At 38.7% G+C, this 234,549-nt stretch overlaps 4 protein-coding genes and 1 long non-coding RNA gene across 19 annotated transcripts; 2 read left to right on the top strand and 3 right to left on the bottom strand.

Moving 5' to 3' along the window:
* Positions 1-19,403: 19,403 nt before the first annotated feature.
* LRRC8B (leucine rich repeat containing 8 VRAC subunit B) lies at positions 19,404-59,545 on the bottom strand. Of its 9 annotated transcripts, none has more exons than XM_081946084.1 (7): positions 59,328-59,539; positions 53,347-53,418; positions 50,829-50,902; positions 43,591-43,637; positions 31,664-31,766; positions 27,261-29,420; positions 19,404-24,510 (listed from the first exon to the last, which is right to left on the bottom strand). In XM_081946084.1, exons 6-7 carry the CDS (start codon positions 29,394-29,396, stop codon positions 24,238-24,240), a joined length of 2,409 nt encoding a protein of 802 aa, XP_081802210.1. In that variant the 5' UTR covers positions 29,397-29,420; positions 31,664-31,766; positions 43,591-43,637; positions 50,829-50,902; positions 53,347-53,418; positions 59,328-59,539; the 3' UTR covers positions 19,404-24,237. The 9 variants fall into 9 exon arrangements, with proteins under 9 accessions (XP_081802210.1, XP_081802212.1, XP_081802213.1 ...); XM_081946086.1 differs by having other exon boundaries at positions 50,825-50,902; XM_081946087.1 differs by lacking the exon at positions 50,829-50,902 and having other exon boundaries at positions 59,414-59,545.
* Positions 59,546-74,791: 15,246 nt separating this feature from the next.
* KYAT3 (kynurenine aminotransferase 3) lies at positions 74,792-111,844 on the top strand. Of its 5 annotated transcripts, none has more exons than XM_081946092.1 (14): positions 74,792-74,918; positions 80,448-80,548; positions 85,046-85,104; positions 86,980-87,124; positions 93,841-93,990; positions 96,561-96,647; positions 97,912-98,037; positions 98,189-98,309; positions 102,282-102,358; positions 103,344-103,433; positions 104,486-104,672; positions 106,430-106,503; positions 106,793-106,879; positions 107,353-111,844. In XM_081946092.1, the coding sequence occupies exons 2-14, from the start codon at positions 80,450-80,452 to the stop codon at positions 107,407-107,409; spliced, it is 1,359 nt and encodes a 452-aa protein (XP_081802218.1). In that variant the 5' UTR covers positions 74,792-74,918; positions 80,448-80,449; the 3' UTR covers positions 107,410-111,844. The 5 variants fall into 5 exon arrangements, with proteins under 5 accessions (XP_081802218.1, XP_081802219.1, XP_081802220.1 ...); XM_081946091.1 differs by lacking the exons at positions 74,792-74,918; positions 107,353-111,844 and adding exons at positions 74,994-75,428; positions 107,008-107,345; XM_081946090.1 differs by lacking the exon at positions 74,792-74,918 and adding an exon at positions 74,997-75,428.
* Positions 111,845-113,326: 1,482 nt separating this feature from the next.
* Positions 113,327-142,258, top strand: GTF2B (general transcription factor IIB). The gene is made up of 7 exons (XM_081947406.1): positions 113,327-113,470; positions 118,638-118,744; positions 134,131-134,264; positions 137,859-138,005; positions 138,137-138,266; positions 139,847-140,128; positions 140,787-142,258. The coding sequence occupies exons 1-7, from the start codon at positions 113,454-113,456 to the stop codon at positions 140,918-140,920; spliced, it is 951 nt and encodes a 316-aa protein (XP_081803532.1). The 5' UTR covers positions 113,327-113,453; the 3' UTR covers positions 140,921-142,258.
* On the bottom strand, positions 141,166-144,776 carry LOC309389261. The gene is made up of 2 exons (XR_014174920.1): positions 144,641-144,776; positions 141,166-143,480 (listed from the first exon to the last, which is right to left on the bottom strand). It is a non-coding gene; the product is annotated as an uncharacterized lncRNA (long non-coding RNA).
* A 767-nt stretch (positions 144,777-145,543) lies between these two features.
* Positions 145,544-216,002, bottom strand: PKN2 (protein kinase N2). Of its 3 annotated transcripts, none has more exons than XM_081946062.1 (22): positions 215,827-216,002; positions 183,081-183,381; positions 175,370-175,521; positions 174,052-174,169; positions 171,610-171,755; positions 171,306-171,519; positions 168,996-169,181; positions 165,406-165,515; positions 163,031-163,174; positions 162,857-162,932; positions 162,427-162,601; positions 162,124-162,250; positions 159,090-159,217; positions 158,895-158,970; positions 158,574-158,665; positions 156,299-156,475; positions 151,526-151,588; positions 151,018-151,094; positions 149,188-149,330; positions 148,735-148,842; positions 148,132-148,212; positions 145,544-148,053 (listed from the first exon to the last, which is right to left on the bottom strand). In XM_081946062.1, the coding sequence occupies exons 1-22, from the start codon at positions 215,902-215,904 to the stop codon at positions 147,850-147,852; spliced, it is 2,976 nt and encodes a 991-aa protein (XP_081802188.1). In that variant the 5' UTR covers positions 215,905-216,002; the 3' UTR covers positions 145,544-147,849. The 3 variants fall into 3 exon arrangements, with proteins under 3 accessions (XP_081802188.1, XP_081802189.1, XP_081802190.1); XM_081946063.1 differs by lacking the exon at positions 215,827-216,002 and adding an exon at positions 209,558-209,879; XM_081946064.1 differs by lacking the exon at positions 215,827-216,002 and adding an exon at positions 184,159-184,262.
* Between the last annotated feature and the right edge of the window lie 18,547 nt (positions 216,003-234,549).

Raw genomic sequence — 234,549 nt, forward strand, 5'->3', positions numbered from 1 at the left:
CATCTTCAACCATCATCATTCTAGCCATTGTCTATCCGCTGCAGGATAAAGGCCTCTTCCGCAAGTTTCCAATCAATACGGTTCTGAGTTTTCCTTTGCCGATTGAGCCCGCAATGATCCGTTTTACATCTTGTTTTAGGGCTCTTTCGTGGACGCTTTTGATCAAGTGGTCTGCCACAAAGAAAAGAGGGAGTCAAGCTGTTCTCCAAAGCACCCAATGGCAGGACAAGAAGCAGTGGGTGGAAACTAATCAAGGAGAGAAGCAATCTAGAACTAAGGAGAAATTTCCTGACAGTTAGAACAGTCAATCAGTGGAACAACTTGCCTCCAGAAGTTGTGAATGCTCCAACACTGGAAGTTTTAAGGAAGAGATTGGATAACCATTTGTCTGAAATTATATAGGGTTTCCTGCCTAAATGATATAGGGTTGGACTAGCACTAGAAGACCTCCAAGAGCCCTTCCAACTCTTCTCTATACTCTACTTTACTCTACTTTATTCTTGGAGAGACTTCTCCAGTTTTGAAGTGGGGTCCATTCTATGGCTGCCTTGGTCCACCTGCCTTCAGTTCTTGCTGTGTAACCAGCCCATTTCCATTTCAATTCATTCATACTTATTGCTAAATAAGTACAAGATCACAATACAGCCTGCCTTTAAGGATTGCTTATTGCCCAGAATTCACCTTCCTTATATCTTTTGCAGTCATAAAAGTTGTTCCAGTTCAGAACGTTTATATGTACAGGGCTAATTGATAATATTTGTATGTATGTGTGTATGTACAGTATGTATGTATATATGTATATAGATGTGTGTAGGTGTTGCTCAACTATAACTCCGATCTTCCCTCATTGATCATGCTGGTTGAGTCTGCTCAGAGTTATAGCAACATCCAGAAGGCCACAGATTCTCCACTCTTCACTTGAAGTTGATTTTAGCCTTTGCCAATAAGTGATGAAAAGCTGTTATTTCTGATGGACTACAGTAGGATACCGAACATCATGCAGCAACTAGAAAATATAGGAAATACCTTTCCCTTTCCTCCTGTTGTCTCTGGAAGAAGGGGGTAATTGGGATCCAGTTGCTATAGCTCTGCAGGAATGATGGGAAATACTCTGCTGTCAGCCATGGGGGCTGAAATCATTCTATGAACTAAGCCCAAACTGAACAAATGCCAGACACTGTGGAAAGCATTCTCTGTATTTATATATGTGAATGAAAAATGACTGATTTTATGTATTGTGCTAATATGGTTTGCTCTGGTTTAATGTATTGCATACACTCAACTGCTGTGATTTATGCATTATGGTATAGCATCATTTTTTGAATTTGACCATTGTTTAAACCAACAAAGCAAGTTTAAAATAAATCATGCTTTAATGTAGTATAATATATATGGTACTGTGTGCTGAATAAAACAATGCTTACTTCTGTGATTATTATTTTTTACTTTGCAGAAATAAGTGTGCTTACTATGACAATCTTATTCTAAAACTTGCTCTTAATTTGGGATGGGGCTGCATCATTTTTAATTTTAGAGAAAACATTTCCCCAGTGTTATTTTTCCTGAAGCTACTATCTGATGTTATGGAGAGGGAAGTGTAGAATCCAGACTTAACATATACCAAATTAGGAATCTGCTTTTTCATTCAAACATATTGAAACATGGGCTGTGACTAGAATATGCTTGAATATGTGCTATAAATAGGATTGCATTTAGCTTGTTCCTGACATCTGTAGTGTAAGAGAAAATGATTTTATGCCATAAATGATGAACAGTGCTAGTTGAGGAAGTTTATGCTGGGATTTCTAAAGGGAAATTCCTCTGTAAAAATGGCAGCTTTTCCATTAGTTGCAGTATCTTTCTCCACTTGTAAACATGTCTTGGCAGTGGCTTTTTTCTGTTGTACCCCCATAATATTGTCTTCATCTTAACCTCATGAGTAAGACAAGCTTAAGCCATTATTTACTGTGTGTCCTTATGATAGCACCATCCAAAGGCAGGCTGAAAGTGTAGAAATCTATTAAGCTTGCTACTATCTTTTGGGGAAATCAGATAATGCAATCACTTGAAACAGAGGCAGGAGAGGCAAGATAGTGATTTACTATTGGGATAGGGTAACCAGGTATCTGAACAAACAACGGAAAACGTGGACAATTAGAAAGAAGAACAAATGATGGGGAACACAAGGGCATGCTATCTGTTTAACTTTCCTGGTGTTTGCAACAAAAATTACAATGGAAAATTGCAAAAAATATGCTTGGGCCTACATATATGTGAAAATTACTTTTTTCAGCATCAGAAAGACTGATTGTTCAATTGCAATATTTTTCCAACAAACCTTTATTTTCAAGAGCATATTCTGATGACAATGTAGCGTGAACAACAATGCACTCTTCAAATTTTACTATTGAAACATAGAATGAATCATGTGATCTACAGACTACAAAGATTGGATTGAAGTTGGAACGAAACTGACTGATGGAATCAGGAAGTAAAATAAATACCACAAATCTAGGCTGCTGAATCTGCTGACAGATGATGGGGAAAATGAGGCATACAATTTACAAGTTTGCGATAAATGAAAGTTTGAATAACTACTATTGTGAAAACAGTCCAAAAAATAACTCCCCCACCAAAGCTGGAAAATATTTGATTTTATGACTGCTGAATGGAGGACATGAGGGCAAAAAGAGGACAGGCCCTCCTTTTGCCAGATGTCTGGTAAGCAGTGGTGAGATTCAGCCAGTTTGCACCTATTTGGGAGAATCGGTTGTTAACTTTCTAAGCAGTTCGGATAACTGGTTGTAGGAAGATATCTCGTTTTGGTTTTTTTCCACTTTACATGGCTAATCCTGTAAGGAAGGCAGGAATGAAACATTCTGGTGTTGCTTCTAGCCTAATCTTTATTTCCCTGCTTATAGAAACTGCCTCTCTGGTTAACCCTTATTACATTGTAACAACTAAGATGAAGCACCCAGCGACATGAGTGACATGAGTTGGCCATGCCCACCCAGTCACATGACCACCAAGCCCCGCCTACCCAGCTGGTCATTAGGGCAGAGAACCGGTTGTTAAATTATTTGAATCCCACTACTGCTGGTAAGCCTAGAGTGAGGATAACCACTGTTTTATTGTGATATAATTTTTTGGCAAGTTGAAAACGGGAAGGATTCTAATATCTTTATTTCAATGTCCCTTGGAGTGGGAAAGTACTTTCTGCATTCGTAGCCTGTCATATCAGTTTATGTAATTAATCAAAATATTTTTTGTACTATGATAAATGAGGAGATTCCATGCTAAACAAGAGAACTAATGTAAATGTTCACAATCTTAAACAGAGGTTAGGCTTGAAAGTAATTTGTTTAGAGAATAAAGCCCTTATTTCAAAATCACATATAAATATTGCTTCAGGGCAAATCTTCCTTTAAAATTCCATATTTTTCACCATGTTACAGTGATTTCTTTTTTTATAAAAGTTTTTATTTTTAGACAAACATAAAACATACAGACATAAACACACACAAAATAAAAATCCTTCTCCAATTACTTACAGTGTGTTGATTGGTTACAAAACTTTTATGGTTTCTCACAATAGTCTTAACTTGCAATTTACATAAAGACTCATATCATCATTCTAATATATATGTATACAAATTTCATATTATCAATCTAGTGTATATATGCATTATTATCATTATTAATCATTTATTTAGCTATAACTATTATTACTTTATTTTATACATAATACTCTAAATTTAACTAAGTTTAACCATTTTTATTCTAGCATTTCATTTCTTCATCCTGTATCCTTCCAGTAGTAGTGCAGTCCTATATCTCTTGCCATTTGTGGTATTTGTATTCTAATTGTTTTCTTGATAGATCTTATGTGGACTTCTCTTGGCACCTTGTTGTTCCTTGCGTATCTTGTAAAGACTCGAGAGCCTCCATCTCTTCCTTCCATCCACTTGCCTTTAGTTATCACTGGTGCTTCTGCCAGAATTTCTGTCATTGTTTCTGCCAAATTTTCTCCAGTCCAGCTATTGATAGTACTCCAGAAGAGCACCTGCATAAACAATCCATACTCTTCCCACTATCCCTTTCAATAAACAAAATCAAGAGCCTTGAAGTATTAGATATAAGTCAGATGTTCAAAGGAAATAATAAAGGGCAATGTTTCCAAGCCTCCAGCCTCTAGATGGCAGTGTTGCTTCTTTTTCCTCTGCCTCTACCCCTCTCTTTAAATTCCGAACTTAAGAAGAAAAAAAGTGCTTAAAAGCAAACAATCCAGCCGAGCGTTGTAAAAAGAAAAGAAAGAAAAGCATAATCTGTAGCGATCATGTTTAAAGTTGCTAGCTGCATCACATTCTTGTTGAGCCGGCACAAAGCCTGCTCAAGGTTTTGCTTTGCAACATTTCTATGCAACATTCTTCGCTTTGCAACATTTCTATGCAACATTCTTCTGTAACATCTTTTTGTAACATGTGAACAAGCTTGCCCGGTAACAAAGCCTGCCCAGTAACAAGTATTTTAACCAATCATGTAATAACACGCTGTAAGACAGAAACCTTTTGTATGATTTTAATAAATACCGTCTCAATCGGCCAGCCGGGGTCTTTTGATCTCGCTGAGCTGGTTGATGCGTTGCAACACATCATGGAGTCCGTTCTTCCTTGGCAGTATCAGACCCGCCTAACCTAGGCGCACCCCAGCTGGGGTCCCATAGCCGAGCTCAGTTAGGCTCACCTCTGCAGGGGTTTCGATGCCTAGCTCCGGCTCACCTTTGCAAGGGTCCACACTCAAAGCAGACGAGGTCGCCGTGTGGCAGCCAGCCACACACTCACTCACAACTGGTGACCCCGACGTGCCGAATTGCCTTCGAACGTCCCACGCCGAGTCCCGTGTCTACGTGTTCGGCGCCTTGATTCTCATCTCACGCACCTGGCGGGCAAGCGCATCGTGAGTATGAGCTCCTCACTTTCAAAGTCTCATTCAGATAGGGATGAACTTTCACTTTTAATCAAGAAGGCCAATAGTTTGCAGAAACTTAACGGCACCACTGTATAAAAACAAAGACTAAAATTGCCTCAAATGGAGGGAAATCTCTCCCTCGTTTGAAGAAAAAATAAAAAAGGAATTAATTGACCTTCTGTCTTAATCATGGCAAACTCACTAATAAACAAAAAACAATTGGCTGATTTTAAAAATAATGGGAAAGTCCTGCCAGTAATATCAAAAAAGAATTTGATTTACCTTTTAAAATACATTTGGTAGATATGATTAAAGTGTGTCAGGACATAAGAACATCTTCTCATAAAACTAATTTGTTAGCAGCTGCTTTATTACAAGGCAGCAAACCTCAAGGAAAGTCTTATTTTAAAAGAGAATGTAAAAATCCAAGGAGGGGCATGTCTGTAACATCTCGCCCTCTCTTTCATCAGGGATCAAAACCCTAGTACAAAATGATTTATGTGTCTATGGATTGTAAATTGCCTTGGAATAAAGATACAACTCTCGCTTCCCCTTTCCTGACTTTTACTTTTGCATCCTCCCCCGCTGTGCATTTAATTTCCTTTGACTTACCGTTCTTTGCATCTATAATGATAGTGTGTAAAATTAATGTGATTTAATTAATTAATTGCTGGCCAGCAAAATGAATGTGCTTTTGCCTTGAGGCAGGCCAACTCAGACGGTCGTTAAAGGGCCCTATCACTTTTGTGATTAAAACTACTGCCTGAGTTTTCACTGCTTTGGGGGTAAGCTAGTTCATTGAAATAAATTTAATGACTGATTTATTGCAAAAGAAATGTAACTACAGGTGTGAATGGGAGTGTATGTAGTCAGTATTGGATGCTTGAAATGTAAGGTTTGTTGGCTGAAAAAGCAGAGCGTGTTGTGTTAAAAGAGGTGTTTTTGAATGAATAATGATGATTTATTTTTTCTGCCTGTATTCCCGGGAAAAGGGAGCCTGTCGTTTTAACAAAACATTTTTTCCTTTTCTCTCACCCCCCTCTTTGCCTCTGGTGAGAAGGCAGGAGGAGGGGGGGCTGTGTTCTTTTCACCATTTTTTTTCCTCTCCTCTCCCTGCCAGCCTCAGAAAGGCGGGGTTAAGGGTGATATTTGATGCCTGCATTTACAGTTTCAATGCAACATTGCCTTTTATTTCAGAGTATACTCAAACTATCTTAATTGTTTGTTTTATTTTTGAAGCTGTGTTTTTTCTCTTTTATGTTTTTATGTTTGCGCGCACTTTGTATGCTTAACAGATGTCACGTCTGTTTGTTCAATTGTTTGTTGGTCTGTTGGTTATTTGTTTGTCTGTTTGTTTGTCGGTAGCGCTGGTTGCTGTCCCTTTTAGAACTTTAACAGAGATGACCTAAAAAATACAAAATGCAGTCAGAAAGAATGAGTAACATTTTTGCTAGAATCCAGATCAGTTTCACACGGACATTTAGAGGGACGATCAGATATTGGAGCCAGAAAAAGGTTACTTTGTATATAGATGGGAAGAGAATGTTGTAAAAGGCATCTGACCTAAATTGGAAGTCAGGATGGACGTGGGAAAAAGAACAATATGTGCTTTGTTGAATGGAAGGTACTGGAGATGTTGCAGAAACAAAAGAGAGGAAAAAGGCAAAGTTGTTAAGGACAGTTGAAGCTTGGCAGTTGGTGAGGTCATTTTGGGACCAAATCAATGTGCATTTTGTACAGCAACTGGTCATTGCAAGAAAGGATTTCAGTAAGTGAAAGAAAGTTAGAGATATGTTTTTTCAGAGATATGTTTTTGAAGACGGAACATGAAGATATGTGAGGACTTGTGTATGTGAGGACTTGTGAACTCTGGCATATGGATGATTCAATACCCTTTTTTTTGCCCCATGGAAATATTTCCATGGATATTTATTCAGGATTTATTATGGCACCCCGCAAAGGGGTGTGACCCAGCCATGTAAAACAAACTCAATCCTTGTTTCTTTACTTTCAATCAATTGATTTTTTTTTTACTTTCTAAGTTAACCACTTATCAGAGGCATTTTCAACAAAAAACAAGTTTGCCTCTTCATCTGGTATATTTACACCAATTACCAGACAAAACTTGGTTAGGACCGATTACTTTAATTACTTGGGGGTGGGGCTAGGCTGCTGTGTTTCCTTATCCTTCTGATACCATACATTTGAATCAGCAGCAACTTGATTCTTTGGAAAAGGTTAACTATATATTACAAACTATATGGGTGGATAGAGCACTCCCACACACTCCCCTTTCATTAGCTCTTCTTGCAACTCCTCAACTTTTGACAGGGATCATCATACAAGTAGTGCTGATCCCAAAACCTAAACTTTATATTTTAGAATGGTTACATTTAGCACACACACCTCGCAATTCACTCACACCCAAAGCAGCCCAAATGGCTTTGCTCATTGAAAAGGCACGAAGAAGAACCCGTGCCTTAATGGGAATGGATTTCGTTATGCTTTACCTCCCTTTCAAGTTATCTCAATGGGAACCTCTTTTTCAAAATTCTACTCTTCTCCAAGATGCACTCACGGAATGGCCTGGTCAAATTTCATGTCATCTGCCAGCTGACCCAAGGCTACAAGTTATTAAGACCATTCCGATACAATTTTTTACACCAATAACATCACAACCCATCAAAGATGCGTTAACCGTATTCACAGATGGGTCCAAAAATCATGGTGCATATACTTGGAATACACAACAGATATGGCATAAGAAATTGACTGATACACAAACATCTGCACAACAGGCTGAGCTGGCAGCTTTTATTCTAGCTTTGGAATTATTTTCTTCCGAACCTCTAAATATCATCACAGACAGTCTGTATGTTGCTCAATTAACTTTACACATTTTTGATGCCTATATCTCACCCTCTTTAACACCTTCCCTTTTGATGTTGTTTACACAATTGCAAAAGGTATTACACGCAAGGACTAAACCTTTGTTTGTAGCACACATTCGTAGTCATCAGCATCCGCCTGGGTTCCTATCTGAAGGAAATCACATGGCAGACGAGGCCTGCAAAATGATGCTTCTAACTATTGTTTCACCTCAGCCTGCCCCATTGACGGCAGGTGAAAGTCACACCTTTTTTCATCAAAATAAAAAAGCCTTGATGAAGCAATTTGGCATATCAATGGCAGAAGCAACTGCCATTATTCAACAATGCCCCACGTGTAGTCTCCAAGCTAATAGTATCCCGCAAGGAGTAAATCCAAGGGGTACTGAGGCTTGTGAAACTTGGCAAATGGATGTCACTCAGTATTCTCCCTTTGCCCCATGGAAATACCTTCACGTTTCTGTGGACACTTTTTCGGGTTTTATTATGGTAACCCCGCAAAGGGGTGAAAATACTAAACAAACAATTAATCACTGTATTCGATCTTTCGCAACATTGAGGTGTCCAAAAATTTTAAAAACTGATAATGGTCCTGCCTATACCTCCTCTGCTTTTGCTGAATTTTGTTATAGGTGGTCCATTATTCACAAATTTGGAATTCCTTTTAATTCAAAAGGACAAGCAATTGTAGAACGAGCAAATAAAACCTTGAAAATAGCTCTTGATCGGCATATGGGGTCAAAAGGGTTACACCCCCCCAATCTCCCGATGTTGCAAAACATTCTAAATACTTGTCTTTATACTATCAACTTTCTTAACCTTACTGGCACACCTGCCTCCTCTGCAGCCTCTCGTCAGTTTTCTAAACCTCCTCTCCCTGCCTCCCGACCTCTTGTTTACTACAGGCAATTGCCGGATCCACACTGGAAAGGTCCGGCTCAATTGATTACTTGGGGAAAAGGCTACGCAGCGGTACAAATTGATGACAAGACTCTCTGGGTTCCTGCTCGTTGTGTTCGTCCGTATCACCGCATACCAGAAGAAGATCAAGATGACCCTGCCTTTTCTTCTCCCCCTGACATATCACTCCTTTTTCTTTAAACTTTTTCTTTCATTGCTATCTTATGCCTCTGCTTGATTTGTTGCTCACCCTCAGGTGATTTTTGCACCTCTTGACACTCATGTGACTTTTGTGTTCAAAGACACTCTTCTCACTACTTGCCCCTATGCCTTGCAGTATCAGGGCCAATTTCTTTTCCCTTCTTTAAAACCTTTGATATTAATTCAATACTTATATCATGACTCTTGTCAATGACTTCGTCTTTCCTTACAAGTAACTCCTCAAACTATTGGCTCCTACTCGTGCATCGGGTTTTTGTCCAATAACACCTATTTTAACCAAACTGTTTATCTCTACTCAACACCCTCTGTGGTTTATCCTCCATTATCTTCAATTTTTCTTTCTTGGATGACTCTTGTCCACACCTCTCCACACCCCTCTTCAAGAACTTTGCTTCGCCATTTTTCATGCTGTTTTCCAGAGCCATGCGATGTGAATACTTGTTTATGGAAAGCCAAAGAAATTCCAGACTATGCACCAGGAGTAAGCGAGCCTCCCCCAGGAGCAAGGATTTGCCGAAACGCACCTGACTTTCCAAAATATAATTCCCTCATACGAACACACCAGGTACGCTACACCTTCATACAAGGAGTGCCATATGCTCCCACCATGTCGTGTCGACAACGATCTCCTATCAAGAAAAAAGGTACTTTTTGGCGATGGTTTTTTAACAACACATGGCTTCCTGAAGATTCAGAACATTATTTACAAACATTTCATTACCGTACTACTCAATTGACTGTCAAAAACCCTAAGGCAGTAGATTTGGGACTATATCAGTGTGAAATTACCAAGATAGTTAAAGGACTTGCCACTTCTGCCAGATTGACCTTATTGTTGTTCCAGAAACAATCCACTCATTCCTCACGAATTCGGCGTGCTGCATCACTTACGTCTAACAATCAAAGTTGTAGTGATTGCATCACCACCACAATACACAGTGGCAAGGTCTCTAAGACATTGATATATCATACCATCAAACCTGAACATTGTCAAATTACTAATCCATCAACTTGTAGAGTTAATAATACTGTTTATCACATGTGTACCCTTAACAACAAGATTCAATGTTACAACCCAAAAGAAGCGAAAACCGTTACTACATATGTGATGTCCATTTACACCATTGAATGCGGTAGACAAGAATTACTCAACAAATCTGAGTTTAAATCCCTCAACACGCAAGTCCGCCTCAGTTTTGACGCTTGTTTAGCAATCAATCGCAACTGTTGGAAATCAACTTGTGGGACATTACAATGGGAAAGGAGTCTTATGCTCGAACGAAAATACATGTGCTACAATGACAAAGGGACTTGCTCTGACCGGGACACTTACAGCTTTTGTCCATATTGGTCCTGTGTCAGCATGTGGTCAGGGGATCCACCTGGTGGAAACCATAAATGCAAGTTGGAAACGGGCATAGCCAACAGCAAGTGTCCAAGAAATTCATGCAACCCAATTACCATAACTTGCACACCTACAAAAACATGGGAAGTAGAATATGGCTTGGCCATAGAAGCAAGTGGTAGAGACCCACACATTGCGTTACGCTGGACAGTAACCAAGCAAACTAAGCAATTGCGAACAACTAAAGGACTTTTTTGGTCATTTTATCAGGAACTTGAGAAATTTAATATCCCCGAAATACCACAACATGTTACTAACACTTTTGTCCAACTGACAGAGGACATTGCTAACACATTGAATGTTACTAATTGTTTTGTATGTGGGGGAACCAACATGGGGGAAAAATGGCCCTGGGAAGCCCAAGAACTGAATTATTCTAAAATATTGGAGATGGACAAGCTAGGTAATTTGTCATACACAAAAGGGAAAGATGGGGACTGGACTCTTACAACAAATCTTGTGGGAAATGTTTGCTTTTCCAGACCTGTTGGTTCCAAATGTACAAAAGTAGGGAACTTAATTTGTACTGGGAAATGGGAAAATGGGATATGGTGGTCAGGAAAAAATAGCTCAGCTGGACAAGACGAAACTGCTTTGTTTAAAGTCACAAACATGAAAAAGTTTTTGACAAACCCAATCAATCACTCACATGGTTAGCACCCGATGGGCTGTATTGGATATGTGGAAAAATGGCCTATGGACACCTCCCAGCTAATTGGTGCGGAACATGTGTCTTGGGCATTATTAGACCTGGGTTTTTTCTCCTCCCACTAAACACACGACAAGTCTTAGGGGTCCCCGTTTACGACGAAATAGGGAACCACCGCAGAAAGCGCGAGGACGTTGTTTCCTCAATAAGTAAAGTTGTCGTGGGAGGGAACCAAGGCACATGGGGAAATGATGAATGGCCAGCTGAACGTATCATACAAGTATACGGCCCTGCCACATGGGCCAAAGATGGTATGTATGGATACCGCACACCCATCTACTTATTAAACCGACTTATTCGTTTACAAGCTGTAGTAGAAATAATAACAAATGAGACTGTCAAAGGCTTGACACAATTAGCCAAAGAAAGTGTAAAATCTAGAACATATATAATGCAAAATAGACTTGCACTAGACTACCTGCTTGCTAAAGAAGGAGGAGTATGTGGAAAATTCAATTTAACTAATTGTTGTATTGAAATTGATGAAAGTGGTAAAGTAATTAAGGAAATTACTGACAAAATGATGAAAATTGCCCATGTTCCTGTGCAAACATGGAATGGATTTGATTTTGGAGGTATGTTCGATGGTATTTTACCCAAATTCCCAGGTTTAAAAGCCGTTTTTATATTTGTTGCAATGATTGCTATGGGATGTATATTATTACCTTGCTTATTGCCTATTTTTGTATTCATGATTAAGCGTAGTTTGAATGCCATTGCTGAAGCAAAAACTACTGCACAAATTAATATGATGCTTGAGAATAATGCGTATATGTTGATACCAACAGATGAAAGTAAGCAACCCTTGCTACATTTCTCCCCGGATAATGATTCAGAAGATGACGCTGAAAGAATGGTAGGTGCGGACACAGGAAGCCTGGGGTCGGAGGGCAACACGCGACCTGAAATAGCACTCACCTCCATGGACGTAAAAGCTCCATGTTTTCAGCTTTAATAAAGTAAAAACAGAGGAGATGTAGCGATCATGTTTAAAGTTGCTAGCTGCATCACATTCTTGTTGAGCCGGCACAAAGCCTGCTCAAGGTTTTGCTTTGCAACATTTCTATGCAACATTCTTCGCTTTGCAACATTTCTATGCAACATTCTTCTGTAACATCTTTTTGTAACATGTGAACAAGCTTGCCCGGTAACAAAGCCTGCCCAGTAACAAGTATTTTAACCAATCATGTAATAACACGCTGTAAGACAGAAACCTTTTGTATGATTTTAATAAATACCGTCTCAATCGGCCAGCTGGGGTCTTTTGATCTCACTGAGCTGGTTGATGCGTTGCAACACATCATGGAGTCCGTTCTTCCTTGGCAGTATCAGACCCGCCTAACCTAGGCGCACCCCAGCTGGGGTCCCATAGCCGAGCTCAGTCAGGCTCACCTCTGCAGGGGTTTCGATGCCTAGCTCCGGCTCACCTTTGCAAGGGTCCACACTCAAAGCAGACGAGGTCGCCGTGTGGCAGCCAGCCACACACTCACTCACAATAATCCACAAATATGAAAAAATGAAAAATAGAAGAAGAGGGAAAAAAGAAACCAATCCAATTTAAAAAGTAAGAGGCATTTGTAAAAGTTCCATAAAAAAAGCAAAATAAAAAAAAGATAACACACTAAGTTTAATTCAGGCTTAATTCACCGCTTGCTCTTTCTGTCTTCAATTTTAATTTTACTCTAAGTCTTTTTGGGTGTTCTCTTCTCTAATGGTAAAATTTATCTCACCATTTCGACACACTCTCTCTCCTGTTTTTCTTCTGTTCAGAGGCTGTCCCAACCTTCTGCAGCTTCAATGGCTGCTTCTCTTTCTCTGGAAAAAAAGAGCTTCTTCTGGATCAATCAGGGACTTTGTGATGTCCCTGAGATCTGGAGGACATGCCCTTCTCTATCACTGTCTCTACGGTACGGTTTAGGTCCAAAAGGACCGTCCAGCAGCAGAGATATTGACAGCAATCCTGGAGCTCCAAGATTGCATGTCGTGTCGTAGCGATGTCAGCCCTGCCCTCACAGTGATTTCCTGTATGTTTGAACCATGTCTTCAGAATTCCCATCAGCTCAAGATTGCAACATTCCCTTTAGCATTGTAAGAGCTCTAATCTCCAATTGGGCCCATTTTGGAAAACTAATTTTGTCCCTTAAATTCCTTCAACAACAACAAACTCTACACCTCATCTGAAGCACTGGGGGTATTCAAAGGGATGCTGGCATGACCCCTATGGAACATATTTTTGCAGTTGTGTTGTAAAATGATGACCACAGTCATTGTATTATATAGATCCCTGGCCAAAAGCATTATTTTGTTCTTTCATATTTTGTATATGCTTGATATTAAAGACTAGTTAGTAAATTAATTAACACTGATTAAATTCACACAGCATGCCAAGTCAGAAATATCCTACTGCTTAAATGTAGCCTTTGTGATTTGTAAACCATATTTCACAGCTTAGGGTATAATGTAAACCCAGCCAACTCAGGATTTATTCAGCAAACTATTGCTAAAATAAACACGGTTTTGCAAAAACTGGCCCAATGGTGAGTTCAAAACAGAATCTTGCTAAATCATGGTTTCAAGAGGGCATGGGGAACAGCAGTATCTCTTGACTAAACTGCCAGATAGTGTTCAGTAGGGCATCAGCGAAGCTTTTTATCTGTATAAATAATAAAGGAGCATACCTGGCAAATGCCAGTGTATGAATGTGATAATCTTATATTAAGTTTGCAATCATTGGACCCTTGAGACTGTGAATTTGGAGAGAGTAGTTTGACATCAGTTTTTCCCTTCCTCAATCATTGCCAATTCCCTGATCAAAAATTCTGCCATTTAGTGAAGGTTGAAGCATAGGGGTGCTGATGTTTTATCTGCTGAGGAGGGAGGATCTTGTAAAGATTGGAAGGGACTTTGGAGATCATCTATTCCACCACCCTTAAATCAGTATAAGAATCTAATATCATAGCATAATGAGACGGTTATTCAACCTTTAAAAAAAATATCCCCAAGGAAAGAGAGTCCATCCCCTGCCCTTTTCCATATGCTCACTATTTCAAGCACCTGTTAGGGTACTCTAAATAGTTTCCTCACATTATGAATAATCTTTTGGCCTAGCCTTCCCCCCCCCCCCCCCACTATACCAGTGCAGAACACACTACTTTTATTCCATTTTTTCACTTAAAAACAACTGTGCAAGCACATAATTTTCTGAAGAACTCCAGTGCTATAGCCTGGTACATAAAAAGGAACATGGGAAAATAAGTTCAGCCAAAGGTCAGGGGACTTTTTGTTTTTTTCTTGGTTAAAATTTCTGTGCAGATTGTTCTTGCACACAAAGTATTCAAAACTACATTTTACAAATACTACATCTGCATGCAAACCACAGGTCAGATCCTTTTAAAAAAATTATTTTATGAATCTGCTTTACTTCACCAGAAGTTCAGGAACTGGCATTAGCAGGTTGCCATAGAGGACAAGCGGAAGTTTAGTTTCTAACTTTGCTTCTCTCTCTCTCTCTCCCTCTTCCTCCCTCTCCCTCTCTCCTGATGAAGGAGAAAGAAAGCCTTTGTCCTCTTAGTAATGTGAACCAAGCACAGAGGAATGACATATTAATGGTGAGGAAGAAAGAGGCACGAATGAGGGACCTTTGCCTAAGAAGTGTAACAAAATGGGGCTTCTTCCACTGCCTAGTTGTCAAATTATTTCTGAGACTTTCTCCATGTGTATATGTGTGCATGGTAAAAATCCCTGGATTTTCATATTATGTTCCCTAGAAATCTCAGCATCCCTTCCCACTGCTCTTTTGGCATGCAGATGCTTAGAAAAATACTTAGGAACTTAGAGCTTCATCTAGGTTCTCCGTGCCCCCCCTCAAACATGCACAGAGGTGCCCTAGATGTTCCAGAACTAACCATGAAATTGCAAACATTAGTATGGGGGTTTGAATGTATGTTCCCTTGGCCATAATTATATTTCTGTTTTTAAAATGTACAGTACACTTCTTAGTTGTGCACAACTATTTGATTTGGAGCATCATATATAATTACATAACAGTAAATATATGGGGATGTATATCCTCAACCAAACTAAATTTGATCTTGTTGGAAGAAAAATCCAGTCCGGTTCCAAGCCGGGAGAAAGACACTGAAAATAAAATGGAGGCAAACCACGTGGAAAGGAGGTCTCTTTTTATTTGGATGCCAGAAACATCAGTGACAGCAGCATGTTTCTGGGGTGGCTGACCAATTGGCTTGGTGAGTAGGTGGTCTTTTTATAAGGTTCTGGGGTTTGGGGATTGAGATGCTCCAGGGGGTTGTGCCATGTAGTGAGCCTTGTGTTTTTTGCTTAGCCTAATGGTGGTGGGTAAATCCTATTATATCCTAAAGGTTAGGTCCTGTCCTTAGAATTTGGGTGGGGGAATGTAAATTTTTAGGAGTCTTTGTTTTAGTATTTTTTTTAAAAATCCCATCAGCTTCAGCCTTCGGTTGGGAACTTGTGGCTGAAAAACATTTTTTTCATGCCTGTTACACAATTGAGACACAATCACAATTCAGAAGAGTAATTGGTTGCTTTATTATGAGTTTAACTCTTATGAGTTTAAATATGCTGCAGGAGGGTGTAATAATGATCATGAACATCTACACATATAATACATATCGCCATCTATTTAGTGGTAGAGTGTTCTATTCTGTTGTTATTTTTATTTATAAGTGCCTATTTTACCTGGCAGAAAGTATAGCACATACCTGAAAGCAAGTAAGTCAGGGAAGAACGATAGTACCATTCAGATTTACCCCATAATAAGATGGGCAGACAATAAATTTGATAAATAAATGAAAAAGAAAAAGCATACACTGAGTATTTGATGAAGAGCATTCAGTGTCTTCTGCCAATAGACACTTTTATATGTATTTATGTATACAAATTATGCAAATTATATACAGATACAATTTGAAATAGGATTTGGTATGATGGCTGCTTCAAATGCATCTTTCTCTTGTCCGAGGGAAAAAAGGAAGAAAAAATGAGTTTACATTACACTTCAGCAATTTTAGTAGAATTGAAAAATAAATATTTAGACCAGAATTTCTGGTTGAACATAAACAAATGATTTTTCTGATAGCATAGTTGCTTACATAATGTTTGACCTAATCTGATGCATTAAAAACCCAAATAAAATCAAACCCACAAACATCTAAGCAAAAGCAGGCAACAAATAGTAATTGATTATTTAAATTTAAAAGGCTTAACATATGTTTTCAATTTACAGGAAAAGTGATGCATTTCTTGGAAAAGATGTTTTACAAAACAGATTGTGTAAATGTTGTTAATGGATGGAGATTTTAAAATAATTGTATTAATGACCACATTGTTCCATTAATAGTTTTTAAAAAATCAACATAAAGGACTACATAATAAATCCTGCCACATATTTATAGCAACCATCTGCTTTGTAAAAACTTAAACATTATCTCATAATAATTTGTTTCTCATATCCAATTTTTGGTAGGTAAGGAAGTTGGAAAAGGAAGAAGAGAAATAATTAAGAATTACTTACAGTGGCTTTTAACAAAATAATACATGGGACCAGGGGTGAAATCAACTTACCTTCACTACCAGTTTGCAAATGTGAGCACGCGTGTGCATGCGCAGAGGTAAAAAATGGGACGTGATGACATGCAAGCAGTTGGGCGGAGCCTCCCACCACCGCTAACAGTTCACCTGAACTGGATAGAATAGGCTGAATTGCACCACTACATGGGACATAGGCATTCTGCGTGCTGTCACTTATTTCTGTTTAATCCTTGCACTTTGTATTAAATCATTTATAGCGATATTTCATTTTCTAACAGAATGTATGCTTTTGTTTTAAGATGTTTGTATGTGGCAATCAAATAGTCAAAGAGCTTCAGAGATCCAAGTTTCAAAGTCAATAAGGAATTGTGGGAGGGTGGGAAATTCTAAGGTTTCTATGCACTTTCCGTCTCAATATAAGCATTCATATTCTTTCCAGCTAACATACATTCAGGATTAATCACATTCAGACTTGCTTGGGAAAAGCGATTCAAAATTAACATTGTTCTCAGCATGGGTGTCCAATCTTTTGGCCTGCCTGGTCCACATTAAGTGAAGAAGAATTGCCTTGGGCTGCATATAAAACATATAATATAGCTACTGTATATACATAACAAACTTCATTTTTTTTAAAAGAAAATGATCTTGTAGGAATACATTACTAGCTATCCAGGACCTCATGTGGTCGACAGGCTGTCGGTAGGACAAGCCTGATAGAGTTTAGTACAAGACTGTAGATTTAATCAATATTAATAATATATGATGAATTTGACAGAATAAAAGTGGAAATCTCATGTGACAACTTATTAGCACCCATTATTGGTGCTTCAGAATATTATGAGACTGTCTTTTGTTAGCCTGATGATATGCTGAGAGTTTAGGTTAATCCAGGGGTATACATTGAGATTGCAGTACTGTAAAGAAATGTTCCTCTCTTAATCCAAAACCTTTCAGCTTTTGCAATTATCTAAATTAAGGGGCAATTAAAAAAATTACAAGATGACAAGTGCAGTGGGTAGGAAAGTGACACAGGATTTCCCCACCCAACCCAAGGAATACACAGCATTTATCTATTTAAAAAAACAACTGACATTTTATTAAGTGATTTTGGGGGGGGGGATGAAAAAGGATGATCGCACATTGCACCTTTCCTTTATTAATCTTTCAATCAATGAAAAAACTAATATCTATTCTAATTAATAGATTGTTAAAGGCCAAAGTGGAAAAAGGTTAATAAAAAATGGAATACAAATCACAAAGAAAAGAAACAAGAGTTCTGTCAATTCGACTATTAAGTTTGGGGTAGAAGCTAAGATGCAATATTCAGGACAAAAACATTGAAAGGCACCAAAGAACTCCACATATGGTTTTCTAAATATATTAAAATCTGAATCTGAATTTTTTTCCTGAATGGGAATATTAAGATAAAAATAGTACAGCAATGTTTAAGATGAACAAAAACAAAGGCGTAGAAATTAAAGTGCTACAAAATACAATATAATTGTAATAATATTGTTATACCATAGATGGAAATAGAGAGAAGCATACCGCAGATGTTCACAAAATCTTGAAATAAACAATTGGCTTATAAAATGAAGCACTGGTCTTTTCTTTCCCCTTTCCCTACTCAGCACATGACTCAGGGCAGCATGCATTTTTCAGTAGCAACAGACTCCACAAAAATCACATTAAAAAGCCATTCAAAATAAAAATAAACATAGAAACATATAAAATGCTGGGGAAAATATCATCCAATGGGTCACACTATTCCCACACTTGGTATTTGAGGAAAGGGAGGGACAGAGTCAGCCAATTATTGAGGAGGAGGAGGGGAGGAGGGAACCCAGAACATGCTAACCCTACCAGTCTGGCAAGTGATCTGTGCATCTTATGCACACTGTTATGAGAGCATAGGACTTAGTTTTTTTATTTAGCATATGACAAATACATGGACTTACAGTAGTTCAAATGTTAAGGTCCGGCCCACCCAGTCATTCAAGAACAGGGTGGTCTATGTTGAAAAAAATAGAGCTTAGTGTTATATGAGCATAGGAAGTATTCCCATAAACCACCTGTGCTACTGCATTTTGGACCAGATGAAGCTTCTGAGTGGTCACCAAGGACAGCTCTATGTAGAGTGCATTAGTAATCAATCATGAGATGATGTAAGGCAAGATTAACCCTAAGACCGACCTTCTGATCCAGGAATGGGCACAATCAGCGCAACCATGGCCACTTGCTCTTTGATGAGGAACTGTTGAGTCTAGAACTGTGATGGCAAACCTATGGCATGCAGTACCCTTTCTGTGGGCACGTGACCTGTCGTCCGAGCCCAGTCGCACATACGCGCGCACCTCCCACCGGCCAGCTGGTCTTCAGGTCTCTGCCACGAATGCGTGGGGGGAGGGCACATGCGCAGGGGCACATGCAGGGGCGCACACACATTACATTTTGGGGGGTTCGCGTGTGCGCTTTGGGCACTCAGTCTGCAAAAGATTAGCAATCACTGGTCTAGAAGGATCCCTAGGTTGCTCTCCGAAACTGTTTGGGGCAGTGCTATCCAACCAGAAGCAAAGATCAAAAATCTTTGGATCCAGCAGTTCTACAATGCAGATAGGAGTGTTTAGAAGCTGGATAGTGCTTATCATTAACAAAAATGTTCTGCATTTATAAATGTATACAATCCCCGCTCCTTTAACAAATAAAAAAATAGAATTGAGAAATTAAACATGGACAAGATAACTGATGTTTATCCATTTATCCATTATTTATTCAAATTTTATTCTCAACAAATCCGTCAACATATGTAAGATCATTTTCAAAGCCCCCCCCCCAGCCCAGCAGCATTATAGTTACTGAACCACCATTACAGTATAAAATAAGTGCCATCTATAAATATGGTTTAAGCTTATTTATCCTACAATCATGAAGAAGAATTTAGTTCATTTGCTCTCAGCAGAATTTCCTTCTAATACATAAATAGTGTGATGATGGAAAGCAACAGACTGGATATTTAAAATACTTATAGGTCACTACTGCTACTGGAGGAATGGGGCACAAAAGAAATCCAGAAGGCACACTGTGGCATCCGTTAAGGCTAGAATCACCAGCCTTTCAATTTCTTGCCTTTTGTGAACCATATTTTGCAACAAATATTAAAACACTAATTTGCTTGAAGTTTTATTACATGCACTTATCTCTAGATATCTTGCCTACAGCTTTTTAAAAATGTCTTATTTTTAGAAGTATTATAAATTTCCATTTTATCCCTAAAGCTTTTAATTTTTAAATGTGATCAATTACAACCCATCATTCAGCATGTACCAATTAAGAGTGTTGGCGATTTGTAGTCAAATACATGAGGTGAGCACAAAGTCTGGAAATGCTATTTTCAAAAACTTTCTTATCTACCACAATTTCTTTATGAATGCAAAAGGAACTCTACATTTTATTCTGCTATTTACTTCAAAACATGATTTCGCTCTTCTTCAATTCATTGTCTTCCCAATGTGTTGGATCTCAAAGTCTTTATCTTGTCAGCTAATGGTAGTTGGCAGGAGATGGAAATCCAGAACATTTGGAAGGCATCAAGATGGGGAAAACTTCTTTAGAAGATAAATATCTCAATGGAGAGAATGTTCAAAGCTATTTTTGGTGAAACCCAATGTAAAAAGACAGGCTTATTTCAAACAGGGAACATCAGATTCATGATAACCTTAGAAAATGTTCCCAAGATACAATTCATCTTTCAATATTAAGATAACTCTTCTTACATCAAACAAACAAAACCTTTTTTTAATGGTACATGATGGTCCTTTTTCTACAGCAGAGTGTGTGGGTTAAAGTGAGTACAGTGTATTTCTTCATACTTATATTAGTGGTAGGGTTCAAAAGCTGCCTGAAATTGCTTCTTATGGAAGGAGGCAGTTCTTTTCTCCAGTTCTGGAGTTACAAGCCAGAAAAAGGGCTCAGTGTAACAAAGCTTGAAATGTCAGGAATACAGGAGACACATTAAAACTCCTTCCAATTTACCGATTTTGTCAGTGCCTGAGTAGGCTGGATGCTCGATTTACCCAATAAAAGAAGGACCTTCATGACAAGTCCAATGCATTTTCCTAAAGTAGATCCAGGGTAATATAAAGTGGCATATAACAAAGTTACAGGATCTGGTTACAGATGGGCTCTGGTTCTTGCTGGATATTAATTTTTTTGGTATTTTCCTGCTGAAAGATGCTTTGACCAAGGCACAAGAGATGAGGTGCTCTGTAAGGATCGCCTCCTATTCCTATGTGCCAGGGAGTCACTAGTATCAAGGATGGCTGAGTTAGCTGTGTTTATGGAGCATGTTATCTCCATGAGATAGACTTAGCTTGAATCCCACAGGTTACTTTGATGTATGCCTCGATTCAATTGGAAATCAGATTAGGAAGGTTTTGCGGCAGAAATATCAATGTTGAAAGTCAACCAGAATGTTGTCTGAGGTTGTAAAGTCCTGTTTAATTTACCGTATTTTTCGGAGTACAAGATGCAACCCCCCCCCAAAAGAGGGTGAAAACTTGGGTGCGTCTTATACACTGAATGTACCCCCCTCCCCCACTGTCCCCAACCCTTTGGCCTCTGCCTCCCAGCAATTTACCTCCTTGCAGCAAACGGGGGCTTGCGGAGGCTGCAATAGGCTATAGCAATCCCTGCAGCCTGAAACAGCTGATGATTGGGAAAAACTGAAAATGAAACTTGTTGTTTGCTCCACGAGGCAAATTGCCGGGAGGCAGAGCCAGATTTTTTTTCCTTGTGCTAATCAGGCTGTTTGCTGCAAGAAGGTAAGTCAGTAACTATAAATGCCTATAGAATGTTCAAATTATTAGACTTGTTTTTTAAAGACTGCTTTATTATTGTTTTAGACAACTTAACAAAATGAAGCTTTTTAAAATAAATGCTTGATCTGAAGAAGCCCAGTGCTATTGTATCTTCTTTTAAATAGCAGAAAATAACTATACTTACAGAAAGCACATCAATTTTAATAGCATCTGTAAAAGTATAGTCTGAAATGTAACACTTCAAACAGTATATATTGTCTATGCTGCTTGTTGCAAGGAGGCAAATTGCTAGGAGGCAGAGGCAGATATTTTTCCCTTGTTTTCCTCCCCAAAAGCTAGGTGCATCTTCCAATTTACTGAGCGTCTTATACTTCAAAAAATACGGTAGATAGATTTTGATAGTTCATCTAGCATCTATTTCAGAATTCCACCTGACTGTATTATTATGATGATTTCCAATTCCATTCCTTTCCAAATTTGGTTTTCTGAGGACAACTCATGCAAGTGTTTGAACAGGGAATGACTGAAGGCTTCTAAGTATTAGCTCTAGTAGAAGCCTCTTGAAAGATACTTATGATAGTCTTAATAACAACCCACCTCAATAATTTCTTGATCAATTTGGATATTTTGTTATTTAATCATAGTCAGGAAGATAATTCCACTCAACACGTCAGCCCTCCCAGGTGTACCAGATGCGAAACAGACCAGATGAGCTATGTTTGTTAATTTAAGAGAAGGTGAGATGTTTAGGAAACTATTTATATACTTGTGATGAGAATGGAAAGTTGCTTTATTAAAAAGGGGAATGCTTCTTGCTTTTTCATTGTGTTGCACATTTTTCTTTACTTTTTTTAAACTTTGTATTATCTTTTATTGTCCTTAATAAAATTACTGGAAAAAAGGTACCTGTATAATAAATTGTACCTTTAACTAAAAAAAGCTGGGGAAATGTTGAGTTGCATCAACCCATAAAACGACAACACATGTGTGTGTTCCCTGAGAGTTACTCTGAAAGTTCTTTGGAATGTAATTCTTCAGATGGACATAACATGAACATTGAGAAATTTTCACTTCATACACAACTCAAATTTATGGCATCATTAAAACAAGTGTGCTGCATTTAAAGAAGCAATCAAAAATTTATATTAAAAACCCAACATTTCCAGTATCTCATTCAACTCAACCACAAAATTGGGCACATGATGAAAATAGTGAATTATAAAACTATATCATACATAAGTAAAAGATTCATTTTCTCTGAAAGCATGCGATCAAGTTACTGTATTTTTTTTTACAACAGAAGCCAAAATCCCTCCCCCCAAGTCCCCACACATAAAGCACCACAGCCACAATAAAAATGATGTGCCCAAACAAGACTGAAATGCATCAAAATAACCACGGACTGAATCCCGAGTTTCCTGGAATTGCTTTTCTATTCACAGAAAAACACTTCAGTCTATGTTTCTGTTAAACCAGAGCTTCTCAACCTTTGCAATTTCAGGGATATGGACTTCAACTCTCAGAATTGCATAGCCATTGCTGTGAATTGCTGGAGTTGAAGTTCACTCACCTTCAATTTGCCAAGGAGGGAAAACACTGTGTTAAAGGGGTTGTTTTTCATCATTTTTCCTCCTGTCTTCCTTTGCTGCTCAATATGCTATCACAGAAATTCTCCTAGTTCTTTAAAGTAGAACTCTTGTTAGAAAATATTAGTTAGGACTCAGCTTTACAGGTGTAAATAAACTTCCTCCTGTTTTAGTGAAAATAAGGAATGAGGTTATAGGAAAATTCTGTCTTATGTTAGTTTTTCAAAGGACATTTCTGAACAAGAGAGAAATATATAAGTTTTATGCATTCATGTGCTTTTCATTAAATATTTTGCTACACTCTATATTCTTAAGTGCTTAAAATGCTATTTCTACAATTACTTGTAACTTGAGGGACATCTTTAAAATCTTTAGTATGGTGGGCCAAAAAATTGGGGAGAAAAAAAAATAGCCAGGTTTTTAAAAGGAAGGAGACCCTCTATATTGCATATCTACTGTTGCTCAAAATTAAAACGCTAGCCTTTTTTCTTTTAATGAAAGCAAATATATTAGTATAGTAAAAAAGTGACATGTTGAATTTTACCACTTGCATAGTTCTCTAATATTTGATTTTACCTTTATATCAGGTCCAGTTGTTTTCCTTTAGGTATACATAATTAACTCCAGTGTTAAAGCAGCAAAAATTATTGGGAGTCTGGATTGCATGAACTTTGGTACCATAATCTGGACATAGTTCATAGCATCCCAATGAAATTTCATTATGCCTATGTGGGGAAGCACTCCTATATTTCAAAAAACAGGTGAACATTTAGTCCTGAAACAGATTTTATATAGGGAAGCTTTTACAAATAGTCTCTCTTTCCCTCTATATATGTGCCAACAGTAAAAGATATGAAAAATGTATTAGTTGGTCCTTACAACTATTTAAGAACTGCCATTTAAGGAAAAGGAAAAAAAAACTTTTCTAGACCTGAATGATGTTATTCAATCTCGGCCACTTAAGTACTGATTACACCAACCACTTTCTGCACATTAATTTGAGGTTTGAATGAAATGTATGCAGTTACTTGCCAGGTCTGTTTCTGCTTGGGATTTTAATGTTGATTTATTATCAGGAAACTGAAGTCAGTGAGCAGACCTGTGTTGCTCTTCTTTCATCTATATGTTTCTTTGAACCATGATTTTGTCGACATACACACAACATTTCTCAATCTCAAACTTTGTCCAAGCATATCTGTATATGCTCTGTTACTCGAAGGGGAAGTGTTTTCAACAAGCATTCTTCTACAATTAGACAACTCCGTTTCAGAGAATTACATTCCTCTAGCTCAGCAGGAAGTAACTCGAGATAGTTTCCTTTGAGCTCCAGATGAACAAGGTTGGAAAGCTCACCAACTCGAGGGGACAAGTACATTAGGCTATTATGACCCAAAAGAAGGTGCTGTAGCTTTTTGCACTGGAATAATTCATCAGGAAGTGCTTCAATCTAAAAGAAACAAGTAATAAAAAGTTGTTTTCAATTTGTACATTAGTCCTGCAAACTTAGTATAAGGAATGCCCTCAAATTATAACAGTACTCACACTTTCCTTCCTCTTTCAAAAGGATGTATCAGTCATATTAATGATATATTTTTAAATAAATTCCACAACAACAATAGCACTTATATACCACTTTACAGTGCTTTACAGCCCTCTCTAAGTAGTTTACAGAGTCAGTGCATTCTCCTCAAAATCTTGGTCCTCATTTTACCAACCATGGAAGGCTGGGTCAACTTGAGCCTGGTGAGATTCAAACTGCCAAACTGCAGGCATCCAGCAGTCAGCAGAAGTAGCCTGCAGTGCTGCATTCTAACCACTGAGCCATCAAGGCTCATTAAGTAGTCAGCATTTCATGTAATTGTTAATTCACTAGCATCCCGGGATAATGTTTCAAGATCCAACAGATTGGATCCTGCTAATTCACTCTTTAAAGCCTATTTCCAAACAAAGTCCTGCAATGAACTAAACCACTCGGTAGTCTGCTACAAATCTCTAAAATATGGACAAGTATCACTACTCATATGGCCTTCCTCAGGGAATACTAACGGAAGGCAGGAGGAGGTAATTTGATTTTACAAAATGGCTTCTGCAAAGGCAGAAAGGAAAAAAAAGAAGAAAATGTGTAGATGCTGGCTATTAAAATGTGAGATTGAATTGGAACACTTGCTAAAATAAAAGCTTTTAGTGAAAGAGAATTTCTTGTAAGTACAATGGAATCTCGGGTCCCGAATGGCTCAGACCACAAACAATTCGGGTGCCGAACGAAAAATCTGCTAAATGTTTCACTCACATCATGAACACATTCTCGGGTGCCGAATAAACGCAGCTGCGGCGATTTCCCCTGCCGTGCCATTTTTTGTGGGTGCGTGCATGCAGTTGTCAGTCTTGCTTCTGGACACGACCAAATCGGGTGCTGACCGAAGTCCTGGAACAGATTACGGTTGGCACTCGAGGTCCTACTGTACCAGAGAGTTGAGATTTCATCACATTTTTAAAAAAAAAATGTTTTTTTTTTTAAAAAATGTTTCTTTTCTGCACCTATAATTCATCTTTTCCAATGAATACTAGTAAGATTTGGAAATGCTATCCTTTATATTTTCAAAACAAGCACGGAATTTTGTCTGATTTGCGATGCACCACCACTAATACTGTTTGTCTATAATTGTAGACTTTGGATCAACAGCTAAGACCATGAAACCCTCAAGTGATATAAAAAGACACGGCATTCTACAACATCATCCTTGAAAAACACAGGGAGCACCATTAGTTCTTCAACTGTCAGTCCTACTAGGTCAAGGGTGTCAAACTGACGGCCTGTAGACTGGATACGTCACGCGCAAGCCATGCCCACCCCAGGTCTGTGAAGGGAAAAAATGTCACGATATGTCACGTGATGGCAGTGTGACACCGCGAGTTTGACACCCGTGTACTAGGTAGTTTGTTTGTTGCCTTCAAGTCAATCTTGACTCCTGATAACTGCCCAGACAGGTTTCTACAGTTTTCTTAGAAATACTTTGGTCATTGCCTTCTTTTTCATAGGACTAAGAGGGAGGGATTGGCTAAGGTCACCCAGCTGGCTTCACGCACAAGATGAGACTAGACCTCATGGTCTCCTGGTATTTAGCCTGGGGCCTTAACTGCTACACCAAACTGGTTACTAGGTAGACCAGACAATGAACTCCACACAAAAATTAGAACTATACTTTATTGAGCTATGCTATAATAAGAGAATGTTGCAAATCAGATTGGGCTGTCCCTCATTCTTATACTCCAGTGAATCAGAAGAATGTTTGCCTGAGCCACTTCCAAATATTATTGTGCTTTACACAATATTGTGTGCAGAATGTTTTTCAGCTGTCTTTGCGTAAGTAACAATTCTTGCATATTTCTGTCAAGGTCATCTACATCAGGGGTGTCAAACTCAAGGCCCAGGGGCCAGATCCGGCCCATGACATGCTTAGATCTGACCCGCAGGGCCACCCTGGAAACAGCGAAGGATTGGCCTGTGGTGCTTCTGCCAGCGAAAACAGAACATAACAGGCGGCACTCCCAACTCCATTTTCACTGGTAGAGGGTTGCAGGAGGCAGTCACAGCCAAAAACAGAGCTCAGTTTTCGCTGACAAAGCTCTGAGGCCTCCACAGGCACCCCCAACATGAGTGACATCAAGCTGGCCATGCTCACTCTGGCCCCCAAGGACAACCCTGATATGGCCCTCAATAAAATCGAATTTGACATACCTACTCTACATTTATAAGCACTTTTAAATCAGAAATCTCATCAGCTATGAAGGATGTGACCACTTGACCCGCCTTCATACAATCCTAGTAACATCAAGGCAAGTTGATGTATGGTCTTCTATATATTGCTGAATCTCAACTATTGGCAATTCTATCCAACATGGCCAACTATGAAGGATACTGGAAACTATATTTTAGCAGTGTCTGAATTGCCATACCACTTCTTGTTTACAAGGGACTCTTATTGTGTGCGCTATGCTCCTTAAGTAAATATATAAATGAAGGAATGTCAATACAGTTGAATGAAGATGAATCAGATAAGCTGCATTTTGCTGGTCATTAACACAGATCAGAGTTCAGTCAAAGATGGATAGAGTATAAATGAGAGGAAAGAATAAGGAGGATCTGAAAAAAAATATTTCAAAATTTACTTAAAGGCAGTATTAGCTTCTACTTACATGATTCTTTGTAACAGCAAAGTACTGCAAATTTGTTAAATATTGGATTTCATCAGGAACAGAGGTTAGCTTATTGTAACTCAGATCCAGATGATGTAGTTTTTTGCAAAGAAAAAGTTGTGGTGGGATTTTTTTAATGTTGTTGTGATTTAAGTAGAGCTGTTCCAAGTTTGCTAAGGTACCAATCTGCACAGGGATGTAAGATATTTTGTTGTGCCACAACTTCAGGCAAGAAAGATTTTCAAGGTGCTGAAAGCTAATAATTTCTTCTACCGTTCGTAGATTATTTTCTTTCAAATCTATTTCACGCAGATAGTTTAGGCTGAAAATAGAATGAGGGATACGCTCCAAATCGCAGCTGATCAGTTCCAAGATTCTCAGGTTTAACAGTTTCTTCAAGTTGGTCAACACTAACAGTTTTTTCCCCTCGTTGTCAATAGACAATTTCTGCAGTGAAGGCAATTGGTCTGTAACCACCTGAGGTATGCGGGAAAGGCTATTCTTTAAATGAATTGCTTTCAGATTCACAAGGTCTTGGAAACCCTCACTGTAGAAGCCATTCTGGGGTTCTGGCACATAACATCCAGTCAAATACAGTTCCTGTAAGTTCTTTAGATAGAATACCCAGCGTGGAATCTTTCCCATGTCAACAGATTTTAGGCGCAGAATTTTTAAATTATCTTCGAGGAAGTGCAGTGCCGGATATTCTACAGTTAATGTTGAATGATAAATATTTAGTTCTTTAAGACTGGAGAGCTGACTTAGAGAGGGTGGAAGTTTAACCTCAGGAATGAGCTCTAGTGTTAGAACTTCTATCTCTGTGAGTTCAAAGACGTCATCTGGCAGGCCACTAAGCATAAAAAGATGAAGCTCCATTTTGTCTTGAGGGTTTCGCACCAGCTTGCTCTTCAGCCTCTCCAAAGACCATTCATTATTGAGACTGATTTGCTTCAGCTTATTTTCACTCACCTCGGAGAGAAAGATCGAGAACCGCTTTGAATATAGAGGGTCGTACTGGTCTGCTAGGTGAAGAATAAAGGCGAAATCGTTTTTTACATCAGGGATATCGCTGTAATTACTCTGCTCCCTCAGCTTCTCGAAAGAATATTGTTTAAGTGAACTTCTCAGCATCCATAACAAACTGTAAGTGCATGTCAGGCCATATAAAATCACCAGGACAACATAAAATGAAGCAAGCACTTTAAAAATTTCGGCCAGTGAATAAACACATTGGTATCGCTTGTAGCCAGTAAAGGTTCGAATATCAACTATACAATCGATTTCTAGGTTAATAAAGGTTAAATAATACGGAACATAAATCATTATTAAAATGAACACAATGACCTTGATCACAATCTGTTTTAGATACACTCTATAAATGACATCTTTCTGCTCCACATGTACCCTAAATCGCTTCACTTTCTCAAATATCGACTTTGCTTGTTCCCCTTCTCTTCGGTCAAGAACATTTGAAGTGCTCTCTCTTCCAGCTGTTTCTAGTCCAGTCTGTGAGTAGGACATTGATTGCCTCTTGCTCTCCTGCTCTGTCATGTTACTTGGGGAGGGAAGAAATGTTTTCGATTTGGAGCATGGCACAGTCCTCACAGATTGCTCAGCAACTGTTTCCGATAGGGCACGTGTGGTCCAAGGGGAATCGAAACATTTGTGAAGTATGGCTACAAAATGCTCTAGCCTTGAACTTGTGCTGGGGTAGTAAAGCCAGAAATTACTGCAAGCTGCAAAAATGAAAGTGTGGAGAAGCACTAAGTACGGGAAAAATTTGGCAAACCAATGAAGTTCTCTCTCGTAACACACTGCATCGATGTAAGAATACTGCTGCCTATGAAGGTAATTCTGGATTTGAAGAGGATGAATTTCTGGAGTTGCAGAGTTGAAGGATTCATTGATGTTGCTTTTAATCAGATGCCAAGGCACTGTGCAATGATTGTCAAATTCAAGCTTGCAAGGAAGACAACATAACAATCTAGTCTGAGTGAGCTGAAGAGCCCCAGCAAGGACAGCAACAAGCAGCATTATCATGGTAAGATAGTAGCAGAAAACATCCCACCATGGTTTCAAGATATGAAATGATGCCTGGGCATCTGCTAAGCATCTGAGTTCAGTTAATGTAATCATGATTTCCTTATGACGCAGTAGTAACTGGAAAAGAAAAATAAAGGAGAATGTTTAGCTGAATTAACCGGATAGAAATTAAAATTCTATTACGCTAAGCAAAATGGTAGCATTAACATTTTAAACAAATTAGAAATCTTTAAATATTATTTCATAATCTACATAGAGAAATGCAATTTATATTTTATTGCAATTTTGTAACAAATGAAACATGTCTATGAATTTGTAATTTTTTTTTGTCCTAAAAGATAAATCCTATCTGTTATTGCAAGGACCAATTCCATTGTGACACAAGACTTAGTAATCTGCATTCTCCCCAATAGTGGGTTTTGGCTCCCGTTGCAACCGGTACCCTGCAATGGGAGCCGGATGTGCATCACAGGCACCTGCGACACCGGCGCACCCACCACCTGCGACACTCCAGCTGCTCAGCGGAGCGTTGCGCAGGTGCTGTACGCTGCGTGCGCATGCGCAGATGGCCCATTTCCTTCAAATACAGGTGAGGAACGAGGGCGGGCGGGCCCTTCAAAGCACCGTTCCAGTATGGTGGTTGCTTCTTCTGGCAGGCACCGGTACGCGCATACCAGGGCATACTGCCTGCAACCCACCACTGATTCTCTCCCCCCCCCCCCCCTTTCGATTCAATTGTGTCTAATTCTTGGGAGACTGCCTGGGCAAGTTTGCATTTTCTTGGACATATATTTTTAAGAAGTGGTTTGCCTATGCCTCCTTCCTAAGACTGAAAGAAAGCAACTATCCCAAAGTCACTCAGCTGGTTTTGTGCTTAAGGAACTCAGAATCTCTGGGTTTTTAGCATGATGCTTTAACCACTACATTAAATTGGTTCTTTTTCTGGGATACTAATATTTTTTTCCACTACATTCCTTTTGCATGGCAAAGAAAGTGGGTTTTTGCTGTCCTATTTACAACCGACTTATTCTTCAGCATTGGAAGGATAAACCTATGCCTCAATTACTTGGTGGTCTATAGAGCCAATGTAAATAGCCTCATATAAACAAGATACATGTATCTGTTTGCTTTATAGTTTTTAGATTGTTATTGTAATTATATACTTTTATTTTTTATCAATTAAACTAATATCAATTTACTGTACGATACCATAAAAATGCATTTGTAATCAAATCTATTTAATCAAATTTTCTTGTTTTTTTTAATTAAAAATTGGCATTTATATTCCCACAGACTTCTCTTTTTTAATTTCACTTTTTTATGGCACATAATATTTCTATGGTTAACTGCTAAAGCAGATTATATGAAGTGTAATTTGTTTATACTACTTGCATTACTCTAATCAAGGAGCAAATAAAATAATGTTGGGCTCACAATGCACTCTTCCTGTATTGAATTATTTGCTTTAAATTACACATTAAATGAAATGATAGGCCTCTCACTTTGAGCAGCCCCCCCCCTTCTTGTTTAAAAGGAACATCTCCTAAAAAAATGAAATTGTCATGATACAAATCTGCATACCGACACATAAACAGTTTCTTGGGACTGTTGTCCATTTTTTTGAGAACATGTCACTGCTAAGTCTGAGAATTTTTACTGAATTTGTACAGTACATGTACACGGTACATGGTCTTGTTGTATCGATATCTGTGATTATAATATACGATGCTATAGGGCACTAATACAGGCAGTCCTCATTTAGCGACTGCCTTGCACTGTAGTGATGGGCTGTTTGCCAAAAGGCTATGACATACACATAAAAGAAAATGTATTTTCTGTAGTCTGGCAAGAACAAAGCATGTTCAGAAGAACAACTAGACACAAGGGTAGTTTTTCCCCCATGTCATCACTCTGCTAAACAACAAATTCCTACAACACTCCTCAAACTATCTAGAAAGGCAGTGTTATCATCATTATTCTTATCTTCCATATTACATATCTCCTTATCTTCTTATGACTATTACTTTGTTGCTTGTATCTTATGATTTATATTGTTTACTTAGTATCCGTGTATGATTTATGTTGATTACTTATTTAGTATCCATGACTATCATTAAGTGTTGTATCTAATGTTTTGTGATGAATGTATTTTTACAATGACTATGATAACAATCTATTATTATTGCTGTATTTACACAGAGCTTATGCACCTGAGACAAATTCCTTGTGTACCTAATCACACTTGGCCAATAAAGAATTCTAATTCTAATGACTTCTGAACCTGCTAAATAATAACAAATAAAAAAGACTTCTAATATAAATGTGCAATGTATATGTTGGAAATATTAATTTGTACTTACTTTCCTAACTGAATGGGATAAAACATAGAAGTATCATTTTCAATCAGGCGGTCTGCATCTTTTAAAACTCCTCAGGCACGCCATCTTCACAACCGTCTTCATCCTGAATATCAACAGACAACAGACAAGGATTCAAAACTGATGTTGCCTATATTGCAAGACATACAACTTATACAGTACTGTATCAGACTTTTAGCGATAACGTGTCAGAAAGAGAATCTTTGTTTCTAAGGTTATATTAGTAATTGATTACATAATATATGGATATATGATTAAACAGCACTGTCAGTTTCAAAGTTTAAAAATAATGTTTCTACGTTTGCTTAATCAATTCATAGAATGCAGATGAAGGATTAAACTACAAACAGAAAATACATATGGTCTAAAAGAAAATCCAATTAAATCAAATTTAGAACATCAGAAAGTTTCTCATGCAAAATTCTTGAAATGCCAAACTTCTATTTAACATCTCATCCTAGTTAACAAGCCATTACAGTGGTAACACATGTAAGAATGTATTCAGATGTAAGCATTAGGAGAGTGTTAATTTGCAAGTTACTTATCACGTGAAGAAATAACAAACAAATGTCATGTGGCATAATTAACTACTTACTTTTGGTATTCCTGACATAAGTTGCAAGTAAAGAATCAACAACTTCCAAAAAGCTGGTATAAAGCTAGGGTAAATAGCCCTAGATTTTCAGAAGGGTATCACCCTTTATAAATATTTCTAATGCAATGCATGCACTCCCCCACCCGTGCTCCCCCACCTGCACATGTCCCCACCCATGTGCAGCCCACCCGTGCTCCCCTGCATGCGCATGCACCCCCTACATGCGCCCCCTACATGCACACGACTGTCATGTGCCTTTCCCCGTGCATGCATGCACAGCCCATGTGCACCCCACCCCCTTGCATACGCATGTGTCTCCCATATACGCCCCGCTCCCCACGCATGCGTGACAGAGACCAGAAAACCAGCTGGCCGGCAGGAGGCACGCTGAGCGGAAGCGACAGCTTGCGTGCCCACAGAGAGGGCTCATAGGTTCTCCATCATGGCACTATGATAAAGGGATATGGCTGGAGAAGACATATTGTCTATAGCAGTGATGGTGAACCTATGGCACATGTGCCACAGGTGGCACACAGAGCCATTTGTCAGGGCACGCGAGGCGCTGCCCTGTCAGCTGGCCAGTGCGCATGCACGCGCTGGTCAGCTGAGTTCACCCTTTTTTAAAGCCATTTTTCGCCCTCCCCAGGCTCCAGAGGCTTTATAGGAGCGTGGGGAGGGCGAAAAGAGCCTCTCCCGCCCCCCCGGAGGTCCTCCAGAGGCTTCATGAGCTTCCCTGAAGCCTCCGGAGTGCAAAAAAATTCTTCCGGTTTGTTCGGAGGTTCATTTTGACTGCTTCGGAGGCCTCAGGGAAGCCTTCTGAAGGTCCCTGAAGCCTCCGGAGGGCTTCCGGGGGGGAGGGGGAGGCTGTTTTTGCCCTCCCCATGCTCCTATAAAGCCTCTGGAGCCTGGGGAGGGCGAAAAAAGCATGCAAAAATGGGGGGTCGCACCTGTAGTGAGCGCCTGTGCACTGGGGGGGGGGGTCGCACATTGCATTATGGGTGTGGCAAGCCTGCAAACAACCTCCCTGCGCTCCCCCCACTTATGGCACGCGAGTCACAAAAAAGGTTCGCCATTGCTGGTCTATAGATTCTCCTTGATTTCATATTCCAAGAGAGAATTGTCAAGCTCTGTGAAAGGATCTTAGGTGAATAGCATCTATTGACATGCTGCAGGTAAACTGGAAAAAAATCCTGAGAGAATGTAATTATTAATCTCTTATCAGAAATGCACAGAGAAAAACTTTACATGCCTGTGTCACAAATTTATCATGACAAAATGCTATTAATTTCCTCTTGCAATGGAGTTATAGAATATAAACTTCCCAGAAAATAATTTTCCTTTCTCCCTAAATATATTCAATTGGTTTTTATAACAGCAGAAAGGCTATAACTAAAGGTTAAATCCTTTAGTAGATGCACTTATTAGTTCTGACTAAAAAGAGTTTAATATGTGATAAATGGAGAGAGGCAAGCACACTTTGCTTGTGATTTTAATTCCTTGGTTAGAACACCAAAGCTGCTCTAATATGCCAAACTATGTCAAGCTGCAATGAAAAATGTTACTTGCCTGGATATTCCAGTGAAGGCAATGAGTCTGAACTTCAAAATGAATTTAAATTGGAGTGTCCACATGTGACTGTGAAATCCCAATGAAATCCATATAGTAAAAAAATGATTTCACTTGACAAGGAACATATCCTTAGAAGGAAAACTACTGAAAAAAGGATCGAAAGTATAGCTGAAACAAGCTAGACTAGATTATACTACTGTAAATGGTTTGTCTGGAAATACAAATGAAGTGAAGAGTGCATTACAGGCGGTCCTCAACTTGCAACCATATGTTTACTAACCATTCAAAGTTATTATGGCACTGAAAAACAGTGACTTACAACCAGTGCTCACACTTACAACCATTGCAGCATTTGCAGTGATCAAAATTTAGGGGCAACAAGCATGTATTTATAACAAGTGCAGCACCTTGGGGTCATGTGGTCATCCTTTGCGGCCTCCTCAGCCACCTTCTGACATGCAAAGTCTATGTGGGGGTGGGGGGGAAGCCAGATTTGATTAATGACTGCATGATTTGCTTAACACGGGAAAAGAACGGTGGTAAAATCAGATGAGACTCACTTCCACAACTGCCTTGCTTAGCAATGAAAATTTTGGTCCCAATTGTTAAGTCGAGCACAGAGGTGGTATTCAGCAGGTTCTGACCAGTTCTGGAGAACCAGTAGCAGAAAGTTTGAGTAGTTCGGAGAACTGGTAAATACCACCCCATCTATTCTCTGCCTCCCAAGTCCCAGCTGATCGGGAGGGAATGGGGATTTTGCAGTAACCTTCCCCTGGAGTGGGGAGGGAATGGAGATTTTACAGTATCCTTCCCCTGCCACGCCCACCAAGCCACGCCCACAGAATTGGTAGAAAATTTTTTGAATCCCACCACTGGTCAAGCACTACCTGTATTCAGAAGTCTAGCCACTTGTCTTCTTTGAACAGTACTTTGCTTCCTCTCTTTTATGGTAGACAAGAGTTCAGAATAGAGGTTGAACTAAAAAGTATCTAAAGCCTGTTTTGCCATAAACTAGGGACATGTCCGAATTGACTGAGTCCAGGTATTGCTTCAACGTCGGTCTTAAAAGAAACAAAATAAAATTATAACGAAGCAAAAGTTGTTCCTGAACACTTTGGTTGAAGCAATGCTAACCCGTCCATTTTGTTTAGTTCTAAAGGTTACACAAAAAAAGAATAGACACATTTCATTCAATTTTATGTGTAATACAATTAATAGATCAGAACTCTTTCAAACAGCTTTTAGTTCATAAAAGCATAAAAGCACTTCAAAGTTATCTAATTGAATTGTGATTATGTTCTAAAATTGGACCATGAAGTATCTAAAATGTTCTCAATAATTATCTCTTCATTTTGTTGAGCGTTAGGTTGTAATCCTATTTGCATTTATCTAGGTCACAGTAAATTCAAGCTAAGAGTATATATAAAAACTTACTTCAATATCAAGTCTACTTTTTGGTATTGGTGTCAATATGTTTTGGGATTAATCTACAAAAACTGCATGCCATAGTTAACATTTACAATGGTAAGCTTTCAGTGGCCAGCTTTCTAAGCAATATATTTTAAATATATATTGTTCACTCAAATATACATATTGCCAAAAGTATTCGCTCACCCATCCACATAGTCAGACTCAGTTGTGAGCTAATACTTTGGGCAATATAGTGTATATAGTACTGCCACATTTAGGTATAAGAATTTCTATATATGCTGTAGAGCAATAATTGCAAACAATATAAATTCAATTTTTATCCAAATTGCCTTTACTAAAATGATGTATTTTATTTACTATAAAAATTATGCTATGTTCAATTATTTCCTATTTATCATGTACTATCTGCATAATTTATAGTTCTTTATTGGATATGGTCATGGATTTGCTCTACAAACTGAGGTTACAATTCAGTATGTATTTACCTGAAACTAATTGTAATGTAGATTATTTCAGAATAGACTTTTCTGAGGGCGGGTAGGTTTTAAGGCATAATGAAGATTGAGACCATGCTGGATTGTTTGGATTAGAGGATAGGTAAGTTATTGATGTTTTATGTTGTCTTTGGGGCTGCTCATGAGTTTTTTTAGTTTTTGCATTTTTAAAAAAATGTCTAATCGTAAACCTCTCTATGGTCTATAAGTTATATGAATAAATAAAGACATAACAACCAGACTGTCCAAGGCCCTGGAAACTCTCCTAGAAATTCCTATGTAGTTCCTACATGAATGAGTTCCATGTAGGAACTCCACCAATAAGAAAGTAATGGTTGATTATTCTATTCCATCCCATTCCATCCTCTTACTCCTATCCCCATTTCCATCCCATCCCATCCCATCCACAATTATGCTTCAGCCTTCAGCCTAATAGGCTCCTGTAGAAAATGGACATATACAGTCCTTTTCAGGTTTAAATTCAAAAAGGCATGGCACAGAAGACACCAGTACTTACTATTAATACTTAGTTATGATGGAAAAGTAGTTGCTCAGTTCCTTTATAGCCCTGCTCCTTTATCTCCCAAGACAGCCATAATCAATGGCTTCTGTGAGGGCGACAATGACAACTCAACGCAGCCAACTCACTGGGGCCAACTTGCTGCAGGACAAGAGTTACACTAATATCGAAGAAATGGTGGAATAGAATCATTAAAGCAAGGATGCAAAAGGAGGGACGGAATGAAATGTGAATGACAAAAATTAAAATATTTTTAAAATTATTTTAAATATTCAAACTGAATTGTTGAATTGCTCCGTTGTAAGTTGTCCCGCAACAAGTTGGCCGTGGTGAGTTGGTTGCACCAAGTTGTCCCGTTCCACTGTGAGGAGGGAAGTCCAGACTTGAGGGTCACAACCACAGCAAGGAGGGATGGCAATCTAACATGTTTGCTTCTTTCTCAGAGGGCTGTTAAGCTAGAGTGCTATTTCTCCTGTGTTGCAGAATACTAAACTGATTGATTCTGAATTATTCCATTACTAAATTTGTTTTAGCTGGTCTTTTATTACGTAGTGTTTGATATTTGATTTAAATTACTATTAATTTCATTTTTTATATTTGGAGGACACCCTGAATACTACATATGGAAACACAGGAAACATGTTGAAGAAATAACATGTATTTCAAAGTTACAAATGAAAATTTAATTAAGCCTTTATGCTGCCACTTTGAGTAGTACCTATCTGGTTAAATAAAACAGAAACATATTAATTTCTGATACCTGTTTCTACATCTGCAAAAACAAAGCATAGAAATATGTCCATTTCATGGCCTGAAAAGTTACCATTAGGCTGCTATTTTATAACATACCGTATTTTTTGGAGTAAAAGACGCAGCTTTTTTCCTCTAAAAAGAGGCTGAAAATCTGAGTGCATCTTATACACCAAATACAGCATTTTTTGCTTCCTGAAGGCCCGCCCCCTCACCATAATGGCCGTGCATAGCCTTATGAAAGCTTTCAGAAAGCTCCAGGGAGCTGGGGAGGGCAGAAATGAGCAAAGAATGGGCTGTTTTTGCCCCCCCCCAGCCCCCAGCAGCACTCTATAAGCCTCCATAAGGCTGTGCATGCAATTTTTTTTTACAAAAAATGGCCCATTTTCACGAAAAATTGGCTTTTTGCTCGTTTGTGCCTCCCACTCCCCAGAAGCACTCTGCAAGCCCCAAGGCTATTCATGCCTTTAAAAAAAACTGGCCTGTTTTCGTTTGGGGAGGTTTGCAGAGTGCAAAAACTTTTTTTTCCTTTCAGAAAGCTGTTTAGTTAGAGGGATTGATGAGAATTACATTGGTCAAGTGCTGTGCCAGCAGAAACAAAGTTTTAGGTGCTACAGGTTATCAGCAATTTCCTTCTCCAGCACATGGATAAATACATCTGGAAACATCTAACTACCTACCTTCTCTCTCTCTCTCTCTCTCTCTCCCTCCTCTATCTACCTATATACCTACCTACCTACTCTCTCTCTCCCCCCCCCTACCTATCTACTGTATTTCTCTCTATTTTTCTCTCTCTCTCTCTACCTACCAATCTACCTACTCTCTCTCTCCCTATCTACTGAATTTATCTCTCTCTCTCTCTCTCTCTCTCTCTCTCTCTCTCTATCCCTCTACCTATCTACTCTCTCTCTCTCTCTCTCTCTCTCTCTCTCTCCCTACCTACCTAATATATTTCTCTCTCTTTCTCTCCCTCACTACCCCTCTATCTACCTACCTACTTTTTTAAAAAAATTGCCTCTTCAAAACCTGGGTGCGTCTTATACTCCGGTGCGTCTTATACTCCAAAAATACGGTAATAAAGAGCTAACACACACACACACACACACACACAAACACAAAAGGCTATATAATCAGGGAGCAAGAGAAATAAGAAATACAGCCAACAAAATTAGATTTGTTCTTTGTTAACACAGTAATGGAAGTCTTAAATTTCCAGAACAGTGCTAAGACAATTTAATAGAAAACAGGTCTTCTTTATGTGTTTTGAAAATCCTCTTTTGAGTTATTTTCCATTCCCCCAAATTTATCTTTAGTAATATTCACACTAATGCCAATTTCACTAATAGGTACCAGTAACTGGAGCCAATAGGCTACCATTTAGAAACCGTATGAAGGTCAAAGATTATCTCTACATCTATTTTTATATGTCTCTCTCTCTCTCTCTCCCTACCTACCCTACCTACCTACCTACCTGGCCGCATACACATGGATTCCAAATTGCTTCATAATTATATTATTATAACAGGATACTGTGAGCTTATGATAACAAGTTTTAAATAAAAACCGGGGCAGCCAAACACAGTAACAAATAATGTTGCTGTTTCGTCTATGGTAGATAATGAAAGAACAATGGATTCTGACACGACCTTGCCTAAGCTTCACAGGATATAATTTAGACAGCAAAAAGGTGGTTAACATGATTAACTTGTCAGTCACAGAAAACAGATTTTGCAGATGACTATCCTAGCAGGGGCTAATTCAAGAGGAAACCTTGAAGAAAGTGTATTTGTAATCTTAACTTCCAGAAAACAAAGCACACTAACTGAGATGACATTTAATTTCTTCAAGAGCTGTTCACTGCATACAAGATTAGAAGAGTATGTGATGACAAGCCTTTGAATGTAATTGCAGAATGTGTCAACTGCTGACTTTTACTATTTGAAGATCAACAAAATGTAGTTATCAAATCCTGGTAACTTTTATACATCAAAATATGTAAATACAAAGAGTACATATTTTAGTCTAATATTTGGACTTGTCGGTTTTTACAAAATTTATTGTAAACACATTAACACAGAAATGAATAAAACCTTGTTACAATTTGTTTAATATTTTATATGACATTTAGTGGGGAATTCAATATCGAAATAAAGGTAAAGGTAAAGGTAATAAGATAAGGAATGATCAATTATCCTAAATGCTATTTAACACTTGTTCATCAACACATTTTTAGTAATTAAAAACTATAATTTTTTTGGCTGAAATTCCTGCATTATTTACTGAAATACTTCAAATACTAATTATTTGTATAGAAATATATCGCTGAATTAATGAATGCTATACAGTACTCAAAATTGTTATTAAATGAAGGAAACACATATTCATATATACAGAAGGAAAAGCCAGAGCCTAATTCAGTTGCTTCAACCAGCAGCCATTGAGCTGCATGTGGCCCTGGATAGCTAGCAATGCAGCCCATCAAGATTATAATTAAAAATATTTTAAAAATAAAGGAAGCTTGTTATTTATATACAATAACTATTTATATTTTATAGATGGCCCAAGGCAATTTCACTCTTCACTCATTGCAGCCCAGGCAAGCTAAAAGGTTAACTTTTCACAATGTAAACAATGGCCTAATAAATGAAATCTGAATCCAGAAGAGGCGTGGGAATGGGGAAAGCATCTCAGAAGGGACTTTCTCTAGTTTTCTTGAAAGTAAAGGCAGGGGGAAGGTGCTTTCAGACTTGCAAGAATCTGTTACTGTAACGTTACAATAAAGGAACTCATGGTTTTAGTTCTCTGTCTAGGCTACCTTGAAGGGCTGACTTATTACTTTTAACTCCCTATACCACGGGTGTCAAACTCGCGGTGTCACATTGCCATCACCTGATGTATTGCAATGTTTTTTCTCCTCGTGGAGCTGGAGTGGGCGTGGCCTGCAGGTGATGCATCTGGCCTGCATGCCACGAGTTTGATATCTCTCCCCTATACTCTTTCAGGAATCTTTTTGTAGTGTTGTTTTGTAGAGGTTGCAGCATTTCCCTTCATTATTTTATTTGTGTTAATGCATTGTTTCCCTTCAGATTCCTTCTTTGCTTGATTAGCCAAAGTACTTCCTCCCTTGTTTTTATCAAATCAAGTTTTCCACTTTAAAAAAAAAATCCTTGCTTCACTATTTTTTTGACATTTGTTTAATCATGCTGGTGTTTTGTTACGTATATTCATTCCACATCCTTTCTATGATAAATAGGTCCACTGTATTATAGAAGTATTGTTTTATAATTGTTTAAATAACTTCCAATGTTTTCCTGAGGAAACATTTGTGTTGAACATTAATACAAATGCTTGAATACAGTATTATTACAGTCTGTATTCCTGAAACTCCCTCTCAAGTATTCATCGTGGCAGAAGATCTGTTCCTGGAAGGGATGAACAAAGAATGCCAGGAATATACTCACAGCAGGCTAATCCAAGGTGTGAAGCCTATTTATTTATTTATTTAGCCAAACATGTACGAGATAACAGATATAAGTATAAACATGGACATGAACACAGGAAATGGGTACGAATAAATGGGGACAATAGGACAGGGACAGTAGGCACGCTGGTACGCTTATGCATGCCCCTTTACAGACCTCTTAGGAAAGGGGTGAGGACCACGCTAGACAGTTTAAAGTTAAAGTTATGGGGTTTAAGGATGTAACAACAGAATCAGATAGTGAATTCCAGACATTGCCCATTCTGTTGCTGAAGTTGTATTTTCTGCAATCATGTTTGGAGCGGTTTACCTTGAGTTTGTATCTATTGTTTGCCCGTGTATTATTGCGGTTGAAGCTGAAATAGTCATTGACAGGCAGGATGTTGTAGCAGACACTTTTGTGTACTACACTTAGGTCAGACCTTAGTCGGTGTAGTTCTATGTTGTCCAAGCCCAAAATTTCAAGCCTGGTGGCATAAGGTATTCTATTGTGAGCAGAGGAATGGAATACTCTTCTCGTGAAATACCTCTGGACTTGCTCGATTGTATTAATTGTATTAATGTCTGATATATAGTGTGTATTCCAGGCAGACGAGCTGTATTCGAGAATTGGTCTGGCAAAAGCTTTGTATGCCCTAGTTTGCAGTACAATGTCACCAGAGAAGAAGCTTTGCAAAATTACCCATCTAAAGCAAGTAGGCACCCTTATTGGGCAGCAGTGATACAGGAAGATGCTGCAGGCAGATGATTGCTTTACTGACAACAACGATAAACATGATTTGAAACTTGGTGGGAGAAGGCAATGATAACCCCCTCCTACATTCTACTACGAAAACCATGCAGGCAAACAACGTAAATTGATTTATGATATGGGTTGGATGGCCCTCAAGATGCTACTGAGGAAGCGCTGTGGATGTTTTGGAGCACTAATAGTGTTCACGAAGTGACTAGATTAAAACCTTTGGGATATCTAATTGCTGATATTATCACATAGAGGGAAAAATCTGACGCTACAAATATAGAATTACATGGTATATATAGTATAGTACAGTGATGGCGAACCTATGGCACGCGTGCCACAAGTGGCACGCGGAGCCATTTGTCAGGGCACGCAAGGCGCTGCCCTATCAGCTGGCCAGCATGCGCACCTGAGTTCACCTTTTTAAAAGCTATTTTTCGCCTTCCACAGGCTCCAGAGGCTTTATAGGAGCCTGGCGAGGGCGAAAAGAGTCCCCCCCCCCCGAGGCTTCAGGGACCGTCCCTGAAGCCTTCGGAACGCTTAAAACCACCCTCCGAGCATATCGGAAGAGACTTCCGGGTTGCTCGGAGGGTGGTTTTAAGCGTTCCGAAGGCTTCAGGGACCGTCCGAGGCTTCCCTGATGCCTTCGGAGCGCTTAAAACCACCCTCCGAGCAACCCGGAAGTCTCTTCCGGTTTGCTCGGAGGGTGGTTTTAAGCGCTCCGAAGGCTTCAGAGACCGTCCGAGGCTTCCCTGATGCCTTCGGAGCGCTTAAAACAACCCTCCGGAGGGCCTCGCGGGGGTCGGGGGAGGCTCTTTTCGCCCTCCCCAGGCTCCTTTAAAGCCCCTGGAGCCTGGGGAGGGCGAAAAAAGCATGTAAAAATGGGGGGGGGTCACGCGTTGTACACGCATGCGCACTGGGGGGGTCGCATGTTGCATTATGGGTGCGGCACGCCCGCACTCGACCCCCCTGCGCTCCCCCCACTTGTGGCACGCGAGCCAAAAAAGGTTCGCCATCACTGGTATAGTATATGCCAGTGATGGCTAACCTTTTCCGGACCGAGTGCCTAAAGCGCATGTGAATCGCTGCACCCGAACCCCCAACATGCAATGTGCGTGCATGCCCCATGCATGCGCCGAACCCCTGCACATCCCCCCAGCACATGTGTGCACCCCCACACATGACCCGCAGGGACTCGAAGACCAGCTGGTCGGCAGGAGGAAAATAGTAATAATTTATTAGTAGTAAATTCAGTAATAATAGCAAAGATAAGCCTAGCAGCTGGCTTTGCCACAGTTTCTACAGCACACATACACCATTTTCAAGGAGAACAAAAACTAGTTTAAAGTCCTGAACCGCTTAATCAGGAACCAGATGAACTGCGGAAATGAAATCACGGAGGTTGTCAAGGATGTGAAAAGAGACTGCTAAAGACCAAGAAAGGGAAGAAAGCAAATTGGATTACAGAACAGATGGTGGATATTGTGAACAGAGACAAAAGCCAAGGTGGAAAAAAGTTCTCAGGAAGAAACTTAACAAAATTTCAGAACGTTAGAAGAGATAAAATCAGCATCACAATAACATCTATAAAGGCATTGAAGATGGAATTAGATATAGAGAAGCAAGGAAGTCTTGCAAAATATCTCTGAACCTTGAAGGATGTCCCAATCTTGAAATAGTATACTAAAAGAGAAGCAGTAACATATTCCCCCCCCCCAAAAAAAAATTCAAACAAAAATGGAAGAGTACTGAAATGTTGTACAAGAAGTGATGTCAGCATTCCACAGACGATATCCCCTACTTACAATATTTCTACAACTAGAAACTGAAATTAGATCATCAATCTGGTCACTACACAAATTATCTGAATAAATATTAATATTTGGTAAAGAAGAATAAATAAAACTCTAACTAAACTATGCCAGAAAATCAGGAGAATGACAAGTTGGAAGAGGTCAACCCGTATACCAATAACAAAGAAAGGAGATTTAAACAGAATGTGCAATCTATCATACAAGATTCTTAATTTCACATGCTGGCAAAATAATGCTCAAAATTATGCAATGCATATTAAAAAGTCCTACACAGAAATGCAGATGTTCAAACTGGCTTTAGAAAAGGCCAAAGAACCTGAGACATTGCTGATGCATGCTTTATAATTGAGGAAGCAAATGAATATTGTTAAAAATTCAGCATGTACTTCATTGATTAGAGAAAAGACTTTAATTTTTAACTTTGAACTCTGCTTATATCTAGGCATATAATTTAAATTAATCCATTAAGCAAACAATAGTTAAGAAAGCCAGGTAAGCTAATTAACACGTTCTTACCTGCCAATTGCCAGTCAGATATAATTCCTTCTGGAGCTTGACAGTTCCTGCAGAGACATTGTTGAAAGAGTTACTGTGTATTTACAATACAAAATTATAGAACAAGAAAAGCTTATGAGAGTCATGTAGTCTGAACTCTCTAATTATGGTTAATAAGATTTAAATACCAATCTCAGCATGTCTGAAAAAGGTAATCCAAGGCACCATCTAGTGGCATGGTTTAATCACAGCATTTGTTTCTGCTAAACCCCAAAACTCTTGTTTCAATTCTTAAACACTTTAAATATACTGTAGATTAAGTACCACTGCATTTCTATCACACATACAGCTCACAACATACAGCCAGCTGTATCCAAGATATAGGGAAATAGAAACACTCTACCAGTGTCAAGCTCACTGTGACAAATTTTAAAAAGTCTGTTCTAAGTGGATATATGAAGCTACTGCTTCAAACTGCCAATCTTATTAACTAGTTCTTATTGACAGTGGCTGAGCCATTTTTTTGTATAGTACTCTGTGACTGAGCAGAATTGATAAACTTGTTAGCAGATCTATTGAAACTCAAAATTTTAGAGAATATACTTTATATACTGTTTTCTGTACTAGTCAATATTTATTACTAAATATTTACTGTTCAATAAAATTTCATCTTAGATTCACTGTTGTTTTACTAAGTTGGTAAAACATCTAAAAAAACCTGCTTAAAAAACTTTTTTAAATTGCCAATTTAAAATAAAAAATATTTCTAAACTTATGCCCACAGTTTTGTATCACTCTCCAGTGAAGTGAGTTGTAATTCATAACAAAAGTTCAATTCTTTAAAATTACCACGTTATTCTTAGTTGTTTCTCTATTTTGAAAAGTTTAAACTGCAACAAAAGAGAGCTTAGTTCTTGTTCATTCAAAAGATTCCTATTTTAGTAAAGAAATTATTTACAAATATTATTATTGTAGCAGCCCAACATTTTTGCAAGATACATAGTGTAGACTAGCATAAAATTTGGTGTTAGAATGAGCCTGGCAATAGGAAAGTGTTTTCATCTCTGTGATTCAGATATAAGGATAATTATAACAACTAAGTCAGTTTGGTCTAGTCTAGTGGTTAGGACATTTAACTAGAAACCAGAAAATTGTGAGTTCTGATCCCCACTTAGGTGTGAAATATTGGCTTTGGGTCAATCACTCTTTCCTAGCCTAACTCACCTCACAGAGTGGTTGTTGTGGAGAAAATAGGAGGAGGAAGGAGTGTATAGAGTTAGGCTTAGGTTATTCATAAAAATAATGAACTTCAGGGGAAAAAAACCACCTAAAATAAAAGTAAACATCTGCAACAGAGATAGTATTCAGCAGGTTCTGACCAGTTCTGGAGAACTGGTAGCAGAAATTTTGAGTAGTTCAGAGAATCGGTAAATACCACCTCTGACTGGCCCCGCCCCCATCTATTCTCTGCCTCCCGAGTCCCAGCTGATTGGGAGGAAATGAAGATTTTGCAGTAACCTTCCCCTGGAGTGGGGAGGGAATGGAGATTTTACAGTATCCTCCCCTTGCCACGCCCACCAAGCCACGCCCACAGAATTGGTAGAAAATTTTTTGAATCCCACCACTGGTCAAGCACTACCTGTATTCAGAAGTCTAGCCACCTGTCTTCTTTGAACAGTACTTTGCTTCCTCTCTTTTATGGCAGACAGAGTTCAGAATAGAGGTTGAACTAAAAAGTATCTAAAGCCTCTTTTGCCATAAACTAGGGACATGTCCGAATTGACTGAGTCCAGGTATTGCTTCAACGTCAGTCTTAAAAGAAACAAAATAAAATTATAATGAAGCAAAAGTTGTTCCTGAATTTTGAATCCCATCACTGATCTGCAACCTCATTTTTTATTAACTTATAAAATACCATTGCTAATCAACTAAAAAGTGCCCCAGACCACAGATCCTCACTTCTGGGCCTCGGGCTGGTACCGTTCTGTGACCTGTTAGGAATCAGGCCGCACAGCTGGAGGTGAATAGCGGGAAAGCGAGCGAAAATGACACCATCTCCCTCACCTGGTCTGTGGAAAAACTGTCTTCCACAAAACCAGTCCCTGGTGCCAAAAGTTTTAGTCTTTTAATAAATTTTAATTTTGGCCTCCACTCAAGATTTTATCAAGGCCTTCACAAATCTTTTAAGACCAACAGGAATCAAAGTTAATATAGTTGCTTCAGCTACATAAAGTGAAAACAAATTTATCTCTCAGCTTAGGGTGGTGAAAGTCCACATTTGTTACGCAACTTAACAAGTCAAACACAGAAAAGTTAAATAATAATGGGGCTAAAATTCAACCAAGCCTAACTCCATTTTTAGTTGATGCCGCAGATGTTAAATGACCCTGGGGAGCTGCCTCTGACTTTAAGCATCATGAAGAATGCAACCTAAGAATAGCCTTTTGACAATCAAAGAAGCTTTCAGCTTCTTCCAGAGTTTACTTTGATTAACCCAATCAAATACTGTCTACATTGAACAAGACTGTGGATGACGAAAGGCATTTTGCTATTAAATACAGGTAGTACACAATTTACAACCAACATAATTGGGACTGGAATTTCCATTGCTAGGCAATGCTGTTGTAGAGTGAGGTGTCACATGACAATTCTGGAAACTGTCATTAACCAAGAACCACGGGTCGTTAATTTATGACCACTCCAATCCAAGACCATTCCAGGCTTGGTCTCTTGTATCCCTGAGCCTCAGTAAGGGAAGGGACTGGCTCCACCCTTCTCCACCCTCACATCTTCTCCCCAGTTTTCGTCTTTGGGGCACCCTATCATGCAAGGCAGCAAGCAGTCCCCAACTGTCCAATTCTGGGACTTCTTACTACACCTTGGAAGTCAGTTACCCCAAGCCAGTTGTAGTTGCCATTGCTACCCTACACTCCGAGAACACCACTGCCCTGCACTCTACTGCGCTATATGACGTTTGTCGCCTTCTTACTCCTGCTGCCAATGAGGTGTACACGGCCTGGTTGCTGGGGCTGGGCTTTATGCTTAAAAAAAAGCCAAAAGGAGCTCTGGTCTGTCAGAGTTTGTTGCAGAAATCAAATCCAGAAAGCACACACAGGTAACTGATTCAGCATGATTCATTAACTTCTCTTTATATACATAACAACACATGAGACATATATACAATATCAAGAGTGGTTCTTCCAACGTGGTAGAGAACAGAAATAGCAAGTACAAACACAGCACAAAATGGAAGCACAAAATGGAGAAGGCAGAATGGAAGAGGGAGAAGCTATTGCCCTCAAGCTTATATACAGAACAGTTAAGCCACCCCTGGGCTCCAAACTGTCTCTTATGGCCCTATACAACAAATACTATGTTTCAGTTACCAAACAGTCCCCCGTTGGCTGACCTGTTGCTATGTCCTATTCCAGTTCATGAATACACTCTGACATGGCCTATAAGTCTGTAACATAAAAGGGATGTTTTGTGTGCCATGGCTCTGGGGCCTTTTTTTCCTTTTTCTACAGCGAGAAATTCATCTCCAGCCTGTCTCAGCAGACAGGCCAGGCCAGGCACATCTCATCAGGAACAAGAGCAGGAACAGCAAAAGTCAGATCGGGTGGCAAAGCACAGGGTGCCAAAAGGGCATAGATGAGAGACCATAAATGGATGGGAGGAGCCCCTATAGTAGTAAGTGTGGGCTGCCAAGCTCCCCAATCTTGGTCATGTGACTGCAGGGGAACTGCAGTGGCTGGGCACAGGTTATAAGGTCAGTGCTGGTGTAACTTTGAGCAGTTGAGGACTACCTATATTGAATGGCACTACATTGATCAATAGTGCAGTAGTCCTCCTGGAAGCCAACCAGTTCCTCCAGCAGATTTTCTCTGCTCCCTAATCTTCTAATAAATATAATGCACTAAAGACGTTGCACGGGTTGTATTAACTGATTAGCCAGTGATTTGTTGCAACAGCTCTCTCCTTTCAAATTAAGACTATATGTGCAAACTTCAAATCCTCAATATCCGATCATGCTTTCAACTAAATATTAACAGTGAAGCCGTGATAGCTGCCCATTAGTCTGAATTATTTATTCAGGAGGAATTAAGTCTCTGTCTGCACATAATATCATAATTGGACAATTAGGTCATTAACCTCTGTGGAGGCTTGTAGAAGATAAAGTTGATGGAAACATGCAAGAACTGTTGCCAGGATGACAAGGGATAAAATGACAAATTTTAAATCCACAACAGAAAGATATCTGGAAGCAGTTTTCAGACAGATACCTCCCTAATTCACTGAACTATAAGTATGAGGAGGAGTTACAACATAATTAGACTTGCAAGATTCTATTATTATCTCAAGAAATCTCAAGAAAAGTAGTTTTAGCTTTTTACGCAATTGTACCTACTGGGGCTGACAAGACCAAACCCATAAGTCCTTTATACAGTACCTACATTTTCTGATTCATCATTATATAATTGTTTCTCTGAAGCCTCAGATGAAATGCAGTGATAAACAGGAAATGGGGCATTTTGTAAGTGGTTTGCTGCAATGTGCTGAAAGTGAAATGAGTTCTTATTGCTTATACAAGATATGACCCAAGCATCCTAAATGGAGATACTTAATATAATATTTATATTTGTATTAAAATCACCAACTATTTTTGAGGTTCCTCAAGAGGTGAAATAAGTTTTATCTGGACAAATATTGAATTATATGGAATGAGAACAAATTTAAATCTTCAGTTCCAAAGTGTAGCAAGGAATGAAGAAACAGAAGTGAAGGAAACATAATGCTGCTTATTGAACAACATAAACCATACAATGCTGTAAACTGATTGCATTTATTCATATGCGGGTTTCATCCAGAAACTGCAATAAATAATCAAAAGTAATAAAGAACTGGAGTAATAAAAAGAACAGAGATTTCTCCACAAATATATTACCAGTTTGCCAATTTCTTCATAGGAATAAAGAAATAAAGAAAACGAGAAAAATAACCTCTAGAGATGGGATAAACATTTACAGTATATACATTTACATACCTAAAGCTGAGATCTACAAAATATTTGGAACAGAACTGATCTGAATACATTCAGAATACATTCTGAATGAAAAGTAGCTGTTCTGAGCTTTTGGAAATATTTTTGAAGTATTTTGGCCTCAAAATGAGTGTTATGTACTGAGGACATAATATCAAAGTCCTCTAAAATGGATATTTCCAACACACACAAAGAGACAAGCTTTAAAATTCCTGAAGACGTTACCTCTAGATGTGACTATGAGAAAGTTCCATTTATTACCTGTTAAGAGCTAGTATTTGTGGCTATCCACTGTAGACTAGAAGATGCCCCATCTAGGACCATATTAATAATATGATAAATAATTTTGCTGCGAAACTGTCTACACCGAAAGTTTCTTATCTAGTAGTCTGGGACATTAAAAATATACGAGTTAATCAATGTAAAAGGCATTTGGGCAATCTTGATCAAGGAAGAATGTACTAAACATAGGAAATGTACCAGCCTCACAAGCAAGTGGGCGCACAGCTCTAGGAATAGCTCATCTGGTCATTAGTAAAGCAAGTCTTGCAAACACATATATTACAATTCCGGAAAATAACTGCAATGTGTTAAAAGTGGAGTATAAATTTATTAAAGTAAAAACACGAAATAAATTTGCTTCCATTATTTCTGACAAGGCAAATATATATTTTTAGTCTTTGTGTACAAATAGACAAATAAGTTATTTCTACAATCTGTATATTTTTGTAGGTGTGCTAGATTATGCTCTTTACTGGGCAAAGTTAGGGATTACAGGCTACGTTCCCTCTAAGGTGTGCGGCTGCGCTAGCGCGCAGGTGGCAAGAAAACACCGCGCAGCAGTTTTCAACTGCCGCACAGTGATTTCTATTGCCACAGGCTTTGGAAGCTGAGGAGGTCCTTTGCAGGCAGCTAGAACGGGCCGCCTGCAAAGGACTTCCCCAGACTTGCTTTGAGGAGCACGGGGCGACTGAGGCTAGTTGTGAAGCCCCAAAGCCCCCACCGCCACCGGAAGAACTGCTGCCACCTCCTCCTCCTCCTCCTCCTCTAACAGGCAGCACTGCCGGATTTGCCGCCCGGCGCTGCGGCTGAGATGAAGCCGCCAAGCTCCAGCCGGCATCTCCGCGCGTGGCAGCGGCGCCTCCCCTCTGATCGGAGCACCTGAGCTCAGCGCTGGGTTACCCCTGCCTGCCCCCTCCTCCTCCTCCGCCGTGCTTTTGAAGAGCCATGAGGCTGCGGGAGACAGTAGGAAGGCGGGGAGGGAGCAGGGGGAAAAAAAGCCTCATGGTTCTTCAAAAGCACGGAGGAGGAGGAGCGGGCACGGGTTACCCAGCGCTGAGCTCAGGAGCAAATCTGGTGGTGCTGTTGGAGGAGGAGGAGGTAGCAGCAGTTATTCTGGTGGCAACTCGTCGGCAACTTCAGCAGCAGTCCTGCCCACAATGAAGAAAGCAGAGATGGAGCAGATCCACGCAGATGACGTCACCGCAACATGACTGGAGGAGGAATTCTGGGAGTTGAAGTCCACAAGTGTTAAAGCTGTCAGGTTTGAAGAGCTCTGCATTTTTTTTCTAGGGGTGGAAGGGTCTTGTAACTTGACAGCTTTAAGACTTCCATGCTTCAAATGCCAGAGTTCCTGAGCCAACAGGACTGGAGGAGAAATTCTGGGAGTTGAAGTCCACAAATCTTAAAGCTGTCAGGTTTGAAGACCCCTGGGGTTTTTTTTCCCTAAAGGGTTAGGGGTGCAAGGGTCTTGTAACTTGACAGCTTTAAGAGTTGCGTGCTTCAAATGCCAGAGTTTCTGAGCCAACATTTTGATTGCTAAGCAGGAGCGTTGTTAAGTGATACTGATATTATATAACACTTTGAATTAAGCGGGTACCTTGAAGAAACATAACTTTTGAGTTTCAAATAATACTGATTTCGTTGTTGTCTTAGGTGACATCTATGAAAAAAATTCGGGTGCTCAGGCATGAAAATGTGCCGCTCAAACACTATACTTTTCTGCTCACATCGAAAAAAAATTAGAGGGAACATTGATTACAGGTAGTCCTTGCTTAGAAATCACAATTGGGATTGGCAATTTCAACTAAATTCTGGGGTCACTAAGTGGAAAAACATTTGACCACAATGGGCTAACAATGTCACTTCCCATTTGGTCAGTAAACGAATCATCCCCGTAATTAAGCAAGACATGACCACAAGTTTAAATTTTACCTACATCTTCTTCATTAACCTTGATTGTCAGAAGCTGTTTGAGAAAGACACAAATGGCGATCATGTGACTACAGGATGCTGCGAAGGACATAAATGTAAGAATAGGTTGTGCGGTTTTACACTGTTGTAACTTCAAATGGTCATTAAATGAAGCAGTTTATAAGCAACAACTACCTGTAGTTGTATTAGATTATGTTCTTTATTGGACAGATTACAGATTTGTTTCTTTAATCATCAGACTTAAAGGGTATTATAAATGAGAAAGCATTAATGTCCACCTGCAATCAGAATCCAGGTAAATAGTACCAGATTGGATTTAAATGGATGCTTTAGTAACATGGACTGGTTGAAATGTCACTATAGTTTAATACAGTATATAGAAATGAAATAGCATAGTGTCTAGATATACTATGTTTCTTGACTTAACTATAATTCATCAAGGAAATGCATCAAGGAAAAATTAAAATCCATCAAGGAAATTGTAAGCATTGCTAGGAATATAAAAAAAAATAGTTATCTTTTCCAACCTTCTGTATTTTAATTGCATTTCTGTTCTTACTTAGCTTGACTTAGAGCAGTGGTGTCAAACTCAATTTCATTGAGGGCCACATCAGGGCTGTGGTTGACCTCAGTGGGCTGGGTGGGCATGGCCAAATGGGTGGACGTGGCCATCTTGATGCCACTCCCCAAACTGCTGGCATGTTTCCTCTTCGCACTGGGTAGACCGGGCCAAAGCTATGCTGGCCCGATTTTTCCTTTTTACATTGGGTAGACCAGCACAGCCCTGTGGGCCGGATCTGACCACATCATAGGCTGGATGTGGCCTGTGGGCCTTGAGTTTGACACCCCTGATTTAGAGATTTGTGTTGTTGATTATAAATACAGCTTGACAATTTGTATGAAGTTAAACACATTTCAAACTTCAGCTACATACACTATTTTTTTTCTTAAAAGTTTATCTTATAAAAAGACAACAGCACATATTTGTTTCAGTTCAATATTTCATATTTTTCAAACATATTGCATGATCACTCTTTCTTTGCCATGCTTAGTTTTGCTGACAGACCGTTAAACAAAATAACATTTGCTAAGAAAGGAATGTTTGATGAGCATGAAAATAAATTTATTGTTATACCGTAATTAGTATGGAGAAATGTTATGCTGGCCATAGGATTCTCCGATATTTATATTTCCTCCACTTCCTATTCAGTTGAATAATAGGTTCTTGATTATGTTAATATGTGCCATCAAGTCAGTGTCAACTCTTGGCGACCACATAGCTATTTTCCCATGATGACCTATCCCTAACATTCAGGTTTTCCAGTGGTGTACCCATCACCACAGTAACTGAGTCCATCCACCTTGCTAGCTGGTCTTCCTTTTCTCTTTCCTTCCACCCTTTCCAGCATCAGAGCCTTCTCCAGAGAGCTAGGTCATTGCATAATGTGTCTGAAGTATAATCATTTGAGTCTGATCATTTGTGCCTCAATGAAAACTCTGGCTTGAGTTGTGTAATTATCTGTTGGTTTTCTTGGCTCTCCATGCATTCTTGAGAGTCTTTTCCAATACCCAAACTCAACACTCTATCTGGCTTCTTCAACCTTCTAATTTCATTTCCATAAAGTATCACATGGAATACCATTGCCTACGCTATTCTGATACGTGTACGGATAGATTACACCAAGGCATATAAATATCCTTGCCAAGGCCTTCATGATTACAAAAACAAGTGCTAATTATGTGGCATGTTTCTTAACTGCTTGTTTCATTATTGTTGAGGGTTTGATGTATCAAGAATCTATCTACCACTTCAAAACTACACTCAAGTTCTTTCAATCTAGTTTAGCCTAATTTATATTCTGCATATGGGTTGAATAAATAAGAACAGAGGAGACAGCCTTGTTCCATTACTCTGCCTATCGGTTTCACTGCGTTGTACTGTGTGGCTTCCTGATCAGTATATAGCTTTGTATAAGGACAATGAGATGTTCTAGGATTTCCCATTTTGCTAAGCACATTCCAAAAGCTTGAGGTGAACAAGACAATTAAAAGCCTTTTAATAATCAATGAAGCACATACTAATTTGGATTTGGTTCCTTTGCATTTCTCAATTATCCAGCATGTATCAGGAATAATGATTACTGTTTGTGGGTCTTTTCTAAAGCCAGTGTGAAGGTCAGGCATCTCTTTTTGATGACCCTAAACATTATTTTGTTAATATGTGAAATTAATAATATTATAAGATTGTTAGCACACTCTAGCAAGTTTCCTTGCTATTGTATTGCATCATAGAATGGGCACTGTGTCATTCTCCAGGTTTGCTGGCGTATCTTGGTTAGAACTTTAATGCTTTGGGTAAAATTGTGCTTAGTGCTATGTATGGAATTGTTGATCTTCTCTGTCCTGACAACTGGAGATTGTAAAAAAAAAGGGTTTGGCTCTTAACTAAATCTAGCAACTTTTATTGTATTACTAGACAACCTGTAACCTGTTGGGTCATGCCTGTAGAGATATTTCCTTACCTTCAATAATTGCAAAATGTCTAATGTACTTCTTCACTAGAACAGTTGGGATGCATTCAGAGATGTATCTGCCTGGAAAGCAATCCATACAATCAGCAGCTCAGGAAAATGTTTTATGATATTTAGTATTATGTCATAAACTATTTTAAGATAATTTTATGTCATAAAATCTTTTATAAAATTTACTGAATTTCAATTCCACAGGAGTCATGGATTCCAGATTTTGGGCACATTCTGAAAGTTAGCCTATGTAAAATACCGTGGCTCAAAAATTATTGTCCTAAGATGCACTATTTCATCCAATTAAAGGTTATAGGAGCAAGAGTTTTAGTAATATACAGATTTTACTTTGACTCTCCTCCTAGTTATTATATATTAATATCACTACTAAACTACAAAGAGTCATTCTCAGTTCCTACTCTCCGCCCATGTATATCCATATATTTCAGAATATTATGCACAGGGGTGAAATGCTACTGGTTTGCACCAGTTCGTGGGAACCGATAGAGATGATTCTCATAGGTTCTGCAAACCGGTAGTAAAAAGTGCTTTAAAAAGTGGGGGGGGGGAAGGTTCCCATGATTGCACGGCACAGCTGAACCTTTTTTTTCACTTCTTAAACCATTTTTTACTACTGGTTTGGGTGAATAGGCAGTAAAAAATGCTTTAAATTTTTTAAAAACTTGGTCACGCCCACCAAGTCACATGACACCCCCCCAAGACATGCCCACAAAACCGGTGGCAAAAAAATTTACATTTCACCACTGATTATGCATGTTAGGGATTTATTTGCTAATCTTATAAACTGCCACTGTTATACTAACTCAATTCTAATTGAGACATTTTTTAAAAAATCCCTCTGGTTAAAAGTTGAATATTAGGGAGCACTACACTAAATAGTTCATAAAACAACTTACAGAAAAGCTTAGCTAAAAGACTGACTATGATTAAAGGAAGTTGTTCATGATAAAAAGAGGCACAAAGCCATATGTAGCAACTCTATAATGTTAATTCTGCTTTTCTACACAGGTATTATAACAGTTTTATGCTAATATTTATTCCAGAAAAATTTTCACTTTTTAACATTACCTTAGCTAGTTTAAGCATTTCAGGATGAAAGCATTTTCAAGCATATTCTTAACCTTCCTGAATGCTTATGAAAAAAGCAGGAAACACAGTAGGTTCAATCAAAAATATAATTATTTTTTCTACTTGATTCATTGTCATTCTATCAGTCCAGTCACTAGTTAAAAGGTTCCCAAATCTGTCCATTTAATTTAGATTTTATTCAGCTTTCTTGGTCAGTTTCAGCTTGACTATGTATTATAAATTACTTTTTTCATGTATAAAAAACAACATGTTCACTTTATAATCTATCTACATCGTAATAATATTAGTGTTTAGAATTACATGCAACAAAAACTGGACTGATATGTCACAGAAGCATATTTTATGAACAGAGCAGAGAAATAGTATTGATCTGACAGAAGAAAGGCCATTGACATTTACAACACTTGCATTACTACAAATAATAAAATAGGAAGAACTCAAGTAGAGTCCATCTGCCTATTTCTTACCCTAAGAATGATCATCAAAATAGGTTCAAACGTACTTTTCCATTATCAACAGCAAAAGGAAGCTAAAGGCAGTTAAATAAAAACCAGCTTCAAAGTCTTTGCTGACATATCATATAATTCCATTAAGCACAAGAAGCAGGACCTATTCTATTGTCGTAGCAAAATATTGAAATGTTATCTCAATGTTACATCTATAATTTTTAATATGCAGCAACATTCAGCTTTGTCTTTAAAGTTTTTTAGCCCAGATTTTTTTTAGAAATGTTTTCTGATACTTTTATGTAATCATAGTTATATTGCAAATAATTCTTGGTGTCTTGAGTAGAATCATATGCAAGTATATATGCATATATTTATTTGATAAATTAAAGACCCAATAAGTTTGATGTCAGCAAAAACAAAACAAGGATCTATCTATGTAGAAGTTTCAGGTTCAAAGAAGAGCCATGCTCCTACACTCAACAATTAGCCAACTAGAAGTTATGATCATAATAGATAGTCCTCAACTTACAATAGCTCATTTAGTGACCGTTCGAAGTTACAACGGCATTGGAAAAAAAGCTACTTATAATTGTTTTTTACACATATGAACGTTGCAGCATCCCCATGATTACATGATTAAAATTCAGATGCTTGGCAACTGACTCATATTTATGATGGTTATAGTGACCCGGGTCACTTAATCACCTTTTGCAACCTTCTGACAAGGAAAGCCAGTGGGGAAGCCAGATTCACTTAGGAGCCAATTGTTACTAACTTAACAACTTAGCAGTGATCCACTTAACAAATGTGACAAGAAAGGTTGTAAAGTGGGGCAAAATTCACATAACAAATGTCTCACTTAGGAACAGAAATTTTGAGCTCAATTGTAGTAGTAACTCAAAGACTGCTTGTAATCATGTCCTAGTGCTTTTACTTAAATACAAAATTATCAGGCCAGCTTTATTCCCTTTTATTATCTTCTTCAGACAGATCTGAAAGGCACGTCAGAAGATGTGGTTAGATATTGTTGGAATTCAACTAAATGAAAAAGCATGTCAAGAATAATAAAATGCTTGGCATGGGTGGAAGATAGATGTATTTGCAATTGTCACCTAGGAAAGACATTTTACTCAGATGGCACTGTGGCTTTTAGTGTCTATAAATTCCACTCTAATCACCAGTTAGCTTTCTTCTGGGAACACTTCTTTCCAAATAAGCAGTAAATGCCACATTATGCCAAGCTAACAGGCTACCCTTTTTCTTAGCAATGTTCTTTCTTACCCAGTAGCTGACTTGTGAATTTTTCATATCAAATATGCCTGATTTACAGGTTCTGAACCACTATATACACAAATGGTAAAAGTGTTTATGTTGGAATTGAGTATTCAAAGCATCAGGGCTGACAATTATTATTTATTATTATTTAGCCTTTGATGAGAACAGGACAGAAGAGAAACAAACATGTACAGAGATCACATAATTATAAGTAAAACTTCTATTAGGGTATGGTAGTGGTCTCATAACTAGATGTCCAGTTCAGCTATCAAAATGATCGCTTCTGGTGTTGTTTCATGCATATCTTCTAGGGATCAAGAGAACGCACGTTGTGGGCAATCTTGCACAATAAGTTTAATAAGGGGGCAACAGTCACCTGTATCCGTATTCCTCAATCTACAGGTACTCCCTGGGCAGTGCTAAATGGGTGACAACGACCAGATGCAGCCATACTGCTCTTTTGGGCCTCATGACCATAACAAACACAAGTGCATAAAATCAAATAGGGTTGACAATAAAAGGCATAGATAATATTTCTCTTATTCTAAAGCCTATTAAAATAAAAATATATGGATGTAGGAATTTAAAGAAGGTGATAGAGTAGGTAAACATTACTGGAGAATTAATCCCTGATCCCATGCAGAATAGCAATTACAGAAAAATGGAATAGACACATTTTTTCTATTTCTTTTTATTACATACAATTTAGGATGGAGTAGTCTTTGATTCTAATGGACAGTGAATCAAAAATGCTTTGGAATGCTGCTTAATTCTCCAGAGAGTAAAATAATTTTCAAAGCATTTTTGAGAATTTTGATAAAACTATTGTCTGTTTTATATTGAAAGAATTGATTGGCGTTAGATGTTTCAGTCATAAATTGCCAGGAATAGATTTTAGGTGGAATAATCTTTACTGCAATGAAGTGCAAATTGTTCACTTTGTATCAGTTCTCTAATTACCAAGAAGCAGTTAAAACTCAGATAGAATGCATTTAAATATCAAGTTCACCTAATTAAGATTTGGACTAGGATTTTTAATCTTATTTGAAGGATTTTTAATCTAGCAATTTATTTAGCCATATCTTGGATTTACTAGAGAAGTAAAAAATGAACAAAGCTTCCAATTTAAAGTATGGCTATTTATTATTATTCCTTCAATAGATAAATATTTACATAAGTGGCTTTGTTCCTTGGAACCAGAAAATAGATAATTTTTATAATAGGATTCCTGCTGTAAAGGACTCCTGATAGCTTATTTCTTAAAAAGATAGAAAAGAGGTAATCAAACAATGTGTTAACAAAAATCTTAATTACAGAGTTAATTAACTATGTGGCTTTTGGACAATCACCCTCTCTCTGGCCAACCCCTTCGCAGGGTTGTTGGGAGAAAGAAGGGAATCCTATGTATGTCACCTTGAGCTTATGAATAATAGAATGTAAATCTAATAAATTATATTAATATAATGTATATATTAATATTAATTATATTAAAATCTAGCAATCAAATATTGCTGTTATTTTCTTACAAAATCTTTATTATTGTATGCCTCACAGTCACTGTGTCAGGCAACCATATGCATTTAATAAATATTTTACAGTTTACAGTTTTTAAGTCAATTATGACTCAGAAAATCATAATAACTATATCTGCTATAATAACCAGAGACAAACTTTTGTGTGAACCCAGTTAAGACAACATGGCCAGCTCGAAGTATTAGATATTACAGAAATTTTGATCATAGCATATTAGCAGGGAATGTCCCATTCAAAATAAATTAATCCAGTCAGTAAAAAATAAGATTTAGCTTGTCATCTTTCAACGATCAGGAATCTACGGGCACCTTTTCCAACTGACAAGTTTGAACAGTTCACAAAAGCTTGCGCCTTTTTAAGGTATATATATATTTAGTCTGAAAAGGTGCTAGCGGGCTCCACTTGATTTTGAGTTGCTATATACAGGGCTCTTCCACAGTGCCTGTGATCAGTAAGGACTTTGTCTAAAATAAAAAAAAACACTCCAAATTGTGAGCGAAGCATGTTTATATATATTTGGTATGTTTTAGAAACAAACATTCTTAGGCCAAGACAGCTGCTTCTGCTATTGTAAGAAATGGCTGTCTTCACAGCATGGCCTCATGCTTCTGTCGGTAACAAATAACTCTGATAAGTGCTTCCCTCTGATCTCTGTTAGCAGTAACTGGTCTCAGCTACTTCAGAACCAGAAAAGCAGAACTTTTCATTATCAGTAATGAATTAACGTATCAGTAAAGGAGAAAGTCTTTTCATGAAAGCCAATCCCCCCCCCTTTTAAAAAAAAGCCACCCCCTTTTCAGCCTACAGTCCACACTTATCAGAGCTGAAGCAATCTACGCCAGGTGTCTTAATGCTGTATTTGTATCCCACCCTTTATTATTTTTAAAATAATCCAAGACAGCGACTATAGCTAATTATTCCTTCCTCCTTCTAGTTTCCCCACAACCACCCTGGGAGAGGAGCTGGGCTGAGAGTCTCAAAGTCACCCAGCCGGCTTTCATTATGCCTAAAAGGGGGACTAGAACACACAGGCTCCCGTTTCCTAAGCTTGGTGCTTTAACCACTAGATCATACTAAAGTAGCCTTTAACAATTCACCAGAAGTTGCGACAGGCAAGCCATTAAAAGTAAACCATCTCCATTCGCTGGAAAGTCTATGGAGATTCTCTGTTATCCAGGTCATGTTGTCCCAAAGGTGTTTTTTCCAGAGGCAACTGGACTTTCTGGTTTTTCTTTGAAGACGTTTCGCTTCTCATCCACGAAGCTTTGAAGAAGCCAAAGAAAAACAAGTCCAGTTTTTCTCCAGAAAAAAGAAATCCAGTTACCTCTTGAAAAAGCACCTTTGGGATTCGCTGGAAAGGGAAAGGCACTTAACCCATGCCCAGATTCCTAAGTTTTAGACGCCAGTAAGGACCCGGTTTGACAGCTTAATAAAGCACGGGGAAGAAGAAGAAGAAAAACACTCATTGGGGATTGAGAAAGACTTGCAAGGAGGAGAGGTAGTCAATTTCTCCACCACCTCCTCCCACAAGGGTGGAAGATCCCTGCAGAAAGAACAAATGTCAGGAACTTGCACTAAGCTCCCCACCTAAGAGAGAAAGGGCGGAAACTCAACCTTTAATCGTCACGCCGCAAACGTCAGGTGAGCCATCCCAGGTCCGGCGCCTTCTCTTCCACTGCCCGACTTCCAGTCTCGCTTACCGTCGATTCTAACCGCCGCCTTGCGACACCCGGACAAGCCTGCCACCGGGCGCGCACGCACGCTTGGGCCGCCCGGCTCCTCCACGACGCTCTCCCACGGCCGCGGAAAGGCGAAAGGAAAGCGAGCCGCCAAAGAGGGGGGGGGGAAATAAATTTAAAAGGGGCGGGGCTTAAGAGCCGGCTTCGACCAGAGGCTCGGCGGCTCAGACTCCGCCCTATTCCTTTGTCACGTCACCGGCTGCCGTCCGCCAATGGGATTCTCGCTGGGGGAACCGCTGACTGGGCGCAAAGGGAAGCGCGAGGCAGAACCCGCGGAGGCGGGGGAGGGAGGAGGGAGGGGGGAGGGGGGAAAGGGGAGCGAATAATAAAAGGGGCGGGACCGAAGGGAGAAAACAAAAGGGAGTGTTGGCTTTTTTCTTCGCCTCAGAACGGAGGCGGCTGCGGCTGCCGTCCCCGTTTCGGCTTCGCAAAGGCGGGCGGAGCTCGAACGCGCTTCAAGTGTCCTGACATGACCTTGTCAGTTCTTTTGTTGTTGTTGTTGCTTTAGAAAGATGCAATAAGCTTCACTGAGCACACTGGGGGCTTTTTCTCCCAAGCAGGCGCGTCCTGTATTTAGGTACCTGGCCTTCCTTTGATGTCACTCCCCTAAATTTTAAGTTGTCTTAAATAAAAGCATTGGATGTGCGTTTCCTTTATTCCCCTCCTGAATGCTTGCAAGAGGCCTACTCCAAAGTGTCTACGGCAATGTGACTTTCAAAAGCATAATTGAGCTTCTTCAGTGGGATGGCAAGTGCTTGTGTTACTGCTTATTATTATTCAGAGCTGATGGGTCTTTATGAATAAAGGAGCTGGGAGTAACTCTTTTTTAATTAAATTTTTGTAATAATTTTACAATTATTACCCCCCTTTCCCTCCCCCCCCACCTCCCAGAGCAGAATACAGGGTATAAACATTTAACAACCATACGCTAACATATGCTAACTAATTTTAACATGTTACTATTCTTGTGCTTTAACTCCCCCTTTATTAAACTAGCTTTAAATAAGTTGTAGCATTCCTTATGCCTTCATTCATAAGCTAACTGAAATTTTTTAGTCCGGTATTTGTTTTGAATATAGTCAATCCATCTTCTCCAGTCCAGCTTGTACTTCTCATCTGAATGGTCCTTCAGATACGCTGAGATTTTGGCCATCTCTGCTAAGTTTACTACCTTTAACATCCATTTTTGGATAGTGGGCAACTCTTCCTTCTTCCAATACTGCGCCACCAACAATCTTGCTGCCGTTGTTAGGTTCAAAATCAAATTAGTCTCTATAACAGTACAATCTGAAACTATACCTAACAAAAACAATTGGGGTGTAAACTTTATTCCTCTTTTTCAAAATATTTTGAATAACCCACCATATTTTTATCCAAAATGCTTTAACTTTTTTACAAGTCCACCAAATATGGTAATATGTGGCATTAACACAGTCACATCTCCAACATTTAGATTGTAGATTCGGATACATACAGGCTAGCTTTTTTGGATCTAAATGCCATCTGTACAGCATCTTGTAAAAATTCTCTCTCAAGTTCTGAGCTTGTGTAAATTTTACATTTCTTACCCAAATCTCTTCCCATGTTTCCATCATTATTGGTTCTTCAAAATTTTGTGCCCATTTTATCATACAATCTTTAACTAATTCTGTTTCTGAGTCTATTTCTATCAATACATTATACAACCTTTTTATATGCATTTGACCCTGGTCCCTAATTTGTTTTATCAAATTATCCTCATTTTGGATTATACCAGTTTTCTGGTCCTTTTTCCATCTAGGCTGCAACTGTCCGCACTGAAACCAGGTTTGAGTTATCCTTTCCTCTCAGTACATTCAAGGATTTTAACTGTGGTACACCTCTATCCATACTAAGAAGTTCTGCATATGTAATTACATCTTGTTTTGTTCTATACTTATGTTCTCTATAGCGTGTCTGGGCACCCCCCACATAGGTATCTTATCATTTAACCTATATTGATATTTTTTCCAGACACGCAATAAAGCATCCCTTAAAATATGACTTTTAAAAATCTTATCCACCTTCTTGTCATATATTAGATAAGCATGCCAACCATATATCAGATCATAACCCTCAATATTCAATATTCTATCCTCTGTTAGGTTAATCCAATCGCTAATTGTTGTTAAAACTACTGCTTCATAGTATAATTTTAAGTTGGGCATTTTTAAGCCTCCTCTTTCGCGTATATCTTGCATTATTTTAAGTTTTATTCTCGGTTTCTTCCTTGCCCAAACAAAGTTGCTAATACCTTTCTGCCATTCTTCCAAATTTGCGTCTTTTTAAAGTATTGGTATCATTTGAAAGAAGAATAGAAACCTAGGCAAAACATTCATTTTAACTGCTGCTATCCGTCCCAACAAAGACAATTGTAGTTTTTTCCATTTATTCATTTCTATCTGTATTTTATGCCATAATGGTTCATAATTGTACCTATATAATTTCCCATTTGAAGTTGTAATATAAATTCCTAAATATTTAACCTTTTTTTACTATCTCACATCCTGTTACTCTTTCTAATTCTTCTTTTTGGTTTATAGTCATATTTTAACTATCATCTTTGTCTTCCCTAAATTTACTTTAAACCCAGATACTTGACCATATTGATTAATTATATTCATTAAACCTGTAACTGATTTCCCTGGCTGGGCTAAAGTTACAACCAAGTCATCTGCAAATACTTTTACTCTGTATTCATAATGCCTAATCTTAATTCCTTGTAGTTCGTCAGACCCACGTATTCTATCCAACAACAATTCCAAGGTTAAAATAAACAATAATGGAGACAAGGGACACCCCTGTCTTGTTCCTTTTTCCATTTTAAAAGATTCTGTTGAGCCTCCATTAACTATAATTTGTGCTGTCTGATTCTGGTATATTGCTTTAATAGATTGCATGAAATGCTCTCCGAACTGCATCTTTTGTAATATTTTTATTAAAAATTGCCAATTGACTTGATCGAATGCTTTCTCCGCATCTAAAAATAAAAGCACTGCCGGGACTTGGTTATTCTTTCCCAAATATTCCATTATATTGATAATTTGTCTTACATTACTTTTCATTTGTCTCCCCTGTATAAAACCAGACTGATTGTTATGAATCGTTTGTTGCACAATTGGCATTAACCTGTTTACCGATATTTTAGCAAAAATTTTACAATCTGTATTAAGTAATGAAATAGGCCTGTAGTTTTTTGGCTGGGTCAGATCCTGATCTTCTTTTGGAATCAAGGAAATAAAGGCTGTTTTCCAGGATGGTAGAACCCTGCCTTCCATTTGGATTTTATTAAATAATTCCCTAAGAGGTTCCACCATTTCTAGTTGTAATTTTTTATAATAAACTGCTGTCAAGCCATCTGTGCCAGGAGTCTTGCCAATTTTTAACTGCTTAATTGCCAGGAAGATTTCCTCTGTAGTTACAAGTTGATTCAATCTTCCCCTTTGCTCATCTGTGAGTATAGGAATTTTCTCTTTCTCCAAATATCTGTCTATGTCTGAACCTTGTATTTTGTCATCAGCATACAATCTGGTCTAAAATTCTAAAAAAATCTTTTTAATCATATCCTGTTGAAAAACTTCTTTCGCTTTGTATTCTACTTTCTCTATAATACAAGATTTTTGATTTTTCCTTAACATATATGCTAACCATCTACCTGGTTTATTGGCATTGCAAAAAGTGTTGTGTTTAGCATATAGAAGATTAGTAGCTATCTGGTCCGACATCAACATATTAAACTGCCCTCGCAATAAGGTAATTACCTCTTTTATCTTCTTATCATCTGGTTTATACATTAACTCCTGCTCTTTTTAAAAAAATCTCTTCCTCTAATTTCCTTTGTTTCTCCCTTTGTGTGCGCCTATAAATATGATTCAAATTTATTAAAACACCTCTCATGTATGCTTTACTTGTGTCCCAAACCATTTCCATAGATATCCCCTTATGCATATTAAAAGCAAAATATTCTTTCAATAGTTTTTTACATTCCATAACATTTTTCTCATATCTAAATAGATTTTCATTTAATCTCCAAGACCTCCTAGGTCGGTCTCCATATTCAAATTCCATCCAAACTGGGTTATGATCTGTTAAAGTTCTTGGGCATATCTTAGTCTTCTTCACCCTGGAAAAAAAGTCATTTGTAATTAGTATAAAATCAATTCTAGAAAAGGATTGATGCCTATCAGAAAAAAATGTGAAATCCCATTCGTTATCATTCCGTTCTCCAGATATCTCTCAATTCAAAGTCATCCTTCATCTCAAAAATGGATTTAGGTAATCTTGTTCGTGTTTGGGTATTTTGCAAAAGCCTCTTCTTGTCTTGAACGGGATCCAGTACTCCATTCCAGTCATCCAGTAAAACACAGGATCTATAACCCCATTGTGTTAATTCAGTGTGAAGCAACTTATAAAATTTTTCTTGTTGATTGGAAGCATATACTCCTGTTAAGAGTATTTTCTTTCCTTCTATTAATACTTCAATTGCAATATATCTACCTTGAGGATCTGCTTCAATTAATTCAGCCTTTAAGTCTTTTCTTAAATATATGACTATACCATTTTTCTTCTCTGGAGAAGATGCTACGAAGTGTGGTCCCAGTCTTGCGTTCATGAAGTATTTCTGATCCTGTGTTCTAATGTGTGTTTCTTGTAAACAAATTACATCATTTTTAAATTGTTTCAAATAGTGAATTTTTTTTCTTTTTTGTGGTGAGTTTAAGCCATTAACGTTCCAAGTCAGAAATTTAATCCTGCCTTTAATACTATGCTATAAAAATCTTTTGCCTTCCAGACAGAGTTGAGACGATGTCTTTCTCCCAGGTAGTTCACCACCAATCCAGCTGGGGTCTCCCATCTGTATTGAATCTGGCGATTTCTAAGTTCATCCACTAGAAATGCATAGTCTTTTCTAGATCTCAACATTTTTGGGATTGGCGCCGCTGGCCTTGGACGACGCTCCCTCGGGAACACAGCCCCATGTTTGAGTAACAAGCTGCTAGGATAGCATAAATCTGCTGTCCAGCAGTTTGAAACCCCCCCTCGGGAAAAGAGGGGGAGGTGAGCTGTCTGGCATAGGGCAGAGGTCCCCAGCGGCCCCAGAAGTAATTCTGTGGCATGAAGGGTGTGAACTCCCCAGGAAGCCCGACAATCTCCTCATCTCAGGACGCTTCTGCATTTGCAGAAACAAAAGGCAGCGACCACTCCTGCTGTTCCAACGTTTATTCTACACCTGAACAAGACGCAGGCAGAGCAAATCAGGAGGTCAACATAACGCAACTACAAGCCTTAACTCCGTAGATTATATCTCCTTCTGTAAACTTAAAGGGAACTTTAAAAAAAAATAGCACCGGAACAATAAAGGGTGTGGTGAAAACGAAAGTGAAGTGGAAAGCAGAATAGCACTTGTTAAGTGCTTGTTAGTGTTGTTGGAAGACCTGAGAGAATAGGTGGATTTTCTGGACTGAACAAATTGGTTGTTAAAAAGCTTGATTTGAATACTTTGAAATGGCTTCAAAGCAAACAAAATTCAATGTCTCAAAAAGCACTGGCAGTTCTCCGGTGCAATCGCAAAAGTTGCAGTCTTTACTACCTCCAGTGGAAACACAAACACAAACCTTGACACTGGAGGCTCTACAAAATAACTTACAAAATGCATTAAAAGAACAGGCAGTTGTCTTGGAGGGGAAAACCGCCTTTAAAAATGTCTCTGATGAAATATCTGGAATTAAGGATTTAATCCAAAGCATAACCAAGAGATAAGGGAGGATATAGTTGATGCATTTAAAGGATTATTTGGTTACGTAACATCTCTCGATGAGAAGGTGGAAGAAATTAATGAGTCTAATATAAAGTTGGACAATAAACTTATGGAGGCACAAAGTAAAATTGATAAGTCAGAGGCGGAGCTTACAATGATACAATATAGAACAATGGAATTTGCCCTGAGGATAAGGGGTTTGAAAGAACATAACCAAGAAAATTTAAGAGAGATTTTTGCAGACCCTTTCACTCAATTAACTGGGGAACCAAAGGCCGAATGTGCCTGGCAAATCAACAAAATTTACCGCGTTAATTCATGGATTGCTAGACAAAGACAACTGCCAAGAGATATTGTAATCTGTTTTGTCATCAGGAAAATTAGGAATGAAATATTGCAAGCAACCTATAAAAACAAACTGCAAGTGGCAGGTCAAGATGTGATAGTATTGAAGGGAGTAACTGTTAATAAAACAATGATGCTTAAGATACAGGAGACAGTGCTTGATAATACTGGTAGTCCTCATTCAGCGACTGCCTTGGACTGTAGTGATGGGGCTGTCTGCTAAAAGGCTATGGCATATACTTGAAAGAAAATGGAAAAGCCTCTATTTGTGGAGTTTGGCAAGAACAAAGAGTGTTTAGAAGAACAACTAGACACAAGGAGAGTTTTTCCCCCATGCCGTCACTCTGCTAAACAACTAATCCCCACAACACTCTCAAACTATCCAGAAAGGCAGTATTACCATCATTATTCTCATCTTCTCTATTACCTATCTCCTTATGTTCTTACGACTATAACTTGGTTGCATGTATCTTATTATTTAAATATATTTTTACTTAGTATCCTAGTATGATTTATGTTGATTGCTTGTTTAGTATCCATAACTGTCACTAAGTGTTGTATCTAATGTTTTATGGTAAATGTATTTTTACAATTATTATGATAATATTCTATCACTATTATGTGTACACAGAGCTCATGCACTGGAGACAAATTCCTTGTGTTTCTAATCTCAATGGCCAATAAAAAATATTCTATTCTATTCTATTCTATTCTATTCTATTCTATTCTATTCTATCCCTATCCCTATCCCCATTCCATTCTATTCGTCACAGAGAATTTGCACGTGTAACAATTGTATCCATTCTAGGTGGTTAGAGAACTGATAACAGTATCAGAGTTAGACTTCCTGCATATCTCAGCTAGAAGTAAGAAATAGGGATCTCCCCCTCCCAAAATAGAATGTGTATTAGATAACTCCTGGAGCATTCATTAGCCAAGGCTTAGGAACAGGAACGCTAGAGGTCAATTAGGAAAATTGTTAGATTATTACTAAAATGTTTATTCGATTACTTGTTTTATATAGCCCGCCTTATTCCCGCCTTCCGCTTTAATGAAATTGTATAAAGCTTTCCTAATCCTTTGTTCTGGGTCCGTGACATTTTGCTGGCTAGGACCCCTTTTGCTGAAGCGCTTCAATAAAAGGAAACAAAACTATGCACTTCATGTCTGGTGTCCTTCATTGGCTTCAGCACCAAGCTCAGATCTGAATTGGGAACAACAGTAGTAACTGCAGCCAATCATATTTACAACGTTCATAGATTGGTAATGGAAAGCTGAAGTAAGATCTTAAGCAGAGTTATGATTTCATTTAGTGATTGCTTTGCTTAATGACAAAAGTTCTGGTCTCAGTTGTCACTGGATGAGGACTACCTATTTATTAATGATCCTCCAGTCCTTGCATCAAATTACAAATAAGTTTCCAAGACCAAGATACAACGCTAACCCTTACAAATTCTCCACCATATGGAATCTGCCCTAAGATGCATACTGAGATGCACAGGGATCCCATCCTTAACAGAAATTAGGGGATCAAAGGCAATTGTTAGGTAAGATCCCTGTTGGGAGAGCGAGTGCATTCAGAGAGGCATTGTGAGAGTTGTGTTGGAGAACACACAAACCAGCATACAGAGACACTGCAGTTTAAATAGGCTTTTACTTTCATGGAAATAGAGGTATCAGAGTCCATCAAACAGTCTAAGTCATACACGGATAAGACAGTCATCCCTTTCAGTTTTTATTTTATTTATTTATTTTATTTATTCTTCGCATTTCTAGACCGCCCCCTCTCCCAAAAAGGACTCGGGGCGGTGTACAGTCCACACAACAAATAACAAATACTAAATACAAATATAAATATAGATATAAATATACATATGGAGGAGGTTAAAAAATCTAAAAGAACTGTACAGAAGAATATAAATATGGTTCTAAAAGCCCTAAAAACAATTAAATTTAAAACCATACCCTTAAAATACCAGATGAGAATATATTCCAGGAGGTAACAGTTGTAACAGTTATAATTATGCCAGGCCAGCTAATTGAAACAGGTGAGTCTTCAATTTTTGTCGGAAGGAGCGGAAGTCTGTGGTGGTTCTAATATCGGGGGGGAGGTCATTCCAGAGGGTTGGGCCCATCACAGAGAAGGCCCTACTTCTTGGCGCCGCCCGCTGGCATTGCCTAGTGGACGGCACCTGGAGAAGCCCCTCCCTGTGAGAGCGGATTGGCCGCAGGGATGTGTGTGGGAGGATGCGATCCCGCAAGTAACTAGGTCCTGTGCCATGGAGCGCTTTAAAGATGGTAATCAGAACCTTGAAACGCACCCGAAAAACCACAGGTAGCCAGTGCAGCTTGCGCAGGAGTGGTGTTACGTGGGAGTATCTGGAACTCCCCATGACAACCCGCGCGGCCGCGTTCTGGACTAGCTGCAGTCTCCGGGCGCGTCCCAAGGGAAGCCCCATGTAGAGAGCGTTACAGTAGTCTAGGCGAGACGTCACCAGCGCATGAGTGACTGTGCGTAGGGCATCCCGGTCCAGAAGGGGGCGCAATTGGCGCACCAGGCGAACCTGGTGGAACGCCCCCCTTGCCACGGCTGCCACATGGTCATCCATTGACAGCCAGGCATCTAGGAGGACGCCCAAATTGCGCGCCCGTTCCACAGGGGGCAATTGCTCGCCCCCTATGGCCAGCGATGGGGTCAGCTGGCTGAACCGAGGTGCCGGTAGCCACAGCCACTCAGTCTTGGAGGGGTTGAGTTTGAGTCTGTTGTCCCCCATCCAGACCCCGACGGCTTCCAAACACCGGGACATCACTTCAACAGCCTCGTTGGGGTGGCATGGGGTTGAAATGTACAGCTGGGTATCGTCAGCGTACAGGTGGTATTCAACCCCAAAACCACGGATGATCTCGCCCAGCGGCTTCACATATGCATTGAACAGAAGGGGCGAGAGGACCAACCCCTGCGGCACTCCACAAGAGAGTGGCCTCAGGGTCGATCTCTGCCCCCCTGTCAACACATATTGCATCCGGCCGGAGAGGTAGGAGCCGAACCACCGCAAAACGGTGCCTCCGACTCCCATCCCCTCCAGCCGGCGCAGTAGGATACCATGGTCGATGGTATCAAAAGCCGCTGAGAGATCTAATAGGACCAGGATAGAGGAATAACTTCTATCTCTGGCCCTCCAGAGATCATCGACCAACGCGACCAAGGCTGTCTCTGTGCTGTGTCCGGGTCGGAAGCCGGACTGGCGTGGGTCTAGATAGTCGGATTCATCGAGGTGACGTGGAAATTGCTGCGCCACCACATTCTCAACAACCTTCGCCAGAAAGGGAAGGTTGGAGACTGGACGATAATTACTAGCTCCATTGGGTCAAGCGAAGGCCTCTTGAGTAAGGGCCTCACCACCGCCTCTTTCAGGGCAGTTGGTAAGGATCCCTCCCCCAACGAGGAATTCACCAGGCCCAGAAGCCAGCCTCGTGTCACCTCCCAGGATGCCAGTACCAACCAGGAGGGACACGGGTCCAATGAACATGTGGTGGGTCGCAGCCGTCCACGCAACCTGTCCAAATCCTCGGGGGCAACAGAGTCAAACTCCTCCCAGAGTGGATTCACAAGACTCGCTGTTGACGGCCCGTCCAGACCACTGGAGGGGGCCCATCCGCTTCGGATCTCAGCGACTTTGTTCTGCAGATATTCTCCAAACTCCTCTGCTCTTCCCTGTAAGGGTGCCCCCCGCGTCTCTTGCACCAAGAGGGAGCGGGTCACCCTAAACAGGGCGGCAGGGCGGTTATCCGCAGACGCAATAAGAGCGGCGCAATGTCTACGTTTGGCCGCTCTCAATGCCACAAGGTAGGTCCGTAAATAGGCTCTTACCTGTGTTCGGTCAGACTCGGAGCGTGAGGACCTCCACCTGCTCTCTAGACGTCTCCTATGGCGCTTCATCACCCTGAGCTCCTCGGTATACCAAGGTGCCAGGGTGTGTCGCTGCCGTAGGAGAGGTCGCAAAGGCGCAACCCGGTCCAAGGCCCCAGCCGTCACCCTATTCCAGGCGGCCACTAGGTCTTCCGACCGAGCGTGGGTCAGGGCTACAGGTAATGGCCCAAGCTCCGTCTGGAACCTATCTGGTTCCATCAGGTGCTTGGGGCGGTACCAGCTTGGAAAAACTGGCTCCGCCTCCTCGCGGTGGGGGGTAGCGCCAGGGAAGTCTAGCCGGAGACATGAGTGATCTGACCATGACAGGGGGGTAATATCTAAATCCCCTATTCCCAGATCACTCGTCCACTGCTCAGATACAAAGACTAGGTCCAGTGTGTGGCCACCTTCGTGTGTGGGGCCCTGAATTAGTTGGGTCAGGCCCATGGCTGTCATGGAAGCCATGAACTCCCGAGCCACCTCGGATGCTGTTCCCGTCGACGGCAGGTTGAAGTCCCCCATAACTAAGAGTTTGGGGATCTCCACCGCCGTCTCCGAGACTAGCTCGAGGAGCTCGGGCAGGGCTGCTGACGTATAGCGAGGGATAATCCAAATAACATAGTCCATAATTCATACAAACATACAAACAGTCCGGTACACAAAGTTTGCTAGCAGTTGCAAACACTTACAATCGTTCACGCTGATATATGGCACACAGCCAGCTTCCAAAAACATTCAGATCAGATCAGCTTAGCATCTAACAGACAGACACCTAACAGTCATTCTGGCTCCCTCTTATGGCTGCTTGAGGAAATAGCAACCAATCACATTACAGCAGTACTTAAAGCTACAGTACTACCATCATGGTTTATATATTGCTGACAGTACTACCATCATGGTTTATATATTGCTGACCCAACTGTTAGCTTACATTCCTAACAGCAATGATTTTCTATGATGCCTCCATATCTTGCCCTCAAGGTTCCTCTGTACTGGCTTTCTACAGAGCAGTGAATATGGATTGTTTATTTTATTTATTAGAAGTATACCCTACTTCCATTTTATACAACTGAAGCCCATTTTTATCTTAAAATTTTGATGGTGACTTGGTTGTCATTTAATTTGATAAAGTTATCCAACTCTATATAATATACTTTTGAATAAATATATACAAGTTCAGCTTGTAAAAAAAAAACATTTTTAACTCTGCCTTTTCTTCAAAGCAGTGCAACAAATGAGAGGGGGTGGCTGAACTGCTATCCTAGCAGGGTGCCATCTTTTCCTTCCTGTTACTGTTCCTCCCATCACAAAGAAAACAGGTGGTGAGGAGGGCACTGCTGTTACTTTTTCAGGGTTTTCAAAGGCTGACATTCAACTTACAAAATCACACTTTCTCTAGGATGAGCTCTCTGTACCTTAATAGGAGTATTTCCCAGACTCTGTGCTGTAAAAGAAGCAGGTATATTTAATTTACTCTTGCCTACCAATTACAGATGAATGGGCTAATCAGCTTTAGTGTGCAAGTTTGCAATTTAAAAATAGTTTTCTTTCTCTCCTAAAGTCTTACTAATTTATAAAGAAATTTCTTAACTTACATTGCCTCCTTTAAAAAAATGAAACTGACAAGATGATGTAACAAAATCAATTAAAAGCTCTCTTTGTACCATGAAATTAGTTATGGTTAACTTCACGGTTGTTTACTCAATTGACCCAACTTGCTGGGCTTACATAAAATGCTGAAACATAAACAATACCCACATAGTCTGCTTCTCTCAAATACTAGATTCAAATGTGTTTGGCTGGTCTCAATATATCGTGCAAACACAATGAAATAATTAGTTGCACTAAATTGTGTTCTGGGAAATCTCCACAATAATATTGCCAAGAGTCAGACTCGACCAACCGGATAATATTATCATCATCAAGGTATTGCAAAATTCTTTGTTGCTTCTACTTATCTATCTAAAATAAAACAATCTGGTGCCTCTCTAAAAGAACCCTTCAATGATATGCATCTATTTGGTGCATATATAATGCAACCTAAAGCAACCTTATATATACATACAACTTGTGATGCAGAGGTAGGTTGCTCCCGGATCGGCTCGGATTGGGAGAACTGGTAGTAACAGAGGCGGGAGGCTCCACCCACCTGCCCGGATGGAACCTGCCCTCTATAGAATGGAACAAGCTAGCTATACAATACAAATCATATATCAACAATGGCAGTATCCAAGAAATAGGAAATATGTTAATATTCCATACATTCTGACAGTGTTTGCACAATTCATGTTAAATTAATAATTAAATCCAATTTTCTGAGTTTGCATCAAGGAAGGGAGGCTTTTCAAATGTGAAATGCAGGCTGATAATCAAATAAGGATCAAACTAAAGTTTTTTTAATTATTATAAATGTATGAATTTTTAAAATATTAACAATTTTAGTTTCAGGTTACTAAAGGATTCCCAGGATTGGAGTGTGGCATGGAGCAATTTTTATTAAGCATAAAATAAAGAGAACGGTCAACACAGTAAAATATGCAATATAACAAGTACACATTGATATATTAGTTATCAGTGAATTGAGGTGGACTGGAATTGAACATATTCAGTCAGGTGATCATACTGTTTGCTACTGTGCATACTTGGCTGCAATATAATAATATCAATTGGACTTTATGGGCAACTCTTTAATATAACAATTATCCAAGTTTATGCTGCAACCACTGATGCAGAATAAGATAGGGTTGGTGACTTTGATAACAAGTTCAATTTGAAATTGAAAATGCGAACAACATGTGGTGTTTATGACTGGAACCTGTAATGCTACAGAATCTAAATAATCTGGAATATGTACTTGAACGGTATAGTCTAGGCCTAGGACATTCTGAGGCATTCTGGAGTTGAAGTCCAGAAGTCTTAAAAGTTGCCATGTTTGGAGACTCATAGCTTAAGAAACCAAAATGCAGCAGGACAACAGAAAGCATCAACAAAAAATTCATGGCACGTAATAAATTAAAAAGAGACCAGGCTACCATGAATTTATAATTTCTAGATTCCTAATTTGTTGAGCTTTCATTGGGGCTTCAACAGTTAATGTACAATCAAAAGTTAGCAATTCTGATGTAGTTCATGTTGACTTGATTCATTTGTTTTCAGAAAATGGCATTACTAATTATTTATACTAAAAGTGCAGATACGGACTTCAAACATTGGCATATCTTGGCTTCTGATTATCTAAGTAAACATTGTTAAGAAAATGTTGCATTGCCTTAGGCTAATGTTTTAAGTATTCTTATATAAAAATATAAGCTCAATTGTAACACTTGCATCTGAACAAATATAAACAAAGTTTGGTCTACAAATGTTGTTTGATGGGAACATATCATAGTAAACATTTCTGGGCAAAGGAGTAATTACTGTTCTTTATTTTAACAAATACAGTAAAAACTAAGTCTTTAGTGAATAAGTCACATTAGGTGTAAGTTAAATTAACCAAATAAACAGATGTACGATCAGGGCACAAAAATGTATCTGTCACTAGCTTTAAAACGGAAGTTTTTCTTTCCTTATTGCATCAGCAGTCTCACTTAAGAGTAGTGCTAGAATAAAAAGAAAATTATTTTCAAAAATAACATTCATATTAATAAAAGTCTATCAATGTAGAAAATATTGATTACTAACCTAATTGATAGTTGATGTTTTAAAAAGTATATTAATATATCACATATTCTTTCTTACTTACAAAATAGAGTGTTTGTTTACAAGCCATCACAGTATGGTATTGTCTGGGTGGTGAAAAATTGCAGAAGAAATATTTTCACCAAAAACACCATCACAACGTTTTAGTATCATGAATATACACCATAAAAAAGACTGTTGTTAAATTTGTTTTTCCTCTAAAGTTTCAAGCTTTAAAGATAGGTACCATAGTTAATGGAATATTGCCCTCTACTGACCAATTTGAAAATTGAAATGCACAATAGTTATTCCGAAGGAAATCAGTAAAACATTTATCTGAGGCTTAACTCAAATAATCAATATAATTGAAAATACTTCCTCCCCAGATTTTATGATATAAATGTTTTCTATTCCTCTATCCAAAATTCTTTAGAGATGCCACAAATGTAAAATGCTTTTTCTATATTATCATTTTACACATTATTGTGTAGATTGCTCTTCCATATTACCTTGCATTTTGAATGAAGCAGCAATTTTCAAAATTGAAACTAAAACATATTAATCCTTTAGACAAGGCTTGTTCATTTTAATCTAAAATAATTTTATTTCCATCTCACAGAAATTACAGCATATAAATACATTACTACCTGTTGCATTATATCCAGCAACTGCGTGATCTTACTTTTTATTAGCATTTTAAAAAAATTCACCTTTATTAGTTTATAAGTAAGCCACAACTTGCTTCAGCAGAAGATGCCATACAGTAGAAGTGAAAATTCTAGCAGAGGAGCAAAGCTTCTAAACTTGATGAGGTTACCTAGTTTGGTAATGAAATGTTCGCAAAAAAACAACAACGCTCAGAGAGCATGAAAAAACCCTCATTTCAACCCTGGTACAGATATTCTCCTCCATTAGCTTCTAAATTTGCCATCAGGTGCCTTAGCTACAAGCTTGATCCAGGGTGTGGGATGGATGGGGATGTACCTCCATATACTGCATGGAAGCAAATGCTAGGTGGGGATGGCTGGGTGGGTGTGTCCATACTGAGCATCTTTTACAAATAGCAATGATGTCATCCTCTTTCAGACTGTTTTACCGAAGAATATTCTGAAATCATTTATATCTGGTCCAACAGAGATTTAATTTTCCAGGACAACCCAAAGACAGAACACATCACTTTTTCTGGTGTGTGTGTGATTGTAGCTTTAGTTAAAAGATTTACAAGCTTAGTTCTCCTTTGCTAAGATTAGGTATTATTATAGGAAGAAAATTGCAACAGATTCGCTTCTCAATCTACGCTGCATATTGATAGTATTGCTGGATTGTGCCACTTATGCCTACCGGTGCGATACTACACGTCTGATTTCCCCCACTGCCCCCAAGAGCAACGCTGGTTATACATGGGGGAAAAATACTTTGTAAAAGCAAAAGCCAGTCGGAATCTCTCATGCTAGCTTTTGGCGTGCCCGACAAGCATGCAAAATTTGCTATTTGCAAAAAAGGGAGGAGGGGGAAAAAAGCTGTTCCGTCCTTCTTTTTTTGAAACGGCATGGTCTCTGAAAAGAGATCCAGAACGATGGGCTGCGATTGGGTCTTTGATCCCGGCCACTCTCGCCTCTTTTTAGGCACTGTGCTAAAAGGACTCAAAGCAAGACAAGCCCATCCTCCCCGGCGATTAGCCCTTCTCCAATGTGTTTACACTGGCTCTTCGGGAAGGACACGCCATATCCGGGGAAAGGGGGGAAAACAAGCGTGAGGTAAGGACGTAGCGTGGTTGATCTGGACGCAGAAAGTGCCAAAACTTTGAGAGAGGGATCGTTTCTTCAACGTCGAAGGGACGTTGAAGCAGGTCGCGGGGGGGGGGGGGGGCTTTTTTTTGTTTCTTACTTTCCGTGGTTATAAAATCGTCCTTGCGAGCGAAGAAGCAAGAAAACGAGAGGAAAATGGCCTCCTTGGAAAGTGGATTTTTAAAAAAAATCTGTAGGAGGACGGGAGAAAGAAGAAAGATTTGCAAAATTAGCAAGAGATAGATAGAAGATAGATACCCTTTGGTAGAAGACAGTATAAGTTTGATTCTTGTAAGATTTGCTTGGCTTTCACTCCTCCGCCTTGCATAATAAATGTTTGGAGACTGCATGGAATGAACTTTACTCCTTTCTGCATGAGTTCCCTTACAGATCAGATTTTTTTTTTAAATCACAGAAGAGTTTGCGGAGTAGTGAAAATATTAAGTCTTTTAAAGAGACGAATGAGCAAAAGAAACCGAGGTACATGTCTAGCCTTGGTGTTATGTCCTAAACTTGGCACTAAAACCAATGATATAAATGGGCATAAATGCAAACAGATATTCTGAAGCCATGACTTTGAAATTGCAGTGTGTTCGGTAGTCCCTAAGCTCAGTGTTGAACATCTGTACTTTGGGATAATAGCAATAGGACTTAAACTTATGTACCGCTTCACAGTGCTTTACAGTCCTCTCTAAGCGGTTTACAGAGTCAGCATTTTGCTCCCAACAATCTGGGTTCTCATTTTACCCACCTGGGAAGGATGAAAGGCTGAGTCAACCTTAAGCCTACACTATAACAGATCTTTTTTTTTTCTTTCGTTCTTCAAAATCAAGGCCTAACTGAACTATTCCTGAATTAATCAGGATATCCCTCTATTTAAGGGATCTATTGATTTTGCCCTTAGCACCAAACACTTTCCTGGCTGATCTGGATATTCTATCCTTCTCCCTCTGTTGTGTTCTGTTTCTTGAATAACAAGACTTGGGGGAAAGTGAGAAAGATGGAGCAGCACAATTCACTTTTGGAATAAACAAGACGTGAAATAAATGGTGTTGCATAATTTTATAATAGGTTGTAAACAGGCTGCTTAAGATTACATTTCAGGTTACCTTTACACTGCAAGAATCACTTAGTTAAGATAGGTGGTGTGAAAATGTTGATAAACAACAACTGAATAAAATATGACTTGTAACTTATATTTCACAATGTATTGTGGGGTTCCAAACCTTGGGTTCCCTAGCATTAATATATATTCATAAACCTGTCATTCTGACATGACTATTTTCTTATATGTAGGGGCTATGAGTTTTCTGAGATCTACCCACCTTCCCCAAATTCTCACTCCTGATTCCCCCCTGCAAAATAATAACTAGAAGCACATATCTTGCATTATGTTTGAGTCACAGTTCTAGCACCCAATCATCACAGAGACTTTATTTATATTTCATTTCCTTTTTGTTGTAAATAGCTATGAGCTCAGCATAGTTATATGTCTTGTCACAATTTCAAAACATTTTCCCCAGGTTTATTCTTAAACAATTCCTGCCAAATGAGATTTGCAACAAAAAATAAGCATTACGGGATATACGGGTCAGCAGAGTTCCTGGCCTTTGAAAGGAAGCAGGCTCTCTTCTATATTTAGAATGTAAATAACTGCAAGAAGCTGCTTGTAAATATGACAAAACTGCTAAAACCGTCCCTACTATTAACAGGGCATGCTGTATTTGGAAGGGGTGGTATTAAGGCTGGATATGTAGCCAGGAGAATAAATTGAATGCAGTGAAAATGAGTTACTTAGGAAATACATGTGATACCGCAAGAACGTACAATACAATACAATAGTAGAGTTGGAAGGAACCTTGGAGGTCTTCTAGTCCAACCCCCTGCCTAGGCAGGAAACCCTATACACCAGCGATGGCGAACCTTTTTTGGCTCGCGTGCCACAAGTGGGGGGAGCGCAGGGGGGTTGTGTGCGGGCGTGCCACACCCATAATGCAATGCGTGACCCCCCCCAGTGCACATGCACGCACAATGCGCGACCCCCCCATTTTTACATGCTTTTTTCACCCTCCCCAGGCTCCAGAGGCTTTATAGGAGCCTGGGGAGGGGGAAAAGAGCCTCCCCCACCCCCCGGAGGCCCTCCAGAGGCTTCAGGGACCGTCCGGAGGCTTCCCTGAAGCCTTCGGAACGCTTAAAACGACCCTCCGAGCAAACCGGAAGTCACTTAAAATAGCTTTTTAAAAGGTGAACTCAGCTGGCCAGCATGCGCATGCGTGCTGGCCAGCTGACAGGGCAGCGCCTCGCGTGCCCTGACAAATGGCTCCGCGTGCCACTTGTGGCACGCGTGCCATAGGTTCGCCATCACTGCTATACACCGCTTCAGACAAATAGCTATCCAACATCTTCTTAAAGACTTCCAGTGTTGGGGCATTCACAACTTCTGGAGGCAAGCTGTTCCATTGATTAATTGCTCTAACTGTCAGGAAATTTCTCCTCAGTTCTAAGTTGCTTCTCCTTGATTAGTTTCCACCCATTGCTTCTTGTTTTACCCTCAGGTGCCTTGGGGAATAGTTTGACTCCCTCTTCTTTGTGGCAACCCCTGAGATATTGGAACACTGCTATCATGTCTCCCCTAGTCCTTCTTTCTCTTAAGCTAAACATACCCAAGGTGATAAAAGAATGAGTGATGAATGAATGTAGATTGAATAGTGGGTTAATCAATGTTAAAGAAATGTATTAATGTTTGGCCACATTAAAAAAACAGTAAATAAAAAAAACATACATTGGTTGAAAGAAAGTGGAAAACTGAGAGTCATAGTAGGATACAGTTGAAAAATCCTGAAAAAGAAAGATGGGACATTTAAAGAGAAAAAGGTCTTACATGAGTTAATTTAAGAATTTGCGAACAAAGATGGTTTGTGAAGAATTGAAACAGGTAAAATAAATGAAGTTGGTGTAAACTGAATTTATATATTGTTTCCTTTTCTTATATTGTGGCTTGCTTGACATAATATTTATTGCTTTTTCACCTTGTCTAAAGTTGCTTAGCTTGAAAGAGAATAACATGATGAGTTTACTATTATCATAAGATAGATAGCAGGATTCACTTTAGTTTTTTATGAAAACCCATATTCTCAATACTTAGACTCAATCCAATACTTTCTTAAAACTCTTTTTTCTACAAATCTTTCTTCTGAGGAAATTAAGCTAGGTTATTTCAAACGTGATCACCCCTCCCCCCCTGCTTCTAATTTAACTCAATCCCGAATTGCAGAAATTTGTTTGGGTAGAAGTGACATAATTATTTCTAAATAAATAGTGATGAGTTGTTTTTCTTTAAATGATTCCTTGTTTTTCCCTGATTTGTACCCAAAATAATCTGAAATCCTTACATGGTAAGGCTAACTTTTTATTTCATTCTTGTGCTTTTGGCCAAATGTAAAATGAGAAAGGGCAATCAATACAAAGAGATCTTGCGTTTGCCTGGAAAACATTTTTTTCTGTAATTAATTCCATATCGGATTTCCACTTTTTTTAAATAAGTGATCACTTAATTAATCTCTCTACTATTTGTTGTCTAACTATATATCTATTGAAACAAACAGCAATATTTTGCTCTCACCCATTACTCTTTTAGCTTTCTGTTGTATAGCCACTCATAAATCCAAAGAGGCGCTCTATTCTGGTTAGCGGAGAGTAAGAGAGAGCTTACCCATAGGGAAAAAAATTCCCTTAGAGATTGGAGGGGTTAGTTGCGGAGTTAGCAGAGTTGGAGTCTTTAAAAATGGAACAGATTTTTTGGGAAAGGGATGGAGGGGTGGTTTAGCAGCTGTCTCACAAAGGATGTAGACAGTACTGCATGTGGATCCCCCCCCCCACTGGTTGATGTAATGATAGCTGGTGATCCTGAGATAGGTTGGGAATGTTACACTTCTGGATTGTTAGTTCAAGGAGAATGTGAAATTTTCTGAAGTGAAGCCTGGACAATTTGGAAAAAAGTGCTGAAGCAAAGGTGGAACAAATCAACCCAGGCAGAGGGTCTGGGTCAAGATCTACTGTGTTTTCCCGAAAATAAGACAGGATCTTATTTTCTTTTGAGCTCCCTGAAATAAGCACTTGGTCTTATTTTCAGGGAGGTCTCATTATTTTTGAGGTGCAATAGGCGAGTGTGGTCACCTCATGGCTGCTTCTGTGGTGCAATATTTTCAGGGACAGCTTATTTTGGGGGGGAGGGCTTATTTTAGCACATGCATTCAAAAGCCTGATTGGGCTTATTATCCGGGGAGGTTTTTATTTTGGGGGAAACAGGGTACCAGTCAGAGATTTAAGTGATTGCTAGCCCGATAGTGAATGCTGATCAATATAATTAGTTCATGTGTTTTCCTCTGCATTAATAAGGGAGATAATAGAAGATTTGAGGCTTATATGGTTGTACAAAGCTCTTGCTCAAATACAAAATACAAAACTATTTTGTTTATTGTATTAACAAAATAGAGGGGGGGAAATCCCAACTCGGGCCAGGTATATTATGTTCGGTATCAGCTCCCGTGAACTCATCAGAAATGTTGGGATATGTGTCAAAAAAGTAAAGAGGCAGCTCCAATTGAGCAACTGAAGTCATGCCCCTTTTGTTTATGTATTGTGTTGTCACATGCATATCCAAAGGGGCAGGTTTGACTGTATGTATGATTGTGGGTGCCATGATGACTTTTTTTTTAAACTCCTTGGTTGCCACTGCAACCCATAAAGACCTATGACTAGAGGTTTTCGTCTGCAGAATTGCCTATCACGAGCCTATGTTCAACTCCTTGATTGTTCTAATTGTTCTTTTCAGCTCTCTTCTCTCTCTTTTGGAGAGCAAAAAGGAATTTGGATCCACTATTAGAACTCAATAATTCAGATCTTACCATGTTTATACCCGGATCAGAAAATGTAATGCAATGTGCTCTATTCCCTTTTAAAAATTATGACTATCAATCAGAGGTTGTATTCAGCCGGTTTTCTCTGGTTCGGCCGAACTGGTAGCGGCGGCTCCAGGAGACTCCCTCCCCCGCCCCGCCCCATGTAATGCGCAAGCACTGCACATGCGCAGAAGGCAGTGCACATGCGCAGACATGGCGCACGCTCACATTTGCAAACTGGTAGGGAAAGTAAGTGAATCACACCGCTGCTATCAATGAATGGAGCCTGACTATAAATTGTGATAAAATTTCCAGTAGAATTAATTCTGATTCTATTGCTTTTTCCCAAATATATTTACTATTTCTTGCACTTGGATTCTAATCCAAGTGCAGCAAATAGGTTTACCTCTCCTGATTTCCTCATGTTTCTTGATTTCTTATTTCCCATTTATTATCTGTTGGTTGATAACCAAAATGCATTATATAAATTTATCTGTATATTCATTTTAAAATATTTTAAAATATAGTAATACAAATGTTGCCTTTTACTTGGCTCTGAAGGTGTTATTTTACATTCTTAAAACTTATTGTTACACAGGAATGTTCTTAGCTCATCAGTACTTCAAGTATCTTGGCATTAGAACATCTCTACTGAAGATTAATTATCCTTTGAGATGCTTCAGGTTTTCAACTTACTCAGTATGTATTCAGTCTCTTCATAGATTTCATAATTGCACAAACTTTTTGTTACATTTACTATTGAATCACTAATGGAAGTTGTCCTGCCCTGCATAACTTGAATTTCTTTAAAAAAAAAAAATCCTTACTTACAAATACTTTCCATATAAGAAACATAATAACTTCAGTTTCTCATCTCATTTGTAGAAAGTGCAAAGAGATGATGGAGGCTGTAGTGTAATATGTAAAAAACATGGGAAAACTGGACAAAAATGGAAAAAATAGATTTGGTCTTTCTGATCTTTTAAGCAGGAACAGAAGGCAGCTTCTTTTAGATGGTTAGAATCAACAACCAAAAAAGAAAAAAAAGAGAAAAAAAGAAGGGGAGTACAAAGCATTTGATTGAACATAGCAAAGAAACCTTTTCTGCATTTTTCTTTAATGTCTCTGAGGCTCTATTTAGATGTGCACTTGAGGTTCCCACAGGTCTCCCTTTAAATGCAAAACAGTATTTATTAGACTAGTGATTGACACTGCTGGCTATTCATACAAGGCTCTTCTCAACCACTCCATGAGCAATCCAAGAAGGTACAGCTGGCATAGATGTTCTTGCGGATATCTCTGATGCAATTACTTTGAAACCTTTAAAACAAATCAAATTGGCCTCAGTGTGTATGTGTGTCTTATTGTCACTTTTATGTTGGAATCAAAGACTCTAGTGCTGTTCTGTCAAGCAGCCTCTGTGTACTTCTCTTAAGATATTATTCTCTACATTTGGAATTCTGGTTACATAGTTCTAATTTTTTAGGGGGGAGGAACTGTTAGAATGATTATTAGTATCCTGGTATTATAATAAGTGTAATGCTTTTGCTTGATTTGTAATTTACTCGATGCCAAAATTCATAATAATATTTAAAAGATTGAGAGAGAAAGAGCTAGAATAACAAGTATTTTTCCCCACATAGTCTCTCATTTATTCAGAATTTCTTGGTTCATTTGGGTTGTATGACCAGAGGAGTTCTGTACTTAGATTGACCATAAGCCAAACAAAGAAATTTAGCAGAGTTATATTTTATAATGTTGCTGTACATAGATACCGGTAGATCATTGTGCTATTCCATTTTGGACTCATAAATAGTAAGGCAAAAATATTAAAGGTATACCATATTTTAAAAAAATGTTATAAAGGCTAGCATCCAGAAAAAAGTGCAAATGCTATGAGATGTTAAAATGCATTAAAATGTAAGAGTATGTTTAATAACCCGTAATACATGTTTAGATTGTTTAAGGAGTTGTGTAACGATGTAAAAAAAGTGTATTGGTTGACAATGTAAATGTAAATGTAATTTTGTAGGCATATTATGACAATGCAGTGTTGGCCAAATATCTGACTGTTTTTCAACAAATATTAGATGGAATGATGCAATGAAGCATATTAATCTAAAATTAATATATCAAACACCAAGTTTGACAGAGAAAGTGAACAGTTACAAATTATATATAAAAGGTGACATTTAGAACAAGTGCATAGTATTCCTTGGTAGAATTTGTATTAAAGTTGGAGAAATGGATGGAGGTTGTGGTCTGTTGTAATGAATAAACACTTATTCAGAGAAATGAAAATGTGCCTTGGTGAGGTCACACTTGGAATACTGCATTCAGTTCTGGTCTGTAAAAAAGATGTGGAGACTCTAGAAAGAGTGCAGAGAAGAGCAACAAAGATGATTAGGGGACTGGAGACTAAAACATATGAGGAACGGTTGCAGGAACTGGGTATGTCTAGTTTAATAGAAAGAAGGACTAGGGGAGACATGATAGCAGTGTTCCAATATCTCAGGGGTTGCCACAAAGAAGAGGGAGTCAAACTATTTTCCAAGGCACCTGAGGGTAGAACAAGAAGCAATGGGTGGAAACTAATCAAGGAAAGAAGCAACTTAGAACTGAGGAGAAATTTCCTGACAGTTAGAACAATTAATCAGTGGAACAGCTTGCCTCCAGAAGTTGTGAATGCCCCAATACTGGAAGTCTTTAAGAAGATGTTGGATAGCCATTTGCCTGAAACGGTATAGGGCTTCCTGCCTAGGCAGGGGGTTGGACTAGAAGACCTCCAAGGTCCCTTTCAACTCTACTATTGTATTATTGTATTTGTTATTTGGGAAGTTCGTTGTATCAGGTGAAAGACAAAAAGTAATTGAATGGAGTCATGCAATATGTGTGATAAAATAAAAATAGTCAGATCAAGTACAAATGAATGCTACATGAATTTGGACTGAATATACAAGCATTTGATCAGTATGAAGGGAGCACTCTTGAAGTGGTTTAGCCATATAAAGATAATGAATGGGTCAAGATGAAGAGGGGGGAGGGGAAGGAGAAAATTGTGGTTAGATTAAACTTGGTAGAAGAGAAAAGTGAGAAATTAGAAGAATAAAGGCAATGAACTGTTGTATCGATGTGCTGGAATCAAGGATAGTTTACAAGTAATCCTTATTTAGTGACTGCCTTGTTTAGTGACTGCTGCCAGTTATGGAAGTTATTGTCGTGATGGAAAAGTAACTTTATGACCAATCCTCATGTTTATGATCATTTTTTAGTCATTCACCCTTTTTCAAATGATTTTTAAAATTTTCCTTCAAAATCACTTTTGTGTTTGTTCTTTCTCTTTTAAATTTACCTATTCCTTGTTTTCTTTGACTACTTTCTCTGTAGCTTTCTATCTGTAGAGATATATTTACAGTATTTTCTCATCCTCTTTTTTTTGTAGCAATCTTTACATGCATTTTTTTCTGATCTGCAGCTTCTTTCTCTTCAACATCCTTCTCATATTTCTCCCGAGTAATTCTGTTCGAAGCAGCTTCCCAGTTCTTTTTCCTTACATCCAGTTTCCATTCATTTGGTTCTAGGACTTTTTTTTAGTACTTTTTTATTTTATTTTTAGACATAAAAGACCAACACATAACATATAAAACTCTCATCAATTACATACAGCATGTCGTTTGGTTACATGCGTTTGTGCATCCATATTTTCAATTATATATATGATCACTAAATTTCCATCAAATATAACTAAGTACCTCATTTTCATTGTACGTCAGGTATTCAGTTACAATTAATATTCCTTCCTTTTACACAAACCTAATTCCCTTGCATCCTTAATTATCTATTTAATAACAATACAACTTTATATAATCACCTGTCTCATTCTAGTTATTTTTACAGTGTGAAAGAATTTTCCAACTGTTTATGTTTATACATCACTACTTTCGATTATGCATAATCCTGCCAATCATCCATCAGATATGCTTATATTCACTGTTGTCCTTGTACATCATACATTCAAGCACAAATGTTATTCCCTCATTTTTAAACAGACTGTTCTAAATATTCACTTTCTACATGTACCAATCTTTTATTACTTCCTTATTAAACTGTTTAACAACAAAGTATCTTTATAATATACATCACTACTTACAATTATGCATAATATCACCAATCTATCAAATATACATAGGTTCATTATTATCCTTATCTTCCATTTTAAAACAAAATATTCTAAATTATTCAATTCATATATATATGTACGTCTTTCATTATATCGTTATTAATCTATTTAACAACAAAATGTCTTTGTATTATCACTTATCTCCTTAATTGAAACATGAATAAAATATTTTTCATTTCCATGTTTTTTTTAATCTAGCCACTAATAAAACAAGTCCCATATCTTATGGAATTGCTCATCTTCTTGTTCTCTAATTTCAAATGTCAATTTACTCGTTTTGGTATTTTCTCATTTTTCCAGTTTTTTGCAAATACAATTCTAGCTGCTGTTAAAACATTTACAATCAGATATTTCAAGTCTTTATTGTAGGTTTCTGGTATATTTCCCAATAAAAAAAATCTCTGGTTTAAAATTTATGTGTTTATGTATCATTTTCTCCAACCACATGTGGATTTTAGTCTAGTATCTTTGGGCTTCAGTGCAAGTTCACCACATGTGGTAATATGAGCCCGGTGTCTGATGACATTTCCAATACTTTTCTGACTTATTCTTGGACATTCTTGCAATTCTTGTTGGAGGTAAGTGCCACCTGTAAAACATCTTATACAAATTTTCTTTATATGCAGTTGACATTGTCATTTTATAATTTTGAGACCACAATTTCTGCCATTTCTTTAAATCAATCCCATGTCCAAAATTCCCCCCCCCAAGCTATCATAGTTTCTTTGACTTGTTCCTCTTGTAGTTTAACCTCTAACTGATATCCCTATATTTTTTTAATTACAGGTTCTAGTACTTTTTCATACAGGATGTATCTACTTTTCTTCAATGTTAAGTGAAATTCATTTTAAATAAGAAAATAATTATAGTTTATGCTGTTTCGTAAGTGGAGATCAGACGTAGAGGGAAACATAAATGGAGAGGTGGGACAAATTAACATGCCACCTAATAATATACTCTTTTTTGTCTCTAACAAAAGTCCTTTTGTCTCTGATTTTTTTTTTTTTTATTGCTAGGCCATGAACTTCAAGCACAAAAACGCTAAACGAATTGAAGGACTTGATAACAATATGTGGTAAGTAATCATGAATGAAAGCATGAATTTAATCAAAAATCAAACCTCAAAACATTACAGCTTCTGAAGAGAATGTGTGTAGGTTAACTAATTTTTCATCGGAAAACTCATCTGAGGTGGCGCAATGGTTAGAGTGCAGGACTGCAGGATACTTCTGCTGATCACTAGCTGTCAGCAATTTGGCAGATCGAATCTCACCAAGCTCAAGATTGACTCAGCCTTCCAACCTTCCGAGGTCGGTAAAATGAGGACCCAGATTGTTGGGGTCAGTATGCTGACTCCGTAAACCACTTAGAGCAGGCTGTAAAGCTCTGTGAAGCGGTATATAAGTCTAAGTGCTATTTCTGCCTTCATTTGTTCCTTCAATATCACTTTGATTGCAAAAATCAGTATACTATGATTTGTATCATAAGGAGATACATTTCTAAATAATGATTGAACAGCATAGTGCTGCCAAAGAGTTCAGCTACAGAAATCAGCTGAAAAGTTGGCAGTTTTTGTCTCAGGACATTTTTCCATCTTTTTTAAAGTTCTCAGGAATTGGCATTTTTCCTGATTTTATCTTTATTGAATTCTATTCACATATTTGTATTAAATACCATATTTTTCGGACTATAAGACATACTGGTGTATAAGACACAGCAAGATTTCAAAGAGGTAAGTAAGAAAAAAAAGTTTTTGTCTTCCCAGGAGCACTCTGCAAGCTTCATCAGGGCTGGGAGAAGCCAAAAACGCTCCGATTTTTGTGAAAAATGGGCCAAAAACGAGCTGTTTTTTGCAAAAACAGAGGCGTTTTTGCCTTCCCCCAGCTGTGTTGAGGCCTGTAGAGTGCTGCTGAGGGCTGGAGGAAGGCAAAAATGCCCAGTTTTTTGCTCATTTTTAGCAAAAATGGGAGGGGGTGGGGCTTTGGTAAGACAAAAATGGCTGTATTCGGTGTATAAGACGCACCAACATTTCCACGCTCTTTTAGGGGCGAGAAAGGTGTGTCTTATACTCCAAAAAGTATGATAATAGCAGAAGTTAAAAAAATTACTGGTGATGCCTAAATATTAATTTAGTGTACAATTAAAGGTAAGCATAAATGTATGGCCAGAATATATCATTATTCAATTATAGAAGATTGTTAGGAATAAATATATGGGTAAGGGATTGAATAAGCCATGAATTTTTTTTTCAGGTTACATAACCTGTTAATGAAACAATAAACAAACAAATATATACATAAATAAATATCCTTTGTTTCTGGAGGTTTGAACATCCTATACTTTATAGTTTAAAAACTACCCAAAGCAGGGTTGTTCCAATAGGTACCGTTATTTAGTAAGATTTTTTTTTTACACAACATGCTTTCAGCTTTGCAATTTAGTATTCCAAAATGTAATAGATGACTACCAGCTTGCCTGATTTCAAAAAAGGATTGGACCAATTCAGGATTGTCGTGGGGATCAATGGCTATTAGTTTTGATGGCAGTGGGACTGCCTCCGAAGGCATTTCGGGGGGAAATAGGGAACTTTCTGGTGCAGTTGGTTGGCCACTATGTCGCTTAATTTGCTCTAGTTTGAAAGGATGTTGCAAATTTGAAGCAGATTGCTAAACCTTATGGGAGGTATTCTGGTGCTCTGCTGATCAGAAATATCCCAAGTTTGAAATTGATTTTTTTTAGAGAGGAAGGCAATTCTGAGCACAAATATTTCCAAAATCATCCAAACAGCATTGGATATGCTTCCAGTAAAGCTGGAACAGCTGTTACAGACTATTAAAATAAAACATTTGAATTTGAAAAAAATTGTGCATTGTCGCTATTTTTGTGTTATGATTTCCACAGAATTGGAGCTATTCTTTAATAGGATTGAAATAATGTCTGTGTTCCCTAGGGTGGAATTTACAAAAGTTGCTGCAGATCCCACTATTGTTAATCTTGGACAAGGACTTCCAGATATATCTCCTCCTAACTATGTAAAAGAAGAATTGGCCAAAGCATCATCGGTGGATAGGCTGAACCAGTACACTCGGGGTTTTGTGAGTGCATTACATGCCTGACTCTCTTTAAAGACCTTGCTTTGAATGAATAGCCTAGCCTGAATGTTTCTCAGCTTGTTTATTTATATTTCTCAGTTTTTACTTACTACCTACTAATATTAATTTAATATTAATTAAAGATTAAGATTAATCACATTACCTACTAAGACTGTATCACTATTCTTCTTCTCTTCTGTCCCAGTACCTATCTCTTCCCATTTATGACTATAACCATGTTGCTTGTATCTTTAAAATGTATATTGTTTTATTTGTTTCCTAATATAATTTGATTGCTTTATTAGTAACCTATGATTATCACTTAAGTGTTGTATCTTACGATTGTTGATGAATGTATTTTATTTTTCTTTATGTACACTGAGAGCATATGCACCAAAGGCAAATTCCTTGTGTGTCCAATCACACTTGGTCAATAAAGAATTCTATTCTCCAACGTTGGTGGAGACAGCGGTCATGCATGGGTTAACTCAGTCAATAGAACTGAGTCTACCAAAGTGATGTTATCGCCTCTGAGGAGTGTCCTCCTGCTTTTTTAGACTCAGTTCGATTTGAACTGGCTGTGCTAATTGCTTTCTCCTCAACTTTCTACTTAATAACTTCAATTGGCTTCTCTACTTAAAATTAATTGACTTGAATTCATCTCCAAATTGCAAGGAAGAAAAAAAGGTTTTCTTAGATTGCTCCCTTTGGAGCCAGGACTCTTAGTTCGCCCTTGGGCTTACTGAGGGGAATTGCCAGGGATTCTTCGAGGCTTTTGCCTCCCGAACTTGCCAGCAGCCTCAGAAGTTTCTTCGGGTGCAGCGCTGCTCAGCACTGGCCGTCGGAGGCCCCGCTCAGTGCTGCCGCCGCCGCTGGATCTCCCTGACTCTTCCTCGCTTGCCACCAACGCCGCCAAGCCGCCAACCACACCAGGAGCTGCCAGAAGCTGCAGGAGGCGGCGGGAAGCGTCGCAAATTAAGCGACATAGTGGCCAACCAACTGCACCAGAAAGCTCACAATTTTCCCCTGAAATGCCTTCAGAGGCAGTCCCACTGCCATCAAAATTAATAGCCATTGATCCCCACACAATCATGAATTGGTCCAATCCTTTTTTGAAATCAGGCAAGCTGGTAGTCATCTATTAAATTTTGGAATACTACATTGCAAAGCTGAAAACATGTTGTGTAAAAAAAAAATCTTACTAAGTAACGGTACCTATTGGAACAACCCTGGTTTGGGTAGTTTTTAAACTATAAAGTATAGGATGTTCAAACCTCCAGAAACAAGCCTACGAGGTACGGAGGAGACAGCAGGTCCTTCCTCTCCAGCGGTCTCAACTGCTGGGGAAGATGGTCTCCTGCTTCTCCATCGTCCCTTGGGTGTGGCTTCACAGCCTCTGGCTCCAGTGGTTTCTACGGCCATTCCAGAAAACCAACAGCAGCTGTTCCCTAGTGAAGGTCAGGTTGACTCCAGAGGTCCTCCACTCCCTGGACTGGTGGGTCTCCTCAGACATCTCCCAGGGGTCCCTCTTCAGGGAACCTCCTCATCTGGTAGTTATGAAGCACGTGAGCTTGATGGGTTGGGGCTCTCACCTGGAAGACCAAGTAGCTCAGGGTCTCTGATCCAATTCTGACCTTTCCCACAGTATGAATTGGCTGGAGTTGAGGGCCATCCATCTGGCCCTCCTTCACTTCCAATCCTCACTCCGCAGCACCCACGTGCTGATTCGGACAGACAATACGATGGCCAAGGCGCATGTCAACTACCAAGCAGGGACGAGGGCAGTATCTCTCATGGAGTCTGCCTTTTGCCTAGGGATCTGGGCGGAAGCCAGCCTTCTCTCTCTCCTCGCCGAACACATCTCAGGCTCCGACAACACTAGGGTAGACTGGTTAAGCCACACGACAATCGACCCTGCCGAGTGGAGCCTGGATTGTTGCATCTCCAACCGGCCTCATGGTCTCCTGTACGCCTTCCCTCCCTTCCCCCTGATACAGAGAGTGATTCGGAAAATGATAGAGGAAGAGGCTGAACTGATCCTAATAGCCCCCCATTGACCGCACCGACGAGGCTGAACTCATCTTAATCACCCCCCATTGGCCTTGCCGACCATGGTTCACGGACCTGGTCAGTCTCTCAGTGGGCCCAGCATGGCGTCTCCCCCTGATACCGTCTCTTCTTCCTCAGTGATCCATTCACCATCCCGACATATCCTGGCTTCGCCTAACCGCATGGAGGCTGAGCGGGCACTCTTGTGGACGGCAAACCTTTCTGAGACTATTCAGGCTTCTCGATGCCCAGCCACTAATAGAATCTACGAATCAACATGGCTGACTTTCATCACATGGTGCCTTTCTAAGGAGGTTACTCCCTTGGAGGCTTCAGTCCCCCAGGTTTGGAGTTCCTGCAACAAGGGCTTGATAAAGGGCTCTCACCGAACACCTTAAGGAGGCAAGTGCTCTCTCTTTGGTTCTCTCCCTACACGGGAGGAAAACCTCTCCTCACACCCTCATGTACGCTGCTTAATTAAGGGCGCATCTAATCTCTGCCCTCCTGTCATACACCGCTTTCCCTTGTGGGATCTAACCAAGGTCCTTGACTTTTTCACTGGACCACCCTTCGAACCTCTTAGGTTGGCCTCTTGTCATCATCTCACCTTTTTTTTTAAAATTGGTTTTTTAGTATTTTTCAAAGGGAAAAGGTATGGGAAAGGTTACAAATTTTGGCAGCCGCGAAATGCAGTAGGTGCACCCCCCCTCCAAACTCATAGTGTACATTTGCATAATATTCAAATATTACATAATAGCATATAGTCAGTGTGGTAAATTCAATTGGTAATTTTGGTCAGTTTATATCACAAGGATTTTCTTACTTATTTGTGTGATCTGAGCTTTCTTGATGTCGCCCCATCTCCCCCAGTTGGCAGTGCTCCGGCCCCTCCCATGTCTTGTACATCTACTGTTTCTGGTTTTTCTAGGAGTAGTTTATTTTTTTCCATAAAGGCCTGCGCCTCTATGGGTGTATTAATTCTAACTCTTGTCTCCTCCCAGAATATTAGCATACCTTCAGGCAGTAACCATCGAAACCACACCCCCTTCTGGTATAGTTTATTCGCCAGTTGCGAATAAAGTTTTCTTTTCTCCCTCACTTTCTTGGGGATTTGTTTCAGAATGGTTATCTCCTTATCTTTGTATGTCAAGGCTTGCCCCCTTTGTGCATTCAAGATTTCATCTCTTGTGCTTTTCCTAAGAAATTTAATGTGTACCTCCCTGGGGACATTGTGTGTTCTAGCATACGCTGAGTTCACTCTATAGGCCAGGTCTATTTCCCACCCCATCTGTTGTTTTTCCTTCTGAATATACTCAGCCAAAATGGTTGTCATGACGTCCCTTATGTTTTCATCATCTGTCTCCATCGCGTTCTGAAATCTAAGATAAAAAGACATTCTCTCAAACTCTATTTTCATTTGTTGGGTGTCAAGTTCTTTGTTTCCCCTCTGCACACCCTCTATCCCCCCCTTCATCTCAGCCGCCCCATCTTCCAAAAGATCCAGTCTCTGTGAGTTCTTATTAATTTTATCCTGGTTCTCTTTAATTTCTTCTTTCATTTCCTTCAATTGTCTCTTTATTTCCTCTTGTCCCTGTAGAAGTTGTTGAAGCATTTGATGAAGCTCCAAGTCCGTAGATTTAGTTTGCTTGAAGGCTGTTAACGTTGACTGTGTGCTAGAACTGGAGGTTGCAGATGTTGGGGCAGAGGCAGGAAAGCCTGATTTTCCAGGAGGTGGTCTTTTAGATGCCATTGTTTATGAAATAGAGAGTCCAGTCAGTATAAAGACGAATCAATCAGAGAGATAGAACAGCCAAGAGAGTCCAGGAGACAGAGAGTCCAGGCACAGGGGAGTTTTCTAATCACCCTTGCAAAAGAGCAGTCGTTTTTCACTCCAGGGGATTCAAAAACAAACAATCCACAAGAGAGTCAACCAGGTAGCACGGAGACAAAGACCGGAAGCCTGAAGCTAAAAGGTGGAGTCAGATTTCACAGTTCATGAAGACAACGGAAGTGGGCCATCTTGCCCTGCCAGCTTCGGGTATTGAGGCAACAAATAAAGTTTTCAAGATTCAAAGTTCCCAAGGCTTCCAGATCTCATTATCTTAAACCTTAAAGGTTTAAATCTGAAAATCCATTTAATAGGGGTGTGACATCTTTGGTTTTAGCTCTCCCCCTCCACCTTCCCTTGGGGCTGAGAGCTCTTGTTTCCAGCTGCTTGTCCAAGGGGGGGGGGAAATCCCCCTCCCCTCCAGCCGCACCTCTCCAACTCTAGCCAAAAGTTCAAGTTTGCACAACTTGGAGTTCCGGTTCCGGCGGCTGACGGCAACGGGCAACTCGCTTGCTCGCTCTGGCTCCCCGGTGGGCTTCCCCACTCCTTGGGGGGCACAGGACGCCCCGAAGAGGCGTCCTGCCGGAGGGGCGGCATCGCGGGGGATCCCTGCATCGGCGGCGGCCGGCGGGAGGTCCCCTGCGCGCTCAAGGCACCGGGGAGCAGATTGGAGGGCGCGTAAGGCGTCTTCGCTGACAGGCTGTTCGGAGTGAAAAAAGAAAGCTGAAGGATGCGGCGGCGGAGCGGTGAGGTGTAGACTCCCTTCATTCCTGTTACCAACTTCAAAATTTGCCAGTTGTGCATCATCTCACCTTGAAAACAACCTTTCTGGTGGCTATCACGTCTGCACAGCGGGTCTCAGAATGGCGTCCCTTTCCATCTGTTCTGACTTGTGTGTATTTCATTCAGACCGGGTGGTCCTTTGCCTTGATCCCACCTTTGTTCCAAAGGTAAATTCGGCCTTGCATCGATCTCTAGACCTCACCCTTCCGAATTTCTGCCCTAATCCTTCTCACAGTCTTGACCGCAACTGGCACAAGTTAGACGTAAGATGTGCTCTTCAGATCTATATTGCCAAGACGGCCGTCTTTGGGCCCACCGAAGCGCTCTTCGTGTCCTTTCATCCCACAAATAAGGGACTAAAGGCTTCCTTATGATCTCTATGATTGGGCGCTGGATCCGATCAGCCATCTTTAGAGCTTACCTGGCACATCACCTCACGCCTCCTTCCAACATCACGGCGCATTCTACATGCAGCGCGGCCACATCAGCAGCGTGGACAAGGCAGGCCTTGGTGGAAGAGATCTGCAAGGCGGCCACTTGGGCTACTCCTACCTCCTTTATCCGCCATTATAAGGTGGGTAGATACACATCGGCAGATGCGGCATTCGGGCGGCAGCTCCTTCAACAGGTTCTTCCCTCTTCAAGCTCCTAGCCCAGGCTAATTCCCACCCGGGGACAAGCCCAGCTTTGGTACGTCCCATGCATGACCACTGTCTCCACCAACGTTGGAGAGTGGGGCGTTGGTTCTTACCTGATACGCCCCTTCTCGAGGCAGGTGGAGACAGCGGTCATCCCCACCCTTTAGGTCCTGGCCTAAATCGCAGTAGGAGATCTGGGAGAAACACTGGAACATCAGAGGATCAGAGGATGGAGAGTAATCGAATAATGCACAGCAGTTTACTTATCTCCTTCGTCATCAAAGAGGGAGGACACTCCTCAGAGGCGATGACATCACTTTGGTAGACTCAGTTCTATTGGTTACTGACTGAATTAACCTATGCATGACCGCTGTCTCCATCTGCCTCGAGAAGGAGTGTATCAGGTAAGAACCAACCCCCCAGTCTATTCTATTATATTCTATTCTAGATCCTTATTCTGAATAGAAATACAAGTTTGTGTTCTTTGGTTGGTGTTTGCCACTGAAATTAGAGTTTATGCAAATGCAGTTAATCCCCATTTCATCCATCTGCACAACCTATTTAATACATTAAAGTAAACTAGTTTGGATTTCCTAGAATTTCACAGAGCACATTGAGATATTATTGTCCTATTTGATGATGATAAAGCAACATGATTTGCAGGACTCAGTACATTCATATAATTAATAAAAAAGTTTATATAAATAGAGAAACGTTTTGATGGAATTTCCTTATGTTAGTTCATTGAACTTAATACTTCCCATCTTTTACAAAAATATATTTGGATATTTAGCACAAACAAAGCCCAATACAATTATTAAGACATAATATTCTAAGGCAGAGGTTGAAAGCAATGTGGTGGCCTAGTGGTGAAGATGCTTGTCTTTTGGAAGGTTGAGAGTTCAATCCTAGGTAGCGGCAGATGTTTTTTTCCTAAAGTGCAAAGAAAAAAATATTTACTGCAAACTCCGCATAGGCATCAGAAAAGGCATCCAGCCAGTAAATGCTCAGCTCCATCCAGTTGCCCCGACTCTACCCCAAATAGGAACTGCAGGGTTGTAAAAAGGAAGTTATTCTAAACCATAGGTTCCCAAATTTTCTTGATTCAGAGCACACGGAGTGTTTCAATAATTTTTTTTGTGGTACCCTTCCGCCAAAACACTTCCAAACCCCCAGTTTTGCAAATGGATGTAGCAAAAATGTAAAATATCCCATGACACACCTATGGGTTTGTTGTGGTGCCCTGGGGCATTACACAATTTGGAAACTCTTGCAACTCTGGCTGTAAGTAATAAGTAAGTAATAGGTAATCTATCTACTTATGTTTTGAACTAATGCATGCATCACTCACACATAGCTGACATTTTTCTGTGTTTCTTATTAACTATTTTTCTCTCTCTTTTTAAAAAAAATGTACTCAGGGTCATCCACCATTGGTGAAAATCCTGTCTCAAGTGTATGGAAAAGTTTGTAGAAAAAAGATTGATCCACACACCGACATTCTGGTGACAATAGGGGCATATGGATCCCTGTTTAGTGCAATACAGGGACTTATTGAATCAGATGATGAAGTAAGTCTTTGTAATAATTCCTGTTATAAAAATAACTGGTTTATATATTTTTGTTTTTATTAAAAATCAATGTTGAAATTAAATGCAATTTCTCAAATCATTCCTTAATTTTTTAAAGTAGATATTTTTATCCTGCCTTTGTTACTTTATAAACAACTCAGGGTAGCAAGCCTACAAAATACTTCTTCCTCCTTCTATTTTCCCCACAACAACAACAATCCTGTGAAGTGACTTGGGTTGAGAGAGAGAGAGAAATTGGTGCTAAATTACCCAGTTAGCTGTCATGCCTAAAATGGGACTAGAATTCACAGTCTCCTGGTTTTTAGGCCAATACCTTAACCAGTACTTCAAATTGGCTCTTTTGATGGGTAGAAATCAGGTTTGGGTTAAAGAGGATTTCCCATTCTACTAAACACCCCCCCCCCATCAGCTTTTTAAAAATGGTTCTGCAGCTGTAGCCTTATCTAATACATACACATTTTGCAGTCAACTAATATCTTGGCCTTAAAATAATGCTTTTTTGCTTTCAAAAATATAAAATTAAAGACAGTTTAAAAAGAGATTCTAATAAGGCTACATTCTATCATGGATTTTCTAGCAGTCTACAATAGTTTTAAACCCATAGTAAAATTTATTTCATGATGCTTAAAAATTGGATGCAGATTTCTTTACATTTGAGATATGATTTCACCTTCTTATTGTCTTTTGCTTGGAGCGATATGAGACTATCAGTAATAAGAGTTTTCTTTCAGCTCTTGTAAAATTAGGAATAGGACAGATTAAAAAATTAGGATATTTAAGTAATTTCATTCGGGGGAAATCTGACAATGAAATCATGGGTTTTTGTACACATGCCATATTCTCTCACATGTATATTCTCTCTCTTCACTGTTCAGTTCTGTTGTCTCTGTTAGATACAGGCAGTCCTCAGCCTGCAACTATTCATTTAACAACTGTTTAAAGATACAATGGATCTGAAAAACAGACTTATCAACAATTCACTTACATAATGACCATTGCCGCATCCCCGTAGTCACATGATCAAAATTTAAGCCGTTGGCAACCAGCATGTATTTACAATGGTTGCTTCATTCCTAGGTCATGTGATCACCATTTGCAGCCTTCCCAAATGGCTTCCAAAAATCAAAATCAATGGGGAAGCCAGATACCCCTAATGACCTCATCATTCACTAAAGAACTGCAGGGATTCGCTTAGAAATTGTGGTAAAAAGGTAATAAAATCAGGTGCAGCTCCCTTAATAACTTTATCGGTGAAAATTCTGGTCTCAGTTGTGGTTATAAGCCAAGAACTACCTGTATCTCCAATTCCTTCAATTTATCTCCAGCACATGCAATGCAGACATCACCTCTTGATCTGTTGTTTTCTTTTTCCTTCCATACTTCTCATTTTGTAGGAGGAGAAATGGTAAAAACCTGGGGGCAGAGTGAAAAGAGGGATCAACCTAGAATCCCTTTGTAGCCAGAAACTACTAAATCTAGTTCCCATTTGAGTGCCGTTGAACCTTCTCTCAGGGGTGGGTTGCTGCTGGCGTTGCTGCAGGTTTGCTTCGCATGGGTCAGGCGCGTGCTGTGCGCACGTTCACAGTTGACTGTAAATTGTTCTGCGCATGTGCAGAACATGAAAAAATGACTAAAAAAAGAAGCCGGCAACGGCAGCGGTGGCCGGGGAACCGGTTCGGAGACATGGCCAGCCTGCCGTCCCTACCGGTTTGGCGATCCGGTCCCAATTTCCACTGCCGGTTCGTCCGAACCAATGCGAATTGGTAACAACCCACCTCTGCCTTATCTAGCCAGGTGCTTACTGTTAGTTGAGAAGATTCCTTTGCATAAGGTTTAGGATTAAATCAACTGAATTGAACCTTCATATGTAGACCTGATCTTTCATGTCTAACACATTCTTTCTAAATTTGGAATAGCTATGGTATTTTACAAGAAGAAACGCTGAGAAAATCTGTTATTTAAGATAGCATTAGGGGTGGGCTGCTATGGGTTCGCCTGGTTTCGGGAGAAGCCGTAGCTAATATTATGGCCGGTTTGGAGAATCTCAAAATCCCATCCTTGGCTGGCCGCTCCCACCCACCTTGCCCCTTCTCTCCCACGCCTCCCAGGAGTCTCCTCATGGCCCGTTTTGGATGTGAGGTAAGTGAAGGGCCCACGCGGAGGCTCGGTGAGCGGGAAAAAATGGACCTCCTGGAAGGCCTCCGGAGCCTGGGAGAGGTAGTTTTCACCCTCCCAGAGGCTGGAGGAAAGGCTCCAGACCCTGGGGAAGGTGAAAACGTCACCTCCTCCACCCCCCGTGGTGCAGGAGGTTGACTAGGTCATGCCCATCATGGTCACGGCCACCTAGCAATCGGGCAAAGAACCCGTTGCTGAAATGTTTGAAGCCCACCCCTGGATAGCATCCCTCTTTGCTGCCCCCAAAACACTTTGCTTTAATACAGGAAATGTTTACAAATGTATAAAGTTATCATTAAGTCAGACTGAATACTGCTTTTGAATTAGAAAAAAGATAGCTCACTTTTTATTCATGTAGCTTATCTTTGTTTTAGGTAATAATAATTGAACCCTTCTATGACTGTTACGAGCCCATGGTGAGGATGGCAGGAGCCACGCCTGTTTTTATACCTTTGAGAAATGTGAGTATTGTGGTTTTGGTGGCAAGAAAACGAAAGTTAAGAGAAACTTCTGAACTGTCTTTAAAGCTTTGTGGGAAGAAAAGAAGGGAGGGATGAATATCCAGAGCTTGCCTGATTCATTCCTACATTTTGAATATCTGGTGTGATGGCAACTATCGTTCACATTTCTTTACCTAAAACATAAGAAATTAAGAAAATATTTCCATCAGAATTAATTAAAAATCAATAGGACTATTAAAAATCAATAGGACTATTGTATCCTTAATTCTGTACCCCTACCTATTTTAATATTAATGGTTTCTCTCATACATCTCTCTCTCTCTCTCTCTCTCTCTCTCTCTCTCTCTCTCTCTCTCCCCCTCTCTCTCTCTCTCTCTCTCTCTCTCTCTCTCTCTCTCCACACACACACACACACACACACACACACACACACACAGAATATACAACTCTTGAGTTTTCCTTAGTAAAGGAATGGTGTAGTATAGTGTACAAAATAAAAATAAGATACATGACCTGGTTCTGGGACAAAATAGGAATAAAAGAGAAAAATACAGAGATAAAGCACATGTGTGGTAATACAAGGAGTCAGCGATCAAATGAATGCATCACCAGTTTGTTCAATGTATTGGGGTCTTGGCTCAGCTGCTTTGATTATAAACTGCTTACAATATATGTACATTTGAGTGCAAGTGAAAAGTTAGGCAATCTGTGGTTCAGATCCAGTGAGCTATTCTTTCCAATACGGATGATAAGTATCTGAACCTGAGGGAGGCATATAATTGACAATTGAGCAAAACATGAGTAAATTTTTCAATGTCTGGGGCCACATGTGCATGTCTTCTCATGATATGCCAAGTGATGGATGTGCCCCTTTTTGCCCATGGAATCCATCAACTCAAATCTTGCTCTGTAATAGGCCCTTCTTAAAAATTGTGTCAAACTAATTGACAGGCATTTTTCAGTAAAGTTAAAAAAATTAACCTTTTTTACCCTTATGAACCTCTTTCAGATTTGCTCCCTTTTTTACTTTGTTTTTCCCCAAGACAATATGTTCAGTGTGAGGGAATGAGAGAGACAGAGACAGAGAGACACGCACAGACACACACACACACACACACACAGACAGAGAGAGGGAGAGATCTAATTATTTGTCATTCATTTGATTTTATTTGTTGTGTCTTGATAACAATGAAATCTATCAGTTTAGGAGGTTTGGCACTGGACAGTCCTAGCAGTTAATAAAATATGTTCTGTTTTATTCCAGAAATCTGTGAATGGAGAAGTTGCTTCTAGTGCTGACTGGATCTTGGATCCAACTGAGCTTGCAAATAAATTTAATTCCAAGACCAAAGCTATTATGTTGAATACCCCTCACAATCCCATAGGAAAGGTGAGCATCCTGTTTTGAATTTTCTCTCCCTCCCTCCCTTCCCCCCTCCCTCTCTCTCTCTCTCTCTCTCTCTCTCTCCCCCTCTCCCTCCCTCCCTCTCCCCCCCCCTCTCTCAGTATACATTGAATATATTTCTCTCTCTTCATTTTAGGTCTATACAAAAGAAGAGCTCCAGATAATTGCTGATCTCTGTATTAAGTATGATACACTGTGCATCAGTGATGAGGTGTATGAATGGATGGTTTATACAGGAAATAAACATATTAAAATAGGTACTAAAATTTAAAATGGTATAAATGGTACATGATGAGAAATCTAAATACACATTTTAGTTACTGCTTCTAAGAAATAGATTTTTATCTCATTTTACTGCATAGTAATTTTTTGAAAAACTATCAGTAAAAAGCTTATTTTTAAAAATGTCAAATGTTTTGAATTTAGCTGTTGAACAAAAAAAGAAACATGTTTATATCTCCTTGTTCTTCAGAGTGAGATGGGGCAGCATATAAATTTAATGAATGAAGGAATGGATGATTAAATAAATAAATATCTGAGAATATGGCTGTACGCATAGGTAATGCTAAGCCTATGTACTTTAACCATGATGTGTTGAACAAGGTATAATGGTCGGATTTACTATGATAAATCATATTGGGTGGATTCGCATATAATTCTAAAGCAAAAATTAACTGTTTTTGTTTTAGAATCATATGCGAAAGGACCTAGGGCTATGGAAAGGGTCTAGACTCTAGGACAACTCTCTGCGGCCGACTCGCCTTGGTCCGCTCGCCATGGCCAACTTGCTGCGGGACAATTGAACATAGGATAACTCAAGAGAGGGACAAGTGAATTGGAGCAGGCCTCGTCTTGCGATTTGGACCTTCTCAAGTTAGAAGCCCCTCAAGGTTGGGGTGAGCTGCTTGTCCCTTTCGTGAGTGATTCCACGTTAAATTGTCCTGTTGTGAGTTGTCCTGGGGCGAGTTGGCCGAGAGGAGATAACCGCGGCGAGATGGCCTGGGAGAGTCAGCTGGGGTGAGTTGTCCCATTCTGCCCCCCCCTTATTTAATGAAATATTGCCTGTTAATTACAACATTTTTTAAAAATGCCAAAGGGCAAAAGGCACACACAATTAGCTTTATAAAAGAATTTTGAAGTTGAAAAATATTAAGTATCTGACTTAAAGTAAGTCATATACCCTGTTTCCTCGAAAATAAGCCCTCCCTGGATAATAAGCCCAATCAGGCTTTTGAGCGCATGTGCTAAAATAAGCCCTCCCCTGATAATAAGCCCTCCCTAAAATATTTACATGCATGCGCAGCTGGTCCCTGCCATTTCCTGGGGGGGGGGATGGGGGAACAGAGACAGAACTTCTGGCCCTCTCTGGATCAGCTGATCCACAGACCATGGGTGAGGTTAAGCGGCCTCCTGCACCTCAAAAATAATAAGACCGCCCCGAAAATAAGGCCAAGTGTTTATTTCGGGTGTGTGTATGTGTGTCAAAAGAATATAAGACCCTGTCTTATTTTGGGGGGAAACACAGTAATTCAATGCAATTTTATTGTTATTATATATGTAAATGTTACATAATTCAATGAAAGAATTTTTCAAGCTGAGTTGAGCTCCTAGGGATGATTACATGCATACATCAACATGGTTTTGTTTGCAGATATGCAGCAGGGTCTCGTCTCGTTGCCTTCTTCAAAGTTTCCCCAATCTAGTTTGCAGCTTTTTGGTGATGTCTTTTCCAGGTAGTAATCAAATTTGACCCTGTGTAGTTTCCAAGCCCAGAACAAACACATCCAAACATTATTTGACATGACCAAATTGTGCTATTTGATACGTTTGAATTGTTATGATGAATTACTGTTTGGCTTCTCCCAAGGTAACTGAATATTTTAACTCCTAATTTTCTTCCTGCTGGCAGAGCCCCAAAACGTATAGTTGCAAAATGATTACTGTATGACATTCTGCTCTTAGATAGTGATTTATTGCTAGTACTTTAAACTCCATCAGTTCTAATTAGATACACATTCACCCAGTAGGTGGGATGAAGTGATTTGCAAGGTTGGATTCATTTGATATCAGAAAAAGATATCCATCTGGTGATTTTTATAACATATTTTTTCAGAGCTTACAGTTTTTGGAGACTTTTTTTTCATTCTACTTTGCATGAAATTCTATTTCTTTCCATCTTTTTTTTCCAGGCAGTGGAGGTGTAGGTAGACCTTGGATACACTTACCTGTTGTGTGTCTCAGCCATTCTAGCTTCATTTCTTTCACCCACTTTCGGTGGTTCCACACAAAATGTTCTTTGTCCCACTAGTCAAATGATTTTTTTTTTGCAGCCATTCAATTTTTTTTTTCTCCTTAGCTGATTTTTAATGGGGAAAAAAAAGAAGCAGTGTCAGGGAAACATGAGAGTTGCAAAAAGAAAATTAGACTGACTGTATTGTTGCAGAACGAAACCATACATTCATTGAAATGTCTATAAAAGCATTCACGCCATAAAAGCCGAATCGCTGAATGCTAAATTATTTTCATAAAACAATAAGAGTTGGAAGGAGAAGTTTGAACCCTTTGTTCAGTGAAGGAACATTTCTGAGAGATGGCTATATGCCTCAGTCTAAATGCATCCAGCAATGGGGGAGCTTCCTTCCCTAATTGGTTATTTCTATTTTGCATAACTCATAATAGGTTTGGTATTTATTCTGTGCTACCAATCATTAATGAAATTTTATATTTAAATTGGAATTGAAAACTTGTTGACAAAATTAATTGAATATTTTCATTGGTGTTATTACCATTTATTATTCAACTAAATTCATATGTTGCCCGATTCCCAGTGACTCTGGGAGATTTACAGATTGTTAAAAACATTAAAAAAAAGAAAAACGTTGCAAAACAAAGATAACAACTGAGATAACAACTTCAGATGGGATACAATGAAAATATAAAAAGGAAACTTCAATCATATTTGCCAAGGGCCTGAGAAAAGAGATCAAATCAGCAAATACTGTTTCACTACATTCTTATTTTATAAGATTGTATGTAAAGAATGTCACATTATGTAAATTTATTTTTTTGTGTTTTATGAAAAGTGTGTGTGTGTGTGTATGTGTGTGTGTGTAATCTCATAAGGTATTTTTATTGCACCGCATAGAATGCATAGAAAACACTGTATAAAGCATTTCAGATGAAGTACTTATTTATGTACATTCTTTCTTCTTGGGCACTTTTAAGCAAATCCCATGGAACAGTTTTAGATTGTAAAACCTAGGTATAAATGACAGTTACATTTATAAACTCAGCAAACTATTCCTCCTTTTTTTTCCTAGAAAGCGATTTTTCTTTAGCTTATTTATTTTGTACATGAAGTTTATACAAGGAAGAGAACATAAATCCTCTCCCTAGAGACAGAGTTGTACTAAGTTTCTTATATTCCATCAATTGAAGTGACACATGTATCATGAAAATGAATATTGCATCAATTTGCAGCATCAGTTATAATTCTCCAATACCTTCTTAATGGAGGCCGTGAGTGATAGTACATGGAATCGGTACGCTCTTTGTGCTGTCATCAAGATAGTTTCCTCTCGTGTAGAATACTAAATCACTTTTCTTATCTGCCTTGTGCAAAATGGAAGTTGTGCTGACAAACTTAATGCATATTGTAAATGAGGATTCTCCTGATAGCTCCATAGGGATAGTGCTGATGTGAATCTGTGTGTTGTCTTACCGATACTATTTTTGAATCTGATTGGATATGAAAACACTTTCAGTCTGTTGTTTTATATAACAGATGTGCCGTGATAACCTTCGTATTTAAATCTGCTAAAATAGAATAGCCAGCTTTGGGGCCAACTTCCCCAAAACATTCCAAATGTATTGGCACTCCCCTAATAACTAGCCAACTCATATCTGGGGAATGGACATTTAAGACTGGTTTAATCCAGTGCTAATTTGTATCATAGAAAGTTTTTATTATACATATCCTTGTGAACTTTAGAAAAACAATTTTATCTTGTCAGATAGTTTTCTTCCAGTTCATTACTTACAGCTCTGAACTTATTTGATTGATCATAAATACAATCGTTTCTACCCTGTCATTTTAATGGATATCTGTTTATAAAGTAAAATTTGGTATCTCTGCAGAATGTAATTACTGAATGGTGACCATGTATCAGAAGGGCAAAATATAATTTTTCATAAATAAAATATCAATCAACTTGTTTTAATATGAACAGCTACTTTGCCTGGAATGTGGGAGAGAACAATAACAATAGGAAGCGCTGGGAAAACGTACAGTGTAACTGGCTGGAAGGTAATGGATATAGTTAGAAATTGCTTCCATGAACAGTCATATATTTTAGATAATGTTGAATTTGAACATTGAGACTAGTGAATGTAGATCAATATTTGCAAATTATATACGCTCAAAACATTTAAAAAAATTAAAGGCTGAAAAGAACTGAATGTAAGAGATTTTTATTATCAACCTTAAATTGTAATATATGTCCAGCTGTATATTTGATATGGTAGTTCTAATTTGAATTTAAAGATGGGTACTACTGAATGAAGAGCTAAATCTAATTCTAGAACATGCTTCTGCATTTTGATCTTCACAGTTCTATTGAAAATATACTGGTGAGATTTGGGACATTACCACTATAGTGAAATATATCATGAAAGGTTGCATTCAGAAATAAAAATTGAGGAAATCCCATATATAAATCCCATATGTATACAAATAAATTTTAAGACCTCTGTTAAATCTTAAACGGGCATGACCATAAGAGAATTTTAATATGTCAACATTTACAGCTGTTGTAGAAATTTATAGAGACATAAATGATGTATGCATATATATTTTTTTTAAATCATTATATATGTCACTTGTTTATAAAATAGATGTTTAATTCTAGAAAGTGTAGCTTGGTGGGTTTTTTTTAAAAGTATCTTTTTAAATAAAGGGTTTACTGCTCTCTGAATCTCTGATTCTATTGTCTTCCATTACCCAATAATAACTTCGTAAAAGATTTAGGGAGAAAATTTTTCATCCACTGAAAGAAAAGATACTTCTTCTCTAAGTATATCAGTTGCCTATCAGTGACTGATGGGGATTCTGTGGGAAAATAAATGTTTTTTTGTATATTATAAGTTCTGTGAATTTATCTGCAAAGCAGGCACAATGTATATATCATGACACAGATGAAAGGAGCGAACGCCTGAATGCTTCCTAGAATTTGTTGTTTTGTAAATGTAAGTAAACAGTCAACAAGTAATGCATATTTTATCTTTCATTTCAGCTTGGTTGGTCCATCGGTCCCTCACATTTGATAAAGCATTTGCAGGTGGTTCAACAAAATACCATTTATACATGCCCAACTCCATTACAAGTAAGTACAAACGCATCCAAAGGAAATGGTGTTTTTGTAAAACATTTTGCACATTTGAGAGGTCAGAAATATGGAAAGTATGGATTTAAAACTGATAAGGAAGAAATATATGGATGCAAATTGTAAGCGTGTTATCTGATTTCCCCTCCCGTATAAACGATGCTGCATTTCAGTGGTTACATGGCCTAGACGTATTTGAATATAGATCTTTTTAACATTTATGTCATGTTGTTTTTCATTAATCTATGTGAAATATTAATGTATATTGCAAGTCAATGTAAGATACATCATATGCTAAATAATAACAGTAGGTGGGTTCTTTAAGGAATCGGCCCAGTGTGAATCAGCATTGGAATAACCATTTCTTGGTTATCTGAGAAAATAAAAATCTGTTCCATTTCGGTTTTCATTTGTTGAGAAATGAATACTGAAGTGGAACAGAGAATCATTATATAATACTTTTGCTAATGTGAAACTTATCCAGTAGTTTTATAGCCAGTTATATCAAGTAATTTTATAGACAATTCTAATTTGTCAAAGAATCACCTATATACAATCTTTAAAGTGTAGCGTTCTGTATATTTGTGGTTAGATTTAAGCTTTATAAGTATTTGGGACACTTTTCCCTTTCCCAAGGAAGAAGAGAGGAATGTGAATAGATGACTAGATTTTATTCATAATTAAAAATTATGAAACGGTATTGTAGATCCCTTAATAATTTTATGTTATCCTAAAACCATAATCCTGGTTAAACAATTTGGAATAATATTATTGACAAAAGTTGAACACAAATACATATTGAATTAATTAAAATAAGGAGGCTGAAGTTTGAAAGAAAAAAAAATCTTCAAACAAATGTAGCCCAACGATAGAATAATGTCCCGATATGTTTCTTGTGAATGGAGCATCTATTTTGGTGAGCGCTCTTAACGAAAAACAATTACAATTTTGAGATTTAAAGATAGCATTGTTATCATTAAACCTAGATCTCATGGGTGTCTTTGGTTTATGTTGATTATTTCAACTTTTTCTTAATGGGTTTGGCTTTTCAGGAGGCTGTAGCCCAAAGCTTTTTGCTAGATTTCAAACGCATGGATGATCCAGAGTGCTATTTCTACTCCTTGCCTAGAGAGCTGGAAAGTAAACGAAACCGAATGGCTCAGATGTTTCTGGAAGTTGGACTGAAGCCTGTTATTCCCGAGGGAGGATATTTTATGATTGTTGACGTGTCCACACTAGGTTAGTGACATTCTTAATTTATGGCTGGGAGGAGGAGGTTTTCACCAAAATTAAAGCTCTATCAGAAAGGTAATAGGAGAAAGAAATCTGTACAGGTGATTACAATTGAGCCCAGAATGTCTGTTGCTAAGCTAGGCAGTTAAGTGAGTTTTGTCCCATTTGCCACAGTTGTTAAGTGAAAGGCTACAGTTGTTAAAGTGAATCATGTGGTCTTAAGCAAATCTGGGTTTCCCCATTGACTTTGCTTGCCGGAAGCTGGCTGGGAAGGTTACAGATAGTGACCGGGGATCAGTGCAGTTGTCATAAATGCATGCCAGTTGCCAAGTGTTTGAAATTGATCACATGACCATCGGGATGCTGTGACAGTCATTAAGTGTGAAAAATGGTCAGAAGTCACTTTTCAGGGCTGCTCTAACTTTGAACGGTCACTAAACAAAGGGTTGTAAGTTGAGGACTACCTGTAGTGAAGGCTACCAGAGTTCTTAATCCAGAGGTTTGGTACAGTAAATGAAAAAAATATTCAGGTTGATGGCTTCAAGACATTTAGTGTCTTGGAGTTGTATACCATGATGCTCGTAAGTGCCAGGCCATTAATTTGTATGGTGGGTCCTCAAAATATTCCTATATACTAGTCTGCATAAAAAGAAAACATTAGTAATACTGCAGGGATGTCAAACTTGATTTCGTTGAGGTCTGCATCAGGATTGTGTTTGATTTCAGGGGGCCAGGGTTGGCATGGCCAAGATGGGTGTGGCTAGCTCAACATCACTCTTGCCGGGGGCACCTAGGGTGGGCATGGCCAAGATGGGTGTGGCTAGCTCAACATCACTCATGCCGGGGGCGCCTAGGGTGGGCATGGCCAAGATGGGTGTGGCTAGCTCAACATCACTCTTGCCGGGGGCACCTAGGGTGGGCATGGCCAAGATGGGTGTGGCTAGCTCAACATCACTCATGCCGGGGGCGCCTAGGGTGGGCATGGCCAAGATAGGTGTGGCTAGCTCAACATCACTCATGCCGGGGGCGCCTAGGGTGGGCATGGCCAAGATGGGTGTGGCTAGCTCAACATCACTCATGCCGGGGGCGCCCAGGGTGGGCATGGCCAAGATGGGTTTGGCTAGCTCAACATCACTCATGCCGGGGGCACCCAGGGTGGGCATGGCCAAGATGGGTTTGGCTAGCTCAACATCACTCATGCCGGGGGCACCCAGGGTGGGCATGGCCAAGATGGGTGTGGCTAGCTCAACATCACTCATGCTGGGGGTGCCTAGGGTGGGCATGGCCAAGATGGGTGCGGCTAGCTCAACATCACTCATGCCGGGGGCACCTAGGGTGAGCATGGCCAAGGTGGGTGTGGCTAGCTCAACATCACTCATGCCGGGGGCGCCTAGGGTGGTCCCAGCGCTCTGCCAGCGAAAACATGCTCCCAAAAATGGGCTTCCTGCGACAGCTGCCATCCTGCGACGTCTTCCTGCAACCCTCTGCCAGCAAAAAGCTCTGTTTTTGCTGGCAGAGGCACCTTGGGCTGGTCATTTGCTGTTTCTAGGGCGGTTCCGTGGGGCCAGGTCTAAGCACCCCACAGCTTGAGTTTGATACTCCTGGAATACTGATTCAGAGGAGATACAGGGAAAGGAACACAACAAAACAGTTCCCACATTATTTCCCCAGCTTAGATTGATTTTGTGTATCTGCAAAAATGTGGAGTTGTCCTACTGATGTTTCTGTCCTGGAAAATAATGTTATTTATTTATTTTTTAAAGGTATAGATCTGTCTGACATGGAAAAAGATAAATCTTATGATTATAAATTTGTGAAATGGATGATTAAATGTAAGGTAGGTTCTGGTTTCTTTTTCCTTCATATTTCATATTTTAACTATAATATTTTAAATAAAATTGAAACAGGTAATCCCGATATAGAGGTGCAGAGTGAAAAGTTATATGTCCATAAAGGTGCAGAACTTTTTATCTCCAATTCTGAAACTTGGCTTAACATAGAAAAACTCTTCCTTAACATAAGCAAAAATGGAAATAAAATGCAACATCCAACATTTAAATAGTTGCCACATAAAAAAAATCTTTTTTAATGTCCTGTAAGCTTGTAATTCCATGTAATTTTTTCAGAAACTGTCAGCTATTCCTCTGAGTCCATTTTGTGGCCCAGAAACCAAAGATCAATTTGAAAAATATATACGCTTTTGCTTCATCAAGGTAAGTTCTACAGTCTATTGATCTTACATAATTTCCTCCCCCCCCCTAATTTAACCATGAGATTTTAAAATACTGCTACTATTATTTCCACATCATATTTATAACATTCATCTTGTGTTTTTTCTAAGCCCAAAAATGCTGCTTAGAAACAAAATGCTGTTTTGATGTGAAAGTATTCGTTTGAATATGGAAGACTTTCCAGGAGTAGACTGTTGAATATGGTCATTATCTTTCTAGTAAATTTCTATTTTTCATGACTCCATTTGAGAATGTGCATATTGCTGCTGATTCCTTGAGTAACAGTTGGATCATTGACAACCATTTATTTATCACGAATAAACTGAATTACTGGTTTGTTATAAAGATGACGTTCATTGTACTGTAATCAAATCACTCCCCCCCACCTTGCTCTTTAATATCTTACATCATGAATGAACGTTGATTTTAACCTTCATGGCATTCTTTCTTGGCAGAAAGACAGCACATTAGATGCGGCAGAAATGATTCTGAAGAATTGGAAGAAACAATGACTTAGAAATAAATCATCCAAAAGGGGGAAAAAAACCCAACCCAACAAATTATTTTTTTAAAGATTGCAGTATGCTGCCATCTGCTGGATATTTAGCATTAATTATTGAAAAATATTGGTATTGTTATCCTCCAAACGAATAGCTTTAAAAAAAAAAGTTCAGTAGAGTTCTAATTTTTAATATTCTTCAGTAAAATATCTAAATATTATTCTAAAGCAGTGTTTCTTGAACTTGGCAACTGTAAGACAACTTTAAGGACTTCAACTCCCTGGCTGGGGAATTCTGGAAGTCCACATGTTTTAAAGCTGCCAACTTTGAGAAACACTTGGATTTTAAACTACTGTGTTCCATTATATTGGCTGGCAAAAGCAATTCTGTTTTTATTGCATGGCGGATAGTTTCTTTTTGTCTTTCTTCATTCCAAAATGCCAGCATAAAGTAGTATTTGGCAATAGAGAATACAGTATACATTATCTCTGCCTCTTTGTACAAATGCTGAGAAATTTTGTTATGAACACCTGGACAGGATTCCCAGCAAATAGAAGAAGAGATGGCAAAATGGCAAAATATCCATATCTCCAAATGCCATGCTAATTTTGCTTTTTAAACATTTTGTATTGCCATAAATTAGTTTTTAATCTCTTTTTGTGTTTGAACAAAAAGTACAGCATATTTTCATGTATTATTTGTTGTATATTTATTCATACATGAAATAAGAATAAATTAGGTTGGCATTAGCATTTGTAAAATAAAATTCTGTGCAGTGTTTTCCCTAAACAAGTAAAACTGCACCTATACAATTTAATAGTAAATTGCCAGCCTTTCATTTTCAGCTTCTTTCCCAATACCATGATAGAATTCTTCAAGTTGAACCTTCAAAATATTAGGAAATATTAATTTCTCCAGATTGTTAAAGCCAGGATTACTGGAGGTTCTGACATTTATAATGGAGACATTCTGGAGGTCATCAGGATAGAAATCAAAGTACATAATTATTACATAGCAATACATAAATGTACATAATTGTTACATAAATGGTTAATAAATAAAACACCATATTTTTCAGAATATAAGATGCACCTTTCCCACTCCCCCCAAAAGAGGGTGAAAATCTCGGTGCGTCTTATACTTTAAATGCAGCATTTTTGGCCTCCCAAAACCGCACCCCCTTCAAAAAAAAATGCACATGCATAGGCTTTGGGAGGCCTGCAAAGTGCTCCTTGGGGCTGTGGAGGGCAAAAACAAGCGAAAAAAAAGGCTGTTTTGCCCCCCCCAGCCCCCAGGAGCACTCTGCAAGCTCTCAAAGCCTATGCATGCCCAGTTTTTTGCAAAAAAATGCCCCCTTTTTTTGGCCTGTTTTTGCCCCCAGCCCCCAGGAGCACTCTACAAGCCTTCCAAAGCCTATGCATACCCTGCTTTTGGGGGGGGGAAAGACTGTTTTTTGCTCGCTTTTGCCCCCCCCCCAGCCCCCAGGATCACTTTGCAGGCCTCTCAAACTCTCTGCATGCCCCGTTTTTCACAAAAAGTGAGGTATGCAGAGGGTTTGGGAGGTCTGCAGAATGCAAAACCTTTAAAAAAAAATTTACCTCTTCAAAATCTTGGTGTGCTTTATACTCCGGTGCGTCTTATAGTCTGAAAAATACGGTATGTATGCAGATATAATTCTAATATATAGATCTAATAATGTGATAGAAAGAATGTAAAAGAAATATAATGAATTGTTTTAGAAAAAAGAAGCCAGTTTACTTTAGAATCTGAGTTTTTCATCTCCCCATCTTGTGTAAATTAAGTAAGCCCTTGTTTAAGATCTTGTTTAAGTTCATGAAATGAGATGCGTCTTCTGTCATAACTGGCTGTTTCCAATGATTACCATTTTGTGTTCTAATATTCTTTGAGAAACTGTTAAGAATTGTCAACTAATTTTACGGAATTGATTTACTTAAGAAATCACTAAAACTGCTTAGTCATAAATCTTACCTGATTATTTGTTTTCATTGATTTTATAAATGTGCAAAAACATAAGAAATCTAACAAAGAAGTATAACAGATAAGAGTGGATTTCTTAATTTTCTTGTTTAACTAAAGATGAAAAATAACATGACTAAGGAAAAAAATGGGAATGTATGGTAAAGGTTTGTAATATTACTATTGTTCTTACATTTGTATTCTGCTTTTTAAAATGTAAACAAACATGCCTAGTACTCCTGCCTATTTTCTCAGCAACAACAACCCTGTGAGGTACGATGGGGCTGAGAATGACGAACCCAAAATCACCCAGCTGGCTTTCATGCCTAAAGTGGGATTAGAACTCACAGTCTCCTGACTTGTAGGCCAGCATCTTTCACAATCGCACCAAACTGGCTGTCTATGATACACAACATTGTTATCTAGCTGGGTCCGTTTGATTGCTAATGCTTAGCAATTTCCCCCATGACAGAATGATTCCCCTGTTAGCGTTCAAGAAAATATGGAAAGCAGATTGTACAGCAGGAACCCCATCAAAAGTATTTACTAATGCCAGCACAGAAACATATAGACCCATGATCCACAGGTGGCACATGTAGGCATGCCAGCCGTTGCCCCAGCCCAGCTCCACTGCGCATATGTGGCACCTCCCACTAGCCAGCTGGTCTTCGGGTCTCTGCCACGCATGCGTGGGGGACAAGGTGCATGCATGGGTCGCATGTATGGGAGTGGAGCGCATGCACGCTCGCATTGCATTTTGGGGCTCACGCAGCGCCCCCATGCCCCGTTTTTAGCCTGGAAGGCCTCCTGCACCAACCTGGAAGTGGGGCATGGGTGGGAGGGTTGTCGCGCATGCATTGCATTATTGGTACGGGCATGTGGGTGTGCTGTCGCATGTGCACATGCGTGCTTTCAGCACCCGATGACAAAAAGGTTAGTCATCACTGATACAGACTAAGCACCTGGGGAACCATGTGCCACTTTCCAGAGAACTGAATGAGGGGAGGTGTAATCCCCTTTATAGGAAGCATCTCTCATTGTGCAAGAATCCTCCCTCCTCTGGCTTGATTGTCCTGTTCCTTCTGCTGAGCAACTAGTTGTTACCTAATTTAGACAGCACATCTGCTCTTTTTGTGTTTGCACTTGGAAGTTATTTCCCATGTGCTCTTCTTCACAAAATGCACCGGACTGCAGACCTTCCAGAACCACCGTATGCATATTTAGACAGAAGTTAGTTAAATGAAGCTTACTTTCAGATGCATTAACCTGCACCGTATCATACAACTGTGTGTTGTGGCCCGTCGGCTGCCAGCAGAGCTAGCAGGAGTCAGATGAGGTTGAGGGGGAGCCGGGGCGGGCTTTGGAGTGCTCTGATGAGGAAGCAGGATCAGAGGCAGATGCAGAGCTGGGGCCTTCTGTCCTCCCCGAGGTGGAGAGGCAGCTGTCTTTGGGGCCTGAGCTGAGTGGGTGAGGAACAGATGGGTTCCATTCCAGATGCACAACCGCGTAGAGAGGGAAGGAGAGGAGAGCAACGGAAAGCAATAAGCCGGCTCTCAGGAAAAAGAAGACATAGATGCCAGGCCCTCCCTGGCTGGGAAATAAATAGTAGGGGTTTGGGAGTGGGCAATTGTTGCAGACAACTCTTTGTTTTCCAATGTACATCAATCATATCGGATTCCTTTGCCAGAACCAAGTTTGTTGGGACTAATTGCACTGTATTTGAAGTGCCAATGGAATCTCCCTACTGGGCAATAACGGAGTGAATTTGCCTCAGCTGATTTGGACAGAGGCTATTCCTGCCCTGTTTTTAGAAGGGGAAAAGACTTTCATTTGTGACTCATTAATTTTGGTTTTGTTTATCCAACATAAACAAAGGCTGTTGCTAACCTGACTTAAATAAAAAAGGGGTTGTGTTACTCATGAGTAAGCAGTTTCTCGTTGCTTGTGAAGGCTGGGTCAGAACACTATGCATTTATTCTGTCTTACGTCTAAGGCAAAGGCTGTCAAAACTCACAGCCTGGGCTGGATACATCATGCGCTGGCCACGCCCAGTTTAGCAAAGGAAAAAAAAGTCACAATATGTCATGCGATGCCACCATGAGTCCGTGAGTTTGACACCCCTGGTCTCAGGTCAGTTGTATATGTTCCTAGCTAATTCTATCACCAAAATGGCAAAATAAATAAATAAAATAAATCAGAAGGGCAACAAGATAAATTTTGCATGTGTTCCTATGTGTGTGAGAGCCAGTTTGGTTTAATGCTTAAGGCACTAGTCTAGAAAGCATGAGACTGTGAGTTCAAATCTGATCTTAGCTATGAAAGCCAGCTGGGTGACTTTGGGCCAGTCACTTTCTCTCAGTTCAGGTCTTCAAATAGGAGGAGGGAAGTACCATTGAATGTGTTTGTGGCTATCTTGAGTTTTTTGTAAAAATAATAAAAGGCGGAAAATAAATTCTCAGAATTAATGTTATTCTGCATATCACTGGGTAGCATGCCTTATCAATGTGTGCATTTTCACTAACAGTGAATGGGTGTGACTTTCATTGCGCCTGGTGAGCTTTGACCTACGTTTTACAGAATGGGAGCAAATGTTGTTTTTTTAACTCCAGAATAGCCATCCCATTATACTACCAATGGATACATAAATAAGTTTCTGTGAGAGTGGCAAGGAGAGTAAAATTCAATATTGACTTCAGTTTCACCCATGGAAGGTATAATGGAATAGCATGGTGCTATCCATATCAGGAGCACCCTGATTTCTGGAGGCAAGCTGTTCCACTGGTTAATTGTCCTCACTGTTAGGAAGTTTTTCCTTAATTCCAGGTTGCTTCTCTCTTTCATTAGTTTCCGACCATTGTTTCTTGTCCTGTCCTCGGTGCCTTACAATACAATACAATAGTAGAGTTGGAAGGGACCTTGGAGGTCTTCTAGTCCAACCCCCCCCCGTCTATACCGTTTCAGACAGATGGCTATCCAATCCAACATCTTTTTAAAGACTTCCAGTGTTGGGGCATTCACAACTTCTGGAGGCAAGCTGTTCCACTGATTAATTGTTCTAACTGTCAGGAAATTTCTCCTCAGTTCTAAGTTGCTTCTCTCCTTGATTAGTTTCCACCCATTGCTTCTTGTTCTGCCCTCAGGTGCCTTGGAGAATAGTTTGACTCCCTCTTCTTTGTGGTAACCCCTGAGATATTGGAACACTGCTATCATGTCTCCCCTAGTCATTCTTTCTATTAAACTAGACATACCCAGTTCCTGCAACCGTTCTTCATATGTTTTAGCCTCCAGTCCCCTAATCATCTTTGTTGCTCTTCTCTGCACTCTTTCCAGAGTCTCCACATCTTTTCTACATCGTGGCGACCAGAACTGAATGCAGTATTCCAAGTGTGGCCTTACCAAGGCATTATAAAGTGGTATTAACACTTCACGTGATCTTGATTCTATCCCTCTGTTGATGCAGCCTAGAACTGTGTTGGCTTTTTTGGCAGCTGCTGCACACTCCTGGCTCATATTTAAATGGTTGTCCACTAGAACTCCAAGATCCCTCTCACAGTTACTACCTTCTTAACCTTCTTTTCTTTGTGACAGCCCCTCAAATACTGGAATACTGTACTCTAATTCTTTTCTTTAGAGTAGCCAAACTGAAACCCTGCAGCCGTTCTTCATAGTTTAGTCTCCAGGCCTTTGATCATCTTAGCTGCTCTTCTCTGAACCTTTTCCAAAGCCTCAACAACTTTTTATTTGTACAGTGACCAACATTTGTTCGCAGTAAAAGTTACAACTATGCAACAGGAGTATAAAACAGCTTTGCTGGAATTTAAATCCCACCGGCCTAAAGCAACTACACTTTCTTACAAATACGCTTAAGACCTCCCCCCCTCTTTTAAAACAGAACTGGCACCGCCTCTCCTCTTCCCTCCTCCCGAGGAAAAAGCCAGGAAAGCGCGATCCTTTGCTTTTTTTTTTTTGACTCTCACTGCTTTCCGTCGACGAGGCCTCGGCGAGTTCCGCCCACCGGAGCTTCGGCTTAAAAGGAAACCCGTCACTCTGCCTGCTGGAGTCGGTGAAGAGGAAACAAGATGGCGTCCACCAGCCGGTCAGTCGGGGAAGGTGCCTCCGGTGGGGAGGCTCTGTGTAGTTCGGGAGCCTTGACATCGGCTTTTAAAGGGAGGGCGGTGGCGGGCGGGAGGATGAAAAGTGTCCGGGGAGACCGGGAGGGGCCGTGGCTGCCGCTGGAGCTCCTTTTAGGCTCGGCCTCCCTTGACTTGCTGAGGAGCATCTTCCTTTTATGGCCTTCCGAGCCAGTTCTCGCCCCGTCTTTTCTCGCCTTCTGCTCCCTCCCCGGCTTTTGCTCTTGCCTCTCTTAACGCTTTGAGACTCCCCCCCCCACGAAAAAGCCTTAATAGGCCCCCCGTTTTCCAAGCCTCTCTCGTCGTGCCCCCTTCTCGTGGCCTCCCTACCGCCCTTGCTGAGGCGCTCCCCTCGCATTAAGCAGCCCCGTGGCTGGGACCGAATCGGCCGACGGAGCAGAAAGGCATACCTTTCTTTTTAAAAAAAGAAAAAAGGGACCCTTTATTAAAAGAAAAGTAGCCGCCATTCCTCTCCTATCGCCTTCCTTCCATTTTGCGGCATAGCGCTCCGCTCATATTTATGCTATGACTATCATTAGGTGTCGTACCTTATGATTCTTGACGAATGTCTTTTATTCCCCTTATGTACCCTAAGAGCATATGCACCAGAGACAAATTCCTTGTGGTGTCCAATCACACTTGGCCAATAAAGAATTCTATTCTATTCTCATACGGTAAATGGGATCCCGCCTGACTTCCCATGAATAAAGTGAATGTTTGTGGTGGGGAAATGTGGCGAGGAATAATGTGTGAAGGGGATGTTCACTGCAGTGTTTGACATTTTGAGGTGACCCAATTGTTCAGCTCAAAGGGGGGGAGGAGTCCTTTCTCGCAAAGGGTTATTATTTATACATTGTCAAACTCAATCCAGTTTTTCCTGGGTAAACAGTTCCCCCCCCCCCCCCCCCAGAAGCCGACTTGTACCAAATTAAGTAGTGGAGCAAATCTGGAGCTGGTTTTGCCAGTGCCTCCTTTCTCAGGGGTTTGTGACCTTTTGGGGACACCAAATTAGAAGTTTGAGAAACCTCTAATTGGCATTTCTTAAAGTGTGGTTATATTATTCCTGGGGGTCCCATTAGGAGCCACCAAAATCAAAAATCTTTCTCAGCCTGTGTAGAAAAATAACACAATATTGAAATGCCATCAAAACAATTGTTAGTGGCAAATGAATGAATCACATTTAATTTTTAATATACTAAAAATAAATATGATTCATATAAGCAAAGGGCAAAGGCTCTTTGGTGATCCACCATGCTTTTTAAAAGTGAAAAGGGGTCCTGAGAGAAAAAAAAAGTTTTAAGAAATGCAGCCCTGAATTATATGAACAAGTTTCTCTGACAGTTCTAAAAATTAATGCCGGAAGAAATTCATCTCTAAAACAACAGGAGGCTTATTTTAAACATCTGCAGATATAATTTTCATTGCTATTTGTAATGTTGCTTTTAGATGCAGAAAAAATATCATGGTATAAATTTGCCAATGCATCATAGGAATATTTGACCTTGGGTTATTAGCTGTGAATCTTAGCCAGCTTTATGTTTTTTAACTGTCTGATTGGTTTGGTTTCCAAGTTAAGAATAATTGATAGATAAATAAAAGCCAGTTATAGTCCCATCTTCTAGTGCTATTTTAGCCATGAAAGCTGGCTGTGTGACTTTGGGCCAATCACTTTCTCTTAGCCCAGTCCACCTCACAAGCTTGTTTTTGTGGGGAAAATAGAAGGAGGTAGGAGTATTGTGTGTATTTACTGCTTTGACTTATTTATAAAAATAGGAAAGGTGGTTTAAAATAAAATTTTATTTTCATTTTTTAAAAATATCAGTCCTACCCAATAATTGCTAACCTGTGTTTTGAATTACAGGCTGTCTCTAAAATCTAGATTAAAGTCATAAATTTAGTTTAATTAAACTGAATGAGTGAAAGTTTTTTGTTTTTACTTGGATGAAAAAAGACAAGTTAATTAAGCAGCAGTTTTACAAATATCTTCCCTTGTATTGTATGTTCTTTTCATTAATTAATAATAAATGTTTAGAGTTGTTGAAAAAGTTTGGTACAAGGAGAAGGAAGTGAACTTTGTTAATCAATACTTTTATATTCTTCTAAACAGGAGAAGAGTGATATAGCTTAGTAATAAGATTTTTTTAAAAAAAACCTACTCATTCTTGCTAGGTCTCTGAAAAAATCCTAGCAGTCAACTATCAATAATGCTTTGAAGTATATGCTCCAATATATTAATTCTTTTTATATAAAGATATTCTCTATTCCTAAATTAATGTATTTCTAAAGCAGTAGCAGTGAACATATAATACAGTTTAACAGCACCAAGGTATAAAAAGAGCAGATTAAGACTGCTAGCAAGGAAATGTGTAGCAACAAAACTAATATCCACAGTAGTCTTTACTGGCAGAAGACACAGGTAAGGAGAATTGCTGAATTTAATTAAGGGAATATTTCAGAGTAATGGAACAGTAACTAAGGTTCTGTCTCTCACATTTTTCTGCATGTCTTATGAGCAGATTTACCATTTCAGGAATGAAGCAAATGGTTCTTAATGCAGTGTGGTACATTTAAAAGTTTAAATTCAACTTGGCAATAAGTATGAAGCTAGTATACAGGACATAAACTAATATAAGATTCGATTTATATTCCCTAGTGTTTTCCAACTCAGTAGTCTCCAGATGAATGGGGAAAACAGCTGCTTATATTAGAATTAATTAAACTGATTTAAAAGTTTGCTTGCATGGTTAGGGCCATGGTCACAAAATTGTTGGGTTCCTTTCCATGTACATTCATGAGTATGCATAACTGTTATTAATTTCAAATCTGTTATAGGAGATGTATGTTTTCCAACATGACATAACTTTGGGGGTGTGATTGAAGTTCAAATTAAATTTTAAGTTAGTAGGCTCACTAGGATCAGGGGAAAAAGTGTTCCAATAAATTGTCATATATAAAAAAAAGTTCACTAACTCCCTTGCTGTCCAAGGGAGGAATCAGCTAAAGGTAAAATATATTTGTTGAAGAACACTATGGCTTATCTTCAAAATGTTTCCAGGGAGCTCCTTGTTAAGAGTACTGACAGTTTTGTGATTACTTCCAATTCTGCTTTTTTGTCAAGCACTTTTGAATTTCACATCTATAAAATTCATTTTTAGGCAACATAGCAGATGCTCTGTTTTTTCTTAGCATCTTGACTGAAGATAGTAGTTTCAGCAATTTGCTTAGATTAGTAATGTGAAACAGATCATTTTGTATGTGCTATTCACTTACTAATTTACTCTTGCTGCTGATATCTCCAGAAGCCAGAGGCTGATATCTCCAGAAGCCAGAGGCCAAATGAGGCTAGCTCTTTTTTTCAGTCCCCATTTCCTTCCAAAGGATTAAATTGGGTTTGTTTTGGGTTTTATGTATTTGTGCTATTTCCAAGATGCATACAACAACAGGATTAAAAGTATATTTTTTTCTATCATTAGTCTGTTAGTACATTCTTAACTTAGTTTTTGAATATTTCCAGATTCCTAATATTGGTAAATGGCATTCATATATGCATAAAGGAAAACATGGTTTTGAATTCAGATACCAATAAAGTTAACAAAAATACTGAATGTAATTTTCTTTGATATGCTTTTAGTAGGATGAATAAAAGCATATTTTTTAAAAAAAAAAGCAATCTGAAGTTGGTATTGTAGTAGCTTACCTGCTTAAAAGCATCCAGGGGAGCCAGGAGACCTTTTTATGTTTTGATAACATTTCATCTTGTAGCCGGATTTTGATTTTTTTAGATTTTCTTAATGGCAAGAAGATTAAAGGAGGGAAATTGGACACTGAATGAATATATAGTTTATGAATAAGTTTGAACCCTCCAGAATTCTGGCTACATTACATGCAAGAGTAGCTAATACTATGTTCATATTGTTTATATCATGGATTTATTTCAAAGAACCTACACAAAGATTAAATTTTAGAATCGCTAACAGATATGACAAAAGGCTGTTCTTCTCTTTAATACTTTTAGCCAAAATCATTGTTGAAATACATAGCATTAATGTAGAATAGCTGTTATATTAAAGTGAAGTGATCTGATTTCCATTTTTCTCATGTAAAATATAGTTTACTCAGTAGATTACAAACATAAAATGAGAATATGTTTAAGGTACTTTTAATAATTAATCATTGTACCCTTGTTAATTGAATTTGAAGCAATTGGTTTTGAAGAAGAAGCTACAATGCTGCATATGGGATTATTTTAAAGTTGTTGATGGTAGTTTTATAGATATGTGCAAGTAATCCTTGATTTATATCTACAATTGACCATAATTTTAAATGCTAACTCGTGTGGTTAAGTGAATCGTCCAATTTTATGACTTTTTTGCCATGATCTTTATATGAATCCAGTTTCCTCTGTTAACTTTGCTTCTCAGAAGCCCTCTGAAGTTTGATCACATGACCATGGTGATGCAACAATTGTTAATGGAAGGACTAGTTATAAATTTTTTCAGTACCATTGTAACTTTGAACAGTTAAGGACAACCTATAATTGTAGAAATGTCTGTTGAATGAAAAAAATCAGGAATTTAACAGGGCATACACTATCTAGTATGATAAATTCATATTCTTGAGTAGTGCTTCTACTTCCAATATATTCAGTAAAAAATTGAGTATTTTTTTAAAATAACCAACAAGCAACTTCTCATTAGTTTGATTAGTTTAGCTATATATGAGTCTCTAGTTTTACATAATTTCTATTTCCCATTCAGGGATATATGTGACTTTTAGTTAAATTAAATACTTATTTCATATTTCGTAATTTTAAAAACTGCATAAACCATCTTCATTTATGTAGCTCCATAGTATTGAACCAGATCATCCGTCCTTTCTCTGCCCCACTTCTGATTTTGGTAATGGCAATTCCATGAAGCAAGCTAGTATGGCTGGTGATAATGGATGGTAACAGTAGTCTTAACATTTCTGAAAAACATCAGTTGGAAAAGGCTGGTTTATATAATACTTTAGCAAATAATATCAGACATAGTTGTGAATTTCATTTAAAATGAGAATGATTCAGAAATTCAGTAAAACATGTGCTATTTACTATAAATTGTCATATAAAATTTAATTATATCTTTTTTAAAGCTTGGACGTTCTACCTAGAGTGACATGTCCAAACCACCCAGATTCCATTTTGGTAGAAGATTATAGAGCTGGAGACATGATTTGTCCAGAATGTGGACTTGTAGTTGGTGAGTAATTATATATTATATATTTAATTCTTCTGTGTTTTCATATTCTTAATGTTTCATAATTTTCTCAAAAGACTAAAATGGTAACTGTATATTTATTATTAATCACTGCACTTTTCAAACAGTTCTGAGTAAACTTCCATACTCATTAATTAATAGATGAGTTGCCTGTAAATGTTTATGCAAGTGATTTATGTTACTAAGTACTCAAAGAATACTAAAAGAGCAGTTTTAAAAATTGTGTTCTTCTGTTATTACTGTCTCTTGCATTAAATTGCTTGAGAACTTGCTAACTTGTGGCAACAAAAACATATACTTAGCCTTACCTTTTAGCTCTTCCCCCTTCCTTGTAGGACAGAAAAACAGTTGTAGGGTTTTCTGAATTGTAGATTTTTCTAATACTCCTGAGCAACCTTTCTGAGTTGCTCAGGACCATAAGGATTCTACAGTTTGTATGATGGCATTTAACATGGAAACTATTTTTGACATTGATTTGTAATTCTAATAGGGCTGCATGTTTTATTGCAAATCACAATTAAGTTTTCATTATAAATCAGTGCTTTCTCAACTATGCTGGTTTCTAGCCAGCTTCACAGATAAGCCAAAGAGGTAGTTTTAAATTTTGAACCCTTGGTGCTGGCAAGATTATCAGAAGGTTCTCTTTTGCCTATGGTTGAAGTTTGCATTCATGATCATTTGGCTAAATCAATCAGAGACTGCTGCAAGCAGGGCCTTTTTAATGATAACTTGTAGAGGTTCCAAAGGTCAAAGTTCCCTTCTTTTCTGGGACACCTTCAATTATTTCTGGAATATTTAGATATAGAAAAGTACTGAACTTTTAATTGTCTCTATTATCTAAAGAATTTAATTCCTGAAAATATTAAATTGTGTACATTTGTAGTAGCAGTTCAGAATTTGTAGAATTCTTTGTAAGGTTTTCCTGGGATTTAAGTAGTTTAAATAAAACGAATTTGGGGTTTTTAGGGACTTGGGGTTCTAGCTTGAATATTTGCTTCTGCATTTTATTGTCATATCTCTGCAGGCATATTATATTGAGATTTTGTTTTTATTGTATAACAGAAAAGTTAGACAGTCTTCTGTTTGTTCACAATTTATAGACACAAGTACAGATTGAGTATAAACTTCTGGAGAAGTAATAATATCAGATAGTAACATCTTAATAGTCAGTGGGTTTAAAAGGTTGCATATAGGGTAGACCTGGGGTCCTCAATGCCCAGTCCATGGGCTGGTGCCAGGCTGCAGCCTACTCAGAACTGGGCTGTGGAATTAGTGCCCAGAACGCATGTGCACACAACTACATTTGTGAAAACTGCATGTGTGAAATCATCCTCTCTTCCTCCCCACACTGTTTCTACCACTGCCACCTCCACCTGTCCGCTGAGCTGGAAAGTTTGAAGACCTCTGGTGCAGATGTCTTCTGAAAGGCATGTTTAAATGTAGGCTTTAAAAATGTAAATTCAGCTCTTAGGGCTGGGATGGCGAACCTGTGGCACGCAAGTGCGCGCTGGCAAACTGAGTTCAGCTTTTTAAAAAGCCATTCCCCCTGCCCCGGGTCCAGAGACTTTATAGGAGCCTGGGGAGGGTGAAAACAGCCTCCCCCGGAGGACCTCTGGAGGCTTCAGGAGCTTCCCTGAAGCCTTCGGAGTGCAAAAAACCAGTCCTACGGGCAAACTGAAAATTTAGGAACGGACTTCTGGTTTGCTTGGAGGGCTGGTTTAAGCCCTCCGGAGCCTTTAGGGGCCCTCCGGAGGACTAAAAACGGCCCTACGAGCAAACCAGAAGTGACTTCCAGTTTGCTCATAGGGTTGTTATTTTGTCCTTCGGAGCCTTCAGGGAAGCCTCCTGAGGGCTCCTGAACGCTCCGGAGGGCTAAAATCGGTCCTACAAGCAACCAGGAATTGACTTCCGATTTGCTCGTAGGGTTGCTTTTTGCCCTCCGGAGGCTTCAGGGAAGCTCCTGAAGCCTCTGAAGGGCGTCCGGGGGGGAGGGCAGGCTGTTTTCACCCTCCCAGGCTCCTAGAAAGCCTCTTGGGCCTGGGGAGGGCGAAAAAAGCATGCAAAAAATGGGGAGTCGCACCTGTTATGCGTGTATGCGCACTGGGGAGGATCGCATATTGCATTATGGGTACGGCACGCCCGCACACGATCCCCCTGCACTCCCCCCGCTTATGGCACGTGAGCCAAAAAAGGTTCGCCATTGCTGTCTTAGTGGGTATTATACAAAATGAATGTAATGGCTTTAATCAGGTAAAATAATTGGTTAGGGAAAACTGATTTAAGCTAAATTACATTGCAAAACCTCTTCAGAGAAATGTAATAACATTTGTATAATAGAAATAGATAGGAATAGGGATTTGCAAAACTTGTAAAGCCAGGAATCCTCATTTCATCTAGAGCAATTCAAACTACATCTGATTCAGGATTTATTTCTATAAATTGACAACATGACCCTGAAATGATGGTTGTGAGAGAGGTTCAACATGTAGTAGAGAAAAAAAAAGCCTTGGAATTCTGTTAACTGTTCTATTGCTAGATTGATAAATTTTGCATGTTGCTAATTGGGAATATGAATGAAGAAGTCACTTTTCTTTTGAAGATGTTGGATAATACGTTGAAAAGCTTTGGGGGATGGGAAGGGGAAGGATAACAGTAGCTAGTTTCACATATCATAGCAAACAAAGTAACTTAAAGGTAGAACAGACATGTATTCATAAAATGAGAAGACTTGAAATTTCCTGTTGAAGATAACATAGCAATTTTAAGGAAATACTCTGAAGTTTGATAATTACTGTGTAAACAGACCTATAAATCAACTCAACCATAATTGATCATGACCACAGGTCACGTCGGTCTTTAAGCAGGTCACCATAGGACTCTGCCTGGTTTTATAACCTGTTTTGTGGCAGCCAGTGTACCCAATGGGGATTTTATTTTGCCACAAATCAGGGGAATGTACATGTGGCTACAGGATGCTGCAACTTGCCGTAAATACAGGTCAGTTGTAATGCACCCAGAATGTGTGTGGCTGTCAGAACTTCAAAACTGGATTGCAGATGGCTCTGGAGAAGAGTGTTATAACTTCAAACAGTTGCTAAATGGCCAGTCATACGTCAAGGACTATGTGTAAAAGTGCTTGTAGTATTCCTTCTGTGGCTCATAACTGAGCCAAGGCTGGTTTTTTCCTCAGCTTTGTTTTTCCTGGGATGTAAGAAATGTCATTCATCATTAGTAGTTCATTTTCCATGGTTTTTATTCTATAAAATTGTGATAAGGGTGCTAATCTAAGAAATAGTATGGAAAAAAGTAGCACAACATAAAGAACAAGTCCATGGGACTCTTTCATTTCTAAGATGTTACATTTCACTTTGTGCCAGTTTGCATGCTTTCTGGCATTTAAATGGATCTCAAGTAGCAGAATTTAAAAATATTGCTGCTAAAGCTCTAGAGAACCACTTTCAGTAGGTTTAGCTAGATAACTCTAGATAAGGACTGACCCAGAATAAGGTTTATTTGAATGTAGATTAAATCTTAGGGCACCTTTGATAGCTTAATCATGTGTGTTTATTTCCTAAATTACATTGCCATATAAGAACATTTGATTTTTCTTGATTCAGACATTACTATTCTTTAATCTCTTAAATATAATCCAGTGCTATTCTAATTTTATAACTCTGCCTGTGTTATTTTATGTTCATATTCATAGGTAGCTTTTTTGTTTTTTTATGATTTTGATTTACTCTTTTACTTTTAATTTTATTTTTGTTTTCCAGTTTTGTTTTTGAAGAGGAGAGCTGGTGATTTTGCCAGTCATTAGAGGGCAGCACATTCCCTATTTAACATTTGAACAAATTGTATGGGATTGTCTTCTGTTTAAAGTTCCTAAAATACAGCTCAGTGCTTGTAGTGGGGAAAAATATTAAAACAGTTGCCAGCAGAAACCCACAGTATGGAATGTTAACATAATAGTCTAAGATTAATTGGAATTGGATATACATTTCACAGAAATAATTGCTACTCACTGTATTCATTCTGTGAACTGAAGTCTAAATGCTGTGATGCATGATAGCCTAAGATTTTTTCAGCTGTGTTGCTTGGAGTCTTAAGAGTGCATGAGAATTTGACAGGTTCTATGAGAAAGTTTTAAGTTCACTCAAAAGCAGCCAGATTTGATCACTAGAGCTTTGCCTCATGGTCAAGAGTCCTGGGATTTTTCCAAAGTAACTGGTTCCATGGACTGAAAAAGTTTTAAACCTCTGGTATAGGCAACTATTTTAGGTAATGAAGTTTTCTATTTTGCTAGGTCATCACTGTAAACAAATACATAATTATGATCCCCCCCCTACACAGTGGTAAATAAAAGTTAACAGATCTTGCCCAGGTCTCCACATAATAAGCTGATCTTGGCAATGGACTTTGAATATGAAACTATAAAGTCATGAAGTGTTATGGCTGGATATATTTTAGATTTTTTTCGTCCTTCATTTCCACATTAAGAACCCTTGTAGTTACTGACACAGAAACTACCAGTTAAGGGGAAGGAAACAAAAATCTAAGTAAAAAGTTGCAAATTTTTGAATGATGACATGGTAGAAGATTATTTTTAGGAAATGCAAGTAAAAATGGAGAGCCAGTTTAGTCTAGAGCAGAGATGAACCTTTTTTGCCTCATGTGCCATCGGGGGGGGGGGGGGGCGCAGGGGGCGTCGTGCGTGGGTGTGCCGCACCCATAATGCAAGACGTGACCACCCCAGTGTGCATGCGCACATGAGAGCCCCCCCCATTTTTGCATGCTTTTTTCGCCCTCCCCAGGCTCCAGAGGCTTTATAGGAGCCTGGGGAGGGCGTAAAAAGCCTCCCTGCCCCCCGGAGGCCCTCTGGAGGCTTCAAGGACCTTCAGGAGGCTTCCCTGAAGCCTCTGAAGGGCAAAAAGTGACCCTACGAGCAAACCAGAAGTGACTTCCGGTTTGCTTGCGGGGGCAGTTTAAGCCCTCTGGAGGTCCCTGAAACCTCCAGAGGGCTTAAACTGACCCTACGAGCAAACCGGAAGTCCGTTCCCGAACTTCCGGTTTGCCCATAGGGCTGGTTTTTTGCGCTCCGGAGGCTTCAGGGAAGCTTCTGAAGGCAAGGAGGCTCTTTTCACCCTCCCCAGACTCCTATAAAGCCTCTGGAGCCTGGGGAGAGCGAAAAATGCCTTTAAAAAAAGGCTGAACTCAGCTGGCCAGCTGACAAATGGCTCCACGTGCCACAGGTTTGCCATCCCGGGTCTAGAGGTTTAAGGCATCAGGCAAAAAGAGGGAGGCTGTGAATTCAAGTTCCACCTTAGCTGTGAAAGGCAACTGAGTTAATTTTGGCCAGTCTTTCTCTTTCAGCCCAACTCACTTCGCAGGGTCTTATTGTGGGAAAAATAGGAGGAGGAAGATGTGTTGGGTTATTTGTAAAAATAATAAAGTTGGGATATAAACAAACAAATGAATAAATGTTTTATAGTTTTGCTAGTATGAATTGCATTAGCCTGCATTCAGTGTCAGGTTAATTGAATTCCTTATGTTCTTCTGTGCATGTTTAGTCTTTATTCTACTTTTCTGCATTTGGGGGAATGGATATACCATATTTTTCGGAATATAAGACGCACTTTTTTCGCTCAAAAAGAGGCTGAAAATCTGGCTGTGTCTTATACACTGAATACAGCAAATTTTTTGCCTCCCAAAATCCTGCCCCCTTCACCAAAATGGCCATGCATAGCCTGTAGAAGGCTTTCATAGAGCTCCTGGGGGCTGGGGAAGGCAAAAATGAATGAAAAACAGGCCAATTTTTGCTCAATTCCCCCCCCCCCCCAGCTCCCAGGAGTACTCTATAAGCCTCCTAAAGGCTATGCATGCAATTTTTTTTGACAAAAAACAGGCCCCTTTTTGTGAAGAATGGACCGTTTTTTACTCGTTTTTTTGGGGGGGGCACCCCCCCAGTAGCACTCTGCAAGCCCCCTAAAGGCTATTCATGCCTTTCTTTGAAAAAAAAACAACAGGCCTGTTTTCGCGAAAAACGGGTCATTTTTGGGAGGTTTGCAGAGTGCAAAAACTTTTTTTAAAAAAATTGCCTCTTCAAAATCTTGGGTATCTTATATTCCGTTGCCTCTTATACTCTGAAAAATACAGTAAGTTAGGATTATCCTCTGGAATAATCATAATATAATACAATTCAAAAATAGGTCAGTTTTAATTTCAGATGTGTACATTCATTTCTGCAAAAGTGTTCTTTGGGTAAGATAATAAAATGTTTAACAAGTGTTTAATACTAAATCTTGGAAATGATACTACGCCATAATCTTAAACTGAAATGGGAGAAAACTGTAGATTTGGATTCATACGGTGTACTAAACATAACTGGTTTGTTGATTCTGAGTTAGTGTGATAAGGAAGAGGAATAGTACTTTGTATTATTGTTGCAAGCCACATTTAAAAACACGTTGCTGTTTTCTGATTATAATATGTGTATAGGGATGCTTAATTTGTTTTTCTTGACATTTACTGGGGTATTTTGTGCCCTGTCTACAAGGATGAAATGCAAAAGCAGCTAACGGAAAGGAAACAAAAAATAGCTCAAACAAATTATGAGTACCTAGTTAACTAACAAGACAGTTTCTGGCTTGTTCAACAAACTATGGTTACAGAAACTATTATTTAGAACAATTATAAAGTGCATTTGATTCTATTTGATGCTGTGATGATTCAGATTAGTGGAATAAATAATGTTTGGTTTTCCATTTTTGTAAATTTGAAGTTTGGATTTTAGTTAAACCACTGTGTAACCTTATAAAAATGTGAAACTTTGTTCATAGGTATTAATGTAGTTTGAGATAAGCTTAAATTTGGTATTAGGGGAAAAGAAGCCAAATTGGGCTGCCATCTTCTGAGTACTGGAATGATTGTACTCTAGAGAATAAAGAATCAACTGCTGGGCTGGAGAATATTCTCTTGTGTTTTTAGTATTGATCTTTATAAGGCTTGGGGAATATTTTTTTTTAAAGGTGTTGAAATTTTATCTGTTGATTTAGGTGGTTCAGGAGCTTCAGAGACTTGATTACAGCTCTTGTAAGAGAGTAGCAGTGCTTAGGGAGTGAGAGCAGGTGGGGCTACATAGAATGTTCCAGAAATCATGGAAGAGACCTAATGCAGACAGATAAGATTAAAGAGAGATGGAAATATATTAAAATACTTTACAAAATGGATTACAGAAAAACAAAAACATTTTCAGAGAAGGAATAGGAGTGAAATAGGTTGACTTCACGAAAAATTAAGATGTGATGAGAGTGAGTGGGCAGCCATATAAATTTTCTAAATAAATAAAAATAAATATCATTTGTTAAATAAGAAAACAGCAGTCCTATATGAAATGCACAATGAATTGTTCAACTATCTTTTCTACAGTTTTAACTCCCAACAGCTCTATTTCCACAAACTCTATATATTCTTCTAAAGAGGAAAGATTCAAGAGAATATGAAAGTTATTGTATCATTCCCTTCTGTTAAATTTTCCTTACTATTTCGTAAAAAAGAGAATCGAACCATACCTACAGAAAAATGCCCTCTGACCAGGCTGATTTCATAAAAAAATAGATGTACATAAGATCAGATATCTGAATATAGCTAACTTAAGATGCTAGCTATTTACCTCTCTAGTGTTGGTAGTCTAGGCTTTATTTTAACCTCAATCAATTTATATTTTAGTAATTGTATAATACATCACTTTAGGTTGGGAAAAATACAATTCCTGTAAGTTAGTAGAGTTATGCAACTGATGGATTTTGTACTTAGAACCAGGACATAGGCAGGTAACAGTCAACAGAGTAACTTAAATTGCCACATTTTAAAATAACTGAAGTGTTCCTTCATCCTGCTGTACATTTGAAGAATTGGGATTAATGTGTTTTTAAAATAGTTCATAATAAACCAATGAACCACCATGGCATACTCTTCTTGCTTTAACTCTGATCCTTGTGAAGGATTGAGGTTGTGATTGCTTCTCTGCATTTGAGAGAATGTTTTCTACCTCTACTTCCCAAGAGTCTTATAGTCCCAGCTGCCCTAGGAGCAGATGGGCTCATTTATTCACCCCCCTCTCACAGTTTACTCACAAGCTTCCATGCTGGAGTTCCAGCTGCTTGGCTAATTGAACCTTACCCAGGCATTATCAGGAATGTGCTGACATCTAGATGCAGCCTCACTCCACCCATGCCCTTACCTTTAAAAAGTGAGCATAGATAGAGAGTGGGAGGGACTGTAGGAGAAAAGAGGTAAGAAAATGGCAAGCATATAAGGAAGCTGCAGATTTATAATTATTACAGGCAGCAGGCAAGAGGACTATCAATCAATTGCCAGGACTACAAGACGATAAACTCTGGTAGGGAATTTATCCCGATGGTAACCAGCATATCCTGATTCCTGGATCTTGCTTTGGGAACTCAGTTGGAGTGCTCAAAAGAAACACTGTTTAAGTGCAGCGTTTGGTGCTTGGAAGTAGCCAGAAAAGAAGCAACTGCACAGACATTACCTAATCCAAACAAATGCAAGACCTTTTGGAATGAGGCAAAGGTTGTGCTGCATGCCACTTTGCAAACTTAAAGACTTTTATTTGTGATAAGGACTAATCATCAAAGACTTACTTAACATGGCTACATCAATTTGCAAAGCCTAAGAGGGTGGAGTTAATCCAGGGCAACAGCCTACTACTGGGAAACGTGTGTGCTACAATAAGGCATTTTATGATTATCTTCTACACTGGGATGTACAGTCTGTGGAAAACAAAGAACTCTCACAGTCCCACAAATAATTTCATAGATGACCTCCTTTTTTAGGGGAGAACATTTTACATTCTCTTGAAATATGAAATTTCTTTAATATTAAAAGCATACACCATGTTTATTTATTACATTATCCCGAATAGTTGTGCTCTTTCTATATTATTATGCCATCTTTTACTTATTTGGCCATAGTTATTGGTGTCACAATACTGTTGATTGTTAAAGCAGGAATGGTGCCTAATTCACAAGAGGGTACTTCTCTCAAGTGAGTCATATAGGTCATTCCCATGTGTGTGGAAAAATATTACATAATAGCTATGCTGAATGTTCTATTTATATAGTGCCAGAATTTGAAGTACATCTTGCTTTTTTTAGATGCAGTAAACAGTAATGAGAGTTTGCCTCAAAGTGAAGTTACTGCTAGGCCTTAAAAGGAACAATGCTTAAATATTTACATAAAAGCTAACAGCCAAAAAGGGAGCATGAATCTCAATATAAGCTTGCAAGAAGATGATAGGATGGTGGAAGGAATGCATCTTGCTGACCATTCTTTAGCCTCATTCTTTTGCCTTAATATAGACTTTAAAAATATCAATTATCCAAGCAAATAAAAAATAAATTTACTTCTGGAGTTGGTTGATGCCATCCTGAGAAACTATCACAATGGCACAAAAGGCAGAACAGAATAAATGCAATAACAGAATTGGAAGGGACCTTGCAGGTCTTCTAATCCAACCCCCTGCTTAGGCAGGAAACCCTATACCACTTCAGACAAGTGGTTATCTAATCTCTTCTTAAAAACTTCCAGTTTTGAAGCATTTACAACTTCTGGAGGCAAGTTGTTTCACTGATTAATTGTTCTGTCAGGAAATTTCTCCTCAGTTCTAAGTTGCTTTTCTTCTTGATTAATTTCCACCTGTTGCTTCTTGTTCTACTCTCAGGTACTTTGGAGAATAGTTAGACTCCCTCTTCTTTGTGGCAACCCCTGAGATATTGGAGTACTGCTATCATGCCACCCCTAGTCCTTCTTTTCATAAGACTAGACATATCTAGTTCCAGCAACCCAATGGTGGGTTCCGGATCCCGGCGGCATCCACATGGACCTGTGCAGCACGCACGCACATGCTCGCAGCGTGCATGCGCGCAGCACGCACATGCATCTTAGCACCTCCCCGAGTCTCTGCGACGATGCAGCCACTCAGTGGAGCGTCGTGCAGGCGCTGTATGCCCTATGCGCGGAAGCGCCAAAGACTTAAAAGACCAGTAAGGAGCTTGGGCTGGCAGGTGTGCCTCCGGAGCACCATACTGGAATGGTATCCAGTGCTCTGTGCAGGCTCCAGTACGCCCGTACCGGGGCGTACTGCCTGCAACCCACCACTGCAGCAACTGTTCTTTATATGTTTTATCCTTGAGTCCCCTAATCATCTTTGTTGCTCTTCTCTGCACTCTTTCTAGAGTCTCAACATCTTTTTTACATCGTGGCGATCAAAATTGGATGCAGTATTCCAAGTGTGGCCTTACCAAGACATTATAAAGTGGTATTAACACTTCACATGATCTTGATTCTGTCCCTCTGTTTATGCAGCCTAGAACTCTGTTGGCTTTTTTGTCAGTTGTAGCACACTGCTGGCTCATATTTACTGCATTTTTTGAAATATAAGATGCTCCGAAGTATATGACGCACCTAGCTTTTGGAGAGGAAAGCAAGAGAAAAAACTCTGCCTCTGCCTCCCAGCAATTTGCCTCCTTGCACCAAACTGCAAAAACTACAGAAGATGTACACTGTTTGTGGTATTACATTTCAGACTATACTTGTATAGATGCTGTTAAAATTGATGTGGCTCTCTGGAAGTATACAATATTCTCTGCTATTTAAAAGAAGATACAAAGCACTGGGCCTCTTCAAATCAAGCATTTATTTTAAAAAGCTTCTTCATTTTGTTAAGTTGTCTAGAACAATAATAAAGCAGTCTTTAAAAAGTAAGTCTAATGATTTGAACATTCTATAGGCATTTATAGTTATTGAATGACCTCCTTGTAGCAAACAGCCTGTTTCAGTTTAGCCTGAGAAGAGGAAAAAAAATATCTACCTCTGGTTCGGAGCAATTTGCCTCCTTGCAGCAAACAGTAAGTTTCATTTTCAACTTCAGTTTGAGCATAGGGCTCCCGATCATCAGCTGTTTCAGGCTGCAGGGCTTGCCATAGCCTATTGCCGCCGGCTCAAGCCCCATTTTCATCTTTTTGTTGCAAGGAGGTAAATTGCTGGGAGGCAGAGGCCAAAGGGTGGGGGCTGGTGGGTGGGTGGGCTACAATCGGTGTATAAGACGCACCCAAAATTACACCCTCTTTTGCGGGTGTGTGTGCGTGTCTTATACTCCAAAAATATGGTAAGTGATTGTCCACTAGGACTCCAAGGTCCCTCTCACAGTTAGGACTATTGAGCAAGGTACCACATATACTGTACCTGTACATTTTGTTTTTATTGCCTAAATGTAGAACCTCACTTTTTTCACCATTGAATTTAATTTTGAAATTAGCTCTCTTAAAGTCCAAGACTCTAGTTTGACTTTATTCTATTGCCTAATGCTTGCCTAATGTTGAATTTCAATATTGCGTGATCACTCCCCCCCAAGGTTCCTGTAGCTTCAACACCTTATATCATTTCATCTCTGTTAGTGAGAATTAAGTCCAATATAGCCGATCCACTTGTTCCCTTCTCTACTTTTTGGGAAACAAATTTGTCTGCTAGATTTGTCAGGAACCTGTTTGATCTTCCACTTGGTGTAGAGTTTGTCTCCCAGTTGATGTCAGGGTAGATTAAAATCCCCCATTGCTATTGTGTGCTTCCTACATACCTTAGTTAACTGACCAGCAAAAAGTTCCATCTTATTTCCTCTGGTTGGTTGGGTGGCTTATAGTATATTCCTATGGCAATGTCTCCCTGCCCCCTTTTACATTGACCGAAATGCATTCCAGGTAGTTTGAGTTCTACAGAACTCTTTGTTAGACAAAATGTTATCCAAATTTGGGGATGCGAAAGAAGCATAGATGTGCAAACATTATCCCAGGATTTTATTTTAAAGTCCGTTGTAAACTGCAGATTATAAATGAAATTAATTGGTCAGTGGATGGTCAAGTGAAACCTAGCATGCAGGGCAAAGAATAATGGCCGGTCTACTGTAGTTTTGGAGGGAAAAAACCCCTGTTATCAGCCTTGTCAATTATGGCTCATCCTCTCAATATCTGTTTCTGTAAGTCATTCTTAATTATTATAATTCTGTACAATAAAACTTTGTAGAAGCTATTTTGTCATTTTGTTCGAGTGATTCAGCTAGAGCAAGTTGTAACACAATTAAACTGGATGTTACTAGTACTCTAAAAGTAGGCATATCTTAGTCATGGTGTCATTTTAGCAATACAACACATTTTTCAAATTTGATTTTAAATATTCATAGCTGTAGATTGATTGGTATGGCTGACAAGATGCTATGTGGAATTACTACCTTGTATTCATGGTAGATATGTAGCCTTAGTAGGCTTAACTTCCTCAACACATAGGTTAGGACAAAGCACCAAGTTCAATTATTTCTAAGTCTTTTTTCAAAGACTCTTGTCTTGTCTTAGAGGAAGTCTTTTCTGAGTCATGATTTGGAAAATAGTTCCACTTAATAATGTCAGTAATCTTGGCGCATTTATAGTTTATGAAATCATGACTATATCTGGAATTTTTTCTAATTACAGATTGTTTCCTTTTTCCACAGGCTTGATAACAAGCCAGGGGCTGAATACCCTTCATTAGCAACACATCAGCCTTCACATTTTGTGTGAAACATTTTTATATATATATAAATATATATATAAATATATATATATATATATATATATATATATGGAAAATTTGGAACATTGAAACTATAACTCCTCTTCAATATATAAACTCTTTTACTTTGAGCACAATTACAGGATTTCTAATATAGTTTCAAGTCATAGTAGAGATTTCCTTTAAAAACAAAGTACTGTAGTTAATGAATGGAATATTAGCATGGATTATACATTTTGTCAGAAACTTCTCAAAGATCTTCAGATTCTAAACTAATGTAGACCTCATACACAATAAAAACTTGTCAATATATACGTAGCTATCAGTTATTGATTTTACTTTTGGCACAAGCAGCATGAAGTACTAGCAGGCAACAAAAATTGAGTTAGAAATATTAAGCTAAAGAAACTTATTTATGATCCCTCTTTTACCCAGAAAGGGGCTGCACCGGCAGAATTCACTATCTGGCCACTGATCTCCAATGCAATGCTGTTCCTGGTCCACTATAAATGCTTACAAGGAAGCCCACTCCAGACAGCTGCTTCTCATGAGTAGATTGCAGGAACTGAGGTTTTGCAGTCAGGTTGTGAGCTGAGTGACTGGGAGTTTAAGGATTTCAATCAAGTTCACAGCTGTAGTACGGCCTACGTGGACACAAAATTTGCACAAGCATCATTTAAACTCTCTCGGATGTAATTTATACCTGAAGAGAGATTTTCTGAGTGGCAGGATAAGAGAATTTCACTTGATGATTCAACATTCTGGATTTTTTTAAAAAAAGGGAAATAAAGGAGGGATTTAAAGATTTGAAAACTTTTGCCAAAAAACTTAACAAGGAGTAGATGTAAGATAATTTAAGATAGATAAAAGGGATAATACTTGAAATATTTTTTTTAAAATTAGAATTACAGTAAATAAACTGGACCCTTGAGAGAAAGTTTTTTCTTTACTTTTAAAGAGTATAGACAATAGTTGGAATTTACAAAACAAAAAATAAAGGTAACATATGAGCCAGATTGAAATGTTGACTCTAATTACAGAGTAGCATTTGAGATAAAAGTATCAAGGGCACAGGAAGACAAAATGAGATTTAAAAAAGGAAAGCTTGCCTTTTATTCTTTCCCTTGCAACTGAGATATTTTCCCTTTAGGATTACAAAATGGCAACCACCTGCAAAAATAGCAGGGCAGCGGAAGAGAGGATTACTAGAGATATCAGCAGAGAGAGGAATTATATCAGATTTACTTAAGACAATGGTTGAGGAATTGGGCAGTGTTAGCTGAATCACATGATACTAAATCGACTAAACCAGTTAATACTAAATTGACAGCTTTTGAAAAAAGAATGGATCAAAGACTTATAAAGATCAAAGGCCAGGCAGAGAAGTTAAGAAGATGGAAATCCCTGTAAAATAAGTGTCTGGAGATGTGAAACAGGTATCTGGATTTGTAAAACAAATTAATCACAAAGTGGAAATTCTGGAGTATAAGACAGAACTTACACAAGTAGTCCTTGATTTATGAACACAATTGGGACCAGAATTTCTATTGCTAATCAAGCCGGTTAAGTAAATTGCACCCAATTTTAGCCATGGTTGTTAGTGAATCACTGCAATTAAGTGGTCTTCAAACAAATTTGGCTTCCCCTATTGACTTTGCTTATTGGAGGCCAGGTGGGAAGATTGCAAATAGCAATTAAATGCTCCTGAGATGTTGCAGCTGTCATAAAAAGATGCTGGTTGCTAAGCATCCACATTTTGATAATGGAACCATGGGGATGCTGTGATGGTCATAACTGCGAGGACCAGTTGAAAATTGAGGAAAGAGCAGGAAAGGGAACTAAATAATTGGGCACTACTAGCATTGAGGAGAAAAACATTGAAATGTTGAACAATTCCACATGATTCTGGTAAAATATATTAGAGAAAAGGTTATGAAAGTTTCAGCAATTTTGGGGGGGATTGGAATGAGGAAGATACAGAGGCAAAAACCGATAATATATTTAGAATAAATACAAGATTTGTGAGAACTTAGGTTTTTCACACCTCAAATAGGCAAATGAATTATAACTTTATTGTTACGGTACTTTTCTGGTTTATTCTTGATAACAGAAGTAAATAAGTACATTAGTACTGATTATATGTTGCTGAATATGTTGTTTCATATTATGCTTGAAGACAAGAATTGATTTAAAAATGCTCTGCTTGCTATGAATGCCATGTGTATGAAGTTACAGTAACTCACATGAGACTTGTTACTAATGATCTGTCTATTCAGTTCTAAATGTATCTAACCATCTCTGTTCTTTTTCTTGCCTTAACTGAGCCCAGGTAGCAGGGATGTATTAGGCACAAATAGCAGGGAAATTTGATTCTGTGACACACAGCAGTGCTTATTCTTCATAGAAAAATATTTCATTTTGTATGGTTGTAATGGCTATGTTGCTCCTTGGCTGTCTATGCTTGAGCTGGTATAGTTTGATAATTCTAAGAGTATAGTGCCATCACTATGAATATTTTTGAAATACAATTGATTTTCAGGCCTGTCACTATTTATGAAGCATCCCAATGTTACTGTTATATAGACCTTTCAACAAGAATTTTTTCATCCGAAGCCTCCCACATCTTTTCTAATTTGCTATTGTTTTAATTGCTTTCAAGGGATACACATGCTAGTGAGAAAGAAGTATGTTTGTAAACAACTTTCCCAAAGGAATAAACTATAATAGGTTGTTTTTTTTTGCATATTCAGGTGACAGAGTAATAGATGTAGGGTCAGAATGGCGAACATTCAGCAATGACAAAGCAACTAAAGACCCATCTCGAGTTGGAGATACCCAGAACCCTCTCCTTAGTGATGGAGATTTGACTACAATGATTGGCAAGGTAATATATCAATGTTTAACCTTACAATGTGTGAATATTTCAATGTTCAAAATTATATTGCATTAACAAAAATACTGCTAAACACAAAATTCTTAGTACTAAGACTAGAAATGCTTTTGTTTTGATAATTTCTTGTTATTTTCACTTCAACAATATTAGATAGTCTTTTTCCTCCAGTATGAAGAGTGTAGGAAGCAAAGAAAATGTTCATTTGTTTCTGTTAACTTTGAATTCTTTTGGAAATTGATATCAGAAATTTAGCTTTTTAAAAGCTTCTTCATCTTTGGTGTATCCAGGCCTAATTTGTACACATTTGATATTCTCCTGGTGCTATTAAACCAAGATTATTCACGTATGAAGAAATGCCTTTTCATTGTGGAAATTTCAAAGTATTACTCTTTTTATCTTGTTTGCAAAGTAGAGACAAAAGTAACATATTCACATACCTTACACATCTACACTGTAAGAATTTCCAGGGTTAGTTTATGTTAAGAGGAAGAACTATTGTAAATTAGTAGATAAACTATAAACTGTAAGTTTCCACCTTTCCAAAATAATTTGAGGAATTACGAATGGCTGGAATGCTTTACTTTTAAGAATTGTTAAGATTAAGTACCATAATATTTTTGGGTACCGAATGCTTGATAAAAGTAGATATGCTTTTGCCCAGATAAACCAGTGTGCATGAGGACTGTTGGGCTAAAGATGAGATGACCTTCAAAAGGAACTCCATAAACTGTACATAGGGATGGAGCTAAACTCTAAAAATTCAGATTCTTTTTTGTAGTAGCTGTTATCCTCACGCACCATTTTCTGCACCTGTGCAAAACCCCACTGAGAAACCTTCTAGACTTAAGAAATTTTGGATGGGAGTCTCCGCTGTCCCTTGACTGTCATAAAAAGGACAAAAATAAAAATGATAAAAGCCTAATAATAAACCTGCTGAATGATATCTTTGCATTTTGTGGCAATTAAAAATTACTCCTAATTATTTTTGTCTCCTGCTTGGACAATAGCTTCTTAAGCTCACCACCCCCTAGTCCCTTGCAGATCAGTACTTGCAGAAGATATCTGCAGAAAACATCTGCAAGAATGTAACGAACTACATTCTTCTTATCCTTTGGTGGCCTCCACAGCCATGGTTTACTTCATATTTACAGTTGGCCCACAGTGAATGACTTGATCTCTTGAATGCTTGGGTTGGTTATCCTTCCGTCAATGATAAGTGCATCATTTGAACTTTAATCTGCTGTATTTCATGATGTAGAGATTTTGGCCATTTTGGTTCTTCAACTCTCAGTCAGATCAAATTCGGCTGTCTTTCAAGAAATCCTCTTCCATAAACTCCTAACACCAAAAAGTTTAGGCATTTCACTGATTATTTGAGAAGTCTGTGATGTCAGATTGTTTTATGTTTCAGATTTAAAGGAAGTGTGCTTTAGCTTATCTTCACTGAAAGTATACATAGCAGCTATTTTATCATTTAACCTGTTTGAAGTTTGGTCCTTTTTGTGGGTACTCTTGAGTTATAAAGTTTGATACATTTTCAAGTGCCAGTAACCCTTCCAGTTTGACACATTCTTTTATTGATGCTATTGACATTTATGTCAAAATCTTTTGAACTGATGGCTGCTACAAGTCGTATTTGTAGTTTCCCCCCCCCCCCCCAGATGCTATCACAGTATTCCTACTTATTGTGGAGCTGCATGTTTTGCACAGATATGTGCATTGTATCCCCCTGTATACAAATAGAGTGGTGTTCTACTGACACACAGGGGTTTGGTTTTTTTGCCAGAATCCGTGTCTAAGTGACATAGTCAACAAAACATTGTGTGCTAGCCTTGATATATCAGTGGAGGATGAGCTCTCAATGACTTCTTCCTGGCTATTAAGAAACCCAACATTTATAGTTGTACTGGTGAACTGTAATTAGAATATTGGAAAATGATTAAGAAATGGTTTTCTCAAAGTCAACTCATTAATGGAATGATGAATGGCTTACTGGGCAATAAATATTTTCAAGAAAGCTTAAATGTGGCTACAGTGAAAGGATTGGACATTTCACTGTTAATTTCTGCAATTTAATATCATAAGATTATTCTATTGTTGGGTTCCTTTGCAGTGGACAGTAGTTTGGCAAATAGAATGATCTTGTTGATAAGAAAGAGAACCTTAAATGTTTTATTTTAAAACATTAGTCAATACTGAAATTGAAGCCATGAGCTGTGCTGTAAGACTCGGGGGGGGGGCGGGGGGGGTTATGATGGAAGGGATCCCTCCTGCTTCTGTTCCAGAGGCTGCCTGTCACTTTCTCAGGGGTCCTGCTTAGATAGCTCTCCTCTGTCATTGAGTTTCTCCATCTGGTGCTCTCTTGTAGGCTTTTTGGACTCCAACTTCAGTTGACCCAGCCAGCATGAATCAGGCAGGGAGGAGAGGGAACATTCTTGTGCTGGCAGTTCTTTCAAATATTTTCTCCACCCAGAGTTCTACTTTCACTCTTTGCTTTTTATTTTTTGGATTGTACATGGTCCAGTTTTAGGAAATTTTTGTGAGCACCAGAAGTGTGGCTCTTTTCTTCCCCATGATTATTTTTTTTTTCAAGAAAAGATAGAAATAACAACATTATGGATAAACGGCACATTAAAGCATATGTATGTGTGTGGTTCCTTATCTTCCTGGTTTGAGTCAGAAAATGAAATGCAGAAGATAATTTAAACCAAAAGTACTCCTTTCCAAATTGTTTTTTTTAATGAGCTGGCCTGGCCGGTGGCAAAGCTTATAGTTCCCATCTGTGGAGTTTAATAGAGAAGGCTAATAATTGTTCATACTTGCCTGTTGCAGAACACCAGCAGGAAGACAGAGAAAATAGATGACTTTCTTCTGAAATTTCTACATTTTTGATGGGCTTTTAATATGAGTTGTTCTTAGATAATTACTAGTTATGAAATAAGAAACAGTGACTTCCTAAATATACTTAAGTTATCGATATTATCTCTGTTTCTAAATCAATATCAAGCCATCTTAATAGGAGAATGCACAAAGCAAAAAAAAAAGTTCAGCATTTGGTGGGATTTTTTAAAATAGAAGTTACCTTTCTAATATCATAGAGTTATTTAGTCCATGCTTTAGATACTGTGCTAATATATGACTTAGTTGTACGTCAGCCCGAAGCCCCTGGGATTATATTCCATTTTAGCTATTCCTTTTGTTCTATGTAGTGTGGTATTTACTTAGAGCTCGTTAATATTTCACCTTTTATAAAAACTAGATAGGCAACTGATTTCTAAATTGGAGGTGCTAATTGCTTGTGGAAGGATAGCTTTTGAAAATGAATGAAATGAACATTATAAAGGACCCTTACATAATATGTGCTTTCCAGATTTTAAGTCTGTTCTCTAGTCCATGTTGACATAATGTATTAATTTAGGTTTCACTTATGCTTTGCTGATAATCACATTATCAGGTAGTAGTAAAAAAAATGGTGTTTAAGTTAGATGGTGTGTTGTCTTCCCATTCACCTTATAGTAGATATGCATACTGCCTGTATTTTGTGTGAATGTAAATGTGCTCTGTTCCTCAATCCTTTTTCTGCAGGGGACAGGCGCAGCTAGTTTTGACGAATTTGGGAATTCAAAGTATCAAAATCGTCGCACCATGAGCAGTTTTGACCGTGCAATGATGAACGCCTTCAAGGAAATTGCTAGCATGGCTGACAGAATCAACCTGCCCCGCAATATAGTTGTAAGTCATGCTTTGTCCTCTGAAATTTTTTCCGGCATCATTTAGCGTAATATAATGAACAGGGGCCTTTCTGATATTACTGCTAATTAAATGGCCTGGGGTTAATTGAATTTTGTCTCCTTACTTTGAAGGATCGAACAAATAATTTATTTAAACAAGTGTATGAGCAGAAGAGCCTGAAGGGGAGAAGTAACGATGCCATTGCATCCGCTTGTCTCTACATTGCTTGCAGACAAGAGGGAGTTCCTAGGACGTTTAAAGGTAAGACGTTCGCTGACACATGCTTCAACTGCTTTTCAACATAGGACCCCCAACCTATATCATCTTTTTTCTTCTGAATGTAAATATAGTGAACCTTGTACAGGTAATCCTCGCCTTATGACCACCATTGAGCCCAAAACTGGCTCTAGCAGGACAGTTGTTAAGTTTTACAATCCCATTTTTACGATCTTTCTTACCACAGTGAATCACTGCAACTGTTAAGTTAGTAACTAGTTGTGAATCTGATTTCCCCCATTGCCTTGGTTTGCCAGAGGGTTGCAAAAGGTGATCACATAACCCGGGACACATAAACACATGGTAGTTGTCAAGCATCTGAAATTTGATGCTACAATGCATGGGGAGGCTACAATGGTCATAAGTGTGAAAAATGGCTGCAAGTCACTTTTTTCAGGGCTGTTGTAAATTTGAATGGATTAGCTTAACGACTGCATGATTTGCTTAATGACTGCTTTGGTTCTCTTAACAACCACGACAAAAAAGTTGTAAAATTGGGTGCCGTTCATTTAACAATTTCCTTCCTTAGCAATGGAAATTCTGGTTCCAATAATGGTCATAAGTTGAAATTTTAGCTGCATCTGTCTAATGCTCTATCCTCCTGTTTTTCCCCATAAGAACAACTCTGTGAGGTGGCTTGACTGGAAGAGAGAGATTTGCCCCTAAGTCACCCAGTTGGCTTTCATGCCTATGGAGTAATACTAGAACTGTCAGATTCTCAGTTTTTACTATGCTAATGAATTAATGAATGAATCAATCAATCCATTTATTGTTTTGACTATTGGTCAAAGATAAATCCTGCACCAAAGTAGCCAACTATTAATAAAAATACATTAAAATGTGAAAAAAAACACCACCAATCAGTAAGAACATGCCAAAGTACTTCTCTGTTCTCCCAAAGCCTATTGTTAGCTCACATGACTCTAATTGGGAAGACCATCTCTCCAAGCAACTAACAATTTCCATGAATTTTTGTATCGTATGCTTTGTAAGTTGTTTTTCTAAGCTTTGAAAAGTTCAAGGTTACAGAAGATTATATGCAGTTTGACTTAGTGTTGCACCCTAATAACCCTACGTGGGTGTAATTGTAGTGATTGAAAAAAAGAAGCAAAGCCACATATTGATCTATAATTTGTAATCAACAATCAATTTTTCATTTTGAGGGTTTTTATTCTTTTCAAAATGAAAATTAATGAGGAAAGACTGATGCAAGGAAATTAAGACTTTCATCTCTCCCTTGTTCCAAAGGCTGTCATTATCTTTGTTGTTTTGAACTAGACAAGTATTTTCACTTCCATAATCTTTTGCTGAAATTTCAACTTTTTAAAAATTCTGATGTCTAAAGTATGTGTGCCCCTGTGCATGCGTGTGTGTGTAAATATAGCAATTAAGCCTGGCTAAACTCCCCAAATTTTACTTTATTAGTTTCATAGATTAATTTTATATCTGTGCTATGAAAATGTAACCACCAACAATGAAAGAACTTTGTTAAGCTTTAATTGATGGAGAGGGTGACTGGGAGTGTTGATCTAAATTGTGACCTATGTACTATTGTCTCCTTTTAGAAATATGTGCTGTTTCCAGAATTTCCAAAAAAGAAATAGGCCGGTGTTTCAAACTCATCTTGAAAGCTTTAGAAACAAGTGTCGATTTGATCACTACTGGAGATTTCATGTCCAGATTTTGTTCCAACTTGGGTCTCCCTAAGCAAGTCCAGATGGCCGCAACACACATTGCGCGTAAAGCTGTGGAATTAGATTTAGTTCCTGGAAGGAGTCCTATCTCAGTTGCAGCTGCTGCTATTTATATGGCTTCACAAGCCTCGGCTGAAAAGAGAACACAGAAAGGTAATGTCTTTATGTATCTTGGAAAGTAATTTTTATGCATGCCAGAAGTAGAGTTTTTTTTTAAAAGAGAAAGAATTGGCACAGATGCCACAAACACTGCTTTACATAAGGGATCTTCTGTTTTGTTTGAAATACATGCCCAGTAGTCAGTGCCTGAATTTCTGCTCTTTTTTGGGGCTAATTTAGTAGGCTGTTAAATTAATTACAGAGCAGACTAAACCATGGCTACTGAAAATGCCACAAGGATTGAGTCTGTGCGCTGTATTAAATTAAAATAAACCATATTTTTGCTTTCTTTGATGAGTAAACCCAAGCAATGGCAGCTTGAGTGTGTCTCAGGATAGAAAGCAAAATGTCCTGTGAATTGTAGAGGTTAATTCAGACACTTCAGATTGGTCCAGAAAGAATTGGAAATAAATGTAAATGGTATTATGAACTGTTGCTTTGTAGCAAAGCCTTCTCACTTCCTCTACACCTTATCTGGTGTGTGTTAATTGAAACCAGCCTTAAAAGTGACTGAATTTAAATATCAGGATTAAACTCCTAAATTGTAAATTATATAATTCATTTTGGAGTTTGTAAGTATTATTTGTGAATTTGGAGAATTGGGACTCTAGCAAATAAGTGCTAATTTGCTTACCTTGGCTTTTTATTTCAGAAATTGGAGACATTGCTGGTGTAGCTGATGTTACAATAAGACAGTCATATAGGCTGATTTATCCACGTGCTCCAGACCTTTTCCCAGCAGATTTCAGATTTGACACTCCAGTGGACAAACTGCCCCAGCTGTGAAACTTCAAAGCCCTGCAAAATAATTTTTGACTTAGAAAAGCTCTAAGCATATAAAAGCAGTCCTGTCAAGCCTTCAGTTGCAGGACTGGTGAATGAAAGGAGATGGAAAAACTGATCTGATGAAATGGAGCACACATTCCAGATGTAAACAAAATAATTTTGTGGCATTTTTATGTATATATTAGTGAATGTAAGTATTTAACAACCTTTGCAGCAAATTTAATTTTCTATTCTGTGTATTTAGATTTCTTTCATAGAGATCTGGTAAAATGTATTTTGGAAAATATTTCAAATCAGAATAAACTGTTTTCCAAAAAAACAGTACTGACCTACAAGTTTTACTGTATGTAACTTTGTTCTAAATAAATATCCAAGTGGAAAATGTAATCTTTAAAAGTTGTTCAGTTTTCTGAATTAGATGCTGTACATGGATTTTACATTGTTTCTTGATAATTATTAGTTAATTATAATGAGAAGCTTTAATTCAGAGAAAATATAGTTCATATAATAAGTATACTTGTAGAAAAAAAATCTGTTCACCTTAGGAAAAGATTAACCATGTCAAGTTTATATTTTGATTCATTCTCTTTAAAGTCCCATAAATCAAGAGCATGTCTCTTCATTACCTTGTGTGGCTACTTGAAAAAATGATCTGACCATATTTTGTTCATGGTCTCCGTCATAAGAGGCAGATTTTTCTATTGCTGAGTTTTGAATAGAAGTGGGACAAACACCGTTTCTCTCTTCACAAAGCCAGGAATATTTTTTGGTCAGTGATGATGATAGTCTAGTTAAAAACAAGTAGACTATTACTAAGGCATTGAAAACAGTTGAGTACCATTGTTGAACAGGAAGGAAACTGAATCCAAGTTTCTTCACCCTACATGTGCAAACGTTTCTGCCTAACTTAATATTCCAGCAGCTCCCTGCTGCCATTACTGTTTTCTTTAGCAGAGCTGAAGTCAGTTTTAACTACTGAAACACAGCCAAGGTCAAAGATAACAGCAGGAGTGTGTGTATGTATGTGTGTGTGTGTGTGTATGTGTGGGGAAGAAGGAGATCCTTAGTCCCTCCAGACCATTGAGATGGAACTGGGAAAACGTATTCTTTAATGATTATTCAGCATTTAGGTGAATTAGAAATAGAATCTTTTGTGACTAGCTCTTGTCCAAATTGCAAAATCAGGTTCACTCCTTTGAGTGGGGATGTCATTTACCACTTCAGCAGCTATAACATGACAGAGCTCATAATTTCAAAAATAATAATTTTAAGTCTGCTTAGTATAAAGCTTTATAATGTATATGAAAAATAAAATTAATCCTGGAGGCTCATATCTTTCTTCAATTTCTTTGTTCACGAAAGTGGTTTGCAGTCATACAATTTCATGGGTCTAAAGTTTTGGCATTATTTTGTTAAGGGATGTTACCAAAAGATGGTATTATTCTGGCAAGCACTCTACTATTTTGTGTTAGTGTGAGTTTTTGCCTGCAGTAGTCTGTGCTGTAGAGTAGGACACAGAAATCCAACTCACTACAATAAACCATCTTGAATGTAATTCACTGAGTGCAGTTCCATGAGTGTCAAAACCTAATCAGGACAGACTTTTTATATGTAAGTCCAGGAAATGAATTTTATCTAGGGCTTTTTAAAAACCACAATGATTAAAAATCATGTCTAAGTAGTAATGGGTCCAAACCTATAGGAAATAGAATTAACTTTAGACAAAAGGTAAGAAAGTAACCAAAAAATAAAGCTGGGCTTAAATCATTTTAGAATCTTGAGATAATTGAAATATTAATTGCTTAACAGCATGAAAATATACTTACTATTATGCAAAGCATAGATATTTTAATGTTGGGATTATTTGTGCAATCCTCCGCTCAGCAGAAAAATCAAAATTAAACATTTTCAATTTCTGCTTGAACATAGTAAAAGGATAGTCCACTGTTTGATGTATGTTATTGGTTCCTAACATCTAATCAAGATCTGCCTTTAATAAATTCACTTCTGTGTCCGGTTACCTGAAATGAATACAGACCCTGATTGGCTTCTCTGATATGCTTTCAGGTATTTGAAGATTGCTATTGTATTATCACTCTTATTATCCTAACCCAACAGGTTCAGTTTTGTCAAATTCCTTTCATAGGACTCAGATTTCTAGTCTGTTGATCATCCTGATCTTAGTTGAACAAGTTCTAGTGTCTCAATCGAAGTGCAGCACCCAGAACTGGACATGGGTTGAAGAGTTTGATCACTGCAGAATTGTCTTTTACTTTAGTGTTTCACGATCTTTTTCTTAAGTATGATTACCAAAGCAGGTATTCTCATTTTATGACTCTACATTTGATTTTTGTTTCCCTAAGTGACAGACTCTGCGTGGGTTGAGTTTCATTTTTGTTTTCAGTCCATTCATCTAGGTTATTTTGATTTTTAACTATACTGTAAAATTGTATATCATACAACTTTGAGGAGGATTCCAGTCCTCTCATATACTGGTATTAATGACAAAATAAAGTGAGGCAGCTTCAAGATTAACTTTTGTGGTACCCATTTGATTCATCTCTCTAGTGCAGCGGTTCTCAAATAGTGGGGCGCGCCCCCCTGGGGGGGCGCGAGGCTCCGTAAAGGGGGGCGCGAAGGCTCCCTTTCCATCTGGGTGCAACGGCGGCGAAGGCGTGGGCGAGGCATAATATATGCCGCCTGGAAGTGGCAGCACTTCGGACTGTGGATTTTCATTGGAGCCGCGGGCTGGAGCTGTGCAAGAAGCCTGCTCGGGCGGGGGTGGGAGGGAGGGAAGCATGGGACCGCCCGTCTTCGCCACCGCGTAGCTCGCCTCCCCGCTAGCAGCTCCACCGCCAGCATTCCATCTGGAAGCTCCACCGCAACAGCCGCTGTTGGGGAAGGGACAAAGGGGCGGCGGTCGCCCGATCTTGCCACCGCCACCCCTTCGCCCCTGGTAACGGCGACTGTTGTGCTGCTGCTTCCAGCTGGGATGCTGGAGGAGCTGCTGGCAGGGAGGGAGGGAAGAAGGGCAGAAGGGAGGTGGAAGGAAGGAAAGAAAAGCAGACACGCCGGAGGGAAAGAGGAAAGAAGGCAAGCAGGCAGGAAGGAGGCAGAAGGAAGGAGGGAAGAATGGAACTGGAAGGGAGGCAGGGAAGGAGGGAGGGAGAAAGGAAGGATAGGAGGATAGGGAAAGAGGAAAGAAGGCAGGCAGGCAGAAGGGAGGGAGGTGCAAGGAAGGAAGGAAGCATAGATAAGCAGGAGGGAAAGAAGGCAGGCAGGCAGGAGGAAGGAGGGAACTGGAAGGGAGGCAGGGAAGGAGGGAGGGAGAAAGGAAGGATAGGAGGATAGGGAAAGAGGAAAGAAGGCAGGCAGGCAGAAGGGAGGGAGGTGCAAGGAAGGAAGGAAGCATAGATAAGCAGGAGGGAAAGAAGGCAGGCAGGCAGGGGGAAAGAGGAAGGAGGGAACTGGAAGGGAGGCAGGAAGGAAGGGAAGGAGGAAGGGAGGGTGGAAGGAAGGATAGACAAGTAAGAGGGAAAGAGGAAAGAAAGCATGTGACTACGGTGGGAGACGAGGAAAGACCGGTGTGCTATGTTATGCAGAGGTGTACTTATAACAATTTTATAGACAAATGATACTATTTATAGTTGCGCGGGGGGGGGGGGGGCGCGAAATGTTTTCTTCCTAGGGGGGGCATGACAGAAAATAATTGAGAAGCACTGTTCTAGTGTGATGGGAAACCATTCCGAATATAAACCAGCTTTCAACCTATATAATTGTCATTTCTAAATAAAAAATTAGCTTTCTGATCTGATCTAATCTGATATTTTGTCCAGAAATAAGGTATATTATGAATGTAGATTTCTCATCAATTAAATTACTTAATTAAAAAAGTTACAAGGTTTACTTGGCAATTCGTGTTCTTAACAAATCCATGCTGATCTCAGTTAACTGGTAAATTAAGGGCTTCTCTCAATGAATGGTTTGGAAGGGCTCTAAATGTATTTCATGCAATCATTTTCAATTGTTTCTCTTGGGTACAATAATGAGACAATGCATCAGGAAAGAATCATCTCATTTTGTACATGAGAAAGGACCAGCTTTTGTGAAGAAATGACAGAGATAAAAGCTGAGGAGAATTATTTTAGGGCCAATCTTCAGCAACATTTCATAATAACTCAATTCCTCCCAAGATTTCAATGCAGGTCTTCGTACCCCCTTCCCATCCCATGAATGTGTAATGTAAAGCTGGTACACATAAATGCTGTTTGGGCTTACTGGATTATGAGACTCTTGCCATAGCGGTGTGGTGACTTTGGCTACTGTAATTCGTATAAGGCAGAGCTTAGTGTGAAGTTTAAATTCAGCCTGTGTGGGAGAGATACTCATTTTGGTTGAAACCATATGCCGAAAATTATTAGTTCAGCTTCCAATTTACTCACTGAATACTGCACAGAAGTTTCAAACAAAGAATCAGTTTCCCAAGTGAACCATTAAGGAATTTCCTAAGCAGCTCCATAAACTCTTTTGATTAGAAGACGGCACCTAAGGGAGGTTTCTTAAATGTTTAAAAAACAAATCAGACATTTATCCACCCTGAAAGAAAAAGTAATTCACACAAAGTTCCAAAGACATCATTTATCTAAAGATCAAACACAAGATTATAATTCAAATCAGCAATTTTGTTCCTATACAAATTTCACTATTTAAATTTTGAGAATTAATTGCAGAGAGTTTGTACTAATACACTGTTAAAGGCACATTTCATTTAAATGCATAGTGTACCATTCTAAAATACCCTAATTTTTTTTACAAAGTGCTTCAGCAGCCACATATGTATAGCAAAATATATTTACAATCTAGAGTTTAAAACTTATTTGCCTATTTTTCAAAACTAGATAAAATTAGTGCTTTCATTCAGTTTAATTGTGAAAATACCCTGCCTCTAGTGTGATTTTCAGAAATTCAAGATTATAAACATTTCTGTACAACTTATACTTACAAAAAGTTTCTTCCATAGGATTTTAAATTTGAAGCACCTACCAGGGACCCAGCTGTTTATAGAAATAATGAGGGGTTGGCAGATTGTACCTCAGATATGTAGTGTTTTGTTTAATTAAGGTAGCCATTTGAAATTTTAGAAACCAAATTAGCATACTGAAAAATGATAGGTAGTGCATTTTTTTTTAAAAAAACTGCAACTTAGTAATATTCATGATTTTTATAAAAAAGTATCTTCCTTATGAAGGAATTTACAAATATGTTATTCTGGCAACCTTCTTATTCCTTATATTCTTCTAAGGTTATAAACTATGAATAGAGTCCCCAGCTATCATATGAAACAAAATAGTTTATTAGTGGGGTGATGGAACAGATTGTGAAAAAAATACCTCCACCCCTAGCACTCCACACAAACCCCTTATTGGTGTTACTCTACTTTCTTGCAAAATCTGCCCAGTATATGACTTATTGATGCTGAATCACATTCCAGATTGAATAGTAAGTCTACTAATTAAAAACTTCCATGCTTATTCTTGATCTTCTGGTGTTAGGAAATGAAGTTGATCACAAACACATATACTGACAAAGTGGAATGTTGCTTTCCACCGATTTAAACATGATTTTGTTCTTTCAGAATGTCTTAACTACATTAAAGTCTGTAAAGCAAACACACAGCATCTGGTCAAAAATATTTTAACTTTTGAGGTACAGCATAGTGTTAAGAGACTTAAGATATACAAGTTTTATCAAAAATATTTATACATTCTCTTAAAACATATTGCTTTTACCCTTATTCTCAGTAATTTCCGATGACGATTATTGAACTCAGTGGCCATGAAAATGTATACAAGCGTGGGTTTTCATCATTAAATCTGGATTTCAGTAATACATTCAAACAGCCACTGGACAAAACTAAAAGTGTATAGTTAATCTATATGATTTAAGCAAAACTAGTTTCCAAATATACATGTATACTGGATGTATACAATACAGTTCCTCATTCTTTAAACATGAACATTTTGAACAGCAAATGTATGATGAATGAGATAACTAGATATACTGATTTGCTAAAATATGATTGAAGTTAATGTGGAAAATACACAACTTTAAAAATATAGAACAGTGATTGCGTATTTAAGGGAAATTCATACATTTATGAGTATTCCTGGTTAAGACTAGAAAAACATTCATTACATTCTTCATATTTGCTGGTTATTTCTGAACAGTGTTTAACAAGATTTAAAGGCAAACACATCTGTTTAGCAAGTGACTTTGGTAAACCTTTAGGACCAGTCTTTTTTTCTGCAAATGGAAGCACTGACGCTGCTTTGACATATGTAAGGTTTTGAAGCATCTCCTCACTAATAAATACCATAGAGTTTGTTAAACAAGGCATTAGTTTGTAATACACATTATTTTGAGAAATCAAGTCACTAGTGAGCTTGACAGTCTTTTGAGTTCTACCATTTGGGGGGGGGACGGACACGTTCATTCTCCTTCTGAAAAGGACCGACAGCTTTTGTTTTCTTTCCTTAAAACTCGGGCAGGTGATCGGTCTAGCTTAGTTATCTGTTTGTGGTCCCACTTTGTAAGGCAGGTGTTTTGTGATGCTTTCTTCTCTGGAAGAATAAAGATACAGTACAAGGGTGCCCATGTGAATGTGGAAAACAGCCCGCACCCATCGAATCAGCTTCAAGAGCTGCACAAAATTGCTTTCCAGTGCTCAAGGTTAGAAAGAAACAAAAAAGATATACAAAAGAGAGGCCATGCCTCCTCTGTATTAAAACAGTTCTGTTTAAAATCTTCATATGATTTAAAAATGAGAAGCTCCAGGCAGCAGAGTGATCCAAAAGATGGTCTTCTTAGGGCGATGGGAGAAAGTTGTCCTGGGGAGCAAATCAGCTGGAATTTTCACAGTGACTAAAAGATTAACACCAATCAGCAATGTAGTCGAAGTCCCTGAACATTTCCTGCTGATCTTCCAAAAGTATCCGAGGCTCCCGAGGTGGAGTGAGAATAGGCGCTTCTGAGGTAAATTCATCATCAAAATTGCTGACATCTTCTCTTCCTCGTATGACTGGGACAAAGGGGGGCTTCACTTTCTTGGCGAGCAACGCATTCCAGTCAATTAACTGTAAAAAGAGCACCAGTTAAGTGTTGTGCTTCTGGCTATTGTTACATTGTAACCATGCTTGAGAGATGGCACTCACCCGAAAAAAGTGATGCTTTTTGACATCTTCAGCATCTTTTTCGCCGGCACCAAGGCGACGCTCTGGATTTCTCCTCAGAAGCTGAAAACAATGTCAGGAATGAAGTCAGGTCATTCTTTTCTATGTATAGTATGATACTACTCCAAACAAATCAAGCACAGAATCATAGTCTGGATAGAAGCACTACGCTTTAGACAAAGACAGGAAACAGAAGCTGCTTTCTCTAAAAAGTAGTCAAATCAAGTTTTTTATTGAGGTTTACCAGAATAGTGAGCCAGGGCTACCCAATTAGACAATTAGAAACATTGTCCTGAAGCTCCTTCAATTTATAAATACTACTTAAGCAAGCTAAACAGAATAAGGCCAGTTAATTTGCTCATTAAGTTTCCAGTTTCATTTGCCCTCATGCATTTAATTAGAAATCTAATTTTCTATTTTGTATACATTCAAGGTTTAGTCCTTAACTATCATCAAGCCCCTGGTTGCATTTCTACCATGCATTCAGCACTTCTATTCAATGGCAGTGGGACAAGATATGCTGTTGTTAGTACCAGTAAAACATACTTTCATGTTACAATAGCTATTTCAGAAATACAGCATTACCCTTCTCATTATTGAGATAGCTTCTGTAGACAGGAATCGAGGATATCTTACTTCATCATTTACAATACTGTCAAAAACTTCTTCTTCATCATCTCCTGGGAAAGGAGACTGAAAAATAAACCTTCTTAGAAATAGTAATTCAAATACATTTTTAAGGTATTAAAATAATACATATAGTATCAAAGAACTGTGTACCTGATCTCTTTATTCTCTCTTGTCCCCAAACAGCATTATTAAATCAAACTTAAAGTAAACCAGTACTGAAAAGGATGAAACGTCAATCCCATTAAGGCATTCACTTGAGGAATGCTCAAATGGGGGAGACCAGGGCCAAACTTGCAGACTATCTGCCACCACCATGCATTCAGGCATAAGGAGAGTTGTACTTTGAAGAGGACACTACATCTACAGAACAATGTGTCTATTAACGTCCATACGTTTTGTGAAACTTACCTCACCAACCAGCATTTCATAGATGAGTACACCAAGACCCCACCAATCTACAGCTCTTGTATAAGATGTTTCTGTCAATACTTCTGGAGCAAGAAATTCTGGAGTGCCACAGAACGTACTTGTTCTGTCACCAAATCCCATTCCTGCAATGGTTACACAAATTACACAGAGATTTAGATATATATCTGTCAGGGTTGTACAGACTGACTCAAATCTGATTTATGTTGTCAATTCAATTTAAAACACTCAATTTGATGATGTCTATATGTTTAATGAAGTCAATGTTTCAATTCAAAGTGTTGAATCAGGATTATATCTGGTTTTCAAATTGTTTTTTTTTTCAAAACTGGCCAAATTCAGCGTTTTTCATTCAGTTGGTAAATGGCATTCATGAATATGCAGAATCACACAGGTTTTTCATATGAAATTACTGAAATATTTTCCCATTGTATCCCAAGTATTTTTATTGTCACCTTGCAGTGCAAGAATGCTAAGTAAACGAACAGCTCAAGTGGTAATTGGGGCTGCTTGACAATGAGATACAGTTTTGGTTGCTTCTGAATGATTAAGGCAATTTGAATCCAAATTCAAAAATGTAACTAAACTTCCTTTGAATTTAATGTCTGAACCAATGGTTTACAGAGATTTTTAAATAATGTATTTGAAGTGTGCCTTGTTTTCTCACCATCTCTATCCTAGGAATAAGGTAACATTTGATACAGTACAATGCTATAGATATACCAAGTAACTTTGAGGAGGTACTGCTAAATTTAGGGGATTTCTATTTATAGCTCTCAGTTTCCTGAATCATACTGAAAGCTGCAGAAGTGGTGCTCTGAAGAATAGAGCAGAGGAAACTGGAGGACAAAGAAAAAAGTCTCCACTTATGAGCAAGGCACATTTTTCTTAAGATTAAAGCGTTCATATTGCATACTTAGCCAATGGCACTATTCATAAAGCTTCTCTACTGTTCCTGCTATGGAGATTGTAGCTTCCTCATATTAATGTGGCGATTATCACATGAAGGACACATAAAGTGAGCTTATTTGTAACCTATGACTATCATTAAGTGTTGTACCTTATGATTCTTGATGAATGTATCTTGTCTTTTTATGTACACTGAGAGCATATGCACCAAAGACAATTCCTTGTGTGACCAATCACACTTGGCCAATAAAGCTTTCTATTCTATTCTATTCTATTCTATTATACAGGACCTTCATTCTGCACATTCACAGAACATACCTATCATAAATACAAGTACTCCTCATTTTTAACAACACAACCACTTGTTCAGCGACCGTTCAAAGTTATGAAGGCCATGAATAAGGAGACTTAGAACTGATCCTCGTAACTGCAGCTTTGGCAGCACCGCATGTGATCGTCATTTGCTTTGTTGTTTCACTGCTGGTTTCCAACAAGCGAACTCAAGGGGAAAATCGACAGGTGATTGAAAATGTCAATCATGTGACATCACACCTAACCATTGCATGGAAGTCCCTTAACATAGTGTTTCTCAACCTTGGCCACTTGAAGATGTCTGGAATTCTGGGAGTTGAAGTCCAGACATCTTCAAGTGGCCAAGGTTGAGAAACACTGCCTTAACAGCAGCAACTAGCTCTGCTGCAATTGCTGTCATAAAACAGTGGAGTCACATGACATCATGCTTTGTGACTGCAACACTTAGCAACAGAGTTCCTGGCCTGAATTACTGTAACACATTCCGTTCTTAATCATTCTCCTGCTGGTGGGAAAAGTTCCTATCTGCAATCACAACATGTTCAGTAGTAGAAGTATTATCCGCCATTTAAAAAAACCAACAGCCCTTACCTTCCTTGCAGAGACCAAAGTCAGCTATTTTAACAAAGCCTTCAGTATCCAGCAACAGGTTATCCAGCTTTAGATCTCTACCAAAGAAATAAAGTTTTTTTAAAAAAAATAGTAAAACAACAAAAACAACAGCCCAACTATGTAATTGCTAAGCTATAGAGCTACATTCCCCAGGCTGGGTCCCATGACCTATGGAATGGAGAATCCCAGATTTCTCAGCAATAGCCACGTTGACTGTAATTAAAGTCTACACATTTGGAAGTTACCCAATCTGCTGAATGCTATTTTAGAGAGAGTGCCACTTACAAATATTTACTAATTGTTAATGTTTCCTTTTTTTTCAATCTGAACAAAACTTAACAATGTACAAACATCCAATAGTATTAATTTCTTCTAGAAAAGAAAAGGAACTATTTTATCAATCATAATGACAGCAGCATTTAAGCCACGTCCACAAACATAGCAGAACATAAAATGAATTGGAACACCAAATTTTTGAAATACTTACCTGTAAACTATCCTATGCTCATGTAAATATTGCAGGCCAAGAACTACACATGCAGCATAAAATCTGTTTGGAGAGAAATACAATGTTTCAGTACTCATCAATTTTGCACATTTATTTACATTACAAAGAATAACATTTCCATTATACTTGTTGTGGGTAAATTGTGGACACAAAATTTCTGCTACTAGTCCGATCCTGACTCTCGTCTAAAGGAAATGCCGCCTTGCCTTCCAGGATCCCATCACAAAAGACCCAATTGAGTTCTGGCATTGTGTTCTTGAGCTGCAGTAAATATGATGGCCTGGCTGTTTTTACTTTTCCTGGGATTTCATCAGGACTGTGGCATAACAGTCTCCAGAAATCCCCACAAGAGCAATGCTTAATGCTCTGCAAGCTTTTTCAGCTAGTCAAGAGGGGCTTCTGACTTTGACAGAAGTAATGCTAGTTCCAACATTCTGCGGTCTGTAAAAAAAGGAAAATTATATAATACTAGCTGGATACCTGTGCTTCGCTATGAAACTATGTGATCGGGCTTGATAAATTGACACTTAAAGCTTGAAAATTAATGAGTAGTTATGATTGGGCTTCCCTTACTGTGTTTTCCTAATTGCATCTGTAAATCTTTTCCTGCGTTTTTCTCCCCTTTTCTCTTTAACAGTAGAAGGGACAAATTCGTCAGAACTGAGGAGATCAGTGTAAGAAATGAGTTGGGGTTGGGGCATTATGCAGAAGACATTTGATTCACAATCTGTTGGTTCAGTGGTGGTTGGTGATTGAAACTCATAAGGGAATATCTCTCCACCACCTTGAGTTTGGAAGCAGTTCCATAGGTGGAAGCTATCTCATTTTGGTGAGGTACTGGCGTTTAGTACTGTTAAGGAGCCCCAGGCTGCTCCTTGAGTGAAGGAGTGGAACATTTGCCAGTTTGAACTGAGGTAACGGAATATGAGGCACCTAGCAGTTGGAACAGAGGTCTTTTCAGGTGGGGAGGGGAAGTAGACTGTCTAACTCCTTAGCATCAGAGCGTGTTAATAGAAGGCAACTGGCAGTTGGAACAGAATTCATTTCAGGTAGGGAGAGGGAGAAAACTCCTTATCATCAGAGCATGTTAATACTGTATAAGGAATACTAATGATCTGATGGTTATTTTGAAAAATCCTTTCTCAGCGACCACCTAGATGCCCAAGAGGAACATGTGCCAAATTTCAAGTTTGTAGGCTTTATGGTTCTGGACATTTCGTGATGAGTGAGTGATATTTGGCTTTTATATATATAGATGGACTGTAAAGTTCAAATGTAAGACAAATTTGCCTTTCTCCACTTTTGGAGGAGATGAAAAACATCCAGTTGCTGAGCATCAGGCAGCTATTTTAATATGATCTGAGGGCAGGGAGAAGATAATTCCATTGGTAGCAAGATGATTCTGTTATGTTCAAAGAAGTAGGATGATAACTTATCAGGGCTTGATACACATAACTTTTTAAAGCAAAAATTGTAGTCCTAACTTTGGCACAAAGCCAGCTGGATGACCTTATGCTTTCTCAGGCTTTGGAAGCAGGCAATGGCAAACCACTTCTGAAATTTTGCCAATAAAATTGCTGGCACTTGTCCAGACAGTTACCAGGAGTCAACACTGACTCAAAGGCACACACACAAAAAAAGAGAGAGAATAAATAAATAGCAAAACAATAACCTGCATAAATACCAGATTCCATTGCAAGAATCTATTGCTTCCTCATTTACCAGGGTTTAATCCCTCGGACCACAAAAACCAGACCATCTTTCTTTAGGTCTTCTATTAATAGGAGGAGATGTTTTTTCTTTGAGAAATGTAACAAGCTTTATTGCTAAAAAAAAAAGACCTATAGAAGATCTTAAGAGCCAAGATGACTCCAGGGAATATAAATGTTCTATATTATTAGGACACAACTTCCACTTGAAGAGCACTAAGAGGCTACAGTTGGTTCAAAATGCAACAGTGTAAGCAGTAACACGAGGATTACACAACATCCTACCTATAATAACCACCTGATGACTACTAATTAATCTAATAAATATTGCTACCCCACCCCCAGTATAAATTTCACAGGAGAATTAATAATCGCATCCTCCCTCTTCAACTGATACCTAACAACAATTATTATATTCGGATCATACTCTGTTCATATGTTTCTATCAACACAAATAAACCCACCTCTGTCAAACACTCCAACTCAGCCGACACACTCACGAGAGCACCTACTCATACTACTTACATACCGTACCACTAATACTCATCTCATTAAAACCCAAATTAGTAATCTAAGTGTGTGTAATTTAAATAAAATATCAAGCTGTGACCATGACAATAGGAACCAATCCTCACACACCCAGAGGGTGCAATAAGACTTCCTAACTCTTTAGCCTGGAAATAACAGCCGCCTCCCTCTACCAAAGGATAATAGTATTCCACTGGTCTTAGGCACCATAATCTATTGTGCAAATCCAAGTGGGAGAACATGAGCCTAATAACCCCAACAATAGTACTAACCATTTTTATCTCACTACTTATTTCAATCATACTAAAACCTACTCCTCACAACAGCAGTAATGGGCGTCTCTTGGTGTATTCATGTGTCATCACTGCTACGTAGGCTACACTGGTTACCTTCTGAGTGCAATTCAAGGTGCTGCTAAATAGCTATAAGGCCCTGAATGGCATAGGGCCTGAACACCTGAGAGGCCATTTATCTCTTTTCTGCCCAATCAGTATTTCCAGCAGAATAGGTGTATTCCAGGTTCTCTTCATTAAACACTGACATTTTGTGGGGATCAAGGAAGTATGCCTTCCTGCAGCCTTCAGCCTCTGGAACAGAGGTAAGGATGGCACCCTTTTCCCTGAGATTGAAGTTTATTATTTGCTCAGGGGCCACTTTCTGTTTTGTGGCTTATGTTATTAGGGCATGTAAGTCTACGCTACCTGTTGATTTAATGTCTTAGTTGTTTTATTAGTTTTGTATGCTGCTCAAGAGTCCCCTGGAGGTGGGAAGCCAATTCATGTAAATAAATAAATAAATAAATAAACATCTCTCAAAGTACTGCTTAAAAAGCTTGTTGTCTTGTAGAGATGCTATACTTTCATTTGTCTACAGATAGTGTACTATAAATGTCAATATTTCAACATTCAACCGCAAAAAAATAGAGCACCGGACTTGACTGCCCAAGTTCCTTGTCTATACTGGATGGAGAGTATTTTTATTTTCCTGTTGATGTTTTACCATGGAGAACAACTAGCTTTTCAATAGTTCTCCCCCCCCCCCCCCCCCCACTTCTGTCATTCTTTTTCTCTTGAATTTCATTTGGAGTATAATTTTTTTACACGTCTAAAAGGGATGGCAAGGAGTTCTCTTTCTCATTCTAGGGATTGTTACCAAACTTTCAGTCTTGCTAATCAGAGAAAGTAGCAGGAGCCACCCGGAGGCACCTTCTCTCAATGGAGGAAAAGGAACTTGCATTGTAAATCCAATGTTCCACTTCACTTGTCATGAAAATTTAGGTTTTTTTTAAAGACATGCTCTGAAGGGTGGGTCTAAGGATTCTGGCAGAAGAGAAAACAGATCCCACAAGCTTAAAATCTGCTGATTTCTAACTGAGCCGTGTGCAACTCTTTGTTTTTTAAGCTCTAGAAAACTGTCACCACCCAAAGACAACTGTCAGCAGTTATTATTTTCCAGGAAGTAAGTTCACTTTTGTTCAGGCTTTATGCCCCAAGGATCATGTTAACTTTGCCAGAGAATCTGCCTAATCTAGTGGGTAGTCAAGTTGGTTAATATTTTTTTTTTAAAAAGCAAAATACAAAAGTAAAATCACAGGTTAAACAAAAATAGGCCCTAAAACATTTAATGGAAATAGTTCTATCACCTTGCACAATGGGAACAGTAGAAGAAAATTTATTACATAAATTAAAATTTATGTGAAATTTTAATGGAAGTAAAATTAATGAACAAAGTCCCAATTCCTTTTACATGTGTTTACTTGGAATTATCTGATCAGGCATAGCACCTTGAAAGTTTACGACATTGGTCTGCTGTGTACATGACATCATTACACATACATGTCAATCTAACAAGGATACATGCATCTATTTATTTTCAGGTGGTTCTCAAGACAACATTTAAATTCAAAATTTCGATTGCTAAGCAAGGCAGTTGTTAAGTGAATTTAGCTTCCCCGTTGATTTTGCGTGTCAGAGGGTTGCAAAAAGGGATCACATGACCTCGGGACACTGCAACTCTCATAAATACCTGCCAGTTGCCAAGCATCTGAATTTTGATCATATGACCACAGGGATGCTGCAATGGTCATGAGTATTAAAAACGGTCATAAGTATTTTTTTGCGTATCATTGTAACTTTGAACGGTCACTAAATGAACTGCCATAAGTCGAGGATTATATGTATTTCATTTCTATAGCTGCACAGCAAACAATTCTGGATAGCTCACAATTCAAAACATACATTACAAGCATTTTAAAACAATAAAGACAGTAAAACACATTAAACTAGAAAAAACTTAAAAAATCTAACTCAAAGAATATCTCTCATTGAAATACCTTCATCAAAGTTATAGACAACCACTAAGTCTTAAGCCAAATTCTGAACAGTGAAGTGTCTTGTAATCTAAACACAGTTAAACAAGAAATCAAAATCATGTCCTCAGGATTCTCACCAGCAAAGTTCCAAAAGTCTATTAATTTGCAAGATAACAGGAGATGATATGAAGGCTGAAAACTTACACTGCTCTTGGTTCAGAAAATACATCAGTGTGTATATGCATCATGAGGTCCCCACCAGCAGCGTATTCCATTACAAAGCACACGTGATCTTTGGTTTGAAAACAGGCGAAGAGGTTCACCAAAAACGGGTGTCTTACACTGTTCACAGTTTCAAAAATTCGCTTTTCACACATGAGACTGCAAGACAGGAAAAAAGTAACGTGACTTATTTTCCCTTTAGTATATTAGAAAAAGAAGTTAAAAGAAAAAAAAAAAGTCCAGAAGGTCAATTCATGTAACCTGACACCTGGTTGAAATAAATGACAAGATTATATAAAAGAACAGCCGTTAAAAGCTTATTGAATAATAATTATACAGCTAATGTTTACCTAAAAAGTAAGTTCAGAAGCTTAGAATGGGCTCCTTGAATATACGATATTTATATATATCATAACTTATATATTTATATTATATTATATACTATGTTATATATGATACATATATGATATACAGTATAGTATATATTGTATCATAGTATAGTATATTATTATATTTATATATTACGCTATACTACATTGCACCACTCTACATTCAATAAGACAAACTTATATAAATATAAATAATTTATAGAAAACAGCACTCAGGCTTGCAGTGATACAAACAAATATTATGTTTGTGTTCCTGGAAAAGGATATACACTCATGTTGCACATACTGAGAAAAAGAGGTAAACAGCTGTTAACACTATAACAGATTTCCTGTTGACACATGCTTAGTTTACTTTACACTCTCATCCTACAGTTGTTTGTAATTAAGTTCTGTTAGACATATTTTCAAATATGTATGTATGTTTACACACAATGGGTTCCAGGTTCACACCACATAAAAGATAGAAAAATATATACCCTATAATTCTATGAAAAAGTATTCACCCCTTTTAGATGTTCTGAACTTGTTTGTAAAATATTATTAGAGCTTGGTGTGATCCGCCTGACAATATAAAAGGAGCCTGGATCTACAAATAATACCAGCTTTAGTGGTTGTTTCATAAAGTCATCCAACATGTTTGTTTAGCCACTCCTGTAGTAAAAGGAACCAATGGAGACCAATTGACCAGCATGTTCCAGCATGCTTTTTTTTTTCATTCATAGAAGGCCAGAAAGCAAATCCCATTGGTTCTAACACTGGATATAATATATAGTTGTCAGCATTAGAAGTCATTAATCTTCTCTGCCCTGAATTCCTCTGCTTTTAAAACTCTCCAAATTGGTGATTATCAGCAAATCTTCTAACAACCAATTCTACATTAACTCTTATCCTCTTATCTGATCGTTCAACTTGATTGTAGTAATAAGAGAGAAATTCTTTGTTCTTACAGTGCACTAATTTCTATTTAATTCAATTGTGCCTTTATGTAGTTGAATTTTTGTAATCTAATGAAACCTAACCACTGTAATAAATTATTCTATCTACTCAATTTCTTTTATTATTCCTTGTTACAATTTATTTCATTCTACGGTACTTTTTGAATGTGTGATGACTAAAGCTGTGTATAAAATTGCATTCAAAATGTGCTGTATGATATTGATGAAATGTTACAAGCAGTTCTTAATTTACAACAACAATTGAGCCCCGAATTTCTGTTGCTAAGTGAATTTTGTCCCATTTTATGTGGCACAGTTGTTAAGTGAATCACTGCTGTTGTTAAGTTAGTAACCCTGTTGTTAAATGAATCTGGCTTCCCCATTGCTTGCAAGAAGGTCACAAAAGGGGACCCTATGACCCTGGGCCACTGCAACTATCCTAAATATGAATCAGTTGCCAAGCATCTGAATTTTGATCACATGTGACTATGGGGATGCTGCAATGGTCGTTAAGTGTGAAAACATAAGTCACTTTTTTCAGTGCCATTATAACTTTGAACGGTCACTAAATGAACTATTGTAAGTCAAGGACTACCTCCATTCCTTTATAATGAATCTCAGGATGTCTTTTTCATAATAGTCACAAATTGAATCAATATTTTTAACTGAAGTATTCAACTCCACAAGAAAATTTTTGAAACTAGGAAATATTTTCTTAGCATATGTCACTTTATATGTTGAACTTTATCTTTTCGATGCCAATTCACATAAATTTAGAAAATCCCTTTGGAACTGTTCGTTATAATTTCTTATTATTTGCATCATCGGCAAATCTCACTACCCAATTCTAGCTTGTTTATAAACAGCAACTTAAAACAACAGAAATAATTAAAAATACATTCATATTTAACTATTACTCCTTTTTATACTAACCTGTCTACTTCATCTCGAGCAACAATGTCTCCTTTTTTTAAGGCTTTAATAGCAAACATTTCATTAGTATTTTTATACTCAGCCAATAGGACCTGAAATACAAACAGCGTGTTTTTATTGTTTTAAAAAAAATATTGGTTTAATATTTCTTTTAGATTTATAATCATTTTTAAGTGGACACAAATTCACACACAGATTTTCTAAACATACTAAAATCAAGTGAGCCCTAAGGATAGCTATGCAGATACGCATCGCGTATGTCAAATACAGCAAATACGTATGTCAAATACACAAGATCGTAATTTTAACTCTCACATGTACCTTTCCGAAATGTCCTCTACCCAGAACAGCACAACATCGGAAATCTTGTAAACTAAACTGAAATCTTTGTTGTATTCTGAAATACACAAATTTAAAAAAAAATGAGAATCCAATCCTCCTTGAAATATTTTTTTGCATTTTCCTTATTCAGCATGAAGTCATATATAGTTATATAAAAGTAACACAACAGCTTACCTTCTATCTTCAGGTACTTGTTTATAGTCAGTATCAGAATTTGAAATCTGAGTCTCACAAATAATTTCTGGTTGAAATTTTTGAACAAAATTATTTTTGTCATTCTCAAAATCAAATGTTTCCACATCCTGTGAAAATTTGAGAAACAAATAAAAAAGAAAGAAGATTCAAAAATATGCCAGAAATTTGAGAAGTATGCTTAATTTAGAAGAGTAAAACTAGATTGGTAGTTTTTCAGAGCCATAATTTGAAAAATCATCTATAAAAAGCACTTTTGCTACATTTCTATACTTCTATAAAACTTAGAAAGTTAACAAGATGCTGAAACAGGAAAAATTAAAGACAATCTAGAAAGCCCAAATTCCCCAAACATACATGCATCTATATCTATATCCATATCTATATCAAATGTATATCTATCTCTTATTCACATCTACTGTATACGAAGAAAAACTGTGAAGTATTTCTCCATTATGAAAGATTCAATTTATAGCCATATATTGAAAGAGCATTACTAGCTATGAATGACTGGGCGTGTTATTTACAAAGGTTCTTTTAGACCACCTTTTAAGATATTATGCACACTCTTATGGGAGACTAGACTGTCTCTCTTTCCATATCTATACCACCACAAAAATATGCATCCAAACATTCTTAGTGCTGTCCCCCAAATTTTGGAACATTCTTCCAAGAATACCGGGTTTCCCCAAAAATACGACCTGTCCTGAAACTAACACCTTGCCACATTTTGCGTCGACAAAAATATAAGCCCACCCCCGAAAATAAGCCCCCTGGACAACCCCACCCCCTCCGGCCAAGCAGAGCACCGCTCAGCGACCTAGCTGTATCCTGAAAGCGCCAAGCTGCGGGAGCCGGGGTAAAGGGCTTCAGGTTGCTTGCCGCCTTCGGGATATCGCTAGGTTGGGGAGTGGTATTCTGCCTGGCTGGAGGGGGGAGTGGCCGGGTGGCTGCTCCCTTGAGAGTTCCCGAAGAGCCGGCCACAGCCTCAGGGGCGAAGCAGCCATGAGGTGACCACGCTCACAAGCAACCGCCCAGCAAACCCCCTATACAGCCGGGCAGAGCGCCATTCACTGATGTAGGGGGTATCCCTAAGGCACCAAGCCACGTGGCGCTCTGCCCGCCCCCCAGCTCCCGTGGATTGGCACATTAGGGATACCCCCTAGGTCAGTGCATTGAGCTCTGTCCGGCTGGAGAAGTGGGTTGCGTGAGCGCCTGTTCCGCCCCCAGCAAGCATGCCTCCCAGTCTCACCATGCCCTGGCCCAGCTCTCTGTGCAGACCCAGGGCGCCGCCATGCTCCGAGCATAACTTATTCTCTGCCTTCAAAACTCCAAAACTCGGCTGCCGAGTCTTTCAGCAGCGGCCGCTCTAGGAGTGCGCTGTATGGTTGCGGGCCGGCTGCTGGAAGACTCTTTGTCCGGAAGACTCTCTGTCCAACAGCCGGCCCACAACCATACAGCGCACTTCTAGAGCGGCTGCTGCTGGAAGACTCGGCAGCCGAGTTTTGGAGTTGGAAGCTGGAGAAGAAGTTATGCTCGGAGCGCAGCAGCAGCGGCGGCAGTGCCATGGTTCTGCAGGGAGAGCTGGGCCAGGGCATGGTGAGGCTGGGAGGCATGCTTGCTAGGGGCGGAACAGGCACTCGCGCAACCCCCTTCTCCAGCTGGGCAGAGTTCCATGCACTGACCTAGAGGGTATCCCTAATGTGCCAAGCTGCGGGAGCTGGGGAGCGGGCAGAGCGCCACGTGGCTTGGCGCCTTAGGGATACCCCCTAGGTCAGTGAATGGCACTCTGCCTGGCTGGAGAGGGGGTTTGCCAGGCGGTTGCTTGTGAGTGTGGTCATCTTATGGCTGCTTCACCCTGAGGCTGTGCACAGCTCTTCGGGCGCCCGCTCGCAAGGGAGCAGCTGCCCGGCAACCCCAAAACAATAAGCCCTACCACTATAATAAGCCCAAGGCCATATTTCGTGGGGCAAAAGAAAATAAGACCCTGTCTTATTTTGGGGGAAACACGGTATATTACCCCAAAATATGGCTGACATCTATTTTTATCTGACTAGATTTTTAAAGGATCTTCATTATGAACACACACACACACACACACAAACCAAGTTTAATCAACAACCAACTAAATTATGAGGGAAGTAAATAGTGCAAAAGCAATTATTTAAGCAATCATTTAAAGGAAACAACAGCTTCATGATTACATTTTTAAAATACCAAAACCCATGAATTTATTTAATTTATTTATATTCTTCCTTTTTCTTTGAGTGCTCAATGTGGCTTCCTTGGAGACCTCTACTAATTTCATCCTCCCTATACCAAACCCATGAATTAGGTTCGGCAGAGAGAAAATGATCAGCTTTTGTGCAAAATACAGCTGTCCTGAAAGGGAAATGTAAGAAAATCCCATATGAAACCCAATATTGCCTTATGATATGGGTGCCACAGAAACAACAGCCCATGTTTTTCTGTATTGACAGTTCTGTTGGGATATTTGCCACAAGTTGTTTACAGCTTTTTTATTTAAATTTCTGGGGTACCCTGATAGCCTTTATCTGCACATCTGATAAATAAGAAACATACATTTATTTCTCTAAAATAAAATTTTGCTACATTATGTGTAAAATTCACCCACAAATGGTTGCTCATAGTTCTTGTTGTTAAGGGACAGCTTTGTGTTGTTCATTTAATTTTTATTGGTCAATGACTGAAATTAATTTCTGTCTGTCTGAGTTCAATGGGCAATAGCAAGGGTCTTGAGCATGGAGCTCACCAGTCTTTATCCACCATCCCAGCTCCTAAGCACATTGCTCAAAATCACCATAGAAAGAACATTTATCCATCATATTCATTTTAAGGTGGCATTTTTAAAAATTACATAGTAAATTAAACATTTTAAAAACAACAACAGCAACCATTTACTGAACTTGTAAGCCGCCCAATTCTCAACAACTCTGGGCAGCTCACAACAATCAATCAAAGAAACTGCAACAGAATTCTAAATGAGGAGCCTTGCCTGAGTGGGGGTAGGCGGAGACTTTGGTTCAGACGAAGATTCACTGATTTCTCCAAGCGAAGGTACGCGTGGAGGACAGGTGGGTTCAGGGTCAAGTTCAAACACCAATTTACCTACAGGGGAATCACTTGGGGAAAAAAAGTTCACCGTAAGTCTGTTGACCTTATGAGCAGAATTCTATACAATAATTTAATTTCCCTTTAAAAAAAACCTTCAGTGATAAGCATCTAGTTCTTTTTACGCTGTAAATATTTCACAGGAACTTTAACATGTGAAATGTATCCATTTTAGCCATTTACTTACCTAGTTGGTGAGCCTAATCCAGAAATGTGAGCATCAGCTACTGATACTGTAGCAGGCACAGAGGCTTGAGGGCTGAAGGTCCCAGTATGATTTACTGTTGGAATAGCTCTTCTCACCAACCTTCCCCAAGTGGCAATATTAATATTCATTTGCGGAGCTCTGAGAAATGTTTTGCCTGTGGATAAAGAAAACAAAGCCTAAGTAATTTCTTTATTTATCACCAAAAGCTATAACTAAATGAGAATTCATATATTCATTAGTTTATTACTTGTGATGGATAAGCTGTGCATGTAATATTTCCTATTTTTTTCTTATTAAAGCCTTGTTGACAAATTATGAAAAATTATCTTTAATGAAATGTTGACATGACAGCATCCATTTTTATTAATTCTAGGACCAAGTGATAAAGCTACAAAACCAACCACCTCACCTTGTTGCTTGGAGAAAATTTTCTTTTGTCTCTGAAGTTTTGGTCGTCTTTCAATAACAGGATTAAAAAATGTAACCTGCAATTCAGGCAATAGGTGTTAGAATGCAGACTAATACTTTTTGGAAGCAGGACTTCGCAAGATTTAAAATATTTACTAAAAGTATTTGTCCTTACCTCTGCAAACAAAGTACCCTGAGGTTCAAGATAGAGACACATTCCATGTCGCTGATTATCCAAGAAGTCTTCTAACCTCAGAAATTTCACGGCACACAAAGATCTCCAATCACGCCAATAAACAGAAATCTCTAACTCACGTGACTGAAGAACAATAAGAAACAAATCCAGGCTAAGTTTTTAGATTTACTAGATTTCAGCAGACCTAGCTGGAAATATTCTTACACCAGAATCACCATACTTTGGGAATAGATGACTTTAGCAGTGGAAGGAACCACCTTTCTTTCCTGCCCATAGAATTAATTCATTTATTTTACCTGCTGCTTCCAAGCTAGTGCAGAACTGCATAAACTGTCTCGGATGTTATATCCATAAAATGAATGGCCAACAATAGGATAAAAAATAATTCCACAACAATAGGATAAAAAATAATTCCACAATGCTGTAACAAATTTTAAGGAGAATCAACAGAGACTAGAGAGGAATTTTCTTTTGCTTCCATGTATTGAATCAATCATAATTAAGATTTAAAGATATTATTTCTGCAATTCTCAAAATGTTTAAAGCTCTTTAAAAAATACTAAAACAAAAAGCGTAATCCTGTGAAAGCTGGATGGCACTTGGAAGATAGAGTAATTTATGATCCACAGCCCTAATGCTGAATAAAGGTAAACTACTCCACATTAATTCCAAAAGGAACAGTTTATCTTACAGTGAAGACTAATAACATGCGTGTAGGCACACAAAACCAGATGCAAGGATCATGGGGTATCTTCATTTCAGTTTGCTGCTTTTCCAATTCTTCCACCTCCCCAACTCTTCCCATCACATCATAATGTATCCCATTATGTAATGTGTAGAGCCATTTCCCATGACCTCAATGGGCCTCTTCATATACAGATTAGATCATATTATTTGTCAATCTGATGAAGGCAGATTTGAAAGTTCCAACACATCTGTTACACAAAGATCTCTTCCATAAGAGAAAATAAAAACTTAAGGGGGATTTTAATACACAGTTCAATTTATTTATATATATATGGGCAATATATATATATATATATATATATATATATATATATATATATATATATATATATATATATATATATATATATATATTCAATTTATGAATATCCCTCCCATATTAGGTCATACCAGGGGTTGTAACACAAACACACATATATATATATATATATATATATATATATATATATATATATATATATATATATATGGTGTGTGTGTGTGTGTGTGAGTTGTATTTGTACTGATAAATAAATAAAGGGAGACTAGTATAGATCTATTTCAAGCTAATTAGCTCTCATCAGCTAGCCATACCCTTACTGGGATTTGAACCTGGGCTGTATTATATCTTAGGCAGGAGTCTTAGCCACTAAGCCACAGGCTCGCCTCCTTATCAGTTGAGCCAGGGAAATAGGTATGTATTTGTGTTACAACCCCTGGTATGCCTAAATATGGGAGGAAGGTCACTACTCCCTCTTTCTGTCCTTCGGCTCATCACAGAAGACCATGCAGGCAGAAAACCATATTTTTATTTTTAATGTTGCTTTTTTATATTTGTAAATATATATAAAATCTTCTTGTCCTGAACTCATATGAGCAAAGCTAAAAACCACATGGAGAAGAACTTTTGAAAAAGTGCCAAATATCAGTTGCCTTTCACTGTCTTTACACTGACTGGCTGGCAGGCTTTGAAAACAGCAAATTGGCAGGGCAAGAGGTTGTTTATTTTAGGAATGCTTGATTGACTAGATATGAAAAATTATTTTCAGAGCCAAAAAAACGGATCTTTTTGACTCAAGTTTCAGGAAATCTATTTCCTGACTTCATCAAATAAAACACGTTATATTTTTTTAAAAAAATCTCTATATACAAAAAGCATACTCAGTATTTTAAAAGCCCCAGTACGAACAGGTCACTCAAATTTCTTGTGAAATGCTGCCCAACTTATGATCTACATTTTTAAATATTTTTACTTCACTCCAAGAACCAATTGTTTCAACAGCTACAATTGATTTACAACAGTACATATAATTAGTTAAAATGTGTCTCAAACCCTCCATACGTTTTACTACATGACTTTACCTAGTATCACGAGAAGCTCAGCACTTATAAATGATTTGTTGCAAATACTATGAGCACACTGATGCAGAATCCTAAAGATGTATGACTGGAATGTACTTCTGCTCATGTAAAGTACCATCTCATATTTTCATCCTTGTTGGGAAAGCTGGAATGCTTTATTCTGTTCAGGAAAGGGAAGCTACATTCCAAATCAGAATATCTCTCTAGGCATAAGAAGCAAATTACTCAACTGGAAATCATCGTAAACATATTAAAGAGGTACTTACTCTGTCTAGTTCCAGTGTAAATTTCTGGTCCCAGGACTGATTGGAAATAGGCTTCCAGCTAGTTTGATCAACAACAGTGTTATCCAATTTCAAAACAGCACAGATTTCATCTGCAAGCAAATTAGGTAAATTCAGTTTAGAATGTTAAGACGACGTTCCAAAAAACAATAATAGAAACAGCCCTGACAATGAGTAATAATTTGAAATCCGTTAAAATCTGTACAAAAATGTAAGTAAAGCACAACATTCCACTTAATCTGAACAAAACAATCTTTGTTTAGGTTAACCTACAACAATAATGGTGGACGAAAATTCTCGGTGTGAATGTTCCAAGTCATTGTATGAAAGCTCAAATGCTTTCCAAACTATGGCACTGCATTTCCCCCCCCCCCCCTTCTCTCACTAGAAGAAACCACAGCTCATTTCTTTTTTCCTCTCAGCTTTTCTTAGAAAGAAAGGTAAAATGTTGGTTCCCTTTTCTCCATATACACATAGTCCTCCACTTACAACCCACCATTCGTTCAGCAACCATCTGAAGTTATGCCAGTGCTGAAAAATGGTCTTATGAGCCATGCTAGAAATTGCAACCATTGCAATGCTCCCAATGGTAAACAAAATCTGGGTGCTTTGCAGTCCACCAGAACTCCTGACTGCAGGGGTGCTCCAAATCCTCCCACCTGCCTACCTTCCCCATCTCTCCCCTTTGGCCACCCTGCACCTTGTCTTGTGGGTTAGCAAGCAACCCCAGAACCAGGGACATTCTAACCTCTGTCTGTCTCCTTTCCCTCCTCATAAAGATCAGTTACGGATCAGGATTAGAAAGAGATTAGGAAGGGAAGGGAATGGAGGATGGTTAGAGATTAGCCTGCCCCTTGGAAGCAAATTGGAGGCCAGATGGATTTTGGAAGGGCAAGAGTTAATCTTCAACATGCTTCTCTGGCCTATTGTTGCACTTGTTTTCTGACTTCCAGATACAACCCCACAGTGGATGAAGAGGCAGGCTGGAGCCAGGTGCAAAGCATGGGGCAGTGAAAGTCCTTGATGTGAGGAGTAAGAAAAATAAAGGGATGCCAAAGTTAATTTTAAACTCATCTGATCGAAGGGTAATGGCCGAGGTGCAGTGAAGTAATCTTTTCCAGCCCAATGTTAAAGAACAGAGGTGAAAAGAAGTTTGCTTGTCAGCAGCAACTTGTGCCTTGCTGTGCCTGCAGCTTCCTGGGACATGGCAAACAGCCCCAGAGCTGTAAGGTTCTGGGGCTGCTTGCTGACTCACAAGGCAGGATGCAGGCAACTAAAAGGTAGAGATGGGTGGGAGACAGTTGTAGTTGGAAACAGTCCCTTTATTGAGGCTTGGGGCTGTGAGGGATCAAATTGGAAAGGCTTGGATTGGGATGGATAATTGTTTAACAACCCATGATTTGCAGTTAATTACAATGGGAATTGCTGGGATTGCCATAAATTGTTGAAGTCATGTGATGACTTGCTTTATGTCTGCACGAACTTACAATAACAATCCTGGTCCCAATGACTACCTGTGTACCCTACAATTTCTACATTCGCACTGTGAATGCTGGGACTCTTGGTAAGCAATTCTATATACCAGGGCATAGGTATGAGTCCATATTATTACTCCTGTCTTGCAATATTATCATTATGAGGTGGAAAAAGAAGTCACCAGTGAGTGAGTTGTAAAAAAAAAATCACTTGGGTTTTATGCTATTAATTTCATCAATCATTGGGGGTTCAATCAATACATATTTTGAATCAACAGGGAAATATAATTCATTTTCTCATTCATTACATTTTAAACTTCAATTTTAGCTGAACTGCTCCAATATATCTGAGGCAGCCTCTGCTTTATGAGTTGCAATATCCCAATCACTGGCTCCCAACAGAAAAGAGAACCTTCCACCCTTAATTTGACATCATCAAATTAAGGATGTACAAAACATTCCATTTTGTGAACAATACATTCTGGTAAAAACTACATTGTTTTTCCTTCATGATGGTTTTCTGCAAAACTTGGATAGAGGGCCGGATTATACCTAAAATATTATCAACTACTTTATATTCCAGAGACATAACTTCCACCAAACTGCCGGCCCTGAATGGTCAGATAGGCATACAAAGAGGATTAGATACATATTCCGTGTTTCCTAGAATATTTTGCACATCACTGCATTGAACTATAAATCCAGCTAGCATGGCCAACTGTAGGAAGGACATCACCCAACCTAGTTTTTTCTTTTTCTTTAATGAAGATTCTTATTACCGTTAGTGATTCTTGAAATAGTAGAAAAATATAGAAACATTTCATGGGCCAATAGAAAGAATTGTTGAAGACATCAGTCTGCATGAATATACCAGGGTAGTGCTTTGGATATGAAGACCTAAGGCCACAGGATATGGGAACAGGCTGGTAGTGGCTACACTTCTGGTTAGCTGGCTATCCTGTCACTCAACTAACTCCCTTTCTGGGCTTCTTGATCTGGTATCTGGGCTGGTACTGGAGACAGTATGCTTTTGGGGGTTGGGTGATTTCAATGCCTTGGGACCAAGACTTAAATTCCATGGCTTCCGTGGGCTTGCCTCATGTTATCTGTGGCATCTTATGCAGGCAGTCATACTCCAGATTCTGTAAACTCTGCTGTGATTGTGAGGTGTTCTGGAGAGCCTACTACCATGGTCAAAATGCCTCCAGGTGCAGTTTGCAAAGACAGAAGAACAAAAAAAAAAAGGTGGGAAAATTCTCCTAAGCAAGATAAGACAAATGGTTTCTGCTACTGGGCTTTCATTTTTGTTTAATTAAAGATAGTTTTTCAGTCCAAGATGGAGCAGAGAAGGAGAAAGCCCTCCTACTTTTCTAGAAGGAAAACCGAAGAGTAATGAAGAGGATCACCCTCCACTCAATGCAAACATCTAAGCCTGCTTTCGGCCTACAAGAGAGGGAATTTCATAGCTCTATCTCCGGTGACTGAGAAATCACTCTTTTTCAATTTATGACACCTAGATTGTGAAATCTAGCTTTTGTCTAAAAGCTAGGCTAGCCCTCTCAATTGTGGCCGCCTAGAAGGCAGTGAAGACTACATTCTTGGGGAGGAACTTTGGGATTGAGTGCCAAGAAATCTAAAACTGGATCTTACTGATTCTTAACTCTTTATGTTTTGTGTATTATATTATTACTGGACTTAATTTATTTTACCATGGGCATTTCATAGAGATCCATGTTGTTGTGAACTACTGCTAACATTCAGTAGTGTGCACCTTTAATTATAATAATGAACAATTGGCTTGAAGTGCCAGAGGCACAAAACTCCCTAAACCAAATATTTCTTTTACTAGAATCATTCGGCTAATGAAAGGGCCTGGCTGCTTTACTGACTTAGACAACCACAGAAGTTGTGCAATGGGTGCTCTTTAAGTGCTTTTCTTTTACTTTCAAATTCAAACTACCGCACAACCTTGAAACACAATCATAATAGAATATTTGATTAAATTGAGTTTATTTTTACATATAGTTACTTTTCCTAAGAGATTTCATAAAAGTGCTTCTGAAAAGGAAGGGGAAAAACATTAAAAAGGTACTGAACTGGATAAATCATCTGTTTTCAGGAGGTTTCGGCAACTGCCACTTTTGCTTTTACTTGTTCGACTCATGAATGATGATCTGGCTTCACTTGGACTCCATCCAGGTAGAGTGAAGGATGTTGCTTTTGATCTACCAGGGACATTTTCCAGGATATCTTGGCAACCCATAAGCCTAACTTCCAGAGTACCTAAAATGAGATCAGATTGTCTTAACTCATATAATTACTAAAACACCAGCTTAAGCAAGTACAAGCAATTGATAAATGGCATCAGCATAAATAATGTCATTCTGTGTGGGCAGGAATCTTAATACTCTGTAAACTTCATATTTATGAGGCAGTCTAAAAGCTCTTAAATATATAAGCTTTAACTAGAAGAATGTGGGTTGAATCCAAAATTAGAACAAACCTACTGAAATGAACTGGATTTAGCTACTGATGCAAGTCCCAGTAATTTTAATATGCGTTCATAGTGACCTGACATGAACTTTTATGATTGTTCTGTCTAAGCTTGTGTCAACGCAGCTAGTTACAGAATGCTGATAAGTATTTTTAAACTATGGTTTTTACATAATGTATCAGTGAGTCCATTCTAATTGCCTAACAATCTGCCTCATGTACCATTTCCCACCCACCCACCCCCCACCCCAAAACAGGCAAACATTGCAAGGAGCAGGAAACCCTGTCCAAACATGGTACTTATCCTGTTTCCCCGAAAATAAGATCTCCCCAGATAATAAGCCCAATCAGGCATTTGAGCGCATGCACTAAAATAAGCCCTCCCGAAAATAAGCCCTCCCCGAAAATATTGCAACACAGCAGCAGCCATGAATTGACCATGCTCGCCGCCTCCTGCACCTCAAAAATAATAAGACCTTCCTGAAAATAAGTCCAAATATTTATTTCAAGTGTAAAAGGAAAATAAGACCCTGTCTTATTTTTGGGGAAACATGGTATGTATGTTAATAGATTTTTGCATTCATGTATGTAGTGTGTGTGTGTGTGTGTGCATCTATGTATTAATTTCTCTTAGATATTATGATTTAATGTGGATAAAACATGAAGAAAAGAAATCAATTTATATTCTATTTTTGCATAATCTCAATCTGGTAATTCTATAATAATGGACAGAAATGGCAAAATGGGATTCTACATATTTAACCTGTGCTGATCAATGTATTGTTGCGTATTTGCATATACATACACAAACAACACCTAGGCACATTCAGAGAATCAACAATTTCTGCTACAACTTTAGTTTAAAAACTAAAGTTAATTTGGGAAATATAAGCTAACAGCTGTGCTACTGCTTCTAATTTGGTTGTTTATTAAATAATTTAGTAAACAACATATTAGGATCAGAGTTTTTTATTCAACACCTGCTTCAAGTTAGCAAATAAAGTCTGCAGGGATATATTTAAGATCTTCATTAAGCATACAAGATATCTTGGAATTTATTTCCTTTATGAAAAGCTGCAATTACAGAAGACTGCACAGATTGTCGAGGGGAACTGTTGGACTACAGAGTCTCAAATTTCATAATCCTCGTGCAGAGAGTTTTTCTTCTGTAATGCCTACTCTTAATTTTTTATATTTAATTACTTTAATCTGAAAGCACACTAGCACAAGCAAATGAGAGATACAGTGTTATGCACTGCTGCTGTTTAAAATTCTCTTCGTATTATTGAGTTTTAATGTGTTAGGGAAAAACTTAAATTCTCATCACAACTGAATGGCTATGAGGTTATGTTCTGATTTCATTGCGATACTTCCTAATATAAGGAATAATGATACAAAAACTTTAAAAAAACATTCCAGAAATTAGATGCATTAAATAAATGATTCAAATATTTTGAATTAGAATCCTTTAGGCAATAACTAGACTTGCAGATTCTAGCAAGTTATACAATGCAATTCTTTCATTTATCAGACTCTCTGATAATAAGTTACTGTTTCATTGGCTGGATCCCATAATAAAAATATGTAGAGACCTCTGTGTTAAAATAAAAAATTTCCCCTTCACTGATCATCTTCATAAGCAATTTACACATAGCCAACCTTTAAAAGTCTGAATTTAGTCAAGCAACTGAAATGCTTGCTATGATGCTATTAATGCAAACAAGAACTTGGCCAAAAATAGCCACTGCTCATTTTCTAAGAGATAATACATATTTAAGTATGATTGCTATGCCCTTTTATATTTAAAGATATTCCTGAATGTACAAAACTGCATTGTATCTTTTAATGTAACAAATATTTTCAAGTTAGAAACCGAAGCACACAAAATATGTAGCTATTAAGGCCACAACAAACCTGTTAATGCTGCTGGTTTGGACAGGGTACTATACTGATTTTGTGTAGATATCATACTTTGCCGTGGACTTAGTGTTGGTGATGAAACAAGTGACAGTTCTTCTTTAATAATACTGCTTTTGGGATGATTTTTAGGGAGTTCACTTAGCCTTTGTTCTAATGAATACTTCAAGAGGTCCAGCTTCTGGCTTGATTCATTAAATCTTGCTTGAGCCTTATTCAGTTAAACAGAGAAAAAAAATAAATTAGGAAAAACTCTTTTAACATGCTTACACTTAAATTTCACTTATTACATAAAAATTACCTCTGAAAGCGCTTTTCTGTCAGTAACTTTTCCAGAGCCGAACAACTTCATAACATTTTTGGCTCCTTCTGCTACTGCATATTCTATCCTAAAATGATGTCGCAATTCTTCCATTCGAAGCTCAAGAGGGCTTATCACGGGCTTTGCTATACATATAAAAATAAACAAAAATTAGTACTAACTAATACATTGAACTATTAGTATATTACACTACCCAATAAAAATGGGGGGGGGGGAGCGACACTTAATAGATGTATTACAGTTCACGTGACCTTTCTGGGGAGAGAGGGCATTAAAGCAGGCAAGTCTGCCCTCTTTTGTACGTGTGCCAATGTTACATGTGCATACAAAAGAAGAGTTTGTGTTATGACTCCACATCTGCTATCTTGTCCAGCTTGAATCCAATCCCATGGCTTCTGTTTTACAGGTCTAATAGAGATTTAGCCATATAAAATTGGGTGTATAGATAGATAAATGAAGCAAACTAAGCACTCAAGGGATGGTTCTCTTAAGTTCTGTAGATCTTAATGTGACATTCACCTACAAATTAAGAAAAGTCCACCAAGAATTTTTGAATAGGGGTGTTTTACTTGCCAACAGATTCATGGCAGAGCAAATTCCAACTGAAACAACTTTAAAAATCCATCTTGGTGTGGGCAGACATCCACTGCATTAATTTTCTAAACTTTACAAAGGACACAAGGAATTTCATTTACACACAAACACCTATACATTTGAACAGCAGAGATCTCTTTACCTGCACACTATTGAACGACTATATGAGCATAAGATAATATCTTTTGGTGCGTGCATGTGTTTTTGAGTCAGTATTGATTCCTGGTGACTGCCTGGACAAGCCTCTACAGTTTTCTTGGCAAGATTTTGGAAATGGTTTGCCACTGCCTCCTTCTTTCTAGGGCTGAGAGTGACTGGTCTGAGTTACTCATCTACCTTTGTGCCCAAGGCAGGAGTAGAATTCACAGTCTTCCAGTTTCCACACTGGAGAAACTACCTCTCTCTCCCCCCTCCTTTTTTTTTTTGACAACGTATCATCTACTTTTCCTGTCTCCAACCCTTAGCAACTGTTTATCTCTAGCATAAACTACTGACCTTTCAATTCCCTTTGCTTAACAAAAAGTTCTCTTTTTGTTACTTCTGACTTTCTATTCTTGGCCATTTAGTTATGTCTGTATTTTTAGTGATAACAATATACAATGCTATTACTTTTTCAGTAATTCACACCTGTCTTAATTCAGCTGGCTGCAATAGATGGAAATCATCTTTGACACACAATATACAAGTGTGTATGCAAAAAGCTTTTAACAGTGTTCTTAGTCCATCTTTCTTAGTCTAGTTTTAACAGGCTTAGTTACAGCACTGGCTCATCTACAAGAAACAGTAGCAAGCCAGTAGCACTCTTACCCAAGCCTACTGATTGATGGGTTTGTCACATGACATCTAAATGCACCAGGCATGTATACTTTTAAACTCTCACTTGGAATGGGAGAGAGTTATCTGTGGGACAACCCAATGGTTTCTGCTTATCCTACTAGATCTGGCAGGCTAGGAATACTTTAAGTCCTGTGGAGGAAACCAGGCATACTTCAGGTCCTGGAGGCCTCAGAAGCATGCTTTGTCATGGCACTTCCCTTACAGAACAGCCTTGCCCTGGAGATATGACCCTATCCCTTATCCTGTGGGTTTTTAGACTTGGTTTCTCCCCCCCCCCCCCAGGTGCTTGGGTTAGGATACTAATGGAAAGGCATGGGGTGGCTGTTGGAAGAACGCAAGTTTTACTGGGCTTTCAATATTGTTTCTTATTTTAAATAGCTTGTTGTTTTTACTGTATTGTGGTTTTATTCTGTTCAATGTCTAGTTTCTTCTGGAAGAGGGGCAGCTATATAAGTTTGTTTAGTAAATAACATAAATAATAAATAAGGACATTTAAACTGTTAACGAGGAATGGATGGAAAACTTATACTCATAAGAGAGATCCCCCCCCCCTCCGTAATATTCTATTCTGCATAAACTTTATCCAGAATGCGGTGTAATAGTAACACAGAGAGTTCTGAGCAGTCCAGAGACATTACTACAAAAATGGGATTTAGATGACAACATTAGGATTTGACATGAGCCACAGGGAGTCAACACAGGCAGGAAGTTATGATTTTCTCAAGGTGGTGTGTGCATACCCATGTTTGTCAACCAGTTGTAGAAGAAGAATACAGGAGCCTGGTTAATGAGCCTTTTCAGAATATCTTATGTTAAACTGTAGTACAGATTCCTAGACTAATGGGAGAGGAAGAAGACTGATTGAGCACTGATCTGGCCTTGTAGTATGTGGTAGTTAGGACTTGGGACTTTTTAAAAAGTCCCATGAAAGTTTTTAGTTAGAAGATTCTAGAAAGAGTTAAGTGAAAGGTTTTCTCTCTAAAGTTTCACCATTATCAAAAGCCAATTCATTAGTCTGCACTGCTTGAAGAATCTGCATCCTTATGACTTCAATTTTTGTCTTGCTATCCTGAAGCATCTGCTGAGCTGTTGCAAGCAGCTTTCTATCCTAAAAAAAAGAAAGAAAAAGCAGTTATGTGATTCTAAAATTTGAATTCTCCAATGAGTTTTAAGTACCAACAATTCACGCTCTCTTTTCAGAATATGAATTTTGACAAACTGAACAAAATTCAGAAATCAGTATGGTTTAAAAACTATTGTGCAACAACTACCAATACATTTAAAAATTTTTTTTTGGCTATATCAGGTATAGGCAACAAATACACCCTTATTGTTTAAATTTATTTTATTATTTTTATTTCATCCAGAATAATTTAGAAATTAGAGCACTAATGCCAATAGAATAATGCAGCCTCTAAGAGACAGAACCAAAAAGAAATTGTCAGGATTTTTACTACATTTCTTTGCAGTATATAATACTGAGAGCATTTATACAAATGAAGAAAAAAATATTTAAAAAACTACTCTTTCTCTTTCTATCACACAACATATACACATACAGTTTAAAATTTGAAGGTAATGGAAAGGACTTGAAGAAGTTTTCTTCTATGTTAGTAGTTCGGCAGCAAGATTAACAATGTAATTTAATATATAAGTGAAGGTGTCTGGAAAGCTACAAATTGATTTTCAGAAAGGTCAGTGAACCACCAAGAAGCAATTCAAACTGCCAACTCTGTCACTGTAATACATTCGATTCTATTGCAGAAATCTACATTTCTGTAGTTTATGCTCTACATGCCAAAACTGAATTCCTATTTATGATTGCTGATAAACACTGTTTCATGGTTTGGTGCAGAAACAATATTTCCAAATATGATTTACTGGTAATGTTATCAGGGCACATTACTGGAGGATGTGGAAATTGTATCATAACCCTAGATGATCTACGGCTAGTACATCCTGTCAGAAGCAGCAGATACTCCCCTTGGTACAAATAGATACCAACAAAATATGTGATTTGCTCAGAAATTAACTTTTAAACATAGTATATAATGATTTCTACACCTCCCCAAACCCACCACTCTGTAATATCAGATATTCAAAATGTAACGATCTCAACAGATTGTTCCAAACATGAAAATTAAATAGTGTATTACTGAATTCAAACATGAATTATCTGTAATTAGCAGCAGGACAGGAAATTATCCATTACTCTGATATGCATCTATTTATATTGTCTCTCTTGACTGTGAAGTTTTAAATCCCTCATCTGAAAACCTGATTAACTGTGTGAGCTGATAAGTCTTACCTTTGATGGACCATTTGAATACATTTGAATCATATTTTCTGCTCCTTGCTTTACTTTCAATTCTATATTTAACTGTTTCTTTAAGGCAATTAATCTGTTGTTAGTAGGAAAGCGAGGATCACTATTTGGTGTATCTGGAGTTCTGGGACAATCTGTAAATGAGAAACAAATGCCCATCATCATTTTTTCTAAATAATACTCCATGATAAAAGAAATGCATTAAGTTTTTATAAGTCAAATTATCAACTTTGCAGTAATGCTTAGGCTGTTAATATATTTGTTTAATACTGCTGTTCATATAGTCTATACGGTGTAGTCACTTTCCATTTCTCAAATGAGGGTTAGTTTGTAGAAATAGCTGTTCATGTAAAACTAAGATAGTACAACCTTTTGTTTTGGTGACCTAAAACAGCCATTCTACAAAACTTTTCCTAGACAATTGAAATATCCATCAAAAAAATCCCCACCAGTAATAATTTGGCTACCAAAGATATTTCAACTAAAACCTTACAATAAAAAGGAAATCAAATAAATAACAGTAAGTGAAGTTTTCATCACACCATATTCTTGCTAATGGAATCTCACAAAAAGATGAACTAGCCACACATGACTCTCTCCGCTTTACCAGTGGGACTACTGAGAATCTCAACAGTTTTGTTGCAAAATGTTTTACTTTGCAACAGGTTAACTTTCTATTCATTTCTTTAAAAAAATATTTAAAATGTTTATTTAAAAAAACATGGCGCTGGAAGCTTACTGGATAACAAACGATATATTGAAGATTTATGAGTTCCCATTGGCTTGATATTATTACTTCCTGGGCTAAAACGGAAGCACTGACTACTTCACTTAAAGGGGAAACAATAATTTTACTTTAATCAATCAACCATTGACATTTTCGTTAACGCACATTCACAGCATATTGCTCTTGATTATAAGTTTATACATAGCTTTGAAGAAGTTACTTTTAAAAAATCAAAAACAGATCTTGTTATAATTTTACAAATTATAATGCTGTACCTATATTAGTTTTTTTACAAGGTATCATTGTTAGTGAATTATTATTAAATTATGCTTAGTAATTATTGAATGTTCACCATCCTGGGAGCACTTCCAAAGTCTGCATATACAGTCAGTTTTCATTATTCATGGACATTATGCTCTATAACCGTGATGGCAAACCTATGGCACGCGTGCCACAAGTGGCACGCGGAGCCATTTGTCAGGGCACGCAAGGCGCTGCCCTGTCAGCTGGCCAGCGTGCATGCGCGCGCTGGCCAGCTGAATTCACCTTTTTAAAAGCTATTTTTTGCCTTCCCCAGTCTCCAGAGGCTTTATAGGAGCCTGGGGAGGGCGAAAAGAGCCTCCCCCGCCCCCCCGGAGGCTTCAGAGACCGTTCCTGATGCCTTCGGAATGCTTAAAACCACCCTCCGAGCAACCCGGAAGTCACTTCCGGTTTGCTCGGAGGGTGGTTTTAAGCACTCCGAAGGCTTCAGGGAAGCCTCCAGACAGTCCCTGAAGCCTCCGGAGGGCCTCCGGGGGGTCGGGGAATGCTCTTTTTGCCCTCCCCAGGCTCCTATAAAGCCCCTGGAGAGGGCAAAAAAAATATGTAAAAATGGGGGGGTCGCGTGTTGTGCACGCATGCGCACTGGGGGGTCGCGTGTTGCATTATGGGTGCGGCACGCCCGCACTCGACCCCCCTGCGCTCCCCCCACTTGTGGCACGCGAGCCAAAAAAGGTTTGCCATCACTGCTCTATAAAGTTGAGGCAAACACTGAATTAGCAAATACTAAAATCTTAGTTTGGAATGTGTCAAATTCTTAAGACTGTGTGTCTGCAAAATGATCATGAAAACACTGCTAATATAATGGTTACAGATATATTTTATCAAGTAGGTGGATTTCCAAATGTGGAATAACAAGGCCAATTAAATTATTATTTATAGGCAGAACGTCTAGATATATATTTAAATATTGAGGTCACTGTGTTGGCACCTGAAAGTGTTGTAAAGCTATTTTGAAATAATATGGAATGGGAAGGCACTGTAGTTTGTTGTCCATAAAAATATTATACCAAAACATAAGCACTTCTCTTTTTATTATGTTTACACAGTTAACAGGGCTTTAGTTAAATATTCCTTCTGAGGCTTCAGGATAAAAGCTCACAGACAAATCTTTGGATAATCTTAATTGCTGATAATTTCCCTTGACAACAGCAGTCGCTTGCAAAATTCCTTATGTTGGGTGTTTTACCTAACAGATTTAAAGGAAGTTACGGACATTCAGTTTAGTTTAGGAATGTTGGATCTTAGAAGGCAAAGTTAGTGTAAAGTGTTTCCAATTAGTAATATGAAAGAATGGGTTTTGAGAAAAAAAAATGGGCATAGAAAAAAGGGAGAGGTGAAAGAAGCTAGAATGAAAGCAAAACAAGAAGTCTCAGTTCTGTATGCAAAAATATTAAAGAACATATTAACTTCCAAAAGAATGAAGAAAAAAGGTGAAAAAAATGAAAAATGTGGCAGCCGCTTAGAATAGAGTGGAAAGAATGAACTCAAAGAAGTGCACCAAACCATGGGAAAAGATGCTTGGTGAAATAAAGGGAAGGAAGCTGTGGATGAGGAAACAAAATATACAAAATTATGTACCGTATTTTTCGGACTATGCAACACACTTTTTACCCACCCACCCCCACCAAAAAAAAGTGGGTGGAAATGTCTGTGCATCTTATAGACTGAATACGGCCCTGTTTTGGCCTCCCGAAACAGCCCACCCACCCCCCGTTTTTGGCTCATATAAATAAATAAATAAATAAATGCAAATTAACCAGCTCAGCTGTGACCTTAATTAGTTGATTAAAGTCCTCCTACCAGCTGGCAGTGCTGCCTGATACTGACAAAACCCTAATCAATTTCATACAGAGGGCTTTTTTTTAACCTCCTAAAGGACTTGGAGCCATGAGCCCACAATAGGCAAACAACCAATGCTAGGGTATTCCTTTCTATGTGTATTCACCATTGTGTGCCTGCTTACTCTCTTGTAACCCCTTCTTTTCCAATAAAGGTGAAATACAAACATCAATTCTCTTCTTGCTAATTACCCTAATCCCAGGGTAAGCATTCCAAAGGGCAGGAGGGGGGTGGGGTGGGAAGGCTATAAGATTTGCCCCTTTTTCCTGCTGCCTCGTGAGTTGAGATTCAGAAACTTTTCCTGCCATTTGGGCTTATCTGACCGTTTGAGGGCTTATCCTTCTGTAAAGCAAAAGAAAACTGAAGTAAAAGCAGTGGTTAGAATGCAGTTATTGCAGGCTAACTCTGCTCACATTGCCAGGAGTTCAGTTCCCTCAATCCTAATCAGCTGAAGGTTGACTCAGCCTTCCATCCTTCCAAGGTGGGCAAAATGAGGACCCAGATTGTTGGGGGCAATATGCTGACTCTGTAAATTGAGGGCTGTAGAGCACTGTAAAACGATACATAAGTCTAAGTGCTATAGCTATCCATATTTCATTTTAAATATAAAATGAAACAATAATTACAGTAATAAGAACAAACATATTCAATGGCAACAATTGAATCAATATAAACAATTGAAAATAAAATATATTAAATATGGCATTAACTTATTAATCCAGTGTCGCATCATCAAGAGACAACACTAGATCTGAACAAAAATTTAAATGGACAGAGTAACTCTTGTGCTTCATTCAGTTTCAAGCTGTTTCTTCACCGCGACTTTTGATCACAGTCACCTCGTCTGACCTTGTCCATGTAGAATCCAGGTGAGAAAATTTCAGCCTGCCCCTCAGGCAAATACCTATGTCTTCCACCTCCAAAATGTGTAAAGTTTACTATAGCAACAGCTGCTGTAGATACAATTAGGGCAAAAAACAAGTCCTTCTTGTTACCCTTACTACAATGGCATTGTCTTGAGTGTAATCTTTTACCAGCATCCGGTCCAATTCACCCCTAATCTTCCTTCACTGGAACTCCTCAGTAAACACATTAAAAAGTAGACTCAGAGGCCAATCTTGTCAAATACTGGCTTCTGTAACTTCCAGAGATCAATCAGAGCTTAACTGGACTGCTTTACAAAGTTCTGAAATCTATTTGTATCTTATGTGTCAAACTCAGGGCCTGCGGGCTGGATCTGGCCTGCGGAGTGCTTAGATTTGGCCTGCAGTGCCGCCCCGGAAACAGCAAAGGACTGGTCTGGGTGCCACATGCAGCCCTCCCAGGATCTGTTTTTGGCTGCGATGGCCTCCTGCAGCCCTCTGCCAGCAAAATGGAGCTTGCCCCCACAGCTCTGTTTTCACTCGAAGAGGGCTGTAGGAGGCTGTCTACTCTGAAAACGCCCTTCCCGACCTCTGTTTTCACTGACAGAGGGCTACCAACACAAACTAAAAACAAAAGGAGAAATGTTTCCCCTTTTGCATTTCAGCATGCAAGAAGGGACAGGAAAGGAGAAAGGGAAAGAGGAAAGACAAAGAAAAAGAAGGGAAGATGGGAAGAGAGCAAGGAAGGAAAAATAAGGAGAGTGGAAGGAAGAAGAATGAAGAAGGAAGGAAGGGAAGGACGGAGGAAGGAAGGAAGATTATAATGAGAGTGAGGGTGAGTCTGAGGGAAGTCCTGCCTTAGCACTTGGCCACCATAGATGCCCCCAACATAGCCATGCTCCCCCCCCCGAGGTCAAAAACAACCCTGACCCAGCCCTCAATTAAATCAAGTTTGACACCCCTGCCCTACAGGCTTGAGGCAGACCTCTTAGCTGGTCTACCCACTGTGCTGAAGCATTCTGGAGTGACAAATCTCAGAGTAATCATGGGTTGATCTGATTATGCGAAAGGACTCACTCTTCTACCTTCCAATTTCAGATCATTGATGAGTTGATGGGACCTAAAACCCAAACCTAAAGTGTAATTGCCTATGTATGTGATTTCCAACACATGATTGACTCCTGAACTTTCCCAAAACCTTCTTTACACATATGGAAATTAAAATTATTCATTACCCAAAGCCCAGCCCCACAGCAAGTTCCAAGAAGTCAAGGAGAAACTTGACAATGCAGCCAGATGAATTGCATAAGCAGGATCCTAACTGTCCCACTAGCTCAAAATTATAGATACTTACTGACAACCACATACACAGCAAGACCATGAATTGTCATTAGATCACCCCTGACACTGCCTCCACCATCTAGAGATTAAGACTGCTATAAGACAGAATTTAGTGAGAGTGACATTGACACTCTCCCAAACCAAATCTCAATGATATAATCAAAAAGGTGAAAACCTGACCTTGACACCCACAGCAACTGTAAATTGGGAAGGAATATATGCACTGTATTACAACATTTAAAAACCAACACTATAATGAAGTGGTATATTTTAACTTCAAGGTAACCCTAATATTGCCAGTTTTAAGTAATTTTTTGCCGTTATCAGTTTTAGTTAATCACCATTATAGCAATAGCACTTAGACTTATATACTGCTTCAAAGTGCTTTACAGCACTCTCTAAGTAGTTTACAGAGTCAGCATACTGACCCAACAATCTGGGCCCTCATTTTACTGACCTTGGAAGGATGTAAAGTTGAGTCAACCTTGAGCCGGATAGAATCAAACTCCTGGCAGTTGGCAGAATTAGCCTGCAATACTGCATTCCAACCACTGTGCTACCACTGCGCTTATCATTGCATCTTTAATGTTAACATTATTTATACTAATCTTTATGGCAGAAAGCATCAAGTACAGCTGTTTGAATAAGACCATAAATGTTTTATACCGCTAATCTGTCAGCACACATGAGTCCCTGCTTTTCTCACCATGGAACATGGCTCGGAATATTGATGCAAATCACAGAAAAGAAACTATTGTTTTAGCTGGCAGAAAAATAACCTCATCCTACCAGCAAGTTACAGTAAAACCAAATATGAAATTTGGGCAATTCTAAAGGTATTTACTTAATGATATATAGGTACTCAACTGACAACTGTAATTGAGCCCAGAATTACAGTTGTTAAGTCGTTGTGGTGATTAAGCATATCATCACACAACCAGTTTTGAATATACAACAATTTTGCAGCAGTCATTAAGTGAATGCTGTGGTTATAAAGCAAATTCACCCCTGAATTTTACCCAATGGCCTTTTTGCTGGAAATAAATGCTGGAAACTGGCAAAACAGTAAAATAAATATGGACATATGGCCATAGGATGCTGCAAACAGCCACAAAGGTGAACCAGCTACCAGGTACCCAAAATATGATCACATGACTACAAGAGTGTATTTGTGTAGCTGTTGTAACTTCAAAATCAAGTAGTAAGTAGCTTTTGGGTGGGTCCATCCTAACTTTGAATGCTCATTAAACAACTGATCATAAGTTGAGGACTACCTCTAGATCCACCAATGAACTTTAAGAGTATAAACATAAAAATATTTCACAGATTCAGAATTTGTAGAAAAGCAGTTTACTCAAATGCTGAAGTTTTGCAACTACTGATTTTCAGCATCAAAAACTAACTAAATGATGAACTTAAGGAAAACAGTAACACTCCTACCATATCATATTACAGCAAATTAACATAACGTAGTCAGAGAATAAGGCTGCAGAACTAAAATTTCCATGTTGGGGGGTAATACTATGGAGTAAAAAATATTGTGCATGTCATTCAATCCATCAAATTATACACCATGTAACTATAATTAGCACAAAATGAATTCCCATCACTCTTCTAATTTTTTAATGTTTAAAAAATGTTTAACATTAAAAATGTATAACATTAAAACATTTAATGTAAAACATTTAATGTTTTTTAATGTTTTTAATATTATATAATAGCTTATCATATTTTTAAGATTTAGGAGCATAATTTCCTAAATCATATTGCTAGATTGCCTTTAAAGAACTGTTCAATCATATCTTTAGTGAAGGTCCTGCTGAAAACCTCTGTACACTTATGTGAGGGACTTCTCTGTGGTGGCACCTCATCCTGGAACACTTTCACCTCTGAAATTCAGGAGGCACCAATTATATACCGTGTTTTCCTGAAAATAAGACAGGGTCTTATTTTCTTTTGACCCCTGAAAAAAGCACTTGGCCTTAATTTCCTGGAAGTCTTATTTTTTAGGTGCAGGAGGCAGTGAGAGTGGTCACCTTATGGCTGCTGCTGTGTTGCAATATTTTTGGGGAGGGTTTATTTTAGCACATGCACTCAAAAGCCAGATTGAGCTTATTACCCAGGGAGGTATTATTTTCGGGGAAACAGGGTAGTCTCTTGAAAGAGTCTTCCCAGCATGAATGATAGAAGAATATTTATCATTTTAAGAAATACATTTTAAAAAAAAAAATACGTGGTATTTTATTGTTTTGAAATAGTCTACTGCTGTTCTTACTGTTAACCACTTTGAGATGCTTTGGCAGAGAAGTATCAATATATTTAATAAAAGGCATAAATAATGATACAGAAGAGAAAATTAATCACAACCAGATGACAGAAACATTCCAAATTTGGATGTTTCCACATGTAACTAAACAGATATGAGGATGGCCACTTTTTTTTACATACAAACATCTGTAAGTAATGAACTGCAAATGTTGCTAAAACTTACAATATTTAAAAGCAGGTAAAATGTTTATGAATAATATGTTGAAAACACTAAAGAATCAGTTTCCATCTAAATTGCTACCTTTGACAAAAAGAAAGAAAACAAGTTGCATACCTGTAAGATCTTCAGGTTCTGCTACCACAATGTGAGCATTTAATTCCTGTAATTTATGGTGCAATTCCTCTAGCTTCTTGTTTGATTTTTTCAAAATGTTGTCTACATAAGCCAAGTTTTTTTTATCTGTAGTCACCTTCCTGAGGTTTTCTGCTCCTTCTTTGATTTTAAGTTCCTTCCTTATTTCCCGTTTAATTTGGTCCTTCACTTCATCCAAATTCTGTTGTACCATTGTGTCCGAATAGTCAAATTTCTGTCCAATATTCACATTCTCAGGAACAATGATATTTCGCACATCTCCCTATAAAAATCAGAAAAATATATTAATTCACTAGTTTGCAAAACTACTATTCATTTGTTTTCAGACATTCTTTACCCAAAAGTCACAGAGCTTAATATGCTGATAACACTAATATAAGTGTCAGATTTAGAGAATCTGTTGTATGCCTATTTTTAACCTAAATGCCTTAAAATTCCACAAGATTTGCAACACAGGAATTTTATTCTGATAAGCCTGAGAACCACAGCAATCCTACACATACTCAAAACTAAGTCCTACTGAGTTACCTGAGAACTTTTCCTACTTAAATGTATATACCATATCAGCTCTAATACTTGTTGGGAAATAAATTTAAGCAATTATGCTGCACACTATTAATATATTAAAATGTTCAATTTTTTTTCTTTTTCTCCTGCACACATCTGAAATATAGTCACATATGCTCAATTTTATACAACTTTTTATAGTCAGGTTATTTCAACCAAGTTTGGAACAAAAATTCCAATTGAATGCCAGGGTATTTCAGAATCTATATCTAGTAAGTCTATATCTAGTAAGTTTGGACTAACCAAAGATATTTGGCCACTACTTGTTTTTGTAGATAACCTCAATCATACAGAATTATATTTACCTGTAGTATTATCTCATTTATATATCACTCCTACAAAGACAAAAACCATCATTTTTTCCTAGACAATTCATCCTTTCATCTTCTTTCTAATTGTGTGAACACATACAGGCACTCACAGACAACAAATATGCAGTCTAGAATGATTATAAGACATTGGTGAAACTTGCCATATTTTTCAGATGTCAATTATCCATTGGTCCATTTAATACTGATTTTCCACAATGTTCAAAACACTTGTCAAAACAGATAATTAAACTAAGAGCTGAAGTCCAAATCCTAAATAAAAATAAACCACTTTAGAAGCCGGTTGGTAATGAGATCAAATCTGATTAGGAAAAGCACGCACATATATAATCTTGTACTATTATAAGTTACTCACTGGTCTACTTAATAGTAATATGTCACTTGAACCATTACTGTACATGTTTTATATAGTAGGATGTTTGACCACTTGTTGATATTGAAAAAGTATATGATAACATAGAGTTTTGAGTTACAGAATCATCTGCAAGAATATGAAGAATATGAATAAGTGCATATGATGCAGTATCAGAATTGTGTAAGAATAAATGAAATGCTTAGAGAATGATTCAACAGGCAGCAAGATAAGGATGTATAATATCCCCTTGAGAGTTTAATGCATTTATGGAAAAATGCATAAGGAATGCTTCTGCTGATGTTTGAAGGGTGTTGGTTGGAATTTAAATACATGTATACTTTTGTATACAAATGATCTCATGTTGGTAAGCTGACAAATCTAAGTAATTCTAGCAAATATTATATACATTATATGTTGCAATAACATGCCTGGATTGGAGTGCAGATCTGAACATTTAAATTAATGTTATCAAAGGGAATGGTAATTGAGTTTCACAGGGAAAGCTGGGTAAATACTGAAAAATTATACATAAATGATGAAAAAGAGCAATTTGTGCCCCTTGATAGAGTGTTTACTTATACAGGGAAATGGATGCAAAGTTTTGAAACATATAAACAATGTAAAAAAAGTTAATGGATAATGTATTGTGAGGAATGAAACTTTGTTAAAAGAAGCATAATGTGTTTCTGCCCTTTTAAAATATGGAAGTGTGAATTGGGTATGTTAGGTGAAATGTAAAAAGAAGTTGAATATTTAGGTAATGGAGTACATAAAAGAACACATGTGGTAAAATAAAAAGAGATGGGATCAAAACTTAATGGACACTGAATACAAAGCAGAGTGACACATGAAAGAATTTGTTGAGATAGTTTGGTGATATGGTGAGAATGAATGAGAAATTATAAAACAAATTATACATATAGCAATTAGCTTAAGAGAAAGGAGAAGACAGAAAACAGGAAACTATTTTAATAGGAAACCATTATTCTTCTGTTACTAAATATTCTTTCAAAAGCCATGGTATTTTCTATCAAGTAATCTGTAATACTACATTATTTGTAAAATTTAATCTAATGTAGTATTTGAACTTTACCCTGACACCATTGCAATTTTTCGAAGAAAAAAATGTTTTGTGTGATGAACTGTACATACTGAAGGTGTAATGGCTCAGACCTCCTGATGATTCCAATGAAAGGCCTCCAAACCCTGCTACACCCCCTTGTAATTCCCGAGGACTGCCAGCTCTGTTATCTCCCACAAGCCACTTTATTCTAGTGGAAACCCTTTTCAGAACAGTTGGTTTTCCAGTAAGAAAATGGCAGATCCCTTTCAGTCTGAAGAAGGCTGGAAAATAAGTAAAGAAAAACCGTTTACTGAAGAAGAAACAGCTGCTGTCTACCGAAGAACTTTTTTTTCCTGAGCCACCTGATCTCACATGCCATATCTCAGTTCATAGAATAAATCAGAATATATGTTACAAGTAGGTTCACTGACACTATCTTGATGTCCAAATTACTAGATCCAGCCTTGTTGCTGCTGGCTTTGAAGATGGGGATTTCCCCTTTTCTGGCTTTCAGATAACCCCCGAGGAGACACAGAAATGCCTAAAGGAGGGGAAAAAAATTGGAGATTGCCCATGCCAATATTAAAAACCCAAGAGAGGAAAACCCACTCTCCTGATTGGCTCCTCAGCATCTGATTTAACCAGATTTGGGCGTCTCTGTCTCTATTATCTGGATTGAGAGGGTATGTGGTTAAGGCTCTAAACTACACCATGTTCAGTCCATCCTCAGCCTGAAAGCCCACTGATTGACTTTAGTAAGTCACCCTGCCTCAGTACATCACACTTCATAGTATTAGGAGGAAGGACATATTGCCTGATCTTAAACTCATGAATGAAAAACAGGATATTAATCTAATAAACAAGGTTAATACTGGTAAGTTGATTTTTTTTCCTTATTCAGTTTCTGAACATCTCGAAAATGAATTTTTCCACATTCAATTTTACATTAGTATAAAATTAAATAATCAGTAACCACAAAGAGAAGGAAGAGGGAAAATTGGACTAATGATTTAAAAATTAACAAACTTCCTAAATAAAATATTTACCCCCATTTTGTATAAAATCAGTAAGTGCATTTAAGTAGATTCTAAATGGATTGAACTTTGAATACGAGGATCTTAAGAAAATTTGAACTTTCTTCCCAATAATTTAGTAAATTCTGCAATAACATCCACTCATCTAGTAACCAGAATAGGCTAGAATAACCCAGATAAGCATCACATGTGAGATATTTGGAAAGTTTTGTATAATAAAACCAAACAATTTCAAATTTATTGAGTATATTTTACTATCAGAAGTGGGTGCTTAATTATTAAGAAATACAAATCAATAATTTTTAAAATATTTGTTAAATTTGCATGGGTTATAAAATATTACACCCACTTGTCCTGTTTAGAAAAGATTAGATCGTGTGGTTTGCAAAAGAATAGATCAAGTGGGAAATGAGAGGTCACTTATATAGAGAGCAGTGCTGTGGGGCTCCTGACCAGGACGCTGCATTCAGCTCATGGAGCCTCAACCATGATCAGATCACTTACTGTCACACCGAGGAAAACAGAAGGTTAAGATTTTCCTTTAAGAACAAATCATTTTCTTCTACATTTCATATTCTGTTTATGTGCTTATGTGTATAAAATGTTTTATTTTATTGTTATCCATTTGGAGTTGGCAAGGGTTGTAGTGGGAAATAAATGTATAAAATATTAGAGAGAGAAAAGACAGGCACTTTTTTTCTCTATGCACTGAAAGTTAAATAGGCAGGGGAAGGAAAAGAAAATTATCCTCGTTTGGAGTAAATTATAAACGGCTTGGTTTGCACAGCACATTAAACCATGGGGATTCATAATGTTCCAATCATAAGGCAGACATTTCATGTATGCTAAGTTTGAAGCCAACATGTTTTCTGAGAGTTTGTTTCCAACTCAGAATGCGTATTTTGTCCCCCGCAGGAATTATTTTTTTTATTATTTTGAGTATTCTCAGCATTCTGAGCACTGCCACTGGACTATGTTCTGCGGCAATTCAGGTTTTTTCCCCCCACAACCTAGTCTACATAGCAGCAGATCCCAGTTATACTCCTGTTCTGATTAGCTAAGATGTGTAATGTAAAAATTTGAGAAGGAGCAGTTGTTGCAAGAAAAAAAGAAGATCTTACACAGCTGCATGCCTGCCAGTCCAACTGATAAATTACTTTTTAAAACCACTTTGCTGTAGGAAAGCGAAGATTGGCGTGGATGGATTATGTTATATTAAGCTTCATTTTGTAGGTAGGTAGTGTGCATAGTGAATCCTACTGAGGTTATGTACATACTACTACTAGTACAATATTGGTTTGAGTTGTTAAATTCTGATGCCTATGTCTTCTTGTTGTAAGGTTAATATTCTCTATGTAATTAAGAAGTAACAGCAGCTAGCAACACTATTATACCATGTGCAGGGGGAAAATCAGCAGAGAATCACACAAATTATTTTGCTAGGCTTGCACTTGGTAAGCAGCTACAAAAAGAAGATACATATCAATTCTCCTTATATTGCTTAGTAAATGGGAGGTCAGATTAGTGAGAGAGATTATATATATAAAGATTGCTGAAGGAAATTATTTATTAAAACTGAAATGACAGCTGTCTGATTTTCTGTGATTTCAATGATGAGAGATAGCAACTCATTATAGACACTGCCTCACCCTTACTTGTGGTCCTGGCTGAAAAACAAGAAAGTGGCAACTGATCCTAAATTCTCAATGTTTTTTTTCCCCTGAGCTAGAGCATTGTTGAGTTTTATTCCACCAAATGCATTCATACAGAAAGAATCAAATGAGACTGTTCTGTTTCAAGCACAGAACAAAATACATTTTCCTTTTTATATCTCTATATTAAATCATAAAGCATGCTTCAATACTATTATGATGTGAATTTACATTAAGCAGAAATCAAGGAAGTTCATTGTGTCTTAGTCCAATGCAGCAGTGAAACTCTGAAAAAGAAGAGAGGCTGGCTACTTCAGGCACATGAAGTTCAAAACAACCAATGCATCTTTAACATGAATAAACATAACAATAACACCATTTAGGTCATTGAAGGGAATTCCCTTCTTTGTAGAGGAATCCAATATTACAGTGTCCCAGATAGCTATCTACTTTGAACATGTGTAATGAGGTGGAGCCCACCACCTAGGTAATTGGTGCTATTGTCAAACTCTTATTGTTTTTCCCCAACATTTAGTTAGACTCAGCCTTTCGATAGCTTATATTCCATGATCTGCATTTAAGAGTAAGAGAAACAAGTCAGCTTGTCCTAGGTAACATCCATTCAAGTGCTGGAAGAGTGCTATCATGCCATTCCAGGTATCCATTCTCAAAGCTCCTTCAAATCATTTTATATGGCTTAGTTTCCAATACTCTGATCAGTATTATCATTTTTGCACCCTTTCCACCCTTTTAGAATCTTTCTTAAAATGGGATGCTCAGAACTGAACATAGTTCTTGAAGGAAGGGAACTGACCAAAAGAAAAGAATACAACAATTATCTTCCATTATTTGAAAAACATATGTTGCTGATGTAGCTCAAAATTGTACTACTCTTTGCAGCCCCATTACCCTTGCTGGTTCATATTAAATTTGCAATCCTCTTCTGCAAGTACTATTACCAAGCCAGATATAAGCCGTCCTATATATGTATGTTTGATTTTTTTGTTTCCTGAGTGAAGAATTTGGAACTTGCCTCTGAAATTCGATGTGCTATTTTCAGCCTATTTTGCCAAATTACAAAAATTAGTATCGATTCTTATAGTTGTCTTGTCAAGTGTCAATAACCCATTCAAATTTATATTTTGATGAGCGCAAGTTGCAATTCTTTATCTAAATCATTAAAATACTGAAGTGTAAAAGATCCAGAACTGATCATTGATCATGCCCCTATACATGGCACCTTCCCCCAACTCAATGGATAACTCTTTGGAGAAGAAAGCCCTTTGAGAAGGTTTTTGTCTCCTCTAAATAACATAATATGACAAATGCAGTATATTAAAAACATTGTGGAACTATTTCTCCTGAAAAAAACTCTGAATAACAATATTTAATCAAGAGCAATATCCTTCAATACAATGGCCCAATTCATACAGTAATACTAAACTAAAGAGCAACATTATGGAAACAATTATTTTGAAATTAAGAGAGATTATGGCAGATTTTATTTTTATTTACACCTACATGATTCAGAGAAGGAAAGAGTATTAAATATGTTTACCACTTTGAATTATTTATAAAAATAATAAAGGCAGGATATAATTAAACACTGAGATTCTATTGCAATTTAAGGAACAAAAATGATTTTTATATAAAAACACATTCCTTGTTAACAAAGCTTCTTAAACTAGGCTAATTTCAATAGGAAACTTTCTAAATCAAAATTTTCTGGAGAATTAGGGTAGGGTACTGTAATTTTGTTACAGCTATTGTTGCATAAGTAGGACTCAGAAACTATTTTTGTTTCTCATCTCAAACTTAAATGCCACCTTGACCTCCAAGGTGCCTTCCAACTCTGTTATTCTGTCAAATATATAGTAGTATGTAATACAACAAAATATATACATCTATATCACAAAGATATATTACTAGTAACAGATTTCTTTTTGTTTCTTTGTTATCTACAGAAATGTCTGAACTACAAGGACTGTACTGAGCTGGAGAAGCAGCAAATGTATATACAGAGGAAGACTTAATTACAAGTCGTATAGCTAGTTAAGCAAGTTTGCAAGGGAAGTATGTATGACTCAGAATGATATTTATGCCACTACACCGATCCCATAGAAAGTATAGAAATAATAAAGCCCCAAGAGTTCAGGTGTTCAATGGACAAACTGTATAATAAGGTTGTGCAACATTTAAATTTAAAGGGAAATCTGTGTTTCGGAACATGCGTGGGTACATACGTAGCACCTGTTGGTAATTTCTTAGCCCAAATTAATCTTTTTTGAAGATCATGTTTCTGACAGGTGTCACATAAGATCCTGTATACTCCTAAACTTCCTTTCCCCTTAGAATCCGAAATTCTGAACAGTCTAACAAACACCATGAATCATAGTATAGTATGCATATATATAATTTTCTGAGCCATGTTTTAATAAAAAATTTATGCCTATGACAATAAAAGCATTCAGTATGAAACCAATTAAAGTCTAATCAGTTTCAGGCAGTAATCCCAGTGGGCAGGAAGGTTTTATTCAACTAATTAAAGTCACATCATCAATGAGTGGAAACTTCTTATAGACATAGTATAAAAAAGAAAATAAATTTGTGACATGATTTTGATGTTTGGAAAGAATAGTTCGGGAATGGACTTCTGTTTTTCTCCCTCCGGAGGCTTCAGGGAAGCCTTCTGAAGCCTCCGGAGGAGGTCGTTTTCGCCCTTGCCAGGCTCCTAGAAAGCCTCTGGAGCCCGGGGAGGGCGAAAAACAAGTCCATCATGTGCCAAAAGCTGGGGGAGGGCACTCGTACGTGTGCGAGGGGGGGTGTTACCCACGTAGAATTATGGGTGTGGGCATGACTGTGCACAAGCCCCCTGCGCTCCCTCTGCTTTTGGCACGCGATGGCAAAAAGGTTAGCATCACTGGGCTATAATAAGGGAATTATCATATAGACTAAAGAGAGAGGACTGATTAGGTTTGCCAAGAGGAAGATTAGAAGCCACTTCTTTATTTTATTTACACACACAAACACACACACATTGTTTATTTTCTTTGTCTCTTCTTTTCCTTTCTTGCATCTACTTTTTTTTTTTCTTTGAATGTTAATGTTAAGCTATTAAGCAGGTAAGATGGCAAAAATAAAATTTAAAAAACACAGAGCAGTCAAGCATAGGACACTGTACCATAGAACTTTATCTGAATGGAATGGCAATAGCCAATGATCTTCCCAATTAGCAACCATTTCATTTCTTATTTAAGGGAAAGTTTGAGATTGCCAAACAAGAGGAGGGTGTACTATAAGCCTTTGGAAGCAGATCAGACCAAAAACAGACACTACAAGAAATGCTAGTACTCTAATTTATTGATATAGGCTTCTGAATTTTGAAAATTAAGAAATTAACCAAAGAGTCAAGCTAGGGCAATTTTCATCAACCTCTCCTGTCTGCAGCAGTGCCAATGTACGAAACTGTCTCCTTACTGAGATTAGACTGGCACACCCCGATAGTTTTTAGGAAGTTTTCAAAAGTTCAGCTTTTTTTTTCAGAGAGTCTTTACTTAACACTACTTGGGCCTCATTATTTTTCGCTCTCATTTTCATTTTGTTTTTGGATTTTAATTGGATTTTAACTGTTTTAATTGAAATAGTTCCAAGAGTTGTAAGATGATACAAATGTCATTAGAAGCTGATAGTAATTCAAGGGGCTGGTTGTCACCTTTAAAGTCTTTCATGGCTTAGGACCAGGTTATCTGAGGGACTGTCTCTTGCCGGTCCACATCTACCCAACCTACCAGAGCGGGAAGACGAAGAATGTTGCGGGTCCCATCCCCTAGATACACCTGATAGGAGCCAGAAGAAGGGCATTCTCTGTGGTGGCTCCCTCTCTCTGGAACATCAATCCCCGTCAGCCTCTGCTTTGCTGCTCGCTTTCGGCTGCCATTGAAACGGGGAGGGGGGGAGATATATGGTATTTGGGAGGGGAAGCTTGAGCACAGGAGTGAATGAAGAAGGGAGTCATTTTCTCACCATCTACTGCGCATGCTGCAGATAATGGAATTGCCGCCAAGGCCAACCGTCCGGCATACCATCCTGATGATGGGTTTTGAAACTGCAGCCCACATGACACCTGTGGGGTGTGGGGATTGGACTGGGGGTTGGGGTCGCTAGGGGGAGGGAGCTGGGTCACATATTGATATCTATGATTGCGCACGCTTTTGCCTCAGATCTTGCTTTGCTAGCTGCTATCTACTCATAACCAGTAAAAGCACTTTTAATTCTGAAAAATGGACTTGAGTGGTTTCTTTCTTGGTTACTGATGGAGGCTGCCCTGACATTAAGCAAGATCTCAGTTTCGCATTCAACCCGGAGTTAACACCTTCCGAGGGGAGTGCAATAAAAATTCAAACTTCAAAAGAATGTCCCAGCCAGGCAGCGACCAGGAGGATGACATGGGAGCAACTGCATCTTCTTGCCCTCTGGAAACGGAGCGAATGGCTGGACTACACCTGGAAGAACAATCCGTCCGCCCCAGATGGACATTTGGAGTGGGGCAGAAGTATGATCCTGAGGAAACTCCGTTTGGGGTCACCACAAGGAGACAGAGGTGACCAGCTGCTGAGTGGCAGGGGGTCGAGGAGGAGAACCTTATGATGTCTCAGGCCATGAAACTCTTCGAAGAGGCATGGGAGAGACGACGTTTACGTGAGAGTGATCCTGGGAGAGAAGACCTTCCCCAGAAACAGAGAGGAGAACTGCAGAGGGTCTGTTCTGCCCGAAAGAGACTGGGGCCGCGGATAGGAGTGATGAGCAAGATGAACGAGCCCCAACCCCAGTAGCAGCAGCTGCCAGAGCCATCCCAAGAGGGGGAGGGGGTCCCCGCAGATGGCGGATGGCCAAAGTTCCTCTACTTGGAACAAAATTCGGTGGGGAGGCAAAAGGTTTAGGATTTTTTCTGTTTCACGTATGGAATTACATGCGTCAGTTTGGCGAAGAATTGCCTACAGAAGAAGCCAAGGTAAGAATTGTTACCCTGGCAGTAGAAGATAGAGAGCGGCTGCTTGGATGGTTGCTCTGCATAATGCAAATTCCCTCCTACTGAGAGATTACAATCGGTTCATGGCTGCCCTGAGGAAACGCTTTGATGATCCTCTCACAGAGCGAAAAGCCAGAACAAAATTTAAAGCCCTTACCCAGGGAAACAGACCAGTTGCTGAATATACACAAGAATTTCGTGAACTGTCTGTTTATATGAGGGGTTGGTCCGAACAAACCCTGTTGTATGGCTTCATGGACGGTCTGCACAAAGATATATACCAGAACTGTGTAAACAGGGGGGGGCACACTGGTATGATTTGGCAGCAGATGTAGAAATTGATTTGGCCCGAGACAAGTACCGTGATGACAGTGGAAAAGAGAAAGCTACTTCCCCCAAGGCCCCCCAAAGAGTTCCAAAGGGAGGAAAAAGTTGGTCTACTAGCAAGCCCCGAGTCATCACTTGTTTCCGTTGTGTGAAGGAGGGGCACATCGCAGCAAACTGCCGCACCAAGATGGGACCAAAGCCTACTACTGGGGGAGAGAGGAAATCAGACAAACAACCTGGGAAAAGAAGGGAAACCGCCATGAAAGAGGTGGAGCCGACTACGCAGTTCCATCCCACCCTAAGGGAGGGGGAACCATCCTCCTCATCGGAAGAAAGTGAAACCGAATCTGACAACGAATGTCTGGTAAGTTCCTGATCGGGCCCCATGACTATCTCAGTAGAACTAAAAGTGCCCTCTACTGGAGTGCGGAGAAAATGCTGGCCCTCTTAGATTCAGGATGCACACGTTGCATCGTTAGTCCTGAGGTGGTGGAAACCTGGGGCTGAAATTGAGAACTTTAAAAGTCCCTATTGCTTTTTGCCAGCTGGACGGCTCAATAGCTGAGGGGAGCCCTGCCCATTTTGTAACTGAGCCAATAGACATGTGGATGGGAACTCACCAAGAAACTATAAGTTTTATTGTTGCGCCAGGAATGGATCGGCCCCTCATACTAGGATTACCTTAGTTACGGAAGTGGAACCCACATATCAATTGGCGAAAAGGGTGGCTGCGCATCCGTTCCGCAACACCTCCCGAGGGTGAGGGGGGGCTCCAAAGCCCATTAACACTAAACCTAACCTAGCGGACAAGAGAAAGTTGAGGGGGAGGAGAAAATCCCAAATGAATATTGGGACCTAAAGGATGTTTTCAGTGAGAAATCCTCTGATAAGTTACCCTCTCACCGCGCAACAGATTGCAGCATTGATATTCTCCCAGGGGGAAAACTCCCAAAACCCCAAATCTACTCAATGACCCCCCGTGAAATGGATGAATTACGGAAATTTAGTGATAAAAATTTACGAAGGGGGTTTATTGAACTGGCCAGGCCCTGAGTGGCTGCTCCAGTGCTATTTAGAGAGAAAAAAGATGGCTCTCTTCGCCTCTGTGTGAATTACAAGAATTTAAATGTGGTGTCTGTACACAATGTTTACCCCCTCTCTCTGATGGACATGTTGGCCCATTTGGGTAAAGAGAGGATCTTCACAAAATTGGACTTAGGGGAGGCTTATTACAGAATCCGGATTAAGAAGGGAGATGAATGGAAAACTGCTTTCAACTGTACACATGGTTGTTTTCAATTCCGAGTACTCCCTTTTGGCCTACAGGGGGCACCAGCGGTTTTCATGCAACTAATAAATGAAGTTTTGCATGACCACCTATACAAAGGCGTGATAGTCTATCTTGATGACATCCTTATTTACACGGAAACACGTGAAGAACACGTGACATTGGTGCGTTCAGTTCTCAAAAAACTCCGTGTGGCGGAGCTTTATGCCAAATTGTCTAAATGTGAATTTCATCAGGAAAAAATTGACTACCTTGGTTATCGCATCTCCCAATGGCATCGAGATGGACCCAGCTAAAGTCCAAGCCATTACCGATTGGGCACCCCCCCGCACCTGCAAACAATTACAGTTTCTTGGGATTTACGAATTTTTATCGTCAATTTATTCCATCCTTTGCCAGCATTGCGCTACCCATTACAAATCTCCTTAAGTCAAAAGGAGAGGCCAAACCCAAACCGGGGAAGCCATTAAAATGGACTATGGAATGTCAGGCCGCATTCGAAAAACTAAAGCGACTCTTTGCAGCTGAACCCATTTTAAAACACCCAGACATGGACGCACCTTTTATCGTTCAAGCTGACGCTAGTGATGTGGCGGTGGGGGCTGGGTTACTTCAAGCAAACACTGATGGGCACCTGCAACCTTGCACTTACACATCCCGAAAACTGATGGAGACACAGAGGCAATGGGCCATATGGGAGAAGGAAGCTTTTGCGGTCAGGTGGGCTTTGGTGACCTGGCGACATTTCCTTGAGGGAGCTAAACACCCTTTTGAGGTGTGGACTGATCACAAAAATTTGGAAGCATTAAAGACCCCTCGAAAACTTTCTCCTAAACAAATGCGCTGGGCGCAACATTTCAACCGGTTCAATTTCATCCTAAAGTACATCCCTGGAGGGAAGAATTTTATGGCAGATGCATTATCCAGACTCCCACAATACAACAGCTCCAAGTTGAGCGTGGTGCTTCCTGTCATCCCAGCGAAAAGTCTTGCTGCTCCAATGATTACCAGAAGCCAAAGCGCCCCTAAGTTGGAGATCACAACAGACCTCATCTGCAAAATCAAGGAAAGCCTTGAGTCCGACTACTGGTTTAAGGAACATTCAAATGAATGCACCATGAAAGATGGACTAGCCTGGATAGGCGCAAAGTTATATGTTCCTGCAAGCATGAAGCCTTTGGTATTACGAGCTCATGATTCCCGCATGGCAGGCCATTTTGGGTTTGTGAAAACTCTGCATCTCATCAAAAGACAATTTTGGTGGCCCTCTTTGAAAAAAGACATTGAATCATGTGGCCAGTTGTCCTGTATGTGCTGCTGCTAAGCGACCTCCAGGGAAGCCCCAAGGCCTGCTTCAAGGTGTAGCCCGTCCTGAATTGCCATGGGAGGAAATATAAATGGATTTCATTGTCGAATTACCTGAGAGTCAAGGGAATACCGTGATGTGGGTAGTCACTGATTTGTTCTCTAAACAGGTTCATTTTGTGAAGGGGGGGAGATATATGGTATTTGGGAGGGGAAGCTTGAGCACAGGAGTGAATGAAGAAGGGAGACATTTTCTCACCATCTACTGTGCATGCTGCAGATAATGGAATTGCCGCCAAGACTAACCGTCCGGCATACCATCCTGATGATGGGTTTTGAAACTGCAGCCCACATGACACCTGTGGGGTGTGGGGATTGGACTGGGGGTTGGGGTCACTAGGGAGAGGGAGTTGGGTCACATATTGATATCTATGATTGCGTGCGCTTTTGCCTCAGATCTTGCTTTGCTAGCTGCTATCTACTCATAACCAGTAAAAGTACTCTTAATTCTGAAAAATGGACTTGAGTGGTTTCTTTCTTGGTTACTGATGGAGGCTGCCCTGACACCCCCAGAGATTAGAATGGCCCCCACTCTCACACTCTTCCAGAAGCCGCAGAACCTGGTTCTGCAGCGGCCCTGGGGAACACAGAGCAGGATGGAGTCCATTAAATGTTTTGTGCGATGTCACTGGGGTTGGAGGTTATTATATTATTTTATTATGTGATTATTCTCTTTTATTTGTTTTATATATGAAGTTTTTATATTCCTGTAAGCCGCCTTGAATCGCCATGTGCGAATAGGAGGCAATATAAATTTCCTAAACTAAAAAAAAAATAGTAACAAATAGTTGTTACTAGAGTACTAACATTACCAGTAGAGGTTGGTATAGGTAGTACTCTCTTAACAACTGTTCTGTTTAGCGACTGTTCTAAGTAATGACAGCTCTGAAAAAGGAACTTTACAACCAGTCCTTTATATTTGCAGTGGATTTGCAGTGTCCTCATGGACATGAGGACAAGACTTGGGCTCTTCCAATCTTCACAGCATCTCACGATTTTGAGATCACCTTTTGAGTGCCTCACATATGGCTTCTGACAAGTAGTCAATGGAGCAGCTAGCAGTAAAATTGCAGGTTGTGGTTGTGTGAAGTTTCATTTAATGACAATAGGTCAGGAGTGTCAAACTTGCGCCATCACATTGTCGTCACGTGATATATCATAACTCCCCCCCCCTTTGCCTTAACAGGAGTGGGTATGGCCAGTGTGTGACGCATCTGGCCCACGGGCCACGAGTTTGACACACCTGCCGTAGGTGATTTGCTTAACTGACATTGCCAAAACTTAGATGCTGACTCTGAGTTTGAAGAAGATACTCCAGCAGAACTTGTGGAAAATCATGCTCTGAAAACACAGTCAGGAATCATGAGAGGCTGATCAAAAACAGACATCACCTGGACAGCCAGTGTGTCAGATGAGAATGATGTAAGATCTCCCAGCCCCCACACCAAGCAAGTAGAAAGAAGAACAGAGATCAGACTTCTCTATTTTTTGCCAAGGCTTTTTGCCAAGCAAGGGAATAAGTCTCTTGATCAGCAACAGCTGGCTGCAGCCTGATTTAAAAGGCAGCCTTATCTCAAATTCCTTTGCTTAAAACAACTGCCTCTTCTCTGGTGGACGTGTGATAATTTGGGAGATAATTTGGGTGGATTCTGCCTGTAAAATTATGATCTCTGAACTGGCTAACAAATCGGATCCAACTCTTGGAACCTTGGACTGATTTTGGACTATTATTCTGCAAATTCTTGTTAAAAAGCTAATTATTCAAGCAAGTGTCTGTCAAAGACTCTGTTTTGGCTTGCATTCTTTTGTTATCTCTTTGACCTTGAATAAACTGTGAACTATCCCAGCAAATATTGTTAGTATTTGAAACCAAAGGAAGGATGATGGCAAAAGTGTGGTTATAAGTCTGTTGCAGTCATTATGATATCTTACTTAAGAATGGAGTTGCCAATCCCATTTATGCTCATTAAGTGATGAGTACCTGTATTAAATTACCTACTGGGTTGAATATTTCAGAAAAATATGACTCCATCAATTATAGAAGATCACAAATCAGCAGCTCCAGGTATAACCCAATATGAATTGTAACTGAAATTGTACCATTAGATCTTTCTGCAAATTAATAGAATCTTACAATTCCTCAATCACTAAACTGTTAACTAAAGAAGGAATGGGGTGGGGGGTTGGAAATATGTCATAACTCATTCTCTGATATTCTGTTCTCACATTATCTAAACTTGCCATATTAAGCATTTGCCTAACAATGTCAAAAATTTAAATCATTATAGCTTTCTATGAATAAATACATTAATATATAAAAGCCGTTATTTTTCTTTAATAATTTAAGAAATGAATTCATTTATTACTTATCCTATTTATTCTCATAATCATAATGAGTAAAAAAAAGAATAAGCTATTAAATAAAAAATACACCAAGTGCTTTGCAATTTGGGATATACATAATGAGTGTGGGATGGAAAAAATAATTAGTTCATACATCATGCTATTGAATAAACTACAGCCAAATGGGTTCACCCAAAATAATGAACCTAAAACCTGCTTTATAAAATATATAGCTTAGCACAATGTGTGTGAATTCAGCCGTTATCTTGCACAATTTAAGCAATCAGAAGAGTCAGTGGTCAACTAAAAAGGTTTTGTTTATAGATTCCTTTAAGAATCCATTGTTGTGAGCCAAGATTCTTATTTCGGAGTTTGTAGAATCAATGGTTTTTAAAGAGAAATTAATAATCTACCACGTTCTCATTGGAAGAAGAATCAATTCTCCCAAATATTCCATTTTATATTCATACATTTAATGTTTCAAGCCACAACCAGAAGAGTAATACCAATTTCTAGTACCAATATCAGTACTAAATATTTAGATGTGCTCACCTGGGTTATTTTCCGTCCTACCTCAGCAATGCATCAGACAACTGGATGCCCTTAAATGATTTGTCCGTTTATTATGGTTTTATTATTTTTTAAGAACCTGCTTTGTTGATCACACTAATCCTATGCAAAAAAGGCACAATTTTGTTATTTTTAGAGGAAGAGCTGTATAATATTTATGAGTTAAGTGCACTGGAATGACCCAATGAAATGAGAAACAAGTAACGTATCTATTTGTCAAGCAACAACTGTATCAATGAAGTTTAAAATAACCCTTCCTAAATGTCATCTCCATAGATCAGGAACACTAGAACACCTCGCAAATCCCTGTATCTTTACATCTGTTGGTAGTTAGGAGAAAGTAAGATTTGATTAGGAGGCTGGCCAAATATGACCAATTTGCCCATAATTCATCACCTGATTTCAGCAGGGTTTTCAGCTCCAGTCTCCTGAAATGCAGCTAGGGAAGGATGTCTGGTAATATCTCATCCATTACACTACCCCTTTTAATCATCCTACTATATACTAGAGTCTCCTTACACTGAGAGATAGGCAGGCTGCCAGTTTTTTATTTCCTTGTGTTTCCCTTATCTTTGCAAAACATGCTCCAAACTACTCATTAATGGACACTAATGTTAGCCCATCTGGAACCTAAAATGATTAAATACTAGAAATATTTTTAAAGTTTTCTAATTCATAATAACATATATGTAGTAAAACATTTGATCCATGTTGAAGGAATATGAAGTTTTCTCAACTCAAATAATGTAGAAACTAACAGGAAGGGTAGAATTTATTTGTATGTTAAGTATAAACCAACTTCTCTTTTCTCTTTAAAATTTATATTGAGGCATTTTAGATATTTGCAGATAGATATGTCAGTTATATCATTCACTTTTTCCAGTTTTTCTCCCTGAATAGGTTACTATTAATCATTTCACGCCTTTACATGAAACAAGCAAGCTTAACTAGCTCAGTTAAGAAGGTTTTATGATTAAATACAAATAGTAAATAATGTTTGGTTTTAGTCATTTGACTGTCACCTTAAAACTCTTCTAGAGATAAACACATATGTATACGAAGGTTGTAGTGAAAAAATACTGACTGACTGATATAGAACTGTATAGATTTTTGGCTTGGACAAAATCATGTATGGATATAAATAAACTCCCCTAAATTATAAAAAAAATATGTAAATAACAGTTTTGATTCAAGATTCATATCTTCTAATTGTGCAATTAGAACTACTTCCTATGTCTTCTCCAAAAGCTGTTCCAGCCTTTAGTTTTAGGTACCAGAGGAGAATGTATATAGGCTGACTTGAAGTGGAGACAGAATCAGCAAAACCTAATTCCACAATCAAATGTATACTTGTTGATTTCAATTACACAGCTACAACATGACAGAAAGAGAAAACAGGTCTATCAAATCTTTGTTTAGTAAACCATATTAATTTTACTTTACCTGATATAGTTATTGTTTACCAATCATTACAAATGGTAATAAACATGGGACACTTAAGTCTGAAATTGGCAAATATATTTAGCTTATATGCAGAGAACTGGACAGTACTGACCAGTCCTGAGAATGTTGTTTACATTTTGTTTAATGCATTAAAAACTTCCCTCTTTTCAAGGAAGTAGAAGCTTCAGCAGAAAGGAGATGATTTTCATGGGTTTTTCATTGACTGTGCAATCTTATCCCTGCACTACTAGCCACTTCTATAGAACTTCTGGATAAATATAAATTAAATTTTCTCTCCTCCCTCCACTGGCAACAGCGCAAGGAGACATCTCCCCAGAATAGCTGCTCCTGCCAATGGAGTGTTAAGTAGAATCCAAGTCATGGAACAGTATTTATAGTCTTAACCAATGATATTTTCAAGAATCTACAGTAAATGCTTCCAAGAAACTTTCTATTGTAATGTTCATTCACAATCTTTATATTTAAAACAGCTCATTGTTAATACTTTGCATTTAAAATTCATGGTCTAAGAAAAAATTGAAACTAGGTAAATTTTTACCATTGAAAAGAAATGATGAAAAATCTAGCTGATGAAAGTATCTGGAATTTTCCAATCACAAAACAGAAAGAGACAATTACCATATTGGGTTTAAGACTCAACTTACCAAACAAACAAACTTTGCTATCAAAGAAAACATGTCTCCATTAAAGGAGATTACAGAGCTCTCTACATGGGCAATGATTCAAGAACTACAGCAGTAGTCTGGCATGCTTGATTTACACTCTTATATTTCCAGGGCTGCTTCTAACTTTAGAGTACATCAAACGTCAATATAAGTTTCTAAATATCAGATTTTATAAATAGCTTGTCATAAATTAAAAATAGTTAACCAAGAGCTAATATTAAACATATATACATTTTTTTTTATTTCCTTAGCCTTTCTATAATGGTCTTATTTAGTATGCCATCACCTGCCTATAATCGCAAGAACTTCATTTAAAAAACAACAACACTTGTTTGGGCTCACCAATCATTTTTTTCTTAGTTGTTAAAGCAGCCACTCTTATTTCCAACATGATATATACATGTTAGAGAGTAAGAGGAAGAGTCTCCTTATTCACAATCCATCTTTAATCAATCATGACAGTTGGGGTCTACATATCTCTGTTGTCTTCAATATATTTGTGCCTGTTCAATCCTTTCTCATGTAGGACCAAAATGAATTCTATTAAGGTATTTGTTTAAGTGGTGGAAAATGTAAGATTTAATAAACCAAGATGTACTCTAGCATGAAAGAAACACCAGAAGAAAAAGTGAAAACAATTAATTATGATAGATATGGGTCTCTCATAATTCGCTACATCAGTGGTTCTCAACCTTCCCAATGCCGTGACCCTTTAATACAGTTCCTCATGTTGGGTGACCCCCAACCATAAAATTGGTGTCTCGGTTCCTAAGACCATCAAAAATATGTGTTTTCCGATGGTCTTAGGTAAGGTGACCAGATTTTAACATTGGTAAAGTGGGACACCATTGACCGGGGGGGGGGGGGGGGCTCTTGATTAAAAATTTGGTCTATATTCTTGCACCCCTAACCCTTTAGGGAAAAAGGGGTCCTCAAACCTGACAGCTTTAAGACTTGTGGACTTCAACTCCCAGAATTCCTCCTCCAGTCATGTTGGCTCAGGAACTCTGGCATTGAAGTGTGCAAGTCTTAAAGCTGTCAAGTTACAAGATCCTTGCACCCCTAACCCTTTAGGGAAAAAACCCCAGGGGTCTTCAAACCTGACAGCTTTAAGACTTGTGGACTTCAACTCCCAGAATTCCTCCTCCAGTCATGTTGCGGCAACATCATCTGCGTGGATGTGCTCCATCTTTGGTTTTTTTCACTGGGGGCAGGGCTGAAGATGCCGATGAGCCCCAGCCGCCACCAGAATAACTGCTGCCGCCTCCTCCTCCTCCTCCTTCTCCAACAGCACCACCACATTTGCTGCCCGGTGCTGCGGCTGAGGTGAAGCTGCCAAAGCTCCCGCTGGCGCTGGCGCCCGTGGCAGTGGTGGCGGCACCACCCCCTCTGCTCGGAGCACCTGAGCTGGCCCCCCGTTACCCTTGCTGCCTCCTCCTCCTCTGCCATGCTTTTGAGAAGCCATGAGGCTTTTTTTCTGCTCCCGCCCCCTCCGCCACATTCCTACTGGTTCCCGCAGCCTCATGGCTCCTCAAAAGCACAGTGGAGGAGAAGGGGGCAGGGGTAACACGGGGCCCAGCTCAGGTGCTCCGAGCGGAGGGGGAGGCGCTGCTGCCACGGGCAGGGGCACCAGCGGAAGCTTTGGCGGCTTCACCTCAGCCACAGCGCCGGGCAGCAAATGTGGTGGTGCTGTTGGAGGAGGAGGAGGCGGCAGCAGCAGTTATTCTAGTGGTGGCGGGGGCTTTGGGGGTTCACTTCAGCCGCAGCGCCAGGCGCAAGCGGCTAGGACTGGCTGCCCACAAAGGACCTCCCCAGGGGTGCTTTGCTGAACACGGGGCGACTGACAATAGTTTGAGCGGGCGCGGCTGGCGCAAACTACCATCAGTCACCTCGCGCTCATCAAAATAAGTCCGGGGAGGTCCTTTACGGGCGGCCAGTTCTAGCCGCCTGCAAAGGACCTCCCCAGCTTCCGGAGCCTGTGACAGTAGAAATCACTGTGCGGAAGTTCCAAACTGCTGCACGGTGTTTTCTTGCTACGTGCGTGGCCGCGCACCTTACCAAAAATCGGGACTTTTTAAAAATGCTGCGGGACAAATTATTAAAAATCGGGACTGTCTCGCCAAAAGCGGGACGTCTGGTCACCTTAGTCTTAGGCGAACCCTGTGAAAGGGTCGTTCGACCCCCCCAAAGGGGTCCTGACCCACAGGTTGAGAACCACTGCTCTAGATTCACATTATTTTCTTTTTCAAAAATAAAATAGCCAAATAATAAAAAGGAAGTAAATTTGATGGTGATTAAAATAACTGCAAAATAGTGTAATAAATTTTATTTCAATATCTGCTGGATTTCAGAAATAAAGAAGCCAGCCCATCTTTTTAAAAATAATTCAGTCTAGGTATCAGATGATATTGGTATACAACAAGTAAATACTGCATTATCTCTACAGTAATGTGTTTTGCAGCAATATTTCACTATCCAATTAAATATTGTACACAGTCCCAACACAACATTCATTTAGCAAAGTTTGTATATATCAAACATTTGAATGAATGGTATCTATATCAAAAGCAACTGGATAATAATCAGCAAATTTTTCACTCCAGCTGGAATTTCCAAAATAACACTGAATGCAACATAAGCTAGTGCAAGATAAAAAAATAAATAGAAATAAAAATGTATGTACCTTTTCTGTAATTAAAGTGTATGGAGAGAAAATGTCCACATTTTGCAAACTGCAACTCATTTTTGTTATACAAACAAGTCTTAGCACTCAAATAATATTTGGGGTGGTGCGGAGAAGTTTTAAACGACACTGTTAATCTTCAAATAGTCAGGCCACAAAACAATAACAATCTATAATAGAAATCATTTAAGGCTTAGTTGAGCAATGATAACTTTATTTCATGAACTACTAATCAAAATTAACAATTTGTTTTTCCACTTTTATGTATGTTATCTTTTTCTGCTTTTTCAAAAAATTGGACATGAATGTTATAATTTCTTTTCATGAGCCACTTTGTGTCATTTTATTCATGCACACACACACACACACACTGCAATTGAGAAATGAAAAATCAGAAACAGAAGGTATACCCACCCATTACTAAATATGATGTTTAGACTCTTTAATAATGTCTCCCTCAAAAATGGCCAGCAAAACAGGTCCTGTTGAATTCTCTGTTTCTCAGCTACTGAATTAAATCTTGCTTTCACAGAGGGATTACAATTTACATGTAAGAGTCAATGCTGATAGAATCTTTACTGCTGTTTACATTGGGGAGGTTTGCTATGCATATTAGAAGAGAAAAACCCTATTTGCAGAATGTCTCTTTTTAGATCAGGGTTATACTCTGGATTAGGATATGAAATTCTTGAGCCCAGAATTCCCAAGGCCAAGTGAAAATGAACAACAGAATGCATGTGAATGCTGCTACTAGCTCTCAATTTAACAACTTCTTCTAATGCTGTTAGAATGGTTCTAGAAGCTAGAGTGGTTATACTTAGGATAAATCTCCTTATCATCGTTACCTACAAGTTTACATTGTTGGACAAGAAAGCAAACTGTTGCTACTGATCATTTGCAATTCCCTATTCTTCTTGGCTGATGTCCCAGCCACCTTTGCAGTGAGTTTGCTATGACCAACTCTTTTGGATTTCCTATTTATAGAAAAAAAAAACGAAGCAAAATGTTGTCACATAGATTAAATGGGGAAGAAGCTACTTAGGAAAAAAACCATTAAAACTGTTGTTGAATAAAATATACACATGGGGAATTCAAATGAATTAGAGCAATGGAGAGACTTCTATCTTATTCCATTTTATGGCTGCTCCTCACATTGGGTTTTATGACCAGAGACTGTAATAGGGATCTTAATCTCATCTCCATCTGGTTTCCAATATAAAATAAATTGTATAAGTTAAATTTCAGATTGCAATTAAATTTCTTTCCCTTAAACACAATCTTAGATATTCTCTGGGTCTATGTAATTTACTAATGTGGGTCACAAAATGTTCAAGACTTTTCTTGTTGCCTATATAAAGAGCAAGAAGTATTTCCACTGTGCATATTAGAAGCTAGAAACATGAAGTGAGGCATGCAAGTTAGTCCATACAGATGTGCAAAACAGTTTATGCAAGGACTATTCCATATACAGAAATGTTGGTTTCGACTGGTTTAGGTTTAAAATAAAAATTTATGCTTGGTCTAGACCAGTGTTTCTCAACCTTGGCAACTTGAAGATGTCTTGACTTCAACTCCCAGAATTCCCAGAATTCCCCAGCCACTTGGCTGGGGAATTCTGGGAGTTGAGGTCTAGACATCTTCAAGTTGCCAAGAAACACTGGTCTAGACAGAGAATAAAATTTCATTTTAAATACAGGCCAAAACCACAGTTGCTTCAGAAAGAAGTATTTTGAGGAAGGGTGACTAAAAGTGAGAAAAGCCAAAGACACCGATGGAGACTAAGTGAATATGGGGGAAGCAGCAAGAGAATATTTTGGGAAGATCAGAAGGCTCATGGGATTATGGTATGCTGAAATTGTGGTGACTGAGGAATAGAGGTGCTGATAAGTTTCAGGGGCATGCAAAGCAGTGAGAAATGTTACAGTGGAACATCAAGAGCTGGGAATGGGCTATTTCAATCTGAGAATCAGTAACATTAATTCACTATCCAAGTAAATATGATTGCCAAAGTATCTCACCATTTTCTAAGAAAAATTTAATAGATAACAATAAATAACAAATAACAACCCTTTCCAGAAATACTATACTGAGCCTTTTTTTGTGTGTGCTTCCAAGTCAGTATTAAGTCTGCCTGCTTCTTTGAATAATCCTTGCAGTTTTCTTGGCAATTTTCAGAACTGGTTTGTCATTGACTTCTTCCTAAGGATAAGAAAGAATGACTGGCTCAAGGTCATCCAGCTGGCTTTGAGCTTAAGGCAAGACTAGAACTTACACTCCCCTGGTTTCTAACCTGGTGCTTTAACCACTGTTAAATTGTTAATGTTGATTAATGTTAATGTTAGGATTTCTGCTTGCAGAATTTCTAGTCAACATGGAGTATTGTACAACTATTGAACTATGCATTAAGAAGTGGCCACATTAAGACACAAAAGCTCCTTCTACTCAGCTAGCAAGAATAGCAGTAACCATTTTTGTACTTTTTGTCACTTGAAAAAAATTAGACTTTATTATTATGGTAATTTCTAAAATCAAATTGTTTTTTCTAAAATCTAGTAAAATAAACAAACATTACAGAATTATTATTAAATCTATTTTTTCAATGGGGAAAAAATTATTCCTTAGCGCATCAAAATGTTTAGGAATCTCAGCGCCATATGCATGGAACTTTTGTTTATTCTCTGATTTTCCATTCATTTTTATATTCTAAGATAATATGTGTAAAATACCATCTAATTCAACAACCCCATTTGTTCACAGCAAAACTGCTTAATTTCCGCAGGAAATATTTTTAATTGTTCCATATGGCATCGTGTTGGGATGGAGAATAAACCAGACAAATGTTTTTTTTTATTTACCCTTAAATAGAAAAAAGCCAGTATCTATAACACAAATACTGTAATATATACCACAAGCAGTTTGTTTAGAGTAGGTTGACAGGTTAGAGAACAACATAATTGTTTTTTCACATTGTAGGGCAATGACTATATTTCAGTTTTCAGCCTAATCTTTGCCTTTCTATCATTTGCCCATTACAGGTAAAGGTTCCCCTCGCACACAAGTGCTAGTTGTTCCCGACTCTTGCGGGTTGGTGCTCATCTCCATTTCAAAGCTGAAAAGCCAGCACTGTCCGAAGACGTCTCCGTGGTCATGTGGCTGGAATGACTACACACCAAAGGCTCATGGAACGCTGTTTCCTTCCCACCAAAGGTGGTAACTATTTTTCTACTTGCATTTTTTACATGCTTTCAAACTGCTAGGTTGGCAGAAACTGGGACAAGTAACGGGAGCTCACTCAGTTACACGAAACTAGGGATTACAGGGCCCATTACAGGGTATTATTAACCATAGCCAAACATTTCATGAGTATAAAAGTAGTTCTTGAGTTACAACAATTTATTTGACTGTTCAAAGTTTCAATGCTACTGAAAAAAGTGTCATGATCATTTTTCACAGTTACAACCTTTTTACATGGCCATGTGATCAAAATGCAGATGCTGGTAACAGGCTCATAATTATGATGGTTGCTGTGTGCCGAGGTCATGGGATCACCTTTTGCAACTTTTTGACAAGCAAAGCCAATGGGGAAGCCAGATTCACTTAACAATCAGGTTACTAACTTCACAATTGCAGCGATTCACTTAATAACTGTGACAAGAAAGGTCGCAAAATGAGGCAAAACTCACTTAACAAATGTCTCACAACAACAGAAATTTTGGGCTCAATTGTGGGCTTAAGTCAAGTATTTTAAGCACTATAAACATTTTTAAAGTTGCACACAAAGCCAAAAGTGTATTTTGTTTTGAGCATAAAATAAATTTTATCATATTCTCAACATTTTGCTACACCTTTCCACTTTGAACACAAAAGCTGGAACATTTTGTTTTTCCATATTTTAATCAAAACAACACTTGAAGGAATTTTCTGGGGCAAATAGAGCAAGGTTGGTGTGAATTGCCCCCTCCCTCCTCCCTCTCCCAGGAGCTCCCTACATAACATGTCCTACCAAACACACAGCCATTTTTCCACTGCTTCAGAACCTCAAAATATTTTGACCATCTTTGCACCCATCTCTAGAGCAAATAGACCCCCTTTCATTTCATATCTTGGCCCAAACATATGTTTCAGTTTAAAACAGTTTATTTAATCATAGTACAAGGATTTTTTTATCATAAACTTTTAGGACACTTGTTGAAACTGAAGAGTTATTCAGATTATTAATGCAATCTGTAATAAAGTCTTACAGTTGGTAAAAATCAAGCTTCCTAAATCAATGCTGTTCTGAGCATTAAGGTATCATCAGTTAGGAATACATTTATTACATTTGTATGCCACCCATCTCTGTACCTATTCTGGGTGGCTTATAAAACGATGTAATTTGAATTGAGTTGAATCTAGATTTGAAAGATTATTTGTTGATATATATTTCAGTTGGCTTACAAAACTTGCAAAATTTCCACAACAGTTTGTCTCAGTTGAATACTGTGCAAGAAACAGGGGATGCTGCCACAACTCTGAAAATGTTTACCAGAAAACTGCTGCAAAATCTAAACAAGAACATACTGTTGCACATTTGTGTTCTGCCTACAGGCAATTAATTGGTCTCTGTAATAAAAGAATGAAGGATCAGATCAGGTTTTGGGGGGGTTTGATCTAGAACAGTTCTTCTAATATTCCTAAATTAGGAGATGCATGTGAAACAATTGCTCTAATCATTTCCCGTCCATTGCTTAGCTATTAGATCAGCTTTTCCCTAACTGGTGCTTTCTGGATGCACTGGATTGCAATTCCATCATGCCCAGCTGATATACTACTTGCTAAGTAATCAAGAGGGCTGAAATCCAACATATTCGTTGTTATGCCTTCTTTTCCTTAAACAGTCAAGATAATGCCATTTTAAAAGGTTGTGTTTTTTTTGACAAAGTAACAACTGTGGGTACCAAAATCCAGCCAGATATCTACCATTTCCATCGTTAAGAATCCTTCAAGCCCAAGTTGAACTGAGAAAGTACGGCGGAATGGTAAAGGAGGATTATTATTATTATTATTATTAATACGAGAAGTTTTATTTTCGATTAAAAGCAACCAGGCAAATGAAAGGCGGGGAGGAGGACTCCAGGGGTCTTCTAGGCCAGGCAATCAGCGAGGCAAGGCTACTCCCGTAAAGGAGATTAAAGTCGAGGACGGAGGGTGCGCCAAGCAAGCAAGAAAGGGGGCCTGGAGGGGGCGGCTCCACCTCCCCAGCCAGGAGCTGAAGAAGATGGGGAGGGTGGGAAGGAGGGAAGCAACTTTTTTGAGGAGAGGAAAGGAAAGGAAGGAAAGAAAGGATTCAACTTTTTGAGTAGGAAAGGAAGGAAGGAAGGAAGGAAGGAAGGAAGGAAGGAAGAGGGAAGGATGCAACATTTTGACTGGAGCGAAGGAAGGAACTTTTTTGACTAGGAGAGGGAAGGAAAGAAGGGAAGAAGAAAGGAAGTAAGTTTTTTGACTGGAGGGAAGGAAGGAAGGAAGGAAGGAAATTTTCTGACTGAAAGGAAGGAAGGATTTTTTTTTGACTGGAGCGAGGGAACTTTTTTGACTATGAGAGGGAAGGAAGGGAAGGGAGGAAGCAAGTTTTCTGAATGGAGGGAAGGAAGGAACGGAAGGAAAGAAGGGAGGGGACCTGCCCTCTCCTCCCCCCCCACCCTCCATTCCAATTTCTTTTCTCTACCTGCTGCAGCTCCGTGAAGAAAATCTCCCTCTCCGCCGCGTTGGACGCCATTGCTTTTGGGTCTGGGCTTCGCACCTGGACACCGCCGCCGGGGAGGCGGGTCTGGGCCAGGACGGCGAGGGGGGGGCGCCTCTGGCTCGCACCCTCGGGCGGCCGGAGGAGCAGAGAGCCACGAGTGTCCGTGTGCGCGTGTGTGTTTGGGTGGGGGTGTTAACCCCCTCGACTCAGATTCCCATGAGGGAAAGGGGGGAGTTTCACGTCGGGACGGGCGTCGCGCTCGCTCCCGCCCATCGCCCGCGCGGCCCTCCCGTTTTCCTCTTCCCGCCCACCACGCACCCGACTCCTCCTCCCTCCTCCCCCCGCCAGATTTAGGCGCCGCCGCCGCTCCTTGTCGCGCCCTTTGGTTGTAACCCTGCCGCAAAAGTAGGAGTGCTTTGCGGCTCCTTGAATCACGTGACCGCAGGGTGGGGGCTAAGGAGGAGGACGCGAAGCCTCCTTTAGGCTGGGGAAAAATCCTGGGATATTTTATCGGGGAAGGTCAGGCGAGGAGGCAGAGATTTCCCCTCCACCCCTTTCTTTTTTTTAATGTTTTATTTATATGACTTTCCATTTCAAACTGTGTGTGATCTGGGTACAGTTATTTGGACGGTCATAATCCACCTATTTATTATTATATTGGTCACAATAATGCTAATAGTATAGCTATATATTAATATAATTGCAATAATACATAACATCTTCATTGTCAAATTTTCTCCACGTGAACATTACCTCTTTTTATATCCCCTCCTTTCTAACTTATGTTTTTATTGTCTAACCATTGATAAAATACATCCCACAACAACAACAAAATAATATTTCTTCTTTAGCCTTAATAATAAGCGTTAGTCTGTCCATTTCTGCACGTTCTAGTATTAATTACATTCTCATCTGATGGAATCTCATCATTTTCCCATTGTTGTGCAAATACAATTCTGGCTGCAGTTAGCATATGTAAAACAAGATATATAGTCTTTTTAACATTTTTCTGGTAGGATGCCCAACAAAAATATTTCTGGTTTCAAGTCTATATGCTGCTTTATCATTTTTTCCAACCAAGTGAAACCCTTTTAAGGGATTCCCCCCCCTTCTCTTTTAAATCACAACCTGCAGACATTTTTTTCTCTCTTTCCCCATCATCAGGCAGTAAAAAAGGGGATTGTGCCATATTAGAGATCATGTTAGGCATCTAAGCAGTAAAATCTCAAACCATCAGACGCCAGCCTAGAGTTTACTCTCTTTGCTGCCATGTAATCCCGAGTTTTAGATATGTTAAGCCAAGGTACTATATGCACAGTAGCGAAGCACTGCTTTAAAGGTTAAAAAAAGAGTAGCCTATTCATCTTTTATTAATCAAATTTTTATATCTACCCATCTCACCAAAAGTAACTCTGGGCAGCGCACAACAATCATTAAAAAGGAAGAAGAAAGAAACCACAGATACAAAAACAACAGATGCAACAGCTATTTAAAACAACTACTTTAAGAAATAAATATTATAAAGACAATGAGCCAGTTTGGTGTAGTGGTTAAGGTGCTGGGCTAGAGAGGAGACTGTTAGCTCAGTGATTTTGGGCTGGTCACTCTCTCAATCCAATTCACCTCACAGGAATGTGAGGGAAATTGGAGAAGGAATGGACATTGCATGTTGCATGTGTTCCCTGTCTTGAGTTATTTGTAGAATAGAATAAAAACTTTGTCACTTTAAATGTACACTAATGAGTACATCCAAATGAAATTTCATTGCATTCAGCTCTCAAAAGAAAACCATTATGCATATACCCACATACCCACACATATGACAGAGAAACATCACAGTCTAGTTCGAATGTATACATATACATGGTGGGGAAAAAAGAATCCTGCGAATTTGTAAGAGGGATGGCATAAGGAACAAAGCTGTTACAGAATCTAGTAGTCCTGCTAGAGATACTTTGAAACCTCCTCCAGAGGGGACCTTGAAGTGGGTGTGTGGAGTCTCCAACAATGCTTGGAGCTCTAAGTTATAAGCAATATAACTTATAAGCAATATCCTGGTTAATGGGAAACAAGCTTCTTACAAAGGCTGTCCTTTCCTCTCTCTGTATGGACCTTCTATCGGAGGCACTGCTACCACCAAACCACACAATGAGGCAGTTTGTTAAAATGCTTTCAGTAGTGCCTCTCTAAAAAGTGATCAGATCACTCCTCCTCCAATACAGGAAATGCAAACACTGCTTTGCATGCATCACTAAAGATAACGTCTGAAGAGATCAAGTCAGATTATTAGTTATCTGTACCCCCAGATACTTAATACTATAAAAACAATAAAGGTGGATATAAATAAATTGAAAACTAAAGCTGTATATGCCTATTCATTATTGCCCATGGCTATTAGATTAGCTTACCAGGGACAAAAGTATAGGTTACACCATAAAACAATTTGCTCCTGGCCTGTAGAATGTCCAAAAAAAAGAGCATGAGTCCAATCCTCCTGCTGAGTGCAGAAATCCAAATTAAAGTATCCCAGGCACATGGCTGTCTAGCTCCTAGCTGAACACGTCCATGGAAGAAGAACCATCTACATTTCCGGGTAACTGATTCACTGTCAAACTCCTCTTAGTTTTGCCTAACAATGTTTTGTCTAACATTCAACCAGAATCTTTGTTCCTTAACTGTATTATTTTATATCCTGTACCCTTGATGTGGTAGATAAGACATTCTTCCCATAATTCGGAAATTATATTTGTTGATGCAGCCTAAAATGTTATTTGTTTTGCATCTACATCCCAGTGTTGACTCATACTCAAGTTTGCAGCCAACTACTACTGTATTGCAATATCTTTTTCACATGGACTAGCCCTAAACCAAGTATGATTGGCTGATTATATGTCATCTCTGCATCTCCCCACTATTTTATTTATTTATTTGTTTATTTATTGTTTCTAAATCCTATGTTGTAAGGTAATAAAAGGTTAACTTCAGACCAACAATCAAGTAAGCAATACCCCAATCAAGGAACTGCCAAAGAGCCATCAGTATACAGTCCAACCAAAGAATCTCTAGGATCGCCCCCACCCACACAGACAGGCAAGACACCAGAATATAAACTGACAACAAATAGGACTCCTTAGTAGCATTGATGATGTTGCCTAGTTAGGGTAATGAAATGTCTGCAAGAAAACAAGCAAGTTCAGAGAGCACCAAGGACCCCTTGTTTCTAAATTGCTTAAATAGATCAATCAAAATAGATAAAACAGAATAGAGCTGGAAGGGACTTTGGAGGTCTTCTAGCTCAGCCCCCTGCTCAAGCAGGAGATCCTATACCAGCGATGGCGAACCTTTTTTGGCTCGCGTGCCATAAGTGGGGGGAGCATAGGGGAGTCGTGTGCGGGCGTGCCGCACCCATAATGCAATGCGCAACCCCCCCCTGTGCGCATGCACACACTACAGGTGCTCCCCCCCATTTTTTGCATGCTTTTTTCGCCTTCCCCAGGCTCCAGAGGCTTTATAGGAGCCTGGGAAGGGTGAAAACAGCCTCCCCCATCCCCCCGGAGGTCCTCTGGAGACTTCAGGAACCTTCAGAAGGCTTCCCTAAAGCCTTTGGAGTGCTCAAAACGACCTTCCGGTTTGCTCAGAGGGCTGTTTTGAGCGCTTCAAAGGCTTCAGGGACCTTCAGGAGGCTTCCCTGAAGCCTTCGGAACGCTCAAAACGACCCTCCGAGCAAACCGGAAGTTTGCCCATAGGGCCGGGTTTTTGCGCTCCGGAGGCTTCAGGAAAGCTCATGAAGCCTCCGGAGGGCCTCCCGGGGGGGGGAGGCTCTTTTTCACCCTCCCCAGGCTCCTATAAAGCCTCTGGAGTCTGGGGAGGGCGAAAAATGGCTTTAAAAAAGGGTGAACTCTGCTGGCCAGCGCGCACATGCGCACTGGCCAGCTGACAGGGCAGCGACTTGCGTGCCCTGACAAATGGCTCTGCGTGCCACCTGTGGCACGAGTGCCATAGGTTCGCTATTCCGGTCCTATACCATTTCAGACAAGTGACTGTCCAGTCTCTTCTTAAAAACCTCCAGTGATTAAGCACCCATAATGACTGATCCAGAATCCAGAAATAGATCCAAAAGACCTGTAAAGTCATTTTCTTTTTCTCTTTCTTTCTTTCTTTCTTTCTTTCTTTCTTTCTTTCTTTCTTTCTTTCTTTCTTTCTTTCTTTCTTTTTTAAAAGCTAAATCCTTTCTTTTTGCTTTTAGAGAATACTTTCCATTTCAGGAAAATTCTAGATCCTGTAACTATTATTCTATATTTGAAATAAAAGTGAGCTGCAGTCAGAATTCATGACTAATTCATGATCCTCTTTAGAGTGATTTTTCCCCTAACATTGAACATTAAGGACACAGACATTTACAACCAATCATTTTACTGATGTTGTTAACATAATTTGAATTTAAAGAGTTTATTACCATCTGCAGGAGAAAACTAAACATTAAGTACAGGCTCTATTTCTTCTTTAAAAAGAAATAATTAATGTTATTGGGAGCTTTGTTATATCAGCATATCCAGCCTTACTGAATAAGCCCAATAATCATGTTATTTTATCATGAAAAAAAAATAATTTCAAATTCTATCAAATGGCTTGTTAGCCCAAAGAGCACTTTCTAGGAACAAAGACCTTTCTAAAATGCAGTGAATCATAGAGCAACTTAACCTAATTTACGAAAGAAAACAGTAAGTCCAAGTTTACATCAGGCTATAATCTTGAAGGTGTGTCCTACTGAACTCAGTGAGACTTTACTGTGAATGATCTTTCTTAGGACTTGGCTGTGCGTAAATATTTGTTTTAGTCTGTTTGCCAGAGTTAAAGGTTATCAAAATTCTGTAAAGATAGTTTACATCTATTTTGGAAAATGAACTGCTTCAGTTTAATAATCCAATAAAAATTGCTTATTGGAACAAAATATAATATACACACACATTCTTCATTGTGTTTGCAGCTCTTTCATGCAAAGCTTCTGGACTTTTTAAATAGTCTATGTTCATATTTGGAATCCTAATGGAAAACTATGGCATTAAATCTTTAATTAGCCAGAGATGAAATCCAACCTTAAACATAATCACAAACTTAAGTTTTGTGTTCACATATACGAAATAAATAGTTCTTGGGTCCACTCGTTTTGATAAGCCTTATGGTGGTTTGATTTGATCCTTTGATGGATATAAATCCATCTGTGGGTCATCAAATAATCAAGGCTCTGTTGAAGCCAGACCATAGTTGTCACTGTGTTATGAGAACCTAGACAGCAGTTGTCTTTCCTTGAGCCATTATTTCTGCTTTGGAATCAACTTGCAAGTATTGCATAGTTGTACTATTGACTTTTGAACTCAGTTATTATTAGTATTTTTAAAATCATGAACACAGTAACAATAGTAATCAATAGGTGCAGCAGCTACAACAATTTATAATAAGGACATTGTTCCATTAAAATGCCTTAGCTGGATTGTAGAAAGCTAAGATGGTAGGTGTTAGATGAGTCTACCTAGGTAAGAAATTCCATGAAGCCCTTCCTGTTTCCCTAGCAATAAGCATGGTACCTTCACTACAGTTAGGATATGGAGAAGAATTTGCTTTGCCTCTTTTTTGAAGGCTAAGGTGGCCTTGTAAGGGTGAATTTGAAGCTAATGCAACTGTTGCAAAATGAGTACAATAAGCCAGGAGATAGAAGTCTTCTAAAGATCTGAGTAAATTTATTTGTTGCAGTTTATCTCAGGGTCTGTGCTCTGGAATATACATGTACAAGCAGACAGAACATGCCCTTCCTGAACTAATATAATACAAATGGAATTTCATTGATTAATTAATCATTTTCATCGTTCAACCAGATTTGGGTGAGAAAGGTGATTCTGAGTTTAATGGGGATGGGATGTGCTTGTTACCCAAAAACAAGACTGTCTCACTGTGATCAAGTATAAAATTGTCTTACTAAAACCTGGGGATTTGATACTAAGTACTGGAGTTTGGTTAGAATTCCTTTTTCCTTGTGTTGTGGGCAGATTCTTTTTGTTAGCGCAAAACAAGATTATTTTCTTAAGGAAGCAGACAAAGAAGGTCTAACATGGTAGGAAATCTCATGACTTGGTAAATACAGACAATATTACTTTCCCATATTGAAGGAAAATAAAAGATTCAAAAGATGGCAAAAAGGGGGAAAGGAGCATGCTATAGCATTTATCAAGAGAAGAAGAACTTCTAAAGTTTACCTTTAAATAATTTAAGTGTTTGTTCTTCCTTGATACTCCCCAATTCCAGAGATTCCCTTCTGCAGCTTTCACTCCCATGGCTTTTTTGGAAGTTGACAAAATTATAGAGCCTGAATTTTTAAGCCCGTTGGTTTGAGCATGCTCACTAGGTTTGGAAAACAGGGTGGAGAATATTGACTCAGCACCATATTTTTTTCCACTGATTTTTAGAACTTCTTCATTTAACCTCATTTGAGGCAAGTGTGAGACAACTGACAAGATGGATTTTTTTAAAAGGAGCAAACCCCTCCCCCAGGCTATTTTCTGTACAAATACAATTTTGCTAACTTTCCAATAGGGTTGCTTTTTCAAAATTATTGCTTAATGATTTTTGAGGGAAAATACTAATCTAATGAACTTTTAAGGAAACCATACCAAACATGTGTCGCTAAAAAAAAAATCATAGGATCTGTTCTGCAAACATGTTTTTCTGTTTAGATAGCTTGGAAGAAATAGATTGAAGAAGAGGGATGAAAACAAAGAGTTGGCATCTGGAGCTATAATTCAAATCAAGAGAACAACTCTGTATTAAAGAAAAAGGAAGGGAGGGAGAGAGAATGTGTTTTGAAAAGGAGACAGTGGGCAATATTCTGGCAAACCTGACTGAATTAGTGGAAATTTGGCATTCAAGTCAGTTTAACCAGAAAGCTCTCATAGGCTGGAACATAACAGTAGCCCAAGGGAAACTTGTTTTGGTGAGACAGAGACAGAATAGATGGCACAACATCTGCAAAAATCTTAGCATTCAGCATGCAACAGAAAGTGTGTTTTGAATTATGCGCAATAAATACAACGTTGGTTCAGGCTTTTTGCCGAATCCTTTTAGCTTTGCTGGCTTCATTTTGGGATGGAATTTCTTCCTGAGCTTATTCTTCCTCTATAAATGTATTGTTTACACAAGTGGGAACCTGCCAAAAAATAAAAATAAAAAATACGAATTATGGGTAATGGGAAGGGTGTGAGAAAACCTCCCTCAGTAATTGCCTCAGTGACGGAAAAAAGCTGGATGAACTCAATCTTCTTCCAGCATCGAAGTCATCAACAAGATTGGACTCAGAATGTACATTGTGTTAAGGTCCCTGATGTGGCACTTTGTTCGCCTCTGTGGCTGCCCCACCAGGCATGCTTTGGAGACTACATCTTGATGATCTTGCTCCAGATGGAAATTTGGCCTTAGTTTTTGAGCACTGAAATTGCATTTGTCTGAATACAAATCTCTACCTTTCTTTCTAGCTTATTACTTAAACAGTCAGCATGAAGCTTTTCAGGATTCCCAATCAGCAGCGTAGCCACAGTCTCTTATTTATCTGGAAAGCAGAAGGTTGAGAAAAGCTATTCTGTGGGCCATGCCAATGTGGAAACAGCAGCACAGCAATATTATATCTGAAAACACTGCAGATAAAAGAACATTGACAAATAATGTCTCACATCAGGAGCACTTAACTATCTTGTAAAGATCCCCTTTTGTCGAGGGCAAGGAAGATAACTTTGCCAGATAGGGGGGTGAAATATTTTAAGTTCATAATAGACAGATACTAGTTAAAAGTAGCTCAGATATAAACTTTCCTAATTCAGTGGAACCTCCCTAGGGAAAGGCCTGCAAAATTGTGCTACTGTAACCAATCTCAATACAAAAAATAGTTTTTGTCTTGTGGAGTTGATTTTTTTTGGTCTGGTCCACCTAATAGGACTGACAACTTTATGCTTGTTCAACACTAAAGGTAAATGTAAAGGTTCCCCTTGCACATATGTGCTAGTCGTTCCTGACTCTAGGGGATGGTGCTCATCTCCATTTCAAAGCCAAAGAGCCAGTGTTGTCCGATGACATCTCTATGGTCATGTGGCTGGCCTGACTAAATGCCGAAGGCGCACGGAATGCTGTTACTTTCCCACTAAAGATGATCCCTATTTTTTCTACTTGCATTTTTTACATGCTTTCGAACTGCTAGGTTGGCAGAAGCTGGGAAAAGTAACGGGAGCTCACTCCATTACACAGCGCTAGGGATTCAAACCGCCGAACTGCCAACCTTTCTGATTGACAAGCTTAGCGTCTTAGCCACTGAGCCACCGTGTCCCTATTTTGTTCAACACTACAGTACTATTATAAAATAATATTAAACATAATGCCTCGTTATATACATTTTGCAGAAGATTAACCTTCCTGCGTTGGGCCTCCATGATTTGATAAATGCCTATCAGTGACTGGTTTCTCCTGGGTTCATCTACTGATTCCTCATTTGGCTCAGGCAGAAATTTCACTAAATTTGGCAGAGAGGTCTACAAAAGGGTAAAAATGTCTAGGTGGGAGAAATGATTGCACAATCAACACCCAGCCCCTTTAATGTGTTACATCCATCACAAGCACAATGAGGTTTTGATTATGTGGCCACATTCGCCATCTTGACTTGTTTTTGACACCCCACCCTAGGGATGCACCTGAACCGCGCAGAGGCACAATCTGGCATTCATGATTTTTTCCCCCCTCCTAGTTCAGCTACGCCCAAATACCTGCCTCTCCTAAGGGCCTTGTATATTTTGTCCTGAGGATGGAGTGAGAGAATTGATCACCTTTTAAAATCGTTAGTTTTAAAATAGCATCGTGTTCGTAGACGTGACTTGTACACTTGTAAAATCTTCAGAAAAAATTAAATCATCCTCTATCTAATAGCACCTCACTATGGGTTGTAATTGATAAGAGTGACTCTTAGTAGCTTGGCAACTTAGAGAAAGCACAACTTCCAATAGTAGAGACGATCTGTAGCTCAGGATTGAACTGTGGCATTTTTGGTGACTTGAGAAGTCACAAGCAGCTACTTCCCCTGGGAAACGGGAACTTCTGCTGCACCTTTTGAACTTGGAATAATGGAATAAATAAGAGAATATTTCTGCTTGCAGAGCTGATAGGAATATAGTAGTAACTTGATATTGCATATTTAATAATTTGTAGTAATTGTTTAAGGACATACCTTCCCTATGTTGCATGTGCTGTGTTATCTATCAGAGAGAAACAAGGCCTTGAAATAATGCCTTACTTGAGTTATTTCTGGCACACTTCTGACATTAACAAGTCTAGATAGCTCACTGAAATTGATCTGAAATACAATGGATTTCCATTCTGCACAATAGTTAGTTCCCACGTATTGGTTTCTCTGACAATTCCGAGCCTCATAAAGCTAGGCAAGCTAATTAGCACAAATGGTTTCAGATTGGCTGGAATTATTTTAACCTCTCCTTTTGGCAGATGGCCCTTGTCACTGGAGTTGTCTTCTTTTTGGCATGACAGATACGTATAACTGCTTTAAAGTGAAAATTTCTTAATTAACAAAATGCAGATTATGTTTATTCTCTATTTTTCTCTTGGCTTCCTCTAGGTGAAACCATGAATGTCCTAAACTGATGCTTGAAATTGGTAAAGTGCCAGAAGAGGACAAAGCTACTTAAATCTCAATCCTGCCAGGGCACATGCTCTTGGTAAGGGATTTATCAAAGAACGAGTATACTGTAAGTAGGAAATTGCACCTGAAAAGGACTCAGCCTCGTCACCGGCTCCCATCTCTGAAACCAGAACCATCAATAGTCTGTCTGTCTTTGTGTCTGTCTGTGTGTCTGCCTGCCTGTCTATCTACCTACATACCTATCTATCAGAATTAGAATTCTTTATTGGCCAAGTGTGATTAAGCACACAAATAATTTGTCTCTGGTTGATCTATATCTATAATTTGTCTCGCTGCTCTATCTATCTATCTATCTATCTATCTATCTATCTATCTATCTATCTATCTATCTATCTATCTATCTATCTATCTATCTATCTATCTATCTATCTATCTATCTATCTCCTTTCTACCTACCTGTCATCTATCCATTCATTCCCCTCTCATCCATCTATCTGTATGTATGTATGTATGTATGTATGTATGTATGTATGTATGTATCCATCCATCCATCCATCCATCCATCCATCCATCCATCCATCCATCTATCCATCTATCTATCTATCTGAGAGAGAGAGAGCAGGAGGGAGGGATGGATGAATGGATAGATGATAGGTAGGTAGCTAGAAAGGAGATAGATAGATATCAGTGAGACAATATATCTTCCTTCCTTTATGTCTATCTACCTATCATCTATCCATCCATCATGCTTCTATCTATCTATCTATCTATCTATCTATCTATCTATCTATCTATCTATCTATCTATCTATCTATCTATCCATGTTCCTTCCTTCTTTCCTCCCTCTCTTCCTCCCTACCTATCATCTAACTATTTACCTACCTACCTATCATCTGTCTGTTTGTCTGTCAAATTTATTGGCCACCCATCTTACCCCAGGCAGGGTAACTCCGGGCAGCTTACAATATTAAAACTGTAATTGGTTCAAAGTTCCCTGGAGCAAGCGTACAGCTTTATAATACTTATGATTCTTTCTTCTTATGGGATTTAGGGGGAGGCATAACAGCTCATAACACATTTCGCTGATGCTCAAGTAGCACCACATTTTTGGAGACAGGTAATTTGTCAAGAAATATTTGCTATAATAAGGTTGGCTTTCAATTTGTCTTCTTGCTGTTGGCCAAGTTCAAAAGTGATACGTTTTGAAGTCCAAAACATCTGGCGGGCATTGAGTAGCTTACCTCTCCCCGAATGCTAACTGTAATGCATTATTTGAATATATAGGTAGACAAGCCACAGCTGCATGAAATATGCCCATGGAGCTTCTGATCAGCAACCAAGAGGAAAAGAGATTTCTAATTTCCTACAGTTAAAGCAGCAGAAAACCAGTGATCTGGCAACTTATTTTCTGTAAAGTTCTGGGCTCATAGAATCCAGGGCTGTTTTCAACTTACTCCTTGTTAATTCCAGTTTTATTTGAACTATAAAAAAGGAGAGGGATATAGAGGAAGAGAAGTGGGAAAAAGCCAGCTTGCAGAAAGTTTAATGTGTGGTTTTATTTGTCAGATGGCTGGGCCTGTGAGTAAAAACAGTTTACTTCCCATTCCTCATGATCTTCTGCAGATTGCTTTTGTTATTAGTAGAGGGAACAGGGGAATCTAGGTGAACATTACTGGAAGGATAAGCAACCGCACAACCTCTATTTCCAACATGAAGACAAAACATGTCTCATTTCTAATGGCAGAAGGTAATGAACAGACTGTACTCGGGTAGGTTTCCCATCCATTTACTTCCATCAGCTCTAACCCATAACTGTAAGAGTACAAATAGTGTGTGACACTGAAACTGAATGTGATTTCAAAGCAAATTGCACAGGCTTATAATAATGGGCTGACACAACACATGTTTGTAACAATATTACCTATAACTTTCGGATTGCTAATTTAAATAAAAAGGATATTACCAAAACTTAGTTAAAGGTAAAAGTTCCCCTTGCACATATGTGCTAGTCCTGACTCTAGGGGGCGGTGGTCGCCTCCATTTCAAAGCCGAAGAGCCAGTGCTGTCCTAAGACAGCTCCATGGTCTTGTGGCCGGTATGACTAAATGCTGAAGGCACACGGAACGCTGTTACCTTCCCACCAAAGGGGGTTCTTATTTTTCTACTTTCATTTTTACATGCTTTCGAACTGCTAGGTTGGCAGAAGCTAACGGGAGCTCACTCCATTATGCAGCGCTAGGGATTCAAACAGCCCAATTGCCAACATTTCTGACAACAAGCTCAGCGTCTTAGCCACTGAGCCACCACATCCCTAAAACGTAGTTACTCTTAAGTAAAACTTGAAAAGTTATATTTACTAATTAGGATTCGGAAAAAAATAATCTGTGGGCTTCACATACTATAGAAGAGAACTTCAGTTGCTTATACTACAAAAGCAGACGTTGCTTCCGATTGTTTTAGCCTTTTTTTAAATGGGAAAATTAGATAAAGGTTACTGAGAAAGTGTTCAGGTTTGAAATTTGAGGATGTTCCTTCAAATACGGAATTACTGAAATTGAATTGCTCCATCTAGTGGTCAGTGGGTACCTATGTTCCTTTAACTAAAAGTCCAAAAAAAGACATAGAAATAATATAGAGCCGTAATGAAGAAATAATAATAATAATGAATTTTGTGACAACTCTACTAAATATATTTATATCTTATTTACTCAATAGCAGAACAATAATAACAATAGTAGAACCTCATTTTAATGATGCCTGTAACTCAGGACAATATACATCATAAGATGAAGTAGATTGGAAGGTTATGACGTAATACGATGTTGGTCTGAAAGTGGTTACTACAAGTGGTCCTCGACTTATGACCACAATTGATCCCAAAAATTTATGTTGCTAAGCAAAACAGTTCTTAAGTGACTTTTGCCCTATTTTACGGCCTTTCTTACCAAATTGTGAATCACTGCAGTGGTTAACTTAGGTCTGCAGAAACTGAAGTAATGGTGAATGAGAGTTTCACAAAGGAACAAGAAAGAGTGGGTCTCCTTGAGCAGCTAAAGGAAACACTAGAAAGAGAAAGCAGATCTCAATTTGTTGATAAGTCACTTATCAAATTGAATTTTGTATAACTCTTTAAGAATGTGACGTGGTTTCTGTTAAAGCCCTTCAGGAGAAAAGAAAGGAAATGATTCATGGGCAAGGGCTTGGGCCATCTGCAAACCAATTGTTCTAAAAAAGGGAGGCAGGGCAAACTTGTTAGACTTCATTTTAAAAGTCATGACATACTGTACTTCAGTCTGCATAAGAAAACACGAGAAGATTCTCCAGTCACATCATATTTAAGAGGGTTTATAGACTTACGGTTTATACAGTAAGCGTGTAAACTTACAGTTTATTTGACAAATGGTCATCTCAGATGAAAGAGGCTTTATAAAATTCTGTTATTCATTAGAGAGATACTTTGTATAACAATTAAAATGCCTTATATGTCTGCAAGGGGGAAAAGGAATAATCTTTAGGAACAGGAGAAAGAGTCACAGCCAAGATAACAGATAAAAGAAATATAAGTCCAGGACAGAAATGTAATTTGATAAAGCATTTCAGATTTGGCCTTCCCTAATTCTCATGAAGAAAAAGGGAGAAGCACATTCAGACTTGAAAGATTCTGTTATTGTAATCTTATAACACGGTGGCTCAGTGACTAAGACACTGAGCTTGTCGATCAGAAGATCGGCAGTTCAGCGGTTTGAATCCCTAGCGCTGCATAATGGAATGAGCTCCCATTACTTGTCCCAGCTGCTGCCAGTGTAGCAGTTCGAAAGCATGTAAAAATGCAAGTAGAAAAATAGGGCCACTTTGGTGGGATGATAACAGCGTTCCGTGCACCTTTGGCATTTAGTCATGCGGGCTACATGACCACAGAGATGTCTTCAGACAGCGCTGGCTCTTTGGCTTTGAAATGGAAATGAGCACCACCCCCTAGAGCCTGAAACGACTAGCAAGTATGTGTGGGGGAACCGTTACCTTTTATAATAAAAGTAATATTAGCTTTTGTGTCTTTGGTTTCTAAGTTTGATCTATCTTGGAACACTGACAGTGTCCCAGATCTGAAGTTGTTTGTTTTCAGTAAAATATATTACCGAGAAAGGATGCAATACTTAAAGGAAAGCATTGTTGAGGATGGAAACTAACTTATGAAAGTCGGCCTCCAGGAATTAGAATGTGACAAAGCAAGAGCAGTGAAGAATTGCAACCCTCCAAATTGCATCCTTAATTTACAACTACAATTGGAACCAGAATTTGCACCCCCTTTTACAACCTTTTGCCAAGGCTGGTAAGTGAATCATCACAGCATTAAGCGAATCACGTAAGTAAGTGCATCCATCTTCCCCCATTGACTTTGCTTGTTGGAAGCCGGCTCGGAAGGTCGCAGATTGCAATCATATGGCCTTAGGATGCTGCAACCATTGTAAATACAGTACATGCTGGTTGCCAAGTGCTTGAATTTTGATCTCATGACTGAGACTGTGATGATTGTAAGTGCAAGGGCTGGTCATATGTCCCTTTTTTCAGTGTGGTTGTAACTTTGAACAGTTGCTAAACAAATCATTGAGGATTACCCATACATTTATTGCACCAAAGTATATGCTACCGGAGTCCAGATACTTTTGTAAATTGGAGAGTTAGCTAAAGGACTAAATTTGCAGTCACATGTGAATGATTCTGAATGTTCAAGCTGTATAAAGATCAAAAGAATAAGCCAAGTGGAGAGAAGAGGGAAAGGGACAAAGAAGAGACAAATTAACTTTAGAGTAAGCTGACATTACATATGATTATCATTTTGCTACTTGTTCAGTGACAACAGTCAAGTCCTTTAGGAATTTAAAGGATACACAGCATTAGTGTGTGATAAATATGGGAGAAAGACTGCACACATGTTGGGAGCAAATATACAGCAGGCAACTGGTAAAAGAAAAAGAGACTGTACATGAAACCAGAGTTTCTTATCCCCAGAACAAAATGTGGTGTCAGAGAGGAATGTTTTCTTTTTGGTGACTGAAATGATGAGTTGCCTGCTGCTGGATAGTGCTGAGGAAAAGTAAATAGCTCTGTCAACTACATGCAAAACAGGCTCCCAATGAGATCCACAAATGTAAGACCACTTGAGCTATAATAGACAGCGTATGTATAAAGACAAATATACAGGTGTCAGGATCATGTTTCAGAATCCAATCTGGGTCGGTCACTGGGATCAGAAGTTTAATCTTCTGAATTTTCAGACACGTGCTGGAGCCCATCCTCAAATAATTTCTCTCTACCTGAATGTGTGCTTTGGACTATTCTATGCATAGAAATTACGATGTAAAAGCCAGCAAGGAGCACCATAATCAATAACTAAAAAGCCACCTACAACCAGGCACTACATAAATGCCAAGCATAGAATAGCCCAAGAGGACACATTTTGGTAGAGAGAGGTTCCCTGAGGATGGGCTCTAGCAGGAGTCCAAAAGCTCAGAAGATTAAACCTCTGGTCCCAGTAACTGGCCCAGTTTAGATCCTGCGATGGTGTATGTAGCTCATAGTTGAACTGTTGTGGCAGTGGCTCTGGAGGCTCCATCTGTATCCCATTTGAAAGGTACACCCGAATATCAAGGAAGGAAACAAACAAACAAGCAGAGCAGACAACACCCAGATATGCAGGAAACAGAACCAGATAAACAGTTAAGGAAGAAACAATATCCTAATCAAGGAACCATCACGAAAATAACCACACCCAAACCAAGATTGACAGGGCAAACTAAACGTTATATATATACCAGCAAATTCTACTCTCCCATGCATTGATGATGTTACCATGGAACATATGCAGGTGAACAAGCAAGCTCAGAGAACCAAGAAGAACTCAATATTAACATAGAAGGACACCCAGCTTAGGCATCTCAAAGTATTTGGTTCTAAAGCTTATGCCAAAAGAAAAGAGAATTTGAGCTGCAGATGTGATAGTTGAATACCCATAATACTCATAGAGTATTTTTCATTGAGTATCCTGCTGTAAAACCCATGGAAGTATGTATCATGGCTTATTTTGATGGAAGGAAAAAAGAAAGTAACCACGAGAGGTCCGGGCAATCAGTGATCAGACACTACAAGCATTGACAGTAGTCCTCACTACAACCTGGATGCCCATGGATTCCACCATTAAAGCTGGTCTATGTTGCCAAGAGGAAGCAAGTAGAAGAACCCCACACATGGGAGATAAGCCACTGAAAGAGACAAATGGAGAGAAACTGCATAAGGAGAGACCGATAATGTTAGCTCTTTGAGGTAGCCCAGACAAGAAACACAATTAAGAGCATCAGCACTAACGTTATTGTACGGTTGTATTAAACAGACTCTTGCCCGACTAAATGTGTTTCTCCCCTTCTCTCCTTTTAGTCTCTGGAAAACGAGGGAAGGTGCAGGCTGAGCTGCATCTTATCAGACCGTTGTCTAGACTGCAGGTCTTCTAGTGCCTCCCAAGGCCATTCTCACTTCTCATCCAAGATGCCCGTAAGCGGTTTGCGTGAGATGGTCTAGAAGAGCAATTCATTCACAGAAATAGTGAGCATCGGTAGAGATGCTGGCAGATGCATTCCAAACTCTTTGGAAATAGATTGACGTAGGACACAGAACCCTTTGAGAGATGATTGGAGTTGTGGATTGGTGCAAAGGTCAATGAGAGTAGATATTGCCATCTCAGCAAGTACACCTTGCCGCTTCAGCATTTCATGATCCAAGAAGATGACGAGATATGAAGAGAGAGTTAAAGATTCACCCTTTTTCCTTTCCCTGGCAATCATTCCACTTCATTTTTAAGAAAAGGCTAATCTGAGGCCACCTGTTTCAGCTACGGTATATCTTCCCAGGCATACGTCCACAAAGCAAATACAGGAAGTGCTCAACTTATGACCACAACTGAGTCCAAAATTTCTGTTGTTAAGTGAGACATTTGTTAGGTGAGTTTTACCCCATTTTACAACCTTTCTTGCTCCAGTTGTTAAGTGAATCTGACTTCCCCATTGCTTGTCAGAAGGTCGCAAAAGGTTGCAAAACATGACCCCGGGACACTGCAACAGGCATAAGTATGAACCAGTTGCCAAGCGTCTAAATTTCGATCGCATGATCCTGGGGATGCTGCAAAGGTCATAACTGTGAAAAACGGTCATAGGTCACTTTTTTCAGTGCCGTTGTAACTTTGAAGTGAGCTGTTGTAAGGACTACTCTTTTCCTAATAGGATGCAGCTGGTAAGTGATAAGCTGTGCTTACGCCCATACATAAATAGGTAATGTTATAATGATAAAACCTGCAATTGTTGCTTAAGTTAGATTCCCATTCTTGGGGAATGCTCACATACACACACAGAAGCTCCAGCCTTAACATTGTTCAGCCTGGTGCACACTGGTGCTTGATTTGCAGGGCAACATCACAGACTTCTCATTCATCCAGCCCAGGGGTCAGCAATCCGTGGCTCTGAAGCCGCATGTGGCTCTTTCATCCCTCTGCTGCAGCTCCCTGTTACTGGTCGGCTCCACAATTGATAGGGCTTTTGGTTAGGACAGGTAGAAGAAAAAGGATGCCACACTAGGAGGAGACTCTATGGGGGAACCAACTTCCGGTCAGCAGAGGAAAAAGGAAGCTGCGCTAGAAGGAGACTCTATGATTGGGGAATTGGACTTCTGGTTGGCTCCAGAATTGAACAGTGGGCTTCCGGTTAGGACCTTTATGGCTCTTTGAGTGTGTAATGTTGCCGACCCCTGATCTAGCCATTCCATAGATGGAAGCTGACTAGGTAGGGAGTTAAATCACACTTCAATGCAGGTGATACCACAGTGCCCTCCAACTGCATCTAAGGGGAGAAATGTAGCTCATGTCAGACGCCACAACCAGTTTCTGTCTTCCTTGGTATCAGCAGGACTTGCTTGGTGCTTTCTAGAGATTGGCTGAAATAATGCCACATACCACAGTAAAATAGGTTAAAACTGGAAAAAGTAACATGACTCAATAAAGATTGAAATGCCAATTGACACAGCAGCATACGTTCAGCCAATACCCTGTGCTTGTTTTATTGTAATTGAGGCTGAAATTTAAGTAGATTTGGTGCCAATTGTAACTAGACAAGAGAGCTGAAATCCAAATTAAGAGGAAAATAATCTATGCAATGAAGCATAAGAATGGAATGGGCTTGCTATGGCAAGGACAAGTAATTTAGCTTAAGAATAAAACTTTTATTACACAACAGATACCTAGACATCTGCTCTTTCCTGATCTCATTTTCAATGTTACATTTAATTTTGAATGAAAATGCCAAATAATCAAAATGCTAGTAATATCAATATCTTAAAATGTAACACCTATTGATAGAATACCCACTTTTTTCTATTCTATATTCTAAAATATTTAAAAGACGGTTAACAATTAAAGTATATTATATAAATACACAGTCTATTGATATAAAAATACAGAATGAAAGGACACAAGATTGAATAAGAGATCTTTGATCAGTTAGCATTCAAAGTTGTGGAGTTTAGTATAGCTAGTCCTCGAGTTACAACTATAATGGAGCCTTTCCATCACAATGATAAAACGGGTTGGTCATTTGACCCAATTTTACAGCCTTTTTGGTGGTGTCTATGGAGATTCTCAGTCATCCAGGTCATGGTTGTCCCAAAGGTGCTTTTTCAAGTGGCAACTGGACATTCTGGTTTTTCTTTAAAGATGCTTCGCTCAAAATTTCTGTTGTTAAGTCAGATATTTATTAAGTGAATTTTGCCCCATTATATGATGTTTCTTGCCACAATGGTTAAGGTGTTAATTTAAGAACTGCAGTTCTTAAATTAGTAACACGATTGTTAAGTGAATCCAGCTTCCCCAATGACTTTGCTTGTGAGACGGTGTAAAAGGGATCACATGACCCCAGAACACTACAATGGTCATAAATATGACCCAGTTGCCAAGCATGTAACTTTTGATCACGAGATCATGGGGATGCTTTAATGGTTATAAGTATGAAAAACGGTCATAACTCACTTTTTGGGTGCCATTTTAACTTTGGTCACTGAGTGAACTGTTGTAAGCTGAGTCAAGTGTATAATATTTGATATCATTCAATGATTTTTTTTTTACTATAGAACAACTCAAGCCATTTTAGAATCTGAAAGTCAGTGGATGAATTCTGCATCCAAAGTTATCATTGGCCACTTCTTTCTCATATAAATTCTTTGGAATCACATACCTTTTTCTTTGACGCTTGGTGGTTGAAAAACCCCCTGTTTTTGGTAAGTGCATCTGTAGGGGCCTGTTGGAAAACATTTATCAGCATCTTGCAAATGAGTTCAGGGAGATAATCAGAAGGTGGGACATAATCTGTTTTGTTTCGTTTTAGCTCATGTGGCCAAAATAATTTTCTCCTCAGGCAGGAATGATTTGATATGAGTCAAGGATTTTCAGGACACCGTTGACGTTTTTCCCTGGGAACCTGATGTCCATTAGTGCCGAGAACTGCTTTTTAATCATCTGTCATCTCTTTAAGAAAAGGTACTATATTTAAGAAGGCTGAAAATGGTGAGAGATAAATCTGAAGCCTAGAAGGGATTCAAAAGTGGGGAGAATTTGGGATAAAGCTAAAGTACACAGAATAAATTCTTTTCTAATTAGTTGAGTTTCAATTTGAGGAAAAAGTACTTAGGTTTTCTAATTAGAAATGCAGTGCTGAACACTTGAAAAAGACTAGGTGATAAATTACTCTGTGGATTCTTCTGATCGGTCCTGTCAAGCTGACAACCAATTATCTCCACCTTAATTTTAACTCTTTGAATTTCACTCTTGGGTAAGAGAGCCACTTACGTAGTTAGAGAAACTTGATTTTAGAAAGGCACCACCATCTCATTCACGGATAGAGCTACTGGTGCCCACCTCTATAGCAAAAGTGGGGAAACTTTGTGATCCATTCTTTAAGAGTCAACTTGAATAGAGCTGCAGGCTTTTTAATTTAAAAATTTTTTTTTAAACACAAGTAATATAAACAGTACATACACAACTGAATACAAAAGAAAAGAAAGACAAAAGAAAAAGGAACCCCCCCCCACATATTACAGTGAATCCCTCACCCCCCAGAGACCTTTTCCCCTGCCTTATATTTCTTAGATATACAATATATTCCAATTGTGCCCTCATACCCTCCAAAACAAGATATATTCTCGAACAGGTTTCTTCCCTTTACCTTCCACCAACACTGATTTTATTAAATCCCCCCATATTTCATTATAATTATTTACTTTAACCATCCCTTTTTAAAGTTTAATTTCTGTTGTTAATTTATCATTTGTTGCCATACTCCAAATTTCATTACACCACTCATCAATTGGAATATCCCAATTTCGTCCCCAATATTTAGCCATCACCAATCTAACTGCCATTATATCAAATTTACAATCAATTCCCTTTTTGTTTTTGTTTCATTTATATCCCATTTTCCCACCAGCAACAATAATGCAATCCTCAGTGACATCTCTAAATTTGCATTCAGCAGGGCTCTAATTTCTCTAAACACCATGTCCCATATTTTTTGGGCGCTATCACAATCCCACCACATACGTTTTTATGTTCCAACCTCTTGCTTTCTGCTGCAGGCTTTATAAACATGGAAAACAGCTGAAAATGTTTAAAAATGTTCCTTTTCAAGATTTTTGACTGAATCTCTGTTTACTACCTTCCAGCTATCTTGAAAAACAATTTCCAAAAACAATGCCTTGTGAACTGAGCTCATCAGGATTGATAGAGCAACTTCTTGTGCGGACTTCAACTCCCAGAATTCCCCAGCCTGCATGCTTGTTGAAGAATTCTAGGAGTTGAAGTCCACAAGTCTTCAGGTTACCAATGTTGAAAAACTACAGTGTAGCAAATAGATAAAAATGCGTATTAATCACCATGTCCTTGAACTGTATTTTTCTTCCCAACTACAGTGTCTCTGAAATTCCAATTTAACGTAGAAGATTTAAATGAAGAGAATATTTTCCCATTGCTCATGTTTCCCCAAATTCTAATTGCTTCCAACATACTGCAAAATTTTAATTTATGAATAATAGATTACAGGTTATAGTGAAAAGGTTAACAATAAAGCTTTAAATTGAAAGTTGTTTAATAAGGTAAATATTTCTGTATAACAAAACAGAAGAAAATCAGGAAATTGTCCCAGATTTTACTTTTAAATTGCACCCAATTAAATTGACCCAAAGAATCACAAAAGCCCTGGACCCAGAACAACGATTGGGATTTTTATTTTATTGGTTTATTGTTTTATTTTTATTTGGGTGGAAAAAAACCCAAGCTATAAAAGTGAAATGTGAAACTTTCAAATCTATATAGGTAGTCCTCAACTTACGTCCACAATTGAGCCCAAAATTTAGGTTGCTAATTTAGACAGTTGTTAAATGAGCTTTGCCCCATTTTTTTGCCACAGTTGTTAAGAGAATCACTGTAGTTTAGTAATATGGCTGTTAGGTGAATCTTTACTTTGCTTGTCACAAAGTGTGATCACATAACCCCAGGACATTCCAACTGTCATAAATATGAACCAGTTGCCAAACGAATAAATTTTGATCATGTGACCATGGGGATGCTGTAAGGCCGTAAGTGCTAAAAACAGTCACAAAGTCACTTTATTCAGTGTCATTGAAACTTCAAATGGCCACTAAATGAATGATTGTAAATCAAGGACTACTGGTACTACCCCTCCCCCACTGTCCATTCCATTTAAAGGGGGGGGGAGGGAAACTTCTTTTATTCAGTTTCTTTTCTGTGGCTGCAGAGATTCCACCACACCTGTTTCCTCCCACATCTGTTCCAAGGTTGCAGCTTTATTGGCAACTCCGCTGTGCTGATGGGAGGGGAAAGAAAGCAGCACAGGTGCCCTGCAACTTTTCTGTGCGACCTGCTCCTCCACATCAACTTAATTTTATTTCTTTGCATATATACATATTTACAAATGCATTAAGTAGAAAAATAGCAACATGCCACATCATAATGGGAACACCCTCCAAAGCTGATAACACATTCCTAGCCTGCCAACTAGATGCCCAGAGCTGATGTTCAATGTTTGGAATACAGTATGTAGGCAGAGAGTGTTCCAACCCTTTAAAACAACAAGGTTCCTCAGATTATGCTCCTAATGTGGCTGATAAATCTTATAGTTCCCATTTCATTTCCAATGGAGCCTGGGAGGGAGGCACTTTATCCCAATCTTTCTTAAATTCTCCCATGTTAAAATCAGGTAACTGACACCAGGCACCTTTTGCTGTGAAAAAGGGCAGTCTGAGTTTCCTGAGATCCTGTTTTGACTCCCAGATGTGCATCCACTGCAAAACTGAGATTGGAGACAAGGCTCCGCGAGGCCCCAAGCTAGGATTTGCAAATAAATTTTGTTTATACAGCTAGAGATCATCCTGGTCCAGACTAAGCTGATTTCCCAAATTGCCAGAGGGAAATTTAAATCTAGATTGTGGACATGTATGATAATTAAAATGTGCCTAACTGGTATGTCTCCTGAAATTCTCCTGAATTGGAGTTTTGACTCCCAGATGTGGAGTCAGGGAAATAAATTAGATGATGGACTGGAGACATAAGGCAGTTTCACCCAGCAACCTAAACTGCTGCTCTCCCAGGCTGCTTCTCAAGCCGACTTAAAAACACAAGGCATTAATACATCACCCAGCTTCTGCCTGCTAACTATTGTGGTAGAGACCTACATCCAGTGCCAGCTTCTTCTCTCAGCAATTTGTTGTCATTTCAATGCCCGGACTTCCAGGGATTGCTTGTTAATTATCTTTTTCATGTTTTATAAGAGACAAAAATTGTTTCCTTTATAGCATGGCCCTCCCCAATCACACAGAAGTGGCAAGCATAATTTAATTAAATTGAGAGGTGATATCACCCATTGACTCACAAGAAAGGCAGAGTAGATGAGATGGGTTTTCTTCATCTTTCTCTTTCTCAACACTAAATGTTCTTTTGGTTGGTTGGATGACTTTATGGTTAAAATCTCCTCACTGATTTTCTGAATCATATGAGGTGAAGTCAAACATTAAGTTAAAAAGCTGCTAGGGAGGATTACTGCTCCAAGGAAATGCATCCAGGAACACCACATTCATTAGATGGTAAGATTCATTTTCAGTCTAAAACAGAAGCCCACACAAAGGTTCTCCATTCAAGAAATATTTTTATTAATGCAGCAAGTGGCATAAAATCCACGTCTTAATCATCTGAGCTGATACCAGATTTGAGGGAGGAGGTGTTGTGGGATGCTCCTCATGATATCAAGAGGACTGCAGTTTCCGATGATGCCTTGTCAATATGCATGAACATTTCAAATAGAAAAGAGAGAATAGTTATGTGTGTGTGTTTCTGTGTGTGTGCATATCTATATATGCATGTTTGTTTATATATATGTACTGTATATACACACAAACATATACTGTATGCACACACACATACACACACTAACACACAGTGTATGTATGTATGTAAACAGCATATATCTATATATATAAAAGGCACTCATCATGAAATCTCCAGAACCGTAAAGCCTATAAATTTGAAATTTGGCATGTATGTTCCTCTTGGCTTCTAGGTGTCCTCTAAGAAAGGATTTTTTGAAATGACCATCAGATCATTAGTATTTCTTATACAGTAATTAACACACTCTGATGCTAAGGAGTTCTACTCCCCCTCCCCAACTGAAAAGAACTCTGTCCCAACTCCCAGTTGCCTCACATTCCATTACCTCAGTTCAAACTGTCAGATATTCCACTCCTTCACTTCCTTTAGTACTGTAAGGAGTCTGGGGCTCCTTACAGGACTAAATGTTGGTACTTCACCAAAATGTCTATGCCTTCTACCCGTGGAACTGCTTCCAGATTCAAGGTGGTGGGAGCAATATTCCCTTATGTGTTTCAATCTCCAACCATCACTGAGCCAACGGATTGTGAACCGAATTTCTCCTGCATAGTCCGATCACATAGTGTTGTTGTGAGGCACAGGTATCCAGCTACTAGTATGTAATATTACATTTATATGTATTATAATAAATATATAATATTATTTATATACACACACATACAGTATATACATACAACATATACCGTGTTTCCCCAAAAATAAGACAGAGTCTTATTTGCTTTTGACCTCTGAAATAAGCACTGGGCCTTATTTTTGGGGAGGTCTTATAATTTTTGAGGTGCAGGAGCGTGGTGCAATATTTTGCTGCAATAAGCAGGGCTTATTTTCACGGGAGAGCTTATTTTAACGCATGTGCTCAAAAGCCCAATTGGGCTTATTATCTGGGGAGGTCTTATTTTCAGGGAAACAGGGTACATACACACACGTGTGTATGTATATATATGTGTGTGTGTGTTTGTGTGTGTGTGTATACACAGTATATACATGCATACATACATGCATACATATACACACATGTATGTGAAATACACATATGCATATATATGGCAAAATTCACTGAATTTAAGGACGGCTTGATCAGCGCTTTAGTATTTGCTTTGAGTTGGCAATTGTTTTCTTTGATGTAGTTCGCTGTGGCATTTTGACAAACAAGGAATGAGCAACTTATCTTATAAAGATTTATAGCCCATAGCTTCAGTAGTCTTGTGAAGAAGACAGCCACTGTGCAAATGGCAAGGTTAAAGTGATTGTGATTGTGTATGGAGTAAATACTAACTCCTGCTAGTATTTCATTCTGAAAACTAGTTTAAACAATGTTTAGATAACTGTAAATGGAAGCTCTTTCATAAGCTTAACCCCTTACGTGAAGTTTTGTCGCATTCAAGGTCAGAAAGAAAGAAAAATGTTCTTTATGTGTTTTGTCTAACAACCAACTCCTGTATATACTGTTGACATATTTCATCCTCCCATCCTTCTTATATAAGCTTTAAAGCAACCTCCTGTGTTTTAAATACAGCATCTCTGATATTTGTTTCATCATTACAGAACATTGTTTAGATAGTGCTCTAAGTCAATCTATAGTGACAAATGCAGTATAAGAATATAAATGTGCTTAGTCCGGTGCTTTGTTTTGTCATCTGAGCAATCAGAGGAAGCATCTCTAAAAACATCTGATTGATGCCATCAGGACCGTACTGATATTAGTGTTCTCCAGCAGATGTTCCAAGAAGGAGCAATAACTTCTATTATATTTTCACATTTGCAAAATTAATGGACTTGGACTGAAGTTCTCTCGCTTTT

The sequence above is a fragment of the Natrix helvetica genome, assembly GCF_964273705.1.
Source record: "Natrix helvetica genome assembly, chromosome: 3".
NCBI classification, from domain to species: domain Eukaryota; kingdom Metazoa; phylum Chordata; class Lepidosauria; order Squamata; family Natricidae; genus Natrix; species Natrix helvetica.

Coding starts and splice junctions, on each gene's coding strand:
- LRRC8B (XM_081946087.1), bottom strand. CDS start 29,396: ATGATTACATTAACTGAACTCAGATGCTTAGCAGATGCCCAGGCATCA. Junction 24,511..27,260: donor TTGCTGTTACAAAGAATCAT/GTAAGTAGAAGC, acceptor TGTTTCTTTTAG/ATTGAAGCACTTCCTGATGA.
- KYAT3 (XM_081946090.1), top strand. CDS start 75,302: ATGAACTTTACTCCTTTCTGCATGAGTTCCCTTACAGATCAGATTTTT. Junction 80,549..85,045: donor TCAGGTTTTCAACTTACTCA/GTATGTATTCAG, acceptor TTTTATTGCTAG/GCCATGAACTTCAAGCACAA. Junction 98,310..102,281: donor AAATAAACATATTAAAATAG/GTACTAAAATTT, acceptor TAATATGAACAG/CTACTTTGCCTGGAATGTGG.
- GTF2B (XM_081947406.1), top strand. Junction 118,745..134,130: donor AGAATGTGGACTTGTAGTTG/GTGAGTAATTAT, acceptor TTGCATATTCAG/GTGACAGAGTAATAGATGTA. Junction 134,265..137,858: donor TGACTACAATGATTGGCAAG/GTAATATATCAA, acceptor CTTTTTCTGCAG/GGGACAGGCGCAGCTAGTTT.
- PKN2 (XM_081946062.1), bottom strand. CDS start 215,904: ATGGGAGTGAAAGCTGCAGAAGGGAATCTCTGGAATTGGGGAGTATCA. Junction 163,175..165,405: donor TTACACTGGAACTAGACAGA/GTAAGTACCTCT, acceptor ATTGTTCTTCAG/TCACGTGAGTTAGAGATTTC. Junction 148,213..148,734: donor CTATCTCAATAATGAGAAGG/GTAATGCTGTAT, acceptor CATTGTTTTCAG/CTTCTGAGGAGAAATCCAGA.